Source organism: Cygnus atratus, chromosome 20, assembly GCF_013377495.2.
Source record: "Cygnus atratus isolate AKBS03 ecotype Queensland, Australia chromosome 20, CAtr_DNAZoo_HiC_assembly, whole genome shotgun sequence".
In the NCBI taxonomy this organism is placed as follows: domain Eukaryota; kingdom Metazoa; phylum Chordata; class Aves; order Anseriformes; family Anatidae; genus Cygnus; species Cygnus atratus.
In genome coordinates, this window is record NC_066381.1 from 673,946 (window position 1) to 931,289 (window position 257,344).

At 51.6% G+C, this 257,344-nt stretch overlaps 10 protein-coding genes and 1 long non-coding RNA gene across 15 annotated transcripts; 4 read left to right on the top strand and 7 right to left on the bottom strand.

Annotated features, from left to right (window-relative positions):
- Nucleotides 1-29,472: 29,472 nt before the first annotated feature.
- Nucleotides 29,473-32,304, bottom strand: SUPT4H1 (SPT4 homolog, DSIF elongation factor subunit). The gene is made up of 5 exons (XM_035559209.2): nucleotides 32,166-32,304; nucleotides 31,762-31,868; nucleotides 31,606-31,661; nucleotides 31,354-31,407; nucleotides 29,473-29,879 (listed from the first exon to the last, which is right to left on the bottom strand). Exons 1-5 carry the CDS (start codon nucleotides 32,232-32,234, stop codon nucleotides 29,812-29,814), a joined length of 354 nt encoding a protein of 117 aa, XP_035415102.1. The 5' UTR covers nucleotides 32,235-32,304; the 3' UTR covers nucleotides 29,473-29,811.
- A 3,470-nt stretch (nucleotides 32,305-35,774) lies between these two features.
- RNF43 (ring finger protein 43) lies at nucleotides 35,775-94,198 on the bottom strand. Its single transcript, XM_035559210.1, has 9 exons — nucleotides 93,962-94,198; nucleotides 52,759-52,881; nucleotides 48,346-48,420; nucleotides 46,903-47,034; nucleotides 46,293-46,394; nucleotides 45,537-45,692; nucleotides 44,895-44,997; nucleotides 42,959-44,488; nucleotides 35,775-35,965 (listed from the first exon to the last, which is right to left on the bottom strand). Exons 1-9 carry the CDS (start codon nucleotides 94,196-94,198, stop codon nucleotides 35,922-35,924), a joined length of 2,502 nt encoding a protein of 833 aa, XP_035415103.1. The 3' UTR covers nucleotides 35,775-35,921.
- Nucleotides 94,199-99,034: 4,836 nt separating this feature from the next.
- On the bottom strand, nucleotides 99,035-126,824 carry HSF5 (heat shock transcription factor 5). The gene is made up of 6 exons (XM_035559211.1): nucleotides 126,215-126,824; nucleotides 122,903-123,274; nucleotides 113,500-113,597; nucleotides 108,605-109,142; nucleotides 103,530-103,685; nucleotides 99,035-99,102 (listed from the first exon to the last, which is right to left on the bottom strand). The coding sequence occupies exons 1-6, from the start codon at nucleotides 126,822-126,824 to the stop codon at nucleotides 99,035-99,037; spliced, it is 1,842 nt and encodes a 613-aa protein (XP_035415104.1).
- Nucleotides 126,825-134,083: 7,259 nt separating this feature from the next.
- Nucleotides 134,084-186,219, bottom strand: MTMR4 (myotubularin related protein 4). Of its 3 annotated transcripts, none has more exons than XM_035559039.2 (19): nucleotides 186,109-186,219; nucleotides 169,938-170,011; nucleotides 159,005-159,094; nucleotides 156,372-156,488; nucleotides 155,591-155,673; nucleotides 155,195-155,361; nucleotides 153,689-153,785; nucleotides 147,120-147,233; nucleotides 141,648-141,844; nucleotides 141,269-141,397; nucleotides 140,845-140,956; nucleotides 140,268-140,463; nucleotides 139,601-139,786; nucleotides 138,672-138,842; nucleotides 138,396-138,550; nucleotides 136,802-138,032; nucleotides 136,311-136,421; nucleotides 135,904-135,992; nucleotides 134,084-135,481 (listed from the first exon to the last, which is right to left on the bottom strand). In XM_035559039.2, the coding sequence occupies exons 2-19, from the start codon at nucleotides 169,938-169,940 to the stop codon at nucleotides 135,304-135,306; spliced, it is 3,426 nt and encodes a 1,141-aa protein (XP_035414932.1). In that variant the 5' UTR covers nucleotides 169,941-170,011; nucleotides 186,109-186,219; the 3' UTR covers nucleotides 134,084-135,303. The 3 variants fall into 3 exon arrangements, with proteins under 3 accessions (XP_035414932.1, XP_035414933.1, XP_035414931.1); XM_035559040.2 differs by lacking the exon at nucleotides 186,109-186,219 and adding an exon at nucleotides 170,142-172,806; XM_035559038.2 differs by lacking the exons at nucleotides 169,938-170,011; nucleotides 186,109-186,219 and adding an exon at nucleotides 161,531-161,992.
- Nucleotides 186,220-186,420: 201 nt separating this feature from the next.
- Nucleotides 186,421-190,725, top strand: LOC118254061 (caspase-1-like). Of its 2 annotated transcripts, XM_035559041.2 has the most exons (9): nucleotides 186,421-186,870; nucleotides 187,219-187,491; nucleotides 187,779-187,882; nucleotides 188,114-188,290; nucleotides 188,490-188,724; nucleotides 188,851-189,003; nucleotides 189,405-189,514; nucleotides 189,862-189,968; nucleotides 190,624-190,725. In XM_035559041.2, the coding sequence occupies exons 1-8, from the start codon at nucleotides 186,864-186,866 to the stop codon at nucleotides 189,952-189,954; spliced, it is 1,152 nt and encodes a 383-aa protein (XP_035414934.1). In that variant the 5' UTR covers nucleotides 186,421-186,863; the 3' UTR covers nucleotides 189,955-189,968; nucleotides 190,624-190,725. The 2 variants fall into 2 exon arrangements, with proteins under 2 accessions (XP_035414934.1, XP_035414935.1); XM_035559042.2 differs by lacking the exon at nucleotides 188,851-189,003 and having other exon boundaries at nucleotides 186,442-186,870.
- Nucleotides 190,726-191,502: 777 nt separating this feature from the next.
- Nucleotides 191,503-194,068, bottom strand: ABHD11 (abhydrolase domain containing 11). Its single transcript, XM_035559126.2, has 6 exons — nucleotides 193,952-194,068; nucleotides 193,471-193,606; nucleotides 193,202-193,375; nucleotides 192,747-192,917; nucleotides 192,298-192,479; nucleotides 191,503-192,004 (listed from the first exon to the last, which is right to left on the bottom strand). Exons 1-6 carry the CDS (start codon nucleotides 194,011-194,013, stop codon nucleotides 191,866-191,868), a joined length of 864 nt encoding a protein of 287 aa, XP_035415019.1. The 5' UTR covers nucleotides 194,014-194,068; the 3' UTR covers nucleotides 191,503-191,865.
- Nucleotides 194,069-196,438: 2,370 nt separating this feature from the next.
- On the bottom strand, nucleotides 196,439-197,083 carry CLDN3 (claudin 3). Its single transcript, XM_035559162.1, has one exon. The coding sequence runs from the start codon at nucleotides 197,081-197,083 to the stop codon at nucleotides 196,439-196,441; it is 645 nt and encodes a 214-aa protein (XP_035415055.1).
- Nucleotides 197,084-204,098: 7,015 nt separating this feature from the next.
- LOC118254145 (claudin-4-like) lies at nucleotides 204,099-204,728 on the top strand. Its single transcript, XM_035559163.1, has one exon. The coding sequence runs from the start codon at nucleotides 204,099-204,101 to the stop codon at nucleotides 204,726-204,728; it is 630 nt and encodes a 209-aa protein (XP_035415056.1).
- Nucleotides 204,729-207,648: 2,920 nt separating this feature from the next.
- LOC118254152 (claudin-3-like) lies at nucleotides 207,649-208,293 on the top strand. The gene has a single exon (XM_035559170.1). It carries the CDS (start codon nucleotides 207,649-207,651, stop codon nucleotides 208,291-208,293), a length of 645 nt encoding a protein of 214 aa, XP_035415063.1.
- A 580-nt stretch (nucleotides 208,294-208,873) lies between these two features.
- On the bottom strand, nucleotides 208,874-211,420 carry METTL27 (methyltransferase like 27). 2 transcript variants are annotated; one of them, XM_035559094.1, is made up of 5 exons: nucleotides 211,298-211,420; nucleotides 211,034-211,162; nucleotides 210,815-210,950; nucleotides 210,647-210,739; nucleotides 208,874-210,417 (listed from the first exon to the last, which is right to left on the bottom strand). In XM_035559094.1, exons 1-5 carry the CDS (start codon nucleotides 211,403-211,405, stop codon nucleotides 210,179-210,181), a joined length of 705 nt encoding a protein of 234 aa, XP_035414987.1. In that variant the 5' UTR covers nucleotides 211,406-211,420; the 3' UTR covers nucleotides 208,874-210,178. The 2 variants fall into 2 exon arrangements, with proteins under 2 accessions (XP_035414987.1, XP_035414986.1); XM_035559093.1 differs by having other exon boundaries at nucleotides 208,874-210,739; nucleotides 211,298-211,412.
- Nucleotides 211,421-225,855: 14,435 nt separating this feature from the next.
- LOC118254149 (uncharacterized) lies at nucleotides 225,856-233,691 on the top strand. The gene is made up of 3 exons (XR_004780600.2): nucleotides 225,856-226,294; nucleotides 226,677-226,871; nucleotides 233,423-233,691. It is a non-coding gene; the product is annotated as an uncharacterized LOC118254149 (long non-coding RNA).
- The last annotated feature ends 23,653 nt before the right edge of the window (nucleotides 233,692-257,344 follow it).

Sequence of the window (257,344 nt, forward strand, 5' to 3'; positions counted from 1 at the left end):
TGGATCTGGTGGACGATGGCAGCTCGCCCCAACCAGGGCTCCCTCCCCATGGAGAATCCCACACCCCACATTGTTGGTGTGCCTTGAGCCAACCCAGCGCCTGGCCAGGCTGCATCCTCCGCTCACCAGCAAGCTGTTTTTCCTCCGCGAGACTGGAGTAGCGGTGCCGCAGGTCCTCCAGTGCGCTCAGGAGCTTCGTGTTCTGGCTCACAAGGAAGCTGTAGTCAGCCCCGCTCTGCAAAACAGCATGGGAGAGGCAAGGCAGGGCTTCACCTCCCCTGGACAAGGGGGCCACGGCTGCATGCTCTCCCTGGCCCCAGAGCAAGCCCAGCCCAGCTTCACTGGGAGGCCAGCAGGGTCAGGGTGCAGGCAGTGAAGCAGCAGGCTGAGACTTGGAGGCTGATTTCAGGAGGAAGACAGGGGCTGCATATCCTTTGGGGGTAGCAGGAACAATGGCCATAGCTGGGTGCTCGCAGAGCTGCTTTTCCAGGTTCAAGGAGATGCACGCCCTACTAGCAGCGTGGAAAGTCAGGGAGATTGCTATCAAGGACACACTGAACCCTGGCACCCATCTACAAGTGGTTCCATCACCCAGTGCCTCCCCACGGGCCAGTGGGACTGGTCACCCTGCAGAGGGTCTTGGGCTGCATCAGGGTCTCAACTTGCATCTGGGGAAAAAGCCCAAACCCTGACATTGTCTCCAGCTGCTTGCATTTTGACATCGTACCACCTAAACCAGCTCAGATAAATGCAAGCAGAGCCAGCAAGAGCACATGCCACAACACACCAGACACATGTGCTCCTCCCTACAGCTCAGGGACCAGGCATTGTGTGGTTCTTGGAGGCGAAGAGACCTCCTCACCCCCCTCCCCATGCCAGCCACCCAGTTTGGCCCAGGAGCCTGCCCGGGAGCCAGGCCCTGGCTCTGCCCTCCCTGTGACAGCCTTGGCTCCGGAAGAAGGCAACATGCCGGATTTCTTTGCAAAATGCTACCTTAATTTTGTCACATCAAAAGCAGCAGCAGCTCTGCTGGGAGCTGTATATATAGCTTGTGGTTACTGCTTCCTGCACAGAGCAGCTCGCCGCAGGCTTGCTGCCGAAGCAGGGTCCCAGAAAGTATTTTTATGCGTTAGCAAAGCTCAGAGCCAAGCTATTGCTTCTCATCTGCCGTATGGCAGCAGCAAGCCACGCACCTCGAGAAGACCTAGACAGATGTTCTCCCAGCAGCCAGCCCAGTCTTGCAGGACCCAGGAATTCTTTGCTAGTGCCACTGAATGGCTGCAGCCATCCTCTTGCATTGCTCTGTGTCTGCAAGCCAAGGCTATGAGTGAAATGTCCCTTGGCTAACAATAAACACTTCCCAGGCTTTCCTGGCAGCAAGTCATACAAGCAGCTCACAGCACAAGGACGCTGCTAAGCTCTAGGAAGTCTGAGACTGGGTAAAACTCATCACACTCTTGAACAAGACTATTTTTGGCTTCTTGATCACTTCCATCAGAGAAAAAGCACAGAAGACCAGTGCCACAAAGTCCACTGTGCCAAAACCCCCAGCATAGCTGGGCACAGCAGGCAGCCTCTCCCAACCTCTCACCCCTGTATAGAAATGCATTGGCACATCAGGGAGGAAAAACACGACTGGAAGAGACTGAAAACCAAAAGAAAACCCTCTGAAAATAAACCAGCCCTCTCCTGGCCTCACCCAATGCCCCTAGGTCCCACCAGCCCACTAAGCCCCCAAGAGGGGATATCAGGCGCCTCGAGTTCCCAGGCAGAGCTCTTTGTAGGTGTCCACCCTGCAGAAATCCCTGGGTTCAAGAAAGGTGGAGTGAAATGTCCCACGGGAAGAGATTGTACTGCTTTCCATTTGTGGGAAAGCAAACCTATATTTATTTTCCTCTTTTTTTTTCCACCCCTCTCAGCACAAAGGTGCAGTTGCTGCCTCATCCCCAGGGACATTGCACCATGGCAGCCCCCTGGCATGACAAAGAAGCCCCCAGAGCCAAGTGCCACTCACCCTGCACGGTGCAGTGATCTGGGCCCAGAGACCCAGCACCAAGTCCTGCAGCACCAGTGCCATCCCTGCTGCTTTACAGGGACAGTAATGTGTCCCAGAGAATATTTCCCCCATTGCCAGCTCCAGGAACAGCAGAGCCCTTCCTGGTGCCCATGCAGAGGATGCTGTGAGTGCTGATGGGGGCACAGAGCAGGATGAGGGCATGGGGGGAATCCTGTCAGCATTTTCCAGGCAGGCACAGTGTTGCTGTGGGACGGTTCACTGCTGCTGTCCCCAGAGCCAGGAAGGCAGCTCCTGGGATGAAGTCAGAATGCATTATTTCCATCTCCTTGCCACTGCCAAGAAGAGTAAAGCTTCTTGTCTTTGCTCTCTTCCATGCAGAGAGGCTCAGCCAGTGCCTTCTGCGCCTGGGGCAGGAGCTGGGCGGCCATGGAGGATGCAGGGTGCTGTGGCCTCTCCCCTCTGGCAGCCAGGGCTTCTGGCACATCAGTATTGCGGTTCTGCAGGGGCTGATGGGCCCTTCTAGTGTGGCAGGGGCTCTGCTGGGGACTGACACCCAGATGGGCCCATTTAGGTCTTTGAGGCCTCTTTTCTGTAGCTACAAACCAGCGTCTTCACCAGGCCAGGCTGCAAAGACTCACAGCCACTCTCCTCCTAGCCTGGGCTAGCGGGCTGTCCCCGGTTCAGCTGCGCTCCAGAGCCCACCACACAGCAGAGGCTGAGCCCGCGCTGAGCTCCCCAGGTGCTGCTGGCTCCCCTGGGCCTGCTCCAGGCCGGGCCTGGCCCACAGCCGGGCCGCCCTCCACCTCCTAGGCCCTGCTGCAGCTGCAGCTCCTCATGGCCTCCTTAGGAGAGGGATGAGGGGCATCCACAGCCATGCGGCGTCAGGAGACCCTCGCTGCAGCACCGCCAGGGTGGTGGCTCCAAGCTTTGCCAAACCTCACCCTGGCACAGGGCCGGGGCCGGGCTGGCTGCCTGGGAGGAGCCCTCCTCACAGATCGCGTGGCCAGCACTGACTGACTGTCTAGACGTCATCCCACACTCATTAAACATTCATTTCCTATAATGAAATAGCTTTTCATTTATTAACCGCTCCGCCGTTCCTCATTGCTCCTGTGCTCCGTGATGCAGCCTCACTGCAGGCATGCTTGCAGCCCCCCCACACGTTGCGTTTTGAATGGAGCTGAGGAAATCTTTGCGAGAATAGGCCTGGAGGCCCCCCCAAATGGCTCATCTTCATAAGGACACGTAGAAGTGCCTGCAGAAGCCAGGAGACAAAATCCAAAAGCTTCCCGCAATCAGGGAGGTTTGCAGCAAGCTGAAGCTGGTGGGAGCCAAGGCAGAGCTAAACCACAGAGAGGGCACAGAGAGCCCTCGTGTCCCCAGACCAGGAGATTCCTTGGCCGCTAACATAATTAATCCCAGGGACAACTTCTTTGGCCATAGAGGAAATTTTCCAAAGACAGAGCAAAGTAGGGAAATAGCAGCAGGGAGGCAGGCAGGGGAGCAGAGCACAGCTCCCTAGTGCAGCTGACACATGGCTTTGAAGCCTCTTGGTACAGTGGTAACATGATCATCTGTCACCTCTTCTGGCAGGTAGAGCCAAAAATACAGTTTCCTCATGATACATTGAGAATGAGCAAACACAGGCCTCAGCAGGACACCTACAAGAAAAGCTGCTGCTTTTTCACCTGAAAACTTCAAAAAGCAATCAAGAGCTGCAGCAGCTTTTAGAGAGCAAGGTGCCCAGACAGGCTGCTAAGTGGGTCATACAATCAAAATCCCCCAGGAACACCCAGCATCCAGCACAGTCTTTGAAGTTCTGCAGAAAACTTGCAGGAAGCCATTTGGGGGGCAGTAAATCAAACTGCGGCAGGCTTGGCAGCGCTGCTCCGCAGTGCGGCTCGGGTGGCCAAGCTGTGCTGCTGGTGCCTTGCGGCTCAGCCTGGCATGGACTGGCCCAAGGGCTTCCCCAGTCCCGCTGCCGCAACTGAACCAAAGTCAAAATCCAGCCCTGCTTGAAAATTTCAGTGGAGAAGCAGATGTCGAGGAGGAATTTACCAGGTGGCCCCATGAGCAGGAAGTCTCAGGTGGCTTTTGGCATGCTCGTGACTGTTTTTAAAACATATATAATTTTAAGATGTCCCCATGATGATTTCCCTGTCTGCAGCAGATAGGGCTGCAGTTGCCAGGTTTGCTTCACAACAGCCATCTCTGAAATCTAACCCTCCTACTGCAGATACCACTTCTTAGGTCAAAAACCACCACTACTTTCCTACTACCTTCTATATTAAACCCACTACCTCTCCCTTGTTTGAAACCATTGTCACCTGTCATGCATTAAATTCCAGGCCTCCATCATGTCAAAGCCCTATAGTTGTTTGCTCCAGCTGACTTTGGTAATTAGTCTCCTTAAATTCTCAATCCTTGCCACTTGGAAATAAAACCTGTCACTGCCGATCTGTTTTCTCCTCTTCCATCCAGGTTCAGTGGAATTGGCTTCCTTGTAGAGGGAAGTTATTTTTTGTAGGCTGCTCTTCTGCAGTGCCCTCACTGCATGTCAAAAGCAAGACAAAAATAGCATCACCTCCTGCTCGGTCAGTGAGCAAGAGCAAAACCCATCAGCTGCCACTGCCGGCACAGCGAAGACACCTCGCGCTGGAGTGCACATTATCTGCATGGAGGTAAAAGGGCTATTTTTGTTAAAGGTATGAGAGAAGAGACAGGCCTGGGATGCAGCCATGGTTACTCTGCCACTCCTTTGACAGGCAGCCTGTTTCCCACAGCTTCCTTCATTTTGCACCAGGTTCCTGGTTTCAGACACAAACATCTATGTTCTTTCTTTGACTTCATGACACTTCCCCAGCAGCTCCTCGCCCTGTGCGTTGCCAGCTCCTGTTTCCATGATTCAGCATTTTCTTCTGGTGCCCATCCCTCTTCCAAACACAATCTTATTTATTGTGATTTCCTCATTTATCTGATTTTTATCACCGCACATAAGGAATTCATGGAAGAAAAAATCCATCCGAGGCTATTAATTTCAAATATACTGCCTCCAGCATGGGGAGTGCTGGAGCCACAGGTTGCAAGATATTAGGAGAATATTCAGGGAACATTCACTTTACATTTGTTCTTTCTTACACCTTTTCCCAGGCATCCTATTCTGCACACCCTCTGACCACTGCCAGCTTGTCTTAAGTTCCCCACAATGTATTTAAAATGAGACATACAGCTAAAATTGGAGTCTCACAAGTTCACGTCCTCTCTATCTTTGAAGTTTCTTATGAAAGCATTATCATCAGTCCCAGAAAAACAAAATCAGGTGCTCCAAGAGGAGAAAAATCAGCTTGATAGCCCTGATCACCCTGGCTGGGCTGTCCTTTGACGAGCTCAACTTCTCCAGTCTTCCCAGATGGAGAAAAATTAAAGTCCTTGCAGCACTGAGACTAGGAATGTGAGTGGAAAATAAAATCCTGAGACAGAGGCAGAATCCAAGACTGCAGTCAGGTCCAGCATACAATATGGAGCAATTTCTCACCTTTAACAGCAAATCCAAAATACAAGAAGTTTTGCAAGTAGATGAGAAAATGATACCTTCATACCACAAGGCTGCTGGAAAAGCAGCTCTGAACTATTCTTGGCATACTGTTTATGCATTTCTTCATCTTTCATGATCAGACATAAAACAGATCAGTCAGTTGAGAGAGCCAGAGGATTTGGAGAAGCCCTTTTCTGTCCCCACAAGGCCAGCCTGTCCCTGTGCCACAAAGCCCAGCAGAGACCAGAGCAAGCAGCCCTGTGTGGGATGGACCCAGTGGGAACACTTGAAGTGGAAAGGTCCTGCCAAGGGCGCAGGTGCTCATCTAGCTGCATGACTGCTGGTACCATCTGTACTGGAGTTGCTCCTTGTCCTGCTCTCCAGTGTGGTCCAGAGACCTTTAACCAACACTTCTTTCAGCTGGGAGTTACCTGCCTTACACAGAGGCATGACAGTGTGGGTGGCCCCGTGAAGGATTTCCCAGCTGCAACCCAACCTCTCTCCATGTTAAATGCAAATCTTATTGCAAATCCAGGATATGCATCCAGAAAATGCAGCTGGTGATTGCTGGGATATGATCCAACTTGTTTAGTAGATAACCTACAGTGTAGGGTTATACACGTTATGACAACAACACGACCTTCCTGCCCTTGGGTCACTCTGGGATCCTTGGGCACCCCTAAGTCCCCTGTAGGGGCCTTTTCCATCTACACACCTCATGAGAAAGATGCCCGCATTTCACAGGGGAAGAATCATGTACTAAGCCTCTTCTGCCAACTGCCCAATTAGCACTGAGATACAAGCTTCTCGCTCTTCTCTTAGCAGCTTTCTGAAAGATTTGGTCTAGCCCCACAGCAGTAAAGCAGGATTGTGCTCCATCCCCACCACGGTAAGGGGAGCCTAATAGTCTTTCTGCTTTCATTGCAGAGAGAAACTGAAGAGATTATTTCTCTTCATTGCACAGCTTGAAATATATGAAAGTCAGGGTACATGCTGTAAAACCCAGTTTGTTTGTAAAACTCAGGTGACCAACGGAGCCAAGACAGCCAAGCCTTCTTCTTCCATTGCAGATTTTCTAGGTGTTGCTGAGCAAGTCATTGAATCTGCAGAGAAGCAGGCACAAGTAATGACATTTACACTAGACAAAAGCAATACATAGAAGTGGGAAGTAAATGTGTTAACATCCTCAGTGCAAACACAGAAAGACGGGTGGCTTCACAACCTCTGCTTCTTGCATACTCATCTGCATTGCCCATCCTTTGAGCTAAACATGTGGGTATTGGCTTCCTACAGAAGGTGTTGGAGATTTTTGTTGTTTAGGTCTGAACAAAGGTCAGCCTGCAGCTCCCAGCACTGCAGGCTCCAGCCCAGGCAGCCCCAAGGTCTTCATGGAGCATCTGGACTCTTTAGATGCCACATGTCAGATAATTCTATTTTGTAAGTATGCAAAAAAACCTGGGGAAGAGTGATAAAATTTAGCTCTTTCCAGGTTTGGTATTTTGATGGCTGGAGCAGGGACGATTGTTCTCTGATATCTCATCTTTCTTGTAACAGAAACTCTAATCCAAAGAACCACTCCCTGGAAAGGCATGAGACTTGAGAAGCATAAGAAAGGCACGGTACTGACAAATGCACGTGGGAATGAGGCTCCTGTCTACAGGGAGCAGCCTGGGGCTGTGCCAGGGCTTCACCCCTGGAGGCCATGGAACTGCGGTTCAGTAAATCCCTACCCCAGGAGGAAGTGCCACTGCCCTCTAACAGGATCACAGCTTGAAAAGTTAATACCCGGTCTCCTTCCTACTTCAGAGCCTCAGCAATGGTGTTTGTGGTCTCACAAGTTGCTTTTATTGAGTACAGAGACGTATTACCTAATGCATTCAGCTCTGAAGAGATGGATGCCCTCTTGAACCTTGTAAGACACATCACAGAACTAGAGTGGCAGATTTTGTATGCAGAGCTCAGTTTTTGCCCAGGTATCTGCCCCACAGTTCTCTACCATGTGTGTCTGTTTTCAGAATTACTCACAGTTTCCCAGGGGCCAAGAGCACCTTTTCTGCTTGGGTCATATTTGCTTAAAAAATGTTCTGATTGCCCAGACTCTGGCACATTGGGAACAGCGTTTCTTACATATTGCAGTGAGCAAGAATTCCCTGGCCAAAATGTGATTTTAAGATTTTGTCCTGGACTGACAAGCCCCAAATCTCCAATGTCTTTAACAAGTAGATGGAGGACAAAGAAATCATTTCCTTGCACTGCTCACAAGAGCCAAAGGCACTGTTTGGTGATCAATATGGGAATGTGAATGGCAAGAGCAGTAGAAGACTTACAAACTGATGCCCAAAAGGGTATTTTCCAAGAACTGCTAAACAGATGGCTCAGCTGCAGAAAGCCTGTACTCAAAGCAGGAGGAGGCCAACAAGGCTGCCGGCATTGCATGTGCCATATCTCTTCATGTAGTTCCAGCAGGAAGGGGGACTACAGCCGCAGGACACCCAAAACAAAGAAGCAAAGGCATTGGCAAGTTCCCTTGTGGAAAATGTACAGAGGGTGAAATGAGAAAGATGCTGAGACAAAAGATCGTGGTGCAGTAACAGCCAACTCCCCAAACCAGTTTGTCATCACTGGTCCAGAGGAGCCAAGGACACAGTGAGGAGGCAATGGGCTGGTGTCCCTTGTCCTCCATGTCCCACACAAGTGACGTTTCCAAGCCATTTGGACATGTCTTTGTGCTGACAGTACAGGTGAGTAGAGTCAGCTTTCTCAGAAAGATAAGTAAAATAAAAATCACTTTCCCCTTCCAAACAGTCTTGCTTTGTGCTTTCTTCCATTCATTCCTACAAATAAAATCACACTGGGTGTTCATGGCAGACAGCTATCTGCAGTTGGCCATACGTTCGTAATGCTTGCAGAAAATGGCACTAAGTCATTTGCATGAGGCTGAGTGTTGCCAAGAAAAATTAATTTACTCAGATTTTGAGCAAGATGGAGTACGATCTTTTTCTGATTGGGATTCTCTGAAATGGTGTCCATAACAGCCAGAACTGGCCTCAGTACCCAGGAAGGCCTTCTCACCTTCCTACTGTATTTTATTTTGCTGATCTATCCTTTTAGTCAGGGGTGCAGCTGTACACGTCCTCAGGCATTAAATGAATAGTTTTTCATCTACGGAACGTTCAAAGCTCTTAAAATACCATGAATTCCTGCAAAAGGAACTGAGCTTGTTGTTAAATGCAGCTTGTCCTGAACACTTGGCATGGAGGCTGTTTACCAGCATTTTATAATTCTTACTGTATCTGTGATTTGTGTTAAGTCCCATTGAGAGCAACAGCTTTTTTTCTGTGGACATTTAAATTCCTACTGATCTGGGGGCTCCTTGGATTAAGCATCTTCATTTGGGTTTTACAGAGTAATTGAACACCCTTAGCTCCCTCTGACCTCAGAGAGAAAGCTGCATGCTTGGCTTTTCAGAAATTCAGATCCAAAGTGGCCTCCTGAGATTGAGAAGTAGTCACGTTAGCCAACTCTGAGCATCCTAGCCATGCTCCTTGCTTTTGTGGCTCATGAGATGCCAGAACAGGGATGGTTAAGCTGCTGAGCTTATCCCATCTGTACATGAAGCTGGATAGGCTGGTGGGGGACTAATCCTGGAAACGGAGGGTACAGAGAATATCCAGAAAGTGAACAACCTTGTTCCTTTCCCCTCTATCAATTTAGGGCATCAGGAAAAAGCCTTCAGTTCAGCAACCCACCCCCAAACCATCCCAAATTTCCAGGACCAAAGCAGATCTCAGCAGGGCAGCACCCCACAGCAGATGCAGAAAACTGAGCTCTTCTGGGAAATGCTCTAAAACCGTTCTGACATCATTATGAGAAGTTTCCAGTTTCCAACCAGACTGTATCTGTGACACTTTGACCCCATTCTTCCTACATAGTATTTTACATAGTGTTTTTCTCCCCTGATATTCATTATTCTGATTGGGATCCTAAACCTGCCGTACCTGGAGATTCTCAGCAAGAAAGTCTTTTCTTACCTTCTGTGTCTACACAGAAATTTTGGAAAGCAAGACCAGAGTGATTTCAAAGGCCTTGGAACAAGAATACATTCATGAGATCAAGCCCCCAAATAGCATTAGTCAGTAGTAAGACGGGGGATGCACGTCTCTGCTGTTACTCTGCAGAGGAGCTAGGAAATCCTGCAGTGCATTGCAGGACGCAGAGGAGCACAGCAAATGGAGGGGAAGAAATGGGCACAGGGCAATTCCCACAGGACCTATGAAGAACATTCATCTCAAGGAGTCTACTGTAGCTTTGGGACAGGGTTAGAGAGGTGGAAGGGTCCCAATCTTTGGAGATATTCAACACTTGCCTGGACAGGCCCTAAACAACGTTATCCAGCTCTGGAGCCAACTCTGCTCCAGACAGAGGCTGCATGGGATGCTGCAGGTGTTCCCCTCAGCCCCATCACACTTCTCTATCTCCACAGTTCCCTTGCCAGCTCCCATATGGGAGAAGGGCGGCAGCTCTCCAACCCCTGCACTCCAGAGGGATCTAAGCAAGAAAGCTGAGATTAACTTGACCTACAGAAAGTCTTAACATCTGCCCCTAGACTGGCCCTGAGGAAATGGCACAGCATTAGTGGCAGAGACACATGACAAGACAGTACACACGACAAGAACTTCATCATAAAATCAACCTCTTTAATCAACTCTGTCAGTGATGAGCCCTCAAGAGGCTCTTCCCCACACTAGGAGATTACTCCCTGGAGGCAGCTGCCCTGTTTGCATAATGCAGCACTGACATCCCAAGGACAGAAGTCCTGGACTCCTAAAGGAAACCCAGCTCTGTCTGCAGGGCACATGGCGTTGGTAGCACTTGTCCCAGCCTGGCCAGGAAGAGCCATGCTTCGCAGGGGAGCTCCCTGTTGGATCTGAAACAGAGATCAGTTGCAAGCCTTTCATATCACTTGACTTTAGGAGGAAGTGCTGGATTTCCTTCCAGGAGATGACACGTTAACCTTTCTGGGGATCAACAGCAATGTTAAAGATGTAACATTATCATGAGTACCACCACAGTATCACCAGTACTACCACAGTAATGTCATAGTACTGCCACGGTCCCACTACGGCACTAACACAATACATGACAGTACCACCAGGTGCCACAGTACCATTGCTATGTCAAGTACCATCGTGGTACTGACTCGGTAAACCGGTGCTGTGGTGACACTACCATGGTGCTGCCAAGCCCATGAAGTGGGAAGGGAAATAGTCATCTGCCATGTTGGGACCACCCAGGATCCTAGGGAAAATTCAAAGCAGCCCAAAGACCAAGGGAAACTGGGTGATGGATGCTCAGCAGTCACAGCCATTGAAACCAAGTGGGGTCCTCGCCCCCACCACCGCCACCCACACATGCAGCTGGTGCCTGGGGTACCCACTGCAGGATCAGCCAGAGCTGGGTGCATGGCTCCTACCCCACAGGGTGCTCTTCAACTGCTGGAACACCCGCAAGGACCTGTTTGCGCCATCTCCTGCCCCTTGCCACCCTCCCCGGACAGCGTGAGGCAGTCCTGTGAGGCAGAATAAAGCTGAGCCCCAGAGCGAGGAGCACCAACACCAAGACAGGGTGCTCCCCCCCTCCCTCACCCGCTGGCTCTCCTGAAGCAAGAGAAGATGTTAAGTCTGGCACAATTGGTTTGAGTCTTGGGATGGACAGATAAGGGAGATGGGAGCAGAAATGCTTCCCATTCTGCTGCCCCAATTTTGTCTGGGGTGCTTCTGGAACAACCAAGAGCTGTGACCAGAGGTGGACTACGGACTGCATGGTTAAATGCGGCACTTCCCTAAGCATCACGATAAACAGCCATTCAAAAAAGACCTATAAGAGACTGCTTGAACGAAACAATTTTCTCTCCTGGTGGGTTTCCAGCAGTACCCTTGCTCCTGTGAGCTGGTCCAGCCACCCTCCAGCTGTGCTCAGGAGCACAGCACTGGCATAGCTCAAAAATCTCCTGCTAAACCCCAGCCAGCTCGGCTCACCTCTTCTTCCCCACACTCAGGAAGAACAGGCTGAGAGCTTATTCCTTCCCTATTTTAAAAGCATCACGGAGTCACCTCAGAGCGCCAGGGGATCCCAGAAAGATGAGCGACTTTACCCAAGGAAAGGGAGGGTGAGTTGTCATAAACAGGGCCAGCTAATGAACTTCTGTGGCCTGGATTGAGGGGGCGAGGCTCCTAGGAAGCCTTTTCAGCTGTTTTCAGAGAGATGCTGCGAGGGGCTGGGCATTGCGTTGCCTCGAGGTGCCCTGCTTTGTCTGGAGGGACAAGATCCCCCCGCCCGCCCACCAAGCCCACAACCCCTCCAGACCACCCCGCTGGAAGAGGGCATGCTCCGGACACAGGTGGCACTGAACCGTGTCCCCTTCACCACCCTCAGAGCCACCGATGCTGCTGGGGCGAGGAGATGCCGCAGGGCTGGGGGAGCCCCGGGCTGACAGGTCTGTGCCAGGGGCCAGCTCCGGCACCAGCAGGGCGGCGGCAGCTGGAAATCCCTGCCGAGGGGCAGCGCGGGGAGCGGCTCCTTCCCTCGCCCGCGCTGCGTGGCAGCGGCTCCGGCAGCTCCCGGCCCCGCGGGGTCGGTGCCGTGGGGTGGCTCAGCCGCGGCCCGGCGCAGCCGTCCGGCCCCGCGACGCCTCTCGCCCCGGAACGCGCCTCGCCGGGCAGCCGCCCTACCTGGGCCAGGCCGTCTGTCCGCTCGCGTCCGAGCCCGTCCATGGCTTGCCGAGGCCTAACGAGCTCCGGCGCGGGGCGAACCCGCTGCGGGTCCGCCGGGGGGGCGCGGAGGCTGCTGCGGGAGCCCTCCTGGGGCTGGGCTGCTCCGGCCCCCTCCGGGCCCGGGGACGGCGGGCGGCTCGCCCTGCCGGCGGCTCCCCCCGAGCCCTCATGCGTGGCCGGCGCCGGGGCCACGTCCGGGCGGGCGGAGGCCGCGGGGACGGCGTCGCCCGTCTGCGGCGGGTCCGGCTCCTCCATGGCTCACGCTGCGGCGCGGGGGGCTGCCCGCAGCTGCGGGGACCGGCGCGTGCACCCCGAAGGCATCAGAGCGGCGGCGGCGGCGGGTGCCCGGGCCGCGCTCCCGCCCGGCGGGGACGGAGGCGGCGGCAGCATCCCCGCGCCCGGGGAGGCTCCGTCCCCGCCTGGATCCGCCGGCTCGGCGGGCGGGCGGGCGGCTGCCGGTGCGTGAGCGCGTCCGTGCGCGCGTGTGTGCCCGCGTGTCTGCGCGTGTGCGCGTGTCCCACCCCGCACGCACACGCGCTCCGCTCCCGCACCCTACAAAGGCCGCCCGCTGCCCCCAGCCCCGCAGACCCCCGCGCCGCTCCCGGCCCCCTGCCCGCCGAGGCCCGGGCCGGCCGCCGCGGCGCCGTGACGCCGGTGGGGGGCCGCGGGCGCTGCCCGCCCCTCGCCGCGGCCCGGCGGAGCTCCCCCCCGCCGAGCCTCGCAGCCCCCGGCGGCCGCGCGGCCGAGCCGTGGACGCGGAACCCGGGCCTGGGCACCCCGCCGGGAGGAACGCCGGCCCCGCCGGTTTCCATGGCAATGGTGCGGGAACGGTGCCGGCTGCCTGCCGATGAGGCGGCGGGGGGCTGCGGCGGCGGGCCGGGGGGGCCCCGCCGCCATCCCGCGGCCCCCCGCCTCGCCCGGCCCACGGGGTGCTGGCGGCAGGGTCCCGCCGGGCCCCGCGGCCCCCCCGGGCACGGCTCCCCCCCCCGGCGCAGGGGTTTGGGGGTCCCTCCGTGGGGAGCCCCGCGCGTTTCCCCGTCCCCTCCGGCCCTCGGATCGCCGGGTGTCCCGCTGGTGCTGCCCCGCAGGGCCGAGCACCGTCGCGACCCGCTGCCGCAAACACGAGCTTGGGCCCTGCCAGCCCACGGAGGGGCTGCGGTGGGTGAGGCGCGATGTGGGAAGGGAGGGGGCTGTTGGGGTTGGCGTGGTCCAGGCGCGCGGACAAGAGACGAGAGTTAGCGGCATAGCGCTGCAGCAAAGCTCGCACAGACACAGAGGTGCCTGCTGCCCGTCTCGCTCTCCGTGGATGGAGGCCACCCCACACAGTGGGCCGCACAGCACCAGTGATGCTCGGGGAGAGCCCCCGCCCCGTTCCCCAGGACGCCCACTCGTCCTCGCTCCCCAGCCTAGCTCCTGCCTTGTCCTGCAGCAGAGCACGGTTTGGCCATCCCTCGGCTGCTGCTGCTCAGCTGAGGACAGACCCCGCCTGCTGCGTCGGCATGCGTGGCTGCAGGGTAGACAGTGTTTTGTCACGGTGTTGCTCCGTTTGTGGCCGTGGCTCCAGGTGAGGTACACGCAGTAGGCTCAGGTGGCTGGCATGCACGTTTCAGAGGCTGCTTTGTGAGCACTGTCTGTGCTAGCTCAGCGGGCACACCCAGACGTGCAGGGTGCAGATGTGTCACCTACTGAAACAGATGCCACTAGCTGTGTGTCAGCTCTGCCTGAGCACAGGCACTGCAGACATCACCACCAAGAGCGGTTTTCTCACCGCTGACTGTAAAGTCTGCAGATGACCCACTTAGATGCTGTGGGGAGTTAACACCAGGTCTAACAGTCCCACATCTGGCAGCATCCTCGGAGCCTGCCATCACCCAAATCCAGGATCTCTGAGCTCTTCATTTTAAAGAGTGTTTGTTGTGATCATCGCCAAGCTGGCCACAAGCAGTGAACACGACCAACAGACCAGAGGGAAAATTTCACACAGCAGATCCCACCTACCCGCATCTTCTGATACTTGCATATCTCCAATCACTAGCTCAAGTGACCCCCTCCAGGAGCACTCAGGATGAGTCCCACTGCCTTCCACTGCCAGGAGGAGACCTGGAACCCCCTGGTCCCTGCCCATGACCGTTTTCCTCTCCAGGAGAAGCCAGGCAGGATCTCTGGGTGCTGCACAAGTGCAGAGCAAGGCCCAGGTGCTGCACAGCTTGCTGACAAGACAGAACAAGAAGGTTTAATTAGCAGGACGCGAGAGCCAGCAGTGGGAAGGGAAACGTGCCACTGATAAGATCATGTGGTTGCGAGCAGCACACGGCACACGCTGCTCAAACAGCACAGCCTCCTTGGGAACCCTGCTCCGACACGTCTTGTTTTGCACTTCCACTGCCATGTGCTGCTCACCACAGCAGTATCTGCTTATCCCACCAGGGAACTGCTGCTATCACCAGACCTCCTGGGCAGCTCTAGGCTTCTCCTGCTCACCAGTGCCAGACCCGCGTGGCTCCATGGTGCTCCCAGGACCTGCTGCCCTGGAGGATCAGGGGCCAGGGCCAAGCCAGGCACCCATTTTCTCCTCCCGCAGTCCTACAGAAGACCCCAGTCCTGTGAGATGAAGTCAGGTGAGATGGTGGCACATCAATGGCATCCACACTGAACCCATAGCCTGCTGTCCCTCCCTGAAGAGACTGGATGCATTCTGGCTTCCTGAGCTTGGCAAGCTGGAGGTGCTCTTACTCCTTGGCCAGCCAGCTGGATAAATCAGGGCCATGGACCGTTCTCAGGGAGGAAGGAGAAATCCATCTGGGTTATTAAACAAAGGCACAGTGGCTCGGGAGCTCCCTGAGCTGACTGAGTGAAGTCTTCATGAGAGCTGTGGGGACAAAGTGCTACAGGCACCTCTAGGTACCCCTTGGTCCCCCAAGTCATGCAAGCACCTGCTGTGGGTCTGTGCTCCATGTACATGAGATGGAGCAAAGTGTTTCCTTAGAAAGACACTTGAAGCTCTCCTAAGACAGAGGAAATGACAGGCTTAGGAAAAACAAGCAATGGCATTGAGCAATTAATGAAAACCAGGTGACAGTAGAGAGGCTGAGATCAACAGTTCAAGCCTGGCAAGCTGAAAAAGGACTGCCCCCGAGCAGCACGCACTGCTCTCTGAAGGCCTCCAAGGAGCCAAGGTGCAGATACAGAGTGCACAGACCCCAGGGCCTCCTGCCTTCTTCCACTGTGGAGAAGCAAGAGTGGACGTGCTCCATGGCAGAGAAGAAATAAGGAGCCAAAAGTTGACCCCAGGGCCCTCAAAAACCAGGGAGCCATCCCACAGGTTTTGAGCAGGACACTGATAACAGGGTCCATTGGCAGTCTCCGGACAAGGTGAGATGAACCAGGACCAGTGGCTCCCCATGAGACTGCTCAGGGCAATTAAGACTAATTAGTGTCCTCAGGGTCCTATCGACCTTCTCCTCTGTCTCAGGGGATGGAATTTGATGGGGCCAGGAAGGATTAATGGGAGCTCCTGTAGCTCTCTGTGGTCTCAGCTGGGGAAGGAGGCTGAGGCCGTGCCAGCCCTGGGTGACCTGTGCCCTGCTGCAGGGGTGGTGGCACTGGGGCAGTTGGTGGGCACTGACCTGCTTCCATCCTCCTTTCCCGCAGGCCTCTGAGGACAGCCCCAGTGAGACCAGGACACGTGGTGACACCAATGGGAGCCCACTCTCCCAGCTGAGACCCTCAGCGTCTGCTTCCCACCTCCCTCGACCCATCCCAGGGCCACCAGGGCTGGGGGTTTGCTCCGGCACATCCTGGTGCAGATCTGGGGAGGAGACATGAACATCTGTGATGCCCATGCTTGCAAGGATTTCCTGGGCACTGTTGCATGGGAAATGTGCATTTGTAGGACACAGCATTGTGCTGGGGGTGCATGCGTCCCTGGGCATGCATGAGCACATGGGCTGAGCACAGCGTGGCAGGGGCCACCAGGCGCAGGAACCAGCTAAAAGCAGCCCTGCAGGGAAGGGGATGAGCTCAGCTGGGCGCAGGGCACGGTGCAGCCCCCCCGCAGATGTGGTGGCTCGTGTTCTGCAGTGTGGAAGTCCCACAGCTTGCACCGAGGCTGGTGCATGTGGGACTGGGGCATTTGTGTGGGTCTGAAGACAGTGCGGGGAGCCTTCCACTGCCCTCAAGGCCCCGTTGGGCTGGGGGCTGCACAGCCTCCCCGCGGCCACAGCATTGACCCGGGCGAGGAGAAACGCGCCGAGGTCGTTCTGAGACTGGCAGTTCCACCCAGTAGGGAACGGACACGTTTCCTTGCAGGAACCAGCCCATGCACTCAGTACACAGGGAGGGCACTAAAAAAGGAGCTGTGTTTAAAAGAAAAAAAAAAAAAAAAGTTGCAGTTTCTGTTTTGCTGCTCTCAGCAAGAAATATGTTTCCAATGTCTCTGCAGGCAGTGAATGCTGGGTGGTTATAATATTTGTGACCATAATATTCATCAATCATAAGTATCCAGTATTTACATTGCCTAATACTTACATATTCATTATTAGGAACATGACCTTTCAAAACTTCTGTATATTAAAACTGTAAACTCAAGCTTTGTTTTCCTTTTAGGCACGCAACAAAATGAAAGCTGCTTGGGGCAGGCTGCGCTGCTTCCTTTTTTTTTTTTTAGCTCTTTCTCGTTTCTACTGTTTAAAAACTTGTCTCCTTGTGACCATGACTGCAGTTTTGATTCGATTTTTTTTCCTTCCATATCCCTTTCAAGCACTCATGAAGCCAGAGAACCTGGGAAGCTTGGACAGTGAAGCGAAGGCCAAACCCTTCGCTCCTCTCTGGCCAGCTGTGGGTACTCAAAGTGAAAGGAAAATATCCCATTCTCAACAAAACCACCCGCAAGTGCTCCTAAAACCAGCACAAGAAATTTTACAAAAAGTGGAAGCCTTCCATTAAAATTTGGACAGAAGGAAAGGAAAAAAAATGTGGTTTTACTGTATTTTTCTACTGTTTTTAGGTGCCTTTCCCAAGGCTAGGAGATGGGGAATCAAAGCCAAGCATGGGGATGCCCACAGGTGTTTGGGAACTGACATTTGGGCACTGGGGACCTGGGAAGCCAGAACATGGGGCCAACAGCGTGGATGGGCTGTGTGTGTGGGGACAGTGACCACAGGAGTGTCTCATTCCCTCTCCATGTGAAGGTGGCAGGGCTGCGGCAGGACGTGGCCACTTTGCCATGAGCCTGGACGGACACGGGGTGCAAGTCCCACTGTGTGGTGCTGGTGTCCTTCGTGCAGTTTCTAACACCCCTGAGCCCCCCAGGCCCTGTCCCCATGCAAGCTCACAGTGCCCCCCAGCTGCTGGCCATGGCCTTGGGGCACTGCAGGTGTCTTTTTCCAGTTTTTTGCGTTTCCCAGGAATAGAATAAAACAGACAAAGTCCACAAGTCAAAACTGAAAGAGTTTTATTTAGCAGCATCCTGCCATCGTGCAGCCACGCAAAGCCATTCGCCAGCCCCCCCCCGCCTCTCCCTGCCCGCACATGGCCGCCACCACCCCGCTCCCCACAGGACTTTGCCACACGTGACCTGAAGATGGGGCAGAAAAGCATGAATCGCAGGCTTTGCTACCTACCTGGCCCCTCAGCCCCATGTCCCAGGCGTGCTGGCCCGGTGGCAGCAGGGACGGTGGTGGTGCTGGCGCCAGCCTGTCCTTGGCTCCCCAGCTGTGCGCAGCTGGTGGCCGGCCCGCAGGTGGCCGGCAGTGCTCTCTTCTCCGTAGCCCACAGTACACTCATCCATAAAGTAGGAAACACTACACCCTGCAGTGCTGTTTAGTAGTGCTTTCTACTTTATGGGTGACTGCACTGTCTCTCAGTCGGTGTCGGTGATGCTCTCCTCCGGCGACGTGATCTCCTCCGCCTGCACCCCGCGCGCCTGGCCGTGGGGATGCTTCCGTGTCAGCATGGCCAGGGGGCGCGAATGGCAGGGCTGGCTTTGCCCTGGGGACAGGGAGCCCCTGCTGGCATCACCTCCTGCCCTGGGGAGCCGTGCCAGGCACAAGGGACATCCTCACCTCATCTCCATGGGGGAGATCCTGCCTGGTACCCCTGAAACCCCACCCTGGGCACAAGAGGCAGCCTCGCCTTCCCAGCCACCCTACCTCCTACACCATCATTCCCCCTCAAGCCCTATCCTGGGCACAAGGGACTCTGTCACCTTGTCCCCAAGGGGGGCATCCCACCTCAGACCCCATGCTGCCCACAGAGAACCCCCTCACCTTGTCCCCACTGGAGGGGATCTCACCTCAAACCCCATCATCCCCTCTCAAACCCCATCCTGGGCAAAGATAGCCTCTTTGCCTTACCCTCATAGGGAGACCCTCATCTCATACTCTGTCCTGTTCACAAAGGTCCCCCTTGGACTCTTCCCAAACTGAGGTTGAGCTGCCCCCCTTGAGTTGTCTCCCTTGATGGGAAACATTCCACCTTAAACTCTGTTGTTGGCCTTCAAACCTCATCCCTCGCCTTGATCTTAAATTTGAGATCCCACCATAAAGTCCCTCATTGTCCCTTGAAGCCTATCTGCTTCACAGAGGAACCCTTTGCCTCATCCCCATGGGGGCACCCCACCTAAACGCCACTCGGGTCACAGAGGACTCTTTTTGCTTCAGTCCCATCGTGGCGATCCCACAGCAAAGCCCATCTGGACCAAGGACCCCTTGCCTTGCCTTGTTCCCATGGTGGAGACACCACCTAAATTCCACTGTGGTCACAGAAGACTCCTTTAAGACCTTGGCCTCATGGTGGAGACCCCATCCCCATTACAGGGGCCACCCTTTAAAAGTCCCTCTAGGGTCCCCATCTTATACCCCCTTCCCTGTCACGGAGGTCCCCCTTGCCCTGTCTTATTGTGGGGATCCCACACTCTGTCCCCTCCAGAGAAGTCATCCTCTCCATGAGGCCACGGAAGTGCCATGGACCGGAGGCTTCCCAGGGACCTCCACCTCTCCCCTGCCTGCCACCCCTATAGAGACCCCCTCAATGTCCCCATTGCGCTTCAGGCCACGTGGCAGGGGACACCAGGTAGCCCCTGTGGCCATGCAGAGCCCTGCGCCCCACAGTGACCTCAGCCCTGTGCCCCCCAGCATGTCTCCAGTGCCCCCCAGAATGGCTTCAGTGCCCAGCAGCAGCCTCACCTGCCCCGCCAGCCTCTGCATCCTCTGCCTCCTGTCCCGCTGGCACTGAAATCCCCTCAGTGGCACTTCTGCTTCAGGCTCTTCCCATCTCCTCCCGCCCACCACTGCAGCGCCTCCTCCCTGGGGGGGATCCCTCTTACCCATGGGGCAGCCCCCAACACCCACTGTCCCCCTGGCAGCAGGTGGGGGCCATGGCCCCAGGACCCCTCCATGCCCCCACTGCTCCTCGAGCGCCACGTGGGTGCCGTGCCGCTGGCTGGGTCCCTCCGTACATTACCGGGTTGGGGCTCAGGTGGCCCATGCTGGGTGCCGGTGCTGCGGGTGGGTGCTCTACGGGGTGCTGGTGGCCAGGGAGCAATGGGCCCCTGCAGGGAGCGGGGCTTCTTTTAACCCCATCCTGCCCACGTGGCCCCGACCACAGGAAGAGCCGTAGCTGCTGAGGAGATAACGGTGCGCGGTCCCACCCAGCGCCACCCCGCAGCCCGACCGCAGCCGGCCCAGCCGTGGGGCGAGGGGCGGCCGCTGCTGAGTGCCGGAAGCACCGGGGGCCGTTGCAGAGCAGCCGGTTACGCTCTCCTGGGCTTCGCTGTGCTGAGCAACAAACATGTTTGTGCAAAAAAAAAAAAAAAAAAAAGTCTGTTTGCACGGGATGACAGCAACCATGTCCCCCCCACCCTGGTGCGGAGGCTCGGGACAGCCCCGTGTGGCTCCACTGTGTCCCCTCACCCCATCTTTGCAGCAGGAGCAAGACTTTCCTGAACACAGAGATTATGGAGGGGTTGGTAGCCCTGGACGAGGTTCTGCAGGATTTCGGGTGCTGCAGTCCTCCAGCCCCATGGCAGGAGCGCAGCAGGAGGCGATGTGGGTGCCAGTGGGCTGCAAGCCCCAGTCCTGCTCTTTAGGAAATGTGTTGCCCAAGAAAACTCCCTGAGCTTTTCCCCCATGCAGTGTTCTGCAATACCAGACTTCCTCCGAGCCTGAGGAAGCCATAACGGCCAACAGGAACACGAGGCCCCCAAAAAGAAAATGAAAGCCAGCTTTGCAGGGAGGTCACACGCTTCTTGCAATGCTGGCTTGCAGGCTGGAGCTGTGCAGGGGCAGCTGTCACCGCCTGATGGCACCGGGACAGGAGCGAACTCCGGCAGCAGTTTTCCAGCCAAGGTCCCATATTGCAGAAGCCCATCTCCAAGCCATGTGCAATTTCCTCACCGAGCTCTGCAGCAAAGAGCCGCGTGTCTGGTGCAAGGGTTGTCTCCCAGCCTTGCTCTCCTTCCGCTGCCGCTGAGAAGCACAGAGCAGAGGAAGGGAGCATGGCTGGGAGCAGTCTTTGCACCCACCACAGAGCTGGGGAAAGTCAGCCAGTGCTACATGAAGCTGTCCATTAAAGCAGATTAAAAGGTCTGAGCTAAATCCCCAAAAGTGACTGTAAATGAGAGTGCATTGGTCCATGGGACGGGTTTCATGCAGCTGTGCAAAATGCTCACTTTAGGACATTGCCATTCATTCTCTACATCGATAATCTGGGAGGAAATATAAAAAACATTACTAGCAAGGTTTTCAGAAGGCAGAGAAGGAGGAAAGTCAAAATCAACCGAGCCGCTGTACAGTCAGCAGTGGTTTGACAGTTTTGGCCTGCCTGAACAGTATATGTTTGGATTACAACAGGTAAAGGGGGTTTTGGCAGGCAAGGAATTTGCTGTGAAACTCTTCCCAAAACCGAGGTTGAGCTGCTCCCCGCAGAATTGTCTCTCTTTGTGCACACAGTTCAGCATTTGGTGGCTCAGGGCTGGGACCCCAGCGGCTGGCCTGGCACCAAGTCCCCGGCCCTCACATGCTGCAAGTCACCCTCACGTGCTGCCTGTGGGACTCTCACTGCTGTGGCCAGGCCTGGTGCTGCCCGGGCCCACTGCCCTCTGCTTACACCCCACATGCCTGGGGCAGAGACCCCTGCCCAGGGGTGCCCCCCAGGGATCCCATGTCTCCCCATTGCAACGTCCCTGGGCTGAGGACATCTTGCTCATCAGACCCAAGGGAGAATCTCTGCCTTGCTGAGGCACGTGTCAAGCATCTCCTTGCTGGCAGCAAAAGCAACCACGTGTGTGGCTGTCCCCGTGTTGGGCTGGGCTGGGCTGGCCACCTCCTGAGGTTTTGTCCAGCCTGAATTGCTTCATAACTCCTGGGGACATCTGAAATGCTTGAATAACAATTTGGGTGGGGATGAGGTGTGAGCAGGTCATTCCTGACCCAAAGACTCCCCCCCCCCGCCAAGAGTCAGCACCCCATCCCTGAGGTGACAAGCCAAACTTTCGTGCAAGTGTGCTGTGGGATGGTCCCCAGTGTGGTGGGGTGCTGTCACAGGAGGCAAAGCCATCACTGTGTGGTGAGGGGGGGATGCTGCCAGCTGCCTCTCGGACCCGGCCCGTGCTCTGATACCAAAGTAAAGGAGCGTTTGTCCAAGCCGCTGGAGGCAGCTTTGTCTCCAGGGTGCTGCTGAGGGACTTTCCCCTGCGCTGCAGGGCTGAGGCCACACTTCTTGTGGCATGCTTTGCTCTGATGACAAACCTGCCCCTGCTGAGCGCAGGGGGCTGGGCTGGGTGAAGACAGGCACTGAAGCTCTTGGAGAAGACCTTTTCTTGGAGGAAAGGTCCATTTAACACTAATGGTGTTGCAAGGCAAGAGGGAGTTCATTTCCTGAAGGAGGCAGCTGGGAGAGACCGTGCTTGAGCAAGATGTCAGGGGGAGGGTGAAGCACGTGTCTGGGAGCGGGGATGGTGTTGGGGGATGCTGGGGCCCAGGGACTGCAGCAGGGCAAGGAGCCGAGCCCCCAGAACGGGGCTCCTGGCTGCCTGCCGCCTCCCCCATGTGGATCCGGGTCCCAGGAGCCATTCCCCCACAGGGGGCCCACAGGCGCCTTCCCAACAGGGAAGTGAGGGAGGCGATGCTTCCTCTTTCCCCGCCTGGCGCAGCAGAGTGTGTCTGGGAGAACATCACATTTTGGGTCTCCGAAGCTGGTTTCCTCCTCCAGCAGCAGTCATCTGCTGCCTTCTCTGTTTCTCCAAAAGAAGGAAATCAGCAGATCTGGTTACTTGGGCTGATATGAGGAGGTCTGAAAGTCTCCAGCTGATGATGAACTCACCACATCCCCCGGCCATTGGTTAATTTTACCGACCAGCAAACGAGGCTACGGGAGTTTCTAACCCAGGCCTTGCCCCCCAGTCACTGTTCCCTCTGCACTCCACACGCCCAGCCAAAATAGCTGCCGAAGGGCTGAGATCACAAGAGACTTTCTGGGTTTGGTGTGGGGAGGCAGAAATGGCTGCATTTCCTCCTCATTGGACCTCATGAGAGCACCCAGCCCCCAGCACTTCCAGGTCCTTCTCTGCATCCTTGGGTGGTCAGGGACTCGTGGTGGTCCCCAGGGTGTCAGCTGCTGCAGCCCTCAACCTGTACCAACTCCTGCAGTGGCAGCAGGACCTGGCACCTCTCCCCAGCTGTGCTCTCACCTTGCCTTGTCTCAGGGTGCCCAGACGTGGCTCAGACACCTGCAGCATCCCCCTGCTCCCAGGTGCCACCCACTTTTTGTTCCTTCCTGAGCACTGATGGTACATGGATGCCACCAGCCACCGTCCCTGCTCCTCGCTGCTGTTGCTTTTCCAGTAACTCTCCCAGTATCTGTGAGCACAGGGGAGCGGGCGCCAGGGTTTGGGGGGCAGCAGTGCTGCCGGCTCCGGCCTGCAGGCAGGGGGAAGGGCCCTTGTCAGGCCACGCAGCCAGGGCGCTGCGAAAGCGCTGATATTTCTTATCGCGCCTTGCAGCAACTTCCCCTCCTCGCCTGCGGTTGCAGCGCTCGCTGCACGCAGGGGAAGTGGCGGCCGGGCTGGCTGCCTTCAGCTCTGTGTTATGTTTAAAGGAGCCGTACTGCTTGAGATCTATCTTGGAGGAATAGGAGGAAGAGGAAGGAGTGATCTCAACCAAATCGTCCTTGACCCCCCTTCTAGGTCTTGGGGCCAGAGGGAAAGGGGTCTCCAAGCTGCTGGGTCCACAGCTTCAGTGACTTAGGCAAATGAGAGCATCTCTTGGCCACCATTCAGCAGTGCCTGCTAGACCCCGATGGAACCAAAGTGCCTCCCTCATGTCACTCTGAAGCCTAATGACTACATTCCCTACACAAGCCACCAGCTTCCCTGTCAGAGCATGGAGCAGCAGCGCAGAATGGAGAACAGGGAGCAGCACAAGGAGCAGCCCCCAAAAATCCCTGCTGGGACGGAGGCTCCCATGGCCCCTGACTTGGCAATGCCCCGGGGCCTTGCTGCACCAACAAGTCAAGGGTACCACTGCTAGCTCCTGGGAACTTTTTGCACAGGCAGAGCATTGACTGCCGCCCTCCTGTGGGGCATCCTTTTGTCCAGCATGGCCAGGACTGCTGTACAAGGAAGAGCTGCAGCACCTCCACGCCCACTGGAGAGGGGCTGGGATGGGGTGGGATCCATCCCCAGCTCAGCCCCAAGCCGCCCTACAGCTGCCTGTGCTCTGTCCCTCTGCCTGCGCTCGAGGCAGGGGACAGGACGGAGGAGACAATGAGCCTCCATCCCTGGAGAAACCCGCACCAGCACCAGGGGACACCCCAAGCAACCCAGCTGAGCCCAGAGGTGCTCTGCACCCCCAAACCCACACCCCACCACTGCTGCAGCACCAGGTGCTGGGCAGGATGCTGGCGTGGGCTGCCAGTGGGGACGGGTGCTGCCGGCCTGACCCCATGGCCTGGTGGCGAGCACGGGGCCGGGCTGGGAGCGCAGCCGTTGGGAGTGAGTCAACCAGAAACTGCCGGGTGAAACAGGCCGCGAGCAGGAGGCAAATGAGAGCGTGAAGGGAAACCTCAAAAAGCTGAAGTGACGCGCTGGGGCGGGCGCGGGGGACACGGGGGTGAATGCGGCGCCTCACTTTGCCCATATATAGACAAATTGCAGCTCGTCTGCGCCAATGACGGGCGCGGGACCGTTGCACTGGCGCCAGCAGGGCACAAAGTGCCCCGTCATTTTCCATGTCACCTGCCACAACCGGCCCGCAGGTGGGGGAAGGGGTGGCGGGCCAGGCCCCACTCCCCTGATGGGCCCTGGTGCCGCATGGGCCCCATCCCTGCCGGGCGACACCAGTTCCCCCCTTCTTTGCCTCCGTTCAAGGGTGGTGCAGCCACCCTGGGAGGCCCTGGGTACCTTTGGGTCTCCGTTGTGTCCCCAGGAGCCAGATAGCCCATGTGGGGCTCAGGCACCCAGGACTGTGCAGGCGATGTGGAGACAGTGGTCTCAGAGCCCCTGGCCTGGCTGAGGGGCCGGACCAGGCAAGGGGGATATGGGGTATGGGTGCTGGGGCCTGTCTGGGTGGTAGATGCCATCCAGCGCCATGACCGCATGAAGGTGGTTATAGGCATGTGAAACACCTGAGTCCCTCCGCTTGGAGGACACACGGCTGTGCACCCACCAGATGAGCATCAGGACCGGCTGCAGGACTGGGGTTGCCACCAGGATGCAGCAGGAGGTCCAAGAAAGCAGGGGATGGGATAGACACCGTCAGGCTCCAAAATCCCTCCTGTGACTTCATCTCTGTGGTCCTGCTTGGCCGGTTACCCTAAGGAAACATGCCCTCAGCACCCCCAGCGACCTCCACTGTCGGGGTAAGACCTCTCTCTGCTCCATCAACCCTTGGCATCTCCCTTGCCTGTGACACAGAGCTGCGGAAGCAGAGTGGGGAGGTGGAGGTCTCCTGCCTGTAGAGGTTTGGGACCCTACAGCAGCTTCTCTCATCCCTCTAGCCATGAAAACCCCAACCCTGTTGGCAGACCAATGGATTCAGGTGTCTCCCATTAAGCAGCTGACCACCATGTTGCAGACAGCACCAGGCATGTGAGCAGTGGCAGCCCAGGGGTGGCAACCCCTTCTTCATAAGCCCTTTGCAGGCCTTCTTCAGGAGCTGATGGCCCACCTGCCTGCTTCTTCTCCATGAAGCCTCCTCCTTTCCTCTGCATTTTGTGAGGGGCAAACACCCAGAGGCCCTAATGCAAATCAGAGCCCAACATTTCTGTCTGCCATGGCAGGGAATGCATCCCGGCTCTTTACTTGCTCACCTCCACCACTGGTGTACCAGGAGGCCCTTTGGCTTCAGCACGTGGAGGCTGTGCTTCATTTCTGCCATGCTTCAAACGCTTTCTCATCCGCCCACACCACAGAAACCTGTGCACCCATCCTCTCGTGCCATGGTTACCGTAACACCCCCACACCTCCACCTCCGCAGTCCCTCCAAACTGCTGCTTCCAGCATCCGCAGGTGAGCGTCCTCTGGTCCTCACCACATCAGACATGCTTGGGTGCCTCACTGGCTCCAACCAGCCCGCCCTGGCTGGGGGTGATGGGTGGGACAGGGCTGCACCCCCCGACCTCAGGCCTCCAAGTTAACGGCTCACAGCCTCGGCTTTGCTGCCCTTGCTCCAGCATGCATCCCACAGGGTACCAGCTCAGGCCACCTTCCCCTGCACCGTCATCCGGCTCCCTGCCACTCACCAAGGAAAACAGCTTTGACTTGGGGCTTTCGTATCTGTTTTGGCACCTACAGCCAAGGCTCCCGGCACCCTGTTCGTTAACCTGTATGTGATCAGACTCCCAGCACCCCAGACACACAGGGAAGGTTGAGTTCACGAGCTGGAGGGCACATCCAGCAAGTGACGGTGGGAGGGGGGGTAGTGCAAAGTGTGACTGATCCTGCCAAGCTGCCCCTGTGCAACAACTCTGTCTCCTGGCCTTAACATGAGCACAGAGGTGAGAAACAGAGGCTGCATGGTACATGCAGAGCATCTATAGGAGCAAAGCTGGGGGCAGAGGTGGGAGCTCCCACCCTGCCTTGCCCACAGCCCCTGCAGAGATGTTCAAGTGAACACAGCTGCCTGCAGCTCGTGACTCCTCTCGTCTGCAGTTGCTCGCCTGGGCCCAGCTCACCTACAAGACTCTTGACAAATGCACACTACACTGGTCCCAGGGCTCCCTGTGCCGCGCATGAAGTCCTGTCCCTGTCCCTGCACGTGAAGCGGGGAGAGGGTCCCTCACAGGTGGGAGCAGCGTGGCCGGGCATTTCCCAGCACAGCCGGCAGCTGCCTCGTGTAGAGGCACCGTGTGCTCTGCGGTTTTGGAAAGTCACTTTTTTTGCCCAGAGGGAGAGCCGGGTATCGGTTCTCAAAACCCGCACGAAGAAATCCACTCACTCGTGCTTCCTGCCGGTGTTGCCGGGGCTGTGGGCGGCCCCTGGCCCCCGCTGCCTTCCCCAGCCCCCCGACAGCTCCCAGGAGGTGCCCAAACGCAGGCAGAGCAATGCCAGCCCTGCATCCCGCAGGCCTGGCTGAGATACTTTGGCGTCATTTGCTGCAGGGGGAGGAGCCGTCTTGAATTGACTCAGATCCACAGCTCTTGACGCTTTCTCTCCCGATTACAGCCCAGGCTGCCGCTGCACATTTTTCCTCTGATTTCTTCAATGTGAGAGCTCCATGCCCTACTTTTCTCAGCAAATAAAACTCTGCATCCATTTGCCTTTGCTGCTAGAAAACCCTGGCAGCTCCAAGGCTGGAGTTTAACTGAAATGCTCACTTCAGGCACTTTGCAGAGGTCCAACGCTCAGCTCGAGCAGCCTGGGAACAATGAATCATTTGGGCGGTGTGGGCTGGGAGATGCAGTGTGCGCGTGGGCGAGCGAGCAAGCTAGCAGGGAAGAGGCTTGGCTCACCAAGCCAGCCCAATTACAGGCACCAGGTTCTTGGAAGCACTGCAATGTGCTGCAGGCAGAGGAGGCGCAGCTCCTCTGAAAGACCACCGGCGTCCAGCCAGCTTGCTGTGCTGTTCTGTCTCTATTCCACTTGCACTGCAGCTCCCACCAGACTTCACTCTGTATAATCGAGGGTGGCTGCACTTCCTAGCAAGAGGCGAGGTGCTTGTGTGGTTTACAAGACCCCTCACCTTCCCCGAGAGGCACAGTGACAATGCATGCTGTTCCTTGGGGGTAATTTCCTAAGTGAAGCCTCAGTCCTGGGCGGTGAGTTCCTGCAGCTTCCCATGGAGGGGGACGTGAAGCATGGTGCCCACAGACCCACACCCGGAGCTCAGCTGAACAAAACCCTCGCTGCCTGGGGCCCTGCACAGGAGACGCACTGGCAAATGGGGACGTGTCTCGGGTCTTTCTTGCTCAGGTCCATCTCCAGCAGCTTCACTCCCCACCCGTCACCAGGCTCCCGCCCTGCTCCACAAAGCCGTGCTGCCACCCTGTGGCACTCGAGCTGCGAGGCTTCAAGGGCTGGGTTTGGCCAGGACAGCTGTCCTCTGTTGGCCTCCCAGCCAGATCATGCACAATGTCCTTCCAGGCTGGCTAGAGCAAAAAATCTCACTCCCCAGCTCCACCTGCCTCCAGATGGAGAAAGAACCATCCAACTCATCCTCCCGGACCCATTTTAAGCTGAACCTCGTGAGCTCTCATCAACCTCCTACAGCAGCTGGGATGGCGCTAACTGCAGCTTTCCTGAACCTTTCTTTCTGCATGGGACAAGCGTATCCCAGGGGGATCCCACCGCACCCTATGCCTCTCACTGCAAAGCTGGTCCAAAAACACCCTCCAGGGCCCAAAACCTCCGTCTTGACACCCAGCGAAGTCATGCCCTGAGCCTGACAGGACACTTGTACCTCTCACCCTCAGGCCTGACCTTGGTGTTTCTGAGGTCCATCTCCTGACCAGCCTCCGCAACCACGCAAGCCTGGAGGGCAATTATCAAGTAACTTCAGTGATCTGGACATTCACCAAGGAGGTGTGAAAGCTGGGTTCAAGACTCTCCTCTGCCCCAGGACTTGAACGTGCTGCTCCATCTTTGCACGGTAAGGCTCTGCCCCCAGCCACGGGCATTTCTGCCACAAAGGACTCAGCTCTCCCCACCAAGGTGATCTGCACTAGGAGGTGGGCAAGGGACCTGGGAGCAAGTCAGCAGGCAGCATGTCTGCTCTGAAATCCTGCGGGAAGCTGTGCTTTGACCTGCAGTGTGAGTCTGGGCCAGCTCTACAAACCAGAGCAGGACAAAAAGCACATTGCCTTGGTACTCCTGTTGACACTCCCCAACAGCGATGCACTCCCACTTGCAGCCACTTTCTTCCTAGATCAGTCATCTTTCAGGTTTTATCAGTTTTCCAGTATCTGTTTACAGAACACAAGAACCAGGCTTTTCAGCTACAGGATTATTTCAGAGGGAAAAAAGAAAAAAAAAAAAAAAGCTTATTTCACAGAGGTGCTGATCTAGGACTCTGCTCTTGGACAAACCACCTTTGTGATCAGCAGCTGCTGCTGAACTGGAACAAAAACTAGGCAAGCGCCATCTCTCAGGAACAGAGACTATTCAAGCTGAAAGTCCCGACACACAGTGACATCAAGAACTTCACAAATGCAAGGCTGGATGGGTGTTTCCATGCCTGCTTGTGGAAGCAACAACAACCCCTCCTCCTGTAAGGCCTGGTGCTGCCTCCCAGCCACACTAGCTGGCTCAGCTGGGTTCAGCTGGCTCTGGAGGCCACCAAGAGCAGATTGAAGGTCCTTCAAGTCTGCTTCCACATTCCTTCTACAGGACCCTGCAGGCCCAGGGCACTGTGACCTCCATATAACTACCTCCACATGGAATACTCTACGTCACCCTACCTATTCCATCCAGCCATGAGACATATGGGACAAATTGCGAGTCTGCTCATTCCTAGTGATGGACACCCCGATTCAGCCAGTGCAGGATCCTCCTCTAGAGATGGGAATTTGGTCCATGGTATACAAACAATGGTTGTTGCAGGCTCCGAACTGCACCAGCAGTGTGGCAGGCCCAGCACTGAGTACAAAACCCCTCCTCATACATCTGCACTCAGCGGCGGGTGAAACTAGTGACTGAGTATACAAGATGGACTCAATTCTGACCAGGCACCATGTTTTATTGAAATATTTACAGACGTGTCCCAGCTCTCCTCTTACCCATGCTAACTATAAAATGTTTGTGCATCACCACTGAACACCTCTTTCCCAGTCTCTGTCAAGGATCTAACAGATTTTTATGGTCTTTGTCGTCAGACAGCAGTGTGACTGAGTCCATAGGTACTGAGCGAGAAAAGCTGAGCCAGCAAGCTCCCTCTGAGTCCAGGCTCATTTTCCCACATACTACAACTAAAAGGTTTCAGAACAGCGCCCCACGTGCCAGCCTCCAAACAGCCCAGTGGAGCACCAGGGAATCCTCCACGCAGCACAAGAGCCCCTTAGGTTTTTATAGCTGTGTCTCGGGACTTGTAAGCCACACCACGGCTCTTCAGCTCTCGGACGATCCCTGCAGCAAGGAGACAAACACATTTCAGTATTCTTTAGGAGGAGCCCTAAAAAAATCTGATTGCTCTATCATGTAGCCTTCACTACAGAGATTAAGAACTGAACAATCTTCTTAGTTTCTTCTAACACTTTGTAAACTTCACTGTTAAGAGTGACGTTCCCTCTTCCAATTTAAACGCCTAGACAGAGCTCCCAAACATCAACTCTCATTTTGCCTTGGGAAAGAACTGGGTAGACATTTTGTTTACATTATTTTCTACCTGCAGATGTCTGAATATTATGACCATACTGCATGGGCCAAGCTCATAACGTAATTCTTAAACCTCTCAGTCATTTCTGTGACTTGTCTACACGTTCCACCTTCTCAGTAACCCTGTAAGAAATGACAGCAGAATAGCATCATGTGGTTCAGGACAGCCCTCACCAGCACCACACACCAGGGACAGAAAAATGACCGCCTTCAAGGCCCTTGAGTGCAGTCTGCTGGTGGTTCCTGCACTCCCCAGCTCTCTCTCACCTCTGCCTGTGATGTGAGGATGCCACACACACTAACCAAGACCAAAGAGCATCTCCTACATGTACCCCCTCTTTCTGCTGCTGCCCTGTTCTCCATGTTGTGCTCCGTCTGCAGCTGCATGGAGCACACGCCATCGCTTGCTATGTTCCACTTGTTTCAGATGTGTCCAAAGCTGTGCCAGGAGGCCTCAGACCTCACGATGTTCCAGCTCTCCCAACACAGACAGTGGAGCTCAGGTCAGGGCCTAGGATTCCAGACAAAAGCGTGGGGGATTGCGGTACTCTTGGGAAGGGGCTCAGGTTAGGTGTCTGATCTAGGGCTGTGGACAGGACAAGGCCTCTTGTCCAAACGGAAAATGTAATCTCTGCTTTATGAAGGTAAGGCCAACTCGCTGCATACTCCATTTATAAATGAATGAAACCCATCATAGCTCAACAGTGCAGTATTACAGTGGAAGGGGTATCTGCTCAACCATCCTCCTCAAGATCACTTTTCAAACAGCACCCCTTTCTGCACAACTCATTTTCATGGACAAACCTTTGTGTTCCCCTGTAGCTGAACAGCTTGAAATGTGCCCACTTTCTGTAGTCACCCTTTAATCACAGTTTATCACTCTGATGCTGTCTAGTATCACAGGTTTTATTCAGCAGCATTTTAATACCAACTTCTGGCAGACAGGCTGCTGAATGACTCCAGGTAGAAAACCTGTCTACAGAACACCTGAACCCAGCCTCCCATTTAATGTGTTTTTGCAGTCACCTGGCTAATCCTTTCATCCACACGATGTGTGCTGTGTTTGTAACACACAGTGTTTACTGAATCCCTAAATGCTGATTTTTATCACATACGGCATAATACACTCAAGAGTGTAACTGGCTAATATACCATGCCTAGTATACAGAATAACCCGTTGGCTGCCATCCATGCAGGAGTGCCCTACACAAGCCGGCAGCATTACCTTGGGGCAGGCGGCCAGTCACGGACACTGCATATACACCCGGCTTGAAGTTACCTGGGGGAAAGAAAACACTGAGATGCTCTGCATGGCAGCAAACACCCCCACCGGCCTCAGCCTGCACAGATGCCCCCTCATCGGGAACAGCAGCCAGAAACCCCTGCAGCAGCCCAAAGAAGAGCTCCCGCTGCCCCAGAGAGGGGTCTGCTGCAGAACAGTTTGCCCCTGTCCAAACCAGCAGGGAGAGACACTCACTGATGCGCTGCCACTTGGAGACCCAGCTGTCCTCCGGGCTCATCATCGCAATGATCCTGTGGGAGAGAGGGGAGTGCGGGAATCTCCCAGCCTGGTGCCGCCAAAGTGCCATGGCACCGGGGCCGCCGAGCAGCCCCGGGTCCCGGCCCCACTCACCCGTCGAAGGAGGAGCTGGTGCAGTCGTAGACCATCTCGCGGTTGCCCTTCATCTGCAGGTAGGCATCGCAGTTGTCGCAGCCGTCGTACTCGAACTGGTCGATGGTCTGAGGGGGACCGAAGCGTCAGCGCAGGGCCAGGCCAGGGGCAGGAGGGGCTGGAGCCGGCTAGGGAGGGAGGGGAGAGCCGGGCAGCGCCGGCGGGAGCGAGGGCAGCTACTGCCGGGGCCGGGAGGGAGCCCCGGGCCCGGCGGAGCGCGAAGGAGGCCCGGGCAGGCGGAAGAAGGGCCGAGCGGGCGGTCCCGGCCTGGGCCGGCGGAGAGGGGCCCGGGCCGGGCCGGGGAGGCCCAGGCGGGGCGTGGGGAGGCGCGATCGGCGCCGGGGGGGGGCTCGGGCCGGGCGCACCTTGACGAGGGAGCAGAGCAGGCAGGCCCGGAGGTGCCGCAGGTCCTTGGGAACGGTCTCCAGCGCCATCCCGCCGCCGCCGCCGCCGCCGCGCAAGCGCAGGCCCGGGCCGGGCCGGGGCTGCCCGCAGCGGCTGCGCCCAGCCGCGGCCCCGCAGGAGGGCGGCAGAGCGCCGCGAGGGAGGGCGGCCGGCAGCGGGCAGCGCCGCCCGCCGAGGCCGCAGCCGGGCCGAGGGGAGCGGGGAGGGCGGTGCGGGGGGGGGCCGGGAGCCGCTGAGGGGCCGCGGCCTCGGGCCCGGCGGGAGCCGCCCGCAGCCCAGCGGCGGGGCCGAGCCCTCGGGGACCCGGGGCCGGGCCGGGCTGGAGGTCGCGGGAGCTTCGAGGTGAGGACGGGGCCGGCCGGAGCCGGAGGCCCGCTCCTCCCGCTGCAGCCCCGGGGGACGAGGCCTCCCCGCGTGTCCTGAGCTCGGCGGTGTTTGCAGCTCCCCCCTCTCGCTGGGCAGCGAGGGTTCACCTGGGCGGCTGCGGCGGCAGCCACGGGTCGTCCGAAACAACTTAACTTGTGTGGAGTGGGGAAGAGGCGCTGGTTTACAACACAAGCCCGGCTTTGTACCGAACAAAAACACACGAGCAGACTGGGTACATGGATAAATATATTAGTAAATAAATATATTTCTGAGCACATCAGCATATTCACACATCTTTGTTTCTATCAGACATAAATACACAGTTCTGCATATATATAAAACCTATTCTTCCGTTTTGGGTCATAATTTATTCCCAAGCCCCAAGAGCTAGGACAGACTCAGAAAAACAAAACAAAACTTATATTCACATTTCAAAAGGATCTGAACTTTAGAAAAGGGAGGAACAGAGGCTCTGTGCAGAAATGGAGGAGGTCCAGCCAGCCTAGGCACTCTGCCCACAGCAACCTAACTCGGTGGGGTTGAAGGTCCTGGGAAGAAAGGCGTCCCCGAGGAAGGACTGATGGCTTGGTTGTGGATAGAGTGAGTTCAGGATGCTCTGGCTTCCATCAGTTTTCAGCTGGGTCTTTGGACTCAATGAAGGAAAATGAACTCTGTTTCATTGCAGTGACACTGAAGACATTTAGTGATGGAGCCTAAGGGTACTGACCACTCAAAAGTATCACTTAAGAAGAGATGTGCAGGAACTGAGAGGAACCATTTCCCATTTTCTCAGATGATGCTTCTTCTCTTGTAGGCAGCCTAGGATTGTAGTCCATTTACAGAAGAGGATTCAAAAAACACCTTCCCGTAGAATTCCTCCCTCTCTTCCCACCTGAGAACCCACCTAGACAGACCTGCACACTCTCATTCAGCTCAGGAAGCCCCATGGAGAGGGCCCAGCATCTGAGATGTCTGTTTTTCTGGATGAAAAGTAGCAGCAGCATAAAAATCAGAAAATGAAAACACTTTTAAGTGGGCGTTGCCCTGCACAGCCCAGTAATACTGCAGTAGGGAGTGGAAAGGGTTTGCTAGTACTGACCACTTTCTCCAATAAGCTTGGGACTTGCTGCAGACTCAAGAGTTCTCCTTTTTTAAGGATAAAGAAGGAAAGAGAAGAAGTACATTTAGACTGCCAACTAGACACTCATTCCTTTGAGGCAGTGAAATGCATCCCTGGAGGCTCTCAGCCTTCCTGACTCCTAAAGAAACCAGTGAGAGCACCCCGACTTCAAGACACCCCCCCTCTTTAAAGTCACTTGAGCCCTCTAGGATGGCCAAGGATGTAGGGAGCTGTTTGAGAGGAGCCACGTGCCACATACACAGGAAGTTGAACTGGGAGAATCTAGACCCACTCCTGGCTTTTTTTTTTAATTTTTCCTTCTAGTTTAAGACTGACTTTCCTGCAAGAGAGAAAATAAGAAGAGACCGAAAAGGTTAGAGTATAATTCTGCTGTTTTTTTAATGTGAAAAATTCAGCTTTTCTCTAGACTCCAAGGTCCTGCAGTGGGTCGATCACAGGAGACAAGAAAATGAACACTAGCAAAGGAATAATGTTATGTTTAAAACAGTGTTATTGGTTGACTTTTAATAACATCATGTTAGTGACTGCCAGCTGGGACAAAGATGCCTTTTTCAAAGATTAAGGGCAGCAAGCCCCATAGAAACCTTCATCAGAAATGAAGGAAGGCAGAGGCATGATTAGTCTGAACTGGGACTGCCTAACCATTGCACTCCTGGCCTGGGGAAGAGGCTGCTGCTTCACAGGAAGATACAGAAAACTTATCACAGAGCAGATGGGGGAATGTTTGTCCCTATACCAGGTTTCAAATTGTCAGAAGTTACCTTCAGCTCCCTTGCCAATGTTTCATTAACTCTGAAAACTTGAGATAGTCTTGGTGCCCTACAAATGTGCACTCCACATGGGAATCTGGCTAATTCTTTGGCCTGAATGATCCTTTAAGGCAATGAACTCCACAGTCTCATTCCCTGCTGTATGAAAACTGTTTGGGTTTTATCTTTTGAATTTGCTAGACTTTATTTTACTTGTATGTCTCCAAATTATGAGGCATAGGAAACAAGAATTGGAAATGTTCCAAAACCAAACCACAAATGGGGTAAGAAGTAAGTACAGAGCCTAGAAATTTCTCAGGTTTTCTCCATCATCAAAATGCTAGAAAAGGCAAAAGGGTATTTTGAAAAACTCCTTTGCAAGATCATTTCAAGCATCTCACAGAAATACGAAGATAAGGCTGGGTGATAGGTGGGGCTCTGCTCTGCATTTCTTACAGATGCTTTTGCTGGAAATTTTTGCTCTGTCTTGGGGAAATGAGAGAGGAAGGAGAGAAGCAGGAGTCATGTGAACTCAGGGATTTTCCATGACTCCTGTGAGGGGGGCATCTCAAGTTTGAAATATGCTCAAAAAATGTAAGCTCTTAACAGGGCTGGCTACCACACCTATTTTGAGGATAGATGGCGAAGTTACAGGGTGAGTGAGAGACTTGTTCACATTACCCAATGACAGGGTGGATTCTTTGCAATGGAGAAAATATGACCCAGCTCTTTCTCAGAAATGGCCATTGTCCCTGCGTCTTCATCTCTACCACTGCTGGCAAAATGCAGCAGATGGCTGAGTTGGCTTCAGCTGAGGGACAACAAAGTCATCAAAAGTGGTGAGAGATATTGGTTTCCAATGAAGTCAGAAGAAGCACCTTGCAGGGCAGACCTGAGTGCTGAGATGGAGAATAGCTTGTTGCTGTGTCTGAGATAAAAGTGGAAAAGTTAAATGAAGAAGTCTGGCTTTGACCTAAGAGAGGAAATGAAGTCAGGAGCTAAGGGGCCACAGAAAGTAATTTCTGCAGCTTTTGGTCTTGAAGACTTGTTTATTTTTGAAGTGTTTAGCAAAACCTTCTATGGCATCAACATGCCAAAATAGCAGCTTGCAGTCACTCCACGAGCTCTCCAGCTGGTGACTCCCAGGACCGGTCTCTGAGCAAGCTAGCCCATGCAGACAGATGCTGCTGGATGAAGACAGGCTGCTTGTGCCTTCAAAGGAGAAGAAGACCTGGAGAACACAACTCTGCATTTGTGTGACCATCACAACGTTGAAACATGAGGAGACCGCAAGCATCACATTGCTTATGTGCAGTCTGCATCACAGCGTGGGCCTTGCAGGTCAGGGCTGGTTATTATGCTGCCTGTGCAGAGACCAAGATGTGACCTCCACTACGGCTGGTACGCTGAACCTCTTTGTTCACTTCAGCTCTCCTGTAAGCAAATTAGCCAGTGTCTTATTAAACTGAGTGTTCATGGACATCCTGGACCTCCTCTTCAGATCCTGCATTCAAAAAAAAAAAAAAAAAGAAAGAAAAAAGAAAGTGTAGTTCATGCTCCTCACCAGCTGCCCTCGCCTGGTGAATTACTGACAGGCAAGTGCTGAGTAGATTGCACTGAAACATTCAAGTAAGGGCTGCCTAGAAACTGTGCACCCTCAGTTACTGCTTCAAATAGTCCTTTTCTCCCTAATGTGGCTGGGTGTTGCGCATACACCATGTTCCCTTTCCTAGACGTCTCTCAAGCCTCTCACACAGGGTAAGCATAGCCCAGTAAATGCATACATGCATTATTTTTCACATTTCCCTTTTCCTGAATGTTCCTGAGATCAAAGGGAACCAAATGCCCATATAGCTATTCACAGAGAGCAATTCAAAACAACTTTTCAAAACAGTCACAGCAAAGTCTTGTTCATTACAAATCACAAGCTGTAGGAACAAAACCTCTGCAAATTAAATACATGGGAAGAAAACAACTAAAGGAGATTCTGCTTTGAAAATGTAGCTAATAGATGTGGGAAAATGAATGGACAGACACAGCATTATACATATATATGTGTGCAGGTCATGGCTAAAGTACCAGAAGGCAGAGTTTGAGAGTATCTGGCATTTGTGATTTGTGTAACCAGTATGCTGAATAAGCTGTTGCCAGCTGCTTCTCATGTACACTGGCTTCTGTGCAATACAGAAGAGTCTGTACAGCTTTGATTGCCCTGTGATCATCAGAAGTCCCGAGCCTCAAAGAGGGTTATTAAAGTATTTTCTGAAAACTGTGTGTGCGTGTGAATGTCAATACAAGCCAAAAGAAAAGTTAAAAAAGGTGTTGAATCAGGAGATAGAGAGGTGAGAGGTCCTCAGCTGCTGGGCTGTCTGTGGAGACCCATACAGAGCAATGGCCTGAAGGAGCACACCTTGCTGATACAACAGAAATCTTGTTCTTTGGGTATTAACTTGTAATGGTGGTCTTTCCCTGCCCCCTAATCCCTTTCGCCTTCTCTAGCAAAGATCAAAGACGTGACATGAAAGGGAATAGCTGAGAAGACAAGCAGGAGTTGGGGGAGAGAGGGAGGATGCTGACAGCATGCTGCAGGAGATGAGATTTCCCAGAGAGAGAAAGCAAGAGGTTTCATCCTGCGCAGGGAGTAATCCGGCTGTTCTGGGATGAGATCCTTGCATGCTGGGGTGGTGTAGGAAGCCATCTAGCTGTAATTCATTGCTAGTTGTCTGACTTCTCTTAAAAAGAGCCTTTCAGTGCTGCTTGAGGATTGATTCTTCATTTAAACTAGTCAGAACTGTAAGTCCTTGGCATAGTCTCCCAGGCAAGAGAAGTGTGGACGTATCCTTATGCAAAACCCACCAAGAAAAGCTGCATAAACTCCAGGGTCACGCAAGCATCTTTGGGACCACTGCAGGCACCCTGGTGATGTCTGCAGACAGCATTATTCCCCACGATGCCAGTGCGTGGTACTGCCTGGGAAAGGGGAGTTTCTACAGGGGCTGCGATTCAGCCTTACCAAGCTTCAGCCTCACCTTGCAGCTGGGCAAGGTAAGCACACACCTGGAGGGTGCCACATCCCACAGGAGCACCGTCAGCTTCTGGAAACCCTGGTTTAGGGACTTCCTGAGCCAAAGATTATATTTGCATCTCTGCATTTGATAGCTCTTGATCTAGGCTCTTGAACCCATTTTACTTCTGGCACCCACATCCTCTGGGCGATGAACATCACAGTTTCACTATGCCATGTGTTACTTTACGGGGTGTTTTAAAGCTTCTGTTTCCCATTTGATGCCACAACTTATTTTGTTATAAGAAACAGTGTCTCTTAGCTGTGTTCTCCCCTGCTCTCTCTGATTTTGTATCCTCTGCTTCATATCCTCTGCTAGCCATCATTTTCTCACATGAAAGTCTCTATATTCTGCTTTCTCAAAAAAGCCTCAGCATCGTGACTGTACTCGATATCCTTCTGTACTTCTCCCAGGTCTACTACATCCTTTTTGGAGAAGTGGTGATGAGTGGTGCATTCTAGCTCTGAAAGCACCACAGATTCATGCAGTTGCACGATGGCACTTTCTGCTTGTCCTGTAGTTGTTCCCAGCTAGCTCCTAATAATCATCTGACTTGTTGACCGAACTACTCACAGCAAGTCCAGGATGCAGCTTTTCTGAGTTAGCTGAGAAGGGCCCATCACTGTGCGTACGCATTTAGAAGCAGCTCTGCTTGTGTGTGGCATTTTGTGTTACTTACATGGAATTTCACCTGCCACTTTATTGCCCGATAACTCAGCAACAGGAGATCCTTCTGTAGCACTTTGTAACCAGTTTTAAAGCTGACAATCCTGGAGGATTTTGTCTTCTTAAAACTTTGTTATCTCCTCTCCGTGCCCAGAATATTTATGAGCTTGCTGAAAGGTGCCGACAGCTGGAGAACTCCACTTCCCTCCCTTTCCGAGTAACTTTCCTCCATTAAGACTGATCTGCACTTTGTCTCCTATTTTTTAGCCAGTTATTTACCTATGAAAGCACCTTCCCTTTTATCCTTTGAGAGCTTCATTCCCCTAAAAGATCTGCGAGGCGTTATCTCTCTCTACAAAAGCTGTGTTGCCTCCTCCCCTGGGTTTCACATTTAGCCATGTGTCTACAAGTCAGACCCTGTATTTGAATTTTTAACAATTTGCTTGCCAGGAAAGTCAGGCTCATCGTTCTGTTGCTTCAGCTATTTCAAGCTGACGCTGCCCTCAGCTCTTCCTTCTGGCTCTGGGCATGGGTAACAGATTACAGTCCACATTTTTGGTTTAGCAGTTTTGTATTTGAACCCCTGCACAATGCTCAGCTGAATAATCAATAACCCTGGCGATTTGTTACTGTTCACTTTATTGATGTGTTTCAGAAATGCTCATGCTGATGATTTGATCTGTGTGCGATCCTCTAACCCATGCCCTGAACAGAGACGTGCCAGGGTGAGAACTTCCTCGAGCACTTCCCTGCTGATTACTGATGCAGCAAATTCATTTTGCTCCTCTACTTTGCTGTTACAGCCCTTGAACATCCCTCTTAGACCTGTCTTACTCTCTGGGCCTGCAGAGCCTCTGGCAGGCTTCTTCCTTGTGATGGAGCTGAAAACGCTCACAGTAGTTGTTCTGTTTTTCACAAGTTGTTCACAGAAGTCTTTCCTGGCCTGCCTCACCATGGCTCTGCACTTAGCTTTACATCCAACTCTCTTCTGATTTCTTGTCTGGCCACACCTTCACTTTTGAAGAATGGCTTATTGCTTCTAATTGCCCTCTCTGCTCTGCTGCCCCGCCAAGCCTTTTCTGGGGCCTTTTTGTGGTTGGTGATATGTATGACTCTGGGCTTCTGGTACTGCATCTTTAAATGATCCCTGTGCCCAAAAGCATCTTATTCTTTCGACTGCTTCTTTCACTATTATTTTAAGAAGAGTCTCATGTTTATATAGGCTCCTCTTTTGCAGACTGTGCTAATGCAGTATATTATAACCCCAATTCCATAGTGTTTCTACTTAGGTACAGTTGGGGATTTTGTGCTACTTGTCATTGGACTTTACACTCTCCTTAACACACAGTGTCCCTCCTATGCCCCAGAAAAGGCATACTCTTCTCTATAATTCCACATGGAAATTGCAGGGTGCCACTGTGTTTTTGTTGTTTATGATTTTTTCTGAGAAGTTCATGTCAAAAATTTCATATAAAGCCAGGCTTTCTAATTCATCCACTTACATTTTTAGCCTTGCAACACTTACTTATCTAGAGGCATATATGCATTTCTCCTTGGTCTCCTTGTCTATTTTCTGTGTGTCCCATTTAAACAGGACTGTCTATTGGGATTTTCTTTGCTGTTCTTACCAGTTCTCCACTGCTCTTTGTGCAGTGACTTTGTAAGATGAAGTACTGATGTGATCAGAGCTTTAGAGGTTGTGGCATTACAAGCAACATGTTTTCAGCTTGATGGCTTTTCCATATAACCCCTGCATGAGCTCCTGCTCTCTGAAACTTTTACTAGTTCCTAATAAGGTAAAATCTTTCTATTATTTTATAAATCTTATAAGGAAATTTTGACTCTCTGTGTGGTCCTGAAAGCATCACAGAAGCTACTGCAGTGAAACAGACATAGAGTCACACTGCTTTAAAACACAGCAGTTCTTTGGGCTCCTGGCAAAAAGGAGGTAAGAGGGACCAGAGGCTTGCTGAATGTACATGCTTTGACAGTCACGCTGGTGCTGGCTCTGGGCAAGTGTCAGAGTGCCTTCCTCATTGCACCATCAGGATGGGCACAGATCTGGGCCTCTGGGACAATCCACAAAGCAACAGAGGCACTGCAGCATGTACCTCTGCAATGTCTTGGAGCCCCATGTTAGAACTGTGAAGCCCAAGCAGCAGGTCCCCTGGGCCAGCGAGTGCCCCCGGGGGATCCCTGCTCCCTCCTTCCCTCCAGGCTGGAGGGAGACACCTTCCCTCCTCCATCTCCAGGGTGTCCCCAGCACAGATCCTTCCAGTGTGGGGGTCACAGACAGGGAGGAGCACAGACCAGGGGAGAAAAAACAGAGGCTAAAAAACATCAGAAAATTCAGACAGCTAGAGGGAAGGGAAGGGAAGGGAAGGGAAGGGAAGGGAAGGGAAGGGAAGGGAAGGGAAGGGAAGGGAAGGGAAGGGAAGGGAAGGGAAGGGAAGGGAAGGGAAGGGAAGGGAAGGGAAGGGAAGGGAAGGGAAGGGAAGGGAAGGGAAGGGAAGGGAAGGGAAGGGAAGGGAAGGGAAGGGAAGGGAAGGGAAGGGAAGGGAAGGGAAGGGAAGGGAAGGGAAGGGAAGGGAAGGGAAGGGAAGGGGCACTGCTTAAAACATGAATTTTATCACAAAGAGTACCAAGACCTGGCAGTACATCACACATTTCCTACAAAGGGCACACAGCAGTAGCCACCAAAGCCAGTGCATGGTGTTGCACATGCCTGGCACCTCCATTTCTAAATCTGTCCATTCCTGTGTCTGCTCTTTTGCTCATACACTTCTCTTATAGAGAGAAGTTACGAGCAGGCAAGCCAATATAGGGGTCCTGCCTCTCATGGTACAAAATATGTAAAATAAAGAAATGACAGCTGCACCTATACCCCTGAAACTTCAGGGTGCAGTCACAGGACACAGCACCATGAGGCACGTCCCACCATGTGCTTATGGTGTCAGCCTCCAGGCAACACGGAGATGCGAGGTAGCCACACCACGCCAGGGGACAGTCACCCCCATGGGTGGCAGCTGTGCTCCTCTCTCAGCAGTCTCCTGGGCCACAGCCTGCCAGGGAAGCCCAGACACTGCTGCAGCCCACAGGGAGGGCGGCAGTGAGTGGCAAAGCCCTGCACTGTCACAGCAGCAAGGTGTGACGTGCTTCCTTGCACTGTACTCTTCCACAGCCACACCTGGAAGAAGCACCAGCTGCCCTGAGACCTGGATGAAAAGACAGAGGTATTGGTGTGTCCTGGTGGCAGCCATGTCTCGTGTGTCCAGGCCATGGTGGGCTGGTGGACGAGGCCATTCGCGCTTCACAGGACACTCCCTGTGAGAGGGACCCGGAGCAACCCTGGGAGCTGTTTTGGTCACCCCTTGCTCATGGCTCCTTTGGCCCCAGGTGTGGCACTGCCTCCCCAGATATTGTCCCTTCCCTGCCAGTCACACCGGTCCCTGGGCTTTGTTTTGCAGGGGGAGCTCACACCAGCTCCTGAGCAACCTGCCACTGTGCTGTGGTCCTGGCAGGGCTGTCCCCTGACGATACCGCCACACACCACCTCCAGCTCAGGGCGCATCAGCCCTCAGAGCTACCAGCAAATTGGAGAGACGTCCTTGCGCTGCTGTGTCTGTGTCTCTTGAAGTGGCAGCCTCTCTCCGGGCCCTTTGAACAAACTCCCCCATTACCTGCAGTGCCAGGCACTTCTGCGCCTGGGAAAAAGCTGTTCCTGGGAGCCTGGGAGCCCAGCGTGCCGCAGGCACTGCGCCCATCCGGCCTCTCCCCCTGCCCCGCTGCCTCCTTGCAGGCACGGCACAACCAGGAGCCTGGGCGTGGTGTTGGGCTGGATAGACAAGCACGGGGAGGAAGTTATTATCTCTGCGGTACAATGGGCACGGTGAGTCACGAGTTTAAAGCCGGCATTTTAACAGAAATTAGGCAGCCAGATCTGTATTCGGTACCTAAATCAAAATGATTTGCCCGAGGACCTGCAGTGAGTCAGTGGCAGGGGGAGGAAGGGAGCCAGGTGCTGCTCCGCTGCCAGCACCTGCCCTTGCTGACTTGCAGGCTGCTATTTGCAGAAGAGTCTGAGAGAGCAAGGCTTGCAAGCTAAACCTGGGCAGGCTCTTTCAAACGTTCTGGTCTCAAACGTATTTTCCCTCTCACAGAGAGAGCCAGAACTGACATACAGGCAAAAGGCCAAATCTTAATTACATCTGATTTCCAGAAGACACTAAAAAGTAACTCCCACACATCAGAGGCAGGTGAGACAGGAGGGATGTGCAAATCCATAAACTCATTTAGTCTGTTCCTCTACTACATCCGGCCATGCACACTCATTTCCTTATTGAGTCCAGCAAGCTGGGGTTAACTAAAACAACTAAGCCCACTAAGCCTTAACAATAATGACTTTGCCACTAGGACATCCAGACTGCGGTAAGGGTACTTAGAAATGTGGTTCCACCCTTTCCTTTGGGAGATAATCCAGTGGCTAGAGACCCCTAAATAGCTTCCTTATTTCTCACTTGTATTATTTTAGGACGAGATTGCAGGGTTTGGTGCACTCAGCTGATGCATGAACACGTGCTAATTGTTCAGGCCATCATCTCAGGACAGGTAAGCTCTGAAAAACTTCTGTCACCAGTGGTCCTGTAGGAGAGCCCACCATTAAGGTGCAAATGTCTACCAGCACCCAGAGCAGCCTCGTGTCCAGCCTGCAGCAAACCACCTCCACTCACCTGCCCGCTGAAAGAAGAGGCCAACACCAGACTTACCCTGGCTACACTGCTGCGTTGGGCAGTGCAGGCGAAGACTCAGACTGTGCTTTGCTGTGCCCATCCCTGAGAAACCAGCAGGAACTGTGTGGTTTCCCTCCCGTCCTGACATCCCCTCTTCCTGCTTTTTCAGCTCTGAGCTGGACTGTGGCACTAAACACTTCCAAAGTGGCCGAGAGCCCAAGCTGCAGGGCAAGGGAGCGCTTGGGATCAGGGGCTGGACTTCAGGGGAGCAGCGGTGGCCAGTGGGGTGGCCGTGAGGAATGTGAGTGTCACAGGCTTTGGGCAAGGCTGAGTCCTCAGGCAGGAGAGAGGGGTCGGGCTCCAGGGGACATTTTCTTTTCCTTCTGTGGTGACGACTCTGTAAGCTGTGTCTCTGCGGCAGCAGGACAGGGGATGTGCCAGCTGCTCCTGGTTGTCTGGTGGCATCTACAGTGAAGTTCAACCTGTTTAGAGAAGCAGAGGGGGCATGTGGGGGCTCCCGGCCTTGCTGGGAACAGGCTGTCTGTCCTGCTGGAGGTGCCTCCTGTAACACAGTGCTGCTTTCCACAGGCTGCTGACAGTGATGGCTCTTCTCAGCCCTCTTTTGCATCCGAGCACCGTGGAAGCTAACCTTGGTCCCAGAGTACCGGGACTTGCGCTGCCCAGGCCCCTGGCCGGCCCGCCCAGGCGGGCACTCTGTGTCCCTTCTGTAGTGGTGGTGCTGGTGGTGGTGGTAGTGGACATGGCTGAGCACCTGGGCCTTGGATGGAGCAGCACCCCCAGGCACCACCAGGTCCAAGGACCTGGGCCGCGTCTCCCTTGGCGGCCGCTGCCGCTCCTGCCCATTGTCTGTGGTGGGCCCCTCTGAGCTGCAGTACACGAACGGGTCGTAGTCGCTGCTGAGGGAGCTGCGGAAAGTGGAGCAGCTGCCGTGGATGCCCTGCAGACTGACGTCTGTGCAGTTCAACATGGAGTCGCTGGAGGAACCGTGGCAGGGCCCCGAGCTGGAGTCACTGCCCGGCCCGTCTGCCAGGTACCCACTGTGCTCCGTGAGATAGCTCTCCCCGGAGCCGCTGCTGTTGTGCTGGTGTCCATGGCTGGCCCCTCGGCGCAGGGCAGGTGCCCGGTGCTGCCGCTGTGCCAGGGCTGCCTTGAGTCCCAGGCAGGGGGGCTGGGGCTGCAGGGGGCACGTCCTATGGGGTGTCAGAGGCTGCCCACATGCTGTGGGGCTCGGATGCTGCTGGCCCCGCAAGCCGGGGACCAGGGGGGACGGGTGGCCACAGGTGGGCAGAGAGCTGGCTGTCCTGTAGGGCATGTAGTGGATGGTGCTGAAATCCAGCTGGGAGAGCTCTGGAGAGTGGAAGAAAGGGTTGCCATGGGCTGGCTCTGGGGGGAAGCTCCTGAGGTTTCTCTGAGGGTAGGCATGTGGGAGGTGGTAAAGGGCATGTCCTGGGTGCTGGCGGAAAAGGTGCAGTCTCCGTCCAGGCTCCATGTCCCGAGGGGCCAACCTGGAGCCTGCTACTGGGGCCTGGTCAACTGAGTCTCGGGCTGAGAAGAGAGAAGGTAGTATTCAGCATACATCCTGTGGCCCAGATACAGTGGGCCTGGCACCTGCAAGTCTCTACCGCATACCCACGTCCTGTCTGTGTCCTCATGGCTGCCATCAAACCGTCCTGCACCCTCCTTGGTGACCCAGTCCCCAGCCCTCACCTCCCTTCCCCATAGCTCTTGGGACTGGCTGTGATCTTGCCCCAGCCCAGCACCTCACTGTGCACCACTGGGATGGGGGCTTTTACGCACAGAGATCCCCCACACCTCCATGCACTCACCACCCCATATACTCATATGCACAGAGACACGTTCCCGTGATGCACCCACTGCATCACCCAAGGGTACGTGGCCCTCCTGAACACAACCCCATCCCTCGCCAGAAAATGCCGTGTCTGAGCCCTACCAAGAATATTGAACATGCAAAGTGGACATGTGTGGTGTTGCTGCAGCCAGGGGTCAACACACTCCCGGTGAAACTCATGGGAGCAGGAGATGATCCGCAGTTCCTAAAGAGAAACAGGGAGAGAAGGCTGAATGAGAACCCTGTCCCAGGAGCTGAACATAGGGATGGGGCTCTTGATGCTCCAGAAAATGAGACTTGAAGGATGGAGACATCTAACAGTGAGCCACCTGTAGCCCAGCTTTGCACAGAGGAGGCTGCATGCAGCTCTGGGGATTGGTGCCTGGGATTGGTGCTAGTCCTCAGGAAAAAGGGGTATTATGGGCTGACTGTTTTGGAGAAGCAAACCCCACTTTTGCCCCATCGTTTCAACATGGACACATCATGGGCATTTTAGCCTTCGGTGACAGCTGGAGACCCATCTGTAGGGAACTGGAATCTGCAAGCAGGGCCAGTGCTTTTTGGCCAAGGGGCAGGCAGATATCCATCAGTGCTGGTCCCTTCCCAACTTTCAGGAGCTGCTGAAGGAAAACACCCAAGGTCCTCCAACCTCTGCCAAGCTGCTCAGCTCCTCCTGCAGCTCTGCCTGCCCGCAGCCAAGCAGCTCAGAGCTGATGCTCACTAGTAGCCGTGCCTGCAGCCTACCTGGCCCTCGCTGAACTCCTCCAGGCAAATAGCACAGACTGGGGCTGAGCTGCAGCTGCTGGCGGAGTCCCACCGTGACGCCTGCCGGCACCTGGCCTGGTAGTTGCGTGTGGCCAGCTGCCCGATGGCCTGCATGGTCTGCTGCTGCAAGGAGTCCTGCCAGAAAGAAAGGAGGCTTTCAGGAGAGGGTCAGCCTTGTGTTGTCACGTTCCTTGAGGCTCTTCCACTTTCGAAATGGGATTATCGGGGATTTGAGAACAATACTCATTTCCAGAGGTGACTCTTTGCCTAACCTGGCATAGCCAGAGGGGGCTTTGACAACACGAAACATCTGGCACTGGCCATTCAAAATCACTCAGCAGTGCTGAATTTTTGTCTTTCTATTGGAAAAAAACAGGGTATTTTCAAATCTGGAGGTACATCTAACTCTGTAAAGACTTTTATTTAATCAGTTTCTATTAAAATGCTAAATCTTCTACAGGCAACACTGTTAAAATCAAGAGCTTGCAGGCCAACTTTGCAGCGTTAGGTGCTGAGACAAGCTCTGAAAGGTGCTGGGGAGTGTGGCAGGCTGCTATGCTCATGGGGTGGTGGGAGGAGAGCGAGGCCACTGCACGAGGGATGCTCCACATATCCTTGGCATGCACCTGCCTTGTCTCCAGGTCACAGAGGCACTTTTCTTCCCCCAGACTGGGTTTGTGGCTTCCTTGTTGTGTTTCTGCTTGCTCAGACACATCTGCTCCATGGGATGCCTACCTGAGTCCTGTTCAGCTGGCACTTTGTGCGGACAACAAAGATCAAAATGATGACAACAACAGTGCTGACCACCGTGAGAAGAATCCATACATCGTAGTCTGGCTGTTGGATAAAAGAAAAAAGAGATTACCCTTGTGTGGCAGAGGTGGGAATTAGAGGATAAGCAGGGGAATTCTGATCTCTTCCTGACCATCAGCCTTTGAATACATCAACTCTGATTCCTTGCTCTTTACAGCTGAAAGAAAAAGGGTTCAGACTTTTCTGCACACTTCAGCAGGAATGGATCTTTTGTTTTGCAGCACCTCAGTTCACTATAGGCCGTGGTCTAAGGTAGCACAAGATAAGAAAATCAAGGCTCAGTCTCATATAAAGAGATACGAAATCCTCTCACCTCACTCATGATCTTTAAGCAAAAGGAACTAAATAAGCTGAAAGAGCTTCTGAGCATTTATTTGCAGCAAAGCATCTGAATGATGCAGATAAGCAGAATGGCTCTGCAGAGCTCCTGCAAAGGGCTGTTATCTCTGTCCATGGGGAGGGAAGCTCAGCAGCTTTAGAAAAGTCCTTGGGAGGGAGGATACAGAAGGCAGTGGAATGGTGTGTGTCTCACCCAAGCTGGTGGCTCCTTGACCTCTATCTTCACATGGGCCTCTCTGTTCTTGTTCACGACACCCATGAGCAGCTCAGCATCATGGCCCCTGATCAGAACCACAGGCTGACTCAGCCCTCTGGGCTTTCTCAGCTGTAAAGAAACAAACATGGTGAGAGATGGTCCAGAACAGCCTGAAACAAGGACTACCCCAGCTCTCCAGGCACATCTGGTTCCTCCCAATGCATCTTGAAAACACTTCAGAGACTAAGACTGCTCCCCTAGATTGCACTATCCCTCTGTGATGGAATCAGATGGAATCTTTCACCAACTCTTCAGAACAGCTTTCATCATTTCCTTCAATGGTGTCTCCTCCTCATGCACAACTGGACACTTTGTTCAGTGTTGTTTGTGCTCCTCTTTGAAGCCCCACTGCAAAAGTCCTTGGTCTCTCCTCTCCCATGTGGCAGCTGCCAACACCACCACTGAGTGCTGCCTTTGCTGCAGAAATACTTCACCTACTTTTCCTGTGAGACACATCAGAGTCTCCCCTCTCCTCCCTCTGTGATCTGCAGGACACTGTTTCTGATCATACCTACATTTTTCCACCATAGACATATAATCTAGGCAGCCTCGCACAAGCAGGCTCAGCAAGTCCATGTGTTCTCTCCTCCACGTTGACCTGAACTGGGGTGGCCACCTGACCCACTAACCACTTCCCATATGCATACTGAGCAACCTCAGCATTGCCTCATGAGCCTTCACCTGCTGCCACATTTCTCTGGCATTAGAAATTAAGTGCATGAAAAAACCACAAGGGATGGATCCAGTGACCAGGAATCAAACCAGAGTTTTGCTAATCTCAGGAACCAGCTCTCCTATCTGTCCTCTTATCTAGGGCTGGATGTTTTCCATTATACCTTGGCTATTCCAGCGAGGAACCTAGTCCCCTCCAGAGATGAGCAATGGTGGCGGAAGGTACCTCTGGAGGTCTATAGGCCAGTGCCTAACTTGTAGCAGGAGTATCACAAACAGCATACCAAGGTGGCCAGGACTTTTGCTTGAAAACTTGAGAAATCACCTTTCCTCTAGATAACAACAGGGCTGTCCCTACCAGGTGGGCTCTGTTAATCTGTGACTTCCCACAAGGAAGCATCCAGCTCCTGGCAGAAACATTCAATTGACCAGACGATGTTATTTAAGAGCAGCAAGGTGCTGTTCACAAGCCGCTGCCTTGCTTGTTCTGCCTGCTGATCCAGAGGCTCACCAAGGGATGAGCAAAAGAGAAAAGCACTGTCCATGAGTATGGACAAGCTGTGTAAGAGTTAACACTCAAATCCAACCTGCATTATCTTCTTGGGACCTCCCACTGCATGTTGGTGGCTGGTAGGTCCTGACCTGTGCACATTTAGGGATGCGACAGGGGCACTGCAATTTATTTGGTAATATCAGTGGGGTCTGTACCTGATCAGCAGCGCTTTCATCATCAGTAATGTCAAAAAGGATAGCACGGGCTCCACGTTCCCCTGCCAGCTTTGCCTGTCCAAAAGAACAGAAGCTTGAGTAGACATTTTATATTTTACATCTATATTAACATCTACCATTTGGATATGCATTTGCCTCCCTGGCTCTTCACAGGAGAAAGAAACACCTGCTGCTTAGACTGACAAAATAGCTTACACCCTCATTTCTGTACTTGTGTTGAGCTGCAATGAAACCAGTGTCTGCTCCTGCTACAGCTCTACCGCTCATGGAGGGTTTCTCCACACAGTTTCAGACACAAATTTGTTGGTGTGCTTGCAGTCACAGCAACCCATAAACCTAGACACCAAATCCCCTGCATGTCTGTGCCATGGGCCCCTTTGCTTCAGAGCTGGGTTGCTGGGGAGATCTGCTGCCCCATTAGCACCGCTCACTGCTAGGCAAGCCTCCTGTCCCAGGACAGTGGGGACCGCCACAGGTCCCCAGCTCCCACTGCGGCTGCACCAGCTGGGGGCTGTCTATGGGACCAACTCTCATATACATTGCTCTCTCTGATCCCCAGTCCCCACATTCATCAGGGAGAGGTTCAGGTGATCCCTGGGCTGCAGGTCTAGGATTAGGAGTGGGATCAACCCTGCTGTACTCTTCACAGCCCACCTCATCATTGCAGCGGTCTGATGAGGACAGCTTTGAGGCCCACCCAAGTGAGTGTAAATACCATCCTTGTGAGGTCAAAGCACACCAAAGGACCTCATGGGGTCACCCACGTTCTCCCACCAAGCCCTTCGAGCCCTCGAGGCAAGCAGAGGCAGCCTCTTGTGAAAGGGAGACAGGAACGTGAACAAAGTGCAGGGCTGGGCTGCTGTTACTCATGCGGAGCGCTCTGATTTGTGCGTCCCGAGCGCCTGTGCAAACAGGGATCTGCTGTAGCTGCTGCAGCAGTTTGCCCGCTGCATTGCCAAACTCCAGCTCAGGGGGCAGAGGTCAGTGCTGCAGCTTCCCAGCTGCAATATCAAACGCGGTGCGCTGAGAAGGACAGGGTGAGCAGCAGCCTCCGTGCTCATCAGGGAGGAGCTGGGGGCGAGGGTCAGGTGCTGTTTTGGGGGACAAGGACAGGGACGGTGATGGCAATGGAGGTGCAGGTGGTGGGGAAGACTGGGGAACTCCAGGAGGTAGGGCTGAAGGCTCTGAGTCATTGATGGGATTCGACACTCCTGGGTTTGGCAGAACAGATAGGAAAGATGGAAAAGTGGGATTAGAGGCTCAGGGCAGGGATCAGAGACTGGGGTCCTGCCTGGGATCAAAGGAACCTCAGTGTTTGCCAGCACCAAGGAACAAACAGGACTTTCAAGTAGTAACTTCCACCCATGGGAGCCAGTCAAGCTTTGATCAACAATGAAGAGCTCTACAAAGATTTTATCCTGCCAAAGACACTGATGATGGGAAAATGAACAACTGAGACTGGACAAGCGATTCTTCACAACATCTTACAGACTCCTGTTGCAAAGAACACAACCTGCTATTCACAACCTGCTTGCTGCAAGCATTTTCTGAGTGCTTGCTGTCTCTGTGTCAGATCTCTTCAACCACACGGCACAGCTACCCTTGCTCTCTGAGGACTGAAACACTTTCAGTGCAGATATGCATTTGCACGGTGATTTAGGAGATTTCAGCAGTCTGTCAACCAGACTAGCAATCGATGTTTCAATTGGGAAAAAATATACTGAAGAATTGCAAATGATGCAGCAGAAAGAGAAGTAAATCACTTTGAATTGACTCCAGAGGCGTCCTCCATGGCCACTTCTCCCCAGGCAGACCAGACACATTCCCTACCAATTTTAGCTTTGGGTGCTGAACTAGAACTAGAATCTCAGAGAAGAGAAGCGGAAAGTGCATCAGGCGGCTGCTGGAGTCATTCTTATGCTGGGCTTGAAAGTGCTGTCTGTGCACTGCTTGGCTGGGTGACAGCTGCAGGAGAGGTTATGATAACACTTTGCACATGGCTATTTTTATCACCATTGATATAGCACTGCAATTCAACATGCAGAGTTTGGCCACAGGAAACGTACGCCAAGGAAGCAAGGCTCCTGCCCCAGCATGCAACAGCCACATCCTACAGCTGCCCACCTTCTCTCAAGGAGAAGCATTGTCCAAAGCCTTTAGGACAGAGACCTGTGTGATGCTGGAGGGCAGGAGTTTGGCAGAAACTTCAAGAGGATGGCGAAGCAGCTGGACCCTGATGCAGAAGGACAGCAGTTGCAGGGGGTAGAGGAGCCAGGGTGCAAGGCAAAAGGAGGGCCCAGGGATGTGGCTGTCTGAAGGAGCATCTGTCTGTATTTCATGGCTAAACTAGTCCTACGTGGGGGAGAGAGCTGTGAGCATCCCCAGGTGAGATCTTGCAGCAGGAGTGCCTGCAGGCAGGATGGTGACTGACATCATATTCAGCGGGATCTCAAAACCCAGGTGTGGATTCAGCTCTGGTAATAAAGCAATGATGGCTAAAGGCTATCTATCAAGCTTCTATCAAAGTCACTCTATCAAGCCACATGCATGGCAATGAATTGAGGGTTTTATTTGCCTTGCGGGGTTAGAAGTGCTGGAGAAGGTCAGGGCTAGTGAGGATGCAGCAATGGAGCATATCTTGTCCTCTCTGTGCTGATCTTCCTCAACTGATCCCCAGGCTCAGTAATACACTGGTACTTGCAGTGCTGTGATCAGAGACCGAGGCAGGAGAGGTTAGGGACAAAACTAGAAAAACAGTTTTAAGTCTTCTCCTTTTATGTTCTTATATGAAATATGAATCTTTGAAGTTGCTCTTCCCTTCCTGTTCAATCTCCTCCGCAGTACCTGCACTGGCCAAACCTGGCATCGCTGCCCACAGCGATGCCCACACGAGATGTGGTGGCATGGAACTGTTGTAACACGATGTTCACAGCTGGATGGGCACGGGACAGTTGTAGTACCCCACTGCGCTCCCTAAAGCACTTGCAGAGTCCTTGCTCTCATGTGTATCACAGGCTGCACTGGAAGCCTGTGGGTGTGCTCTTTCTCCTACCTTCCTCATGCATCATTAGCACCTTCAGGTGTGACCAGGCCATTTTCCAGATGCAGGATAACTGACAGTAGGTCAATAACTCCTGCACACAAAGTGCTGGCTTGTGCTAACAGCTGGCATCAGCTCCAGAGCAGCAGCAAATCAAACTCAGGCTTCCATCCAGTCCAGAAAGGGGTGGGCACTGCCGTCTGGCTGCCCATACAGCTGTGAGGAAGCAGTCCTGAGCTGGCAAATCCATCACAGCGGTTGTCACAGCATCACACCTCCTTGCTTTTGTCACCACAGCCTCTGTTAAAAAATCTGCTGTGCAGGAAGGGCTGCTTGGTACTAATTTTAACTGCCCTCTTCAGCCGAGCTGCAGGGAGGACAGGAAAGGACCCTGTTCCCAGCACAATGTCACCACCAGCAGAAAACAGACAACAGAGGCTACATCACCTGAATGCAATCCAGACAAAGTAAAGAAGAGCTAAACAAGACTCTTTGTGTTTGTACAGTGCTTGTGGATAATAATACAACATATTCTACAGAGATAATAAAAGGACATAGACTGAACCACTGAAGAAAAAAGCTAATGTTAGCTTTATCCACTCAACTTTATCAGAGACACAAAGATTTTAAGGCTCAAAATGACCCTCGTTCTCACCTGACTTCCTTATTACCAGAGAATTGTACCAGTGACCTCAACTTCTGACACAGTAACTGCCATTTCACTGAGGCACCTCTCTTGCAGAAGACCTGATCTGAAGACCTCTAGGATCTCCCATCCCTTTATAAGGTGGATGGTGGCCCACACTGTTAAAGAGTCACTTTCTGTTTCTAGTTTGTCTGTTTTGCATTTTTCTGAATTGCTCAGTGTTGATCCTTCATGTGCCTCATCTAGTGAAGTAATGCAATATAACTTTTAAAGACAGAAGACATTTTCTGTGTCCATGGTTCCCACAGCAGAGGACACCAGAAAACATGAATCCCTCCAACAGGCCAGCAAGCAATGGGAGGCTCCATGATGGGGGGCACAGGGCTGCCAGGCAGTAAAGCGTACAGGATGCTGAGGTAAGGTCTGAGTTGTCCCAGAGCAGTCAGGTTAGGGAAAACTTTTAGGGAAAACTGCCTTTTACAAAGCCAGGCAGTACAAAAAGTAAGGAGGAATGGGTATTAGGGAAGGTTGGCACAGCGTCTCTCCCAGAGGATCCTTTCTGCCAAAGTCCCTGTTCTATTCTTGTTCGTTTCTCCACCCTCCAGCAGTTCTTTCCTGCCCTGCTGCCTCCTCCAGCTCTTACTCTGTTGTGCATCACAGGTTTCATCTCCCAGCTTGGTGCCATTCAGGGCTTTTTTGCACATACCTTGTTAGCCAGCGACAGGCACGGGTTGGGATCCCGATCTGGCTGCTCAAGCTTGACAATGGTGATGAATCCCGACTCCGTGTGCTCATCCTCACTGGTGTTGCACAGGGACAGCGGGTGGGACTGCAGGACAAAAGCAAAGGAAACTCAGATCCTGGGGCTCAGCACTGCAATGGGTGGCTTGAGCTCACTGCAAACTCTGTGCCTCAAGGACCTGCCAAGAATGTGTAGGAGACACCTCTGGGACCCCTGCAGTGGGCATTACCCACTGCAACACCCTGTGGCCCTGTCTGAGTGTCAGTGAGGCTTTGAATGCCACAAGAAGCAAACCAAAGTTTTGGTCCACCAGGGAAACATCCCAGAGAGAGGTGGAGTATCTACCACGGGCTGCACACAGGTCTGGCTTTGTCCCAGTGACATAGTCAAAGCCAGAGCAGCCTGTGAGACCACAGCCCTTGGATTCTGGGCTGGGGCATGCGGACAGTGCTGGCCCAGCTGCTGCGGGGCTGCTGGGGCCCCAAGGCGCAGGACCCACTTCCCACAGCCAGCTTGCTCGTAGGCAGCAGCGACACAATGCACAGCTCCCCAGCTTACAAGAAAAGCAAACTCCTGGTGCCCTCAAAGAATCAGCAGTTCTTGTTCCTCTGCCACCAGACTCAACAACTTTATGATGAATTTGTAGAGGGGAAGCCAAAGGAAGGGTTGAAAAACTCAGACGAGGTAGCAGCAGAGAAATACCACGAACGAGAGGGGAGAAGATAAGATCCCAGTAACCACATCCCTGTGAGTCCTGGAAAAGTATTCGCCACCTTGTGCCAAACTGATGGCAGCGGGGAGCAGAGCTCACAGCCACCAGGGGACGTCCGTGTGGGATGGGGTTGGGGCACCATGCCTAGGTGCACACCTCTGCGGAGCATCCTGCAGCAGGGGCCATGGCCTGCCCCAGACTATCACAGGGACATGAGGGCAAGGTGAAGTCCTGCAAGGGGCTGAGCGCCACACCGGTCCCTGCCTGTGAAGTGTGTGATTGCTTCTGATTTTTCAGTCTGGCAGTAGAGGGAAGACAGTCTTGTGCTAAATGACGGGAGGCCGAAGGAAACTGCAATTTGGTTCTTGGCTCCCTCCGGGAAGTCCCGTCATTTTGCATGAACCTTCCCAGCTTTTCCTAGAAAAGCTGGCTGGCATCCTCCTCTGTGACTAAATTATGCTGCATAAAGCACACAGAGGTTACATTACAGAAAAACGTACAACTACTAAGGGTGTCGGGCAGCTTTTATTAATGCATCAGTGTGTGGAAATGCAGGAAATGAGCAAGAAAGCTCAGCATTATAAAACAGCAGGATTAGGGCAGGCATTGTACCTGAGTGTCCATCCAGCAGCATGTCCTACTCTGCAAGTAATTCTGCAGCAACGTTCCCGTGCTGTGCAGAAAGGCTGCTGACTTGACAGGCTTAAAACAGGGGCGGGGGGAAGCCATTTCCTGCTCTCTGACAGTTCCGATTGCAGATCTGGCTGCAGAGAGTGGGAGAACGGGGCTCATTTCCCCTAGCTTCAGACACGCTGATGGTGCCATTTGGCAAACAAGCGGGTCTCCCAGACACCTCATCAGCAGGAACAGGTCCTTCAAGGCAGCGCGACTCAGGAGCTGCGCAGTGCCCATATCTTGCTGCTGACAATAAAGGTGCATAGACAATTAGCCCAGATACAGCCACCTGCATGGGACACATCAAACGCTGGAGGAGACCGGCGGCACCTCCGTTCACTTGGAAATGCAAAATGTGCTCGCTGAGCCTGCAGGGTGTGGGGAGACGGCGCTCTGAGCTGGAGGGCAGGGAACCTGCTGGGATGGTGCGTGGGGCTGGGGCTGGTCTAGCGCGCCGTGCTGTGCCCCGCATCCCCCGGCTCCAGCCAAAGCCCAGCTCCGAGCTGACCCTGCTGGGCCCCGGGGTGCCCCTTGGCACCCGTTGGCACCTGTTGGCACCTGCCTGGCTCTGTCAGGGCTGAGGCTGGAGCTGCTGCCACTGGGTGGGGCCCTCGGCCGGATCCTGCCCCTCACATTGAAGGGGAGCTTCCAGGGGGGACCCGCGGAGATCACCGCAGGGTTGTGTCCCTGAAGAAGAGGGCTTCATCACACAAGCTGGTACCCTGCTGAAAGCGCAGGTGCCCTGACACTCCAAAACCAGGTGCTAAGAAACAAGAATGGGTCTGGTCAAACCATGAAAGCAAGTTAAGATGGTGAGGACTTAAAACAAACAAACAAACAAAAACCCACAAAAACATGGAGTAGGTTTGGAGGCAGGCAGAAAGACAGAAAAACCCAAACCCAGGACTCTCAGCTAACCTTCGGGAGCTCGAACACCCAGGTGTAAGGGATGGCACCATCAGCGTGTGCTGTGACATAACCTGTTACACTTTGAAATCCAGCACAGGATAACACGGCACCTGGTTAACGACCTTGTGCCTATGACGGGCACTCCCTCATTCATCTTTCTCTTGGGGTCTTTCTTTCTAATCCATATATTAGATGAAAAATGTCAGAATGCTATATAATTCAGACTTAAAATCAGCCTTTAAGATGTTCTAGAGAGCATAACTGTGCCAAGCACCACTTACTGCAGAATTCAGAGCGTGGGGTTTCCAGGGAAGCAATGAAATCTGTTATGACTTGGGAGCGCTCAGGAGAGTCTCCCAAATAACCCCGCACTTTGTTCGAGCACTGGCAGGTGTTGCCCACACGCAGACGAACACAGCTTTTAAGTGTTTGCAGTCCCCACTGGCTTTACCAACCAATGTCGTTACCTTTATATTCTGTTTGCTTGACTGGGAGTTCTCTGGCTGTTGGTTAATATATCATTTAATAAGCATGGAAAAACACAAAACAGGAAATGCAAAGAGCGTGTCTTGTAATACTTCTAATAATTCAGAGATAACCCCCCCGATGGCTTTATCAAGCCTTCACCAGGTTGCTCCTGGAGCTCCAAGGAGCCTAAGCTGCTGGAGCGCCCTGAGATACCAGTTCTGCAGTGGCTAGAGGCTTTAGAGGGGCTCATTAGTGGTGGGGTGTGATGCTGGTGAGACTTGTGGGGTAGGTAGGGGTAGAGGATACCTCCAACTGCAGCTGGCTGGTTTGGGAAGAAGTCCCACCTTCCAGAACTGCTTGGAATTGTGTTTGACCCTTGGTGGGAATGGCTTGCTGGGTGCCGTGATGTTCTTGGGGCAGGAATCTCTATGGAGTAAGGGCTATTCCTGTGTGCAGAGCACAGAGCAGTGTCTCTGTGACAAGGATTGCTGGGCCTGATCACAACATTAATGATAAACACTGGGAATAAGTGCAACAAGCGCTCATCCATGTTTCTGCATCCCAAATGATCTTGGGTAGCATATACGAAGTCCTGGAGCCAGGTGGTAAATTGGGGGAAGAGCTGCTGATGAACGCACCAAAACCTTCCGTTTGATTTTCTGTTAAGACTGGCCACTGTGGTGTTTTCCTCTTTCCCTCTGGGACACCTGATCCCTCTTGCCAAGCAAGAGTCCTTTGTTTTGTGCATTCCTGCCAGGGACACAACTGTAACCACATAGGGCACAGTAGGCAGCAGGGGTAAACTGAGATGGCCAGGGGAGCCACAAACATGCAGGGGTCACTGCCCTCCGCCCCATGGAGCTGGGGCAGACTAGTGGCTCCCTCATTATTCTGCAATGAGTCCCTAACCAGGCACCTCTGGAGGCAGAGAGTCTGGGTGCCTTCCTCAGCATTCTGTAAAAGACGAACGGGAGGCAGTCAGGAGGGATTCTTCACATCTCATCCACCCAAGCAACATGCCCCACTCGTCCTCACTCCAGACCACTGCCCCTGACCATTGCATTTGGAGTGAGTGATCATGGCTGCACGTTGCGCTCAGAGGACGAGCACACTCTAAAAATAATCTAAGGATCAAACAGCAAACCAAATATTATGAGATTCCGTGATGCAGACAGGACTCACGCCCCAGCTGCTGGCCCTTGCCACTCACTGGGCTGCAGACAGCATCCCTCATCCCCTCTGATGCAGGCCCATGAATGGGTGGCTGCAGAGGGGCTCACTGACTGCAGGACTGACAGACGGGCTTCTCCAGGCAGGGGTCCCACGTCCTGGGCACTCTCCCAGCCTGGGGATGTCTGTGGCACCCACTGCCACAACCAAGAAGTCATTGTTCCTTACAGAAAGCCTCTCAGACCTAGAGAGGCAGGGCAGAGTCAGGCCTGTCAACCCCCCGGCTCTGTCACTCCATTTCTCCTTGTCACCACATCCCGCTTGCTGCCTGCGCAACAGGATGCGGAGATCCTCCGCATGTGTATGTGCTTGCTGCCACTTTTTTCCCATTTCCTTACCCTATGGCATCTCCTTCTTTCCTATCTTTGCCACCACACCACCGCCCTTTGAATACCGAACTTTTCGTTCTAACTTACCCTCACAGCCTTCCCTGCTCTCTCCCATGACCCGTTACCCGCACACCAGCCCGTCCGTCCCACCACGTCAGCAGCGCTCATATGCTGGGGCTTGGCACTGCTGGTGCGGAGGCTGCTGAGACAGGGCCCTGCCCGTGGAAATGCCCTGCAGAAAGGCAGGCACTGAGGCATGCTAGATGCTCATAGAGGGCTTCATTTATAAAACAGCAGAAAAAAAGACGACCCTCAGAGGTAATCTAGCCCACTTTTCTGCCCTAAGGCAGGATCAGCCAGACCTAAAACATTCCTCAGAGACACTCGCTTAACCTGTTTTCAAGACCTCCAAAAATGGAGACTACTCACCCATCCCAGGCAGTCCCGTCCAGGGCTGCATTCTCCTCTGCACGGTAAAGTATTTTCTAATGCTTTATCTGAATCGTTCCTGCTGCAGTTCAAGATTGTTAATTCACACTGAATCAACTATGCTCATGGAAAAGACATTATTTGCTGTCCTTTTCTGAGAACCATTTAAACACATCTATTCACAGCAGAGAATGTGGGGACGAGGCTGGAGAAGCAGTCCCGAACAGCAAAGCCAGAGGAATTACTTGCCTTGGTTTTCTCTTTAAGGGAATATTTCATATACGATCTTCATAAGGGATAAGTCAAAAGGATTGATTTGATTTGAAGTGTCAGTAAAAATCTTATAACCAACCAATAAGAGGCATGGAAGAGAACAGTATTCATCAAAGGGCTCTAATAAAAACCATGAGCTGAACTGGTGAACTGTTAACAGCAGCACACAACTGATCACTAAATTGATCACAGTACCAGAAAAATGGAAAGCAGCACATACAAAGCTGAACTTGAAGAACTTGAAGGCGATCCAGGGAATAGCAGATCGATAATACTGCCTTCCCCGCCAAACAAACCGGTAGAAAACAGCAGAATGAAGAGAAGGAAAAGAACCAACAGTGCTTTTGGAAAAAGAAAGTCAGGCTCCACAGACCTATGGGGTTCCTTGAAGCAACCACCAAGTAGGAGACGAAAGGTAGTTCAGCTAATATTGTACACTGGTATCTCCTTTTCTTTTCTTTACAAGGACAAAGCTATGAAAGATGCCAGAATATTACACAGTACTAACTAAAACAGAGAAAAGCAGACCATTCTTTACAATGGAGCGAACTTAGCAGTACAGCCCCAGCAGTACACTGTTCGGTCCGAATGTTTTCACAAAGGGTTTGGAAAATGAGAGGAATGGTAAAGTGGCTGAATTTCTCAATAACACATAAATATTAAAGTTGGTAAATATTAAAACTGGCTATAAAGGGATCTCATGATACTGAGTGATGCAATGATAAAATGTTTAATAAACAAATAAATAACCAAACAGCTATTTTATGCAAAGATGAGCTCTAGGTTAGCTTTTAACACACAGAAAGTTCTTAGAGTAATTGTGAGGAGTTTTACAGAAGCAGTTGTTGAATCACTCAAAGCAGTCAAAAGTCAAATAGACTATTAAGCATTACTGTAAAAGACTTAGAAAGAGCACATCTACTAGATAAAGCTGCAGTATGTCAACAACTTCGATATTACAAGAAGTTCTGCTCACTTCATATTAAACAGAAGGGACTATTTGTGTAGAAGAGATTAAACAAACAAGAATTCTTTAGCTTTGTAGAGATGGGATATGTTAGAGCTACATAAAATCATGAAAAATATGGAGAAAGGAAGCTGAGCATGATTATTTACTATTTCTCAAACAAACGAACTAGGGCCATCAAATGAAATTATCAGGTAGGAATTTGCAAACAAACAGAAGTGGAGTTGACTTGCAGTACAGTCAAATGGCAGGACTCATTCTCACAGGATGTTGGGAATGCCAGAAGTATGCGTTAAAAACCAATTAGACAAATCCATGGAACAGGAAGCCACGAAGGGCTGTCTTACGCAAAGAGACAGATGTAAGCCCTGGCTTGGGCCACACTGAGCACAGCCTGCCCAAAGCTGGGGCGATGCAGAGGAGCATCACTCGGTAGATGCCCTTTCCCTCCATGTTTTCCCCACATGTTTGATAGCAACTACCATCAGAAGCAGGACACCGGGCACAGTGAACCTTCAGTGGGACTTGGGTAGGGACTTGTTATACATCATGTTCTCACCCCTCTCTTTTTCAGGCCAGTCTCCCTGAGCTGTTCTTAATTGGTGCTAGGTGTTCAGAAGCGAAGCCTTTGGCCTCAAATCCATCCTTGCAGGCAGGGGCTGCGTACCTTCCCACTACTTTCAGCCCGGCCCCTTGAGCGCCCTCAAAATGTGCCCAGCACCCTCCCACCTTGGCACTGCCCACCACCCTCCTCCCCAGGCAAGAGCCCCCACTTCAGGACAGCGCCGTGGGAGGTGTGGGGGAACCTTTGCCACAGATATTTGGGCTAGAAAGCAAATAATGTATTAAAGGTGAGATTTTTGGCCAGTGCCAGAGAGCTGGGAGCGCTTCCTCCACCCCACGGGTTCCTGCTGAACACTGGCAGTGCCCGCTGCTGCCTCGCCTATGGAAGCAGCTTTGTGATTCCTGGCTTTGACCCAGCACCAGCTCTCTGCCGTTGCTCACACTGTCGGCTTCATCCCTTTTACTCCTGCACACGACGTTGGGGGCATACTCAGGCATGCAAGGCCTGGAGAAGCATGCGCTGACTTTTTCAGGTCGGCAAGCCCTTGCACTGCTGCAGCTCATGCTGAGAGCATTTAGCACGTGCTGCTGGTGCAGCAGGGTACAGCAAATGGAAGTGCTGTGCTGGAAAGGCTCCCTTGCAAGGGAGCTGCACAACAAAACAGAAGGGAGCCTGGCAACAGCAAGGAGATAAGCGAGGAGCCTAAAGCATGGCCAATGGCGGCCTCTTGAGGGTACGCAGCATCTTAGGCACTGTTGTGCCACCTCTGCTTATCATTTGGAGATACCTCCTCCCCAGTGACCTACTTGCTTCACCCAGCTGTTCTGGGTGTCACAGAGCATGAGCTTGTGAGGGCTGAATACAGATGTTTCTGTATTTGTGGATATCAGGGCCTACATTGGTTAGTCCTTATCCATGTCTGTCAGTGAGGTTCTAAGCTAAATAAATGATATTTCTTCAAAGGTTATATTCCTTCATAGGTTTCAAAAGAGCAAGCGGAACTGCTCTACTACCTTCTGTCTTTGCTGCTAGAACTGACCTCCTTGTGAGAATTATTGGGCAAGATCTTTTGCTGAGGTCTACCAGGAGATGGAGACCAGGATCCTGTGATAGCATTGCCACAGGAAGGAGCAAGGGAGATGTACTAGCTCTGGAAGCTAGGTGTGCAACTGCGTGGCACATCTCCAACAAGTGTCAGTGCACAAACACCGTCACAAATGCTGACACCAGGGAAACCTGGGACCTCTGCATGGCAGGAGTGGAACACGGCACATGCACTTCCCTGGTCTTCTCAGTTATATGCTGCGTCACTGAGATACTGAGAGCCCTTAGCAGGCTCAGTCTGCGATGCCTGGCAGTGCTGTGCTCTGGTGGTACTGGGCAAACCCAGCGAATGCTGCTACCAACTACACTGCCCTGCCGGGACAGCCCCAGTCATCAGAGCCTCCTGCCCAGTCTCCTCCAGCGCTCATACTGCACGAACACGTTTGTCCCTGTACAAGAGAGGCTCTTCCCAATTTATCTGAACCCTTCTGCTATATCAGCTCAGCAGAAAGCCCCTCTTACACAAAGATCACTCCAATTTGTAGTTGTCACTCTACTTGCAGGCACAGTCACAGGAAAGAGGGAATGCTACAAAAAGGCTGGTATCAAGGGTGCTTCCAGGAGGCTGGCACACAGCTACAGTGGAGTAGCTGTGAGATGCTGCTGGAAAGATGTACAAAAATGAGAAAGGATGAGGCAGGGAGATGAAGTGAACCTAAGAAAAAGAAAATGGAGATGGCTGGTTTGAAAACGAAGAGCATGGCAGAGTATTTCAAGGGGCCTGAGGAAAAATTGCAGCTTCCATGACTCCTGGGCATGAAGCCTAGCCATCAGGATATGGGGCTTTTTAATTTCCCCGCATAAAGTTTCAAGACCTGTTATAAAAGCAAACACACCTTACCCACATGTGAGTCACAGACAAACACATACACTGATAACAAACACATTATTCTTAGAGAGACTCAGGTCCTACCTCAACATGCGAATAGCTCAGACAAGCATCGTAGTCCCCTGAAGGAGTGGCAAGAGGTGGGAGAGGAGACAAAGGACCTACTTGCTGCCAATGCGATACTCCTGCGTGTTCCCTTACGTGTGCTCATGAGCTTTGGCCTGTATAACGATTCATCAGTGCCCGAAAATTTGGTACCATAAATCAGCCCCTAATCAATGACTGCATCTCCTTCCCCTTCTCATTACAAAGCTGGTGAGCAACAAAGAGAAGTGCTGAACCCCAACAGGGACATTTATTTGACTATCCCATACTCACGATTAGATGTTTTAGGTGAGTCACAAAGCCTGGATCTTTTCCGTTTAATTGCACAAGCACGGCCATGATATTGGAGAAAACTCTCACTACACACCTCACTGTCCTGCTGCCAGCTCTGCTGGAGTTTGCTCTCCTACAGAGAGGTCTGACATAGGGGAAGCAAGTGTCGCTTGCTCTAGCGTGGCCACCACGATGATAATATGAGCCAGCAGGGGAATTTTTGGAAAAGTTTCATCATGTCATGTTTCAAGATGTCTGGTTAAACTCCCTCTCTCTCTGCTCCACACATCCCCTTTGGAATATCAAAGGTAAAGGGAGGTTCTCTGGTCAGCCCTGACTCACGCCGCTAAATGAAAGTAAAGGCAAGCTGGCCCACGTCACGGGAGAACAGCTCATGCTCCTGCTGCCTCCAAGCACGCAGCAGACAGCCTGAGAGTCAAGACCAAGTGAACTGCACCCAACCCATGCTTACCTGCCTGCCCCATATACCTTAGAGGGCTCAGCTTGTTCTCCATTCTGGGGGAAAATGCCACCAGCAATCTCCATACTCCAAGGCCCTCTTACACAATGGTCTTCTGCACTGTGCTGACCCCTTTCAGAGCCTGGAGGATAAAGCTGTTCTACAATACTTGCCCCTGAGCAAGAAATCTTGCCCTCATCAACAGGCAAGACCTCAACTGTGCGGACAGCACTGGCATCCTTCCTGCCACTCCGAGTGCAAATCTGTGCTGTCACAGCACAAAGCTGTCTGGTCCCTCAGGTCCAGCTTAGGGGTGGCAGAGATCCAGGAAGTCTTCCACAGTGGATATATCAAGCACCTTTACAGAAGAGAGCTCTGATCCCCAAAACAACTCTGCAGTAATGGGCCAGATGCAAACACTCACCCAAACCCAGATCTCTTTACCACCCAGATCGGAATCACAGAATCACAGAATGTTAGGGATTCGAAGGGACCTGGAAAGATCACCTAGTCCAATCCCCCTGCAGAAGCAGGAACACCTAAATCATGTCACACAGGAACGCGTCCAGGCGGGTTTTGAATATCTCCAGAGAAGGAGACTCCACAACCCCCCTGGGCAGCCTGTTCTTGTCACCCTCACTGTGAAAATATTGCTTCCTCACCAGCAAGTTCCTAAAGTGGGTTTCAAAGTTAAAGCCTTGAAAGTGGATGCCAGAAAGAGCATTCTTGCTCTTCTAGAAAGGAGATAACAGATCTAGAAGAGCAAAAACTGACACGGAAATTCTCCTTGGGGCAGATTATGCCATAATTTCTTCTGAAGCATCGCACATCTCCAGGAGGGCCAAACAACTCTTGGAAGGAGACCATGGGGTTCTCCCTAGGCTGACGTGGACTGGGGAATCCTACAGTGCTCTTCTGCAGATGGCGCTCAGCAGCAGTGTGGCCTCGACTGTTGCTCAGGGAAGGCAGGGCCCTGATGTGGGCCTGAACCACCAGCGTGGCCACTTCCGGAGAAACCAGCAAACGTGCAGGGAAGCCTTACTGGGCCACTACCGAAAGACGAGCCTTTGTCACCAGCCTGCGCTCACCAGGGAAGAGCCGCAGGGATGTGGTGGGCAGGGGGGCAGGAGACACCCCTGCTGAGGCTTCCTGAGCTGTGCACCAGAAGGGGAAGGCGGGAACGTAGTCTGATTCCCGAATCCCATCCCCTCCCCCTGGAATATCCCTGGGCTCCACGGCCTCAGCCAGGTGCAGAACAAAAGGAAACTAATGATTTAGTTATTGCTCCAGCGCCGAAGGTTTGAAGGTCAGCCATTCAGCGCGGAGCTCATTGTATGACCAAGCACTGCCTGCCCTGCCTACAGACCTGCAGCTACAGTCAGCGCAGCAGGGGCCGGCACTGTACGGCTGGCTTCTGAGCGGGGAGATGAAAGGCTTCTTCTAATGTAATAACTGACGGCCTCTTCAGTGCCGTTTGAACTGTTTACAGACTGAGTTAACGATTACAGGCAATGTGTATCTTGGCCGCTGCCCAAAATTCTTACCCGCCCGTCAGATATTATCAAAGAGCCCTTCACTGCTCGCCTGGAGTCCTTCCAAAGCTCAGCGCTGAAATGCCGGCAGAGAGGAGGGGCCTTCAGCACTCGCTCCTGAAGCCCAGGCTAGCAAGTCACAGGGCTGCTCTGGCAAGGTGTCCTGGGGAGTCCTGCAGGGACACAGCAGCACTGGCTGGTCCCTAACAGCCCTGGCGCACTGCTTGTTGTGCAGGGCAGGCTCTGCCCTGCAGGACACCACCTAGGGCTTTGCCTGTATTGGTTTGGTCTTCCAGGCTTCACTTAGAGGACACCACAGGGCCGGTGAGCCCTGGCTGCCCGGGTTTCCCCGTGCCCTGCCTGCACGAGGCCACTGTTGTCCGCACCTTGCTCTTTACACTCCATCTGTGTAGCCTGGGTGGTTGTGTTAATGCCGGCAGTTACACAGCTTAAAGCTACTCCTGCCAAAAGTGTTTTCAACACCCTCGTGCCTAAGAGTGTGGACAAGAACAAACCAGGTGGTGGGAGATTAGATAAAATCACTTCCATTGTTATTTGTCGTTAGAAAAATGCAGGTGTAGGTATAAGGTCTGGTTAAATTTGGTTTAGAAAACAAGTCCCAGCTCTCTGGGGCAAACTGCACAAAGTCTGGAAATACAGTTGAAATGAAGGGATGAAATCAAGAATTGGCAAGCAGCTCTAATTACAGCCAAGTAACACAGAGCCACATTCAAGTAAAACTGAGGCTACACAGCAAACTGCTTCCGAGGCAGGAAATGCCACAGCTCCAGATGACTGCTCCATCCTACTGCCAGTCCTGCACCCACTGAAACCCAGAGGAGGCTCGACACTGCCTCCAGTGAAAGCAGAAACTAATGTGGGTCATGCGTTGCTCTTGGAAGGTCCTGTCATAGACAAATTCCTAAATAAACTAGGAAAAAAATATCCCATTTTTAGATAGAAACATCCTCATGGACTATCAGTTCCCCTTACCAACAAATTTTATGCTGGAAAATGCTATTAAATACAATTCAGTAGATAATTTGCACACTGAGCTACCATGGCTTCAAGGTATCACCAGTGATCCACAGACCATTATTTAAAAACCTCTGCTTCATTCCAGCCTGGCAAGCTACACCAGGAGCATCAACTGATATATGGCATGTCTACCAGGAGGCTGCAGCAGTGCTGGTATGCCATCAACTAAAAGCTCTTGGTAGAAAAGGTCAGGGAAAAAAAGGACGAAAATTTGCTACTATGTCCCTGAAATGAGGCATGTTTGTCCCACAAAAAAATGCAAAAGGGTCTCCCCTGAAGGCTGACAGGGTCCTGTCCATGACACAAAAGCTGGAGTTTCCAAGGGATGCCTTCCTGGAAGGGCTGATGCCTTCCTTCCCATAGTGCCAACTGTGTGCTTGAAATACGCTGTGTTTCAGCGGGTTCCAGGCATAATGACGAAGACTGTAGAACAGCTAAAGGAATATACGCCTTGATTTTAATCGTACCTCATACTGACTTCGCATTGTTTTATTGCTCAGATGCAGTTGTTTTATTTTAGCAGGAATGAAAGTGGCTGGTGAAGGAGAGGAGTAAATCTCCTGTTGGATGTTGTAGCATTGCCAGGAGACAGAAATGGAGATTCAAATACATTTGCTGTGATTTGATTCAATAAAACTTGCTAGTACAGTACAGTACTCTACAAAAATTGGTTCCTCCTACGCTTACTTGCTAAGACATGAGTTCAAGCCCTCTGGGATCCGCATTTCCCTGGCTGCTATCGATGACATCACTGACATCTAAGGAGCTACAGGAATGCAGAGAATGCAGCTCCGGGCTCCTGGGGATGCTGAGCTCATCGGCTGCTACAGGAGGCAAGAAAGATGGGGTATCTGGGTCCCAGTCCTGGCTCATTTGCAGCCTTTCACTTCCAACATACATGCACATGCTATTTTTAAGTCCACACAACACATAGCAGCACGAGGTTGCACCAGTTTAAACATAAAAGTTTGAATTGTTTTAAAATTGATTCTATTGGTGTCTTCAGATTTTGAGTAGAAATGAGAATTTCAGCACAGGCATACAGGTCAGTACCCCAGTCAAGATAGCCCAACAACCTGTCTCTCACCAGCCAATAGATACCACTCAGAGAGTGATCTTCCACTTCTTGTATCTTTCCATCATTCAATGGTTGGAAGCTTGGGGAATTACTGTTCGGAGGGATTTATGCAGAGCATGGTGCAGCTTGATGGATTTCACAAAAATGTCTAATTTCCTTTTTATCCATTTGTATTTTCTTGCACAACATCCTCTGCAAATGAACCCCACAATGGATTTCAGCTAAGTCAACAGCTTTTTTTCATCGAGGATATCCTCACAAGAGACTCATAAGAGCAATCTCTGTTAGCTCCGAGACATACCTTTGACTACTCTATTACCAGCCTCTCTGTGTGTAGCCAAGCCTGCATCCTGGGGAGTCCAGCAACTGAAGATTTCACAGGCATTCAAAGAGCTTGGCTGACATGCTCAAAGGAGCTTGAAGTAGGTAAGCATAATTCTTCCCCTTAGTTTCAGCCTGCTGGGAGCCTCTGAAGACTCCAGCATTCATCACCAAAGGGCATGTCTCCACACAGAGGTTCTTAGGGACAAGGATGACACAGCTCTTGGCCCAGTACTCAAGAAGCTGAGGCCAAAGAGGTGAAGAAATTTCCATTTTCAGCCACATCTGCTGCAGTGTTCAGAGTAGCATGGAGACGTAAATACATAGCATCAAGGACAACTGGGGCAGAAAGTGAAATAAATAACTTCCCTGCTTAACATAATGTGATCCAATAGAAGATTACCTACCTGCTGTCTTTACTGGAGGCCACACAATAATTTGACCAAATGTTAGTTAGAAATGGTACAGACTGACTGAGCTCTAAAAGCCTTTTTTTGGTCTGCAAAATGGGAATGGAGCCATCCACAGATCATTTGTTTTAGGGAGTGAAAGTAGGCTAGTTGCAACATCACCTCAACTGGAGAATCCAACTCTCACCAACCCACATCTCCTATAGAGGTAAGGAAGAGGGAAAAGATCTGAAAGCAGGCTGAGTGTCGGGACAATGAGGATGTCCAGAGTCATAATAGTTAGGACTGAAAAAAGTTTTGAAAGGAAAAAAGCCCTCCTGCTTGCAGGAGGGAAGGCTCTCTCATCTCTGATTACTGTGGATTAGAAGACCTAATGGAAGGAACTGTCAGCCTGGCACTGGCCAGTTCTTTGTTTTCTGATGTTTTGTAACAAGAAAAGGTTCTCTGGTTCCTGCCAAAGAAAGACCACTGGAAAAGAGGATCTAGCACACTCTAGAGTTTCTGATATGGCTTCTTGGTGAAAAAAAAATGCACTCCATTGTGTACAATCAGACATCTACACCTTGAATTGACGCATGCAAACTCCAGTTCCTAGGCTTGCTTGCCTTTCTTCCTGGCTTTGAAGAGTGGAGGTGGAATGGAGGTGGTTGTTGCAATCACAGATTCTGTCTCTGTACGTATCTGCTGCTTTTCATCTTGTTTTGTTCTCCCTCACCAAGGCAGGATGTTTGATTAAGGGTTTATTAGACAGCCATGCTGGAAGCACAGAGAACATTGTTTTTTTTTTCTGTTGTTGCTGTTTTTTTAAAGTTGTATCTCATCCTTCCATGCCATAAGACTCCATACTTCTGCCCTGTGATGGGTGCCCATCTCCCCGGGAAGGACACGGCTTGCTCTCATAGCTCTACTACCAGCGCCACACCCAGCACACATAATGTGAATCCGCAGCTCTTTTTTGCAGAAAGCAAACTCTTCAAACATCTGAGCCTCACTGGCATTGATGTTACCATGTGGGAACTGCTGATGTGTCTGTTCACTACTGTGCAATGTCTGGAAGGGACAATTCTTCATTACAATTCAGCTGATTTCTCCAGCAGCACAATTCAGTTGATTTTCCCACCAAACCTCCCTATGTTACATTGAATAATGTGCATTTGCACTGCCTAGTACCCCAAGTTCTTGGTTTCCTCACGCAATCTGCGTTACTGTCATTCTGTAAGGACAAAAAGCCATTGTAGCCTAAACCTTTAAGCCTGCAGAGCACTGCTTCGATGGTTTCTATTATATTAGGCATCAGTGCAGCACTTGAGAACACAGGGATAAATCATTAACAAGTCATTATTGTTCACAGGTATTTTTGGCAGGAAACCACTGAGGTCAACTTGGACAAACTGCTGTGGGGTAGTGGGGGTGGCACTTTTCCTGGAGGAGCACTCAAATCCTTGTCTAATGCCATAAAAATAGTCTGGAAGTGACCTTCATTACTGAATCTCATATACATGAAGAGTGTCAAAGCCCCTCCTTCCCACTCTTCTGGCCTGTGCTTTCTTCCCAAGTCCGTGATCAAGTCCTTATGTCTGTAAAGTGCCTGCCATTCTTCTGGCACATACGAAGTGACAACACTGTTAATCATGAGCACCCCTCACAGCGTGGGCAGGCTGACAGTCCAGACAATATTTTTCATTTACCAATCCTATAATCTCACAGGTCACATCAATCACTTATGTTACCAGGGCTGGGGATTTCCCAAATACTGCTTCTCCTAGAGATTTGTCCAAGTATGGCTGTTTCTCATTCTTTGGAAACCTGCAGAGGCGCCAATTCTGTACAACTGTATCAATCATCCCTCCAATCCCCAACAAAAATCATCATCTGCACATGCAATACAATGCTCCTTTTCCTGCAGGGTACATGCATGTGTGCGTGGAGGGGGTATGAATTCATAAACTGTTTGCTCCTGTTGCCACCCCTGCTGACACACAGCTGAGCAACCATCTGAGAACCCTTTCTATAGTTAATATTCTGGACGCTGATCTGTCCTCCCAGCTTCTAGCACTGTCAGACACTCCAGCTCCATGAAACACTATTTATTCTCGTTGTCATTCAGTTTCCTGCTTTGGTGGCCAGCTGGCCACTGACCCCCTTGTTATTTAGCTGTTGTAAATCAAGTGCCAAAGGACACTTTCAGAGCATCATGATGTGGCAATCCCTCCGACTATGTGGATGTGGTCCTTTTAAAATTAAGTAAGCAAACAATTCTGACACAAACAGCTCAAAGGCTGCTCAGTGCATGCTCCTGGCTGGGAGATACAACCTCAAGATGGGTCTGCCTTTAAAGTCCTAAAAATCTCCTACAAAATGCCATGGAGTCAGCCCAGCTGCTCAGATGGTTGCCTGCCCAGCCAGTTCTGAACAGCTTGGTGGTGATTTTTTGCTAAGGAAAAGTACTTTCAACTTTGAAATTTGAAAACTGCCTTTCATAAGCACAAAAAAATTCCTTTCCAAACACTCCAGCTTCTGGACACATTTGTGGAAGCCAAGAAAACTCCTCAGGTAACCGAGACCACACTTCCATCCTTCTCTAAAAAATATTGACTCCACCATCATAAACCCAGGTAGGGACATCTGTATTGCAAAGTGAAGCAACAGCTGCTTTACAAAAGCCTGAAGCATGTTTAGGTAACTCAAAACAGTTTTTCTGCCCAGCCTGAGGTTGCCAGCCCCCCGGAGGGGGCTTGGCATATCACTTGGCATATCCCTAGAGTGGAGGCTGTGCCTCCAGCTGGGGGTCCTTTGTTTAGTGGGTGACATTGGTAGTAGGGCGATGGTTGGACCAGATGATCTTGAAGGTCTTTTCCAACCTTAATAGTTCTATGACGTTCTTCAGCCACCTTCCTACTGCCCTGCCCATCTTCATCCTGAAGCAACAGTTGGGCTGTTTGAGCCTGTTTTCTGCAGAATTTTTTGTTTTAAGAGGCTGAAAACATACATGTAATCACAGCCTGACAGGACAATGAAATGAAGAGCAGCTGTCTGCTTCACAGTAGGACTATGAGACCTGGGCTACAAGCAAGGCCATAATATGCACAGAAATTGTGGAAACAGTACTTAGAAGCAGTTAACATTTCAGTCACTGAAGATGACACTACAGGACATCTCTCTGCTATAAAAATAGCAAGTTCTCTGTCTCCTAGTACAAACCATTTGTAACAGTGATGGCAGACGGCTATCTCCTTCAGGAGATACTGGTGGCAGCCATGTTTCAGAGTGTGCAGAGCCCGCATGCCAACCACCCATGTTTCACACTCCTAAGGACAGGATGGCTTCTGTTCTTTCCAGCTGCAAGGCCAGGAGAGGAGCCCTCAGGAACAGCCGTGGGCCATGAGCACTCTCCAGGAACTCCACTTGCAGAGACAAATTAAATTTGTTGGTCACCCATGTCTTTAAAAATGTGGGTGAAAATCAAGCCCTGCGAAACCCACGGTATACTTCTTTCTTCTTTTCCTAGTTTTCACACAGTTCTCAGATTTGGTGTTGATGAGACCTCCCCAGGCTCTCACAACACTGTCTTTCTGCATGTCTGCACAGAAGAGATTTGGGATGGGGCTGCTATCAAAGAGGCTTTGACTAGACAGGCCTTCCCTGGAGCAATGACTGATAGCATTCAAATAAAATCCTTCTGAGTCCGATACCGTCCTATTGACTCTGAAACTATCAGGGATCTTCACATGATGGTGCATCCAATGGAGACACTCAAGCACAGCCACTGAAACTAAAGGAAGCAGTCTTCTTGGTCGCCAAGAGCACCTATCAGAGATCCTTCCTTTCTTTCTAGGGGCTGTCTGGCATTTTGTTTGATTACTATGACTTCTGGAGCAGAGCCCAGGAGCTTTATGAGCTTCAGAGTACCCCCACATTCATCTGCTCCATCCCAGCACGGCCATGCCACTGCCGCCATCCCCTGCTTTCACCCCCAGGCTTCATTCCGGGCCCTCACAGATTTCCCTGGTCCTTCAAAACCCCCTTCATATCCAGGGACCAGGACTGAACACCGGTTGATTATAAAACAATTTCTTTTGTTGATAGAAAATTCTTTGCAGGGCGTGAACAGCAGGAGAAAGAAAGGGTTCCTCTGAACTGCGCGCTCGCTGGAAACCCCCGAGGGCGAGAATCCGATCCCTGTCTTTGAGGCGAGAAGGCCTGTCTGTACAGGCCGCAGGAGCCCAGGAGAGCTTTGTGCGCACACGGCCGACACCAACACCCGCCAGCCTCCTCCTCGCCGGCACGGGGCCCCTGCAGCGCGCCAGGTCCGTTTGCAGCGTGCTGTTTCTACGCCCAGCATGCAAAATGGCTTCATTTCTCCTATCTGTGCAACCCTACGGACGTAGCCCTCACGCTGAGTGTGCCGGTGTCCGCCCCCCACCAACCTCCTCCCCACGGCCTCCCAAGCCACAGGCCTCATGCAGCCTTGCTGCCTCCCTCCCCACCCCCGCTCGCCCTGCGCCAGCTGGCTCAGCCACCCAAAAAGAAATCCCTCTCTCTGCAGAGCCACTGCTGTTCAGAATCTACCTGTGCATCCTCCGGAGCGGCTCGGGAGGACAAAGTTCTCTGCTGACCACAAAGCATGGCCAGTGACACCCGCCCCTCTTTCATAGACCAAGAAGCAACGGAACCCCACCAAATCAAATGTGCGTGGCCACCACAAGCACTGGGTGTCATGATTCAGCAGATGCCACTGGATAATCTGCTGTTAAAATCAACGCTTCTGAAGGGAAATCCCGAGGATCAGAAAATGCCGCCATTTTGCAAACCAGGCAGAATAAAACATTCCACATGAGCAAGCATTTTGTTAAAGCAACTGGTGCTGAGCTCAGGAACCAGATTTCACAAGTTTCGCAGTTGCCAGCCTTACGAAGAAGAGGCCAAAGGAAGGGAAATCTTTCATGCATTTCTCAGAAGTCTGCTGCCATGGTGGCTTGAACTACAAGCCCTGCTCCAAGTCACAGCCCTGTCTCCTTTCCATCAGAAGAAGCAATACCTAACTTACACACCTCTCTTACACAGCCATGCAGCCCTGAGCATCCACACCAGGGTCACACACCCCTTCCAGCATCACCTGTGTCCCCGGTCCAGGAAAACCCATGGGCTCCTGATTGCCCCTAAATGTGTTTTCTATCCTCCCCTCCTCTGACCCCACCACACAGCTTCACTATGGGGTCTCTCAGTCTCTCATGCAGCACTACTACACACACAGTGTTTAGTACTGACTTCAGAGCGAGGAGAAAGGAAAGCCAACGGACATAGGGTGATAGGAAGGAGCTAAAACTCCCTGTTTCTGGACCCCAGAGCTGCAGCTGAATCTGCTATGCATCTGAGCTGCAGTCCAGGTTTTCACTCACCTTCACCCCCTTTTACTATGTGCATTTCAGGTGGTAATATGGTCCTCAGCACATCTGGGGAGGTGTTACAACAGCCAGACCCTGATTATTTCTGGTGATGGCCCCACGCACTGGGGATCCACTCATCCCAGTATATCCAGCCCACCTTGGCCCTGCAGACAGCTGCTGTGTGGGATTTCTCCCACTTCCCTGCCACAGCCCCCGTAGGACTTTGGCAAAGGGTGCATCACAAAGGAGTGCAGCTACAAGCCACCCTATGTCCTGCCAGAAAGACATGGTGAAGAAGGGATGGCAATAGCTGCTGCCCCTTCCCTTCTCTTTTTGCACATCCCCATTGTGCTGCAGATGAGGAAACTCCTGCTTGCTCCTCACCCTCCTGGCGTTACTACAAACCATCTGGTACAGCCGTGCCCTCATCATTGCACAACACCAGCCTGAATGTGTCGGCTGGTCCGAGCAGCCGGTCCATGTCAGCTGGGCTGGCAGGACTTGGAGGAGCCGGGCAGGAAAGGACGGGGAGTAAGGGAAGGTCTGCTCAAGGAGGCTCAGTAAAAGTCTGATTAGGAATGTGACAGGAGCTGAGAAGAAAGCACAGGGTGTGGAAAAATAGGGAGGAGAAAGATTGTTTTGGAGGAGAATAGGTCCAGAGCTCTGGGCAGTTTCATTAGAGGAATATTAAGTAAATGAGTCAGAGCTTGCGGTGCCTGAGGCTCGGGAAAGCTGCTGCTGGTGTGAAGGGATGGCAAGGGAAAATGAGGTTTGTGGCATGCTGTCTGCATATGAAATTCAACCATAACAAAACAAGAGGAAACATGTTGCCTGCTTAATACTTTTATTAACATTTGCAGAGATTAAGTACTGCAGACATTCAATCGGTGCCTTCGTCTGTACCTGATTCAAGCTCTGCCTCTGTGCTTAGCTCTGGGCTAGTAACTTAAATGAACGTTTTCCAATTCATTACATTTTCAAAAGGCAATGCAGAGCAGCACTCTGTGCTCCCCTTCTCAGGCAGCACCTAAAAACCCACACCCCTCTTCCAGATTTTCTGTATGTCAGGCTTTATGCATTCATAGCTGGAATCTGGATATAAACTTGGTGTCTTAATTCCTGCACCTAAAAATGGGATATTATACCGATATCTGTCCTGCAAGAATGAGATGTGCATCAGTAAATGTGTGTCTTTTACTGTATATATACAGGTGTGTGTCTGTACATATATATCTTGTATCTATATCTGTATCTACATATACCTATCTTACAAAAACAAAATCCGAGGTTGAAAGTCAAGATGTGTAAAACAAATTGCCTACTTTAAAATTAGAATATTACTTTCACAAACATCTGGGAAACCTAAAGAAAAGCAGTCTGCATGAAAGGGTTCAATAATTAAAGCAAAAATAATAATAAAATATTTGTAGGTTGAAATTCTATGCCTGTACAAAAAAAAAACAGAAGTATTAAAACTACCAATCACCTTTCTGTGGTAGTGACAGCGACCTGGAGAGGCTAAGGGAAGTAAGAAAGGTAACAAAATTGGAGAAACACAGTATTAATAGGTGACTTCAACCATCACTATATAAGCAGGCAGAGCAAATGTATTGAGGTCTGATCAAAACACAGCTTTAGATATCTTCATCAACTTCTTTGTGGAGCACTTCAGGGAAACCTTCAAAGTAGACACTATCCTACGTAGTACACAGGGGTCTGGTTTAAGACAGAAATATCGAACATAAGTTCTGCAATGTATATATTTATGTATTAAAATTCTCCTCCTCATAGGAGAGAGAAAAAAAAAACAACACAACAAATCAAGCCATTAAAATTCTAAGAATAAGGAGAGTAGTTAGATGTTTCAGAAAGCAAATGAAAAGGTAAAATATTTCCAATGATTCTAGGTGATACAGAAATTATTTAGAGATCTATTACAGGCTTGGAGTAAATGTACACCATTGTGCAAAAGGTCCCTATATGGAACCCAAAAGTCCAACAGTGAACAATAAAGGAAAAGAGAATACCAGGAGGAAAAGGCAACCTTTGAGAAGTGGAACTTGCATCCAAATGCTAAAAACATAAATGACTATAATCCTGGCAAGTTAAGTACGCTGGTCAAAAGGGAACAACACGCTAGGGGCCTGCATACAAACGATAAAGCCTTTTTCAACACATCAGAAGAAGGAAGCCTATTAGTGAGTTTCTGTGGCTAACAAACAACATAGGGAATGAAAGATGCACTCAAAAAATATTTGCAAAAAAGCTAAATGAATTGTTTGCATCATGGTTCACTACACAGGAAGTCAGGAAGTTCCCATGCAGAGCATTTCAGCATATTCATAAATTACTTGGGAAACGGTAAATTAATGAGGTGACAAAATTTGCAGATGAAACAGTATTTTTTTGAACTATCCAATCTAAAGCTGATTGTGAGACTTGCATGAAGGATCTCAGGCTACTTGGTGTATGCTTTAATGAGCAAGAGCGTGCCAATGACTCCCCCCTCCTATGCCCACCTCCACCCTTGTTCCTGACCACATCCCCTGCTGTTTACCCTGTTTGAGCTTTGTTTAACTTACGAAAACCTCAGAAAAAGACCTAGCAAAAAATGTCTGTTTTCTGCAGTTTTAATGATTTGGACTGGTTTGGGAAAGGGTCTAATGAACACTGGAGACAGAACAAGAAAGTGAACAGTTACCACATGGAGAGTGGGCATGAGGGAAAGAAGCAGCTGGGGAAGAAACAGGGAAGAGCAAGTTTTCTTCCTTTCAGTAGCAAGGAGCTATCAGTTAGGATCAGCTCTACACAGAACTGCTGGTTGGATGGCCATGTGATAAAATGACAGGTGAAGTTCAGTATCAGTGCAAAGTGATGTGCCTGGGAAACAATCATGCCAATTTTAAGGACAAAATTGTAAGGTTTAAAATAGCTAATTAAACTCAGAAAAGTTCCTGGGATTATTCTGGAACATTTTCTGAAAACATCAGACACTACCCAAAAAAGCAAGTAGAGACTTACAGAAAAAGAGGACCAGGAAATATTGTCTGTGGTAAACTTACGGCTGAATGGTGTATTCGCTAATGGCCATCCTATCTCAAACCGGAAAAATATAACAGGAAAATGTACACAAGTGACAACAAGGTGTGGAATGGCTTTTGTGTAAGAGCCTAGAACGTTCCATCCAAACGAGGAATTTTATAAATTTTTTAATTTTGCAAAAAATAGAAACATAGAATAATTATTCATCATTCTTCATAATGCAAGGACAAAAGCAGGCATCCAAACCACAGCCAAGTCAAAGGTCAGAAGTAAACAAAAAGAAGACTTTGCACAGGCCTATATTCCCTGATCCTTCCCTGATGAAAGATGATGTGGAGGTGTAAAAGACCCAGCAAGCCATGTAGGTAAGATCCACCTGGGCTAACAACCCAGGTGGCCTGCATGTAATTTCCACCTCTGGTACTCCCAGAGCCATTTCCTGCTGGGATTTGGGAGGATACACCAACATTGATCTTTTTCTCCTACTGGGCACAGAGAAAAAAGAAGATGGTCTTGCCTGAAGATGATCTCAGAAAGCTGCAGCAAAACTACTCTGCCTATCCAGAGGTCATTTCAACTAAGAATCATTTCAGCTAATTTAAGCAGCTACCACATGTACCTATGTATGTAGCTCATGTACTGCTGAGCTAGCTGCCTCACCTTCCTTTAAAGACAATAGAAAAAGAAGTCATGTGAACTGTGAATGCACAGTTCACTTGCCCTGTAATAGCCGCCTATGTTGTATTAGATCAGTTGGCCCCAAGAAGTCCCTGTTCTCTGCAGTGACATTCCACAAAATGGATAAAACTCATCTGCATACAAGACAACATTCTGGAGCACATCTGTCTCGCAACATGGACTGGATTCACAGACCTCTCATTTTTCACTTCTGGGTAAAGACACCTTTGGTTTTATGTTCTCCAACAAATGTAAAAAAACTGTTCTTTTAAAACCAACAAAGCAGGTCACTTTCTACACAAAATTCTGACCCTAAGGAGATGATGACAAAATAATCAGTATATGAATGTAGGTATCCACGCTTCTCAGTGTGCTGATGGAAGAGGTTTAATATATCTAGTATGATAACAAACAACATAGAAGAACCTACAAGGAACGAAACTCTTGACTCAGGCTTTCATACTTCCTTTAAATCAGGCTGCAGGCTTTGATGTCAAATAATTAAACCAATCATGCAGTTTAGCAAGGCTGTGGTAATCACTCATATCTCTGTGGCAGGCCCTAAAAGCGGTGCAGCACGGTCATTCTGTCATCTGCCGTATGGTTTAGCTCATTCTCGTTAACCTCCCTTTTCAGCATGCTTGCACGGACGCTGCACACCTTGGAAGAATGAAGGTACAACACCATAAGCCGAACCTGGTTGGCTCCGGAGAATATATAAACGTTGACTGAACACTGTCCAAGTTAAGACTGAAATGGTATTACCAGGCAATAGGAAGAAAGAGAAGAGGCATTATCAACTTGACTTTTGCTCAATTATCCAAATTTACAACCTTGGTTTCTCATTTAATCCTGAACTTCCAGTCAATAATGGGTAAAAGTACATTTCATTCTTATTTTACTACACGGTAGCCATCTCCTCACTTCTTGATGAGATTGCATTACAGTTATCTAGGTATTTTGTTATCAGACAAGATCACTACAGAGAGCTCTGAGGATACAGAATGTAACTGAATACTTGATAAGCACATTTTAAGAAAGCATAGTAAATCTGGCTGCAAGAGACAAAATTGTTTCCTAGTTTGTTTAATATGGAGATCCAATTATTGTGCTTTAGTCATAAATTCCTTTATGGTTTGAATCACTTATAATCAAACCTATTTCTTTTTCTGTGTTGTTCTGCAGCAAGACAGAACAGTGGCAAAGATTGAGCTTTTAATATCTGGACTGAAGTTTTGAGAGGCTAAATGTTTTCAGCAAAAGAACTTTGAAAACCTAAAACAACCTCATTTCGCACCTCATTGTCTAATGATGTCAAATTTCCAGGTATCTTGTAAGCATGTCTGTTTACACAGGCTCCGTCTTTGGGCAGTGAGTTCAAAGGATCTAGTACTTTTTTCCATTTGATGATCTGAGGAGCTTTGAATGAATTGTCCGAGTTGACATAATGGTTAATCTGGGGCTCTATACGCTTGTGTATGTGGGCTGTACACCTAGATCTTAAATGAACAGAAGAGCGGAGGAAATAGGTCACTAGAGAAGACAATTACTAAAATGAAGGGGAAATGCACTGAGAGATGCTTATCTTCTTAAAACATGGTGGAAAACAAAGAAAAAAAATAAACACTGAAACTAGAGAAACCAAAGGATCAGCTTACATGTGAAATGACAGATATATTTTCCCTGTAAATATATTTGGAAGACAGTTGAGTTCCTGAAGTTATTGTGGAAGGCAAAACAGAACTGAATATCAGAGGTTGGACTCGGTGATCTTGGAGGTCTCTTCTAACCTAGATGATTCTGTGATTCTGTGATCAAAATTTAAAGATGAAAGCAATTGCTTTGAATCTCAGAACTCTCCCTCTCCACCACCGCTCACAAATGTCTTCTGTAAAGAGGTCAACACTAGACTCGACCAATTCAAACAAGCTATTTTCTCCTAGTAGATGGCATTTTTGTTTTAAAAACTGTATGATTTCTACATTGTAAGCTTTCATCACTGTGTCAGTTACAGATAAAATGACAGAAATTTCTTCAAAAGCTAGCTGAACACATCACTCAGATGGGCTTTGTATCAGCTGATCATAACAAGAAGAGTAACCTACAAAAAATGTCACAAACATTATATTTCAGTTAGTTTTTCACAATGTTTTTTTTTCATTTCCCAACTGAAGAGATAAAAGGAAATTTGGCAGAACAGCAAAGATGCACTTTCTTAATGAACTATTCACACAGGCATATCAGCCAGCCTTCAAACATTTATAGAGATGAACCTCTACACACTTAGGCATCTACAGATGAAGCAAGCATAAGGTGAAGAATAAACCAGAAGGGCACTGAATAGGCACATACATCATTCTGGTTTGTTCACCTTGTTTGAATCACTTCAGTGGAGTTCAGTTATTTAAATGGAACTGAAACAATATATATTAAGATCTACCTATTTAACTGGAAAAGTCAATCAAATGGAGAAACTCAGATTACTCCTGCAATTCTTCCACAAATATATAAAATAATCCTCAAAAAAATTAGTAACATTCCTTTTATTAGTTCTGAGCTTCACTTAGTTCTATTAATTTCAAAGAAAACAACTTCTTTCTGGCAATCTTGCTCTAGATAACACAAGGTCCTGTACTATCAAAAATAATGTCAAAAATAAGACCTGACACTAGCTCTGATGTCTTGGGCACACTGGAAATTATAGCATGACCAGATATAACGTCAGAGACACCAATATGAATCAAAAATGAAGAGCTCAGAAAATACTCAAAGGACTTGTTCCCTTGAAAGCACCGACTCTGAAAGGAACCAAAGGTGGATGAAAGGACAGCATCATGCCAAATGAACAAATGAACGTACACTGCCAGTGTGATATCATGGTCAGAAGGTCAACTGTAACCCTCTATAACAAGTTAGACAGGTGAGATTTAAGATCACAGGAGTGGCCGTACTGGCTCAAATGAAAGTTCCACCTCCCTTTGCCAAGGGCTGATACTAGATGCCTAGAGAAAAGGACACGTAATGGGCACACACAAATAGCGACGTTACTGTGAAAACTCTTCCCCATCTGGAGACTCATGGCTCAGACACATGATATTTAATCACTTCAGACAGATTTTTCTTTGAGACATACTGCTTCTAAACAGCACTGATGTGATTATTACTGGTATTAAATGCCTAATTTTGCCATCCCACTTACAAAGAAGAAACTGGAAGGGAAAAAAAGACTGAGGACTAGAATTTTCTAAATGCAGACCTGCAGTATCAAAATGATCGTATTACTTGAGAACTGAAACTCCCCCAAATGAACCTCCCACAATTGTAAACTTCTGAGATACCTTGAAAATGAAACATGATTGCTTCTTAAGAAGACCTCTGCAATACATGCTTAACATATTCCAAAGCCACCGACTGGTTTGTATGGCCAAGGGATGAGAAGACTGTTGCTACCTTCTGCAGACAAACAATGTGATCTTTCCACCAGGACACAGACAACATAAAAATCTTCCTGACTTCCCTTCAGATCTGTGCTAACATAAAAATGACAAAAACACCATCCCACATGGTCAAAAGTATCACTTAGCAGCTTTCACTTAGGTTCTTCAGGACTCTTTAAGTTCTACATAAACTTCAGAGAAGCATAGGAATATTCTCGCATCATTCACACAACATCTACAGTTATTCAGCCCACCTACCTAGATCCATGCTCACAAAAATGCTTAACTTGAGTTTATATGCTATTAAAAATCTCTCAAAGTTCTTAACATAGTCAACACAATTAAATAAACATAAGAAAGTTTGCCTTCGTGGAAACACCAGACTTCTCAATACCAGCATTCATCTTGTTTACTCAAATCAGTATGAACATCCACAACTACTGCTGATTTCATTCCACTTTTTTTCCCTCACGTCATAGATCATGGCAGAAGGGCCAGATTACTGGTGTGGGAAAAAAAAATAAAAAAAAGTTTACCATCATTAAGTAGTCTTCTTTGAGATCACATCATCAATATGCATATATTCAGTACAGTAAGCTTGGATATACAGTTCAGTGTGGGCCTGCAACTTGTCCCAACCACAAGATCTCAGTGGAAATGGAGAAAGCAATCAGTGTGGATTTGCAATACACATCTCAAAACAGCCCAATTACTATCAAGTTATCTTCTTTTCTTCTTCAAATGACAGTCCACATACATATTCAAAAGGTGAGTAACTCCAAACAATAATTCCCCATCTGTCTCTCCCCACAGGTAAGTGGGGAGGGGCATCTCAAGCATTTTAGAGTAGTCTGCAAACCACAAGCTGCCTAATTTGGCATAATTCCTAGAAGCATCTGCAATGGTATAGAGATTAATTGAACGCCACATGACAGTTCTGCAGATGTCAAGAATGGAGATATCCTCTAGAGAAGCTACTGTACAACTTGACCTTTGATGGAACTTACTGATGGCCAGAGGCACAAACACTTAGGCAGTATCGTAACATCTCCTGATACAATATGTTATGCAATTACCAGTATCACTGTACCTCTTTATCTCCCAGTTCATGACACAACTGAATAGAGGCCACCTGACAGGTTTAGCTCTCTGTAGACAGAAAAGTGATGGTCTGTTTGACATCAGATGTCCGAAGAGACATGCCACTGTCCCTGCTGGTCCGGGGTTCACTGGCAGGAAAAGAAGAGTTATTTTCTGGCTCCAGTGAAACTTCTATATGACCTCAGGAAAGTATATGAGAAACCTTATCTTGGGAGAGGGAAAAAAGACACTCGATGTTAGACATTTAGCATGTGGGTCTTTCTTGCCCTCTGGCAGAACCTCTTGCTACCAGAAAAGTTACATTTAAGAACACTATTAGAGTAATGAGCAAGCTGCCACAGGTTCACGTTATTGCCCCGTCTGGATTGTGAGACCCTGCATAAGATTCCATGCTAGAATAGAGGCTAACACTTTTTTAGCAAAGCTCCATACATAATTTGAGGACCCAAGGGCCAAAGAAAACTGAAAATCCCTCAGATGGACAGAAATGATTGCTCAGGTATCTGCACTGATATAATTAATAAATTACTGCTCATTAGTCAGAGAAATTTGCAAGTGAAAAAAATGGAAAATCAACTCAGTACCTCTGGAATGATAAATTCAGCCTTCTTTAGAAGACTGTACAGATTTGAAGACTGTAAGAATAATTCCTTTTCCCACTCGTCATGTGTGTGTCCTTTTCAGACAGAACTCATGAAATCAGATCTGTCAGAAGAGGCTTATTGTGGCTGCAACTGGATGCTTATCATCCCCTGTCCTAGAGCAGCAATACCTTGGAAAAACTATACACACATCTGTACTGTCACAGCAATAATGCAGCCCATGCCATTGTTTTTCTTAAGCACTTCTGATTTGCTTATTGCTGTACTATAAAGTAGTAAGAATGGTCATAGTAGGTATGACCAAAAGCCCACTGAGCCCAGTACTCTGCAGTCAGCAATATTAGTAATTGGTGCCTAAAGGAAAAGATGAGAGTAGGGAAGGTTTAGAATAACTTTCCTCCCTTTGTGTTCAGACTTTTTCAACTTTACGGCCTTTTCAACAGTACAGGAAAAAAGAAGGTGTGGGGAGCTGGGGGTCGGCTTTTTCTCACAGGTAACTAGTGATAGGACTAGAGGGAATGGCCTCAAGTTGCACCTGGGGAGGTTTAGGTTGGAAATGAGGAGACATTTCTTCTCAGAAAGAGCAGTCAGGCATTGGAATGGGTTGCCCAGGGAGGTGGTGGAGTCACCGTCCCTGGGGGTGTTCAAGGAAAGGTTGGACATGGTGCTTAGGGACATGGTTTACTGGGTGACATTGGTGGTAGGGGGACAGTTGGACCAGATGATCTTGGAGGGCTTTTCCAACCCTAATGATTCTATGATCACACCGATAACTCTGGCTTTAGCATTTCCTCAGCCCATGCCAGTCAGCCTGAAGTGTGCAGGATGACCACTAAAGCATGTTGCCTTGTCTTGCAGTAGGTTTTCAGGGGAAGAAGGATTAGACAAAAATCAACTATTACTTCAGATCACAAAACCAAGAATTCAAGAAACACGATGGCCTGTAGACAATAGAGCCAGAACTTCATCCAATGAAAAGGAATCAATCTTGCAAAACCCTAGCTTCTGCAAGCTGTCCCTTCAGACGTTATTCCACATTTTTCACTTCTAGTCTGTTGGCTAAAGTGACTTTCTAACATTGACATATTCAGCATCCATGATAGCTGAGTTACCACCAGACACACTGGATTCCCTAGCTCCATGGCTTCCAACAGAAAGGATGGGAGCTCAGAATACCTTGATTACTTGAACATGAAGACCTTAACATAAAAGTGGTACAGCTGGCAAGCGTTTGAAACTATTTTTGACTTCAACACAGTGACTGGTCTTTGTGGTGACCAAATACCTGATGTTCTTGGATTACTGTGATTCACTCCCTAGGCAAGGAGAGAAGTATTTACAACAGCCCCGTAAAAAAACAAAAACAAAAACAAAAAAAACCCTTTCCTCTAAAATGTAGAGAGGCTCTTATTTCAGCCACAGGAATATCTGACTGTTATTGAGATATGGTTATTATAAAGGGAACCCCACAAGAGCATGTACACTACCCGAACACTCTGGTAGGTATTGAAGATGCAGGCTCTGTTGTCTACAATATACACGAAACACTGAGAACTTGAGGAGGGATGAACACATGCAGTGCTGCCTACAGAGCTAGCTAGCGAGCAGTCTCCTGCTACAACAATATCTTGTGACAGAGGTCCTTGAAAAGGGCAGGAAGCTGCAAAATTAAACAGTGTACATCTGCTTCTTGCTCCCTAGCACTGGCTGGGCTGATCATCTCTGCTCCAAAGCAGGGTAAGAAGGCTGATATCAATGGGAGAAACAGAAGGATGAAGTAAGCCTTCCTGATGGTATCCTGATATATGCCCAGGATGATAGGAAGGCCAAAGTGCCAAGGGCATCAAATGAAGCTTAAAAGCACCAGTTGAAAGCCATGTGTTGAGGCCATTTGCAACAATGGTTCCCAAGGAACTATACGGTGCTTTTTGCAATTTTTGATAGCTGATCCTTGTCTTCATTACTTCAATCTACTGAATGTATTAGAAAGCTCTAAAATATTACCAAGCACTCAGCTCCCGTGTGCTTTATAAATGTATAGGATGGCATGGCTACCATCACTTATGCCTGCAGAACAATATTCATCAGCTTCTTCCACTGTGAAAATGTGCCAGGTATTCTTACCATCTGCTTCCTATCTTCTAATAATTATTTAGTCAGTATTCTCCTTTCAACCCTTAATTTCCTTAAAAGCCTTTAATGGGGGCATTTTGGAATTTCACCTGAACCTATCAAACTGTCCGCTTACTTATTATACTCTACATTATAGTTACTGACAACTTACTCCATGTGGATTTTACAGTACTGGGCTTTTCCAGATGACTTGGGGCCAGTAGAAAAACTGGTATCGCATCAGCTGCCTTCCAGTTATTTTAAATATGAGTTTGTTAACATAGTTAATAGTTCAACTATTTCATCCTCCACAACTGTTGGGTCAATACCACCTGATCCTGGTGACTGATAATGCTAATTTTGTCTATCTACATCATTATCTTATCTACAGACACTTCAGCCTGAGACAGATGAAAGAACAAAAAATATTGTATTCATTTTTCTGATATCAATTTGGCTGCCCTGAGTGCATCTTTTATACTTCAATTTTGTATAGTTCCTACAGATTGTCTGGCAAGCTTTCTGCTTCTGATGTGACTAAAGAGAATCTATTATTAATTATTCTATCCTTTGCGGAGTTTCTGTTCTCCTAATTCTTTTCATTATGTTTTAAACATATTTTAGCTTGTTAGTATGTATGATCCCTCCTCTTTTTCTCATTTTACCACGATCTTTGCTTTTTCAGGATGCTTTCATGTACTTTCTTTTACCCTTATGCTTAGGTATGTAGGTCTCATTTTATCTTTTTTTGTTAAGTATTTCTTCAGAAGTACATTTGATCTTAATTCCTTCCTACTGTAGTGTCCTTATGTATCTTCAAATCAGCTGTGAGGATATAACTCTAAGTTGCCTTCTTACATTCTCTTTTAATAAGCTTACTCAGTTTTATGTAGCCCCTCTTTCTGAATTAAAAAAGTTAAAACTGTGGAAGACTTTTTGGCTTCTCTCTCCTACTCCTTGCAGGTACAAAATACATTACCATCACCATCACAGAGCACCTTTCAAAAGATGATTTTTGAATGAGGTCCTGGAAAAGGCCATGGCAAGCATGCTCCTCTCCTTGGTTCCCTGGCTAGCAGCTCCCTGAATGACAATGGCTGTAATTGAAGCTTCCCCTTACTGCTGCATTTCCTGCTCTTTGATCTTCCTCAGCCTACCGAAGTCAGTGCCATAGGTTGGCTGACTGCTGTACAGTGTCATGTGGATGCAAGATGGTCCATCTGGGTGTCTTCAGCAAAAGGAAGCTATGACTGGTTTTCTTAGGGAAGACTCAGCAGGAACCTTCCCCATGGGCATTCCCTAGTGTTTGGTTTATGGGAAAAGCAACCACAAAACAGGCAGTCAGAGGGGAGCATGAAAGCATGGGCTAGCACCAACTCAAGCCATTACTAGGTGCAACCATCAGAAATGGCATATGGTGGTTCCTCAAGCAAGAACCCACAGAAATAATTTTGATAATCTTTTCTAACACAGGGCTTACAGGAGCTGCATGTTTCCCAGGGAAGGGGTGGCATCACCGTCCCTTGAGATGTTTAAGGAAAGGTTGGACCTGGTGCTTAAGGACATGGTTTAGTGGGTGACATTGGTGGTAGGGTGATGGTTGGACCAGATGAACTTGAAGATCTTTTCCAACCTTAATGATTCTATGATTCATCCATCACCCAAACAAATCAGACTACAACTACCTGCATCTCTCATGAAGGTGTACTTTGTACAAAGTTTACAAATAACAGCTTTTGGTGCAGCAATCTTCCTCATCAGAGACAAAACAGATGTCAAAAGTACTCTGGAGGAGACAGCAGAAAAAAAAATAACAACTGCAAAAGAACAGATGATCACAGAGAAGAAATGAAGAAAGCAAACTGTCCCAGGCAAATGACGCCAGGCAACAGCAATTTTATGTACTGGTGGTGATCATGGAGAACACATACAGAAAAATAACAAAAAACATTGTTCTGTCCAGAAAGTAGGATGAAAATGTAAGGGGCAAAGATAAAAGAAAATACTCCAGAAAGCAGATGAGTAGGGAGAAAAAAAAAAAAAAAAAAAAAAAAAAACTTCTGAAACTATATGACCTGAGGTGGTTTTAAGCTAACTTGCTAAGCAGTAACTTCTGATACAAATTGTGATCCAGGAAGTTACAGAAATTGCCACGGTGCACACTTTGTTATTTGACTTTCATATCCTTAAAGATTTTTGCTATATTTAAACATTCAGGAAACAATATTAACATTTTACCTATGATCCTGAACAAAAACAAACCAATGAAAGAATCAATGTTCTTCATTCACTCGCTAGAATATCCTTCTCAAGTTCTCTCTTCTGTTCTACCATGTGGCAATCTCCCCAAATCCTTTTTTAGCCTGTGTCTTCACTGAAGCTGCTCTGCTCTACTATTGAACTTCAAGGCATTTGGAAGGAAAATGGCTTCACGTCTGCAAAAGCACTAGAATGCTATTCATTTTGCATATCTGAATGCAATCTTTCTCTGCTAGTTCCTGCAGTGATGCAGAAGTATCCCTTCTGCAGGGATCCACAGGCCAACCAAAGCAAAGCTACCTAGATGAACAAAGGTTCCATGGAACAACAGTTGCTGAAGTGCTTTTGAAGCAGATAGCTTAAATTCTATTTTTTCATGTAATCCTGAGCTAGAATTCACATACCCTTTGGCAAAACCATAGTAAATTCAATCCCTAAACTGCTTTATTTGCATTCTAAATTAACAGAGATCATAACTGAGCTTTGTATAAAAACTTTAAATTTGTTTCACAGAGTTTATGGCCAAAGAAAATAATTCAACTACGTAGTCAGAACTATCTGTATATGACAATCCATTACATTTATGCAACTGCCCTGACAGTGAGCAGAGTAATGCACCTTAGATTAACCAAGATGATCAGCGGAGACCAAATGACTGAACAAAAGAGAAATCAAAGGGCCACTAATGCCCTTAACTAGCCCCTTTAGGGCTAGGGAAGCGACAAGGTGAGAACACATCCGATGTTCTATGAGGATTATTCATGTCTCAAAATGCAAGAGAAGATGGTACACACCCAAAGTTTCTGATAATTTGAATGGGGTGGTGGTGGAAGAAAGTGTCTTCCACTTCAAATCTGGCAATCTTTTCTTTCTTGCGCATGGGAGTAACGCATACAGCCTACACATTTGTGAAACTATATTCTCTCTACTACCTACACTGGCCATATGTTTTAGTGTTTTGTTTTAAGGCAAGGCCAATCCCTGATGCTCCCCCAAAAAGGTGAAAAGGTCCCAAGTCTACTCTTGGCCAACTCTGCATGGGGGGAGCGAGAAAAGTTCCCTCCTGAGCCATGCAGGCATCAAGCCAGAAGCTCGGAAGCATGAGATTACAATTCCTTAGAATCACAGAATCATTAAGGTTGGAAAAGACCTTCAAGATCATCTGGTCCAACCATCATCCTACTACCAATGTCACCCACCAAACCGCTGTCCCTAAGCGCCAGGTCCAAATGCAGGCTGAAAGTGTTACAGGGAAATGAAAGGCAGTACAACACTTTATTTCTCTGATGACAGTGAAATACTGGAAAAACAGAGATATTTTTTAAAAAAATCACAGAACTCCAAGACAAGAGACCACCATGACCATCCAGGCCACTTATGCCTACTTCATACCCTTTCTTGCTGTCTGTATCTAATGTAATTTTAAAGACCTAGAATGGAAGGATAACCAAAATTTTGCCTGATAACTTGTTGTAACATTTAATTTTACTCACAGTGAAGAACATATCTGTTTTATCTAAAAAAATTGAGGTAATCAATTGTGTAACACTGGTTATTTAACTTTAGTTTTCAGCTACTAGATCAGGCTATGTCTTTGCTAAGCTGCTCTCACCCTCTCCTTGTAGGCAATCCTTTGTATAAATGGATACATATATACTGCAGTTTTCATTTTGCACTTTGAAAAAGCTGAAAATAGTTGAGTTCCTTAAGCATTACGTTTTGTAGGTGGGATCGTTTCTGTAGCTCTCCCTACAGTTTCTTTCAATACTTCCATATCCTTCTTAACACTTGGGTACCAGAAATAGGTAAAGCTCTCCAGAGAGACATTACTAACACTGAGTATAAAAGGAGAATAACTTTCATTATTTTCTTAGTATTTGCTTTTTGATGCACCCAAAGATAGCATTAAAACAGAAATGACAGCATAGGATTCATCTCTTTTCATCACTTACAGGCACAGCTATTTTGAAAGTTGATTATTTAGGTGAAAAGATTGCACTGATATTATGTCTTGGAAAAAAAAAAAAACAACAACAACTTAAATAAATCCTGTACTGAGATGGACTTCAATTCATCTGCAGGGTTGCTTAATTTGACAAGAAGATGACCAATGAAGTATGTGACACCAAGAAGGATGCAAAGTAACAAAACCCAGGCTTTGTAGTTGCTTTTTGTGAGATGACAAGAGAAAACACCCCAAATCTGAAAATGGAGCAACAACTTAAAAATACATATCTAAAACAACATATGCAACTAATACATTAATACTTCAAGTCTAAAGGGACTGGATGCAACTACTGAACATAGAGCAGCTTGCACCCTACAGGAAAAAACAAAACAAACAAACAAAACAACAAAACAACAAAAACATATAGCAGAAAAGCAAAAGTGATAAATACACACGTGGTTCAATATTTTACTGACATATGTACTTGTCTTTAGACATTTCACATCTACCTGTTTTAGAAATAAATTCCTAAACACGCCAAGAGGTTATGACTTGTCTAAGAAAGAACCAGTGGTAAAATCTGAATGTTGACTGCTTGAGTGCGCTCTACAACCCCATACTCTGAGTTTCAGCTTACAACTCAGCTTTGTTTATAAACCAAAATGTCATGTATTTGATTCTTGGCAACCCCTGCTACACAGATTTTATGATACTGAAGACAGTTGGACCTGAAGATCAAAGTTTTCCATTGTATTCATTTATTACTTTCTTCCTTTTAGGTTAAAACTTTCTTGTTTTCAGTTGGAATAAGACTTCGGGGGAAAGTCCACAGAAAGCTTTAATGCACCCTTGAGAGCTCTAAGCATAGAATAACACAGAGATACAATTGTAGTATATTGTGTTATATATAAAAATATGTAACACAATTTTTGTTTAAAATAAATTCTAATAAAACAGACCTCTCTTTGATCATGCAAAGCTTGCAAAGTTTGTATTACTTGGATAATTCTGAAAGCTTCCATTTAAAAAAATCATGAATTCACATGCAATTCAGTCTAGACTTTCATAATCTGCATGAAATGCCTACCAAACATTTAGCTTTATGGAGGCACAGGAAAAAAAAGAAATTTTCCCTTTTAACCTCACCCCTCCTGCCAGCTTATCTTTGGGAAATGTCCACTTGCTCCTTGGAGCTATTCCAGGAAGGGCGTGCATGGCCAGGAGTCCTGTGCTGACTGTCACTCAGCCCTGTTGACACAGCCTTCTGACCATGCAGCATTGCTCTGCTGCTCTTGGTTTTATTTCTGCTCCTTATGCCTGCTCCATGTAAATACCTGGGCCTCCAGATCCATGCCCTCTTTAGTACTGAAAATCTTCAGCTCAGGATGGGTCTTTGCCTCCATGGGTCCCCTACGGGGACAGGGGCCAGCAACAGACGGTACACCAGGGAGTATTTGAGAAACATTCTTGGTGGCAGAAGATTTCAGTTTTAAGCCCTTCAAACTCTTTCTTAAATGGAGAATAGCTTTTCATCAAGCATTTTCTGGATCAGGAAAGGGGAAAACACAAAATGCAAAGCTCTAACTCAGCCTCTGTGTATGCTCAAGAAAGGGATGGAAGCTCCTCTAGGAGCTTCCCAAGTGATGCCTCTAAGCTCAAATTTTTCTGGAGCTGATTCTAGCCGAGACTACCTACTCTGCATACGGATTTTAATGGCTCACCTTTCAAATAAACACCAATCCTATACTAATTCTAATTACTTATACTACACTAATCTATAGTGTATATTCGACTGTATGCTACCTTAATACTATATACCCAAATCTTACAAGGTCTGTTTGGCCCAAATAGTTTCTTGACCACTATCAACGTACTTTTGTTGGAGTACAATTGCCTTTTTAATTCCTTTTGACATTTCCTAAGACTATTTTTACTTTCTTGAGTAGTATTTATGCCACCTTGAAAGATACTTTTTTAAACTATAAGAGCCATTTGTTGCACTGTTTCACTTTACTGCAATTCCCAGTTCTAAAGGTTGCTGTCAGAGTTCTACTTTCTGGTACTCAGACAATGAATTTTATTATACTGCAGTCAGTATAAGTGGCTCAATTATTGCTAGCTTTTGAGTTAGTTCTTGCACATTATTCAACACTAAGTCAAGAATATCCTTCTGTGTACTCTAGTACTGGCTGTTCCAAGAGGCAGAAATTGCTTCTTTGAACTTACTCTTATTGTGCTATCTGACCAGTTTATTCACAGGTAATTTAAGTCCCCATTATCATTTGGTTAGACTTTCCCACTTCTTTGATCTCTGTCAACATTATGCACTCAACATCCTTTTGTTGATCCAGGAGCTGGTAGTATATAAGACTACTAATATATTTACTTTCTTATGGGTTGGGAGTGTAACCTTCTACGAGCAGTTAAGTAGGTGATTATAATTCCCCAGCAGCACTATGCATTGCAACACTGGAAACACTCCATTTCTGGGATGATCATGTTGAATTCACCATGCCAGTATGTAACTTCAAGGTAACTTCAATGGTTAATGGTCATTGCTGTTCAAAATGCACCGTGCTTCTTTTCTGACTTCATCTATAAATGATAATCAGCTTTTCGATTGTGTACAACACCTAAAAAAGCTTATGATTTAAGATCTAATTCTCACTTGTTCCACCCTAACTAGAAGGCTGACTTTAAAAACATTGTTTTTTAATAATTTATTTCTTTGGAGGGAGAGGAAAAGAGGATAATCCTTGCTCTGAGCACTTAGGGAGTTTGTTCTGTGCTGTCAAGATTTTTTCTGCAGTCATAAGCTAAAACAATGTGCTCAGTGGGTAAATGAAAGTTGACTTTCTCATGCAATCACCTAATTATGTAACTGCTAAGAGTATACGGAAATGAAACAAAGTATTGTGAGACTTGTGATAAAGTAAGACTTCTACTACCTCATTTTTTTTCCTGCATGTAGGCATGTAAAGTGATTGACCATCGGTTTGCCTTCTCTGTACTAAAGAGAGTAGTTAGAGTTTAGATATCTCTTTTCAAATATTGTTGTTTGGGACTTTTTCAAACTTTTAATATTATTTCCAAAAATACTAGCACCAGAACTAAAGAGAAAACTTCATTAATGATCCCAGCCACACCATACCTACTAGCAGTACCATCCTTTCCCTTGTATACAAGACTGAGGTTATATATACTCAAATAAAATAAATAAATAAATAAATAAATAAATGCTAGTGCTGTTTTATTTATGTATGCTTGTATATCCACTTTTCTAGAAAGCCTTTAATTAAGCGATGTGCTATTTCTCAAATAAAGTTTTTTTCTTCCACAATATTAAATTTGCATGTGAACTCTGTTGTGACTCGAATTGGACTGCAAATCTTGTATCTCCTTTTGTCAAGTCTCTAAATGTCTCTCTCCTTTTCTTTCCATGCATTTCCTTATTTTCCTATGTATCTTCAAAATAACATTGTGAACTCTCTCCAGTATCAAATGGAAACTGAGGCATTGGGTAAGAAGGAAAACAAGATTTACTCATCAAAAGTAAGCTAACAGAACAGCAAAATATCAAAAGCAGAGGTTGTAGAAATTGCATTAGCAATCATATTGAAGTGAGCTGATCTGGCACACAGCTACAGGAGTTGTGATTTGGAGGGCATGCTGAATCGTTAGCTGCTGCTGGATTTCCATCTAGCAGTAAGATCCAAATACATTCTTTACAGCCTACTTGTCTGAAAGGCTTGGTTCTTCCATTTTTAATACAGGGACTTTTTCTGGCTTCCCCGGGACTTTTTTTCAGAAGAAGTGCAGACTATTGCATGCAGTGAGCTCAACAGAGATCTAAACCTCCAGCCATCTGGAAACTGCCAGCTAGTACATATGCTACTTCTCGCTTGTTAAGCAATAGTTAATGCTTAGAGCATGTAATATCTGAGCAAGCTTGTGCTCTGAACAGGCTTGAAGACGATTCTGTAAGAAGTCTAAGGTGTTGGTTTTTGACCTATAAAGTCTGAAGTGGCACTGCCTACTTGAGAAATTCCTCTCCCTTTGCATCATCCGGCAGCAGCCCTGAGCCTCTGCAGCGCCAGAGGCAGAGCTGCTGGGCCCCAGCGGTGTCCCGATGGGCAAAAAGCAGAAAGGAAAACCCAGACATTTCCCAGAGAACTGGTGATGAGGCAAAGGGGGGGCGAGTGGGAATTTGGCATTTGGGTTATTTGGGAGGTAAGAAAGATAGTTTTAAAGTCACTAAAGAATGCGGCACTATGGTCAAAGTTAGTTTCTGTGGATGATCCTGGAGAACAAGTCAGGAAGAAGAGAGAAAAAGAAAATATTATGGTAGAAGTATGGTTGGTGAGACTCAATCACGGATATGCTGGATTTTCTATATAATTAGGAATGTATTTCTGAAAGTATATTTACCAAAACAACAGAAGAAACCTACAAGCTAAATAGAACTTTACTTGAATATAGGCCTAATCCTGTAGCACTTACCCTTAAGCAACCTCATTATCCTGCTGACCTAAGAGAACATTATCTTGAAAGCAGGACTGGACTACGCATTCACCTTTCCCAAGCTAAACTCTGCAGTTTGTGTTCTCATGTGATGCGTATGAGGACTGGCTGCATCTTACTGACTCCGACACAGCCAAGAAGGCCAATCCAAAACCAACGTAAAACTAGACTTCTTAGTTCATTAATTGTAAAGATGCCTAAATTACATATAAAGAAGCAATTATGAAGGTATGTGTGAACAGGCTGAAGTTTATTTACCTAAGAGTTCCAATGACATCAAAGTCAAGCACGTGGCCTGTAACGTTTTTGCAAGACTGGGATGTTGGCAACCACATGTAAAATGAAATTTTCCAATAGAGCATAATTCAGGTGTATTTAATACCGACTGTTTAAATGCATACTAAAAATAGTTCTTCCTACTAATTTCTTACTCATATTCTACCTTAGCAGTTATGGCTTCATTTCCCATTTGGTCTCAAGTTTTGACTTTCCAAAGGCAAGAACCCACTGAAGGCTCAGGACCCAAATATTGACATGACATTTAATATCACAAGTTTCATTATACAGTGGCATAATTAGAAACTACGCTGTAAGATACACAGGGTACTGGATGAGGTGGACTCGAGCCTTCCCAGAGCCCTGTGCCCAGCACCATGCAAACATCCTGCTGCAGCAGGCAGTTTGACCCCCCAGTCCCAACATCATGCGCTAATCCTGAAACCAGATCCAGATGTGCAAACCCTTCAAAACTGCACCCGAATTCAGCGGGATACAGAATAGGAACGATCACCTGTGCAAATCTAGCTGCAGGACCAGGGCCTAAAATCATATACAATGCAGGTCCGTGTCTGTTTACACAAACCGAGCAGATTAGGTTAGTGTTTCTGTAACCCTCTCCATTTTGAGGATGATTTTTAAAGAATGAAGTTCTGTAAACCCTACACTATTCATGGCTTAGTATTCAAAATGCCTCATTTGTTTGCACTGCAGGGTGGGCTTCAATGGCTGCACGTGACACAAAAATCACAGTTTGAATCACTGCATTTGGTTAGAAACATTCAAACATCATACAGAAGAGGTTATCACCTTTTCATTTCAAAAAGATCCATACTCTATACTTTGTGCTCAGTTGCAACACCACTGTAGTTTTTGTAAGGAATAAATATTGACTTTCCTGGACATTGCCTCACGACAGAACAGGACCTTGAGTACATTTGACTAAGATATTTTTTACCCTGGTAATATAACTTTATAACATAGCTTTCATTCCAGTTATCCGATTAGTTCAAAAGGCTTTGCAAACAGGATCTATAAACATCACAAATTATCTATTTTAATTTTCAGCCATGTGACTCTGTTTTAAAGCTGGCTCAATTGCATTTCTTTTCTTTTAAGACTATAAAAAACTTCTGATTTTAACTTAAATTTACAGGTTACAGCCTTAATTAAGATTCAGATTGCAACATACCACATTTGCAAAGTCAAGCCTGAAAAAAGCCATGCAAAAATTAGGGTTCAATATTAACATGGGTGATTTTGTCATTCTTGGTTTTCAAGAATAAAGCACATGATGAGCAAATTACCAACAGAAAAGAGAGAGTACACAAAGTCTCAGAAACTGATCTCAAAGCATATTGTAAACAGGAGATCAGCCTGTTCACTGAACAGCACAACTCTCAGTAGCATCTGTGTCTCACAGTGAGATGTTCGGATGCTCTCCCTTCTTAGAAAAGGTCAGAAACCAGCATGAATTTTGCTTACAAACATACATGGTGGTGGCACCGTACAGGAACCACTGGATGGGTAAAATGCAGCTTCCAGGTACAGGTGGTACTACAGGCAAGACTACAGCTAGAATGGTCAGTAATTCTGGGGGGCAACACCTGGACGTGTATTTTAGCTGTAACAGAACCCTAGCTTTTAGCAGAAGCGTGCACAGATTTCAGAAAGAAAAATAATCATGTTTTCTGTTAGATGTTTAGTGTCCCAACATGTGACTCAACACAGTCAGCTTTACACCATCAATTAAGATATGCAATAATCTTCCTGGGATCGATTGACCATATCCAAAATTAACATTAATACTAGCATGACTACATATGGTAGCAGAATGAAGAGGCAACCACTTACATAAGCACTTCTGCCTCAAAACACAGTGCAGGGTTGAAGAGCAGCAGCACAAAGAAACAAAACAAACAGGTGGACAGCTCACATGAAAAATACCTTGTTGCTCAGGTTATAAATGTGTAGTCAGGAAATCAAGCCAAATGCTTCAAGCTGGAAGCTGGTGCAGCAAGGAGAAAAAAGGGGGCAAGTATAGAAAGAGTGGGATCGTGAGATGGGCAGGGCTGGATAAAACAGAGCTGCTCTTACCTGAAGCAGTTTTCCTTCGGCTGGAGTAACCTCAGCGACATTTGCGAACTCTCCCTCCAGGATGATCGGCTCCACTTTCAGGGGGATCACCCTAATGATCGCCTTCTGTGCTGCCGACCTCTCAGACTCGACTGCCGCTGCCAGTGCCAGCCCTGTATGGCCAAGTCCTACCTGCAGGGTAGCCATGAGCAGCCAAGGCCAGAGGACAGCCAGCTGCAGCTGGGGGCCACCACTCATGCTACCAGCTGCAGCAGCGCGCTCCGGCCACACATACCGCTCCGAACGCGTCCTTGCCCTGCCAGCAGCTTCCAACAGCGGGTGCAGGGCGTGCAGCGCTGGCTCCTGGGGCGCGAGAAAATGGGGAGAGAGGGGCTCGGGCACCGGCCACTGCCAGCGCTGCTCACTGCGCAGCCCTCCTGCTTCTCGCCATCATCGTTTCTCTTCCTTGGTGCCACGTGCTCAAAGGCCGCTTGGAGCTGAAAAGCATACTTTAAACCAGAAAAAAAAAAAACACAAACAAAAACCCAACCACTGAAGTTATGAGTCCCTCCTCTAGAAGATGGATCCAGAAAGATCAGTAAAAGAGAATGAGCATGTCGCAAGCACGGGTTCAGTTCAGACACACAGGAATCTCCCGCAGCATTAAGAACTCGTCAGGTCCGCAGAGAGGAGGCACAGGGAGGTTCCTCCATGGACGCAACGTCCTGGTGTCTCCTTCCCAAGAGTTAGGAAGATCGTCAGGTTCAAAACATCCATCTCACATATGCTTGAGAGACACATCTTCTTGCCAGCAAGGCATCTCTTCCACAATATATGCTCATGCTCTTAAAGTTGAATGTTGTCTACAGTTACTAGTATCCTTCTTAAAAATTATGCAGGAGGTATTTCTTGCATTTGTGGTAAAAACAAAAGTTTGCTACTGTATTGTTCCCTTCCAAAGCGAATCAATCCCTTCCATCCTTCCTGTGCCAGAAATGCTTCATTCAGGCTTAGAGATCAGTTCTCGTTTTCGCCTAACAATCCAGGCTTGGTCTGACTTTGGGTGCAATTCCCAAGGATAACTATTGAAGTACGAAGCTTCTCTTCATAGTTTCAAGTTCCCAGGAGATTTTAAGAAGGCCCCAAAACATGCTAAAAGCTTAGACACCAAGCAAAGCAGGTATCAAGCAAAAAGTTACCGCATATCTTGTTTCCTTCACGCTACGAGTTCCGGTATGACCACTTCCAAGAAGATCCCAACTAAAGGCCCCACAAAATGAAAAAAAACATAAAGTTCCACGGTCTTCCCCAAAGTCACATGAAACGTATCGAGGAGTCTTCATAACTGGGAGACTTTACACAGGGGGTATGTGCAACCAAAAATTTAGAGCGATCACTCTGCTGTGAAGAGAAGAAGTGATTAAAAAAAAAATATCTGCAAACCTGTTAGGCAGCACGCCTGCTGCAACCCGCAGGGGCTGGGACAGATGGAAAGGCTTCTACAAATCCCAGAAAAAGTTACTTCCAGTAGCTTAAGGAAACCACGCGCGTCTGACGATGTTTGGTTCGGGTCTTCTTGCTCCTTTTTAGAAACGCAATCTGTTCTTAAAAATAAGGAACCCTTGAAAAAGAAGTCACGGAAGACAAGCCGCCTCACGCACATGCAGCAGGCAGGTAGGTGCGAGTGGCGCTCCGCAGCCCGACGGAGAATCCAGCGAGATCAAAGGGAGAAAATTACCGCAGACAGAAAGCTCCCGGGGCAGGCATGGCTGCAAGTGAAGCGTCCGCATGCAACCCACAGCCTCGGGAAAGAACCCGGCCCCCTGTCGGGAGAACTCCGGCGGACTACCCGGGGCTCCCTCCCCGCGCAGCCCGTGCGGGCACCGGCTCTAGGCGCGGCGCGGGGCGGCAGCCGAGGCACGGGCGGCGCGGCCGCGGCGAGCCCCGCGGGGCTGCTCGACCATGGCCGGGGGCGGCCGGATCCCGCGGCGGGCGCGGAGCCGCCTTCCTGCCGCAGCAGCGCCCGTGGGCGAGCGCCGGGCGCGGGAGGGCTGCGAGGCGGCCGCGGCTCCCGGCTCGCGGCTCCTACCTGCTGGCACAAAGTGAGGGTGGAGCAGCGCCGAGCGCCCGCCCCGGCCCCGGCCCCGCTCCCGGGCGCCCCCTCCCGCCCCGCCGGCCCGGCCCCGCCGGGCTCCCCGCGTTTCCCCCGGCCTTCCCCCCGCTGCCGCCCATCGAGAGGCAGCGGTAGCCCTTTTCTGGCCGCTGCTTGCTGCGAGGCTTCAGGTCAGGCTGATGTCAGAGGTCTGGAATTCAACTGTTATTCTCCTCTGACATCACCGAGAGGTGAATAATGCTGCAGGTCAGACCTATAACCTCGAAGTAAGGTTGCAACTGGAAATTTGTGAACGGGCGCGCGGTGGAGTGGTGCTCGAGGAGGGCACTCGGACACGAACGTGAAAACAATGCCCGGCCTGCAGAAGGCGTATGATCCGGGCAGGAGTTGCCAGGATTCGCCGTTGTTCCTGGTGCTCACGAAAAAGCACCTTCAAGAAAGCGGAGATTAATGAACTTTTTTTTTGGGTGGTGTTGTTACGCGTACAGCTAAACTAATCCCTGGAGTAACTCCTTGAAAGTAGAAGGTTACACAAAGAAGAATTGCTCCGCTTTTAAAAACAAGAACGTGGTTGCGGGGGTAATGGGTATATGCCGATAAAAGTGGCAGGAGGAACTGCTGAAACACAAAGGACTTTTTCCAACTATGATAATACATCATTTGTAAATCAAAAGAAAGAAAATATAGGTGCAACATCTATATTTCAGTTTGAAAGTTTAATTTATTGCAGATTGGTGCAACCATGCTGTCTGAGCAGGACGATAAAAGAACGTCCGCGAGGTAAACAAAATCGCACTGTGTTCCCATTAACAAGAATATAGTTAAAAACAAGGTCTTGCTACAGAAGTTACTTTTTATTATTTACTGACTGAACTAGATCCACGTTAAGGTGCTGAAGCGCTAGACCTTCAATCTAGAGGGCCACCTGAGACTTGTGAGGCCTTGTGCAGCAATATACTAATTTCCTAAGCTAGTGAGTGCTCTTTCCCCTGTGCTCTCTCCCTACGTCAGGGTGAGCTGATTAAGAATGAAGGGAGCTTACATCCATGTGTGTTCTGAAAGTGATGTACATCAGGAGAGCCAGCTCCATAGCCTTTCTAAATCAGCATATTAAAAAATTCTAATATGAAAGATTTCGTAATTCGCCTTTAGAACAACAGAGCATTATCTAAGACCCTGAGATTCCCCTATCTTGAATCTCCAAAAGTGTCAAATCTTTCGGTGGCAAGCAGGAATAAGAAAGGTAAGCTAAGAAGTTCCCTTTGTAGTGTATGTGAATTAAAGAGGTAGCAGCTCCAGTTTGATAAGGCTGAAATCCTTTTAAGTCCATCTCCTTACACCTTGGTCTGTGAGGGCTAGTCTGCTGCTGTCAAACCCCGTTACTATTGATGGCACCAACTCCTACAGGACACAGATCATCCACAATTTCCACAGCGTATTATGCAACAGTCTCAAGCCATGTCAGCTGTAGGGCACGAAACCAAACTTAGGTGACGAGCTGCAGCAATATTATTGAAAAACTTTTCCTTTTAACTACCCAGATACTCTCATTCATGTACAAATGGTTTCCATATACTTTCATTTAAGAAGTAGGACTTGAACATAACCACCTAACCCTTCACTATTCATGTCAACTGAAATTGTACTGCACATATATCCTGTAATATACGATACAGGATAACAAAACTGAGGACAACCAGTATGGTAACACTCCCACTAGCCTTGACCTAAAAGCATCCTCAGATTGCATTTGTCTAGTTTGAACTGCTGGTGAATAATCAAAGGCTTTGCCCCGGTTCGTTCTACCACTCAACATTCACTTAGGACACCCTGACCACAGCTAAAAGCTACATAAAGTGCTGGAGGGTATAGCTGAGGCGGTCCTGATAAATTCTTTTTCTTTCTTGTGTGAAAGGACTGGCTCTAATTAATTTTAAAAGAAGCATGAACACAGATGACACAATTAAATCTATGTTTTTGGTGCTCTTTCACATGTATTTCCCTAACATAAATATAGACTGTGCCCACTTTATCCTTTAAACAGTATATTAACATAAATACAAATGCATAGCTATTAAAAACTTTAAATATACTATCAATATAAATACAATCAGATTTAATATGTTAGAATGTATGTAAGACCTACTTAAAATAAAGTACTAAAACAACAGATAACTTACCATTACATATATTATTAGAATCAAAAAGAAATTATTAAAACAGGACAATTCTCCGTAAATGTAAAAGATCAGCAGCTGTCATGTGTAACGGATACCCACCAGAAGGGACACACTTGTTGCTGAAACAGAGCATTGGTTTAGGAAAGAAGAGCATTTCCTGGTTAATCACTCAGAAAATTAGCTCATCTTTCCCATAGCTGCTCTCCTGAAATCCCTGACCCATTCAGACCTAGAATCTTGTGACTTTCCTGCGCTTTTGTTTCATACACAATTCCCATTAAAGAGCCACAGTATGACTTCAAGCAAAGACGGTGAGAGCACCAAACAGCATCTGTGCTGAGTACACTGTAGCTTCCAACAATGTTATATAAAAAGATTCCAAATACAGCAATAAAACCAACTTGCTTCCCAGTAAGAAAGTTTTGGAAAAAGTTTTTAAAGCTGTTCCTGTTTACAGGAAGTCCAGATTTTCCATATCTAAAAAAATGAGCAGCTAAGTATTTACTTCATATTAAATATTCTGACCACTAGGCGCTTTATAACTTGTCGGGTAGAAAATGTAATGGAAGAGGTGTAAAAAAGCATGGAGTGACTAACACCTCACAAAGTTAGAATGAAATTAAAAAAAATACTGGTGTTTTGCGTTCTGTTTTTTTTGTTTGTTTGTTTGTTTGTTTTGTTTTTTATAAACAGTTGAAATGATCCAAAGTGCCTGTTCTGTGCAAGACACTGCCTCTGGAGTCTGACAAGAGAACCCAGCTGGCAGCTGCTGCACATTTTCACATACTTGTCACCCACTTCTCACTCTCTTATTTCTTCCTTTGGAAAGTGCCCCTGCTTGCAAGCTACATCTACCAGCAGATGGAGATCTAGGAAGAAAAGGGAATACTGAGTAAATATCAGTCCTTGTATATGTCACTAAACAGCATACATAGCAATTGTAATTCTATCAGGTAATACAGAAAATGGCCTGAAAGGCAGATTATAACTTCAGAATTTGAAGTCTACTGTTCAAGAATAGGAATTATTCAAATTTTGCAAAATTTTAAATGAAAGACCAAAAAAAAAAAGTGACTTGTGCTTCTATTCTTCAGGGTATATTTCTATATGCATTCACTGCCATGGGTACCAACTGCCAAAAGCTAATTACTGTAAAACCTCAGCCGTGTCTACAGAAATGGCCATTCAGCTTATGATACATACCTTCATTTATGCAAAAAGGCACAATGTCCTCAAAGTATACCATAGCCGGTGCCAATACGCAAGAGAAAACGCACTGTGTCATAAACAGGACAGACAGACTTTTTTAAAAAAATACCTTGATCCAGAGCAAAATGGAGATAGTTGTAATGTATAACCAGACCAAAAAGGTAAAATGTAGCATCTTGCAGGTCAAGGAAGTGAACAAGTACCCTGATAGAGTCACAACAGTACTACCACTGCAAATATCACCCCTGTAAACTACAAGCCCTTAAAAGAAACATTCACATCTTAGAACAAGGACTGGAGTCCTTTTCCTTTCTCCATACTGCAGAATAACTGCTGAAAAGACAGCAGTTCTGCACTTTCTGACATCCATCTCCTGCCAAAGGAGACTCTGTTGGGAATGAATCTCGAAAAGGCATTGCCATGGAGAAATGAGGGGGCTAGTAACAATGCAACTCTCAATTGTGTAAATATGGGAGATAGCATCTAACATCCACTCATACAAACAGCAGACTGCCAGGACACCTGAGAGTCCTTCACTGAATGGATAATGAAATAAAGGTAATAGCAACTGAGCTAGAGAAAGAACCTGCAGCTCAAACTTTTGAGAGCAATTTCACTTTGGGCTTCCAATACAGGACATGTTGAGAGTCCTGGGCCAGGCCTGTCTCTGCACTAACCCTTAACACTTTCGTAGAGGATTTCACCATGTCCTACTAGGAATGTTATCTGAACAGTAAAGTGTTTTTTGTCTGGAAGGTGCAAGAAATAATTCAAATGAACATTCGCATATACAACAGCATGGGAAACCTTGCCTGAATGAAGATCTGACCTTAGCAATTGCACCTATAAATCTAAATAACCTTGCGGTGAATGAGAAGGAATGCATAATGACACAACTATAGTGGCAAGGGAGTGGGTGGTAAATGTCTAGGGCACCTTGAAGCATAACAACAGATTCATCTGAGCCAGTGGCATCTCAGTATTATGTCTGTATTCTTGTTGCAAAAAAAAAAAAATTAAAGGAAGTTGCCAGATTATTTGAAGAAAAGGATCAGATGACTCACCAAAAAAAAAAAAATAAATAAAGACAGCCATTGAGGAAGAAAGCTTTTCCTTAATGTATCAGAATGCTTAAATCCAGAAGGATCAAATTCTACCTGCGCCATTCTGAGATCTCTCCTTTCAGAATCTGGTCCTTCTTATGTACTCTCTTAGAAGAGAAAACACAAAACACAGATACTAGCTCCAGTATAGCTATATTCACTAGATGAGCATACCAGTGGAATACAATGCACAGGAGATGGGGGAGGACACAAGAAGAATTTACAGAGTTCCTAGCCATCATTCATGAAGTCCGAAAGGACACCTGTTGCAGGTATGGATGCTGCTGACAAATTTATTCTGAAAAAAAAACAAAAAAAAACAAAAAACACAACAATTTTATAGATCAGCTGAACTAGAAAGTAGTTGATAAAAAGATTAATCATCAGCACCTTCAAAACTGCATCCTAAGAAAGAGCCTGGGGCTGAAAACAGCAGTCTCTCAAAGGTATGAGCTATCCCTCAGCTCAACGTGATAAACAAACATGCCAGGAACTAGACAGCCATACCCACCATCTCTCAAAAAAATGAGTAGGAAGGGAACAGGTGAAACAGCCCATTCAGACTCTTTCAGAAGGATGTTCTGTTGCAGCTTCTGATTCTCTGAGCGAGGACTCACAAGCAGCTCTCCTGCTGTTAACAAAGGAGATGGGGTCCCTCTGTCAGACTGTGAGGTGCAATTAGCACTTGAGGAGTAAGGATATGACGAAAGCAAACACTGAAAACAAAAGTTTTCAAACAAAAGAAGAAGAGGGTTCTTCACCCACTGTGTAATTAACCTGTATTAACTATATTAATTTGCACAGAACAGTAGAAGTTTGCAAGACTTCAAAAAGTGACTAGAAAATTTGATGGAAGAAAAGTTCACTGTGGCTTGTACTTAATAGTACCAGAATGCCTTTTTTTTTTTTTTTTTTTTTTTTTTTTTGAGACAGGACACTGGACTAGGGAGACCTTTCATCTTGACCCTGCTTGACAGGATGGTTTTAAAACTGGTAAATTCTCAAATGAGAAAGCTGGTTAAGTACACTAGAAAGCAGATACCTATTTCATTTATCTATGGTGATGCAAAGATGAGCTGGCATCTAAGGAAGGAAATTCTGAGAATTGTGTTTTAGTGAGACAACAACTGTCTCTCTTGCTCAGGATGGCTGCAAAAGGCAAAGAAACCTGGTCCAATTCTTCAAAGGAAAGCAATGACTTCTTCAGAAGGGACAGTTTGATTTGTGACCTTGGTTTTGGCCCAGAGTTGCTCCCAGTCACAGGAGTGACTCTTCCTTCCATCTTCATTGCAGTGGCATTTTGTACTCCATTATGTGGGCTCTCACTGTGTGATATCTCGAACTTGGTGTCACCAACAAAGACACCGCACAACAAAGACAAGTGAATCATGTCCTAAGCCTAATGAAATAGATGGAACAAAAGTCTTTTCTATACCAGGATATACATCAAAGTGTAGGCTCAGGAAACACATAAATGGGTGCCCGAAGGAAAAGAGGAAAAAGGACAGGACTCAATCGCACTCAGACAATACATTGTGAAGAAATATCTAGAATTTGTCGTCATGTACCTTTCTAGATCAGAAAGGTTGGGGAAGAAGTTGTGTCCAGTGACACATAGACGAAAGGAGGTATTGACAGACAAACATGTAGTCAGAGCAACAGAAGTCAGCTTAAAATTAAATGTATATTCTCCAGCCTTACATTTAAAAAGTAGGAAGTGGACTATGCAGCTTCAAGGCTTGTATCGTGCCAAATTTATTTTGGGCCAACTTGACCCTGATTGTATTTGGTTCAGGTGTTCTCTCTCTATCCTTTACATGTATGTCAACTCTAAACAGTACAGCAGTGAAAATGAAGACCTAGATGACTATCATGTTTCCCAAAGAATAACTATGCTAATTATTGCTAATTAGCAAAGCAGTGTTTCATTTCTGTATAACAGAAATGCTTTCCAAAACATTCCTGTAACTTCACAACTGTTAAGTAAATTTGTTACTGTTGAGTAAAATTTACTTACTAACAAAAATTAAGTAAAGGTACAAAAAACTGTAGATACAAAAACTGAGAAGTGTACTAATTGTCTATGGAATCAGGAAGTAACTGAATGAGAACTTTCAATTCTGCGTTTTTAAACAAAAGCCTGTATTCTTTCAAGATGACTTTAAAAAAAAAGCTTTCTGATAGAAAGACTTTATTCCTCACTTAAACATTTGAAACTGATGGGCATATGAGCTGAATTATTAACTAGCTTCATTAAGTGGTACCTAGAAACTACCCTTTGAAGTGAGCAACAGCTCTTCAAACTATACAATCAGTTCTTCGACGATCAGCTGTGAGGGAAATAACTTCTTACAAGATTTGCAGGCCACACCAAATTTTCCTCTAGAATGGATCTAAAGTACTCTTATGTCCTCAGACACATTTAGGTTTTCCTTTAGTTAGTAGATTTTGTGAACTGTTTGGCCTCAGATGGTGTACTACTTGTTTTTCTCATGTATTTCAGCATACACATCAGCAGTCTGGTACAAAATTTTTAGTGATCTGGGACAAAAAGTTTGGATTTCTACACTTACTTCATAAGTTTGGTGGTTTTTTGTTTGTTTTTCCTGCTACTCCAATAGTCACCTTATTACTTAATCCTTCTTTCATGGCACTGTTACCCTCTAGCACATCTATGGACTTCATCTCAATATTGCAACATCCAGGTTTCTTACACAACCCCCAGAACATCAGATTTTATTTACTCATATAATTTATACCCATTTCCACATATGAGTAGTTAATGCAAGCATATCTCAAGAACCGTATCAGCAAGTACACTAAGAGGTTGTACAAGTGTAGTATTTTGACTGAAGGTACAATGAAATACTTACACTGCAGACAAGAACTAACCTGTTCTGATTTCCCCTTTCTGCAATGGTTAGTTTTAGAGCAGCTGCTTTTGTAATCTCTAAAAAAAAATATAAATTAGGGTCTCTTCTTACCAGGGGACTTGCTGTTCTGTGTACTGTTTCTTCTCTCTCTGCTTCTAGGTTGTACAGATGAAACTGCAGACTTGTTCACAGGCCCAGTTCCTGAAGTGAGGAATTCTATCTCTTCTGAAGACACCACTGTCCCTGATGTATTGGATTGACATTTAGCTTTTGTTTTGCTTTCAGGTGAATACTAAACAACAAAAAAAAAAGACCACTCAATATTTTCTTGTAATCACTGCAAGGAACAAAATAAGTATTTTTCTCCACTCCAAAAGGACACCTAACAATTGTTGAACAGTGTCTATATGGATTGTATAACTGTCAGTTAAAAACACTTGTTAAGGTTGCCAAGTTGAAACTCAAGCTCTTACAAAATGTAATATTAAGCAAAACATGAAATCAGAAAACCAGAATATACAGAGTAAGAGTACATGTACTCATGGTCTCAACTTTGCCCTCAGTCATCATACTAGTTATGAGAAGTAAAGCAGAAGAAATCCAGGTACACTCATTGTTTCTGACACCTGTATGACAGATGTACTTCGGACAACTTGACAGAGATGGGTAATGCAAAACTACACATGCAAGCAGCGCATTTCTGGTTGGAAACCTCACCCCACCCCATCAAATTGTTAAGACATTACGGTATAATGTTGTTGCTTGCTTTTTGGAGCCCTCTGCTGCTGCTCCACGTGTATTTTGCAAGCAACCATTCACTGAACTTGAATATTTCTCTAATGATATGGCAAAATCTGTAGGTTAAAAAGGGAAACAAACAAACAAACAAGTTATGTTTCTGTCCCAGTAAGGAAGTAAAAGCCCAAAATTAAGCACGTGGACTTTACCTTTAGACAGAAATATGTTCTCGCTGTCACCTGCTCTAGAGTATTAATCTCTTCTGCAAATATCCTATCAACCAACATCTTAAAGATGAATGATTGTTCAGAGTCTGCAATGTTTCCTTCCATGAAGGAAAAGAAAGCTTTTGGAAACTGGTATGTGTGAGTTTGTAGAGGGCAAAATGTCGTTCGATTTGGTAATAAGGTATTAATAATTCCAAAAATCTCTCTCTCTCCCTTGAGTCTGTATTGCTCAGCATTAAATATATAAAAGGCAGTGTGTATGCATATTAATAGAAATACATATACATTCTATGTCAAAGCTTTGTTATAATTTTCAAACAGGCCTGTGCAACTACAGAAGCTGAAAACTAGTGGGAGAGAGAGTTGCTCCCAGCAAGCCTCCTGGACTTGCTAGTCACTCAGTCACTTTACCGAAACATTTGTTCTTTAAAATGTGTTGTCTATATGCATTACATTAGTAGTATTAATTAGCTAATATGAAAACCATTTGGATAGATATGCCTTTTTGTCCAACATCAGAACCGCGACTCCTTCCCAAGTGTAAAAGCAAAGAAAGGAAGGAGGTCTGTAGTTCATTACCTTCACTAGCTAGAATCCAGATTTCTCAAGACTAACTCTTATGGATGGGGAAAGAGAGCAGGTCAGAGTAGATACAGGTTGCACATTTTGGAACATCAGCAATGGTGTGATAAGACTTTTCTTCACATGATGATTTAAACCTTTCCATTCCTGGTGACTTTTACATAATTAACTTAATTCTAGAAAAATGAGTATGCAGCCTTAACCTAGTGAGAGAAGGTCATCCTTCTTAAGCAAGCATCCTAATTTGCATGCTCCCTAGAAACAATTCTACAAATTTATTATTAAAAAGAAAAAAAAAGGAAATCAATGGATACAGTACAATCTGAAAAGCAAGCTCTTATCAGAGGATTTAGAAATCAAACTACATTAATAAGAAAAAAAAAGCATACTAAGATTTATTGAGATAACCATTATCAAGAAATTATTACTACTTGCTAAAAGAAGTCCAGAAACTCTGACTGAATAATGCAGTTTTGCTGCAAAGGACCTGGGGATGCTGTAGTACCCAGTAAGGCTAACGGCACCTTGGCCTGCATGGGGACAAACGTGACCAGTAAATTGGGAATTTAATTTCCCTGACTGGTAAATCTCTACTTGCAATGCTGTGTCCACTATCAGCCTTACTGTTTTATGTGTGGAACTGAAGAGCAGGGAGGGATACTGTGCACCGTTCTTTCTAGATTCCTTTTTACTACTGTGCTTATAGGATCCTACCCACCAACTCTTTTAGTAATCTTATATAAAATAGGTAATAATAAGATTTTAATTCTAATAGCATCAACCTAACACACACAAATCTGGTTCCAAAGCTCTATTTATTTATTTATTTAAGTGAACATGCTTCTGATTATGGATTTACCACATCTGTGGAAAGACTCTTCACTCAAGCCTAGTACTGCTGCAGCTTTGTCCTGAATGCTGTTTGGCAGAGAATCAAACAAACTACCAAAGCTGACAGATGTGAAAGTTTTGCCTTTTCATTTTATTGAAAAAATGCCAAACCGTTCTCAAAAAACCTGCTATGTCTCACTGGTTACATGACTCCTGTACCCAGCTGGAATCACGATGAGAAGCTAAATTGCTAAAATTAGCAACTCAATCTCACATGGATGGGGTTTGCTGCATTAACCAACAAAGTAAGCAAGAGCTTCAACCTTCAGACAGGTTTACTGCTAAGGAGAGTGAACAAAATGGAAGGAAAATTCCCCTTGAACTGGTATTACAGAAACGTTGTATTTCCACTTTAAGAAGAAAATAATAATAATAAGTATATATATATATTTATTATGAGTAAGAGTGGATTAAAATATGCCTATTTATGGCCAAAATCAAAACAAGGACAGGAATTCACTGAGGCTAAGATGACAATGCTGAACCTGAACTGTGAACATACTAAGACTTCTTCATGCAAAGAACTGCTCTTTAATTTATCTTTTAAGCTGGGAAGCAGAATAAAGCAGGTTTCTACCAAACTGTTAGTTCTGTGAAGAGGACCATTTGAGGCTCGATAGCTGTCACAAAACCAATGAAGTGATAAGAAATATCGTGAAAGAAATAGAGAACAAAATAGCGAATGCCCTCGTGTCACTGTAGAAGTCCATAGTTTTCCTAGGAAGCACCACATGAAGCTTGTAACAGCTAAGCTCAAAACAAACAGAAGGAAGCTTTTTGTGCAATAGACTGCGAGCAAAGAATCTCTTTGGTCAAAGGATACCACATGCTACAGTTTACATGGTTTCAAGGGCTGACTTCAGTCAATGGAAGAGAAATCTAAGATTTAGTATGCTGTATCAACCCTAATCCTTGAGTTGAAAATATTTGGAAAGTATAAGGAGGAATGCCCCGTTCTATTTGCATGCCTTGTTCTTGCTCTTCCCTAAGCATCAGATTACAGCTATTGCCTTGAGACTTGACACTGTGCAAGTCGGACCTTTGATCTGACCCAGCAGAGCTGTTTTGATGTTCTTATATTAACACTGGAGGAATTTGTTCCTCCTCCGCTGCTACACAGAGGAATAAAACCGTCTTCTCTACATGGACAGTGTTTTACCATAAGCTTGCCTTGAATTACATGGCACTGAGCTACTGAAAGCCTTGGAAGGCTTCCAGGTTCAGGGATAAAGACGACAACAAATTATGTAGGAGCCTGATGGAAGTACAGGCATAGAAACCTTCCCTGGAGACTTCTGCACCTGCCGTGATCCCAGGCCCTGGAATACCGCTAGACAAGAGGCAACCTTGCCCCTTTTGAGGATGCGGAGGACTAGTAAGAGAAAGAATACTTCTAACAAAAGGAGGGAATCTGTCAAACCAAAGGCCTAATAGTCCCCAAATTCCTCTTCAACACAAAATAACCCCAAGTTATTTAACCAGTTAAATTCCAGAGAACTGGACCAGGACCAGCATCGTGATTCTCAACCATTACACACATAAGGGGGCCTCAAAACCAAAGCACCTTCCCCCCTCCATACAACTCTGTGGCTCTCACAACTAATTCCTCTGTTCTAAACAAGAAAGTCTGGATCACAAATTTCCAAGGTCTTCAACAAAGGAAAAATATACTTCTAAAAATGCAGTTCCAAAGTTTCTGAAACTGAAAACATTTAACCTGTGGTCAGCAGTTAAGATAATGAGTGGACACTCACTAAGGAGCATGGCCAACTCCGTGTACACCAGCACAAGGAAGGGCTCTTCTCTGTGCAGGGCTGAGTAGAACAGCCTCGTAACTGGCTCAGTCTCTGCAGAAACCTGATCAAAACATACACTTCTTTCTCTAAATATATACCCAAGAGGAAGATGACTAATCTTTATAACATTGAGAACAATAATGGCAAGTTTCTACCAGCTGAGGATTTCAGAGAGAGAAACTTAGGGGAAGGCATCAAAATGCTGATAACACAACAGTACAGTAGTCTTGTCATGTACACAAAATGAAATACCGAGTGCCTACATGTAAGCTAGGTCTCATGCCACAGAAACAGTAAATTTCTTGCTTTTAGTTTGTTTTCAAAACAACAATGACAAAAAGGGCATGTATTTGCTGCCTTAACACAGTAAACATCTAGAATGCCTGTCAGTGATTATCTTACAATTTTGTGCACAGGGAGGACTGGGGTGCAGGTGAACCACAGTACAATTACAACCTAAATGCTAAATACCATTCACATGCAAATAAATTATGCTTTCCACAGAAAACAAATTTAGTAATTGTTTATTGGAAACAACCCAACCATTTATCTAAATTTTAAACAAAAATCTTTGCTTTCCGTGGCAATTTTCAAAATACTCTTATTTAAAGAGTAAAGAAAGTATGTTATAACCTAAAAAAACTTCCACTTCATCACCGTGTATACTTCTGCTCTATGTATTTTTCCCATGCAAATGAGCAGCCTAACTTGCCCATCACAGACTAACATGCTCATTAACAAGGGGTACTTTTTCATTACCGTTTTAGAAACAACAAAAAACAACAACAAAAAACCACAATGTTGCTTTATCAAACAAATTCTTTGTTGTCCATTAAAATCCTAATTAAAGAACTCTTTAGTTCTAAGAGTGCAAGAATACTAAAAAGTTACCAGACCAGCATTAATATTGAATATAATTATCTCAAAAATATGCTGCTTTATCTCTCTTTACCCCTTACCTTCTGTGGACTGAACCGCTGTCCTTCCTGAACAAACATTACTGAGGATGGAGTTGGGAAGTGATCTTGTTGTTCTCTCAGTTTTGCATGTGCTTCCTGCATGGTCACAGGTTCTTGCAGAATTTGAGCTGTACCACTTTCTACTGATGCAGAGGTACGGAGAGCGTAAAGAAATTCAGAAGGTTGTGACAGAGGACAAGTCATTTCTTGATCTGCTCCCATCACAAATGATGTAATGTCTGAAGCTACAGGAGTAAGAGGTTCCAGTTGGCTCTCCTCGATTGAAGAAGGTGGATCACTGTTCTCAGTATCAACTAGCAGTGGTTGGCTTCTGTTGGACCGAGGGCTTGAACACTGGTTCTCCACAGGTTCCACTTTCACCATTTCAGCTTTAGGTGTTGAATGCATTTCATCAACAATCTGAAACACGGCTTCAAGATTTACTTCTGTCTTCTTGTTTTCATCAGATGTATTACATGGCCAGTTAGAGGGTAGAAATTCAACTGCATAAGGCGACTGCATTGGAGGACTCTGGGAGAAACAAAATAGAGTGAACTTCTATATTAAAAAAAGGTACAATAAGAAGATGCGCATTGGTTCTGTAAGGTCCTGTAAATGAATCTGAGCAATCAACATAGTGTTCATACAGACAAGCTTTCAAGTTTTTGAATGTTATTTTCAGTTAAATCAGGAGGTTTAATTACAAAAGGCTATCACTTTGTTGTATTTTTCATTAACCACCTTACCCGTAGCAAGCTTACTTTCTTCTGTTCACTGTCTGTCCTGGAAAGAAAGGAAGGTTACCTAACAGTAGCTGGGTACTCTTTCAGATGCACTGTCTGCATACCCTTTTCATTGCAAATAAACAACATACACCCAAGTATTCAAACCAGAGACTTCTACTCTGAGTAGATCTGTTAGGTTACATTAGAACCATCCCCTTCACACATGACATATGTGATAGAAAGGACAAGAGCACATGTATCCGCCTTCAGTTCTTCTAAAACTCAAGCATTGCTGTTATGTATAAAAAACAATGTAAACCACATTTTTAGGAAAAAGGTACGCATGCTGTAAACGTGCATATGGACAACACAAATTGAGGAACTCACAGTTACTTACCAATAACATCTTTTTCCTCTTCTAGTGATTGTCCATATACACATTCACACAGTGAATGATTTCCAAGGATGCTCCAGTCCCAAATGAAAGGGAGTTCAGATACCTATGAAAACAAATACCATAGAATCGCCCTGTCACAGCCTCCAATCCGGACACTCACATCATAACAGAGAGTCCCACAAATATATGACTTGAAGTCTACGTAAATCTGTACAGAAGCCCTATGGATCTTCAGTTCAGAAACAACAATCCATTTTTTTTGGTAGAATTCATCAAAGAACCTTCAAAGCATAAAGAAGGCAATGAAGAGTCTTCCAAAAGCAGCAGGTCCTACTCAAAAGAAATGATAAACCACATTTTAACAGCCAATACCTGTACTGCTATTTCTTCTGGAGATCATTCAGATTTAAAGGACATTAGTAAGGTAATTTCTTCTGACAAAAAGTAATATAATGATACTGAACAGAAACTCGGGTATATTTAAAATACAGTCTTACTCTGGAAGAGATCTGGTAGGAAGGTTAGACCTCAGTGTCGATTTTCCTCAGACCTTCTAGCTGAGGTAATGGCTATTAAAAAAGCTATTTCAATAGATTAATATAGAGAATAGGAAGCCACAGGACCAGGAAAGCCATATCAGATCAAATGCCATTGAAGCATCTGGTTTCTCAGCAGCATGAACACCAGAAGTCCCTGAAGGAAGTACCACAAAGAGATGAGACAATATCTTGATCCCTGCTTCTGGGTATATGAAGACAAGCCCTTTAGTGGACTCACAGAAGTGCTGGTCTGCAAACAACCATACCCTTTTAGGGAGAAAAAGAAAAAAAGATAAAGCCTTAAATTTGAGATATTTAGGCTACGAAAAATCTTCTCATTAAAGGCAAGTCACCTTAATACTTTTAAGAGATGGGTTTGAATTTAGTTACTTCTGTTTTATTTTTTCCAGTTGCACTTTTAAAAAATATTAACACAAGGTGTTTCTCTTTTGTTGCACGGTTTATTCATTGTCTTAAGTAGCCAGGATTTTAAGAAAGATCTGTGTTAAAAAATCAACTGCTTAGGGATGAGACCATCTAAAAACACATACCATCTTTTTGGGTGCACTGTGGGATCTAGTATACAATTCCAATAGAAGAAAATGCCCACACACTAAGACAGCGCAAATCCTTCTAGTTTACCTAAACATGTTATGACAGACAAGACTGAGAGGGAGGCAGCAATGAAACAGAGCAAAGTGACAAAGATTGGGAAGCCAGCACTCAAAAGACTAAAAGGTTGCTGGCCATTTCAGCTCAAGAAGAAAAATGGGCTGATTCAGCAAGAGGGGTGAAAGGGAAGATAGGTATTTCACTTATTATAAGATTAATATAGCGTACAGAGAGAGTAAAATGCAACCGCACCTCCTCAGTGACTGGCTTGAGTCCTTGGGCAATCACTCAGGAGGAGTTGGGATTCAATTTCCTTTCAAAATAACATGGTTGGTTAACATTCTTGTTACAAATAAAAGTGGAAGTTTCTTTTCTTCTTTGTTCTCCCCTATTTATTGCTTCAGTTGTAGAACAATATTTATTGCAAGTGTAGAACTTGCTTCTGTTTTACAGGAAAATACCGACAGCTTAATAAAAATGTTAATAACAACAATCAAATATTAGGGATGCTAGTTTAAAATAAGTGTGTGTATTTACGCACATATATACAGAACACTAAAAACCAATATGTAGCCTCAGTTCACAGCCATGATAAAATAGCAGGGAAGTACTGCACTATTAGTTGTGAACTGTCAGAACAACTGTTGCAGGAGATAGCTGGAGTTTCCTCTCACAAGACTCTCACTCCCGTCCAAGCAATGGGATTCATTACATTGATCCACACCCTACTCCTACAGAGAAACCAAATGAAAAAATACAAAGCTGTACATGATTCCCAGTTTTGTTAGCAGGAGTGTACAGAGTATAACACAAATCCCTGAAGCTGTTGATTTCAGAAACTTGACGAGATGCATACCCTAAGCAGCCATATAGCCACATACAACCCCTCACCTCTTCATGTGCTGACTCTCTGGAGCTTCTTCTGGAGTGCGAGCTGTAGGCAGACAGGCATTTACCTACTGGCCTTGTCTGCCCACGTTCCAGTCAGGTCACCTAGCTCAGATGCGTACTCTACAGCCCAGCTTATAGTACCAGTGAACCGAACCTGTCTTAATGTCTCCTGAACGTAAAGTGATGCTCTTTGAAAGACTCAGTAAGGACTAGCACGAGGCTTAGGCTTTCTTGGTCAACAATTCCCATTTTTCCATCTGGACAACAAAGCACTGTCTTGATCCAAAGGAAACAAGACTGATAATCAACTTGCTGACTGCCAGTGTGCTCACTGTCTCCTGGACTGGTCCAATCATTTCTTGGCTAACTTCAGCAGTTTGGTATAGACTTTGCCAGCGGTAATAGGCCACAACATGATCAAACAGCCTAAAATGCTCTGCAAACCATCCTTCAGCAGCATTGCACTGAATTCCTGCAACTGGTGGAAGACACTACTAAGTGGCCTAAACCTCTTTTGACTCCACACACTGTCTTTGGACTTTCTCCCTTAAAACAACTAATTTTCACTGCACCCTTTGGACAGTGTATTTTGCATCATCTTTCAATCTAGCCCTAATAACAGCCATGATGTCTCTCTTGAAATGATCTGCTATCCCAAACACTGATATCAGCCTTCTGAGATGAGAATTTGTTTTATTTGATCACTCAGACTTATTCTCCGGTCCTGTCTGGGAGGAAAAAAAAAAAAAGAAAAAAGAAAAGCTTCCACAACTCTCATAATGAAAGTGAGAGGACAAAGATACACTGTGTGCAAAATAAATACAAGAGTACCAATGTCATGATTGGTTATTTATATGCTTACAACAACACATTATTCTGGCTGTAACCTGGCCATCCTGGATAAGCCTATATTAAAAGAAATCATGAATAAAAGACAAAGGTTGATATTTGCAAGACAGGAAACTGGATAATCAAGCTTGGGTAGGTCAACCTATTTTCAACACACACAAGCATAACTTGCTTTGCTTGTCCTCTGTGAGGAAAAAAAAAGCACATGTATTATGCTGTAACACAAAAGGAAGCCCTTGCATTTTTACTTCAAGCCTTTTGATATTTGATAAGCCAAGCCCTCCAAAAGAGGTGTGTTTTCACCAGAGTTATATAAAGCATTTACAGTAGTTATTTTTAATAGGATACCTCTGTGGTGGGGTGGATTCCAAAAGACATCTTAGCTTTTCCTCATTCATCAAATGAGCCTAAGGACTGCAGAAAGTTTGGATGACAGAAAATAAAAAATAAAAATAAAAAAAATAAATAATTTTTTAAAAAATGGGGTTGTTTCCCAGTGTTACTGTAGTATATTAAGAATTGCATTTTGTCCAGGCAAGGATATTCTTAAATATATATATATATATACACACACACACACACTTGTTAACTAAAACAAATTCTGGTGAAGCTGAGCACACATCTCATACAGAAAAAAACACTCCACTGATCAGGACATCCACATCCACTATGCTGCTACCCTGAAACCTATCTAGAATTACAAAACTACCCTTTTAGATATGCAGTGGTTCTTCGAAATAGCAAACTAAAATTTTACTTTTACTTTCTCAAGTAGATAAGTTTTCAAATTTATGTCCTTTGCTCCAGAATCCATAAACCTACAGTCCATCCATACAGTTTCCAGCTTTCACCTGATTTCAGTATGCTGCACTCACCTGGAAAAAGCTGCAGTGGGCGTACGTCGAAGCTGTAGGACTAGCATAGCCAGTCAGAGGATCTATGTGGGTAGTTGGTGAGCAACACTGCAGTGCAGCTACAAGAAATCAAACACAGTTATCAGACTTCCAGAATTTGTGTTTGGCAGGCAGGGTTCTATTGCTTACTTTGGTTAAACATTTCAATAGTCACATAGCAAACTAACTAAATTCCAGAAATGTATTATTAACTCCTGAACAACTTTAAGACTGATTTATTCATATGAAGATATATTTGTTGTAATATATTATAACATGTACAAATATTATAACATTTTATAAATATATGTGTATATGAATATATATTAAAATATATGAATATGTATGTCACAAACTTTTGCATATCAATATCACCTCTTTCATTTAGCTGCTTGTCTTTTTCCATCACAGTATAACATAGATAGGGGATTCACACAAGAAAACCCTAGATATTCACATATACACATTGACATTAAAGAGCAATTTTATTCTAAAAAGCAACTTTGTATATGAGGCAACGTTCTGCAGGTATAATTCTTGGTGACATGCAGAGATACTTAATTTTAAAGTAAAGGCATCATTTGCATCATGGATAATCTCTAAGATTTCCCATCATCCTGAGAAAAATAAGTGCTTGATGGTATCATGTTTAGTCCAATGATCATAACAGGGACTAATAAGTATAACTTGAGGTGGCAAACAGATCAAGTTTATTTGCAACATTTGACATTTACATGGGATTTCACATAAGATAGTTGCTACAATAACCAAATGCGATTTTTTTTAATCTATTCTTATTGCCCTTTTTAATATGATATTGCAGGTTTTTCTATGATTCAAAGAAACAAACATGGGAGCTAAACAACAAAGAAAGAGCTAGTGGACATCCTTCTAAGCAAGCATGAGATCTGGGTCTGATTTGTAATTTCAGAAGCGAATTCTGAGCAACTTTATGATGAAATCTGGACCTCTTTCAGGAGAATATTTTAGGAACCATGCATATATCCATATATTCCATTTAGGAACCATGAATATATCACAGATCTGGATACTGCTAAAAACCTAAATGATACCTTGGTTTGGTAATATTTCACTCACTGAAAAGTCCAAAGAATGTTTACAAACCCAAGAAAAACACCAAAAAAGCTTTTAAAAGACTATTGTAAAGGCGAGGCAAGAGAGCAATGACAAACGAGGTTTCTTGTAGCCCGTTAAAGTGACCCTAAGGAAAAGCAAACACGTATTATAAAAACATTATTTTCTAATGAAAGAAAAGGACGGATGTGAAGTGCAGAAGTGCTTGTGAAGTACTAGGTAAGTGTAAATTATTAATTGCAGATTATTTCCTACAATATGCTACAAGATAAATGACAATATTTTTTTCACAGCCAGTATAACTTAGGGCAAAAGAAACTCATTAATCAAGCACATTTTTGTTTGTAAATCAAAGTGAGGAGAGCAAAAATAACTGTCTAGAGGACAAGAGACTGATGACATTCTGAATGCTTCTGAACTAGAGGAAACGATATAAACTCAATGGTTTGCACTGACGATTTTTTTTTTTTTGGTGGCTCACAGGCTACAACAGTGGCTTGATCTAACAACAAGAACAATGGCATTTGTGCAGTATCATGGGAGATAAACAACGAGTCAATTCAGAAGCAAGTCTACCATAAGATAGAGGTCAATTTTAGATAAGCAACATCATCACCCGTGGTCAAAAAGGGAGATCCACCATTTATCCAAATAACTTAAAAAACATTCAATAAAGCATTTACTGACAGGCAGCATTATCAAAGGTAAAAATGTTGATTCATTTACAGTACTTCATGTCTTCAATTTGAGTTAATTCATTCGACAAATGTATCTGCTTCACTCACATGCTTTTGTCCTACATTAAAAGTAGTAGGAAACTGGAGTGAATACATTTCCAAACTCTGTTGTCTAAGACATAGTTAATCCAACCATACCGAGAAGAAATTATCAGCTAAAGCACATTTTGTTACTGGCTGCTATGAAATAGTTGACAGTGAGCACGTCTCTCATTCAAATACTAAGGAGACAGGCACAAACAGTATCTTAGGGAATAAAGGAATAATTACTGAATAAATTAAGAAAGAGATATAGTCCTTTTCAGCAAACAAGATGGATCAGCCTCAGAATAGATTTAGTTTCTGTCAAATAAGAGACATAATTCTGCCCATACAGGCTCTGGATGGAAAATGAAAATTTCTCACAGTCTAGAGTACACAGTATGTAGAATATGAGCGCCAATGTACAAGAATGGAATTGCTGTCAGTGGGACAGCAACAAAACACTGAGAACAAGCAGAGACCAATTAACAGCACAGCTCACAGAACAAGGAAAAGACCAAACACTCTGCATGATGAATGTTCCAGCACAGAAGTCAAATGATCGCATTTCAAACATACTGAAAATATATCTGGATATCCAGACGGGTTGCAAAGAACTCAAGCAAAGGAATCAATGCTTAAAGAAAATTATTTAGAAACATATTAATGAAAACATTACAAGGAAATACAAGTAATAAATCCTGACAGTTGAACAAGAAAAAATAAAGAAATATAATGGAGGATTAGTTGACATTGGATAATATATTATGGAGGCTGAGTCAACAAGAATGCTTTTCATTTATTTAAAAGGAAGTCACCCTTCACTGCCCCCTTGAAAGACCTGCAGTAGGTAAATGAACATGGGTAATGGTGATCTTCTTGATATGATACTTAGATTTCCAGAAAGCTTTTAACAAACTCATCATCAAAAACTCTTACAAAACTGAAGCAACAACAGCGTGAGGGGGAAGGCTGTACATTTAAAAAATCAGTCTGTTTTAAAGACAGGACGCAGAATATAGGAATAAGCAGTCACTTTTCACAGGCGAAGGAAGTGAGCAGGGGAGGACCTGCACTAGAACTCATGCAGTTCATCATTTCAATAAACTACTTTAAAAATAGGGTGAGGCAGTAGCGAGGTGATGCTTGCTAATTGCACCAGGCTTTTCATGGCAGAAACAAGCAGCCAGCTATGGAGGCATACGAAAAACCCTATGAATCTCCCAAAGCTACCACCCAGCAGATAAAGCTCTGTACTTTGGTAAAATAAAAATTAACATCAGCTTGACACTCAGGAGCTGTCAAAAATCAAGTCAAAAATTTTGCCCCCAAAATCAAAAACAGCAGGTTGTTAAAAACTACTATAAAAGGGAATGGAGAAAGAAATAGGAACATTATTATTCCGCTGCATAAACCCATGATTCACCCACACTTTGACCACTGTGTATAATTTTTGATTTTACCACTCTATAAGAAAATAACAGAACTGGAAAAAGTTACAGGGAAGGCAACGTGGGTGATGCACAGAGCACTCCTGAACAGCCAAGCCAGGTAGAGAAATCCAGAAAATTCTAGAGAAGTTTCCAATCTAGAGAAAATGCAACCAAGGGAAATCACTAAAAGCATTTAGAATCACAAACGGTGCAGTGAAGGGGATGTCCAGAGAGACACATTTACACAAGTACGCACAAAGAAAACAAACTAACAGAGATTCAATTAATATTTAATTGGGTTAAAAGAGACAAGAAAAGGTGTCTTGCACAAAATGCAATTAAGCTATGGACTGAACTCCTTGTCACAGATCCCATATATGCAACACGTCTACATTGGTTGGGAAAAAAAGACAAGTTCATGGAAGTGAAATCCACCGAGGGCTATTAAATTTGACAACTCATGTTATAGTTGATTAATACCTAGGGAAGAGTAAAAGAGTAGAGCAAACATGGACTGACGCTTTTCCAAAATGCTCCAACACTGCAGCCTCAGGGAATTACTGTCAAAGGAAATGATGAGCTGTATGGTCATTTGATCTGATTGAGGCTAACATTCTCATCTCCAAAGCAGAGATCTATATTCTCTGCTCCAAAGCAGAGAGCTATTGAGGCATTCGCTAAATCCTGTTTTCTCAACATTGGCAAAATTAAATGAATTATATAAAAATAAGTAAGTGAAGTGTAGCTGGAGGGATGACAACATTAATCTCACTAAAATCATTCTGAAGTCAACTATCAGTAATACTAATGGAATTGAGTCCAGGAATTTATGATACAACCATGATATTAGCAAAACTTATAGAATCAACCTAGTTGTTAGCAGTGTGGAAAAACAAGGAATGATCTAACATCCAGCTGTTGGAAAATAAAAAACAAAAGCTTCTAAGATTGATAGAATCATAAGGGTTGGAAAAGACCTCCAAGATCATCTGGTCCAACCATCACCCTACTGCCAATGTCACCCACTAAACAATGTCCCTAGGCACTGCGTCCAACCTTTTCTTGAACACCCCCAGGGACGGTGACTCCACCACCTCCCTGGGCAACCCATTCCAATGCCTGACTGCTCTTTCTGAGAAGAAATGTCTCCTCATTTCCAACATGAACCTCCCCTGGCACAACTTGAGGCCATTCCCTCTAGTCCTATCACTAGCTACCTGTGAGAAGAGGCCGATCCCCAGCTCCCCACACCTTGCTTTCAGGTAGTTGTAGAGAGCAATAAGGCCCACCCCGAGCCTCCTCCTCTCCAGACTAAACAACCCCAGTTCCCTCAGCCGCTCCTCACAGGACTTGTGTTCCAGGCCCTTCACCAGCTTCGTAGCCCTTCTCTGGACATGCTCCAGGGCCTCGATGTCCTTCTTGTAGTGAGGGGCCCAAAACTGAACACAGTACCAACAGTGAAAATTTGGCCTACACTTTGTACATCAGCGGACTTCCGAGGCCTGAAATCAACCACTCCACAACACCACCTCCTCCATAACAACACTCCGTAACAACAACTCCCATGAGGAGAGGCTGAGGACACCTGGCCTGTCCAGCTTGGAGGAAAGAAGGCCAAGAGGTGACCTCACCGCTCTCCACAGCTTCCTAAGGAGGGGAAGTGGAGAAGGAGGCACCAGTCTCTTCTCCCTGCTCACCAATGACAGGATGAGCAGGAACAGCATAAAGCTGTACCAGTGGAGGGTCTGACTGGACATGAAGAAAAATTTCTTTACTGTGAGGGTGGTCAAACACTGGAACAGGCTTCCTAGCGATGTTACAAAGGATCCAATACAAGCATTTATCTGAAGTCTTTCAATCACAGGTCATACACACACACACACACAAATGATTACATAATCTCCTCAACAGATCAAGTTCCAATTTTTTGTCCAAGAATAGAAAAACAGTTCACAGACAAATAATACAAGTGAAGAAATTACAAAAATGTCCTATGGAAATCATGAGTCACTCCATTAAGCAAACTAGAAACCTTTGTGATAAAATGGAAATTCTTATATACATCTCCCTCCTCTCGAGACAATATTATTTTAAGTGCTTACAATGTTTCAGTAGAGAAGTACAAATCAGTCATAATCTTTGCTGAAGACATGAAGGCTGCAGATATACCAGTAAATTAAATGCATCCAGATCTGTTCTCTGGCACAGACTCTGTTAATACCATTAAAATTTCTTACTCTTCCAAGTCAAAACAGCCACATCCAAACTGCCTGTTGGGAATGGTCCCACGCCAACTGCAAAACTTAGCCCAGTACTTTCCAGGCAGAGTGCTAACTAGGCTAGCAGTCTAATTCTAGAGTGGATCAAGACACCCAGGCTCTTTACCTGCGAAGTTCAATACACTAGCATAGGCACAGACAGATATGCCTAAGTTCAGCCATGGTTTTCAACAGAGGCATACCTTGCCAAATGCATCTGGGAGTTAGAACCTAAATGTAAACAAAATCTGAGAACATGAAAATAGCTCCATGCTTATAGCTTGATGTATACCCATTTGCCCTGCATGATTTCAAATGTTCTAACTGGCACATGCCAGCTCGGGAAAGTCCCCAAACAAATACAAATACAGTATGATCAGCAGCAGATCTTTTCCACGCTTGAACAACCGTAGAAATTTCTCCAAAGATCTGTTGGAAATTGAAGGAAAACATATATCTCTCCATGTACTCAAGATAGCAACAGACATTGATAAACAGTGTTAGCAACTCAGCTGTGCCATAGGGGATGAGACTGACGCTCCAGCTTCTTCCATTCTTGTCAAGCACAGGCTACATGCAAAATACCAGGGAAGAACCCTGAAGACCACCTTTTCAGTGTGACCTTATCATGTCAGTTCACCAAGTTATGCCTAAAGGAAGTGAGATGACTCGGTTTTATGATGAGTACCAGTACCAAAGCTGTGCAGGAAATTATGGAAAGCAGCTGTGCCTGTTCTTGTCAGATCAATGAACATGTCATGATGGACCTGAATGCAACAGCTGTGCAAGCTCTGATCCTTTACCAACCAAAAGACCGATGAGAATGAGGATGACATCCAAGGTCTCTTCCATAAAGGAAAATGGGAAATGTCTTAGACATTTAGGTGGGATTAACTGCATTACCGCTACACAGTCTACCAGTTTTCAAAACTAGGCATCTGTGCTCTCTACACCATTGATGAAGAAATAGGCTCATCAGAAAGATAAGAGTTGTCTTCCAAAGGTATATATCTAAGAAAGTTGGAATGACTCAACATCTGGGAGGTGCCTGTTTCTCTCTACTGACTATATATGTAATCTGACAAGCCCAGGCATATACAATTCAATATTATACATTCAGATGAATCTTAGGCAAGATGAATCCTACTACTAGTTTTACAAGTGCATTACTAATGCATCCAGTCTGCTTTTCTCAAGGGAAAATATGGTGCTATTTATGCTGTGTTAAAACACAGATGCTGTATTTTTAGCTGCTTATTTAAGATACCCCATGTGACTAACACATACGTGAATTTTAAGCTTTACATATGAGAAAAGATAAATACATATTTATCTTAACAGAAAATGTACCATTCAGAATAATGTGACTACTCCTAAGCTCTCACTCACCAGAAGGGTTATCAGATGTAAATGAACTCTACAGCCACAGATGTATTCAAAAGACATGACTGGACCTGCAGTATCAGGTGGCACCAATAAGTAATGTTTCTCACATAGTCTCATTGACTTATTTTTCATTATTAGAATACTCAATCAAGCTTCACTACATTTCTTTTATGCAATCCTACTACTATCAAAGGTTTTGCAGTTAGCTGAAGTTGCAGAACTAAATTCTTAAAGCAACTCTTCTCTAATACTAGAGAAAAAAATCCAGATGAGCATCTGATTTTATTGCCTTTCCAATAAGAATCATAATGAAAAAACTAGGAAATCTTTTGGTTTCTTAAGTTAACAAAGAAATTTGAATATACATAGTGACAAACCTTTCGACAAAGTCCTACTTTGATTTAATGGCACTACAAAAACATTATGTTCATTATAAGTGAAATGAAGAGAGTCAACTACAAGATATTTCTATCAACATAGATTCTTTAGTCCTGTCACTTATGAAATACGTACTTTAAGATTAACTGTCACTTTTCAAATAAGCTAACCTTGGTTCTGTGCTCTCAAGATTAGGGAAAGTAGACTTTTTCATGTGGACATATGAAAAAATAAGCTTTCAGCATTCTGTAAGGTATAGTATACAACAAAAAGGATAGCAGAGAGATGAAGAGATACACAGGAAGAGAAGTAAAAACAGCGTCCAAAGTGGCAGTGAACATGAAGTGGTTTATAAAACAGCCAAATGAAATTACAAACCTTTCTTCTCAGAAGTACTAATGAACTCATTGGAGTTTTCAAAAGTCTCAGACTCCATACCTTTCTCTATTTTTGTTTGAATTACACCTTAATTTTCATACCTTGCAAAATTTGGTATGCTTTTATCATGCTTTCCCCTTGCTAATGATTCTGTCTGTACTTTTCCCATGCTATTGCAAAGGAGAGAAAAGATTTTTGAGCACCATAACTGATTTCTTCTTCAAACGTTTATAACTACAGTGAGACAGATCAGCGTCATCCAGTTCCAGAGATCTACGTATTCATGTCTAAATCTAACCTAGTCACACGCAACTCCTCTACAGTCAATACTGCAAAATAGGGTGGGATCACTCCTGTCCTGGTAGTGCCTAAGACAAAGTCTAACACAAGCTATGTGAATCAAACCCTAGAGATGTCCATTTCCTTTGTTTGACTATAGATGAGGTTTGGGGGACAAGCTGATATATAGGCATCTAAAATTCAAGAAGATGAATCTCAGCCTATGCTCTGTGTCCAGACAGAAGCAAAGTAGGGACCGTTTCCCACCTTAAGCTCACATTCTCATGTCACCCTGCTCCTTGGAGGAGGCTTAATAACTTGCAGCTTGTGATGCAGGCAGTAGTCACAAGTAATCTTTATAAGCAGCACAGGGCAAGGAACATATGACAAAAGTTCCCTGTCTCTTAAACCTTTACAAGCGTACACAGGATTTGCATAACTCCTCAGAATCCTTCCTTGACAAGAAGTATGTAACGGAAAGTAGTGATTATTGTTTGAAACATGAGCTAATATTCTCTGCAGAGGTCTCAGAAGACACACACAAAAGATGTGAAGATTTCATTGTGTACTTGTTGGAGAAAGACAGCAGCCACCACATGCCGGATTTCTAAACAGGGATATCTGACTCAGTGAAGGTGCAGCTGCCAAGGGAGGAACAGGCAGAAAGTGAGAGTAATAACTGAGTTTTAATTTGTTCAAGGAAAGAGTCACTATGTTCTGAAGTTCTAGGGAAAGAAAAAACTAACAAACAGAAGCCCCCCAAACTACTGCATGTTTTATTCCAGTTCAAAGCAAGGGCAGAAGAATAATTTGCTTCAACTACCTTCTAGGAAAAAAAAAACAACACTTGTCTGTAGGAAGACTGAAAAGTTTAGCAGAAATGTTTTAGACAAAAGAAGGTAGTCAAGACTTTTGTAACTCTTCAGTCTTAAGTGCATAAAAATAAAACATGGAAGAAGCTAATAAGAAAAAAAAAAAAGAAAATAATAACATCGATTATGGACCAGAATTAAATTTTCTGCAGAAGACTTTTGACTGACCTCCAACTTAAAAAAGTTACTTGGGAAAACGTAGGACTGAGGAGTAGTATATTACTTTTCAACAAGTTATCAGTGGTTTAGTATCATCCCCCCAGTTTTCCTTTATTTAAAAATAAATAAATAAATAAATAAATAAGAAGTTAGGCTAACACTGACTAGTTGTGGACAAATACTTTTCTCCTCACCGTCAACAGGGAGGCTACATGGAAAATCACCAGGGGACACTCCAAATCTAGAGGAAGGACAGGAACATCAAACAGGGAACCTTTTTGCTTTAAAAGGTCTCTCATCCTCTTAGACTTTAAAATTTCTAATTCTCACTTGAAATACACATGACACAGCGTTATAGAAAAGTTATAACTTTCAGAATTTTTTCTCACCTGTTGGGTAATAGGTTTGTGAGAACTGCATTGAAGATGTGTAGCTGCTGTATTTTGGAGGGGAAGTGGCAATGGCTTGAGACCGTTGCTGAAGCGGCACAGGAGAGGTGTTGGGCTGTAGTGTGTACGTGACCTCTGTCGGAAACCTCTGGAGTACTGGAAAGGCAACCCCTTTATCTGAAAAGGCTGGGGAAGCCTCGTGTCCTGGAACAAACCCAAGAGAATTCTGCCATGTTCTGGAAGGGACTGGAGTCCGATCTAAACTTTTTGATGGTAACGTGCTGTGGTTGTGGGATGAGGCCGATATGTAGGAGTAAGGAAATAAACTGTCTTGATGATAAGGTCCATGAAACTGTCCTACAGTCAGCAGTCCTGCATTGGGTACAAAATAAAGTAAAACAAGTGTGAATGAAAGGAGTTTTCACAGGTAATGAAAGGTAATATGGGGAGCCAAGGCTCTAAAACATTATTTGGGAAGACAACACTTCTTTCAATATACTTAATCCAGAAACAGACTGTATTCTTCCACCTGAACGTACAGTAACAGCTGCAGTGGCACATGGGTGCAGTGTCAGTACACAGTTGTCTCTGTAGCATTTCTCCATGAGCCTGCAGTAACCAGTTATCTGTATTTATATATGTAGTATAATGAACATATAATGCATAGTAAATTAGTAAACCACACTAAACCAATTTTAAAAGTACTGTGTGTTAAATCAGACAGTATATTAAAAATAAAAAATGAAAAACAAATCATAAAGCAGGAATATATGAAACTCCAATGCTGAAAGCTCAAAGACAGCCAAAGAAAGGCAATGTCAAAATCCTCCAAGTGGTTTTGAAATCCAAGCTCAGATGTTTCAGGACAAATCGTTTAATTTGTCAAGAAAAAAATAATGATAGAAGCATTTATTGTTGAATCTGAAGAAAGAGCAGCAGACAAGGATATAAAAGCAACTGTTTCCTCCCAAGTGTCATTCATCGTACTAGCCTCTTGTTCTCTAGTATGAAAAACTAGAACTGCAAATTAGCACCGGAGGAAGCCAGAGCTACATATCACTTGGCTTCTGTGTAAGTTACAGGACATCAGTGATAATGAAAAAGGGAAGAAGTATTAGAAGTAACCTGTAAAAGAAAAGAATAATGAATTTGTAATCAAGATCTTGCATCAATGCTTACAGATAAGGTATTTTCACTTAGACCCTGTGGTTTTGTTTGTTGTTGTTTTATAACTTTTTGAAATGTTAAAATTTTAAAACAGCTATTTTCCTTTGCCAGGTTATGCCCCAATTTCATTTGGATTTTAATATTTCTGCATGAACAAGCAAGTCTTTTGCAAGAAGGGGAACGAGAAAGAAGGCTACAAGCTTTGTAATTCATTGTTGTGTATGTTTAAAGAATATCCTCTCTTATATACACAGCCTTGCTTTGATTAACATCAAAGATCACTTGTCATTTTTAAGTCAACTTTTTTCCAGTCAGCATAACTAGTTCAGTTTAGATACCATGTCTTATGCCATGATGACATAGTTTCTATTAGAGTTTTTGCTGACATTCTCAGAACACTGACTATAAAACTCAGAATGCCTTTATGCTCATTGAATTCCTAAAAGAACTACCGTATTTATGACTTTTCCACAGTACTGTATACAGCTATAATGCTAATTATAAGCTTAAGAATGGTTTGCATCAAACTAGACTTTTTAAAAAACAGCCTCACGTTTACCTCTTTCACTCTTCTGATAGGAACTAATTCAAGAAATGGGTAACATACAGTCATTATTCCACAAGTTCATATTAAACCATTAGGAATCACTAAATAAATACCACCTACCCCCTAAACTTTAGTAAGAGTTTATGTATAGGACTGTTTATTTCCTGTTCAGTATTTTCACCATATAAAAACAGAGAATGAAGAGAGTATGAGGATTCCTTCCTTCCTATTTTACCTTTGGATAGGGAAATTAAGATTATCTAGTTTCAGGTTACAATTATCAGGTTACAATGTACCAGTGCTTTAACAGGAATTGTTCCTGGACATTTAACACAGAGCTACATGTTGCAAGACATTTGGAACAGACTGACACTTTGCAAACAAAAATATCTTCCACCTATCAAATTACCTCATATTTAAAGCAAAGTAAGACATGCCCCTAAATAGTTAGTACAGAACAGACTGCACAGTAAATTGTCAGCCTGTCAGAACTCGACGGCTATAAAAACTGATGTTCTCTTTTTCTTTCTAGAAACTCAGACTCCTAGAGCAAAAGCTCTCTAAAAACTGGGACAAAAATGCACCCATAAAAACAGACGGGGGAAAAAAAGGCTGTGTTTTCCTTAGGATTTACTCTATCAATGGCCTGTAGTACACCAGTTCAGACCTGATTTTATTGAAGACATCCTTAATTACTCATCTTAGCCTTAAAAATGTTGAAACAAAATCTTTAAATGCTTCCTAGCCTCAGTATTGAAGCAAGCTTCTTCCCTTCCTAGAGGTTTCTTTTTGTTTTCTTGCTATTACGGGTGCAGTTCCACTCACATTACAGAAAACACCACACGAATTAGATTACAGTTATTACTTGGAAACAACAACCAGGAATAAATACCAGGCTACCCTGATCTGCCCTCAGCGAGGGCTGGTACTGCAGGAAGCAGTACCACCATCTGCTTTTTCCTTTCCCTCAGCGAGGGCTGGTACTGCAGGAAGCAGTACCACCATCTGCTTTTTCCTTTCTGGTTGCAGAGTCCTGCCACTTCTCCCACCCCAAGCCTCACAGTTCTGCACCCAGGTCAGCCCTACAGGGGCAGCCTGCTCTTCCCTTCAGGGCACGGTGCACAGCCAACGACTGCAAGGAAGGTGATGGCAACGTGTGGCCACGGGAGCTGGGAGCAGGACTGCTCTTTTGGTAGCAGCCCACGCTTGGGCCAGGCTGAGAGCACAGCAAACGAAGACACCCGCACCTTCCTTGCGCAGCACCAACTATAATTCTCCCGTTCTTATCTGGAATTTGTGGAATGATCCTCCAAGAGCTCAGGCTTGCCTTGGAAAACGCGAACCCTCTCAAGGAGGGTTAGGAAAATGATAAAACATATTCTGAGGCCTTCTGACAATCTTACGTCCAGTTCAGCTTTCACCCTGTCATTTGATCCTCTTTACAAACTCTTCTCTCTGGGGAGAGGCCTGTCAGAAATCTTACAACCAGGCCTTTTCTCCTCTACGAGGGCTCGCTGAGCATCCCCGCTGATGGGCCGGGAGCCGTGCCCAGCGCCCCGCGCCCCGCCCGGCCTCCCGCAGGCCCCGCCGCGCCTCACCGGGCCGGTCGGCCTTGCCGGGCGTCGAGGGCGGCAGCAGCAGGTCCCCGTGCAGCGAGGTGCCGAGCAGGCGCTGGAAGCGGTTGGGCGGGCGGCTCGTCACCTCCAGCCCGGCCGCCAGCTTCGCCTTGTTGGCGCTCGTCAGGCGCTTGAGGTGGACGAGGAGGTCGGGGCGGTCGCGGCGGAAGTGGGGGCTGTGGAAGTGGTGCAGGGGGCCCCCGGAGCCGCCGCCGTCGCCCCCTGGGCCCGGCCCGGGTCCGGGTCCGGGTCCGGTCCCGGTCCCCGCCACTCCGCCCGCCGGCCCCATCACCACCTTGCGGAAGCCGTAGAGGTTGAGCTGCCGGATGAAGCTGGTGAAGTTGGTGGTCTTGAAGAGGTCGCCGGCCCCCACCGCCCCGTCGCCGCCCGGCCCCGCGGCGCGGCCCGGCCCCGCGGCGCGGCCCGGCCCCGCGCCCAGCAGCTCGGACTCGAAGAGCGGCTGGTCGATGAGCAGCCCCTCGCCACTGGCGTCCCAGCGGATGGAGCGGAACAGCGGGCTGTTCACCAGCCGCCACAGCTTGGCCGGGAAGTTGTTGGGGTTGATGGGGGCGGGCAGCAGCGGCTCCTCCATGGCGACGGGACGGGACGGGACGGGACGGGACGGGACGGGGCGGCCGCTCACGCCCCAACGGCCGCCTCGCGAGGGCCGCCGCCACCGGGCAGCACCGGAGCCGGCCCGCGCCGCCCGGCACGTGCCTCCCGCCCACGACGCGCCGCTTCCCCCGCTCCCCTGGGCCCCGGCGCCCCTCCCGCCCCCCCGGGTTCCCCGGCACCTCCGTCCCCTCAGCGCCCCCGGTGTCCCTCAAGCCCCGCTGGTTGCCCTCAGGCTCCCCCCGCATAGTCCCGCCGTCCCCCCTCAGCCTGGCCGCTGGTCCCTTGTCCCCATCGTCCCCTCAGCCCCACTGGTTCCCCTCAGCCCCTCTCAGTCCCCCCACAGTCCCAGCGTCCTCCCAGTGCCCCCAGTCTCCCTCAGCCCCAGTGGTTCACCAGTCCCCCTCAGTTCATCTCAGCCCCTCTCAGTCCCCTGTAGTCCCTCAGTGCCCCCGGTCTCCTTCAGCCCCTCTCAGTCTCCCCATAGTTCCGCCATCCCCTCAGACCCACTGGTTTACCGGTTCTCCTCAGCCCTCTCAATCCCCCTCAGCCCCCTGTCAGTCCCCCTCAGTGCTGCCTAGCCCCACTGATGGTCCCTCAGTCCTGATGTCCCCTCAGCCCCAGTGCTATCAGGGGCTCCCTGTGGGTCCCAGGAGGAGAGAGACCGAACCCCAGGGGTTGGAGCTGCTGCTGCTGGAACTGCCCGTCTGTGTCCCCAGGCAGTCCTGGGGGCATCATCCAAAGGGTGGGTAAGTGTGCTACTATCAGCCTGGATGCGTGGGAACAGGTTAAAAACGCCAGGTGCTGAGGGAAACTATGGCCTGAAGGGGAAGTCCAGCCTCATAAATGGCTTTAGCGAAGGATCACTCCTTTGGAGGAGTCTCAGAGGCTAAGGGAGGCTACCCGCTTCTCCTCAGAGCAGCTTGCTCAGGAAAGTGAGTCAGCTTCCACAGAAAGTGATTAAATCCCGTGGGGACAGAGGGCCTGCGCCCAGCCTGTGCAGGAGTGCACCCAAAAAGAGGTTGGTGAGCCAGATGATGGCTTGTGCTCCTCACCTTAGCTTCTCCGGAGCTGCTGTGAGGGACTGCAGGACTATGCATCTGCTGGTGTGGGCAATACTCAGGGGGAATTTGGTGCTGATAGAAGCTTAACCTTATGTACCCAGTGATGGTCACTGAAACAATGCTGCTTGTGAAAGAAATCATGATGTTATACTAGATCTATGGAAGTGTCAGCTCACAGCTGTGTCAGTGCCCAAAAAGGAAAAGAAAGTGAGTTTAGATGGGATTGGAAAAGGAACAGAGATGAAAACACAAATTTTCACTTTTGCCCTAAAAGTGAACATGTGCAGCTCTCATCTCTCCCACTCCAGAACTGTTTTAGTAGAGTTAGAATGGAATAGAGAAAATCAGCATCGAGGATATGGATTAACTTCAACAGACGGAAATACTGAAGAAGAAATTTTCAGAGTGGGTTTGACTATGTGAAGGTGGGTAGTAAAATTATAAGTAGTGTAAAGAAAGTGAACATGACTAGTAGAAGAACTGGGAGGATGTCAAAAGAAATCAAGTTGGGTGGTTACAGGGAAACTGGGTAACTAATTGCTACAGGATGTTTTGGATACCAAAATATTACTTGGCTGAAAAAAAAAATAAAAAGACCAGATATATTCACAAAGAGAAGTACATCCAGGGCTCTTAAAGATGGCACTTGTCACTGGTAGTCCCTGAGTCCTAGATTGGTGGATGATCAGCATTCGTACCAGAGATGTATTAGCACATGTATATCCCCTTAGGCTCTTCTCAGAGCTTCGGCTGCTACCTGTGGTTGGAGACAGGCTACAGGGACTTTTTTCCAGCCTAGTACAGCCATTCTTAGAATTTTAGAGCAAGAATCTCTGCTATGAACCAAAAAGGGAGGAGAAAAAAGGAGCTGGGAAAGGAAGAGAATGATAATCTCTCTGTCTGCATCCCATCTATGGGTCATCAGCAGTGAAAAAGATATTCCTCTATCTTTGGCTGCCCTCAGAGCAAGAAAGTAGTGAGAAGATAAAACAGCTGCACATCTTGTGGCCTTAAATACATTATTTGATACTTGTCATAAGATTTCTTTAACTGAAATAATTTTTAATGCTTTGGTTTACAGTACAGCCCCAAACCACCACGGCAAGTAAAAGTGCAGTAAATTATAGAAAGGAGACAAGGTTGAATAAACTGTGATGGGAAACTGTTCTTATTTGTAAACTGAAAGCAAAATCATTCTGCTCTTCTGCATAACTGAAGTAAGGAAAAAGATGTTAAAACTGTGCTTAGCTTAAATATTTTGGGATGTGGTCACTTCAAATTAAAGCAGACAGGTAAAATAAGAAATGGGTCAACAGAAAGCGATCGTAAGGAGGGATTAAGAGATATGATTTTTGCCTCTTTTCTAGCAGACTGATTACTACTCTGTCCTGTGCCTATCTTTGGCAGATTTAGCACTTTTGTCATTATTCTGAGTCAGTAGCAACAGCAGGAAAGAACAGAAATTTTGCCAGCATTGTTGTCGAAGCTAAAATCCTGGACCATGGAAGAAGTTGCTTTACCCGAGGAATTAATGGCCTACAGTTCTAGTTGAACTCATTAAACCCATGTGAAGATGAAGCCATCTTCCCAAGGGGCTTTGCATTTTTATTTCCTCAGTAATAATTTATAATTTATCCTCTTAAGAATTATGTAATGGTTGCTCAGTGTCAACAGCTATAACTTTGAAGTGAAGCATACTGAATGCAAACTTGAAAATCAAGAAAAAGTCCACTTCACAAAATATTTCCTCAGCATTCCTGAGTCTGTCTCTTGTACTATGTCAAAGAAATTATTTAAGGCTTCTCTTCTTTCCCTGTGCAGGAGTGCAAGAAGACTATGACTGCCTGAAGCTGAGATAGGTGAGTTTTTTTATGTCAACCATAACTCTTGTCATACTCAACAATATGTAGTCCATAACTAAAATGCAGAGAATAAGTCTCTAAAACTAAGAAGTTCCTCTAAAGTATTTCCTTTGGTACTTTGTAGCTGAGCCCATAGCTGCAAACCAGATGACTTTTTAAAAATGGAATGTTTTTTCATCAGCTTCCAGAGCGCTGCCTGCTCCCAGCAAAGCCGTGTCTTGCACCTTTCAGTGCCTCACTACTCATGCCAGGTCACACGAGACAATCTTACAGCAGATGTGGCAGGAGGTAAGCTGAAGGAAACAGCTTCATAGCTCTCTTATAGCTGTGTCACACAGATGGGAGTGTGCTTGACTCGCCCAGCAAGCCTGACAATGAGAAGGTAATGATCCCTTTAGCTGTCTTGGTAGGTCAACCTCTGAACTGCCCATGTTTTAGACAATGTAGGTGCCCCTCAGAATGTTTTTGGGGAACACTGAAAGTTTCCTCTTACTTGAAACAGATCAATAATAATGAAGTGCTTTTCAGCAGGAAACATAGCTCAGTCAAAAGCTGTTGGACAGTGCAGGATCTAGAGGTAGCATTGTCAGCTGACAACAGTGCCTAGCATTTTCAGCCAGCCTTACTGCTGCTGCTTCTCTACATCCATCTCTCCCTGCACTCTTTCATCGCCCCTCCAGACTTCACTCAACACCCACCTTGACACCATTCCAGCCCCACGCTGACTTACAGCATTCTGTCTTCCCCAAACTAGCAATGCTCTGGGTCTGAAAAGACGGGCAAAGAGTACAATCCACCTGGCAGCACAGGTTCTCCCCTCATGGTGGTCCTAGTTTCCCTTACTCGCAGCTTCAAGTCTGGTAGCACCACTGCTGCCTCCACAATTCAATCACCAACTGAGAACTGCAGTTCTATGCACGAATTCATTGCAGAGATTCTTATCCCTTTTGGATTTACCGACTATTGAATTTGTTCCTCTTTAGTCGCTCACCTGTTACAAGTCTTTGATGTTGCATGCCTCCCTTCTTTCAGTAGCACTGACTTTTAGCAGATAGTTGACTTACCCTTACCATTCATTCAAAAGGAAGATGCTCTGCACAGTGTATATACTGAAACTGTTAAGCCAGGCCTGTCAGTCTTTATTTCTGATACAGTTCTGCCAAATGCTTTCCTTTTGGCAAGTGCCTTTGCAGCCATTTAAAAAAAAAAAAAGTTATGCAAGTCTAAAATAAATTTGCATTTTTTTTAAGACCATGAATGAAAATGAAAATGCATTGTTCTTATATTTTCTTGATGTATGTTCTTGGTATACAAGTATATCCATTTTTGTACAACATGACTACTTTGTTAGAAGGTGACAGTGAGCAATTTATTGTCTAACTGTGAAATAAGGCTACAGTCACAAAAGGGAAGCGGCAGTTGTAACGCTGAATATTTTGTCCCAGGTCATATAAAGCACCTAAGTACCCCCATAATGAAGGCTTACCCTTATGCTGCTGTCTTCTCTCATGAACACGCCACTTAATAGGCCAGTCCAGCAGGTTCGCACAGCAACTGGCTTTTCAAATGCAGAGGTTGACACAGGTTCAGAACTGGCTTTGTTTTCAGTAAGAAAGAATAGGATACAGACATGTCAGTAAAATATATGGTTGCATGGGAGACTAAAGCTGCATGACTAACCTAAACTTCGTGAGACTGAAGATGCGTGTGCTGCTTTCAGTAACTCTTTTGAAACATACTGGAGACTGCATACAGCATCTTTCATCTAAGGACAGTTTGACATATACATTAGTATGTACTTAAGAGATACAGGGATACCCAAGGTACTGTAAATAAATGGCAGTGGCCAAAGTTCACTTTTACAGAAGCATAACATTTTGGGAGAGCATTGTACTGCTATTTAACTGTTGAAAATGGAATGACCAGAAGCACATCAAACACACCTCAGAAAGCCTGCATCCGTCTTGTCTGTCTCTCACTTTAAACTTGTTTCCTGTTCAGTACTTGCAGGGTTCACAAGAAGGCCATATATCACATTCCTCTTTTTTTCCCTCTTTCATAACCAAGGCTTAACATGTCTCTTCACATCTGCTGCAGTTTTAGCATTATCTACTAATGGCTTAGCAGATGAATAATATCCAACAATCACAAGCTTGACCTGACTTCTCACTACACCTAAATCTATGTTTATTTTGTTCAGTGGCTGGTATTATAGTACATCATAAGCAGTTCCGGTTGTTAATTTGCTAAGAATTCATGGCAGTTACTGCACTGATAGGGGAAAGCTTTGATCTCCCTGTTTGTGCTAGGTTTAGACACATTTCAATGTGCACAGATAGATTACCTCAGGCTGAACGTGTTGGCAAATTATGGCTTTATATTCTTTAAGTGATAATCCTTTGTTCTGTGCTCAATACTCATGAACATTAAGTGCCCTTGCTGGCATTGCCAGCCTGACACTATAACAGTTGTAAGTGTCTCAGGCAAAATGCCTATATTCAGCTTTGAAGGCACAGGGGGAAATTCTGCTGAAGTACCGTTCCTTCTGGTGAAGGAATGCCAAAAGGGTCATACAACAGTCCTAGCAGCCAGACTTCTGCTGCATAGTAAGATGACATCAGAACTGTTAAGACCATAGCCTGAAAGTTAATCTGTCCTTTCCTGTAGAAACATCATTCACGGTTAACATTCAGAAGCATTGCCTTCAAAGATGACCTTCCTTTGTATGACTGTTTCAAGAGCAAAGGTTAATTTTCAACTGTGACAAGCTATCTTGCTGCTGTTTTCTACTACAACAAAGTGTTTAGGTACCTGCCTGACCTGAACTATTGGAGTAGTTTTATGAGAGGCCTATTCAATTTTAAGATCCCTGGATGCTTTCTAAAAGTTTCACTCCAGTTTCACTACAAACTGTTACTTACCTGCATCACCCTTGGCAGATCAGGCTGACTAAACAAAACAGTCCCCAGCTGCCATTCTGCATAGAGGAATGCAACCAACTGCCAGATGCAGAAGTGAAACTGGCAGGAAAAAACTCACCAAGTTACAAGGAAAGAAAGTGGACCATTGCTTCTCCCACAGACTGGACGTTGGGGACTAATCCAACTATGCAGAAGCCTGTGAAACCATCCCATCCTTAAGGATGTTCAAATCTAACATAACTTACCAGGTAAATGTGGTACAAACATGTCGAAAAGCTACAGAATCCTCCCTAGCAGCTCTTGTTTAGAAGAGAAAAATTCCTTACCCAGTCATTAAAGGAGAGGCTGGAGGAAGTTGGCATCTTGGGTAGCAGCAGGTTTGTTTGGTAAAGAGCACAGAGCCTCAAAGTAGAAGACTATGACACAGCATGCTTTGCATCCTACTCTTGATTACTATTTGTGAGAAGGGATACTAAATTCCTAACATACCTTAATAAAGGGAAAGGGTAGCAAGTTACAGCCAGGGAAACGATGAGTAAGATTACACCACAAACTAAAGAATGGGTCCAAACACAGCAGCACTAATATAGAGATTTTATTTCAACTGTATTGAGTTGTACAGCACATTTTGTTTGTCACAATGCTATCAAACTGATTTTAGAGTTTTTGGCCAGCACATTGTGACACTGAAACTCACAAGAGCTAAAAGCAGTTTGGACTAATGGCCTGAACGGAAGAGCCAGGAGTACCTAGTTTCTGGCTTCCTTATTGCTTGCAGTCATTCCAACATGTGCAAAACAGGAACAAATCCAAATTCTTCTGCCAGCCCAATGGTCACTCTTCCATGTCTAGCAATGACTGCAAGGTACAAGGCAAGGGAGAATCTGAAGCAAGGTGCCTTCTCTTCCCAAAGCCATATTGGTTGTTCCCAGTATGGAAAAGAAGCAGAGTCCAAGTAAGTACAGGGTCTTCAGATGATGCTAGCTTTACTTGCACTATTGGGACTTACAAAACCAGAGGCTGACATATCAAAGTACAGGAGAGGGTCATTATTGCATTCCCTCTGATAGAGATGACAAACCATTAGCAAAAAATCTGGGAGATCACAACAGCATAAAGCACTTTGCCTTGTTAGACCAAATGCCCTCACAGGTACTCCCTTCCCAACATATAAAATCTCAGCTCATGACATACAGAATACATAGTACATTTTCATATGGTTGGAAAGAAAACTTGCATTTCTATAAAGAAATGCCCCACGGTCAAACTCTTCTTCCTCATTAATATCTGCAGAAAGCTCACCCGAAGCCCACTTTCTTCCTAATCCCAGTTCAGTTGTTAATTTTTTTTTATTTTTTATTTTTGGAATGAGTTGGGATTCCCATTCTCTAGTTTAATGAACAAGTAGAGAGGCAATTACAAGTTGGCAACTCTGAACTTTGACCACTGTACAGGCGACAAAAAAAGATGTCAAATTCAAGAGGCATTTTAGGTAGCATTGGGGCAAAACAGAGATATTGTTTCCACCACTGAACAGATGCCACATGTCATGTTTATCACTGTAGCTTGGTTGTACATCCTAAAGTGAAAAGCACAGACTGTAGTGTCTATGTCAGCCAGTGTCTTTCCCCACCCCCATTTTGGTATCAATGCTTCATTCTCCCTTCTTCGGGTTACATTAAGTGCACAGAAATATATAGCAGCATTTGGACTGAAACCCTCACATACACCAGACAGCACATTCCAGGAGGTAAAACAACACATTATGGCCTATACCCTCAAGGTATCAAGTTTTCAGGATAAAGAGCAGTAGGAAGTGGAGAGCTGAGGGCAGAAAAGGGGAGGAGGAGCAACACAGGAACACAAGTTCTGTTTCCATGCCAGGAGAGGATCAGGGTGCCATTCCTGCACCAGGCTGTGACACTACTGCAGACAAAGCAGACGGGCAGAGCAGGAAGTGAAAAAGCCAATCTCCCATCTCCCCACATTGCTGGGGGGCAGGGACAAAGTCAAGTGCATTCACCAATCCTAGCGGAGCATGAAAACGGGTGAAATCTGCTCAGCCCGTTTTCAGCCAGAATGAATTTCTCTTCAATGCTCAAGAGAAAATCAATTAGTGATGGCTAATGAGTCTTGTTCACCAAGCTGATCACAAATCACACTCATGGAAAGAGAATCTACAGACCTGCTCCAGGCTGAGGCCCTTTCAAAGCACATGGTACCACCTAGAGTCTGCCCTCTTCCTTGTACAGCAGCTTGCTTTTGTTGGGGGAATTGGTTCTAAACATGCCTTTCTATTGCTTTGGGGGTACTTTGCACAGGCAATATCTGTGAAAACATTGCTTTCCAGCCCACAGAAGAAAGAGGTTGCAATCCCCTCTTTAGCCCTAGGTCATCAGACTACAATGTACGGGCCCACCGGTACCAGAGTGGGGACACACACCGTACTCCAATCTGAGCTCCTCTGCTCCAGACTGATAGTAAGACTGTTGAAGACAGTGCATTCAAGCTTGGTGTTGCACCAAAGGCCTTCACAATTACAGTGGAGGCAGAGTCACCCTTCAAACCCATGAGAGAAAAGGCTGGGCTTAGACAGGTCCCTTGTCTGGCATTCAGCTGGAAGCTGTGGCAATGGGCTTCTTCAGATGTTGGCTCATGAGCTCCCTGGCACGAGACACTTGGATGTGGTCATAACAGGAGTTACAAACGAGGACAGGGTCATACAACTGCTGATCAGGGATGGGCAACTTCAGATGGCAGCAACCGGCACAAAACACGTTCCCACAGTTCCTGTGAAGGAGCAAGAAAAGCAGTGAGATGAGAGCTGGGAATGCCACAGCAAATTTCAGCAAGCGCAAAAGACCAAGTTCAGGAGTGAAGTCTCAGCCTTACTTACGACTAGTCAGCATGTTTCTTAAAAAATAATGTGGTTCCCAGCACAATCTGGCTGGCTAGCACTAGAAAGGGACTAGTAGGCATTACTACCCAGAAAAAAGATCAAAGACCAAAAGGATCAAAAAAGGAAATGGAAACAAGGACAACATAGCAGACTGGAAACCTGCAGGGAATTTATGAGACCTGGTGAATAAAGGACAGACTTAACACTTTCTCCTCGGAGGTGGAGGGGACAAAGATTGCACTCAAGCATTTTGTGAGGTTTGACAGACAAAAGCAGAGAAGAAGAGTGGAACTGCAGCAAAAATATTGTTTACCTGCAGTGATGCCTCCGTTTGGCCAGCCAGAATTCACAATCGCAGTTAAAACAATGCGAGGCCATGTGGTCTGGAACCCACCGCGTAACCTAGGGCAAACACCAGTCCTCATCAGCTTTAAATCTGTAACACCACACCAACCAGGTCTCAGGACCCAAGATGCAGGCTGAGATGTTGCTTTAGACCAGAACAGGCTAGTCCTGAGAGAGCCGATCCCACAGGTCCTCTTCTATTGGACACAGCAGCAGCAGCAGAGGATGCAGAGCCTCTTGCACCTTGTCTTAAAGGACAAGGGTTGCTGCTCTCGACCTTTCTTCCAGCCCACTCTCTGCTGCCATAACCAGTGAAGTTAGCTGCTAGGAAGAAACATCCTAGTACCTTTAAAGCTGCCGTAACAGCACACGTACCTCTGTCTCCTTCTTATCAACAGGCTCCCAGCTCGCTTCTGACAAACAGTCTTCACTATGATCAGAACAGAAGTCCTCAGTATCACTGCCATCTGATTCCTTCAGACATGTCTGTAAAAAGAGAACAAGTCACAAATCCCCTCAGCTGCCTCAATCCCAGAGCCAAGGGCATTCCCTCTCCCGCCACACAGTGCTTATGAGGGGCACGTGGCTAGCTCTGCAGTTCTCCACACAAGGAGCAAAGGGCTGAAGCATTCACAACCGTATAGGAGCCACTGCCTGGCCCCCAGGAAGCAGAGGTACTTCTGGGTGGCATGAGGACATGGCACGGGGAAAAGAGGGGAAAGGGGCTGAAGAAACACAGCAGCAGTATTAACCATCCACTCTAAAGGTGAATGTGGGTTGGAAAGGGTAGTGTGAGGGGTGTGCAGGGACCACTGCTGGCCAGGAGATGCATGGCTGGACTTGGGGTGTTAGAGGCAGTTACTTACAAAGTCATCCTCGTAGTCCATGGGTGGCTCGGCCGGTGGGGCACAGAAGTGGCGGATGTCCAGCCGCAGCTGCAGCTCTCGCACCTGCCTGCGTAGCTGCTCCACCTCCTGCTTGTAGCTGGCCTCGATCTGCCGCAGCCTGTGCTGAATCACATCTGTGGGGAAGGGCAGCCCGTCATCGTCCAGGTAGAGAGGAGGCACAGGAGAAGGACATTTTGGCGGCACGTGCTTGGGACCAGATGCTTGTTTCAGGTGGCAGGGTAGCCATGAACGGCTGGGCTTCACTGCAGAGCCTGCAAAATGCGTGCCGACATGGCCAGAGCAGACTGAGGCTTTTGCACCTTCTCTGGCAGACCACTGGCCACTGAGGCACAGGCCAGGCACCCGTAGCTGTTTGCTGCTCAACCTCTTGCTACAACAGCCATAGGAGAGGAGGTGTCTGGGTGCAGGCTCCCCACTGGGGAGCGATGTCACCATTCCTTGAAAACTGTCCCAGTTGGACCCCAGGAAGGAGAACTCGCTGCTTTGGCTCTGGGAGATAGGTTTGCGCCATTGCTCTAGCGGGACTCTCCCCAGCCGGCAGGGCTCCTCACAGGGTCCATTCCTTCTAGCATCGCTTTTGCCCTTATCTTCATCCGGGCAGGGGATGCCCAGCTCCTGACAAGGAGCACTTGGTGCCAGGGACTCCTGGCTGGGAATGGCTTGGCAGGTGGTGTTTTTCTTGGGGCAACCTCCTCCACTGGATGCCAAGCCAGCAGCCTTCAAGGGTTCCTGGGAACAGGTTTCTAATTGCTTTTCAGAACTGGTAGGAACCCTGTCAACATTTTCCTGCTTGGAAGGATTTGGAGCTGGACATGCGCCATCCAGTTCCTCCATGTATGTTACATTTCCCTTTTCCATCTGCAGAGACACACTGCTTGCTGGCACAGATGCCCAGCTGCTCTGTTGCTTGCTATGCACTTCATGCTCAGCACAGCCGCTAAAAACACTGCTGGCTTGCAGGGGAGCATTTTCCTGATGCTCTTCCACCTCCTGTGCCTCGCCTGCAGCCACCATGCTGCCTTCTCCCACGTGCAGCTCAGCTCCCTCAGCAGTGGCATGCCTGGCTTCCAGGCCCACCCGGACTTCCTGACAGTGGTTATTCAGGTTCGGATCGCTAGATGTGCGGGTCAGAGGGCTGCTGGAGTCGCAGGCTGAAAGCAGGTCATCCATAGATCTTGTCTTTGGTAATCTGGAACCCAGAAGCAAAGCAAATCTCAGAACAAAACTCTTGAAACTTCCCTCATTTCAGCTGAAACTGAGATAAGAGAAACGTTCCTAACTAGAGATCACGGGGTGGGTGAGGTAGAGGGGCGCAGCAGCATGAACTGAAAGGCACAAAACTACATCACAGCCTCCACAATCTGCCTTTTTAGGAGCAGCGGGGAATTATACATGTTCTTCTCTAAGTGGCTGGGACAATGCTACTGAGCTCTTGCTCCCCACAGCAAAGATAATAAGCACAACAGGTAAGACAGAGAAACTATAATGAGCAAGAAGGGAAAAGATGACTGTGGGTAGGAGGCAACCTGGGACTGGAGCTCCAGGCTCTTACCTGTCCAAACATCTGCCACTGAACTCCTGGCTCTGAGATCCAGGGGGCAGGTAAATGTCCATATCATCCTGTCCCAGAGGATGTGGGGAGGAAGCTGGGAGATAGACTGCTGTCCAGACGTGCAGTGCTCGGACATGGCACACTGGATGCAGCACCTGCAACAATCGCTATGTTTAGAGATGAACACAGAAGGAAACCTCTCCAGTCTCTCTTTATACAGTCCCCAGTGCCCGGCAGGCACAGAGCCCAGAAGACTAGACCAGGAGCTCTACTCACCTGCTCAGACCCTGGCATATAGAGAAGATTGTGGAAGTTCTTATTGCCAGCCCGCAGGAGGGACCACACGGAGCAGGTACGCTTGTAGATGTTGTGCATCTCTCGCTCGCATGGGCTGTTCCCAAGGAAGGTCCCATAGAGGCAGGAATATGTGTGCTGCACCAGCTTCACCTGCAGCATCAAAAGGAGAACAATTGTCATGGCCACTGGTAGGCAGTGTCTTCTGTCCCCAAGGGCAGTGTCTTCTACCTGTCTAGGATGGTCCATGCACTTCCTATCTAGCTGGTGACCTTACTGTGGTCCTCTGTCACACAGGGCAGGACAAAGAGGGGATAACAGGAACCACTTAGCTTAAAGCGAAAGCAACGGTCAACCAATACCATATCCATCCTTCTATGACCCTAAACTATTATTTGGTAAGTCAGCAATTAATAGCTATTGCTTGCCCTTCACCCCCCCTTTTTTTTTTTTTAGTATGTCTGAGAGATGCAAATCAAGCTTTTGATCAGAACAATGCTCCTGAATTCTGAATTCAGAAAATCTGAATTCACTGGGCTAGAAAGGGACACGGAGAAGAAGTGATTCAAAGAAATTAGACAATATAAAACCTTAATCACTGCCCAGTTTGCTAGGTACTCCAAGCCTGCGATCCCTACTGGGAGAAAGAAGTAATTGCAAGAAGCCATCAGGAGCATTACACATACAGAACCAGGTCAAAATACCACAACCAAAGTGCAGGGTTGAACCCGTACAGTGTAGGTATGTCAGGAACGCCAGCAGAAACCTAGGCAGTACTCAGACACTTCCCCATTTTTAAAGAATTCAATTTTTGTTTTTCAACTATAATGCTGTAAAATATTATGGCCTTCTCTCTGCCTCTGCTCACGTCTCGCAAGGAATAAAGAAATATTTGCATGCATATTTCTTACCAAAAAAGCTTCATTAAATTCAAAGAGGCAAGGAAATTGCTTCAGAAGCTGATGAACAGCATCCAGCCATTGGAGGAAAACTGGGCATTGCTCATTCTGATCTTCCACCTTCTCCTGGTGACCACAGCGATCACCAAACTTGTGACCAAAATCCAGCCAATCTGATTCAACAAGCACCTGGAAACCCTGTGAACACAAGAGAAAACTAACTGCAGGCAACTTTGCTGTAGGCACCTAGCAAGACAAGGCAAGCTCTGTCTGCTAGCAGCGCCAGGAAATCTCAGGACTTCTGAAGGTCTGCAAAGAATGTTGTATCTGTGCTTGGTTTGGGAGCAAAGCTACATGAACGTCAGAGGTTTCCAAAAACAAAGTGACAACTGTTATTTCTATACGACAAACATCCTCGAGAATAAACAGAAGGAAGTACAGGGAAGCAGCTGCACCTTGAGCACAACAGGTTGTTTTCCAAAGTGCCTTACGACACTGGGAATGAGGTATATAGTTTACTGAAAACACGCAGGAAGACCATATAGAAAAACTCAATACCTGTAAGAGCAGCTCTGAAATGCCACTAAGCTAATTGCCAAATACAGCTCTGTTCCTTTCTGACGACACTCAAAGACTGTCATTTAGCAGACATGAAACAGCAGAATAGCACAATGTGTACCTCCATGGTCCTGTAGTAAGGGTCCAGAAGAATCTTTGCCAGTGCTACAATCTGTGGAGTTCTGTCCCAGCCGTCTGAGCAATGAACCAGCACTGGACGCCCTTCTCTGTCAACTGCACTGGAGACCAGCACCGCTGCCTTCAGCATGACAGAAAGGTGCTGCAGCCACTTGGTACTCTCCAGGGCAGAAAGCCAGCTAGAAGGTGTGCAAAAAGCAAGGAGATGGTTCCTTAGCAGTGAAAAAACAGTGTCCTTTTAAAAACATGTCCAAAAGAGGAGTCAGACAGTTTGTGAATAACTACAAAGTATCCATCACCTAATCTCAGTTTTTCCCCAAAACAACTATGTTTTTGAAACGCTCAGAGGATACAAATAGGTAAGTGATACTGAGTCAGTGATACAATCTATTCTGGATTACTGGGGATCAAACCGGGCACCACCATTTAAGCACTGTGAGCACTTTACCTCCATTTTGTGAGGTAGAAATCTGGAGTGGAGAAAAAGAAAAAGGAAGAAAAAAAGCCTGCAGGACATTAACAGATACGGCATCAAACTCAGCTAGAATAAGGTCACTTACTTGCTAGGGTCTGGCACCTGGCTGCAGACAGCACGCAGATACTGGAAACTGTTGCGGATGGAGTGGATGTTGGCCATGCCCATGAACACCACTTCACAGTTTGGGTAATACTCTGAACACAACAGAGACAGAAACATTCAGAAAGTGCTGCTGCCACTGCAGCAAGTGCCTCTATGCACATAGTTTGGTTGTACCCTGCAGCACTGCTTCTAGTCTCCAGCAGAAGGTAGGCAGTGTTTCTAGAAAAGCCTTGTGGGCCAGCAGCAATATGTCTGGAATAACTGACTGCATGAGTGAGAAGGGGAACATGCTCCCAGAGAGTGAGCACCAAAATGTCAGCCTGACCCAAACTGTGCTCCAGGGCCCAACTAAACACAGCAGGTTCAAGAGGAACACACTGTGGGATTTGCTTAGCTCTGTGTACCTTCACATTCGCAGCCTCCTCCCTTTGCTCTGTTGGCCACAGCTGCGGTGTAGGATCTGGCATCAAGAATCAGCAGCTTCTGAGGAGTTCCCGCATTCTCCACGCCTGAACACGCGGTCAGGGACGAGTCTGCAGAGACAGCACAGACTGAGTTCCTGGCACCTCCCTCCCTCTTACAACAGGCCTCCAGCACAACCCAACACTGGCTGTGTACAAGCCCAGAGACATGTCCCACATGCAGGGCCCAGATTATTAACCTGGATGTCTGGTTTAAATCTTTCACTGTAACAGCCCTGTTAGTGGCAACAACATTTAGACGTAGGAACCACACCATAATTCACACATTCAAGAGACAGCAGAACAGAGCACATTGCCTCACCAAAGTCAGCCTCGCAGGCCTCGCTGCCATCGCTGCTTCCATTGTGTGGCATGCCACCAGGTACCTTTATTCCAGGGTTCAAGGCACAGGCTTTGGCAATAGATGTCACAAGATACTCATCGTCAGCATTTCGCCAGCCCCACCAGCTGATTTCAGGCTGGCTGCAGCGTGCAATCACTGCCCCGTTGCGAACATGTCTGCAAAACAAGCAAGAGCCGGATGAATCCCCCCGGAGAGGTGAGGAATGAGTCCAGCAAACTTCCCCACACATCTACAAACAGCCAGTGCTTGTGCAACCCTCCGCACTGCTTCATCTGCTGCATTTACCCTCGTAGTCAAGCAGTGAAACAGGGCAGGGCATTTCAAATAACCATTATTCATAACGACAGCAGTGACACAGAGGCTGTCACTCAAATCTCAGCGCTGAGGAACAGAAGATGGCTGTGAGTAGCGCAGGAGCGGCTAATGGAGCTGGAACAGCTGGCAAAACGAGATTGCAGAGGAGCAGGTTGCTGCAGTGTTTGCAGGAGTGGCTGTCAGGAACACGCAGTGCCAGCGGATGGTGGCAGCTCCAGGGTCAGCTGCACCCATGGGACTGGTGGCTGTGCTGGGATCTTGACCACCACTAAAATGATCCAGAGTTTCTGTAGCAAGGGGGAAGCTGCCAGTTGTTCTTGTCATTACTCCCCTAAGAAACTAAAGAGAACTTCAAATAAATATGGCTGTACTTTGGGAAAGTCATAGTTATTTCTTGTACTACTGTTCTGTTCTTCTATTTTCACTTTTTTTCCTCCCTTACATTATGTACTGGTTGTTAAACCATTTCATTTAGTGCTTGTAAATTAGAAAGATTAACTCACTCAGCATCGGACTAGTTAGTTTCTGGGTGGAGGCCTCAGCTGGTGTTTACTAATAACCCCTACAATGTGAACCTTACCCTGGCTGCTGCTAATCAAGGCCTGACAGAAGGTCTGAAATAGAAAGAAGTACTCATTTTTCACATGAACATACTTGTCAAGTCAGTCACAAGTGGCCTGAAAAGGGAGTGGATGATTATGTGACAAATTTTGCTGGTGCTACAGAATTATCCAAGAGAGTCATAGCTGACTGGAAAAAATGCAGAGGATCTCATGATACTGAGCGATAAAAATGTAACAATAATAACTGAAAAGTATTTAAAGATGATCAATAAGTATCCCAGTTATGACATGAAACAGTTATGCACAATAAGCTGCCAAATCTCAAAGACTTTGAAGCCACTGCAGGTCTGAAAGAGCCTCAGCTCAGTGCTCAAAGGAAGCAGAAAGGTTAAGAATGTGCAAGGAATTATTAAGAAAAGAATAAAACAGAAAATATTATGACACCACATCACACACCTGCATCTTCACAATCACACAAGCTTCCTTCTCTAATCCATCCACAACCGTAACAGAGAGTGGACTCACTGCCCCAGTGATACGGAATTACAAATACATTAATTCATGGTGGGTAGGTCCACCAAGTGACCACGAAACACAACCATACATTCTCCTGAATATATATGCCGCAGGAAGTCTAAGACACTTTGGCTGCTCCAAAGACACAGCAGGGCAGAATACCTGCATCCCTGTCCTGTCTGTTATACTTCCTTGAGACGCTGCTCGTGGTGCCTGGCCCTTCTCAGGCAGGGGACAAGAACCTGGACAGCTCTGTGCACTCACCCCTCCCTGTCCCACTGCCCCACATGTGACACCTCTCTGAAGACGAGCTAGAGTAAGAACAAAGACAGAGATAAAACAGCTGACAACATCCAAATATTTTCTTTGAAGGTTGACACCTCTGAAAAACCTGCATTGGTGGCCAAGCAGAATACATAACAGCCTAGATCCTAAAACACGCTAGCACAAGCCTCATCCCATCACTCAAAGGCTGTTCAGTTGCTGGTGGGGGCTAGTGGTAGAAGCACTCTTGAAGGTGTCTCTTTTTCCTCATGCTGTCATCCCCATGTTATGGGCTCTGCTGTTCCACAGTGGATGACAATGCTTGTTCACATTATTTGCTATAATACAGTACATCCAGAAAATACACTGAAACTTTGAATTTCTTTCAACAGTGGTGTCATCTCACCAGGAGCTACTGCAGTTTGTAGAAATGGTTTTGCTCCTCAGAGACAAGATTCTCCTGAAGCAACTTACCAGTAAACACTGAAAAAGTTTTTATTGCTAATGACATCCCATAATTAATACTGATGAAGATTCTGAACTGAAGACTTCCAAAAAATAATATTCATACGCAGCTAACTCAAAATACTTTGGAGTCCTTTCTCATTTGGTGCCATCCTCTGCTGCCGTTTTGTTTTGCAAGATGAGTTACACTCCCAGGAGGTCTATTTCTGGCATTGGGATCACTGAAGGATGGTTAATACAGACAGCAGCAAAGGCTTTGTTTATACTAGTAAATGAAACAGAGCCAAGGTGTGGACTTAAGCACCGGCCTGTGATCATCCAAGCCTGTTTGTTAGCACACCCACAATTTTCGGCCTGTGCCAACTAGCACTTTCCCAGACAGCGCCTGAGCACGTTTCTGGGACACGCAGGTGCTGTGCCAGGGACTGTTCCCAGCAGCCTGTTTGGATGTGACAGCACTGTTTTGGGGTGCAGAGGGTAGGAAAAGACTTTAGCTGTGTAGATGTGAGTTGTATGAGGCCACGTGCAGTCAGTGATGGCCTGTCCAATGCAGTACTAGAAGCGTGGCCAAAGTGTCATACTACATTTAGAGAATTTCTTGGTACCACAGGCTTCTGAGCAGCGCAACAAATACTGGGCAGGGCATGGTCTTGAGGTAACCAGTTTCAAGAGATGTAATGATGTGCTAATAAACACGAGGAAATATGGCCAACATTGATGAGCATGAAGTCATCAGTAAGCAGAAAGTGTAGCAGGTGCCAGTATAAGAACCAAAACCAAAACCATGCCTGCAGTGAGCTTCCTAGATCAGGGGAGCACCCATAGCTAGCTTGACTCTGTGGTCTCCTGCAGATCTCCACAACATGAGTGTATGAAGTTTTGGTTCTTTTCTTAATGGAAGTTTTCCCCAAGGAAAAATGATCCTTTCTTGAAACTGGAATGGTAGAAAGTGCCATAGCATGTTAACTTATGTGGACATAAGTATTCCCCAGGGATCCTCAGTTTAGTCTAGATGACTCAAGACCCTTTTAGAATCCAAAGCTGGAGTATGACATGCCTTGTATTTTATCAGTTGATCTTTTACTCCCAGATTCACTCAGAACACAAGGCTAGAGCAGATGTGATGTTCTTAGCACATGCCATCTTGATTTTCCTGACTGTTATTCTGGCCATAGGAGCTCTCACCCACAACACAAAGTCAAGCAGCTCAGCTTAAAACATGAGAAACTGCCGAGAGGGTTTACAGAGTTGCTGCTTCTCAGCATCACCTAAAGATTCCCACCTGAGATGCGTTCATGCGAGTGCTTTCAGTTTCCAGGCCTGCAGATGAAAGCCCTGGCCCACTCCACCTTGACCAGAAGGCTAGAGACTTCTGGAGCTAGAGGCTCAGCATGGGGCTGCAGCAACGTCCACCATCTGCCCACTGCTTCCCTGACACTCACTGCAGCATGAACACAGTCAAAAGCGACTGCTGAGCATCTGTGAGAAGCTCTCCTGCTAACGTAGTCCCAAGGTCTTCTGAAGGTGGCTGTGCAGACAGAGTAATAACGAGGAGCGGCTGGCATACAATGCCCGTCTGCCTCTGTAGTCAACTAAATAATTGATTGCATCCTCTGTGTTGCTTTAAAAGTGAGTTGTGCCTGGAGGGTCCTGAATCTCCACTGTGCGTGTCCTCCACTGAGGACTCGGAGATGGAGATCCATATTTCTGCTTTGCTTACCAGCTAAACTATACTTTTTGTAAGGAAACTGATAATGTGATACCTTTGGTGTCATGCTTTACAGATCCGAATGTCAGCCATTGAATTCAGCCTTGCTCTCCAAAATCTCTGAACTCTAGCAAACAGTCCTGTGGTGACTAAGTCCCTGGGATGAATGCATCCAAGGCCACTTGTCCTCTCTCCTGAGCTGTAGGTGATGAAGAGCTGAGTGTGAGGCTCTGCATTTTGTCCCTTCCCCTTGGCACAGCACAAGGTACTCCAGAAGCAGCCATGGCCCTCATAGACCCTCTTGGCCAAATGCTTCAAGTTCAAGGGCAAAGGCTAAAGAGCACGTAAAAATGACAGAGAAATGGGGAAGGCCTGGACCCATCTTATAACATCACTTGTCAGCATCTTGTAATCTGATACCAGGCTGCAAAAGGTTGCAGCTCAACCTGTAAATTACTGGGTACCTTTATAGTGATATTATAAAGCACTGAACAAAATAACTTTAAGAGGGTAGAAAAAGACATGGCTTTGCCCTCAGGTGGAGAAGCACACAGGGACAGTCTCCAGTGCCAGCCCATTTTTAGCAGAAATAATCACAAATACAATTAACTTCTTAGCTGACTTGTCTGCAAAGAGGGGAAGGCTCCATGCGATAACCAGTGCTCATTATTACTTCATTGTAGAATTTAGTTCTTGTAGAAACAGCACGCTGTTTTGCCAGCATGTAACACAAACCATGTAAAACAAAGACGTAGAGTTAAGGTATGTGTAAATTTGCTGGTTTTGTTTCCTGGCTTTCTTGCTTCCCAGGGCTTTCCTTTGTAATGCAGCTCTGACATTTTCAAAGTTTTTTATATTTGGATTTAATAATTGCTAACACCGAGTCTGATGCTAGAAACCACAACATACATTACAACATACACCAACTAGGTGAGGTATCTTCCTGCACACCTATGCAACCAACTTCCCATTTTGTTCAAACATGTCAGCCTCCTAGAAGACATGTTTAATGAGAAATCAACCCCCTGCCCTGAAAAGTCCTGCTTTATTTGCTGCCTAACCTCATGCATCCTCACATATAGGTAATTTTTGGAAGGCTGCTCTGATGGGGAAGAGGTACTCTCCATATTTACCAGTTATTGAATCAGTGATGTTCAGCCACAGGCAAATATTTCATCCTACCCGTTACTTACATGTTTTCAAACTCTCACAACTCAGTCAAAACAGGAATGACTTGCATGTGGGTACTAAAATGTATATCGAGGCCATGATAAGTTGTTGATCGAAGGGCCATGCAGCAGGCTCATTTTGGCCAAGACTTCTTTTCAAAGTAACAGCTAGGCACACCTCAATTCGTGACCATGTTTTGAAACTCAAAGAGAACCTGAATTTGACATGGGATTCTTGCTGCATCTCGCACAGAAGGAAAGTCACCCCTGTCCTCAGATCTAACTGCAAGCAGTAAAGAAGCAGCAGTTACCAAAGATTTTTCTCTCTGGGAGAACATCCTGCTTTACCATCACAGACCAAGTTCCTAGGCCTGTCTAAAGGGCAACTACTGGGGACTTGGGGAGCGTGCTGGTTTGCTTTTTTGTTTACCTGTACACAACCACAGGGATCCTCTTCCACGACCTAAACGAAGCCACATTCTCTAGCTCCTTATCCGTGATCCAGACAGGCACCAGCAGCTTCTGGGGATAACTGGAACAAAGCCTGGAAAAAAGATAGCAGCAAGGCAAGATGAGAACTCAGTGACCAAAATATGTACTAGACAAGTTGTACAGAGACAGAGTGCAGGAGCAGTTCACATTTTCCCAAACTCTGCATGGCTCTTCCTCTTCATATCTATCTCAGTACAGTTCCAACACAGGAAAAGTAACCCCAAAAAATGCTGTCAGGAATGAGCTAGGAGATGACAGCCTCCCTTAACATCAGGCCTCACCTCTGGGCCCATGCCAAGTATCCCAGCACTTCCCAAGGATGCCTTTAGAACATGCTCTGGATTTAAATGTGCACGAGGGTTTAGGGAAACAGTCATTGTGTGTGGGGAGGTTGGTTTTCTTGCAGTACTTACAAACCCAGAAACGCACACTATGTTTAGTGAATAATTATCTGGCACTTGCAGGAAACAGGTCACCACTGACAAGCTTTACACACCTCTATGACAAAGATGTAGATCTCTGCCTAGAAAGATGGCAATGATGGTTTGGTCTGTGCTACAATAAAATGATACAAGGGAGATCTGAAATAGTATCTTATTTAGTGAGGTTATTATCTGAACATGTGCCAGCAGTGACATAAATGTGATGGGCAAGTCCCTACCAATCTGGTCACCTGGATAAACTCCAAGCATGTACAGCTATAGCAGAGGGGACAAAACTCTTTAAGAAACAGAGCTGCAGTAACAAAGTGCCACATCTAAATGCACAGAAGTTCAAAGCAGTCTGGCTGAAACAGAAGTTGGGGGAGGGGGGACTGGGGAACAGGCAATAGGATTACAAATGCTTAACTCCCCAAACGTTAAAAAAACAATTGTAGTGTATGTTAACAGTAGGACAAGACAGGAGCCAAGGGAAAGATGCGGAAAGTCAAATAGCATGCTGGGGAAAGGGGCTAAGAGCAACGCAAACAAAATGAAGCACAGGTGAAAATTCAGGAGTGCAGGGGCTTCCTGGTTACTGCAGCAACTGGTCTGCCCCTGGGCTCCCAGCATGTGGCTGCATGCGGGCAGGCAGGTTGCAGGCTTCAGAGAGGAAGCACCGCCTGGATGCCGGACCAGCCGAGCCCCAGCAGCTCAGGCAGACAAAGCCCTGACAAGAAACATCAAAGAGCAGTCTCAGCTCCAGGCTATAACCCACATCGTTTGGAAGGAATGTTTCAGGGCAGACAGGAAGCAAATTGAGGAGGGTGAAACTATCCAGCAGGTAAGCTCCAGAGGGTGGCCTGGTGCTCCCCTCAATCCAGGCTATCCTAGCTGATGTTACCTGGTTTGTGATGGTAGCAAGGACCTGCCTGACCTGTTAAAAATGTCACTTCACACTGTGTCTAGACAGCTTCTCAGAAAGCCTTGGACAGAAAGCAAGGTTGGTCTATGGGATAATAACGATAGGGCATGGAAAGAGAATCCAGTAAGGAAAATTTAAGCTGTTGGGTAAGAAGCTGAGGACAGAACATCTGTGTGTGGTAGCACTCTCTGGAGTGCTTCATGTTCCACTTGTAAAATTGCTCAGGAAATCAGAAAAGCACTGAAGTGTGATCAAGAACAATGGAATGTTAAATATGATTAGTACCTATTAGGATCTGGGGGGATTTTTTGAATAGCCATGGTCTGTAAAAGAATGGTCTTCATCTAAATCAAAACAGAACCTGTTTTTCCTGGCACTTCAGGTGAAATGTTACGGGAGATGTCTCAAAAACTGGGGAGAATAAATACAAGAATGTTTCAGTACAGGAGCATATCACAGAATCACAGAATCATCTAGGCTGGAAGAGACCTCCAAGATCACCGAGTCCAACCTCTGACCTAACACTAACAAGTTATCCACTAAACCATATCACTAAGCTCTACATATCTTCTAAGAGTTAAGCCACAAACTCTGTAATCTTACAAAAACAATAAGGATCAAGTCAATAAAATTCAGGTTAGGACACAGGACAGCCTCAAGAAGTTAAGCCAAATTTAAGGAGGGTGCACAAAAATTGGCACTGAGATGAAGATAAACAGACCTGTGCTCCTAAGGCTAGAGGACATGAAGAGCCAGGACAAAGGAGTATGTTGGCTTACCAGCACCTTATACACTTGGCACAAGGGAGATTATCAGTGGTACCCTAGGTTTCGGAGTAGAAGCTTTGTAGGAAGACCAGAATAGATTGATCTAACAAAGTCCTGTCTGTTCCAAGAAAAAATGAAGGTGAAATCATGAGGCCAAGACTTGCCAGCATCAACACACATTGCAAGAAGTGCACGGACTGAAATCCCAAGCCTAAAGAGAAACTGGATAGTACTAGGGATACACTACAACCACAGGAGCATGGCAGCAGCAACATCCATGACAGGCTGAAAGAGATTCAGAGAGGCTGCAAAGGCAGAAATTGCAATGGGAGACCTGCATTGCTTCCACATAAAATACATAAGCATCATGATAACACATTAGACAAAGGCTACGTTTTTAGAAATGATCAGCTGCTTCTTGGTGGTACCAGCCAAATAATACAAAAGACATATAACTCTTCCTTTGGTCCTAAGCATGCACAAAGCTGCTCCAAAACAGAGTAACTGAAAAATCGCTTTGTTGCAGCGATCATTGCACAGTAGAAGTCAAAAATATATTTAAAGGTGAAAAGTTTCCCACTGCAGTGGAAGTCTGTTTCAGAAAGGGGAAAAGATTCATTGTTATACACTTCAAGAGAAAGTGAAAGGAAGTGAAGTGAAAAAAAAGCTTGCAGTTGATGCGATGCTTAATTAAATATGCTATTCAATGTAATATAAAACACATCAAAAAGGATCAGAAAGAGCTGGCAGAGTTGGTGAATGAAAGTAGGATTTTAGAAATACAATGACATCCTTCAAATAGGGGAAATGTTTCCAAAGGACACAAACCTGAGAGGAGCCAAATGTGAATCTCAATTAAAAAACAGTAAAAACAAAGCAATCATGCAGTTTTCAAGAAATGCCCTATTAAGAGATTAAAACTACGAAGACTTTTTTCAAACACCTCGGAGGTCTGATAGATAAGCAAGATCACAGCAGAAAGTCAAAACTATCTACACACTGGTGATCATTGGAGGAGCACACAGAGAAAAAGAAGTTGCGAGACCTACCCCTGTTTTACAAGGGACAAGGCACAAGAAGAGATTAATGTGAAAACTTCAGCAGGGGAAGCTGTAGAACTATCTGCTAGGAATGAAGAGCAACTAATCAGCAGGACCAGATAATACCCAACATTGCTACAGCAACCCAAATGCACACCAGGTGAATGATTAACTGAGATGCGTAATCTATTGCTTACATTGGCTTGGGTGCCAGAGGAATGAAAGGTGGCAAACTCGGTATCAATTTTGTAAAAAGCTCTCTGGGGCGAATGTGGGAAACCTCTCAAGTCTGACTTCTGTACAAAGCCACTGACTGCACAGTTGGTGCAAGGGTAAATACAGTGCACTTGGGAAGAGTCAACATGGCTTTTGTGGAGGGAGGTCGCATATCGCGTATCTAGAGCTTGCTGGAGGCACCACTGAACAAGTAGATACAGCTCACAAAGCTGACAGTGGATTTGGATTTTCATAGCATTTTTTTTTTTTTACAGGTTGCTCACCAAAGACTTGAAAGAAGCTCCTCGTGAGAAACAGCAACTCTTGAAAAGCAAGAAACAGTAACAGAACGTAACCAGTTATTTTTTGTGAGAAACAGAGTCCCAAAGGGACCCATGTTTGACCCTGTGCTGTGTAATGTGCTCACACAGCACATAGAAAGAAATGAAGAGTAAAGCAATGTGACTCATGGAGGGGTGGCCTGTAACACCCCTAGGACCATGCCGACCCAAACCAAGAAATGGAATGTTTTTGAAACTGTGAAGTTAGATCCCAGAAAAAGGCATTAACAACACCAATGCATAAATCAGCACTAGCCACACCTACAGACAAGGACAGATGAAGCATCTTCTTGCCACAAAGGCAACAACCACCCCAGTGAGAGATCCTCCTTCACAGAATGCAAGAACATGAAGCATCACCTTTCCCATGAAAGTGGAGGAAAATATTAAGATTTGTAGAGAAGTCTAACAAAATAAGACAAACTATGAACTAAGAGCAGTCACAGAAATGAGTAGGAAACATCAGATATCTTCAACAATACCACAGCACTGCAGGCAGCTTTTTCTCATAAAATCAAACATAAATAAAACCGTGACTGTAAAAAGATCAAAGCTGAAAACAAGCATCAACAGCATAAGAAAGGTGAATTTCTTTGATTTTTTTGTTTGTTTGTTTTTGAAGGAACTATGTGTGCATCAACCCTCCTAGCATCATGGGCAACATGAAAAGAACTTCTAGCTCAGACAGCATGGGTGCATTAGCTGGCGTATGTCAGAGCATGCACAGTTCTCTGGGTGTACAGATCACTGAGGATGTAAAAGCCATGGAGATATTATGTAATATTTTTATTATTATTGTATGCTGAAAGAGTATAACTTTTATCATGACTGAGGAGTGGTTATTATATGCTTGTATAGCTCTACTTTTATGATGGCTGTCGCCAGGAAGAAGATAATAGTTACCAGATAAGAACATCTCGGAACAGACTTGAAAGACAATGAACAAAGTCATTACCTTGGAGTATCCTGTCTCTAACAACATTGTTTTGTCAATGCTGGGAAATAAAAGATAAAAAGGACTATAAACAGTTAAAAAGTAACCTGATTCCTGTGAATAGAGGCAGGTGTTAATGATCAAAAGCCAAGGCAGGATTTAAAGACACACTCCCTGGAGCAGCAAGAGAGAACTGGTTTCTGAGTTGCACAAGCAAATTACAACACCTTTAAGATCTTGGGATGTCTGCTGAGAAAGGAAGCTGAGACCTGCCAGGATCCCCAAGGAGGAACTCAGCAGACCCAAGGAAAGCACAACCAGGCCTGCATCCAGCTTGCTAAGGTTTGTTTCAAGTTCTTTCTTCCCTGGTTTGGTTGAAAACCAAACATCTGTCTTCAGAGAAGTTGGCTAATAGCTGTGCATTGCTGGTCATAACTCCCAGGAAGCAAACCACAGGTGGTTAATCTAAGCTGGACTTTCTGAAGCAGTCAGAGGGAACCGCATCCCAAAGTCTAGCAGTGAGGGAAAGCCTGGCTGCTTTCAAAGACACACAGAGACTGTACCTGCGGCACGGACCTACCTGTTGTGCATTCTGAAACTGAGTTTCAGTTCAGGAAAACGATTTTTATTTGAAATTCCTGGAAAAACTGTGTAAATGCTGTCAACAAAGTCACGTAACAGTCCAAAAGCAATAATGTGGTATGGATAAGAAGAAAATAAATCACAGCCCAAATAGATTGTTTGATGCCTGGATTCCTGAGGAAGCACATGAGAGAAGGTAGCAGGCAGCAAACTGCAAAAACTCCACAGGGATTTCCCCAGGTCAGCATACCTGAGGCTTCTCACGGTCTCCACAAGAAACTGGAAATATAAAGGTGATTGGGGATGTTTTTACTGTCTGAGAAATACAGAAAAGACTGAGGGATACCAGTCATTTCAAGCAAAGGATTAAAGGGAATGCAGAAATGAACATGTCAGTCAAAGCTTAATAAAAACCTGTTGGCTTAATGCCACCTGCCGCAAAGAATGCGGAAGCGCTTCTCCAAGAGCTCTTCTCCAGGAGCAGAAGACAGGCGAGAATCACTGACGTGCCGGGTGAAGGACCTTCCAGAGATCTCCACTCCAACCTCCTGTCCACAGTGGAACCACATCCAACACCAGATCAGCTGAGACCTGAAATGCTCCAAGGATGGAGACCTCCCGCCTCCCTGGGGGACTTGTCCCAGCAAAGCACCACCCTTCTGGACACTTCCCCCATGCCCAATCTGAGCCTCCCAAGCTGCAACTTGAGGCCAGCGTCCCTTGTTCTATCACCTGTCAGTGTCAGAAGAGTCTCACTCCATCACCTTTGTAACTGCCCTGCAGGCTGTAAGCAGATCACCCTTCAGCCTCTCCTTCACCAGACTGAACCAACCCAGCTCTTCCTCCAGACTTCTCAGTACCTTGAGAGCCCTCCACTGACTTGTCCCCAGTTTCCTGACACAGGTGAATAGCTGCCTGACTTTATGCAAACTTTTAATTTTCAATGTGAGCATTTTAGAAAGACTGACCAGAAAGGCAACCCTACGATGGATGATTTCTCCAAGACCCTAGATTGTCTTCAAGGATAAATTATGGCCACCACATTATAAACTACCTGAGTCAGCATTTAGAATTGCTGCTAGCTCTGATGTTTGGAGTGTACTCCTTCTTCAAGGAGGAAAGAAAGGGGATCTGGCTCATACGCTGATCTGCCTGAGGGTTATCAAGACCTGAAAGGAGGATTAGCTGGAGCCTGACTCATCCACTGCTCTGCATGGGGATTGCGAAGGGAAGAAGGAAAGGAAAAGAGGAGAGCGGGGAGAGCCTAGTGGCGAAACACTCACTTGTAATTGTTGTTGATGTCAGAGACTCGCCAGACATTCTGCAAGTCAAAGCCCATCCTCACCAGCTCCATCTCGAATCGGTATCTTACGTGGTCTCCTGGAATGGTAGAGCACAGGGTATTTACGGACAGCTAAGCAGAACTGATAAAATTTAAACATCAGTGGCAGCTCCACAGCAACTATCACAGGCTGGAGAGAAACCACAGGACAGCTGGGACAGCAGGGTTCTTGATTCAGAAGCCAAAAAGACTTGACAAAAAAAGCAGAGGAACCCGTGCAAGGGACAAGTCAGATCACCTCCCAGTCTCAGCAGCAGAGAAATAGCCTTCCCCTTTCAGTGCGTGTTTTGGGGGCGGTGGTTAATTTCATCTGCATTTCCCTTCTGATGGAGATGGCTTCCAAAGCGGATGTTGGGAAGCCAATGGCAGAGTATTACGCAGCCCACCCCAGAGGCAGTTTTTTCAGACTGCTCTCTCAGAGGGTGACTCAGTTTCCTCTTATGTTTTAGCCTCACCTTACAAATACTGGATGTCTTTGGTGCTCAAGTGTCAAATCTTGTTAATAAATAAATACTGAAATGTTCTTTGCCTCATTCATATCCTGCAGCAACAATTTTTGCAGGTAAATGTATTTATATTAGAGAATAATATTTTCTGTATGGGAAAGACATCAAATATCTCCTAATTGCTGGTGTTTGGGGCAGAGCAGGAACACCTTTTACCTTTTTCTCTACTAACTTCTTTTTGGTACCTCTTTCAGATATACTATTCATCCCCCATCCCTCCATCCAAACCTGCATCATTCTGGCTACTGCTTCTCTCTTAGTAAAAACACTTTTCTAAGTCTAAAGCTGGGCTTATCACTCATTTTAATTTCCCTTTATTCATGTTGGAGCTTCTCAAACAGAAAGCAACTACAAGTGAACTTTGTGTTCCAGGAGAGGGCAAACTTCCAATCCACACGAGGGCACTATCACAACTCTGTTTTCCTCTTTATGGATTCGAAACATTTCATTTGTGCCTGAGTGAAAACGAGCCAGACATCTCTGCAGATTTGATCACAGGAATGTCATGACATTTCTAAGCACTGGAGAAGAGATGCAGATGGACTGATATTAATGATGCTGCCTCAATGCTGATGACATTTACTGTCAAAGGACAAGACTGCTTGAGCTGTCTCATTATCATGATGAAAGTACTAAAGGATGGGATGTTTTCTTCATTCACAAGGAGAAAGGGAGAAGGGGATTTAAGTGCTGCTGGCTCAGAATGCTCCTTAGCGTGCTTATTATTTATTGTTCCTTTTACTGTCCGTGTTATCCAGCTGCATCCGGACATCAGCTGGATGTCTAGGCTAGGTACGGAACGGCCCTTAGCAAGATTAACTTGGGCTGTGGCCACAGCAGAACGTAAGACACAGCAAGGCATCAGTTTATGAACAGTAGTTCATGTTGCATTGCTGTGCTTCTGGACAAAAAAACAGGAAGCAGATGGGCCAGGAGCTTACCTGGACGGCAGAGATGGGCATGTTGATCCTCCTCATCAACACAAACTCCTAAGCACCACGCATGGTAGGCAAATGCAAAAAGGTCCTCAGGCTTCGCAGGGCGGGCAATGGCTCGATTTAGCCTCTTCAGCCACTCCTGGCACTGCTTAAAGGTGGAAAAATGGCACCTGCAAACCCAAATGCAAATCATACTCAGTGGGTACATATATCCAGCTGAGACAAAGACAGGGAGCTCTGCTCTGCTTAACCAGAAAAAGGAATAAAGCACCAAGTCCTAGAAAAAAACAGAGCAACCTTGACCATAAAGAGCTTCATTCCAATGACAGAACAAAGAGAGATAGATGCCAGAGCTGATCACGGCAACTGCAGTGGCATCTTTAAGATAGCAACGGCTACCTGATCACTTTGGAGTCCTTGCAGACAATGTGAAGCTGGAACATATCCCGACACTCCACGCTCTCCATCATCCTCAAAGGCACCTGCAAGGGACAGAAGCAGTGCATGACAAGACATCATACTAGCAGAAACAGCAGCCCAGCCCATAGGCCCATCGCTCCCAGCCATGGCTCTGTCAACAAACATGAGCTCCTAGCCCAAACTACAAACCCACTTGGAGGCTTAGGAATCTTCACAATCCAGCATAGAGTCTCCTTCAAGGATTACTATTCTGATTTCTGTTCTGTCCTTGGCTAGTCTCCCACCATCGGCCGGTTACTGACTAAATCACAACTAGATAAACACAGGCAACTGAGCCAAACTAAGGCTACAATAAAAGATGGCACGCCAATACAATGAGAGAAAGCCTCAGGCTCCCACTGGCTGACTCTAGGATGCTGATGTCCAAATAAGAGAAGTGCCAGGTAGACTGGCCTCTGGCCTACAAGAGACCTTAACAAGTCTTAAAACCCCTGAGCTTAATGCTGGACTTCAAAATGAAGAGCAAGGGAAAGACCTAGTTATCATCTATAGAAGAACCCCATCTGCCCTCCAAAATGCAGCAGCAGGACAGCAACTGCGTGACCAGCAGTAATAAGAGATGTCAGGCTTGGCATCTTTGAAGAGGCACAGTTCCCAGGCTGCAAACCATACAAATGGCTTATGCCTCCCCCACCCCCCATCCCAAAATACTGCACGAGATTACGGTTCAGGAAGCAGGAACAGGCAGATCCAGACTTACATTGATCACAGAATCCTTAAATTTGATATGAAGCCGGTAGTTGGAGATGGCGATCACAGCATCGTTTGCGTGGCCAAGATACTCTACCCCCTCACCCTGCAACACAGTGAACGGGACCTGGAAAGGAGACACCACTAGTTAGGACACATGCTGAGCACTTTGCACACCATTAATGCCAAGAGCCGCTCCTCCTACTGCATCCACAATGCATCTCCTGTGGAAAATCACATCGATGTGCTTTTTGTGCGCTGCTGAGAGCAGGTACAGCACAAAACAGGGCTGGTACCCACTGCCCAGCCCCGCCGGATGGCTCTTCTGCCAAGGATGCCTCGGGAAGCGGTGAGCAGCTGCAGGCAGGCAATTACTTGCAGAAGAGAGGTGTGCACCACAAATGCTATGCGTACCGACCGTGGCCACCCGGCTGTGATGGTGCTGCATGCAAGGTGGGGGCTTTATGGTCCCACTTCTTACAGAAGGTCAACATAGCGCTGATGCAGGCAGCGTGATGAAGGGAGCCACCTCAGACACAGCCTGGGCTGAGGAGGAGCCTCAGGGAGGCTCTGCACAGTGCCAGATGCAGCCCGACGCTGCCCGAGTCCTCTGCCCAAGGTGCAGTCACGTGCGTGATGCTGCTGCGCCACAGGAGCAAAAAGGGGGCTCTCGGCAGCCCTACAGAACCCCTGGGTACTAATCCAGGTAAATAAATGAAACAAAGGTTGGCACACTTTCTGCTAACAAGGCTGTGAAGGAATCTCTGTGTATAGTGCTTTGTAAGACTGAGGAAACCGTGATGAAGCTACCTGTATTATTATTTTATTTCTTTTAATCTAGGTAGCAGATAAATCAAATGTCTGTCTGTTTTTCCCTATCAGTCCAGACATGCTGTAGCTATTTTTAAAACAGGGGATCCTGGCAGATGGCCAAGACTACTGTGTGGTGGTTTTTTTTCCTTCTTGTTAAAAAAAAAAAAAAAAAAAAAAAGGTGGAGCAGCCTGGAATTCATCAGGCCTCTTTGCCCTAGCTAAGCAGACTCCTTTTTGTTCCCTGAATGCCACCTACACCAGGTGATTTTGGTAACCAGTTATGCAAAAATATCATAACTATTTCAGCCAAAGCCCTTCACTTGCCAGCCAGGGGATCCTATGAAACAATTCATTTTACTGTAATTAATACAAGTCAGGCCACGTTGTCTTTATTTCTAAGCTGTATCTATGGCTTGGATACATGATGCCTAAAAAGTGAATTTCCTGGATTTCAGATGTGATGTGTTGTGCAAGCGACAAGTGTCCTAAAGAATTTTCCCTTAAGTTACTTGAACAAAAATAACAACCTTAGGCTGGCACCTGTCTGAAAACCCTTTAAAATATTAATTATTTGACATTAAGAAAATATTCTCTCTTTATTTCTGCAGTCTATTATGCATACTTGCCAATGCTGTTTTTAGTTGGCATGTATTTTGTCTGCTTACGTGGCTCTTTCACACAGCAACAGAAGGGAGAGAGATTAGAGACGGGATGGTAAAGCTCCAAGAACTGACAGGGGAATCCTGGAATAAACTGTCGGTGCCTGAATGCAGCTTGTTATCAAGTCGATGGCTCCCTTTCAGACTTCATTTTATATTAAGAGAATAAAAATCACTATTCTCTTTACTGAATGCGAATTATCCTTTGGGAGGGGCGAACGTTATGGTCCTCCATGAAGACTACTCAAGCAGGCTGTGCTCTTCTCCAGGTGCTCTCCGTTCAGAGCCACCTCAGAAGCTCCACCTTCGGGACACGGACCCGCAGCCTCTGCACGCCTCCCAGCCCATGTTTGCTCTTTCCCAGTCAGCCTTCCAGCTGTCACATTTCAGTCCTTGCTTTTACCAGCATTGTTTACTGAAACAATGCCAATCTCTGAGCATCCTCGACTATTGCAGCAGCAGTAAGAACATACACTGTGTGCCTGGCTCTGGCCATAGGAGCAGGATGACAAGCACTGGGACAAGGTGGCAGGGGACTGTGCTAAAGAAGCCAGAAACACTGGGAGATTCGGCTCCCACTGCCCTTGCTGCACAGCAGCAGTGGCACCTGGGTCTCTTTCAAGGGTCTCTTGCAGCATGAGGTTGGCACCACCCGGGTTTCTCTTTCCATATGGTGGTTTCTCTTTCTAACAGCTCTGCAGCAGAAAAACTCCGGGAGCAATGTACATGAGAGTCAGATCAGCTGTTGCAATACGGCATGCTATTGCCATCCAGAGCACAGCCTAGCTCCGGTACGCTACCTGTCCCACAGAGGGCCTGCCTGCTGCGGCGTGATACAGCAGCACGGGTCCTCACTGCCAGCACAGGTGGAGGGCAGGGAACACCCAGAACAGCGGTGTTGCATCATGCTTCAGCTGTATCTGAGCAGCAGATGTGACGCCACGTGAACTGCAGCATCCTGGGAGGGCTGGAAAGGAGGGGGAGGAGGCACCAAGCAGCTGCCCACAGCCTCCATGCACGTGAAGGGCTCACCGGTGCGAGCGTGACCTACACTGCTGGCCAACCTGTGGCCTCTGGAGCGCATCCTGGGCTGGAGAAGCGCTCTCCGATTTCACGCTACAGAGCCTGCCACATCCTGAAGCCGATGGTTTCTGTTTTCTTACTTCCTTACCTGCAATGACTCTTCCTCCTTTACAAGCTCTTTTGGGGGGAACAAGTCCTTGGCCTGGATGTACTCCAAACTGGGAGGGCCTTCCTCACCCTGCATTACAAACAAAACACACATTAAGAGACAGACCCCAGCCAGTGCATGTTATGAAAAGGCAAAATCAAGAGTTCTGGATACTCTTGGCACCCCAGTACGTTGGGGATCCCCTGAACCTGTGGATGGAAATGCCTGTTCTGCCTCCAGACCAAACCTCTCCGATGCTGCAGGACCTCAGCAGTTTTTCCTGCTATTGCAGAACACCACAGCACAGCAGAAAGCTGACACAGGTCACCAGATCTGTCTCTTCTAGCCATGTGCCGTTTGGAAAGCTGAGCAGATACACCTCGATGATGCACAGCATCTTGGAGTGATGTGACAGTAACCGTGATTTGTCACATCAAATGTGACCCCATGAACTTTGTCATGGAACCACAGCAGAATGGAACCCAGAGGGTTCCACCTACAGTCCAGCTTCAACCTACTCTCATTGCTACAAAAGACTCTTTTCTTTGGGGAGCTTTTCTCACTCTTGGCCCAAAGAAACCTAGGAAGAGCCTGAAATTTTATTTGAGGAGAATATGAAAGTGTGAAATGCAAACCTACAACAATTGCCTCGAAGTACGCCCAATTCACAGCAAGCCTTACAGACGGGTGACAGCACCGAAGCAGGGCATTTTCCCTCAGGGCACCTGAAACCGTCAACCCTGCCCAGATGGAAACTCTGGGAAGCCCGCCAAGGTCTCAGAGAGGTGGTCTGAGAGGACACATGGAGCCTTGACACACCACCCTTGGAGAGGTGAAGAGTGTCTCAGTTTGGGACTAGCGAACCTTCAGTCGCTCATGAAATCCTGGTCCTAATTTTCAGCAACCCTCACCCCACGTTCTGCCAAACCACCAACACGTTGCATGAACGAGCGGCATCCAGACACTCAGCAGAAGACACTCGCTGCTGAGAGCTGAGGGTGGCGTTAATTCCAAGTGCTGAAGTACTTTGTTGTAGGAATGTTTCTTCAGAGTGCCTCTTGCTCTCTCAGTAGTGCTCCTCTACAAGCTCCAGCAGTTATTAGGAAATACTCTGCTAAGCATTCAGTAACAAGAAGAATTTTAAATGAAATACTTTTCCGGTTAAGTTCCCTGAGCTAGAACCCCAAATTTCAATCTGAGGAAATAAGAACCCTGCTCAGCCATATTTAAAATGATGCCAAATCCCCTTATGTTTTCATCAGAGATTAAACCGAAAGTGATTCATGTATGCCCTGAGGGCCACGTCCGGCGCTGAACACGACTCAGAACCCCACTCCTCCTCCGAAGGCTCAGCCTGCGGCCCCAAGCACCCCAAAAGCAGGGCCCTTCCAGCAGGCACGCAGCAGTGGGACGGCGAGTGGCCCGTACATGCGGAGGAGGCCTGGATGGGTCGAGGCCGGCTGCCCACAGCACGCACCACACTCGGTGTTGACCCCAGCCGGAGGCAGAGGCACTGCACCTCCTCACCGGGTCCCTGCGCATTGCTGCGAGGGGCGCAGGAGGCTGTGGGGGCTCGGGGCCTCTCCCACCACCAGCCCCTGCTTGGCTGTCGAGGTGCTGGCCTGGGAGCGGAGACCCTCGTCTCCTGCCACACAAAGAAATCCCGGTGAGCAGCAGGAGCTAGAGCAGAGCAGCCTGAGATCTCCACCAGCCTGGGTGTCCTTGAGTCCCTCCCCGCCCGCAGCACGGGTTGGGCAGGAGGCTGAGCATCTCTGCACCTCCTGCCCAGCCCCTTCCTGGGGTGCAGCAGCAGCTCAGGACCCCTCACTCGTCACAAGCCAGTGATTCCCTGAAGCCATTTGGCCATGAATCATATTTTTTTTTTTTGGGGGGGGGGGGGGGGGGGGGACGACACACACAACAGGGGGATGGGGGACAATGACTTCCTGCAGGATGGGGCATCAGATCTCCTCTGAGCAAAACTGCTTTCACAGAAGGTAAAAAAGAGAGAGCTCGGGATCCCCTCCATCAGCATGGCCTGCAGGGAGGGGTCAGCACGGGAAGGGGGCTCATGCACCCCAGCCTCGCACTGTGCCCCTGGGGTCTGCTGCTCCTGCGGGGTCATTTTCCATCCCCAAGCAAGGACCCACCGGGGCCTTTGGCTGACTCAACCCGCTGGACTGGCGGCTGCTGTGTCCTTGGGCTGGGGCAGGAGAGCGCAACAGCCACGGCAGGGACCACAGCGTCTCGCAGGGCACGTGGAAGGGAGGAGAAGGGCTTCCCCCTTCGCAAGGGAGAGGCCAGCGGGATGCAGCAGCGCGCCGAGCCAGGAAGATGCGAGGCAGGAGGACCTGCAGGCAGCCTGGCCTCAAGGACAGGCCTGATCTGGGGCGGGCGGCTCAGCACGGGGGCTGGAGAGGTGAGCTGGCTTACCGCCCTGCTTGCAGACATGGAGCAGACGGGGAGGGGAGGAGCGGGGGGAGGAAAGGGAAAAAAAAAAAAAAAAAAAAAAAGAAAAGCACTTACAAAGCAGTTGAGCATAGAGCAGGAGACGCGGCCTGGCAGACTCATGTTCATTTCCAGAGGCGGCAGCTGGGCTGGGCGCACGCAAGCAGCATCTCCTTCCTCGGGCCTTTTGCTGCGGCCGGCAGCGGCTTCCGAGCCCCGGCGCAGGGATTTCCGCAGCCTCCCCGTGCCTCGGCGAAGGGCAGGAGCATCCCTGCAGCGGGCGGCCGGAGCAGGTGCCGCGCTCGGCTGCGCTGACAATGGAGGGAGGGAGGGCGGAGGACGGGCAGACTCCACCTACCTCCGAGGGAAGCGGAGCAGGGCTCTGCCATCCAAGCGTCTCCCTGACAGGCGAGCCAGAAAATGGAGAGGCCGACGGGGATCACCCCTGCTCTCCCCGTCCCCCGTCCCCATGCGCACAGCCGGCACCCGGCCGGCGAGGACGCGCAGATAGCGGCCACGCGGCCCGCTCCTCGCCGGGCTGCCGGGAGATGCAGTCCGGGCCTGGCGCTCCTCCCCGGCGGCACCTGGGCTCCTGCCGCACTGATGGCGCGGGTGGGAATGCCGGGAACAATAGCGGCGAGGAGGCTTTGTGCTGCGGCCCCGCTGCTGCAAACCTTCGCTTCGGCCTCCAGCAGCCTGGCGGCTCCCTGCCAGGCCTGGGAGGGGGAGGACAAAGGGGCTGCCCCGCTGCTCCACGGGGGTTTGGTTCCCCAGCCTTTACATCCGCGCTGCCTGGCGGCTGCCAGGCGCAGGGATTTGCGGGATGTCTGGCTCCTACCGGCTCTCCTGGTGCTCGTGCCGTGGCGCAGGCAGCAGCACGGGGCCACCGGGTCCCCTCGTTGATGGCCTGGGCAGTGGCTCCGTCGGGGAGCTTCCCCACGGCCAGTTTCGCAATGGTTGCAGACACCGAGCGAATGCCTCCAGTGCAGGAGGCGCCGTGGGGCTGAACACCCAGCCCATTCCCCTGCATCCCCAGGGATGAGCTGCCTCTCCCTGCCTGCCACTCCTCATGTCCCCGAGCAGACCACGGGCTCACCGGGTCCCAGCCCAGAAGCCACAGGACAGCAGCCTCTGGGGAAACGCCAGCTCCATTCCCATCACCAGCCCTCCGCCTCCTGCCACCGAGGAGGCGGCTGGGATTATCTGCTCTCCCCTGCCCTGCTTGGCACGGGCAGCAGCAGCACTGAGCCTGGACAGCATCCCTTCTCAAAACTACTTTCCTAGCTGCTGCTTTTGAAGCCAAAGGGTAAGAATGGCACCCTACAGAGCCACCGCATCTTGGTGGCAGAGATCAGCATGCCGGAAATAAAGAGCAAAAGTGAGGATCTTTTGCTTGAAACACAAAAGGAACATCCAGCCCTTCATCAGTCCTCCAAGGCCCCAGGCCCAGGTCTTCTGCTCAGACCAGCTTGTTTCCTCCTGGAGCATTGGACCAGAACACAGCTTTGGGCTCCCCAAGGACCCGCTTGCCCCACAGTCACCACAAGACAGCTCTAACTGCCACCACCAACACGACAGCGTCTCGAAAGGTTCTCTCAAGTCACATAAAAAGACGTGGGCATTTCTCCACAAAAATTGTTAAGGGTTAGATTGTTTTGAGCTGCCTTGCTAAAGGGACAGCTTTGCAACACCCAGATGTGCTGTCCTGTGTCACTGCAGGGCAGCAGGGCCCAGGCAATGAACTCCCTCGCTGGGAAACCAAGTGAACCAACTACCCCAAAGGCCACACAGGCTACACTATTTGGATGCTGGACAAAAGCATAGAGGAAGAATAAGCCACAAAATCCCATTCACCATTACCATTGGTTCTGTCCCAGTCCAGCATTTACTTGGTACCTGGTGGGTGCCCCAGGAGACATTGCCTGGGCTCAGAGGCCCTTGCCTCCACCGGGCACCCTGGGCTCTCCTCTAATGGGGCTGCCTGGCAGGACATGGAGAAAGCACAGCCCCGAAGGCATCTGTGCTACAATACGAGGTCAACACATAAGGAGAACAGAGGTTTATGCACAAGGTTAAGGATTTGCGTTGGCCAAATCTGAGTGGTTCCCCTGGGGTACTCCTCTTGGGTGAGTGCCAGAGGTCTGCTGAAAAAACAGAGCAGCAAAAGGTGGCAGAAACCTTTTATTCTGGAAAGAAAGTATAGCTATAAAAGACATAAAACAGATTTTTCTTTTTTCTTTTTTTTCTGATGCGCATCGGGGAAAAGCAACAAAATACATCTGTCAATAGGTGAAGCACGGAAGTCTCTTTGGTAGAGTCAACGCACACATTGCTCTTTAACACACTGAGTGCATAAAATGTATGACTCGTGTTTACAACATACAAAATTGTGGACAAGGCAGGTAAGCAAGCTGCTCTGAGCCTTTCCGGACCAGCTGGTCAGGACACAGAGCTCAGCTCAGGGCCCAGCACAGGGGCTGCTTCCAGCTCAGGTTGCAGAGGGACCTTTACAGACCTAAGCTGCAGCTGCGCAGAGTTAAGAGGTCGCTTGTCAGATCATTACTTTGAATTTCCAACCTAAGCTGACCTGAACATCCACAAATAGATTTTCCCCTGCTTCAACTGAAATATTTTTGCATTTGCAGCATTAGAAGAGGACTCACACACAGCTCAGACTTGTGCCCGAGAGCCAAGCCTGGGGCTGAGCAGACCCAGCCCCACGCCTTAGCAGCATGTCAAAGGCCTGCAGAGTTTCAAACTCCACCACTTTCACCCCTTCCTACTGCAAATGTAGCCTCCTGAGTCATCCCAGTTCACAAAATATCTGTTCTCACGTCCATGCAATCAAGCAGCTGCAGCACCGAGCAGGCTCAGGGAGCGCAGGGCGCCGGCAGCCTCCTTTTAGCTGGCTTAACTCAAGGGATTTCCTAAATGCCAAGTCAGATGTCTCCCCAGCCAAGCAGCTGGTGTTCCCTCCATTATCACTAACAACCGTATGACTGAACTGGGAAGACAAGGTTGTTTTCACGTAACTGGGCTCCTCCGAGTGTCGTGCACATGTACATTTATGCTGGGGCAGAGAGAAACCTCCCGCATTTCTCCCAGCCACAACAATCCTAAAGGCTTTGTGTACTTCGAGGAAGAGAGGAGCTGAATATAACACAGTCAACACGTTCATAAGGCTGATCAGTAGTAATTAACCCTGTTTTCTCCCACTAGCAATGCCCATCGTTCATGTTGTGCTGCTCCTCCCTCCCCTCCGTGCAGCTCCACTCACACACCGCAGGTAGCGGTCCCAGAAGGGATTTGGAGGCTGCATTTGGATCTGTGCTGGCAGCACAGGACTGCTGCCGAGGCGCTGAAATCCCATGGCCTGGAGCTGGTCAGCGCCCTGAATTACATCCCGGTGTCAAAAGCTGGCCCAGCTCTCTACAGGGCAGGGAGAGCGCAGTGCAGCGAGCAGCAAGCACCCGCCCGCTGAGCCACCTCGCAGCTTCCCTCCTGCTCCATGGGTCTACAGCCCAACGCCCCCTCCCAGAACAAGAGGCCACCCGAGCAAAGTCTGCAGTGCCTCACAGAGTGCAAATGAAACACTGCAGGGCTGGTAACCCCTCGCCAAGTAAAACGTGACCGTTGCAGAAAGGTGGAAGCAAGCAGCTGAAGGGCAGGAGGAGGAGAAGTGCTCCCATCCCCTGCAGGATGCCACCACCATCACCCTGGACAGACTTCTGAGAACGGGTCCGTCTGTCCCAATCCTAACAGACTCCTGTCCTCCATTTCACAAAACGGCAGTAAATACCCTCGCATCAGGCAGAGGGCACCACTTCTATCACTTCTAATGATTAAGGGTGGGCTTTTTGTCACTGCAGTGTTATGCGAGGAGAGACCCCCTGCGGACGGAGCGCCAGGGCTGCTGCACAGGATGGCAGAACTGAACCCACAGCCCCGTCCCTAGGGCTGCCCCAGCCTGCCTCCAGCTGGAGAAAAACAACAGGGGAAAAAAACACGGCAGGGGGAAGTAACTGTCTTGGGCAGATAGTCCCATGTCCTAAAAGTCAAAATTTATCCTCCTGCTTAGCACAGATACCTACACCAGGGCGAGATAAATTGCTGTACCGGGGATCTACATGAGCTGATGCAGACAGCTGATGAGCTGTGGCCAATGGAACTTCTTGTTCTGCCTCCTCTGCTTCTTTATATGAAGGGCATCTTTGTTTCGGGTCTCTCTACAAAAATAGTTTATTTCCTCAAAGCCTAAAGAGGTCCTTGGTGAACCAAAAGGCTGCTGAGCCATTGAGATGGCCTTCCAGAAATAAAACCTAAACTTGTGTGAAGAGGAGAGGTTACTGCTTTATACCCCATAAACCAGGAGTGGGGTGGTGAATGTCATCTTTTGATCTTTACAAGATGACAGTAGAGGTTGTAGATCTGATATACCATACATTTAGTATTTGTTCAGAAAGCTGCCCAGAGGTGAGCACGTAACACAAGCATGACACAGAAAGCCTTTGAGAAGAGGGATGAAAGGACACAGCTCCATATGCCACAGAGATGGGACAGGGGACGGCTAAACTGCAAAGCCTCACCCCAACTAACAGCCAGCAGCCTCCAAAGGGAACAAGTCGAGGTGGAAATCTCGACAGCCCCACTACCCACAGCAGCTGGGAACAGGGAATGCTGCAGCACGAGTTGTACGGCACGCGGTTAGAGCTGTGCCCGCACCGACTTACCCGCCGGGTTAGTTCAAGTAACGTATTAAGGTGCTGGTTGCCCTTTAGGACTTCCATTAGCCGGAGTTAAGGATTAAACCACCGCTAGTGCTGTCTTTAAGGTTATTTTCATCAGCAGCTAATATGTGGGGGAGAAATAAAGAGATTCTTCCAATCAAAGCAGTCAAAGCTCTTAAGCGATGACCACGCATCTGTAGCAGCGCGGTGCTGCTGAGTAAGGTACCAGCTTTGGGGCTTGCCCTTGCTAACCAGAGGGCATCGGTGCTTTGCCCTCTGACTGCAGTGATCACAGCTCGTTAACTCCAGCTCAGGTGGCCCGCAGGGAACCAGGTCTCCAAGCAGCCCTCCCTGCAAGGGGCCGAAGCCGCCTGCCCACGAATCAGCAGCCAGCCTCCAGCACCTGATGCAGGCCTGCTCTGAGCTCAGGGGGCACAGGCTGCAGAAGAGCTCACAGAAGGACTCAGCGGGGGTAAGGGTTTGCATCAGGCAGCTACCTTCAATTGCTGGAAGCAGCTCAGATAAGCAGGAGGGGATAAACGCTTGTCTCTACAGCTGCTCGCAGTAAGTTGCTTTCTCCCCCTTGTCCCAGGAGGCAGAAAGCCTATACCCTCTTCCTAAAACAGTGGGTGAGGGGGTGTGGTTGTTTTCTTGTGAAAGAAAAAATAAAAACAAAACAAAGACCAGAATGGAACATTTGAGTATAATATGAAAAACGCATAAACCCTTTTCAAAAGGTCCTTTGAAAATGTAAAGATATCTTCAGGTATTCGTAAGGAGACCCTCTTGCCTAGAAGAAGCCAAAGTATTAAGGGTTAAAACTAAGTAAGGGCCAGCTCAGGACATGCATCTGCCAAGGCACGTGAAAGGAGCCCAGTGAAAAGTAAAGGCTTCCAACTTTTTAGTAAGTCTAAAGCTCCAGCCCATGCACCCCATAAAGGATATAGGATTCGGGAGTGTAGACAAGGATTAAAGGCAAGAGCCACCTTCTGGACAGAGCACAGTGCAAACAACAGAGCTCTTCAGCTGTCTGAGGGGAACGTGACAGACCTACAGGAAGGGCACGGAGCAGCTCACAGGCAACCCCACTGTTCGGAGTGACTCCCAGTACAAGAGCTGCGGACAGTCAGCTGAAACGATACGGAGCAGGGGCAGAAGGGGCTGCTGCCCACAGCTTGGGAGCGCAGCTCTTTGCACAGCGTGTCACAGCTGTAGGTAAGGTGGAAAAGGCCAGGGTCTGCACAGCTGCAGGTCTTTACTTGGTTTTGAAAAGCAGATAGATTAATTAATGGGGAAAAAAAAATCTACCAAGGGCTAATAAAACATCAGGAAATTGTTTCACGGTTACAAAGTTGAGCTGCACATCCTGACGTGAGGGAGTACAGCAGAGAGATGCTCCCCCAGGCTCTCTCTGCAGCATTCTCCAGTAGACCCTGGCCTTTTCCACCATACCTGGAGGGATTTTTGATGCATTTTCCACACATATATTCACTTCTCCTCTCTGTCCTCTCCTTCGGAGATTCTCAGACTACAGGATTTGGAATAGCCACGAACCAGCCTTGCTGGGGTCTACTCAGCCTCTCCACATGCTGTGTGGTACCCTGAACGCCGGTTCCCTGGGACACAGAGAGCAAAGCAAGTTCTCCCAGCCTCAGTCACCGTGAAACACAAGGGGTTCTAGCTGGGAGGAAGCAGCACGACCCTTCCAGTTTCACGAGGGAAGTTCAGGGAACCAGAATCAGACACAGACATGTGGCCTCCAGCCTGGAGACAGCCCTGTCTCAACAAAGGGAAACCTGAGTAGGTTTCCTGACTTCCCACACTCTCACTAACCTGGGCATGAAAAGGTATGGGCAAAAGCAGCAAGCCCCAGGACAGAGTTGCTGACCTAAGTCAGTTCTCGACAGCCACAAACATGCACACAACAAGGAATTTTGAAAGAGCTGGTTGTTTTTCAGTGATTCAGCATGACACAAAGTACGATCCAGACATTTCCAAGATTTGACAGTGAGATGCTCTGCTACAGATGCAAAAGAAAGGGAACAGGATTATCCAGATGTTGGTTAGCTTTACCAGTGCCACTGCAACATTTGAGTGTTCGTGACACGTTACTGCAGGAAAGGTTGCATAGGATCAGGTCCTTTTAAGAAAAGAAAAAGGTTCAATTTTTCATTAACGTTTGGATGCATCTGCATCAATCTCACCTCCATCTCATATAGAGAAGCTGTTGGGTCTTTTTCAATCTGAAACCAGAATAATTCCAACTCAGAGTATAAGATGCTTTATCAGGTTACAACAAAGGTATACTTTCATCTCTCCACCCCAAAGCAAGCTAGTTGATCTGAAACATGGCCAAGAAGCTCTTCCAACAGAGAGGAAAGGAGATCTTAAGCCGAGTAAGGGAGCACGAGGATAGGGGCTACACCACAAATGCTGCATGAATAACTATACACCTTCATGCCGTTCCCTCAGGTCCTATCTCTGGTGCCCATTGAGACGACCCAAGGGAACAACAGGAAGCTGTTCTCAGACAGGAGCTGTCAGGAAAAGGTTCTTCACCAGGAGCCTTGTCAGGCACTGGAGCAGGCTCCAGGGAAGTGGTCACAGCACCAAAGCTGCCAGAGGTCCAGAAGTGCTTGCACAAGGCTTTGACGTATGGTCTGATTTTTTGGGTGGTCCTGGGTAGAGCCAGGAGCTGGACTTGATGATTGTAGTGAGTCCCTTCCAACTCGGTATATTCTGTGATTCTATACTACTAGAGCTGACAGTTCAGTTAATGCAGACAGCAAATTTCCTTTTCTATTGCAGTTGTTAATTGATCACGTGGGGGACAATCCCACTGAAAATATCACCGTTTCCTTCAGCAGCCTGCCAGGTTTTTTTTTTTGACATGTTTAACCTAAATTTTCAAGTCCTCAGTTTGAATTTCCAGCCCTTTGACTGCTTCTGCTGTTCTTCTCTGCTCTCCTTCCAACATAATGATGTGCTTCTGACAGCAGTGAGTACAAAGTTGATCACGATACTGCTACTGCAGCAATGCACAGACTTGCTGCCCACCCACTGCAAACACGTGTATTACCACGTCACGTTCAAATTCCTGTTCAAAGCACGGCCCTAGAGACACTTTCACCCTATCTTTCAACATTCCTGATCTCAAGACTTCTCATCAGATGGCGCTTATTTTGGATAATTTCTTGCTGGAGGCATTACAGTCACCTTATTCAAGTTTATCAGCAATCTGGCTATTTTGGCTGTGTTTCAGTCCCTCCAGATTCTATTAAACCACATTTTTTTCTGACAAATTATCGTGAAATCTCTGCTACTTTGGTGCCACCAAAACACATTGTTAACATGGTGTTAACTCTTCATTAAGAGCTGATAGTGGAACAGAAGGAGAAATCCCAACTTTACGTTTAAAGTAAAAATAAATCGGTAAGCCACAAAAAAAGTATCGTTGACTATGTCACTAGTCCAAGGAGGCAGAAGAGGATTCCAGTCTTACTTGCTTTGCTTGCCAGTATATTTCAATAACAAGTTTAGCGGTAAATTTTTCGTGCCAACAGCATCCTGACTGCAGACATACTACAGAGCTCTCTGTATTATATTATTATATATAATACGCAATACTTTAGCATTTTTCTTTCTAATTCTTGTATTTTCTCTCACATTTATGAGCAGCACAATATTTGGACACACACACACCCACACAAAAAGAACAAAAAACCACAGGACAGAGGAGGACTAGAATATATACTCACCATCCTCAGCCACTGTCCAGGACCTCCTGGGTCAATCACAGCTCAGTCTCCTCTTCTTGTTCCACGAAACACACCTGCAGCAAACAAAAGATAACCCAGAGCAGAAATTCAGATCAACAGCAATGATACCTCAGTATGAACAGAGACAAAAAATAATAATAAAATAGCGCAATAGGCCAGCGCTCTGTACCTATCGCTGCTAACCTCTGTTTTGTGCCCTTTCCAGGAGATGCTGGGTATCAGAATGGTTATCACAGGGGAGATGCCACGTCCCAAGGGTCAGCCACTACACGCAGGACCTGCTCCCCACCAGCACGTGGTGGTCAGGGCTCCAGAGGTGCGAAAAACACCTTGGGGACGGCACAGGAGCTCTGGCAGAGAAACTGAACTGTGTCTGTGGGCGACATGGGTGTAAGACTGAAGCAGATACAGCCTCCTCACCAAATTCCACCTTATTTTACTTCCATGCCCACTTAAGAAATCAAGCGGTACAAGCCTCTAGCTCTGGCAAAGGGCAAACCTCAAAATTAACAGTTGGAAAGCTCATTAATGGGGGAGAAGTACTTCTTTCAGTCTGTACGTTACCCAAGGGCAGGAGAAAAGGAGCTGGGGAGAAACATTCTCCTGTCAGACAATGAAGCACACGCTGAACTACTGCCCTGAATGGCGGCGGCTCAGTGAGACAGAAAAACCCATGGCATTCTACAGAGGAACAAGCGCTGAGGGAGCCGAGGGAAGAAAGACCTGGTCGTTACGGTTCAAGGACCTGGGGAGGAGCCTTTGTGAGACATTTGAGATCTCGGATCACCACGATTGCTGTGCACTGTGTGCCCATGCCCCTGGTGCCACTCACGTGTCTGTGCAGCACCCTCAGTATGTACAAGCAGAGCACACGTGTGTGTCGCTTGCACTCCCCCCCAATTTTTAAATATTACTGGCTTTTTTTTTTTCTGGAAATATTCAGTTTTAAGTGTAGCCTGAAGGTGGCTTCGAGCTCACCAACCAAACCCAGCCTCTGGCAGTGAGCAGCCATCTGTACTGTGCCAAAGCTCCAGGGATGCTCGATGCCTTGGGTAAGTTTTGCCACCATTTGATATGAAGATTTTTTTCCCTCCTCAGACAAAATGCAAATGTCAACGAATGTGGAACTGGAGAGGGTCTAAATTTCTCTTTGATGAGATTTACTCCTCCTTTCACCATCAAGGCTTTGCATTGGATACAGCAGAGTTTCTGCACATCTACTGAGCACTTTCCCTCCGCTCTGGGATTTCTTTCCCAGCACAGAATTACGTGAGGTTTCACACCTACACGTCAGAAGGCCAAGCCAAATGCCAGCAGTGAGAAATCATTTCTGAAACGTAATCTTCCCCGTGAACAAGAAGCATGCAAGTCATCCAGGAACAAGGCCGTGCTGGAGGGAGCTCTTGCCCTGCCAGGGCTCACAGCCCGCAGCAGCGCCATCCGGAAGGAGTAACTGCCCTCGTGCTTCAGCTAATTTCTGCTAATTTCTCATGTCTTGCCACGCACATGATGAGAAAGGAAGGGAACCTCAGAAAGGATTCAAAACATATCCGCTATATTCCCTTACATCTAAAAGCAGGTTAACAAGTTTCAGGAAAGCATGAAAAACCACGATGGGAATGAGTGTGTTGTCCTAGGAAAATGGAAAAGCCAAATACTGTGATATCAAACTCTGATCCAATTTCTCTCTTTCTAACTATAAAAGGATTTTCCCACTATTTAGCAAAAGAGCCACTTACACCAGACTTCATATAGAGAAAAAACAACTGGTGGTAGCTTACAATGCCACCAGGAGGAGTCGCTGCCAGGCAGGGACTTACAAATTAGGTGAACAGCACAATTAGCCAGGGAAGTAAAACGTTAATACGCTTTGTTCACTAATCTGAAGCTATCTGAATTATTGATAACGCTGAATGACACACGAGTACTTTTCCCGCTGTACGCTTTGTACTGATGTATTAAATCGTTGCTAATGGCTGTTTCAGCTCCTCGCTTCCTCCCTCATAGGAGAAGTTGGTGTAACTGCTACAAACTGCAGCTCTCCTTGGCTACGGCCCGCGCCAGGCCGTTCCTCCAAGCTGCCACCCCCAGGCTGCGGCGAAGGGAGGCCGAGAGGAGGCCGCTCGGTGTGAGCTCAGCGCGCAGGAACGTGGCTGCCTCCTCCTGCGGCCCGGGCAGGCCGGGGCAGCACCAGGCAAGGCCTTCCTGAGGACCTGTGGAAGCCGGGAGCCACAGCAGGCACCAGGAGGCACCGGGCCTCCAGCTGTCCTCCTCAGCCCGGGGCCTGCAGACAGCTTCACTCGCGCGGCCTCCCATGCTCCTCCACCAGCATCTCAAAGCTGTCCTCGCTGATGTTGTCTGCTGCCTCAGGACTTGGCATGGTCCTACTCTGCCTCCTCCTCCTCCTCGCAGAGGCTGCCCACCTCTGTCCCACCGCCCCACTCTCCCCAGAGGTCACACACTCAGCGTGCCATGCAGGCCGGGTTCCCCTAAAATCCTGCTTAAGCCCACCAGGTCGGAAGCTGCCCTAAAATCTCAGCTGTGGGGGATGCCCCGGGCCTGGCCGCAGGCGATGCCCAAGCCAAGGTGGCCAAATTAAACAACGAGGGGAGCAGAGGCAAGGGATGAAGCTGGGGAAGAGGTAAGAGAGCACGGTGCCCGCTGCTCTCCCCAGCACTCACGCAATGCTGCCCAACGGACCTGGGTTGGGTGAAGCAGGAAAACAATTCACGTTGTTCTCATGTTTTTATAGCCTGTATCCTACTCCGGGATTATTAATCTCGGAGCCAAGCCCTCAGATAACAAGGAAGTGTCAGAGTCGAGAGCTCTCATAAAACCTTAATTTGCTCTCCCCACAGCCCTCCTGCGCACGTGATTCAGGCGGGTTATTGCACACCGCGTTACACAAGGGTGTTATTTCCTCAAGGGACCTTTGCCTCTGTTAGTGCAAAACAGAGAGGCAGAGACCGAAGCAGCACTGGACAGGGACAGGAATTAATCTCGAAACCTCTGCCCTCACCTGCTGCAGGTGCTGGGAGCAATTCTGGGGCTGCAGAAGAGCCTGGTCCCATTCTCCTCGGAGGAAAAATTCCCCTGGAATTTTCTTAATTCCAGCTCCAGGCTCAAACACCTGAATTGCCCCCTTTTGCAAGTCAACGTCCACATGCATCAAGCGTGTGTGCTCTGAAAAACCTGACTCCATGAGCAAACAGGCTGTCAACGATGGGAAGAAACACTCGCTCTCTGCATCTGCCTGCCTCACACGGGACTGTGAAAACAAACAGCCAGCACCTATTTATGGCAGCCGCGTGGAAAAGCTCAGGAAAACCTTAACAGCCCTGTCTTCGGTGCAGTTTGATTCACCACAGCGATGTAGGCTTAGGGAACGGGGAATAAATAATAAATAATAACAAAGCACCACAGAGCAGCTCCCCGCGAGCACCTGCCGCTGGCACGTTACGGGGAGTGAAGTCCTTTGGGAGGGAGGAGCGCGACGGTTTAGGAGCTGCGCCTGTCCACACGCACGCGGGGAGGTTTCCCATGCTGATGGAGCTCAGGGAGGTGGGAAGGGCAGCAGACGACGGGCACAGCTCCGGGGCAGATTTTGGCACGCACCCCAGGCAAGGTGGGAGCTTGCCCTTCCTGCGGCTCCTTCTGCACTGCGTAGGAAATGCTGGCGGTTGTTTGCAGCTGGAGCGAGGCTCTCCACGCTCAGCGCCTGCCCCAGGCTGAGGTTTTGGTTTCATTTCAGTGAAAACAGTGCAGTTAGTCCTAATGTACTTAATGGGGGAAAACGGTCCCGTTATTAAACAGGGGATGTTAGAAGAAACAACCAGGAGTCCAATTAGCCTTATTTTGATCCCAAATGAAATAAACCAGCCATCTCAGGCCTCTCAACTAATTAGAGGCTAAAAATACAATTGTCAGACCGCCCGGTTACATGCAAAGCAAATTGTATGGGATAGTCTTTGTTATTTTGAGCAAAACTGCAGGTCCCAGGGTTGCTGCCACTAACAGCTGGTCTTCAACAACAAGAATTTTTTTTTTTTTTAAACTTTTACTGATCAATAAATATTCAAAAGAAAAGCCTGGGCTACCAGGGTTCAAAACCATCACTGCAATACCTAATTATGATGGCAAGCGGGCCAAAGCACTCAGCTCACCCTGCAGTGAGAAGTACCCCAATTTACCTGTGTGTGGGCATAACCAGGGCTGGGTACGAATGCAGCAAAGCAAGAATACCCAGCAGGTGAAGGAGGGCAGCAGGAACAAGGAGCGGGCAGGCAGCCTGCCGCAGCGATACCTAATGGGGCACTGGGTGGAGGCGGTGACCCGAGGGCAGTTCTGTACCCAGCATTGTGCTCCTGTCCCCAGCATCACCGGGCCCGGACTGGGGCTGCCTCCAGGTGGCCAAAGCACAGACAGCAAGCACACAGCAGAGGGACCAAAGTAATCCGGAGCAAAACAAGCTCGTGTACGCAGCTTAAAAAACCATCGAGACAACTTGCTCAATATGTTTAAGTATTTATGCAAAGTATGCTCAGCTCTGGGCAGCTCTGCTGACAAGGGTACAACTCAATCCAATTACTGATAGATGAAGTTTCAGAATCGGATAAATTCCATCAAGCTTATGACAAAGCCAGCCTTTTTACAGCTTACAGGATTTAAAATGGATCAGATACCTTTTCTTCCAGGTTTGACTAAGCGAATCCCCACAGGTCTCTGGGTAAGCAGCGCTGCCCGGGGTGCGCTCAGCACCCTGCAGCTCTGGCTGCTGGCACCTGGAGAACAGAGGCTTGGGATCACAGAGCAAATTGCACATTCAAAGTCAGCGTTCCTGCAGGATTTGGGAGGCAGGAAACGTTCTCCTGTGGAGGAGGGTGCTGTCCCTGGCCCTGCAGCGCTGCGCAAGCATCACCCACCCCGAGGACGGGATGAGATGGTCTCACCCCCTCAGTTCCAGGCAAACGAGGAGCAGGACACGGACCCGCGGGCACTGCCCCGGAGCTGAACTGCCCCAGCTCCACCAGCGCCATGACAGCAGCTGGTAGCAAGTAACAGCTCGCAAAGCTCCTGCCCTCCCTGATCGGAGGGTTGGCTCGTGATTAAAACGCCCTGAGACTGTTAGGCTTCATGTTAACGGAGAACCATCAGAAGACGTCTCTGAAAACTGGTTTAGCTCCTCCTGCGTTCGGAGCAGGAGCACCCGGGCTTCCATCATGGGGATTGCACCCAAAGGCCAGAACGGGACATGCAGGATCATGGAGAGACAGGGGAAAGCTGCCGAAGCTGTAAGTACTTCTGGCTGCACAGCACCCTCCTAAGGAGAACTTCACCTTTTGGCCCTCAAAACCGTACCTGGATTAGGCTAACCGTTTCCAAGCCTCGTTCTCTCAGCCCAGGTGAAGCTGTGCAGTGAGGATGTCTGAAGTCCATCCTGCTCCAAGCCACCCCACGGCACTGCCAGCTCGCCCACCTGCGGTGGCCAGACCCCGCCTGTACCCCCTGTGCTGGAGCAGGTGAATCCCAGCAGAGATGCTGGAGGAGCAGCAGAGAGGGTGGGAAGGGGCAGAGCGAGGTCAGGGAAGGGATTTCAGGAGCCAGGGAGCCGAACCCTCTTGAGTGGTGAAGAGGTGAGAATAAATCGGAGAGCCTGCCAAGTTCAAGGTTTTTGCATCAGCAGATCTGGTGCAGGGGGAAGGATGGGTTGGAGAGGTACGGGATGTCAGCCCGAGCTGGCTGTGCAGGGGCGGGGTGTAATGAAGGAGGGAAAAAGTCAGTCATGGGAGGTGAAGAGGAGCAGAGGTGGCTTTGCTTTAAGCAAGAGACCACACAGTTTACTGCATAGGGCAAGGATTCAAAGGCAGATGAAAGAGGAGACAGGAAGGGGGCAGAGGTGCGAAGAGGCGCTGTGCCTGCTGCAGGGAGAGGAGCAGAGTGCTGCGGGGAGGCACGAAGGGACGCTGGCACCGCATTTCATATTCTTGTCTTGGAAGAAACAAGATCCTCTGCAGAAAAAGAGAAGGGGGGAAGAAGATGGGAGCTTTGGAGATCCCGGAGGTGTGCGCAGAGCAGCCAAGTGCGCTGAGAGGGGGTGGCCTGAGCTGAGCCGGCCACCCTGGGGCACCGCAGTTTCGAGGCAGAAGCAAGAAGGGCCGAGGGGGAAAGAAGGGAGCAGAACGGAGGGAAGGATGCTGGGGCAGAGAACGGGGCGTGGAGAGAGCTGGAGGGTGAAAATGAGCAGATGTGATTAGAGCCTGGGGGAGGAACACACCACCAGAATTTGAAAAATGCCTCTGGGGGAAGAGGCCAGCCAGGTGTGACCCAAGAGTGCAGGATGACAAGGGACAAGGACAGAGCCCCGTGTCCTGCCAGACCCCTGAAGAGCACTGCCATCCATCCGCCACTGCAAGGAGTTTACACGTAATTAATTTCAGCAGCACGCCTGCCTGCCAATCAGCTCCACTGTTGACATTAATGACAGCAAAATCACCGTTTCAAGGGGAAATTGGTGACCGCTGACAAAGCCGCAGGCACCCCAGAGCACCTCCTTTCTCTCGCCGAGGCGGCGCCACGAAATACCTCACTCTGCAGGTGAAGCTGCCAAGGGGCCGGGGGCTGCCGGTGGCACCAGGTGGCAGCAGCACGCTGGGGATGCTCCCCTGCCAGGTCTGCCTCTGCCACCTCCTTCATCTTCCTGAGGAACTGGCAGAGAACAGGGACTGGCACCGGCCCCGCGCGCTGTTACCGCCGCATCGATCCGTCTCCGGTGACAGCCGGGGAAAAGCTGAGAGCAGCAGAGGGCAAGGCAGGCCCCTCATTCACTTCAGTGGCCTTCGGAGAAACCCCAAACCATGGCCCCAAAGGGCCCCCACCTCCCCTGTGCCGTCCCCACCCTCCTGACCTTTTCCGGACCCTCCTGACCAGGCACAGAAGGGGCTCGAGGCTGAGGCTCCGCGCTGGACTTCACAGCCCCGGGGTGAAGGGAGATGGGAAGCACAGCGTGACTTCGGTGAGCATTTCCAACGCCCCCTCTAACTCCAGCCCATTGTTCTCCAATTCTGTTTGCTTTTCTTTAAAAAAAGCAGTTGGGACGTTTCAAGTCACAATCGGGCCTTTATTCAAGTACAAACAATTGCCTGGTCCCTACCCAAAGCAGTGCAGATGGACCGGCCCCAGCTGCACTCCAGGCGCCCGCCTCTCCCCATCCTCTGCCTGCGGCTCCGCAGCCGGGCCTGAGCCGGGGAGGAACGCAGAGCCCTGGCCACCCACCAGAGCACGGGCGCTGCCTGGGGCTGCAGAGGACCCCGTGAGGGTTTCTCAGGGGCTGGGCTGCCCTGGAGAACACGCGCTGCTCCCTAAGTGCCTCGGGGAGCGGAGGAGGCGGCGGAGCTCCCCCAGCCTCCGGCAGCCCCGTTACCTTCCCCGTGCTGCTCGGCTCTCAGATTTAACTCAATCTCAGGAAGGAAGCAGCAACAGCTTCAAGGAAACAGTGACTGTGCTACTGAGGTCACATCCCAAGTCCCCAGGCTGGAGAAGCACTTTTCAACCTGGGTTCCCTGCAAACATTCATTTCTCCTTACTCATCGGAAGCGTATGCGTTTTAATTCCCATTAACTTGTAACGTCCTTGACAGCTGGCGTTTTCTTTGAAAGACGGTCTTTGTGAGTGCAAGTCAAAAAAAAAAAAAAGCCTGAAATATGTGACCCAAATGCACCAGAAGGCTCGGAAAGCAAAAGAGAAGGCCTGAAATGTGCCAATCCCACCTCTCCCTGCTCCCCAGCTTCCTCAAGCTCACAGCTCTCTGGGGTACCTGGGCTGCAACACGCTCCTACCAACAACCTGGGTATTTTAAAATAACGTTGACTAAACAGCAGCAGCACAAACTCAGCCCAGATTCTGCTGGTGTTAGGGGTACAACTCCTATTACTTTCACACAGGTACATAAACATACCCATCCGGTGCTATTTTACAAGTCTTAGGGTGTCAAAGGCATCTGCCTGCCGCGAGCAGGAGGAGGGCAGGACTGACGGGAGAACCATACCCCCCGGTAAGAGCCGGAGGCCAGGCAGGGCACCTTTGGCATCTAAGCTGGCACCCACCTGCCGGCACCCGAAGCCCAGCTGTGACAGTCAGTGGAAAGTGTCTGAAAGAAAACCAGTACTGCTGTTAGTCCCGGTGACCAGACACCCTGTAACGTCACCCGTCCCGCGACACCGCGGGGTTCGGTGGCTCAGCTGCCTACGGGCGCTTGGTTAAACTACAGCAGCCTCCACCTCCCCTTTCCCAGTCCCCAGCCAGGCGCACGCGGCACGGGGCTCTGCACCCTGCCTCTTGAGAGGCTCGCGCCAGGCTGGGTCTCTCATCGCGCCCTCCCAATCCCAAGCAACACCCACCTCGGCCTTTAAGGATTCCCCCTTCCCACCCCCAGTCCCGAGAAGTCTCTGGTTTAAGAAGATCAGACTGGAGTCCCCGGTCTAACTTCACGTCCAGGTATCTGGAGCCTTCAGAACAGTTCTGTGCTTTAGCAGTGAAAATCACGTCAAGGGACTGTGCTGCACACGCTCGCCTGCTTTCATGAACCGACTCAGCTCGAACCATGGGGCAGGACAGCAAATTCAGGTGAGCTTAATTGCTATGGTCCCTGCCCTCTAAGACCATGAGCTTAACTGCTTCTAAAAACAGTACCGCCCATGACGTCCTCTCAACAGACACGCTTAGAAAGGGAAATCCCCAGCCAATCAATAAAAGGAAAGAGAAGGCAATTCGATATATATAGCAAGTCCCCTGCTTATCTGACAGTATGAGCTGCACAAATTCACACCCAGAGCCCCTTCCCCGCTGCCCAGGACAGGGCACGGGGATGGTCAGACGACAAGCTCAATGCTAAAAGGAGCCAAAGGATTTACACTCATCTGGTGCAATCCGCACAAACTTCTTTTTACGCTAGGAGCAGTGACTGCGATCACTTACCTTAAGTAACTGACTGCACTAAAACTCACCAGCACTGAATTCCTGCCTCTAAGAGATCTAGGCCAAAAATGAAATACATCAGGCTCGCTGTATCTGAATGCAAAAAAAAACAAACTCAGAAGGCAATGGGATTTTTTTCTTTTTCCCTTAAATTCGAGACAGCCACCTTTTGCACGCCAGCGCCTCACTGACACGAGCAGTTGACATCCCAGGCCTGCTGAAAGCAGCGGCAGACCCAGCAGCAGTTTCAGCTGAAGCCAGATTTTCCCCAGCACCACTTATTCACTTCAACACGCGCACTGCGACACAAGCTAGCACCCAGGGCTGCAACACAATAGCTCTGGATACCAGCAGTAATGAAAAACAGGCAGAGCGGAAAGCTGGGGCTTTGAGAGGAGTCAGAGGCACGGTGCTGGAAGAGGCATCCTGCTTCCCAGTCCTCGCTCCAGTAACTCCGGAGCTCTGTGACTTTTCGGGGCACTGAGAGGAAGCCGGAGCAGCAGCACGGCCACCTGCAGCATAAGCACACCGGGATCCTGCCGCTGGGTGCCCTGCGCTCCAGGGAACTCTGCCATGCCAATCGGGTGCTCCTTCGGGCTTTGGTTTTGGCTGCTTCGTCATTAGTAAAATATGCCGAAAATGTGACTTCCTCCTGCTAGAGGAGCAGACCTATTGAACCTTTCCCGAAAAGTCCAAGTAACTTCCTCTTGTATTGCAAAAAAGAGAAGACAAGCCCACAGGTCGCACCGTTTGTCACACTGCTGGAAATTCCTCTAGCAGAAAGAGCTATTGATGCAGCAGAGAGAGGGAGGGGGAGAGAGAAGGGGAGAGGGAGGGAGGGGGGGGGTTACTTTTCATTAAGTGTGCGCTTTATCAAACAAAACTGTTAGTTCGCTTTACAGGACTGAAACTCTTTTGCTTCCTCTTTCGTCTCATTTAGCAACTGCAGTGAAAGCTCTGCACCCTGCTTTCTAATGAGGCAGTCGGATTATCTGCACAGAACCTCTGCATTGAACGGTTTTATCACATGAAAACAATCTCCATTTACTCTCCTTGCTGAGCAAAGCCAGCTCTGTCTAGGATTCTCTTACCCAGCATCCGGGGGCACCTGGCCACCCCCTTTTGATGGGAACGGGAGGCAGAGGCAGCAGGGGAATCGGTCTGCCCGCTGGCATGCCAGGGGTGACGCTCCCTGGGAGAGGGACAACAGGGAGCAGAGCCAGCAGGCAGCATGCATTAACTTTTAAAATAAGAGAGGGGAAAGAGCAAAGAACAGAGCAGGTAAGAAATTATCTCGCGTCAGTCCAAGAAGGTGCAAAGGACGGGAGGGAGCGGTGCGAGTCGCCTGCCCGCTGGCACAACCAGCCCTGCACCCACTGCCCAGGTCCCTGCGCCCAGCCCGTGCTGCCTGCAGCATGCCTCTGAGGCACCCCAAACTGAGCACCACGACACCTTGCCTGCTGTCCCGAGTGAGCTGCAGGCATGCTAAAGGGCACGGCCGATTCCTCATCCAGAAGCGCTGCCCGTTCAGCTCCTCCTCTGATCGTGTACTCGCCTCCGGGCACTGCAGGGGCTTCCCCGCGGGCTGGCAGCCCGATGCTCAGGGGGCCACCGCGTTATGCAGGCACTCAGAGATGAGAAAAGGAACAATTTAGCCCGGGACAAACCTCCAAAAGACGCTGCCTCCCCCAGGCCCCCGCACCATGGCTGGCACCGCAGACGCCCACCTGCAGGACCGAAGCGGTCACAACCGCCGGGCCGACACCAGCAGAAGGGTCGGAGCAAAGCAGCTGCAGCAACACCTTTCTTCAAGGCACCACCGCTGAGGATAGTGCCTGTAAGGCTTCCTGAACCGAGCAGCATTTGACACCGCCGTGCTGCGACCTGGTAAAGCTAGAGGGAAAGTTTGGGACTCGCTTGGGGATTTCTGGACGTACCTGCAGCCCCTGGAGTGTCCCGCCGCGGCCCTTCCCTTACCTCGGGCCCTCCAACCAGGGCGCGTGTTCCTGCTCAACGCCCCGCGCGTGCCTTTGGTGACAGCGGCCACTGCGGTGACGTCTTACAGGTTCAAAACCCCCCAGAAAATAGGGACTTCACAGCTTAGACGAGCACTTCTCCTTTGAAATCAAGGGACTTCCTCTTCCCATAGGCAGCTGGTCGCAGACATCAAAGCCCAGCACACATCAGTAACGCATTCAGAGCCCGAGACATTTTTCACCTTCTGAGTTAGAAGCAACAGGGCCCTTAGAAAGGGCAGCAGCCAGGAGCTGGGGTAGGGAAGGATACACAGGGACCTCAGCATTGGGCCGTCCCGGGGATGATAAAACTCCCTGAGATCTGGTAATAAGTCGTTGTACGGGGGCACCGCACCGCGTAGCTCCAGCACCCACCTGAGCCCAGCGGTGCCGAGGTGTCTCCTCATCCTGGGTACCCTCACCGGGCTCGCACACATTCGTGGCCAAGCTCCCAGCCCCCAGCGAAGGCATGCAGGGCACGGGGAGCTCCCCTTTCCCCGGGTGGCTGCCCCTGTCAGCTGCTTGTGAAGGGTGTGGAAAGGAAAAACGCAGGCTAGCAGCTCCCCTGACAAGAGACATTAGGTGCTGGCACCTTCCAGAAGCGGGAGCTCTCCCCTGCACACCAGGCAGGTGATGAACAGCCTCGCGCAGGTGAGAGAGATGTTTGCAGAGCAGAATGAGGCACGCTGTCTGCAAGCACAAAAGATTCAAGTCCTCAGAAAGCAAAGCTGATACCCCCGACCCAGGAGAGGCAGTTAATCCCCCTGCGGGGTCCTAACCCAGTGGGACCGCAGGGGAAGGGCTGCCCGGGAGCTGGCACAGACCACACGCTCTTCGGTGGTTCCCCACGTCACTGGGACCCCAGCTTTAAGCAAACGTGAGCTGTAACATCCGAGGGAGCAATTCCCGCAGCCAGAGGCATCAGGCTCTGACAAACCCTGGCGTCCATCACTGTGCACGGAAGGAGCCCTGCGGAAGGACCAGGGGCTGCCAAAGCCCCGGACCTACCCGAGGGCACAGAAAGGTTGACAACAGCGCTCCAAAAGCTTCAACAACCGCACTCAAGTGCGGGCTGCTGGGGAGGTAAAGTTGGCACAGCCTCAGCAGAAAGCTTCTTAAGAAATCTCTGATACTTCCAGAGGAGCTCACCAAAGGAAGCTCACCAGAAGAACGTTACTGCTGTCCTCCCCACATCCAAACACAGCCATCCCACCCTTAACGCTCGGGCTGCTCCATTTAGGGAACAGAAACACGCCCGAGCACAGCCTCTCTGCCTCAAAAGGCTGATTTCCACCTACCCAAGTCTGACCGTCGGGGCAGCGCAGGCACCCGGACAGCCTGCACCCAGACACACCGGGCTTGCTCCGAAGTTTTCACTAAGGTTGGAGCGTTTTGTTGTGGCAGCCTGGATTTCCCACGGGCTAAGAGATGTGCCCAAAGGCACTGGGGCAGCTGCAGCTGGTGGGAGGTAGGAGTGGGGCATGCCGTCAGGTCAGAAAGCAGAAGCAAGCACAAGCTGAGACGATGCTGACTGGGGTGAGAACCAACAACTGCAGGGCTCCAGACATCCTCCGGCCCCTACACCCGAGCATCCCGGGCCGCACGAAGCCCACCGGGTGCCGGTGCTGCCAGGCGAGCTGTGCCGCAGCAGGCGCCTGCCTGTGCCGGGGCCGGCTGCGCTCTCGCCGAGCGCCCTCGGTGAGGTGGCCTCAAACCCGGGTGTAATGCCTCGTAAACGAGACGCTCAGCGAGGCAGCAGCTTCTCTCTTCCACATGAAAATAGCTACACGGACTCCTGCCCGGCTGCGTCACGCTGCGCGCACGGTGCTGGGTGCTGCATGCCAGTCATGCACCAGCAACAAAGTGTGCTTCCACGGATTACTTTGAAAGACTTAAAAAAAAAAAATAATAACAGTAATATTGGGAAGGCAGGCAGTACAGTTGAAATAACAGAGGCAACTGAATAGACTGATGCTGGGTTGCCACGAGAAAATCAACCACTAGGAGAAAGCTGGCTACTTTAACGAGTTCCTAGGCTGAAACACAAAAAAGCCTCTGAAGCTTCCAGAAGAAAGAACGCAAACTGCACCCTTTGCTCCGAGCAGTTCTCAGTTTCAACAGAGAACATCAGAGAAAGACTGGCAAAGAGCAAGCAATTGAATTGGCTCTGGAGGGTCCTTACCATAAAGCTGTCGCTCGCAAGCAGTGCCGTGTCCCTGCACACTCTGCTGGAGCGAGCAATGCCAAAACCTCATTTTGCAATGAAGAACTGGCCGGGCTGGAAAAGGAACAACTCTGCTCCCCAGTCAGCGCTGCTCGAGCCATGGGATGGAAGAAAGCTCTAGAGGATATACTGCCATGAATGTGGGCTTAAGTTCAGCTACAAGACTTTGCCCCCCAAGCAGATAAGTCGCGAGCACTTTCCACCCATGTTTCTGCTGCCAGGACGGAATCCTCCAGAGAGGGGTGGAGCTGCCTGCGGTCAGCAGTCGCCTGCCTCAGCAAACGCCACCGGACTCGGCTTCTTGCGAAGCCTCAGGCAGAGGTGAACAGCACGGGGCCGCTATCGGAACAGTCCCATCCGCCCCATTCCTGGCCAGCCCATTTCCGAGGCTGAGCTCGCTCTCAGTCCTCGTCACCAGCCCTCCCAAGGACGCCGTGCCAGTCCTCCGGCCCGACCGACTCTGCACCCTTGCAAGAGAGAGTGCCACAATTTTTTTTTCCCCAGGAAAACAAGTGCTGGCAAACGCAAAACTCATTGTGCACGTCCAGCAGAGTTGACCTTCACGGGGTTTCCAGTGCATGAGATCAGCTGTATCAAGCGTGCTGCTGAGCAAGTGCTCCACCTAGAAGATAAGGGATACAATCCACAAGGGAAGGAAGACTGGCATTGCTCTAAACCAAAGGCTAAAAGGAATAAGGTGCCTGCAGATAAACACAACAGCAAAGGAAGCTTCCGAGGCTGGTAACTTAATGTGAGTTAGATCAGAATATACCAACGTGTAACTCTCCTCTCTAGGGATGTGTTGTGGGCAGGCTTCTCCCTCTTGAAGAAGGAATTTGAGGTAATCTCTCAACCAAGAAAGAGCAACCAAGACAAAACAAAAAGCAACAACAAAGTCATTGCCACTGCAAAGAGCAGGAGCCACCTGCTCAGCTTTGGTTCTGCCACGTCCCATCGTCGCGTCCCCTATGAAGGGCACGGCGCTGCTTTCAGACCTACCCCACACAGAGCAATCCGGCCTGCAGAGGGATGCTGCAAAGCACACCCCACGCGAAGCCGTTCCCGGTCCCCAGCACAGCGCAGCTCCCTGCAGAAGGGGAAGGGGCTCCCCCAGCTCAGGGGCAAAGCCGGGTACGGCTCCACGACAAAACCTCAGCTCGAGGAAGGTCGGGCAGAAGAGGGCTCCCCCACATGAGCAAACACTCTCCTGCAGGAAAATGGGCTCGTATCACGTGGAATTCAACCACTAAATGTGTTCCAGTTTCATTTCAACTCGGGCTCCCAGTTAAATGCACCAGCAAGTAACCGGAGACCACCTCAGCGTGTAACAGCGGCGCAGGACATCACCACGGCCGCAGCCTCTCCAACCGGCTGCAAAGCTCTGGCTGCAGAGCCGAAGCGTCTCGCACCGGGGCAGCTTCCTTCCTCAAAGGCCGACGCTGGCAGAAGTTCACCACCTCGGACGGAACGTCCCCCTTACTGCCTCGGAGGTGGCTCGCACCCCGAGGCGCGGCTGAGGCTGCGCTCCGCGGGCAGGCAGAGCAGCAGTGCGGGGAGCGAGGCCGCGGCCCAACCACGCCACTCGAAGTAGGCCCGAACGGGCATTTACTATTTATAAGCTAATCATCTGACCCCTCCGCAGGGAAATCCTATCCTCTCGGGCCGCCGGGAGAGCAGCCGCCTCCGCGGGACGGCCGGGAGGGGCAGCAGGACGCGACGGCATCGGAGCGGGGCGCGCGGATCAATTCCTCCTGGCTCAGGAGCGGTGCGGATGTCCTGGGGGGTGAGCCAGGACTGCCAGCAGCAGGAACTAATCTGTTACCTAATTTGCTAGGAGCAAGGTAATTTTTTAAATCGGCTCTCTCCTCTGTTCAGCGCTGTCCAAAGGCCCAGATGCTGACATTTCCCTGCGCACCGCGACAGACGGCAGTGCCATGGTGAGGCCACATCCAAATCCCGAAACCCTCCAACAGACAGAGAACCGCGGCTGAATGAAGCCGCACTGGAGGCTGGGCCAGCAAGGACGGAAGAAAAAGGTACAAACTTTTGTTTGTAGTCGCTTGCTAGTTATGAATTCCTTGCGACGTATTCGCCCTGGGAGCATGTGCAAGCATACAGCATGGAGGTGTTTTCCTGCTCGCCTTCCTCCCGTGTAAAAATACTCCGGGTTAGTTTATGCTGCTGGATTTCCTTGCGAGACAGCACTCAGGGACTTCCACCACAACCGCACGCACTCTTCCCATTCAACCCCACGCGTGCCCAGGGAACTACCTCGTTTCATCCCTGGCCTCCTTTCTTTACCGACCAGCCGGTTCCCGGCACCGACTCCCCCTCTCGGGACAAGCTGCGGACACGGACGGGAAGCGGGAGCAGCCCTGCCCTGCGCACGGCAGCACCTCCGGGAGCCTCGCGGCAGGGTCCCCGGCAGCCAGAGGGCCGGAACCCGGTGCCGAGGGGAGCTCGGCGAGACGCAGCCGCCGGCAGGGGAACCCCTGCGGGCATCGCCCCCGCCGCCTGCACCACCGCTGGGACGGGGGCGGCTTTGAGCCGCGCACAGAACCGAACGCAGGGCAGCGGCTGCCGGGGCCGGCCCAGCGGCGCTCCGCGGCCCCCGCAGCCCGGCAGGGCCCGGCCCTGGCACTCCCCGGCGGCGCGGGGCTGTTCCCCCGGCTCTCGGCACGCAAACGCCGCGGCTGGCGGAGCCCTCCCGGGGGGACAGCGGCGCTGGGGGGGGGCGGGGGGGCGCCGCGAGGAGGGCAGGGCCCGGAGCCTCCCGGGCCTGGGGCTGCGGCTCGGCGGGGCCGGCACCAGGCGGCCTGCCCCGGGAGGGAGGGAGGGAGAGGGGCCGGCCCCGGCCCCGGCCCCGGCCCCGGCCCGCGCCGCGCCGCGCCGCCCCGCCCCGCCCGCCCCGGTCCCCCGGAGCCCCCCGGGGCCTCACCTGGGTCGGCGCGCGCCGCTCCCGCCCGTGCCGCGTGCAGCTCCCCGCCCTGCCCCCACCGCCCCGCCCGGCGCCGCCAATCGGCGCCCGGCGCCGCCGGCACTGCCGGCCAATGAGCGAGCGGAACGCGTCCCCGCCCAGCGCCGAGCCGGCCGCCGGCAGCCGCCCTTCTGCTCGCCCGCAAGCCTATCCCGTGACGGGGCGCGGCGCGCGGAGAGGGGCGGGGCGCGGCGCGCGGCGCCCAATGAGAAATCACAGCGCGTCTCGCCGCGGCCAATCAGCGCGCGGCCCTTCACCATCACCTCGGGGCGGGCCGCGCCCGGCCCCTGAGGGCCGCGGGCCCCGTGAGGAGCGCCGAGGGGGCGCTGCGAGTCCCGTCCCGTCCCGTCCCGTCCCGTCCCGTCCCGTCCCGTCCCGTCCCGTCCCGTCCCGTCCCGTCCCGTCCCGTCCCGTCCCGTCCCGTCCCGTCCCGTCCCGTCCCGTCCCGTCCCGTCCCGTCCCGTCCCGTCCCGTCCCGTCCCGTCCCGTCCCGTCCCGTCCCGTCCCTGGGGTGCCCCGGAGGGAAGCCATGGGGCGGGGGGGCCCCGGCGCCGTGCTCAGCGGGCCCGCAGGTGTGCTGGTGCCGCGCGGCGGGGACCAGCAGGGCTCGGGCGGGCCGTGGCAGCGGTCCAAGCAGGAAGTCCGGCGGTTTGTGTTTGCTTTCGGTTATATCAGCCTAAACGGCTGCTGGCGCCCCGTCAGCAGGCTGGAGGGTGATGGCGGGTGAGTACAGCCTGCGGGGCTGGGGCTCGGGGGGACGGGGCCCTGCCGGGGTCCTGCCCGCCCTGCTGAGCCCCTGGTGTGCGGGCTGGGGACCAGGGCACAGCCCCGTGTCAGGGATGTGTCCCCTGGGGTGCTTTCCATGGCCGTGCGGTAACAGGGAGAGGTGGGTGGTGGTACGGGAAGCGCCCGGGGTAGGGGAAGCAGCTGGGGGAGTGGTAGGGACACCCTGGGGTGGGTGAGGGGGGAGCGCTGAGGGAAGTGAGGGGGAAGAGGGGACGCCTGGGGCGGGCGGTGGGGCGGCAGAGCTGTGGCCCGTGGGCTCTGGGTGCTGACAGGGCCACCCCGCAGACCAGGAGCTGCTGAAGGTGCGGGCGGACTTCGTGGATCGTGTGAGGAAGCCGGTGATCTCCAAGCTTCTGGATGACCTCCTGGCCCACAAGGTGCTGAGCCAGGTGGAAGTGGATGAGGTACAGGAAGGCAACGCAGTGACAAGCGACAAGGCCCGTTGCCTCGTAGACACTGTGCGCCTGAAGGGCTCGAAGGCCAGCAAGATCTTCATCGACAGCCTCAGCAAGCATGATCACACCCTGGTGGAGCAGCTGGGTCTGGCCACTGGCTCTGGTGAGAGATGCGGGGCTGTGGCCTGCCCCAGCCACGCTGAGGTGCTGGGCGCCTCCTGCAGGGTGCTGGAGGGAGACGTGGGAGCAGCTGGGAGTTCGTAGCGTCACCGCACTGTGGCAGCGGGTCCCTGTTGCCACGCAGCGATGACAAGGCTCTTGGGTGGCTGTCCCCCGTGGGACTGAACAGGGACAACCGTGTGGCAGAGTCTGGCTCTGCTTGCCCACCCATGCCCTGTGACAGTCCCCGCTTGTCCTTCCCCGTGTAACCGCAGGAGTTTGTGTTTACAGGGTCCCCTGGTGTGCAGCCCCCCGTTAGCATCCAGGGCCAGCAGTGGATCCGGCAGTGCTCTTTAAGCGAGTACCAGCGCATCCAGGAGGCGGAGGGAAATCAGGTGCTGTGGGTGGAGGAGATGAGAGGAGGGCTGGAGCACGGACCAGCCGTTCCACCAGAGTGGGCGAGGGCTACCAAGGGTCCTCCCTGGCCCAGGAGCAGGAGCTCTGGGGAGATGCCCCAAGGAAAGGGAGGTGTGGGTGCTGTGTCTGTGGGCCTTCTCTGCTCTTTTCCCAAGAAAATTCTGCTGCAACCACCCAAAGCTGAGCACCACCTCCCTCCCTCCTCACAGATCTATCCCATCCACTTGCCACGGGAGACACGAACCCGTAGGGCCCTGCTCATCTGCAACACAGAGTTTGAGCACCTCAGCCAGCGGAAGGGGGCTGAAGTGGATGTGAAGGAGATGACGAAGCTGCTGGAGGGGCTGGGCTACAGGGTGGACTTCCATGAAAACTTAACTTCCCAGGTAAGGGACTGTACAAAGCAGCTGGCACCGGCCCCACAAACAGCGCAGAGACCCTTGTGTGCAACGGTCACGGGGCGGGGGGTCAGGCACCATGAGGACAATTCTGTCCCCAGTGGCAGCGGCTCCTGCTCACAGCTGGTGGCTGGATCTCCACGCAGCTGATCACAGGTGGCTGATGCTCCTTCCTTGTGGCTTGCAGGAGATGGCCATGGTCATGAAGGATTTTGCAGGTCAAAAAGATCATTTGACCTCCGACAGCACCTTCCTGGTGTTCATGTCCCACGGACGTAGGACTGGGCTCTGCGGGACCAAGAGCACAGATGAGACCACAGACATCCTTTCCCTCGACACCATCTATGAGAACTTCAACAACAAGCACTGCGAGGCGCTGATTGGCAAACCCAAGGTGGTGGTTATCCAGTCCTGCCGCGGAGGTGAGTTCCCACTACGGGGTGCCTGTCAGGTGAGCAAGCCAGACAGGCTCTCCCAGGGCAAGTCTGCCCCAAGCACGGGGTGAGGTTGGGGCACCCCACTACTGATGGCTGGCCCTGCCTTCCTAGACAACGTAGGGTTGGTGCTGGTGTCCGACTCAACCATCCCTGAGGTGCCTGCTCTCAGCTCAGACAGCATGAACACTGCAATGCTGCAAGGCAGAAAAGTCAGAATAACTCACCTGGAGAGTGATTTTGCCACTTTATATTCCTCCACACCTGGTAAGCAATTCCTGGGAGATAGCTCTCCTGTCTGAGGGGAGGCGAGGGGAACAGGGTTGCCATTTCCTATGCCATGGGTCCCAGGGAGCGACTGGCTGGGGACAGCTGTCTTCTCCTGCATGGAGTCTGGCTCGGTCAGATGGCTCCGTGCCATGCCAGTCGGCACACATCAGGAGTGTGGCTGGCAGCAGGAAGGGCAGAGAGGCTTGAAGAAGATATATCACAGCCAGCCTCCCTGGGATGCTCTGTCCTTTTCCTATTCTCTATCGTACAGGTCAGATAGGCCAAATACAAATATCCCAGAGAAGGTGACCCTGTTTCCTGCTGTAGCACCTGGTGTTAATCACTGTGGCAGTGGAGAACACCAGAGAAATGACACTTGGCATCTTTTGTCTCCCCAGATACTGTCTCCTGGAGAAGCCCAGTAACAGGCTCCCTTTTTATCCAGAAACTGGTAGAGCAGTTTCGAAACCATGCCTTTAACAGTGACTTGCAGGAGTTGTTCCGAAAGGTGAGGCTCTGCAGTCAAATGCAGATGCAGCTGTGCAGTGGTTAGAGATACTGCTCTGGGAGCAGGGCCCAGCTCAAAGCAGAGCTCTGGCCAGGGCAGGCCGTTCCTCTGCAGGCCTCAGGAGCAAGCTCCTGAGGAAAGGGGGTCCAGGCGCTCTGGTTTGGCCTGGAAAATCAGCTGGATCTCCAGGGGTATCAGCATCATGCTGCGTGGTGGATGTGTGGGAGCCTGGAGTGGTGGTGCAGCCCACGGCACCAGACACCTTCCTGGGAATGCCTCCTGATTGTCTGCACTGTTCCCATGCTGGGAAGGGAGTGTCCTCATTTCTCCCCACTCTCTCACCCCAGGTCCAATGTTCCTTTGAAAACTTCCCTCAGCAGTTGCCAACACAAGAAAGGACTACGATGCTCAGAAAGTTCTACCTCTTCCCAGGCCACTGATCTGCCTGCCTGCCGTGAGTATCGTCACCTCACGCCTCTACAGCAGCCTTTTCTCTGTGCCCCAAACCTGGTGATCTTGTCAGAGGGCAGGAGCAGGGAGAAATTCCCCATCTCTCCTGGCTCCAGACCACACGGCTTAGGCTGTATGCCCAAAGGACCCGGGTGCTGGTAGTAGGTGCCAGGCACTGGCCTGACTTGCTCCCCATCTCCCAGCTGGCTACAGGAGATAGGTGCTCAAGGAAGTTGTTTTGGTAGCCCATGTTTCAGGGGCTTCTTGGTCTAATGTTCTCCAATGGGCTTAAAAAAAAAAAAAGGCACGGACAGAGAAAGTGTTTGACTTTGGGAGTGACACAGCAGAAGGCTCAAACTCAAGGGGAATTCAGCTCTGCTTCAGAGAGGTGCACTTAAGGAAAATTTCCTTTTCTGTCCTTGGAGTAAAGGCCAAAAACTGTGTTCTCTGTAGAAAAACAATCTCTGAACCAGTTCCTTTTGCCCCCTCTGCTAGGCAACCTCAGCCCTGGAATAAAATAGTCCATGGTCTCCTCTCCTCCTTTCCTTTTATGGCTTGCAACCTCTCCCTGAGCAAACTCTTGCCAGGGAGCAGCAGATACCTGGCAGTAGAGCACTAAATGCAAACCTGCTTAACATCTCTTTACTGTTGCCAAACAGAGTCTGTGAAGCAAGCGTCTCCCCAGCCATGACAGATCCCTGAGAGCCACTTCCACCCCGTCTCTGACTCCCCTGTCATCTAATAAAGGGTTTTTAACATCAGACAGCACCTCTTCTTTGCTCTAGCCCGTGGTGGGTGGATAGTCACTACGGCCAGCAGGAACGCAACACAACAGCAGCTACTGGGGCCACTGGGAGCAAGGTGGGAGAGCAGAACTCAGAGGGGGTGCCCATCCTGGGGGTGGCTGGGCACGTGCTGCCTGGGGCTGCGCTCCTGGAGGCCCGCAACTGCTCAGTGTATCTGCTCGCTGCACCGCTGGGACACCAGGACCCAGGAGATGGACTTGATGATCCTTGCGGGTCCCTTCCAATGTGGATATTCTGTGCCAGTGTCTCCTCTAGCCCTTACCAGAGTTGTGCGAGAGCTGGGATTTGTCCTTTCTGGCACGAGGGGGACACAACAGCAGAGCTGCTTCCTGCCCTGCTGTCCCTTGGCATCTCGAGTTTCTGCCCCGAGTCTGCGTGCTCCCCAGGTTTCTGTCTTCTTAGGCTGAGTCCCTCGGGAAAGAAAGCGAACGCAAAGCCTTTCCTTACCCAGGCCACCAAGCCCAAAGCAGGGTGGGTGTCCATGCTCCCACTGCTCCTTCCTTGCAGCTCCCCCTCGCAGGCCCACAGCGTTGCCTTGCTCAGGAGGCAGCTCCCTCCATGTCCTCACGCCGCCTGGAGGCGGAGGAAGGACGTGATTCCCTCTGGGAGCCATGAGGGTTCCTTAAACCCATGTCTAACACCCCAGTCCCACCAGCATCCCCTCAGGTAAGCCCGAGCCCATTCCTGTGCCCACCACTGCTCCCCTTCTCCTCCACAGCCACATCCAAACCATTCTCAGCCTTGGCATGGAGTCAGGTTTATTGCAAGTTCTGCGGCTCCACTACCAGGTGGTCTGGCGGTAGGGAAGGAGAGGACTCTCCTGCCCCCTCCTAGTGTCTGAAACACTGCAGTGCAGGCAGGCTGTGGCCTGGGCCAGCGCTGCGGGTGTCCCAGTGAGCATGCAGGACAGCTCAGAGGGATGGGCATGGAAGCGTGTCTCAGCTCCGGCTCCATGTGTGCGGGAATGGGAGAAGTCCTAGGACTGCAAAGGGGGCAGCTGGTCCGGGCTGAGCCTCTCTTCCCGGAGCATCCTGCGCCACTGCCCAGGGCTCCTCGGGTCTCACACGACGCTTGCAGAAACCCTGGTCCCCAGGGCTATGGTGGTGGCAGGAAATTGAGGACAGCGGTGATGAATTCTTCAAATTTATCTTGATGGACTATGTGACCTGCACCTTCGATGAACTGGATATCTGCCTTGGGAAAGAGGCGGTGGATCTCTGGATAGTCTTTGGAACTGCAAGACGAGTGAACACAAGATGGGAGGTGTGGTCAGAGGTCTGTCCAAATGCCTGCCCTCACACTCCCCAAGCCGAGGGCTATGCCAGGTCTGACCACATCTCCCTTCGCTGCTGGGAAGGCCTGGGGCTGCCCCCAGGTTCCTCCTCGCTCTCCAGCATGTTGGTGTCACCGGCTGCTGGAGGCACCCGGGCTCCCTCCAGGACCTCCCCCCTCCTGGGACTTCCTCGCACTCTCAGCAGCTGCAGAGGATCACGAGGGGTCAAGCCATGGACATCTTTCCGGTCCCACCTGATATAGGGTGAGTTGGATCCTCCCAAAAAGAGTGTGGGGCCAGGGTACGGCTTGTGGAAGACAGGAAAGCTCATGATATCTTCCAAGTGGTGGGAGATAGCCTCCAGGTTCACACGCCAGACGTAGCGGCCCTCCACCTCCACCAGGTTGGTGAGAAGGAACTGCCTCAGTTGAGGGTGCTGCCAAAGGGGAACGTGCCGGTGCATAACACGCTCATCAGTGAGAGCACCGCGCCCTCAGGATGTACTGGTGCCCTTTGTCGTCCCCTCCAGCCCACCCCGCCTGCCTCACAGGCACGTCCCCCAGTGCCCCGGCGACCCAGCTGCCCAGGCCAGCACCAAGCTAGCGGGAGCGGGAAGAGCCCGGCAGGGCCTGCGGTCCTAAAGCCCTGTGTCCCGGGGACAGGCCGGGAGCAGAAGCCCCGTTCCAGGAGAAGGATTTCCCACCTGGACCACTGGACTCAGCTGGCTGTCAGCCAGCTGGCGGGCTGCAGAGCGGGACAGGCCAGCCGGGATGCTCACTGACTTCATGGCAGAGATGTAGGCGGAGAACTCGGAGACGAGCGTGGTTGAGACAGGGCTGATGTCTACGGAGATAAGGCGCTCCACCAGGTCTGGCTGGGGACACAAGCGGGGCACATGGGACGTGAGCCGAGACCTCCCAGCCCCGCCCTGCGCAGCGGGGCCAGGCGCAGGGCTCCCGGCAAGGCTCCCCAAAGGCTTTCAGCCTCCTCCTGCCCCAGCGCAGGGCTCCGCGTGCCCGTCCCCGAGTTCCTCCTTCCCCGCGCCCCAGACCTCCGAGCTCCCTCGGGTGCCACCCCCCACCTCGCGGGTGCCACCCCCTTCCCGCAGCGTCCCCCCACCCGTCCCCCTCCCGCCACCGGCCCCGGGCGCCCGCCGACCCGCCGCAAGGCCAGCGCCATGGCCGTCTTGCCGCCCATGCTGTGTCCCAGCACGATGCACTTGGGGATGCGCAGGCGGGCCAGGAGCTGCTGCACGTCCAGGCTCATCGCCTCGTAGGTCATCACCGGGCTGTGGGGGCTGCCGCCGTGGTTGCGGGCGTCCAGCGTCAGCACCTGCCGGGGGGAGCACCCCCCGTCACGGCGGGCGGCCCGCAGCCCCCACGCCCCGGGGCGTGGCCCGGGCGGGACCGGCGCTGTCCCGGCCTCACCTGGCCGCCGCTGCGTCGCGCCAGCACGTTGGCCGCCGTCTGGAGGTTGCCGCGGCTGCCGAACAGCCCGTGGAGCAGCACCAGGGGCGGCCGCGCCCCGGTGGGACCCAGCAACGCGTGGGACAGGGGCACGGCCCTGCGGGGCGGCAGGTGGGGCGGGGCCTGGGGGCGGGGCCTACGGGGGTGGGGCCCGACGGGGGCGGGGCATGGAGAGGGCGGGGCCCCGGGAAAGGGGGGCGGGGCCCGGGAAAGGGGGGCGGGGCCCGGGAAAGGGGGGCGGGGCCCGGGAAAGGGGGACGGGGCCCGGGGGTGCCCTGCCCGCGAGGGGAGAGCTGTGGCCCGGGGGGCGGGGCCACACGGCAGGGGGCGGGGTTATAAGGCGAGGGGGCGGGGCAAAGCGGCGCGCGAAGCCCCGCCCCTCCTCGCGGGGCCCTGCACTCCCTCCCTCCCTCCCTCGCCCCGCGCGCGGGCGGGCCCTTACGTCACGGCGGAGCGGGCGGCGGGCGGCGGCGGGCGGGGGCGGCGGCGCAGGCGGCGGAGCATGGCGGCGGCGGGCGGCGGGCGGTGCGCGGGACGGGACGCGACGGCCCCGCCCCCGCCGCTGTCCGCGGGCGCCCTCTGGCGGGCGGAGGGGGCGGCGGCGCCGTGACTCAGCGCCGGGAGCGGGCCTCGGGGAACGGGGCCTCGCCGCGCCCCGTGTGTCACCGTGTGTGCGTGTCACCGTGTGTCACCGTGCACCATGGTGTGCCACCGTGTCCCCCCGTGTCACCACGTCACACCGTGTGTCACCGTACACTGCCCGTCCGACGCCCGGCCCCATGCAGGCAGCTGTCCCCGTCCCTGTCCCCGTCCCCGTCCCTGTCCCCGTCCCCGTGGGGCTCCGACCCTGTCCGGGAGCTGCGGCCCCATGGCGGTGACACCGCCCGGCTCGGGGGCACGGCGACCGCAGGGGCACCCGCACCCCGCACGCCGTGCAGCGCCCCGGGACAGCCCCCACCGCCCCGGGGCCGGCTCAGGCCAGCGCTGCCAGAGGGGGACCGGGCACCGAGGGGGACCGTGGTTGTGCCGTGCTGCCCCCGGACCTCCGCCGTCCCGGGAACTCCCCCCGGGCCTGCCGGGTGCTGCCCGCGCTTTGCTCCCCGTCATGCCCCGAGGGGACGCGTGCTGCGGCGGGACGGAGCCGCCGGCTGCGGGCGGCACGTGGGTGCGTGTCGGTGCTCCGCAGCCACGCTCGGATGAACAGCAGGCAGCGCCTTGCCGCACCGGCGACGCCAGCCATCCCGGCCCCGCGGCGCTGCCTTTGTCGCGGAGCCAGCAAGGGGAGAGCTGACACCGGGGGTGGAACTGGGGGGGGGGGGGGCGCGCCCCTCAAAGGCCTCCTTGTGCTCGCTGCAGGCAGCAAGGTCACCGCCCGCCCGCAGGCCCCGCGTGCCAGCGCCTCGCTGTCCCCGGGAGCCCCAGGCCGGCCCCAGCCGGGCTGCTCCGCTCCGCGGCGTGGCCGATCCTTATCAGGGCCCAGGTGGGGCCGGGGAACCGGAGCGGTGCAGATCGCCGCAGGCTCGGCCGCACCAACCACCCCATGCCCCGCCGGGGCTCGGCCTGCCCGCGGGGGTGTCGAACCGGGAGCGGCGAAACCGCCTGCTCTGCCCTGCCTCTGGGCAGCGCTTTTCCAAGCGGCGGCGGCGGGACATCCCCAGTGGGCCGGGGAAGGGGCGAGAGGAGCCGCCAGCCGGCGGCCCCACGCGGGACGGGGCGATGCACCTGCGGCTTTGTCCCTGCTCGCCGGAGCGTGGCGGGAAGGCGGGGGCTCTGCAGTGCCGAGCTGAGCCGAGCCGAGCTGTGCCGCCGGCTGGGAACAGGCGGTACGGTCGGTTGTGCAATGCGGCCTCGCCCCAGCCTTTGCTGGGGGGGAAAGAGCCTGTCTTCCCCTCCGGAGAGCCAGACTTTGTACTGAGCGGGCAGGGAGTGTCAGCAGCAGGATGTGAACAGCTGCTTGGGTGTCTGCGGACCCACCCGCTGCCAGCAGTACCCCCAACAGTGTGTGGGGGGCAGAGCAGCCCTCCCCGGGACCACCAGACCCCAGAAGGGCAGACCCATGGGTTGGGAGGGAGCCGGAGGGGGAGAGAAAGCAAAGAGGGGCTTGGGCACAGGATGGGAGTTGGGAGATGCACGTCCCCAAATCTGGTGCCGTGGGGACACTGCTGCTCCTGCGGGGCTGGGGGGGTGTCCCCAGTGCCCCTGGTGGGCTCCATTCCCGGTGGGGTGGCTCCTGGCGTGGGGGCAGCTCTGTGCTCACGCCCCTGTTCGAGGGGACAAAGAGATGGTCCTGGCTGCGGTGGGTTCCTATCCATCCAGGCTCCGGGGCTGGCATTTTCTTTGCTAATTGTGCTAATTAGCTCCACACTTTCAGGCCGCGGGGCTGAAGCTGTTGTCCCGCGGGTGGCTCCCACCCCACACGTCCCCCCCCACATCCCACCAAGGAGAGCAGGCGCTGCCGCCCCAAGGACACGCGGCTACCAAAACAGGACACGTTTATTGACAAATGTAACTCGTACAGACCACGCGTAACAGGGAGAGAAGGTGCCTGGCCGGCGGGGGGGCCGGGGGGCTGGGGGCTGGCGGGGCAGGGCACGGGGGCACCGCCGCTTCCGCCTGGCGCTCATGCGAAGAGCTCTCCTGGCAACCCGAAACTGGCTCTGTTTACACGAAACCGTCTGTATTTACACAGCCGCCCGCCCGGCTCCCGCTCCCGCGGCCCAGCCCTGACCCCAGGACCTCTCCCATCACCCCCCCGATCGCCCCCCCCCTCTGCCCGCTCCTGCTGGGGTCGGGGCGCCGTCGGGGACGGGGTCTCTCCCCGGCCTGCGGGGCGGAGGGTCCCCGGCGGCGCCGGTCCCGCCGGATGGGGCTGGAGGTGGGGGTGCGGGTGGCCGAGCCCCTCGGGGGGCCGGGGCAGGGGCGCGGGGGCTCACACATAGTTCCTCTTGTCGTAGCTGGTGACGGCGGAGCGTGGGGCGGAGTAGGCCACCTTGCTGGGCGCGTACCTCTCATCTTTGGGGGGGCAGGAGCAGCAGAGCAGGGATCCCCCGAAGAGCAGCAGCGCGGCGGCTGCCCAACCCACGTAGAGGGACGTGCCCAGCTCCCTCTTCTGCGCTTCGAGCACCAGCGGGTTGTAGAAATCCCGGATGATGGTGTTGGCCGACCAGGAGACGGGGATGAGGGTCATGATGCCGGAGAGCAGGAAGATGACGCCGGAGACGATGGTGATCTTGGCCTTCGTGGTCTCGTCCTCCACGCAGCGGGTGCACTGGGCGCCCACGATGGCCACCATCAGGCCCAGCACGGCCAGCACGATGGCCACCACCAGGAGGGCGCGGGCGGCCTGCAGGTCCTGCGGCAGCGCCAGCATGGAGTCGTACACCTTGCACTGCATCTGGCCCGTGCTCTGCACCACGCAGTTCATCCACAGCCCTTCCCAGATGATCTGCGCCGTCACGATGTTGTTGCCGATGAAGGCCGACACCCGCCACATGGGCAGCGCGCAGCAGATGATGCTGCACAGCCAGCCCAGCACCGACAGGGCCACCCCACCGATCTCCAGCCCCATAGACATGGTGTCCGGCTCAGCGCGCCCCAGGCAATGGCGGAAAGGAACCCACTGACTGAAACCACCCCGGGCTCCGCTCACCGCTGCAGCCTTGGGGATCAGCTTACACCTGGGTGCACCTGCGCTTATAAGGGCTGGCGGGGCCGGGGCCGGGCTGCGCTCGCTCAGCGCCCGCCCGGGGTGGGGTTTCACCGCCGGACGCTCCTCGCCACTGGCTCGGTCGCAGCGTCCCACACCCTCCCCTTTGTTTGCAGAGATGGCGCTGGCGCAGGGGAGGGAGGGGGAGAAGCCACCTGAGATGGCCACTGCCAGCGGAGGCCTAGTTTCGGGGCGTGGGGCTGGATGGGTGCAATCTGCAGACCCCGGCGTGACACCAGGAAGCCCGGACAAGGAGCTGGATGGGCTGCGGTGCACGTCCACGGGCTCTGTGTGCCAGCCCTGGTGCCCACCCTGCACCACGGTGCCGTTTGGGGAGCCCACGTCCACCACTGCTCCCTCACAACCCTTCCTAAAGGCAGCAGGGCCTGGAAATCCCTCGGCTTTGTGCTTACACGCTGCAGGTGGCCATGGCCAGATCCCGGCCCTGGCCCCTGCACCAGGCAGCATGACATGATACGGCACGGCACGGCACGGGTGGGAGCCGTCACTCCCGCAGCCCAGCCTCTTCAGCAGGGATGCTGTAGGTCACAGTCTGTTGTATTTCTGGAGCACCTTATCAGATCTCACGTTTAACATAGTGTCCGAAAGGAAGGGAGTTTATTTAAGATTACAGCCTTGTTGGGCTTTTTATCCGCTCGCAGATTGCCCCTTATCTCACTGTGGCTCAGCAAGAGCAGGGTGCACTCAGGCACCTTTGCATAACCGTGCAAAGTGCAGCCCCTTTGTCTTGCCACAATACGCCCCGTGTTGGCAGTTCCCATGCAGCCCCGACCCCACACAGCCCCCATCTCCACCTGTCCCCCCGTCCTGAGCCCCCGATCCCCCTTGTGCAACGTGGGACGTGCTGGGCTGGGTGTGCCCATGGGGATCCCTGGCCAGGTGATAAACCTCTTTACTCATCCTGCTCAAATGTTTTGTCCTTGAAGGAAGCAGACAGAGCACGTAACACTCTGGCAGCGTCACCCCATCCACCTGGCAGGCCTGGCTGAGTGGCAGCCGGCAACAGAAAAACAAGGCAGGCACGGGCCGGCTGCCCAGGCGTGGTCGCCCCATGAGCAGTCACATCCCGGGGGCCACTGTCCCCCAAAAGAACCACCCCAAGGCGGTGGGGTGCTGCTGTGCATGCGGCTCCCCCAGCCCTTGCACGGCTGTTTGACCAGAGTGCTACAGGTATTTCCAGCCCCCCACCCCAGGAATGTGCTCGCCCCCGCCTCTGCAGCCGGACGCGCCGAGCGAGTGCCCGCGGGCTTGCTCCAGCCTGTTCCTGGCTGCTGCCGAGGGCTCCCCTACAACTCATTAACTACTCAAGAGCGCGGCGCGCAGCGGGTGCTGGCAGCCTCTGCCGCATCAGAGCCCCCCCTACTCCAGTACCCAGGACCCCAAAGGCAAGGGGCCCTGACCCAGCTGTTTCCCGCAGCACCCCAACACCCCCAGTCTGGCTGGGTCAGCTCCTGCCACCCCAGTGCCCTGTGCCTGGGTGCCTCTGGTACTGTGCTGTGCCGTGGCACCCTGTGCCTGGCCTCCACCACCCCGTGGCACCCTGACACCCCTTATGCAGCAGGGTCAGCCTGCCGCCCCACGGCACCCCATGGCGGGCTGGGGTTGGTGGCCGGGCCGGGTACCCGGGGCACTGGGGGGGTTCTGTGCAAGCAGCACGCAAGGGGGCTTGCACCTGGTGAGGTGCTGCTGGGCTGGGGGGGCCCGGCCCTCGGGGTGACAAAGTACGGCACAGACGGGCATGTCCCCGGGCAGGTGGCAGTGGTGACAGGGCTGGGGCACCCCGGGGACACACAGCCGGGTGCTGGCAGTGCAAACCTCTGCTGGCCGTGGCCCCGGCGTGCAGGGGTGCACAGGTGCAGGGTGCACGGGGGACAATGCGCACACACCCAAACACACGCACCCCCTGCTGGCTGGGATGCACAGACACACGGCTGCACAGACAGACGGACACACAGAGGCAGACGGACAGACACAGACAGACAAAGGCACGCACACACACACAGAGGGCCACACAGACAGACGGACAGACTCAGAGGTACACAAGCACACGCGCAGACAGACACGCACAGGTACACACACAGAGAGAGGTGCAGACAGACAGACGCACAGGTACACACACACAGACACATACAGGGACAGAATCACAAACACACCAGCACTCAGATGTGCTCACATGGGTGCTTGCACACCTGTGCACGTGCACAGCTACCCTCACAAGTGCGCACACCCACAGGGGAACGTGCCCTGGCCGCAGCCCTGGGTGCACGTGCCAGGCTGTGCAGGCACAACGGGGAGCAAAAGTACCCACAGACAGGTGCACGCACACACACATGCGCATGCCGGCGGTGTGCGTGCGCAAACAAGCACCCAGCGGTGCACGCAAGGCTGCGCAGGTGCAGGGGAAACACCTAGGTCAGGGCCGTGGGGCAGGGGAATACCCCACGCAGAGCTGTGGGGCAGGGGCCACTGGGTCAGGACCGGGGTGACAGGTCCCCCAGCCCTGCAATCAGCCCCCACGCGCCGCGCTGCCTCCCCACCTCATCATCCCAAATTGCCCAAAGTACAGGCTGCGCTCATGCTGCGCTGCCGGCCTGGGGCAGCGGCGGCTGCCTGACTCACGGCGGAGGAAGGGGCAAATCACCGGGGTTTCGGGGTGCCGGCCGCCACACGCTTTGGGGTGCATTCCTGTGGCGAGGAATTTGGCTTGCTGGTGTTTAACCAAAACAGCCGAGGGGGCTGGCATCCCTGCGGGGTCCCAGATGTGCCTGAAGCCCCTCTTCTCTCCCCTTGCTGCTGGGAAGTGAGGGGGCGCATCACCCGCAGCGGGTCCCTGTGGTGGGAACAAGGGGGGGGAACGCATGGTGACATGGGGACAGAGGTGATCCCGAATGAAGGCCAGACTGAGGGGCGTGAGCATCGCCGTGGTGGTGGCCCTTCTCCACGAGCACCTACGGTGGCAGGGGGACAGCCACCGCAGGTAGCCCAGGGGACCTGTCCCCATTCCTGTCCCCATGTCTATCTCTCACTGGGCAGGAGCTCCGGCTGCCCCAGGGCGGGTGACAGCAGGAGGTGACAGCAGAAACTGCCCCGGGCACTGCGGGGCCGCATCTCGCTCACGTGCGCGGTGCGGCCAGCGCGGGGCTTGGGGTGTTCCCCCTGGTTGTGGTCACGGCGGGGCCGGCGCCTTCCCCCCCGGGGCAGCGGGGAGGGGGCGGTGAGCGCTGCCTCGCCCGCTTATATTTCAGGCGCGGGGCTGCAGGATCTGCCCCGGCCAGGGCACACAGGCGTCCCATTGTTGAAGCCCCTTCGGCGGCGGCGGGGAGCAGGTAAGGCGGCTCCAGCATCAATGGCAGCTCTGTCTGGTGGCGGGGCGGGGACGGGGCTGCCGGCAGCGCGGCACACAGGGTGCCGGGGCTGCAGGGCACTGGCCGGCGGGGCCTGGCAGGGGGCTGGCGGCGCGCCCCAGCCACCCTAAATCTCAGCACACCTGGGACACCCCCAGCCCTATGGGCTCTGAGTGGTTCTTTGTCTTGCCCAGGCTTTGCTGAGGGCACGACCCCCCCCCGAGCATCACCCGTGTGCAGACCCCCCCCTTACACCTGCCGTGCTGCATCAGAGGTGTGCCCTTCCCAGGATGTGGCCGTCAGCTCACACGTCCCTTCGACTCACCAGTGCTTTTGCCCATTTTTGGCTGCTTTTTTTGCTCAGTGAACGGATAGGGATTTTATTTTCTTGGTGACTAGGGACTGAAGGTCCTGTTTCTGGCAGCAGCTCCCTTGCACGGTGCTTTCCATGAGTGTCTGGGCTGTGCTGAGTTAATAAACCTTTGCTTTCAGGTAGGGCAAAACAACCTTAGTGTGCACATTTCAGTTGGTCAGGGGGTTTATGTCAGGCAAGAACTTTTTGGGAACATTGAGTCTCCAATGAGCGAGGCGGCGTGTGGGTAACTAATCCCTCGCCGCCCAGTGTGCGCCCGGGGGAGAGGCTGCTCAGCTCTGCGCCAGCTCCGCTGCAGCTCCCGGCCCTGCCCGGCTCCCCTCTGCCCGTCTTTTTGGGACCTCGAGGTATTCGTGGCGCTGGCGCGGTGAGGTCTTGCACTGGGAACAAATGCAGGGGCAAGGGAGAGGGGGAATTGCCACCCGTGACCCACACAGGGACATCTGCCAGCTCTGTCCCTGCAGGGGTGTCCTCTGCCCGGCACAAGGTCAGGGACTGCGCCAGTCCCTCCGTGCCACCAGCACTGAGCATTGCGGCGACTGCAGGTTTAATGCCTGGTCCCCTGTCCCTGCCCCAGGGTGGCCTCACGGGGATGTAGCACGTCTCTGTCCTGCTGCAGCAAGGGGGATCCATGGGGAGCGTTTTATGAGCCGCAATGGGAGGTGAGCTCTGCCCTCTCCAAGCCCTTTGGGGTGCACTGGAGCGAGGACAGCAGCTCAGTCCCCCCTGACCAGCGAATCCCATGGGATTCGGGGCAAGGCAACCACACTCAGCTGTTGCCAGGTGAAAGCCCAGGACGGACTGAGCACACCATTTTGGTGTGGAGGAGTTCCCTGAAGTCCAGCTAGGCTGTGTCCCCAGTGGGGTGGCATCCTCTGGCGCAGTGTGAGGTGGGACGCTGCTGCAGGGGTCCGCTCCGCTGCTCCCTGCTGAGCCCTGTGTCCGTGTGTCCTGCTGGCCTCCGCAGCAGTGCTGGGGACACGGCGCCGGCTGTGTTGGCTGGGGGACATGGGGGAGGGCACGAGGGCTGTTTCTTGGTGACAGACACCATTTTGAGGACACGTCGCATTCTGGCTTTAATTACAGTAATCAGCTGTCAAATGGGCACACTGGCGCCTGCTTTGGCTCCGAGGGTGAGGGCGAGCTGCCCCGTGCCTGTCTCAGCGCAGGCGCTGGATGCGCTGCACGTGGCAATGTCCCGCTCCCCACCTTGCCATTTGTCCCCAGCCCGGAGGCACCTGTGGGACACAGCCCACACGGGCCGAGGTTGTGCTATGGAGGTGTGTGCACGCATGTGTGCGCGCTTGCCTCCAACCCCAAATGATGGTGTGGTTAGAGCAGCCGGCTGGGCAGCGAAGCCACATCCAGCCTGGGGCAGGATTCGGCCCTGGTGCTGCATCCCTGGAAGGGTGCCCCGGCCGGGGGATGCTCTGGTCCCTGCCGCCGCCCCGCTGATTAAAGGGAGCCCTGACCGCAGCGCTCGGCCCTTTGGCTCGAGGGTGGGCGCGCTGGTATGCCAGCAATGTGGGTGCTCCAGATGGACAGACGGACACGGGAGCACCCCGGCATCTGGGTGGCTCCCCTGAAACAGCACAGGGATCGGACAGGGGGCTCTGCAGCGAGACCCAGGTGTCCCTGAGTGCCTGAGCTCTGCCCTGCCTGCATGGACACCTGTGTCCCCAGCCACAGTGCTGGTGGCATCCTCGTGGCACCACCCTGCATGGATCACCAGGCTGCTGTCACCTCCCTGCCACAGCCACAGCTTGTCCCATCGTGAGTTGGGCTGTGCGTTAGAGCAGGAGCCTTCTCTGTACAAATGCCCGGAGATGTCCCAGCATGATCAGACGTGGCTCAAGAACCCGTCATGCCGAACAATTAGCACAAACAATTATATCATATCAGCAAGCCACCATCCCACTTCTTGGCAGGTTGGAGGATGCAGCACCTGGTGGGGGCTGGCTCTTCCCCCCCCCCCCCCCCCCCCGCAGCCCCACGGGGCTTTCCTGATACCTTATCCACGCAGTGCCTGCGTGCTTGGAAAAACAAAGATAGTCTCAGGCCCTGTTATCTCTCCCAGAGATTAAGCTGGAGAGGGAACAGTGCACTGCCTGTCTGTCTGTCCTTGCGGGCTGTCTGGCTTCAGGCTGTGCCTCTGCACAAGATGGGGGGGCTTTGGAGGGGGCAGGCAGGAGACGTGCACAGGGGCTGGGGGATTAAAAGGGGAGAGGTCGGGCAGAGCTCAAAGTATTGGTGTCTGCCGGTGGAAATGCCCCCAGCACCATGTGGCCTGCTGTGCTCAGCACCCCGGTCCCCACTCGGTGCCACCGTGGCACCGGGGCACTTTGAGGTGGTTGCAGAATGATGCTGGCCTCTTGGTACCGTGTGCCTGGTCCAGCTAAGCCCAGGCTGGGGCTGGGGGCTGCCATGTGAATGCTGGCTGCGGGGACGGTGATCAGGGCTTTGGGGCCTGTCCCTTGCCTCGCCCCAGGCAGCGCCATCTCTGCTCCGTGGCAAGCCGGCAGCAGCTCCGACCGGTTTGTGGGTCTTGGCGGCGGGCGGCGGCACCTCCTGCCTGAGGCCAAATGGAGGGATGGGAAGCGCTCGTCAGACGCCAAGGAACAAACAAGAGCCGCTTGTGCCCTGCCCGGCGCGGAGCGCAGCAGCAGGGCTGGCACAGCTGCTGCTCCCTGGCATGGGGCCTATGGCAGACGGGGCAGGAGCAGCCACTGGGGGGAAACCGGGGCACAGAAGCGTGGAGGCATCCATCCAGGTCATGGAGAAGAAGGGTCTGGGAGTGACGGCAGAGAAATCCCCATCCCGGATGCTGCCTATTCCCCTACAGCACCCCAGGCTGAGCTGCAGGGCCTGCCCTGGCCCTACCTGGGCATCTCCCTGTCTGCCCACGGGCAACATGTGGCCGCAATCCTGCACCTGGGTGGCCTCATCCTGGCCACCGTGGGAGCAGCAGGGATATTAGGTGTCATGGCTGTGGGGAGAAATGCGAGCAGAGGAATCCCGGGAAACTGGTTTTACCCCTTCGTCCGGTGCCGGCGGGATGGCTCCTCCCTCAGCGAGGGCATATAACGCCCGCCATGGTCCCGGCGGGCGGCACTGCGTGGCGGCTGCAGGCACACGGCGGCGAGCGATGGCCTCAATGGGGCTGCAGGTGCTGGGCATCGCCCTCTCCGTCATCGGCTGGCTGGCCTCCATCCTCTGCTGTGCGCTGCCCATGTGGCGGGAGACGGCCTTTGTGGGCAACAACATCGTGGTGGCGCAGATCATCTGGGAAGGGCTGTGGATGAACTGCGTGGTGCAGAGCACGGGCCAGATGCAGTGCCGGGTGTACGACTCCCTGCTGGCGCTGCCGCAGGACCTGCAGGCTGCCCGCGCGCTGGTGGTGGTGGCCATCGTGCTGGCTGTGCTGGGCACCCTGCTCGCCGTCGCCGGCGGCAAGTGCACCAACTGCGTGGAGGACGAGACTGCCAAGGCCAAGGTCATGATCCTCTCCGGTGTCACCTTCATCATCGCCGGCGTGCTGATCCTCATCCCCATCTCCTGGTCGGCCAACTCCATCATCCGGGACTTCTACAACCCTCTTGTCGCCGAGTCCCAGAAGCGGGACCTCGGCTCGTCCCTCTACGTGGGCTGGGCTGCCTCTGCGCTGCTGCTGCTGGGGGGGGGCATCCTGTGCTGCACCTGCCCGCCGCGGGGCGAGAAGCCCTACTCTGCCAAGTACACGGCGTCCCGCTCGCTGCCGGCCAGCAACTACGTCTAGGAGCCGCTCCCCGTGCCCCGCATGCGCCCTGGCGCCTCTCCCACCCGGACCCACCGCCGTCCCGCTGCGCCCACCCAGGCGCCAAGGGTGAATCCTTGGGGGGGATGCCTCCAGGGCATCCCACGGCCCCACGGGGGGGCTGGGTTGGGGCCGGGTGCCGGGGCTGCGCGGAGGGGCCGGTGTGAGGGAGGGCAGACAGAGCCGCCTTTGTTCGCCTGTGGATTGAAGCTGGTTCTTTAATCCCGTCCCGGACGGGGAACAAAACGCTGCTGTCCTGGCTGCCTGCCCCACTCCCCCCCGCGGCTCGGGGGCACCCGCAGCATCTCCTTGGTGAAGGAGCCCCGGCTGCCGGTATCGGGGTGTGCCGCGTCGTGGCACGGCCCTGAGCGCTGTGGGGTGCCCGTCCCGCAGGTGACACACGGCTCCGCGCCCTGCGCGGCTCTGGCCGGGGGACTCGCCCAAACGCCGCTGCGGAGGCTGGGAAAACCCCAGGACGTGTCCTTAGGTCACCACGGGGCAGCGGGGACAACAAACCTGTCCCACGTGGTCAGGGGACGTGGTGGTTCAGCAAACCCCGGCACAGTCTTGAGGGGTGGCTGGGGTGCTCTTACCCCCTGTGCCTTGTAGTTTTACTTTGACCTACTTTTGGCATTTTTGCGTAGCTCTATGCGCGTGGAATTTCTCTCGGCAGCTCCCCGGGGCGCGGGCATCATTATCCTGGGAGTGGGAAGGCAGCGGCCGGGCTGGGAGAACCGGTCGGGGAGGCGGGAGAGGAGCGGGCGGTGCGCGGGGCTCTGCACTGGGCTTCTCACCCCCGCCGCGAGGCAGGAGCCGGGGCGGCCCGGGGGGGCTCACGGTGCCCCCGGCTGTGGCAGCGCCTGTTCCTGTGTCACAGCCATTCCACATTAAACGGCAGCTGCTCGGACCCCGCTGTGCTCCGTTGTCTTTATCCTCTGGCCTCAGTGGCGGGGCAGCCTGCGGGGCCTCTGCTGCGGACCCCACATTTGGAGAACACTAGCCTCAAACACCCCAAAAGCTGCTCTCTGGAGGGCCAGCACCAGCCTTCTGCAGGCTGGGGCCTGGGGCCAGCCTCTCTCTTCGCCCCTGGTCCAGCCTTGGCCTCCCTGCCGCAGCCGTGCTCCCCTCCTGGGCCACCGGGGGACCCCTGGAGGTGACAGCGGGTGCCTCGAAGGTGAGATGCCTTCACGGCGCCAGGCGTGGTGGCGGGGCCGCCCCATGCTATCGCAGGGCCCCAGGCATCGGGACCGGCACCGGGCGCTGCTCCTGCCCGACCGGCCGCGCCGAGCAGGAAAGAGGTGGCAGGCGCCAGCCGGGACGTGGGACGGCGGGAGGGGTGCGCTGGCACTGCCCCGCACCCTGGGGCCAGCGTGGGTGACACCGGGTGTTTTGCCTGTTTGTCTTCCAGCATTGAAACCGTGCCGGTGCATGGCCGGCCTGTGGCCAGCCCTGGGAATGTCCTGTGTGTGCACCCCGGGGTATATGGGGACAACACGTGCTGCCCACCATGGGGACTCCTGAGCTGTGGGGTTCTGAGTGCTCCTTGGGTTTGGAGGCTTTGAGAGCTCCTGGTTCGTGCCCATCCTTTGCTGGGAGGGGGGATGGAAGTGGGGAGCCTGAACGCTCCCACAGAGCTGGGAAAGGCGGTGGATGGGCAGGAATGGGAGCGCGATGGTTGCCGTGAGTCCCTGGTGCAGACATCCACAGTGATGGTGACACTTGCTGGAGCAGCCCCACCAGCCTGGGACCCGCTGGCTGCAGAGGACACCTAGGATGGCTTCCCATCATCCCAACCCCTGGCCTCTTCCATTTTCTGGGAGAAAGGGACTTTATTTTCGGCCCAAAGGGCCTAACGCAGAGCCCCAGCTCGGCCAGGCGCCTGCCACAGCAGGGGTGCCAATGGGTGAGAGGTGCCAGGGAAGGACGGAAGCACAGTTGTGCAGGAGAGGCCGCAGAAACCGAAACCAGGACTGGAGAAACTGCGGTGAAACCTGCAACAGCCTAAGGGTGTGCCAGGCACAGCCGATACCTGCTGCCACGCCGGGACCATAAAAACTCGGCTGCTCCCGGCCGCCAAGCGCGGGTCCCAGCCCCTGGCGGGGAGGTGCAGGCAGCCCGGGGTCTGCTCCGCGTGGGGCCAAGCAGAGATTTGGGATGAGCCCAGGGACCATGGCATGGTGCAGCGGTCGGTGCCCTTGTTGTCCCCCCATCCAGGGAGCAGCACCCCCTGTATCCAGCTGTCCACAGTGCCCCACTCTGTAGTCAGCTGTGAGGGTTTGACCAGCCCCGGTTCATCCCTGGGCTCCCTGTGCTGCTTGTCTGGAGAAAAAGGAGCCGGTATCTCTGAAAGTGCTGAGCCCTGCAGTCGGTATCAGAGGCAGACCTGGGCTCGTGCCCATTCCCAGCGCCCCAGACAGGAAGCCCCAGGTCCAAAGGGGCAGAGTGTGCCGAGGGCAGAGTGAAGCCTGTAGGAGCTGGCAGGGCCGGGAGGCGATGGGGCAGAGCCCGGCGCAGCTGTGGGGTGGAAGCCCTGCCCTGATGGGCACAGCGAGCCCCTGTCCTGCTCCCCAAAAGCCTTCCTCCCCATAACGTGCCCTGCACTGGCATGGTTCAGCTGGGATGGGGCAACCACACACGACTGCCTTGTGCTGTGGGGACATTTTGAGTGAAAACATGACTTGTCTGGGCTCCTGCAGCTCAGTCTCCTCACGGCAGTATGTGCGCCTGTGCTGCTCTGCAGCAATGCTCCATGCAGCACGTGTGTCCCCGTGCTGGCCTGCAGCCGTCCCCATGTGGACGGGAGCAGGATGCACCCAGCCCGAAGGCACCACCCTTTCGAGCGCCAGCCCGGCTCTGGAACCCCGCATGTGATGGCTCTGCCCTGTCCCCGCAGGTGCTGGCGATGGCGACGATGACGATGCAGCTGGGCGGGCTGGTGCTGGCCGTGCTGGGCTGGCTGGGCTCCATCCTCACCTGTGCCCTGCCCATGTGGAAGGTGACGGCCTTCATCGGCTACAACATCGTGGTGGCCCAGGTCTTCTGGGAAGGGCTGTGGATGAACTGCGTGTATGAGAGCACGGGGCAGATGCAGTGCAAGGTCTACGACTCCCTGCTGGACCTCACCTCTGACCTGCAAGCCGCCCGCGCCCTGGTGGTCACCTCCATCATCGTGGCCTTCTTCGCCCTCCTCACCGCCATCTCGGGTGCTGACTGCACCCGCTGTGTGGAGGACAAGAACTCCAAGACGCGCGTCTCCATAGTGGCAGGTGCCATCTTCGTCCTGGCTGGCATTGTGCTGCTCATCCCCGTGTCCTGGTCCGCCAACAGCATCGTCACCAACTTCTACAACCCCATGGTGCCCGAGGCCCTGAAGAGAGAGCTGGGGGCTGCCCTCTACATCGGCTGGGCCTCCAGTGCCCTCCAGCTCTTCGGCGGGGGCATCCTGTGCTGCTCAGGGCCCCCATCCCAGCGGGATCACTACCCCAAGAAGTACCGAGCGGTGAAGAGCTGCAGCCCCATGGGCTACCCCATGAAAGACTATGTGTGAGCTGCCTGCCCCGGGTGCCAGCCCGTGGGGACAGGCCCGCGGTCCCCAGCCTGCCCACATCCAGCACCCCCTGCCCATGTGCCCTGTTCCCACAATGGCTGCCTCCCCATCCTGGCCCCCCTGGCGCTTTGCCCTGCCCGCAGGCTGTGACAACGTGTGGCCCCGTCCCGCTGCCAGCCCTGCTCCCCTCGGGTGAGGGTATGGATCCTGCCCACCGCCCCCAGGACACAGGCAGGGGCTGTGTTCGTGCTGGGTGCTGCCGCCGGCTCCCAGCCCCCATAAAGGTCTCGGTGCCACCGAAGCTGCCTGGGCTCATTTTGAAGCTGCGTTGTGGGGGGACGGTGACAATTTCCATGGCTCTTGCACCCCTGCAGCCAGCTCGGGGAGGGGCTGTCCTGGCACACCCCCACGTCCCCATGAGGATGCAGCAGTTGCCAGCCAGGGTGCTCCCCATGCAGGAGCAGGGAAACTGAGGCAGGAAGAGGGGTGGGCCCAAATCCCCCCCCCCCCAACTCCTGGCCACCCTCCCCACCCCACAGGACGGCCGGTGGCCCTGCGCAAGGGAATAACACGCCCCAAATATGCAGCACAGGCAGGGTTTATTTGACAGCCAAGCATGGGATGGGGGCAGCCACGGCCCCTTCGTCGGGGCAGCACTGGGGACAAAGGGACAGTGCCTGTAACACAGAGGGGAGGTGGGCACCACAACACCAGGACACGGGGGGGCAATGCAGACCAGCCAGGAGGGGTGACAAGTGCCCATTTTTACAGCGGGTATTGCGGTCCTCAAAACACATTCAGTGCACCCAGCCCGGGATGCTCGGCTGTCCCCAAAGCCCTGGGACAGGGGCGAGGGCTCACAGGGCTTAGCCCCCAGTTTGGTTGCACCGGGATGGGCACCGAGCGCTGGATACGACCAGAGCCCAGTGCAGACCGCAGGGCTGCCACCTCCCAAGGGGGCTGAGCTCCAGGGAGGAAGGAGATCACCCGATCCCCACATCCATGGGAATGGGACAAGCAGCAACAGGTCTGGGGAAGGAAGAAAGAAAGATCCCAGCAAGAGATTTGGGTAAAAAAACTTCCCAAGGAAGGACTGGAGGAGGAAGGGGTGGAGGCACCATCACAAGGGGCTTGGGGAACAGGACGGGCAGGAGATGCCAGGGCGGCTCCTGGGTGGGGAGCAGCCACCAACTCCTGAGGTCTCTTCCAGGTTCATTTCCCACCCAGACCATTAACTACAAAGCTGTAGGAAAATGAGAGCTTAAGCAGGGATGAAAGGCTGATGTGGTGCTCGGAAAGCTTCTCCAGCTGGGCGTTGTGCTGGCACAGCTGCTCCGGGTTCAGACGGGGCTCCGGCACCTTGGGGCACACTGGGTTAGCTCCTGGGGGGGGGATGAACAGGGGGACAGCAGGATGTGGTGATGGGGACCCATCAGCAACAGTCCCCAGGCAGAGGCCTGGGGTCTGGAGCAGGGAAGATGAAGAAGGATCCAGATTTTGACCATGGCCACGTGGGAGGCGGGCACGGTGGGGAGGAGACAGCCCAGACAGGAGGTGGCTCTGCCCAGTCAGATGGAGCTGCAAGATGTCACAAAGAGCTGCGAGATGGGACAGCAAGGACAAGGACCAAGGCACCTGAATGTCAGGGCTAACGGGGGTGCCCAGAAGACCCCGATGAAACCTGGAGACCCTCCCCGAGCTGAGGAGCAGGTCCCCAGGGCTCAGACCCGAGGGGAGGAGATGGGGAAGGGAATGGGGAAGTTCAGGCTCTGAAAGTGCTGCTGTGTGGGAAGGGGGTGGCATGGCTGCACGGGGCAGGGGACATGCAGGGTGACATCGTGCAGTGCACCAGGCTCAGCCCCCTTCCCCGGCGCCGTTTCAGCTCTCAGCCCTCCTCGAGAGGCGGGACGGGGCACTTGCGATAGATGTAGACCACGCCGGAGATGTAGCCAGTGCCCTGGACGCTCTCCTCCTCCTCGGTGGCCCTCTCCCAGCGCTCCACCTCCTGGGCCAGGACTTTCTGCCAGGCCCCCTGCTGCTCCAGCCGCTGCAGCGCTGCCTCCAGCTCCGCCTTGTAGCGCAGGTTCGAGAGGTTGCTCCTGGTGGTCAGGCACAGGAAGCCCCCTGCCCGGACAGGGGACGGGGTGACGGGGCCCCCGCTGTGCCGTGTCACCCGAGGGTGGCAGCGGGCCACGAGTGCCACTGCCCCGACCCCTGGCTTGGACCCAGCTGACCGGGCCGCCAGCGTGTGACCCCGTGCCTGTGGGGACAAGGCCACGTCCCGGCCTGCCCATACCCGTACCCAGGCGGGGTACCCGTCCCATGGGGACCACATCCCATGGGGCCACCTCACCTGGCTTGGTGACACGCAGCAGCTCCGGCAGCGCTGAGCACGGCACCTGCCCCTCGCTGAGGGCCCCCACTACCGTCACCGCGTCGTAGTGCTCTGCGGGAGCCCGGTGTCACCGGCCCCGCGGGGACCCACGGCAGCCCCCGCCGCCCCCCCGGTGCCGACCGTTACCTGCGGGCCCGGGCAGCGGCTCCCGGCCCAGCACGCAGCGCTGCAGCTGCCGGTACAGCCCCGTGCCCCGCGCCCGCTCCAGCATCCCCGCGCTGCCGTCCACGCCGTGCAGGCAGCCGAACCCGCGGCGCTGCAGCTGCGGGGACGGACGGGCGGCGCCGTTACCCCGCGGCCTCCGGGCCTTCCGCTCCTCCCGTCCCGTCCCGTCCCGTCCCGTACCTCCCGCGCTACGAGCCCGGTGCCGCAGCCCACGTCCAGCACCCGCGCCCCGGCGGGCGGCGCGGGGAAGGCGAAGGCGAGCGAGGCGGCGGCCAGGTGCGGCGCCCGGTACTCCAGCGCGGCCACATCCTGCGGGACGGGGCGGTCAGCGGGGCGGCCGGCGGGGCGCCGGGGGGAACCGGTCCCGGTGCCGAGGAGGTGCCGGTGCCGGTGCCGGGCTGTTCCCGGTGCCGGGGGGTCCCGGCGGGTCCCGGCGCCCCGCACCTGCTCGTAGCGGCCGGCCCAGCCGTCGTACCGCCGCAGCAGCTCGGGCAGCGCCGCGCCGCCGTGCACCGCCCGGACGCGCTCCCGCACCCCCGCCGGCGGCAGCATCGCCCCGCCCCGCGCCGCGCCGCCCCGCCCCGCGCCGCCATTGGCTCCGCGCCCCGCCCCGGGCACGCCCCCATCCCCCTATTGGTCCCGCGAGCGGCGGAGGACACGCCCCCCCGCGCTCCATTGGCTGCCGCCGCCGCGCCGGTGTTCGGGCGGGAGCCGCGGGGCGGGAGCGAGCGGCACGGGAGGACGCGGAGCGCGCCCGGCGGGGGGCAGCCGGCACCCGGGGGGGCAGCGGGCAGGGGGACACCGAGCCCCAGGGAGGTGACATCGCGTGTCCCGTGGAGGTGACACCCGGCGCCCCATGGGGGTGACACCCAGCACCCCGTGGAGGCGACACCCAGCGCCCCAGGGTCGCCAGGTGCCGATGTCACCGCAGTGCCACCGGGCCTGTCCCAGCCGCCGCTGCAGGTCGGCCGCTCCGCCGTGGCAGCGCCCTGCTGTCCCCGTGCCTCGCTGTGTCCCGGGCATGATGGCCGCTCCCTACACAGGTCACCTCCCGCCCTGCCACTCGTCACCTCCCCACATGTCCCAGTGCTGCGCCGTCACCTCCGCGCCTGCATCTGCATCTTCGGCTCACCTGCAGCGCCGCGTCCGCTGCCACCACCTGCTCCTGTCCTGAGCCACCGCAGGCGCAGGTGACATCCTGGTGCTCAGCAGCCACTGGTGCAGGCCTGACCGCAGATCCCCAGCTGCCCACCCGCTGCCCGGGGTGGCCGTGCCACAGGGTCCGTGTCCCGAGGGCACAGCCGGGGCCGGGGGGGCAAAGACCGGGAGTGCGGCTGCTCGGGGCTGTGAGTGGCGAGGAGCTGCTTGGCTCCAGTGGGGGCCCACGGGGAGCAGGACAAGGATTGGCACGGGGCACCAAAATGGTATGTGGGGCACCGACACGATGCGTGGGGCACCGACATGGTGCATAGGGTGCCAACACGATGCATGGGGGCTGCTGGGACACCCTCCCCCTTGGTGGTGGTGTCGGCAGCATAGCAAGCCCTGCTGGTTAACGAGAGGAGCTCATTAGAAGCGGTCCCACCGGCCGTGCCCACCGCAGACCGCGTGCTCAAGGCAGTGCCTCCCCCTTTGGTGGCCAAAGCGGAGGACACGTCCCCCCCCCGCGGTGTCGCCCGGTGCCCCCGCTGCTGGCCTGCGGCGGGTCCAGCCCCGCCGCTCACTGCCGGCTCCCCCCAGCCCCGGGGGCTCGCTGCCGGTGCTCGTCCCCGGCGCCCCGACGGTGGGGGCCGCGCCCCGGGGCTCGGTGCCGGCCCCGCGGTGGGTGCGGGCAGTGCTGGCCGGGGGCCTCGAGAGGGAGCCCTCCGCCCGCGCTCGGCCCCGCCGCCGGGCACTGCCCCGCCGGCCCCGCCGGGCCCCGCAGCCTCGGCGGCTCTGCCCCGGCCGCCGGGCGCCGTGCTCGGCAGGGCCCCGAGAGCCCCCGGCCCCGCTTCGGTGGCTCCCCGCAAAGGGCGGCGTTTGCCCCCGTGCCCCCCCCTCCCCCCACCCCGTCCGGGGACGCCGCGGGGGAATGCGGGCAGAGGTTGGGCCGGTGGGGCTGTGGGCACGGAGGGCACGGGGCGGGGGCTGCTGCGCCCTTTGTCCCCTCTGCAGCTGCTGGCGCACGTCCCACACCGCCCGCCTGGGCTCTGTGCCCCGGGCAGGTGCCTCTGGTGCTGGAACCACGGGGCAGCCTCGTGGCCAGGCGCTTCGGGCCGCTTTCACACTTTGAACATCATTCCCACCGCTAATTGAAGCCTGACGTCCATTTACAAGGCAAACAAGAGGCGGGGTACGCAGCCAGCATCCTCCCCTCGGCCCCGCATCCCGCTCTGCTGCCAGGCTGCAGCTGGGCCGCGCGTCCCCCAGCCCCGGCTTGCGCAGATCCACTCTCAAATTAGCCGGTGCTTTTCTAAACATCGTGTTCCTGGGGTTGGCTCGCGCTGCCGTGCTGTGCACAGCTGTACAAACAGCTTCTCCTGCGCCCCGCGTCACGGCAGCTTTGGACTGGCCCGGACCCAGCTCCGGCGAGCCAGGGTTTGGACCGGACCCGGTGCCAATGTTGAAAGGCCCAGGGATGTTGTCCCCCGTGGGACGGCGGGGACCCCTGTGAGGGCGGCAGGAGGCTTCAGCCATTGGGAGCTTGCCCGTGGCCGGAGCCGTGCTGAGGTTGCGCTTTGTCCTGGCACGGGGCCCCACGCTCCTGCTGCGTCCAGTCGTGCTCCTGCTGTGCCCGGTGCCATTCCTCGGGTGCTGTCCTTGTGCCCTGCCTGGGGCCAGAGCGTCTCCTGCGACGGTGCTGCTGGCAAGGGCGTGTGGCTGTGCTGTGCAGCAGGCACAGCCAATCCCTCACCTTTAACCTGCCATGGATCTGGGACAGGAGATGGGAAAGAGCGGCTCAGAGCTGGGTTTGAAGGCACTGCAGGAATGGGCGCCTCCAGGCTAGGCTCTGCCAGCTCTGGCAATGTCATCCACCACCTCACCTGCCTGCAGGTCCCCTGCCTGAGCCTGTCCCGGGCTCCAGCGTAAAGTTTACATTTCCCTGCAGGACATCCCTGGCATGGCCTTGGCCCTGAACATGGAAGTAGCCAGGTCCCTAAGCCTCCCCATTGGGGTGGAGCACTGGGATGCCTAGGCAGAAGCAACTCGGACAACCAGGGGTGTGGAAATCACTGCCAAGGACTGGCTCTGGCCACCCTGCTGTGTGCAGCACCCTCAGGGTGTGCCGTGGCCGTGTGTGAGCCTAGCTGGCAGCACTTAGTGATGGACGGCTGGTCCCCAACAAGAGCAGGGAGGGAGATGGGCTCTGGTAGTTTTGTGGGCACCCTGACAGGTCCAGGTGGTTTGAGAGGGTGTCCCTCAGGGCTGTGCTGGTGGGACGAGGGAAGGGACAAGGGGCGGAGGCCGTGGGGCACATCCCAGTTAGCGCATCCCTGTGTTTCCAGCTCCTTCTCTGTACAGCTCCTGCTGGTATCAGCTGCTGGGGTCCCCCAGGAGCTGCAGCTGCACCAGCCTGAGCCCAGCTGACCCCCCGTGGGGGCTGCCTTGGCACCCACATCCCTCTTCTGCCATCATCTCCCTTTCCAGCTGATGGAGCAATCAACTCCCTTCCAGCAGTGCCTCCCCTATGCATGTGGCTTTGCATGTGCTTACCTGGTCCCAAATATCCTGCATAAGGCCCGTGGCCTGGTTGTGCTCCCAGGTGTGCAGAGCCTGGGGCCTGGGTGTATTTCAGCTTTGGGGTACAGCCACAGGACGAAAATGTCCCCTGGGGCTGGGCAGGGGGACAGAGGGCACGGTGCCAGCTGGGGACTTGGTACCCTTGAGCTTTTGCACGTCCGCAGTGACTGGTCACACACCAGGGCTGCCATGGGCTGGGACAGCTCTGTGCCTGCGTGCTTGTACAGTGCAATGTTTTCCTTTCCCAGAGTCCAAACGTGGCCGGAGTCCATCAGCCCCTGGACTGTCCAGTCCCTCCCTAAAGCCCAGCCCAGTGTCCGAGAACAAGTGGATTTTGCCCCCTCACGCACACCACTCAGCACCATGAGCCCCCCAGGAGGGCTGGACCCCTGCCCGACTTCTCAGTTCATAAATCTGAGCACGGCTCTGATTGATCCTGGCCGGGGCTGCTGCTGCTGAACTGTTTGCACCAGCCCCTGATGCCTCTGTGGCTTGTGACCAGGTAGCAAGAAGAGGCTGAGATACAAATCAGCGCAGTACGGCTCGGAGCTGGCCGGAGATCAGACCGGCAGAGCAGGCAGACGGGCTGGGGGGCAGCTGGCAGCTGATTCATGGCTGCTGGCATGGCTGGCAAGGCTTGTCCTCCACCCCCGTGCCACGCTGTCCATGCCACTGCCTCCCCAGGGACCTGCTGCCCCCCGAGCCCTGCCTGCTGCTGCTCCCCAGGGCCGCCGGCAGCAGGAGCTCGGCACCGTGGTGCTCCGGCATCGGCCCCGTTTCGGCACACTGCACTCTGTGCCACCAGCATCCTGCCCTCCTGCACCCCGGAGCAGGGCGCTCCCCCCCCTGCACCCCCACGGCATGGAAATCCCGGGTCAGTGCATCACGGGGCACGGTTGCTCCCATCCTGGTGACGTTCCCATTTCTGACCCCCATCCCACACCCCAGCACCTCTGCTCACCAGCACCCCCTCTGCAGTTCTCGCCTGAGCCCCCACTGCCCAGCTCACCCCCTTCCTCACCCCACACGCCCACCCTACAGGCCTCACTCCCATTCCCTGCCCATGTTTCCACCCACACTTTCTCCCTCCCCCTGTCCCCATTGCCGGCTCTCCTCGTGACCGGGTGCTTCCACTTCCCACGCTGGCCATGTCCCGCACACCCCGCAAGCTGCTCCTTTTCCTGCCAGCTCAGCTCCCTGCCCCATGCCCCCCGGCTGCTCCCACGCCCGCAGGCCGTGCCATCGCATTGCCCAGCACCTGCGCAGCCCTCGGCCCCGTGACTCAGTGCCACCGGCGTGATGGCACCCTCGTGACTTGGCAGCGGTCCCCGGGCACTCCCCAGTGACACCACAGAGCTGACAGTTCCCGCCCCGAGACTGTGACTCGCTGGTGACACCCCTGCCACTAGGTGCAAATCCCTCGGTGTGACCCCGGGCACCACATCCCCACGGCTGCCTGCGGATGCCTGTGTTCAGCCTGAGCCCCGGGGCTGCACCCCCGGGACGCAGCCCAGCCCCTGGCCCTGGCTGTGATCACGCCCCAGGGCGGTCCCCTCTGCTCTGCCCTTGTGCCCCGGGGAAGCACCAGGGATGCAGTGAGATCCAGGGGCAGGATGAGATCCAGGAGCTGGAAGCTGGGTCGGCTCAGCAATGAGGTGCCAGCTTTTGCTGCAGCAAGAATTAATGAGGGGATTAGAGACCGCCAACACGCGGCGCATTTGATGTGGTGTGCGAGGGAAGACGCGGTGCTGCCTGCGAGGTGCGGCGCGGTGCGGCTGGGTGCACCCCAGCAGGCAGGCGGTGGGCCCTGGGCTGTGTGGCAGGCTCTTGTCTGCTGAGGTCCTGGGTGATCCTAAAACATTTCTGGACGTTTGGTGATGCCGAGCTACCTCATCCCTGTCTGGGCCAGGACTGAGGTGGCATTTGGGGGTCTGAATCTCAAAAAAGCAGCTTTTAGCTCCCTCCACCAGCACCTAAGTGTATGGATATTCATTCAGGAGGTAGGATGGGCTGCTTCACCCTGTTCCCCTTGCTCTTTTTATATTTCTTCCTCAGGGCCCTGAATCGGACCCTGGAGCCCAGCCCTTCCTCCTGCAGGGGCAGTGGTGAATCCCAGCTCAGCTGGAGCCCAGCAGCTCCCGTTGGTAGGAGGCCAGGGGAACCCCTTGGTGGCTTCATCCCTGCCCGCTCTGCCCATGAGGGGTCTTCAGGTTTCCCTCGGGGAGTAGAGAAGAATGGAAAATAGCATTTTCCATGGCCAAAGCATGCATTTTGTCTCGGATTAAGCTGGGCTGGATCTGAGCGTTGTCGATTCTGAGTGGAACCACATCCCCAAGCAAGGACCATGTAGTACATGGAGCTACATGGAGCTACAGGGAGAGCACACACTTGGAGGATAAACGTGTGGCTTGGAGCCTTCACTCGGCCAGCTGAGGAATGGGCTGAGGAGGTGACAGCGGTTTGGGTGATGGTGACCATGGACCGAGAGCTCGCCCTCCCCGGAGATCGTGGTGTTCTCCTGTGGTTGAAGCCGTGTCAGCCACGCACGCCTGGCTGTTGATTCTTGCCCTCCCTTAGCCGGAGGATTTCAGCTTAGGAGGATTTTGTCAGAGGATTGCATCTTTGGATTTCCTGGCTTGAGTCGCTTGTCTGAACGCTCTCCAACCCATGTTGATCCAAATGACCTGGTTAGGCAGTTTAGTGGTGGGCTTATCCTAACTCACAGTTGCAGCTGGAAGAGGATGTGCAATTAGTGTCTTGGAAAAGGAAGGAGGAGAGCAGCAAAGCAGACTATGGACTGAGAACTGCTACGTAATAACTCCCGGGAAGCACGTGCAGGGGAGGATACTGCCGGGCAGCTGCCTGGTGCTCACAGAAATGATTTTAAGGGAGTAAGTTCAGAGAGAGGCTAGGAATCTGGCAAAATCCAAATCTCTGCAATTATCTCAAGAACAAGGAGGAGGGGCCCAGACAGCGGAAACAACATTAAATCATTGGAGATGGGGTAACATGAGTGCAGGGACAGACGCAGAGTGACCTACTGGAGATGGCTGGTAGATTTCCAGGGGTCTGCAGCGAAGGTGGAGGTGGTCTCTGGAGGTTGTTGCTCCAATGGAGAGGTGACCACAGCTGGCTCTGGGATGGCTTGGTTTGTTTCTCTCCATTTTTGCTTTGGCATTTGGCTGGGAGCACAGCCGATGCCTCCCTGGGCAGGGCGGCTTGCTCAGCCTCCAGTGGGCTGGAGGTCGGGGAGAGGGGTGCTCGGAGGAACCCCGTGTTCCCAGACGGGCTGAGCCTGATGGGCTTTTGTCTTGTGGCACTTGAACACTGGCTGAAGCAATCTCATTGTGGATTATATCTGAGAACAAGTAAACTCAGAGCTCACGTGGGTTCAAAGGGTGGGTTCAGCTCAAGTTCATGGAAGAAAAATCCACCAGGGATTATCACATAAAAAGGCTCAGCTCTGGCTCAGGAGGTCCATGTACTGCAAACTGCCGTAAGCTGGGAAAATATTTGAGGATGTGTCACCCTGTGTGGGCCCTGATTTTCTGCTGCTTTCCAGGTGGCTGCTGGTGGCGATGTATAGGGACAGACCCCGAGGCACTGCAGGCACCTTGCAGAGCAGAGGGAGGGGAAGGCACTGCCTGCAGCCAGCGGGAAGGTGGGCGAGAAGACCCCTGCCACACCTCTGGCTGCAGGAAGGCTTCTTGTGCTGTTTCACAGTGCTGCTCAGCAGGGAGCATGGAGCACCTGGGGCTTCTACAGCCTGTGTGCAAATGCGGTTCCCAAAGAGCAATCCTCATTGCTTTGTCCTTGAAGGCAGACCATGTTGTTTTCCTCCCCAGACTCCACAGCCCCATGAGAAGCTGCAAACGCCTTGAAGGACTGATGCAGAGCTCAAAATAATCCTGACACATTGAAGAAATTACCTTCTTAGAAAAAAACAAATAAACAAACAAACAAAAAAAACCAGCCTGTGGCTTTGGACCCAGTCTGGGCTGCTGCATTGGAAGAGGGACATGGGTGAAGGGAGAGCGGAGAAACGTGGTGGGGATGAACAGGGTCTGGGGAACAGGACCAGGAGGGACCTGGCCTGTTCGGCCCCAGCAGGGGAAGGACAATTATTCTGCCCTTGGGATTTGGGACTGAGATGGCAACAGTGGGGATACAGCAAAGTAACAGTGCTGGAGGAGAATCCTGTATCCAAAGCCCTAGGAGAGTCTCTCCAGGTTCATCCCATCGTTTTCATCCGCCTTCATCCAGGTTCATCCTGTTGAGGGCTGGTCTCTCCCGGTCCACCTGGCCTCACGTGCTCAGCCAAGCCAGGGACAGCCCCCCTCTACAAGCCAGGCTGGACTCGTGGCTGCTCCCCGCTGGAGCCGGCCTGCCAAGGGGAGCCCCAGTCCCCGTTTTTTGGCACAGCTGGGTCTCCTTCATCAGGTCGAGTCTGGGGGCCATGAGCCTTTGGCTGGCACAGCGGGCTTTGGAGAAGAATGTCTGGGGATCACCGTGGGGTGTCCTGATGGACGGCAGCACTTAATGTGCCTTGGCTCTTGTACAGGGCAGAGCTGACAGCGGCGGTGCGTGGAGGAGACCTGAGGAGGTCCCTGCTCCAGCCTCCTGCCGAGCACGGCTCCTGCCAGCACCAGAGACCAGCCCAGCGCCAGGTCTCCTGCTGGGGCTTGGTGGGCTGTGGGCAGCCCCTCCTCAGTACAGCAGCAGCGAAGGGCTCCATGGTGGTGTCCTTGAGTGTGACGGGGGAGGCACCACAGCTCTGCAGCTCCTGCTTTGGATCTTCCTCCTGTGGTCCCAAGGGCTGCAGAGGAGCCCTGTCCCTAACAGGGCCGTGGGTCTGCAGGCAGACTGGGCGCTGGGGACACAGAGGATGTCCGAACATGGCCCATGGTGGGAAGCTGGCTGGGCTCCGTGTGCTGGCCTTGTGAGCCGTGCTGCTGAGTGCTTTGCTGCCTGGAGCACGGAGCTCACGGCTTCGCCTCTGGCCACCCCTTGCACGCCAGCTGCTGGGCCCCAAAGCGCTGGCCACACTTGGGGTCCTGGCTGTGACCCGCTGCCCTGTCACGCATGCAGCCCCGGATGCTTGCAAGATGTGTGCAGCACAGATGCTCTGGGTGATGCCAGATCTTCTATGTTTCTTGGCCCCCGATTCCTCAGCCATCTCGCCAGGTATGTAACTATCCCAGCTATTTCCTGCTGTACTCCAAAAAAAAAAATAAAAAATACAACCCTTCCCCCATTTGATATAAATACACAGCGCGGCTGCCCAGCCCCCTGGCTGGACAAGCAGCATTGCAGACGGATTGCGTCCTCCGGCAGCACAGCCAGCACCCTGTGCCCTGCTTGTTCCCTTTGGCAAGGGGAGTAGAGGGGTCTGCCACGGCCATGGCCCGGGCCCAGCTCCCATCGCAGCTGCAGTGATTTACGGTCTGCTTCTCTTCTCCTGACGACCACATCCTAGGACTGGGGGCTTCTGCACCGAGCTGGACGGGGAGAGGGGAGCATGCAGTGCTGGAGCTGCCCTGTCCCCATGCAGGGGCTGGGGTCAAGCCCCAGGCTGGGGCAGCCCCTACCAAGCCTGGTGAGTCAGGGTGATGGAAATCCCCTCTCTCTGATGTGTTTTTTCACAGTTTATATTTTCTGTCCTGTTTTGACAGTTCCAGGGATCTGATGCTGTGGTATTTCACCCCTTAATCCCAAACCCTGCTGCCCTGCTCCCAGGCTGGAGCAATGGGCGCTGACAGCCCAGTGCAGGAATCTGGCGGGCAGCTCCGGGGAAGCCCCCCGTGGCCTGGGGGGGTCTGAGGCTGCCAGGACGGGGGGCCGGGCTGTGCAAGGTGCGCTTTGCTCCAGGACCTGCGCTATGTGGGCGCAGGGCTGGTGGGCACGGACACGTAGCCCTGAACCATGCATCCTAAATCTGCTGATGTGCAGCTCAGGGCAATGCACCCCAGCTGATGCTGTGCTGCTCTCGGAGCAGTCAGTGAGCGGATTTGCTGTCCCTGGGCTTATCCCTGATTGCCCTCTGCCAAGTGCCTGCAAGGGCAATGGGTTGGTGGGGTGAGCAGTGGGACATGGCAGTGGTGGGGAGCAGGATCCAGAGCCCTGCTGGCACCTGTCCTGCCAGTGTTTGGGGCTCCTTCCTTCACGAGCCTCCAACTCCTGCCCCTGCTCTGTGCCCAGCTCACCCCTGCCTGGGAAGTCCCTGCTTGACCTCAGCCTCCTGCTTTTAGTTATGGGGTCCAATCCCCTTGGGCCACCCCTCACAGTCAAGCTGCAAAGCACTGGGGACGTGTCCCCAGACCCCATGACTGCAACCAGTTTGGTATAAAACCCCATCCACTAATTAAGCAAATGAGGTTCTGGACACCATGTGCAGCCCTCCCTGAGGCTTCCTTCCCACCTCTGCCCCCTGCCCACCTCTGTGTGCCTGTGGCTCCAGCGGATGCAGGGGCTGGTGCCACAGATCTCTGCACTTGTGGTAGGTCTTTGGTTATTTTGTCTGCTCTTTCCCCAGCTGAGTGCGAGCAAGCCGAATTCCAGTTTCCCTGTAATTGTTCTGTTATCTCCCCGCCGGAGTCTGGTTTCACTCATGCTTTGAGTTGCTGTCTGCAATGAATGGATTTCTCCGTTATTAAGGGCTGTTCCAGAGCCGTTCCTCCTGCTGCTTGTGTCTGACCTTTTCCACTTCCAGCACTGCCATTGCTGCCCTCTGCATTCCCCTTGGCCCCAAGCCCACTCACACCAAGTCCCTGCAGCGTGAGCCCCGAGACACACAGGGCAGAGGCTGATGGCAAGCACCTGACAGCATCCAACAGCACCCAGCAGCACCCAACAGCCCCCGATAGTCCCTGCACGCCTGGCTGACCACCAGCCGGCCTCACAGCAGGGCATGGGGTGGTGCTGGCCCCGGGACTGTCCGGGTGGTGGAGTGGGGCTCTCCAGGAAGACGGAGCACCGCTGCTTGGGGTGATGGAGCACAGCTGTGGAGGTGAGGTGGAGAAGGGGAGCTGACAAAGATGATGGGGACTGGTTGCCACATGGGGACTTGTCATCGGAATTTCTCCTGGTGGTTTTATTTCCCCCACGAGAGTGGCCAAACACTGGAGTAAGGGCCCAGAGAGGCAATGGGATGTCCATCCTTGGAGGCATTCGGGACTGGAGTGGACACAGCCCCAGTCTTACCACGCTGAGCCTGCTCTGCCAGGGCAGCGGGGCTGGACCAGGTGCCTCCATGGGCCCTGCCCAACCTCAGCTGCTGTCACTTGCTGGTGGCACACCCCCGCGAGGTGACAGTGGGGCACGCTGACAGCCATGCCCACGGGGTTGAAGGCGCTGCGAGACGGCGCTGCCGGGGCTGCCGGAGACGGGACAATCCACAACGGAGGTTTGCAGGAACGGGTCTGGCCCTGCCGCCCATCCTGGTACAAACTCATGTTTCCTGAGGTCCTCTCCAACCCTTGGGGCTCTCTCCATAGCATGGCTTCCTGGGCCCTTCAGAGAACTTTCTTCATGGACCAGCCGTGTGCTCCTGGGGTCCAATGGCTTTGCTTAAATGCTCTGTGTGGCAGCAGCACAGCCCCTCTGGACCTCGTGTCCCTGTTCCCCGCCCTGGGGACGCTGCGTAAGCCAGGACACAGCTCTGTGTCCTGCTGCAGGTCCCTGTGCTGCTCCATAGGTTGGGGCAGGGCTGGTGTGACACTGCTCGGGACACTGGGATGCATGTGGGTGCTAATCTTCGGGACCATCAGACCAGGCACTGAACCAAAATCCCACTCTAATTGGCCTCGTCCAGTAATTTTTCCTGACAAAACAATTAAGTTTCTCAGGCAAGAGATGTTCTTTGTGAACAGGCCATGCCAGATGCTTTTGCTTTTTTTATCTGTGGTATTTAAGGATCTTTTCCTAATACTCACTCATTATTTTATGAGGCACAGACCGGTTCTGACTGCCCTTTTGAAGCTGAGTATCATACTCATGCTCATTTGTTGTCTCAGGGCTTCCCTAGCTCTACGCAAAGGCTTATTTTTTTTTCTTTTCTTCCCCAAATTATTTTAAATAAACATTCTTGATTCGTAGAGGGCTGGGCCCTGCGAGACAGGGCAGGGAGCAGGACCAGTTCCAGCCCTCCAGGCTGCCGAGGCTGCGTGGACTGCGGCAGGGCTGAGGTCAAAGCTGGAAAATCTTGCACGAGGGGCCCGGCCAAGAGCCTGGCTCCTCCAGGGGATGCCGCCGCGTGGAAAACGTGGTCTGGGGCAGCCAAAATGTCTGTGCATGGGCTGGCACTGCCCACAGTTCCTGCTTGCTGCTGCTGGTCTCCATACCTGGGAGTTTTACAGCGCTTATCTTCCTGCCACTGACTTTCAGTGGCTTCAGCCACCCTTTGGGGCAGCTTGTCCTTGGCTTTCCCAGCCCTGTGTGCTTGCCTGTCGATGTGCTGGGATTGTGATGAGCTGCCCATCTGAGCACTGCCAATGCCTGCCCTTCCAAGGACCTTTCTTCCACCACTCATCACCAGTGGTGTTTGCCCCCAGTCCCCACGCACGGCCCAGTCACACCAGTCCCAGCACCGCTCTTCCTGATCCCTGGAATGGGGGGACGGGTCTGGGGGGTGCAGCCTCAGGGCAGGCACCTCAGGAAGGGATGCAGAGGCTGGCATCTCTTGGAAACGGCACATTAGTGGAGCAAGACAGAGCATTAGGATGGGATGTGCTGGGTTTTGGGGTGAATCTGTGCTAGTGTGCAGGTCTCAGTGAGGTCTGCAGGGCATCAGGACTGGGTAAGCCCTAGTGTGCCTTGTGACATCTCCGACGTCCTGTTCAGTGGCTCCAGCACTGCCGGCTGCTTGTTGCAGAGGATTTGGGGTGGGGTGGGTGCTGCTGGAGCAGAACAGCTGATGTCCCTGGTGTTACCTCACTCAGGCACTGCGGGAGCCCTGGACTGAGGTGGTGCTGCCCGGTGCTGCGAGGGGCAGATGGCTGGCAGCAGGAGCTGGGGTGGGGATGCACAGGGGTGCGGAGAGGATTCCGAGGGAGGGTGGAGCCAGCATGCGCTGTGTGCCTTTGGTACGAGAATCCTGGCACTGCAGCCCCGCACCAGAGGCCAGATCTTTCATGCCCACCAACACTGGGGCTGGGGGTGATTACATCCCTTGCTAATGCTCTGGGTATCTCTCTCCCTCCTCTCCCCTGGTCCCCCTGCTCCTGCTGCACCTGGGTCTCATGGTTTTTAGGTTGGGAGCAGCTGGTCCCAGTCCCAGGCTCGTGCATGCACGACCAGCAGTGCAGGTGGATGATCCTGCTTTCCATGTGGGGATCCATTCCCAAACCTGCTGGCTCCATCTCCTGGGGCCACGTCCATGGCAGGTGCTCCTGTGGCTCAGGGTGACCCTTCCCATCAGGTTCCAGCTCAGCCACTCCATAAAACTCCCTACCTCCACGGCGCAGACCGCAGGGAGGCAGCCTGGGCTGAGGGCTGGGAACGTCCAGCTGTGGCCGTGATCTCCGCGGAGGAGCCGTGTGTGGGGATGCCAGCATTTCCAAGCACAAGACAATTGTGCTTTATTTCCCCGCTGCATAGGAAAAATAATAAACATTCCTGGGGTTTGTTTTCAGGCTGCTTTGTGGAATAAATCTCAGACTGTTGTTGTCTCCCTGGGCTCTCCGGTCCCACAGAACTGTGTGTTCTCACTCCATGAGTCACTGCTGACAGCGCCTCTGAAACGCGGCGTGATGGCCCCGTGGTGCTCTGGCTGGACGCGCTGCAGACGCTGGAGATGATCTGCTCTGCACCCACAGGGATCAGCGAGCCCCCCCAGACCTCTTCGCCTGCTACCAGAAGCGGCCTGGACAGACTTTGCCACCTGGTCCTCTGCACCTGGGCTCTGCCTTCCAGCCCGGCGATGTCCTGGGCCCAACAGCGCGATGTGCTGCAGAGCTGCGAGGCAAGGGGTCTGCCCTGGGGCCCGGGGTCTGCCCTGGAAGAGGCTGGGGTTGTGTGGGAACCAACAGCATTTCCCATCCCCTTTCCTTGGTGTGAAGGAGGTGCCCCGTGAGTGCCTGAGGGAAGCTATGGCTCTGCCAGTGGCCTGTGGGAACGTCCTTCAGCAGAGTCCATTTCGATGTGGTGGGACCTGGCCCTCTCCTGCGTGGCACAGAGCGCTTGGCCTGGAGTAGGGCCTCATGCTGGAGGGGTTGCTCCGTGGGAGAGGAGGTCACTGTACCCATGCCCTGGTCAGTCCCCACAGAGGCATCTGGATGCCATGGGAGGTGCATTGAGATGGGATGATCCATACAACATGCTGGAGCCAGGTTCACACCACCGCTACTGGAGCAGCTGAATGTGCTATTGGATGACACAGGGGTGGAAAACGTGGGGCAGTACTGGAAGGGCTTTCTGCAGCAGTGGTCCTTGGTGTGACCAACAACAAGCACCACCTGCATCATCTCCAGCACCTAGCAGAGCACCACCAAGGCCCAAGAGCATGTGGAGGCCTCATAAACTTGTCTTCCAAACCCTGCCAGATTTCCTCCTGCAAGTAAGGGGCTTTCCTCCCTCCTACCTGGGAGATAAAGGAGGCCTTGGGAGGTTGGCGTGGACCATACGTGTGAGTGAGGCGAGTCTGGTGGGCACAGCACCCCACGTCGGCTGCTGCTGGATGGTTCCCCTGTGGGTGACTGGCACTGGGGGGACGAGCCCTTTGGCTCAGGGCTGGGAAGGTGGGAGCCAGTGCATGTCCAATAGGATGGGACAGGGTAGGGCAGTCTCCAGGAGGCCGGCGTGTGCATGTGGCTGGAAGGCTGACCTCAGTTGCAGCATAGCTACAAACATGTCCCAAAAATAGCTGGTTTTAGAAACATGAAGTGTCCTTATGCTATTACCCAACCCACAATACAAATATAGTGGCAGCAGTCAGTCTAGCGAAACCATGGCCAGGAACAGTGTGAGTTACGGCAAACAAACTGGCACTGGGGGATGAAAGCAGATGGGAGGGACTCGCTCCCCAGGGCTGCCGATTACATGGCAAAGGACCCATCTGGCTTTGGAGGAATCTGGGGGGTTTACAGAGCAGTCCATGGCAAATAACGGCCAAAAACCAAACAAACACAAAAAACAAAGCTAAAGTATTTTATTGCCTCTTGGAGGGGGGTGGGGGGTGGGAATGGGATGAGCAACAAATGAAAGTGCTATTGCCTGGAGGGCTTGTTCAGGCACTGGAACAGCTGATAAAAATATCCATCAGCACCGTGACCCCAGGCACGGGGCAGCTGCGGGGAGGCACACCGCTCACCGAACGGGGGCCGAGAGGAACAGGCACGACCATGGCCCGACGATGGCTCTGGCACCTGGAGGCAGCAGAGCTGCTTTGTTAGAGGCAGGAGCGTGTGGGAGAAACGCGGTTCCAGCCTGCAGGAAAGGCTCTCGGGGGGAAAGAATTCTTCGCCTGGAGACGCCTGGTAGACACTCGGCGGATATCTTCTGCAGCCAATAATGTGACTTTTTGAGAGTCTCTAAAAACTGCAGATAAGAGCTGGTCATGGCGGAAAGCTCTGGACACTGTCAGGGTGATGAGTGAGCAGACTCTGCTCCGCTAATGACGAGTTAATTGCTGCTCTCAGGCGCGGGGATCTGTAGGCACCGGAGAGCAGCGTGGCTGTGCTCACATTAGACATCAATGAACAACGTGTTTATTTGGACATCTGAAAGGTCAGTTTTCTAAAATGTGAAACAATCGCTGGCATGACTGACTGGGACTGTAAATTTAGAGTGGGAGGCGTTAGCAAAAGCTGGGACTCATTCAAGGACATCCCAGCAATGCCCCAAAGCCATGATTTCATAGACCAAAATAATTCTCCTAGGGAAAAAGCTGTCAGCGGTGGTTTGGATGTGTAACCGGGGTGGCAGTGACCTGGGGGAGGACTCCAGTGCCCTGAGGTGTGCTGCAGGTGGGAACCAGGCGTGAGCCTAGCCAGAGGCTGGCATGGAGGGAAGGCAGCTGAGTAAAGGCCTGTGTCCTTGCCCAGAGAGGGTAACGTGCTTTTTTCTCTTCCTCATCCTCTCTGTTTTGCTTCTACCATGCCTTCTGGAGGGGTGACTCATGCCGAGCAGCCCCAGTCAGCTGGTGGGAGAGCTGGCAGTGTGGAGCAGTGGCCATCAGAGGAGAAAAGAGACCTTGGTGGCATCTCCTGGTCTGTGGGACAATGCCAGCTGGTGAGGACCTCGGAAAGGTGAAGACCTCCAGGCTGGGCTGCTCCATCCTGCTGGGCAGGTGTGATCAGACGAGGTGGGCCATGGCTCGAGCTCTTTCCTGCCTTGGGAAGGGCTCTGGCAGGTTGTGAGCAGACACGGGGGGGTCACTTCCTCCAGCTGTTGCTGAGCACCAAAATTGCACGATTCAGTTTCTCAAGACCCCTAAAAATTGGTCATGGCCCTACTACTGCCCAGGAGTTGTACGAGTGGTGAGGAAATTTCCAGGGTTAGTGCTTCAAGCAGAGCCTGTGGGGTGCTCCCCCCTGTCCTGCCACTGCTCGTGTAGAGCAGGCAGGAGACATCTCCTGCACGGAGCAGGCTTCCTGCTGAGCCGGGCACTGCTGCACTGGACAAATGGAATGTGTCCAAAGCTGGGTCTAGCCCGTGGGATGGAGAAGCTGGCACTGTCCGGAAGGGTGGGGAGAAGGGAAGCCTGCAGTGACCTAAAGAACTGCTGGTTAAACTGTACAGGTAGTAGAGGGGGAAACCAAATAAATCAATGAGCTTTCACTGGCTAATGGCAGTGAGAAGTCTAGAAATGTACATTAAAGATGACCAAACCAAGCCAACCCCCAATCTCAGCCCTGTGCAAAACATATGGAGTCAAACGGTAAGAAGCAAAACCAGAAGAATGCAACAGATGACTCCAGTCTGTGCTTGGGTCGAAGCATAAAGAAGCGTTCACCCCTGTGGGGGCTAAAATATTTACATCTGTGATGGAGAAGGCTGTGCAACTTCAGACCAACAGGCCCGGTTAACTTATACCCTTGAGCCAAGAATGAGCTGCTGGAAGAGTCCCTGAAATGCTGACACTGACATTGAACAAGTCTTGGAAAGACATGACAATATTGAGCCCTTGGAGACCTGCCAGGAGCTGGAGTTTGAAGGCTGAGGAGGGGGGACTGCAACCAGACTTGGTGTCCACTCATTGTGGTCCCCTGGTCCTAGGGGCTGGGAAACGAGCTGCACCAGGCTCAGCTTGTGCCACTCACTAAGAGAAGGCTGGGAGGTGACGTGACCATTTTTATAGGTACTTGAAAATAAAGATGTTTCCTGGTGGGGGAGGCTTTCAGGAGCATTGACAAATGTATGTTACGGTCAACTGGCTGGAAGCCTCATTTAGACAAACTCATCCTTGAAACATGCTGCAGTTTCCCACTCCTCAAGGGCCACTGGACACTGGAGGAGCTTTTTGGATGGGGGGAGGATTTGCTGCTGCCTGGAGCTTTGGCGCAGCAGCACAAAGCCTTCCTGCAGGCCAGGCTTTGGGCCAGCTTGTAGGAGAAATCATGGTGTGCATCCCGTTCCCTCGCAGCCCTTGTGAGGAACCAGCTGGCGTGTTCATGGTGTGCACAGATTCTTGTTGGAAGGGGGTTTCTGATCCACCTCAGGGCTACAGTCTGTGATGTTAGCACCAGGGTGGGAGACATGGAGGCAGTGCTGTGAATGATCTGCAGGACCGGGGACCATGTTGCAGCTCCTGGGGCTGGGAGGACACAAACCCCTGTCTCAGGTCCTTGAGAGGATGGAATACCAGTTGTCACCGCTCTGCTGTTATGGCTTACACGGACGGGGGTGCAGGCACATGAGCGAACGAGTGCCAGCTCTGGTACCTGGGCTGGGGAGCGGGGTGAACACAGGATTGCTTTGGCTGGGTACAAGGCCAGGAGATGCAGAGATGAGGAGGAAGCTCCATTCTCTGAGCAGGGCACGGTGTCTGCTCACAAGCCACAGCTCCATCACATTTCTGAGAGCAGCTCCAGGAGGTCCAGAAGGATCAGCAGCTCCCAGAGCAGGAGCAAGTGCCTGCACGTGTCCCCTTCCTTCCCAGCAGTGATGGGCTGCCGAGAGGGGATAGAGCAGCTTCACTGGGGTAAAGGGCTTTTCCCTGGGGCAGGGGGCATCCAGCCCAGCAGAAGGGCAGAGTGTTCACAAGAGAGAGAGTCCAGGTCCAGCAGCAAAGAGCAGCAGCCACCTGCAGAGCACATCATCTGCAGAGCACTGGAAATGTTACAGGAGATGGACAAGACAGTGAAGAGGAATGGAGGATGCTGTGGGATACAGAGATATGAGCCACCAAACACGATAATGACAAGTGGCAGACCAGGCTGGGGACAGCGTACATGACATTTAGTGTAGCCAAACAGACCCCTCATGCCCTGCCCCATGGCCCTGAGGACAGCCTTTGGTTACCAGTGGGCAGCCACCTGGCTGCGGAAGGGAATGGGCCTCTCCGTCTCTCCTGCCTTCTAGCCCATCTGAGCCCCAATGCCTGTGTCACCAGGAGACTTTTTAGCATGGCAGGAACAGGAGCAGAAGAGATGTGCTTGCAGGATGCTGGGTCTGAGCATTGCCATGACTGGGGCCAGTCTCTGGATGCCCCTTCCTCCAGGAGCTCTGGGGACGGGGAGGGCTCTGGCCAGCCTCTAAAGGGGCTGTTTCAGTGCCAGAATAATACTGGGCATTTTGCCTGGTGCCATTTGCACAGCTCTTGCTTTGGCCAGTGCCCAGAGCTGCCCTGTGCTTTATTTCTTTGGCACAGGTTCAGTGGGAGGTGGGTAGGGGGGAACAAAAATAGATGCTGTGAGAAGAAGCTGAGAAGAAAGCACACCGTGGGCAGGAGGGGATTTGGTCACAACAGTGCACCTGAGCCCTGTAGGGCACTATTATGGGAAGCTCACAGCTTTGGGGAGGGGGCTGTAAGGAGCAGCTCCAGGCTTTGTCCTGAAGGCCAGGAGGTGGCCAGCCTGGCTCCGTGATGCTGTGCACACCTTGCAAGCTGGTGGTGGAGTGGGGCTTGGCAGCTGTGGCTGCAATGGGTGGCCCTGCGGAGGTGCCCCCATCCATGTCATGGAGACGTGTGGGGGAAGATCTCCTTTCACTCAGCATCACCCAGGACTTCTCAGTGGGATCAGGAAAGAGCTCCTGGGATACTGGGGCAGTGGCAGCAACCCTGTTGGCTTACTTTTGGAGACAGAGCCTCCTGCAGTGCCCACATCCTGGGTGCTGCCCTGGGGTGGGATGAGGGGTGATGGGTTGGGAAACACCTCCAGCTCCCTGGGGCTGGGCACCCTGCTCTGAGCCCTGTCCCTGTCCTCCCCAGGGAGCCGGCTCCATCACTCCCACCCAGCCCTGCCAGCCCTGGGAAGAGGTGTCCACTGCCCACTCTATCTCACCGTCTGGGAATGTCTCCTGAGACTTTGCCTGCATTTTGCTGTCCTTATTTGCACCTCTCAAGGCTCATTCATACCCTTGTCTGTTCTCCTTGGTGCCTCTCCTTCCACCTGCCAAGCCTGGACCAACCCTCAAGGTCCCTCCTGCTCCTGGATGCTGTGTGGTGGCTCTAGGGTCAGTGTCTAGCACCAGCAAAAAGGATCACCACTTCTCCCTGATGGCCTCCCCACTCCAGAGCCAGAGTCTGAGCCCATGGAGCTTTGAGAACACACATATCGTCCTCTCCTAGCTTGTTCTTCTCTGCCCAGCTGCAGGCTGGCCCCCCACACTACTAGCTCGTGACTGGCTCGGCTCAGCCTCTGCTTTTGAGGCTGCTTTTTGCATTTGTCTGTTTCTGAGCTAAGGCAGGAGCCAGCTGGGTACCTGCGCTTCCGCGCAGGGTGCAGCCTGCACGTGTTTGCCTGCTCCCCATCCCCGCGCACAGCTCTGGGGGAATGCAGCACATCTGGATCCTCGCGCCCTGCCCCCGGCTGATGTGCCACATCTGGATTCCTTGCATACAAGCCCTGTCTAACAAGCTGTGTCTGGCTTCCCAGCATGTGATTCCTAGATAACAAGTCACTCCTGGATTTCCTACATGTGATTCTTGGATAACATGGCATATCTGGATTCCTTACATTCAATTCCTGGACAATATGGCACATATGCTCTCTGGCTAAGGCTGGAGCTGGAACAGGACTTTCTCTTTACAGTTTAAAGATTTTTTTTTTTTTTTTCTGGAGAAGATGAAGCTTTGACCTGAATTGTTGGCTGCCTCACAAAATCTCCCTTCTACCTCGGCTTTGGCTGCTCTTGGCTGGGAGCCTGGCTTGAAAACAAAGATCCTATCTCCCCCCACCCCGTGGGCTTTGGGATTGCTGGCGGTGGACACGCCGCCCCTCGCCAATCACTGCTTACAATAATATTTTTCTCTAGGATTGAGCTTGGAATAACTTTGTTTTGACATAATCTGAACTAATGTCTCCCCGGCAATGACAGTAAACACTCGACAATAAGTCACAGCACAGCCCTGAAGCTCTGCAGAAGGGGCTCCGGCTTTCGGACTCACAGGAACTGGTACAGGTCACCACTACAGGGATGGTCCTGGTGAGGGCAGGGTGCACCACAGCCTGAGACGCTGGGTTTGAGCCCTTTCCCCTCATTCGCTCCACAAAGGGTGAAGGAGAATGCAGCACGGGGCCATTGCTAATCAGTTCCTCGGGCATGAGGAGTTATTGCGTCTGCAGCAGTGGCAGCTCCAATTTAAACACTGTCACTGCACTATTAATGGTCCTGGCACTCACTGACTCTAGAGCTCGGCCTGGGATCTGGGAGCACTGATGGCTGTGCAGCCCCAGAAGAGCTTCAATCTGCATCTCATGTTGCCCATGCCTGGCTGCCTGTCCCCATAAGCTGCCGTGCTCAGGGCGCCCTGTGCTGGCACTGGCTGATGGCGCCACATCAGGCCACATCTCCTTCCCATCCCACCTTTCCCAGGGATGAGGGTCCTCCGGGAGCCCTGCGGAGAGGCTGTGCTGTGCCCAGGTGGTGTCACCTTCACAGGGACAAGTAGTGCCCACCAAAACAGCTGCAATGAGGCTCAGCTGCCGCGAGGCTTTGGCTGATGTGTTGGGGGATGGCCATGGTGGGAGAAAAGGAGGGGCAGGGATAAGGACAGGGGCACCCAAGGGCCCCTGTGGAGAGGACATGTGGTGGGCACAGGTTCCCTGCCAGGGGTCTCCTCCTTTCTCCCTTGGACAGCCCTTGGGGCCAAGCTCTGCCCTGAGTCCCGATCAGAGTGGGACCTGTTGTCCAGCCGTGCTTCAAGCAGTGGCTGGACCTGGACCTGATTCGTTTTATAAGCCAGCAGAATCTGTCCAAAGGTTAAAGCCACTGAAGGCTCTGCCTTCCTCCCTTCTCTGCAGAGCTCTGCTTCCCATCTGCCTGCACCCCCTTGTCCAGCCGCACACCAAGGCAGCGCAGGGCAAAAGCCGGTGCTGGTGGCAGCCCACTTCCCACTGGCTCAGCTCCCTGCTCAGCCCCGTGCAGCATTAAGACTCTCCTCTGCTTGAGACAGTTCCCAGCACGCTGCCAGTGCTGCACCACCGCATCCTTCATGCAGCAGGGCTCTGTGTACCGCTCGTGAGCCGGCAGTGCCCATCACAGCTTCCCTCCGTGACGGCAGTGCTGGCCATGGCAGCACCGGCACCTTTCTGTGCCTGTGGTCAGTGCCTGGCTGCAGCAATGCTGCTTGGTCCAAGGGTGTAACCCTCTCTCATCCCCCATCTTTTGGTGAGCCAGACGTCTCCTGCCATGAGCCTGACCCTTGCAACAGTGGCCAGCGTCTCTGAGCCCCAAAGCAGGGCCGTAACTTTGCATCCCAGAGCTAAGGCCACCTGGCAGTAGGTGACACCAAGAAGACCCATCCCCACCTGAAGACAGCATCTGGGCTCTGCAAGAGGAGGCAGAGCTGCAGATGTGAGGGCAGGCAGGGCTCCAGGCTGCAGAGGGTGACTTTCCTAGAGATCTGAAGCCCCACCCCTGCTCCTTGTTGGGGGCCACAGGGGGTTGCACAGCACAGGAGCTGGAGGGTCCTCACTGCCTGGAAACTCCGCACTGCAGCATGGGGTTGGTAGACCCGTCCTGAGCACCTAGAGAGGGATGGGAATCGCTGTCACCATCCTCCTCCAATGGCCCCCTTGGGTATAGCTAGAATTGCAGCTCCTCTGGTTATTCTGGAAGACCATGGGCGGCCTTCTTTTATTTATTTATTTTTTTTAATGGATGAAAACATCTGCTTGCTATTGTGACAGGAAAAAGGAGCTGTTGAACAATAGCTAGGGGACTTCTGAATGTCAATGGAGCAAGCTGTGGAAGACTGGAAGATGGATGGATGTCACTGATGGCTGGTGCCACGGACAGTAAGAAAAGTCTGCTGAGGTGCATGTTTCTTACTCCTTGGTAAAGGAGAGAAGAGTTTCTGGGGAGGGTGCAAAAGCAACAGGATGAGATTCGAGGCACATTTCTTAGCTGTAGAGCCATCAACCAACCCGCATGGCCAGGGCAGAGGTCAGGGAGGTAGGGAGCAATGTCCCTGCATTGCAGAAAGGAGCTCCGCGAGGATGGAATCGCACCAATGTCTTGTTGGGATGCGTGCTTCGCAGCAGAGAGGCAGAGGGGACACGCAGGTGGTGACAGTCTCTGGCCATGGTGCAGGTGCTGAGGTAGCCCTCCTCAAGAGGATGGTGGGCTCCCCAAAAGCCCAGGACCTGTCTGGGTGGCCTTATTCATCCCTCTCCTTTTTTTCCCTCTTTGTCATGTCACAGGAATCCTTTCATCCGCATGTTTGTTTTTCTTTTGGTCTCTTTGCAGATGCTCAGTAATTCTTTGAACATATCAGACGGGTTTGTGTATCCCTGCATCCGAGTTGCTCTGTGGATTCTCCCCAGAAGAAAACAGGCACCTCTGGAGCATGTTGCACACTGGCCTGAGGTCACGTCTAAAGGCAGCCTGGCAGATGCGCACTGGAACGCGGCCTCTGAGCAGAGGGCAGGCGGTGAGCTTGAGGGGAGAGTGACGCTGCATCTGGGAGCACTTTTTGAGGTGTGGAGAGATGGAGAGCACTGGTGGGAATAAACATTGTGATGCAGAAGGGATAGGAAGGCTTGTGAGTGTAAGTGCCTGGGGCATGGTGGAACAACAGACAAGTCTGGAAGCTGCTTTGGAAAAGAGAATGTGCAGATGTCCTGTCCCTGAATACTCTGGGAGCTCTGGGTGGCTCTGGGGCATGTTTTCCCTCCAGGGCCGGCCTGGCCCAGGAACATCAAGGCCACCTCAGCCCATGAGTCCTGAGGGCCCCGCTTGGTGTCTTGGCCATGCTGGATGCTGCCCTGCCTGAACGAAGCGGGGCCCAAAGCTAGAGTGTGATCCCTTGGAGAGCCACAGACACATGAGCTCTCCAAACATCCTTCCTGTGCCCCAAACCCAGCCACGCTACGTGGGGCTGGGCCATGCGCTGGGCCCCCCTTCTTCATTCTCTGGGCTCCTCAAGCACCATGGAGGCCACGCGGCACCTGAGCAGCTCAGAGGAGAGCAGCCCAAAGCTGGGGGGCTCAGAACAAGACCCTTGACGTCCAAGACAAGACTTGGAGAGCAATGCTGCTGAAAAAATGCCACGTGATGCAGGCAGAGCTGTGGCCCGCAGGCTCCTGCTGCCCGTGGGTGCGAGGCCAGGGGCAGGGACGTGGGCAGGGCTGGGTGCTGGGCGAGGCAGGCCGCTCGCCTGGGCTCTGGGCAGTGCTGGGGATGGTGCTGTGAACCGTCCGGCCCTGCTCTGGCACCATTCAATCCCGCTCTACCTGAGCCAGCCCCTTGCCACGGCACTGGTTCTGCTTCCAAAATGCTGCTGTTCCCCAGCAAGCTGAAGGCTGTGGATGTTAGATGAGTTTGTAGGTGGGGAAATTGGGAGCAAACTGGACTGGAGATGGCTGCTAAGTCCTCAGGCCCTGCCGGGTTGTGGTAGAAGGGGTGCAGCAGAGATGTGCACAGACATCTTGGGAAAACTCCGGGTCATGAAGCCAAAGCCAGCACCCAGCGCAGTCCCTGTGCTCTGCATCTGTGGGCACTGATGTGTGCGAGGCACTGAGGCCAGGAGAGGGCCCATCACAGCCTCAGCATGGTGTTTACCTCCCTTGGAGCAGCCTTGAGAGCTTTCTTCACAGGCAGGAGCTGACATCTGGAGAGGCAGAGCCGATCCCCATGTTTGTGGTGATGGCACTGTGGGCAGGGGCAGGCAGAACTTTGTCAAGCACTGGGGGCAGAGGGAGCCTTCCCTGGGAGCGTCGGGCAGCCACGCGGTGCTGCGCAGGAGCTCGGTGGAGGATTTGGTGGCCACTATGGAGCACAAAAATGGCTCTTGGTTCCTGCCAGGGGGCCCCAGGAAAGCAGGGAGGGCCCTGGGTGGTGCAGGAGCACGCTGGGGTGGGGAGGGACACCAGTGGCAGGGCAGCATTACAAGTGCCATCAGCTGGGCGGCCAACACGGGGACCTGGAGGGCAGGGGCGGCTGCGATAGCAGGGCAGGAGGCACCCACAGAAGGAGCGGGGAGGGGGGACCCATGGGTAGGCCGTGGAGCACACCGCCAGATGTGGCACCTTGGGATGTGAGAGCTGCAGTGAGGAAGCGAAGGCAGCCTTGGTGCAATCCTTGCAAATGCTGTGGCAAGACGTTTTCAGATATTTACTCTGAATACATCCATTGTAGGGGTCTTCCATGTTCTTGGTGACAACATATAGAAACCCTCCTCCCTGTCATGCTGAGCTGTTGTCATTGCCCTACATGGGTGACCATGAGGAGGATGAGGACAGAGCTACTGGTCCTGTCACTCCCCACCAGTCCCGGGGAGGACGAGCTTGTTGGGGTTGACCAGAGGCAGCCGGGAGCAGCTCTGCAGCCACCCCCTTCACATGACAGCACGGGCAGAACAGAACCCACTGCAGAGACCAGGGTCTCCCCCAGCACCTGAGCAGCTCCTGCAGGTGGTGATTGCTCCCGAAGGGACGGGTGAGCCCAAGTGCAAAGGAGGCCTGAGGACACGGATGGGGAGGGGGAGCAGAGCGAGGCAGCACAGAGGAACAATTGAAAAGAGGAAAGAGGAAATCCTCCTGGAGCTGTGAAAGTGTTTTCCCAGACTGTCTGGCCTGCTACGATGACCTCATTCTCTGAGGTGATGTTAATTGGGCTGAGAGACTGGAGAACAGGCTGTCCAGCCCTGCAAGCACCACTGCTGCCGTCACCTGTGCAGCCCCAGCACAGCACCCGTGCCTCCTGCCCGGCAGCATCCATCAGCTGCCGCTGCCGCAGCCCTCGTTAAACCTGACCCAGGCTGCCCCTGCCGAAACGCAGAGTCCCATGCTTTTGCCAGTGGCTTTAACGAGGGTTAACAAGCCACAGATTTCCATTAGTTCATCTCAGCTGTTTATCCTGGAAAATTCCCTTTGCAAAATCAGTGTGATGCACACAGATCTAGAGGGAGGGGAGGGCATCCGAGTGCTGTGCATGCCAGGTTCAGAGGTCTCTGCTCATCTCCAGGCACTGATATCCTCATGACAGCAAGGTCCAAGAGACCAAGCGCTGGGAAGCATGGTCTTGTGGATGTGAGACCACAGGAGGCTTCGTTACCAGAGATAAGGAGCTCGTGGGGTGGACATCCTGTTCCCTGCATGGGCGCCAAGGGGGTGTCTGCTGGTGGGTCAATATTTTAACTGAGATAATGGAGGTCTGAGTAATGGGTCCCCTCCCAAATCCTCTTTCTCTACAGATGTGTGGGCACCAAGAGAAGTTTTTTCCACATTCTTGCCCAAAGGCATTTTCTGATTTCTTATGCGGAGGGGGGGGACACCGGCAGAGTTTATCTCCTCCCACATGTTTATCTGACTTTTAAACATCCTTAAAACACAGCTCCTAAGGCCACTAGCTGCCTGTCAAATTTGCCTGAATTTGTTCCACTAATTATGAAGGCATGAGGAGCACACACATGTGCATGATTTCAGAAGGCATGCTTCTTTGCAAAAAAAACAAAACAAAAAGTAAGCACTTGGGAGTGCTTTTATGTAGCAGAGAAATTAAAATAGTGAGAATGAAAGGCTGGACATTAAAGCTAGATTTCCTCAAATGTGGACCGGCACATATCTCAACACTGACTGCTGGAACAAATTACAGAGGGCAAAGGTTGAATTCTCCTTGATAGCTTGGCAGGCAGACTGGCTGCCTTTCCGGCAGAAGATCTTAACCCAAAAGATAGTTCCTGGTCATGATGGTAGCAGGGCAATGGTGTCAGGCCTGAAGTTGTTTGAGCTGCATAAAATGAAATCTTATGGCCATAAATTTGGTGCATCCGAAAGACTGTGAGCAAAATAACAGTGCTGTGCCATTGGCTCCTGCTCAACGATGCTCATCAGCAGCCTGGTTGTCTCCAGGCAGTCAAGCAACCACATCAAGTGGCTATTGCACATCTTCTAGTGGTTATTGTGCATCTTCTGTGCTCTCATTGCATCCCCCAGCAAAATGTGGGTGTTTTAAAGGTAGGAAAACGTTGTCATGGAATTTATATTCCTATTAGAGAAGGCAGGATCAGAGCCAGGCCACTGGCACATGGGTTGGAAGTCGGGGAGAGCAGCAAGTCCCTAGACCTAGAGGGCTGAGAGGCTGTGTCCCCAGAAGGAAGAGCTGCTTCCTGATTGCCGAGCTCCAGCACCACAAATGCAGCCACAATATTTGCTAATGCAGTCTTCACCTCCCTGCTCGAGTCACTCAGGCCGGGCCAGCAGGCAAGGACTAAGCTTTGACTGCGATTTCCTCTAAAAATCTGTGGTCACCCCTCTGGGGAGCTGTGGGGAGCAGGCTCTGGGTCATGGTCTCATGTAGGCTGGAGGCTCCTCGATGGGAGAGGAAACCAAACCCACAAAGCAAACTCACAGCTGGGAGTGTGATGCAGCAGAGAAAGGAGCCTGCCCATGGCTTCTACCCCCTGTGCCTTCCCCTGGTCACCCTGAAACGAGGGTGAGCAGCAGTCAGGAGCTCCTCCACGGCTGTGAGCTCCTCCATGTCCTTCAGTTTCCTCCTCTCTCATTTCCCTCCTATCCACTCAGCTGGCACCAGCCTTGTACTTTCTTTGGGATTCCCTGAACATTCCCTAAACACAAAGACTTCAGTGCTGTGCTTTTCTGTCCTTCAGTTCTTGCTGTTTAAGTGCAAATGTGCTGCAACCACCTGCCCTCGGGTCATGATGACATTTCTTGGTCATCCCATCCAACCAACTCAGATATGTTGGCATTCATACTCCCACATCAACAGCATGAGACCACAAGTAGAAACTGTCTGAAGCATTTTTTTTTTCAATTGAGTCTGGCTTTCAAGAGTTAAAGGAGTTTCTTTTTACCATCAGTGTTGCTGATAAGCACACTGAACTGCCAAATGCCATTTATTTGTAGCTTTCTTTAAAGATAAGAGAGGGTTCCCCATGGTATTGGAGGCTCCATTCTGCTCCCACTGTGTCCCTTCCGAATAGCTCCAGTACCATATTTGTCAAGTTTGAACTGCAAAAGGCCGTAATAATCTCCAACGCTGGCATGTTGCTATGAGACCTTAAATACCGGTAATGAGCAGGGACTGTCAGTGGCGTTTTTCATGGTAGAACCTCATCAACTTTTGCTCCAGGACAAATAACAGTAAGCAAAGCCAAGAAGTCCTCTTGGGAGACAGTCTGCCAGACATGAGCCATGTCTAGATTGCGGCTTTGGGTAAGAGACCTGTCTTGCTCGAAGCAACTACAGTACCGCTGACGTGCCTGCAGTGCCTGCCGTGTCTGTAGGAACAGTGCTGGAGGAGACACTCATGCAGCATCCACATGTTGTACTTGTTGGGCGACCAGAAGTCGATCTGTGGATGATGTGTGGGGTGTCTCATTCACTTGTCTCCAGTTTTGCTCCCTGTGAGATATCTGTGCCTGCCTACGTGGTCCTAGCTCCCGTCAGAGCAGTCGTAACCGCTCAGCAGCTGGTGACACCTGGTGAGGCAGACCTTTCCCTGTGCACTTTCGTTCCTCATAGTTAGCTCTCACCTTCTGTGTGCCCCTTGGCAGTTCCCCCTCGTAGGTCTGTTCTTGCCTTTAAAGAAAAGTTTCGCTTGTCTTGGGTGTAACGAAGAGAAGATTTTAAGCCAAACAACAGATGACATCTGGTCCTTGTGCCCCCCAGCACTCATTTTTAATGCAGGATATCTTAACCATTTTTTGTGTCAGTCTTTTTTTTCTTTTTTTTTTTTTTGAATATATTAAGTATTTTTAACGTGGACAACACTGTTGTATCCAAATTATTCTCTGGAATTGGTAGTCCCTTCCAGATTTGGAAAATTTGAATCTGTTCCTGCCTGCTGACTTTCAAGATATCTTTGGTTCGTAGCGAAGTGTTTTGTCCATAGGACTTGATTCTGCTGCAACAGTTTTATTTTTATGACATTAGTCTTAGCTCTGTCATGAACACTTCAACTTGTACGACTTCTACATTGTTCTTTATTTCCTACTAGTTTTGCTGTTATTCCCTTTGGAAATGGCTTCATGTTGAGTCTTCAAACACCTATTTTTTCAGGATAGCACAGATTTTTCTTATGGGATGACTTTATTTGATGAGTTATGACTTTATCTTCATGTTTTAGACTACTTGAGAAGCAGCTGATGTTAATTGTTGAGTCTTAGTGATGTCATGGGATTGCATTTGGAACAGAGCTTTCATTATGCTCTGTCTCAAATTGCAGATTCTAATAGCAAAATTTTGCTGTCTTCTTTGCTGTCCAAATTTATTTGAAACGTCTCTTGCAGTACTGATGAGTCCATCTCTTCCTTAAGGATGTCACTGAAAGCATTGTTATTAGGCAGGAGAGTACTGACCTCTGCATCTGGTTTTATGTTGTTTTGAGACATAACTTGAGATCCAGATTCTTTGCTAATAAAATCATCATCTAAGGCAGAATTTAGAGCTGGCATATTTTGTCCTAGTGCTTATGTTTTAATTTTCTCTATTTCTGAATAAACAAACCAGACCTGAATATGGTATTTCTTCTTCCTTTCTTTCTTTTTTTTTTTTTTCTTTTAATTTATTTTTTTTTTCAATCTGTTTGAGCCAATGACTTTATATGGGTTCAGCCCACGCTGTTGCTCACCTCTCTTGCTTAATCTAGATCTGAATTAATTGAGAACAGCCTTGCTTTTCCTTTATGAGCTACTGATGCCTCATTATTGATGTTTTCTCCTCTGACACTGGGACACCACTCCCTCTCTCCCCTTCACTTGGAGGCTTGTGGGTGGGCAGCTGTGGGTGCTGACCAGCTGGTCCTCAGAGGATGCTCTGGAGGAGGCCCAGCTGCTGTGGCAGGCAGCCCAGGCTCCACCAGTGGAAGTCTACCTGGGATGGTAGGTTGGTAGAAATCAGCCCGACTGGCACGGAGAAACCATGCGGATCAAGCCCCTTTGCTCTGACGAAGACAGGCCAGCTTTGGAGGTGTGTCTGGGTGTCTCTTCTTGGTGCCATTGCTCTGCTCTGCCCTGCCTCATTTCCCACCGTGGTCAGAGCTGAGCACTGGTGGTGGGGAGCAGGATGAGGATGGACTGGGTGGGCGAAGCTGTCCTCCGGGCCAGTGCTTTGGGATGCCTGGTGGGGGGGTGCCTGGTGGGGAAACAAGGGGCTCTTGTCTCTCCTGCTCCAGGGACAGAACAGGCTGGCCTGAGCTTGCTCAGCAGCAAGACGAGGATGGGTTTCACCTCCATGTGAATATAGCCAGTGCTTTTGCAGTGATTTTCATAGCACAGGTACGAACTGCCAGGTAGGGCCAGCCTCCAGCCCCAGGAGGGCACCCAGCTGTTACCTGCTCTGGGGACTGCATCTCCTCCTGCTCTGGGAAAGCCCTGACCCAGGGTTATTGGCCAGGGGGAGAGGCAGGTGGACCTAAGAGGGATGGCGGGCAGTGCTAGGGCTCTCCACTGGTGTGGCAGAGGAGTGGGGACTCATCCTGGAGAGGTGGACAGCAAGGCTTGGCCAAGCTGGAAGGGGTAGGGACCTACTTCTTGTCTTCCTGGCCCTGGGACCTCGTGGCTTGTGGGGACAGGGAGACCTCCAGTGCTGGGCCAGTTGCTGGGGCTGGGGACATGTCTGGGGACAGAGAGGGGCTGGGACATGTGTCTTCCTTTGCTGGTGGCCCAATTCACCTCCTCACAGAGGGGCGGCCATCTGCAGGAGATGCTCCAAAGCCTGCCTGAGATCCTCCTGGCTCCTTGCTTGGGAGCACACAGGAATCCCAGGGAAAGGACAGAGCAGAGGAGGCCCCTCGGGATGTCCAGTGCTAACACCAAGGTCCAGCAAGACAAGGGGAGGTGTGCTGCTCTGTCTGACCCTCCCCAGCCAGCCCCCCAAGCCTCCTCCGTCTGCCGCCAGCTCCTGTCCTCCCGCTCCAGGCAGCTGCTGGGGTCTGCCTGAGTGCCTCCAGATGTGCGGGCGGCCGGTGAGCCAGATGTGCAGCGCCGCTGGGGGCCCCCAGCAGCTGAGGGATGCTGTCAGCACCCCTGCCCTGCGCAGCCCCCCAGGCAGAGGACAGGGTGCCCCTGGGGACCGCCCCAGCCCCGAGTGCTGCCGTCCCCTCTGCGGGGGAATGGGCAGGGCTGCGCCCCCCTCCAGATGTCTGCCTGGCCCCTGACCCCCGTTCCCCCGCAGCAGGGCCTGTCTGGGCCACGCCAGCGGCTGCGCAGGCGCTGGGAGTGCCGCAGGCCTGGGGGGGCGGGGATGAGAGGTGATGCAGCACGGCGGTGGGTTTGTCCAGGCACCTGGGAGCCCAGGGAGGTCCCTAGGGAAATGCAAGGTTCTGGGCTACCGCAGCCAGCACCCCGAGCCCTGCTCTGCTTGGGCCACACAAGCCGTGGTACCCCATCTGCCCACGGGTCATGAACGTGTTGGAAGGTGGGGGAAACTGAGGCAGTGATGCCCCTGTGATGGTGCCAGGCCATCCTCTTGCCTGTGGAGTGAGGGGACAACCCTTGTTCACGGGCAGCATGACACCAGGGTAGAGATGATCTTGAGGGCACATTGAGTGGCAGCCTTGGTGTCTGATGTCCTGGAGAGCCCAGGACCACTGGACTCCAGCCAAAGCCCCTTGCATGTCCAGAAGGCAGGGATTCTGTGAGCAGGGAGGGAGGACAGAGCAAACGTGCAGGCAGTGCCTGGGCAGAACGTGGCTCCTCTGCTCTGGCACCTTCATGGCTCTCGATTGCAGGCTGCTCAGGGGACCTGAGCACTGGTGCTGCCCCAGCTACAGGGACCCCTTCCCTGCCCGGTGAGGAGGCCACAGTCCCTCCCTGATGGTGCCAGGCAGCCCACCCCACCCCCTCCCCATGGTGCTGCGAGCCCCTGGCAGCTTTCTGGTGCCCCTCAGCACCCCATGGTGGCTGTAGATCCTGGGATCCCAGCTGTGAGCTGGGCTCTGCTTGGTCAGAGACAGCCTGGCGTGAGCTATCCCCGGGCCAGGAGAAGCTGCATGGGAGCCTCTCTTCCTTCTTGCCTGTGCCCCGTGGGGAAACGGGGTGATGCATGGCCCCATCGGGGGCCTTCAACCCGTCCTCCTCCTTCCTGAAGCTCTTCTCACCCCAGGAGGCCCTGCAGCCCAAAGCCTCCCTGCCCTGCCCCAGCCCTTCCCCTTGCACTAGGGCTGTTTATTCACCCTGCAGACACACCACAGGCAGAACCATGAGCTTGATTCTCAACAGGCTTTTGGTGGAGCTGATTTTGGGGCAGCAGGTCTGGGCAATGGGATTAGGAGCCATTATCTGTATGAGGGCACCCTGGGGGATTGCAGCCTTGGAGAGACAGCTGCCTGGAAGAGGATGAGATGGGCAGCAGAGCCCATGGAAGGCTGTGCAGGAAGCTCTCCCTGGCCAGGAGTTGCTGTAACTATCAGTTGTTGTTCCTCGATAAGAAGCTCTCCAATGGTGGCTGCCAGGATGGGATGGGAAGGGACGGGAAGATATGGGACGGGACGGGAAGGGACGGGATGGGAAGGGACGGGATGGGAAGATATGGGACGGGATGGGATGGGATGGGATGGGATGAGAAGAGATACAATGCCCAAAGTGTGCCAAGCCCCATGGGGCCATCTCCAGCCCCCTAAGGTGCCCCTGGCAGCAAGCAGAGGTTGGGCTGAGATGAGAGCTGGTGCTAAGGGACACGTTCCTGATACTGAAGAGGGATGTAGGCAATGAGCAGCTGGGAAGCCTGGAAAATACTATATCAAGGCACTGTGGGTTGCTTGCTGCTACAACTACACAACAGCTACACAACATTTGTAGTTGTTACAGCTACACAACATTTGAATCCCTGGCCTCTGCCAAATCAGTGCTGCAAAGCAGTACCAGGAGAGCTGCTGCTGCCCTTTGGACTCTTGGTCACAGTCAAGGAAAATCCCACCAGGAGAACCAGAGAGAAACTTTGCAGTGACATTTAGGATGTTATTTAAAGGAGAGAGTCATGAGTAAGTCTGAAGAACTAGATGCTCATTTATAAAGATAAACACTGCATAGTATTCATTAAAATATTTTTCAATATTTTGCCAGCTGCTGATCAAAAATCAAAGTAGCCTTGAAAAATGTACAAGGCTTGTGAGAAACTGAGCCCGGAGCCCCAGAGGACACGTTTCCATGAGGCGTGCCTCCAAACAGGCACAGTCCTGGGGAAGATGTGGTCTGTGCTGCCTGGGCTCCCTACACCATGCCCTGCCCTGGGTTTTCCACTGCCCTAGAGGCTTGTGCCTGGCAATGTCCTCCTCCCTGGCCAGCCGCTGGGGCAGGGCATGGTGTACAGCCCCCGGGGCCATTCCCCCAGTTCACATCAAGGCAGGACTCAATGCTCTGCCTCAGCACCCAGACGTGCCCCCAGGGGTAGAGCCTGGTGCTCCAGCTCCTTGCTCCCAAAGGGCCATGCCAGTGGGACTGTCTGCCTGTGGGGCTGGCAGTGGGTCCCAACGGGGCCCCAGCATGGCCTCCTGGTCCTCTGTGACCTCATGGATGGAAAGGACTGAGCCCCCTCCATGCTATCTCTGGTGCTGGGTGATGTCCACAGTGTTGCATCTCACTGCTGACCACTAGCCCTGCTTCACAGGCTACAGCACCAGCAGGACAAGGGGTCACCACAACAGGGTGCCCCTGCACCCTGCGACAGCAGCAGGACATGGTGAACCTCACAGGCAGCACCCCTGGCTCTGACCCCCTGTTAGGGACAAGGTGTCCCTCCGGAAGGTGCATGTCCTGAAACCTCCTGTCCTGGTGCCTTGGCGACCTTGGCTCCACTGTTATTTGTGTCTGGGTTCCTTATCTCGATGCCCCACCTAGCACAATGCTGACCATGGTCACCCTGGTGCCAAGGCCATGGGCGAGTCACAGCCCTGTGCCAGCCCAGGCACCGCTGCTCAGGGACAATTGGAGGAAGCCATGTCCCTTGGCAAGCCCTGAGATTTCTTCTGGGAGTGACGTGGCTGGGGCCGTGCTTGTTAACATGGGCATGGGTCACACACACCTCCCAGGGCCACCCAGAGAAGCTTGGACCAAGGGGGCTGTGTCCACGCACACACGTGTGTGCAGAGAAGGAGGCACAGTGATGCGTGCACGCAATCTGCGTGTGCTCACACACTGGCACACGGGTGCCCTCGCACTGTGCAGCCAGGCTGTGTGCTCAGGGGAGGTGCCATGGTGAAGCACCTCAGCATCTTCTGCTGGCACTCAGCTCCTGAGAGCCCTCAAACCTGCCCAGGCTCTTTGCCACCCCCCCACTGCCTCTGAAACCTGGGTGCCACGGGGTCCCTGGGCGCCGCCCTGCCTTGCCCCACCTCTGCTCCCTGCAGGGCTGCCTGCTCGGTGCTGCGTGCCTGCGGGGTGCCTGTGGTGCTTGGAGGAGGCCGGAGCAGTGCAGCCGTGCAGGACAAACTCCTTATAAGGCTGGAGACATGCGGGCGGCCGCCGCTTTCCCAGGCAGCCAGGAGTTCCTAGAAGTTGGCTCCTGGTGCCAGAGAGCAAGTCCTGGAGAGCTGCATGGGCCAGCCTTCCTGGAAGGAGTCGCTGGCCGCGGCAGCGCCCGCCTTGTGCCAGCTCTTGCCCTGCCATGCACTGCCCCGGCGGGGGTGGCTGTGCGCCCTGCGTGTCCCCCTGGGCCACGGCTGCGCTTGTGGAAAGCCCCGGTGTGGCCAAGGCAGGCACCCAGCACTCCATCCCAGCCCTGCCCCTGCAGACCCGTGGCCAAGAGCCATCGCCATCGCCATTGCCATCCCTGTCCCCAGCCCCCACCCTAAGCCACTGCTGGCCCCATTCCCCAGCTAGGAGAACACCCCAGGCTTGAGCCCAAGTTTTGTCCTGTGGCTGCTAACACCCAGAGCTTGTAGCCCTGCAACTCCTGCTTGTGCCTTGCATCCTCCTGTGCTACCAGAAGCACGGTGGGTCCTTCCAGCTTCCTTGAATTGGGTAAAGGTGTCTCCTGCTGCTGGGGTCTCCCCATGACCTGAGAGCAGTCCCACTTACCTTGACTCCACCACGTGCTCAGGACACCCAGTGTACCTCCTCCATGGGTCCAACTTGTGTCCAGTGGCACCTCCAGTCCCACATGGACACCTGAAAGGTGCCTGCTCTCCATCTCGGGCATCCCCGACACTTACAGACAGCTTCCATCCCCTGACACTGCTCAGTTGCTCCGTGCAGACTGTGTCCCCTCCTCCAAGTGTCCAAGATGTCCCCACCGCCAGCATCAGCTCAGCATGTGCCTGGACCGGAGATGGCCATGAGATGATGGGCAGCCTCCAGGTCCTCAGGGAAGTGTGCAGACACCCATGCACAGCTCCACCACTGGTCTGTGCTTCCCGGAAGAGGGCATGTGGTGGACAAACACCAGCACAGAGGTGGCAGGTCCCAACCCCAAGCATCCCAGCTCCTTGATCTGAGGATCTTGACTTCTGTGACCCTGGGATCCTTTTGACCCTTTGATCCTTGTGAACATGGCCACCCATTGTTGCTGGCTTAGGGTGACATCTGCAGAATGCCTTTGTCCTGGGGGCTTCCACCAAAGCCTTATCTTACAATGTGGCCCCCATGATCATCCCTAAGCACAAAACCCACTGCACCTATTTTTCCTTACTCCAGTCCTCAATGCCATTCACCTGCTGCTGTCCCGAGGCCTCCTGACCCTTGTGTCCCTTGCTGTGCCTCTTGTTCCCCAGAGATCCAGATGATCTTGCCCCAAAACCATGCTGTCTGCTAGTTGCCTGGCCTGCTGCTCCAGCACACTCCATTCTCTCCCTTATAGCCCAGTTGATCCCGTGTCACCCGCCTCCTTCTCCAGCCTTCCTAGCAATTACCTTGTCTTTAAAAAAAAAAAAAAAAGAGCTTTGTTGATTTTTTAAAGGTGCCAAGTCAATCTGGTACAGTCTATCCCTGATAAACAGCCCTCCCTCAGGGCCTCTTGGGACCAGAAATAGCACAGCGGCTGGACCCGCTCAGAGCAAACATTCCTCCCCGCACATGCATGTCTGCTTCCCCTGGCTGCCGTCCATATGTCTGTCCATCTGTCCGTCCCCTGGTAGCAGCAGCACCTCGGGGCACCAGTGCCACCATTGCCTCCCGCAGGTCCCAGTGGTGGCAGTGCCCAGGGAGGGACATGAGCTCACCGTTCCTGCAGGGGAAACCCTGTACTAATTAACAAGTGTCACTGAGTCACAGCAATTCCCTGGTGGCAGCCAGCAGTGCCCTGCAGGTCCAGACCGCCCAGCCCGGTGGTGCTGATGTGACCCCTGGCTGTCACAGCATGGCTGGAGCACCTTGGGTTGAGCTGGGTGCTGCGGCCACCTCCTGGGGACACAGCTGCTGCGGGACGGTCCTGCTCCTGCAGTGGGGACCAACTGCTCGCTGCGCCCTGTGTCCCTGTACTTGTGGCTGCCCCAAGCTCTCCTGCCTCCATCCCGCTCATCCCTCAAAGGAGCAGAGACACGGGGCAGGGGCAGTGATTGCTGGGGACAGTGACGTGACCCCTCCAAGTTGGGTGAAGGGAAGCTAAGCACAGTGTGTGGGTGCCGTCAGGCTCACAGAATGCCAGCATGGCTGAGGCTGGCAGGGACCTCTGGGTCCTTCTGGTCCAACCCTGCTCCAGCAGGCCACCCAGAGCAGGGTGCCCAGGACCACCTCCCGGTGGCTTTTGAAGATCCCCAAGGAGGAGACTCCAGCACCTCTCTGGGCAGCCTGTGCCAGTGCTCGGTCACTGCACAGCACACAAGTGCTGCCTGGTGCTCAGAGGGAGGCTCCTGTGCCTCTGTTCGTGCCCACTGCCTCTGGTCCTGGCACTGGGCACCAATGAAAGGAGCCTGGCTCTGTCCTCTTTGCACCTTCCCGTCAGGTATTTATGGACACTGATGAGGTCCCCCTGAGCCTGCTCTTCTCCAGGCTGAGCAGCCCCAGCTCTCTCAGCCTCTCCTCACAGCAGAGGGGCTCCAGGCCCTCCTGCATCTCTGTGGCCCTTTGTTGGACTCCCTCCAGTAGCTCCAGGTCTCTCTCCTACTGGGGAGCCCAGCACTGGACACAGTTCTCCAGGTGTGGCCTCACCAACGCTGAGTGGAGGGGAAGGATCACCTCCCTCCACCTGCTGGCAGCACTTTGGCTAATGCAGCCCAGGACACCACCAGCCTTCTTTGCCCAAGGGCACGCTGCTGGCTCGCAGTCAGCTTGGTGCCCACCAGGAACCCCCAGGCCTTCTCTGCCAGGCTGCTTTCCAGCTGGGTGCCCCAGCCTGTCCTGGGAATTCCCTCGAGCCCAGGAACATCCCTGCCCTCGGAGCAGGGCCATTGCCCTTGCTGGGAGCGATGCCCTGTGCTTTCCTGCGGCTCCCAGCAGGAGAAACCAGTTGCCAACCCTCACAGCTCTGGTGCATGAAGAGCTTTTGCGTTTCACGCAACAAGCAACACTCTCTGAATCTTTGGCCTGCTGTTCCTTTGAAGACACATGTTTTAGAAAGCTGTGCAGAGGAAAAGGATCTGGGGGTGTTGGTCAATGCTCACCTGAACATGAGCAGGCAGTGTGCCCAGGTGGCCAAGAAGGCCAAAGGCACCCTGGCTTGTGTCAGGACTGGTACAGGCAGCAGGACCAGGAAGGTGATTGTCCCCCTGTACTCTGCGCTGGTGAGGCTGCACCTCGAGTGCTGTGTTCAGCGTTGGGCCCCTCACTACAAGGACATCGAGGCCCTGGAGCATGTCCAGAGAAGGGCTGTGAAGCTGGTGAAGGGCCTGGGACACAAGTCCTGTGAGGAGCAGCTGAGGGAACTGGGGTTGTTTAGTCTGGAGAAGAGGAGGCTCAGGGGAGGCCTTATTGCTCTCTGTAACTGCCTGAAAGGAAGGTGTGGGGAGCTGGGGGTCGGCCTCTTCTCACAGGTGACTAGTGATAGACTAGAGGAAATGGCCTCAAGTTGTGCCAGGGGAGGTTCATGTTGGAAATTAGGACACATTTCTTCTCAGAAAGAGCAGTCAGGCATTGAATGGGTTGCCCAGGGAGGTGGTGGAGTCACCGTCCCTGGGGGTGTTTAAGGAAAGGCTGGACGTGGTGCTTAGGGACATGGGTTAGTGGGTGATGGTAGTGGTAGGGGGATGGTTGGACCAGATGATCTTGGAGGTTTTTTCCAACCCTAATGATTCTATTATTCTATGATTTTCCATGGTGTCTGCCCCCTTTGCCCTGTGTTGGGAGAGTGCTGGGAGCCAGCCGAGGGAGGGACGACACCTACTGCCCACCCCAGGACCTTGGCTCCCCAGAGCACATCCCTCTGCTCCCTGGGGACAGTCCTCTTCTTCTGGAGGGGCTCCTGACACAATCAGTGTCCTAAAGCACCACAGATGTGACTGTGAGAATACAGAGATGGAGCACCCAGACCCTGCCCGCCACATCTCTGCACATCGCTGAGCGGGGAGGACTCAGAGGCCAGTGCTCCGTTCCTGCTGGCTCAGCGAGTCCCACTGCTGTGTGATTCCTTCTCCACAGACATCAGCAGTTGGGCTCGATGATCCTTGTGGGTCCCTTCCAACTCGGGATACTGCACGATTCTGTGATTTTTATGACTCTTCTTGGAGCTTTCATCCAGCCAGCCTCCCCTGTGAAGGCCACATGAATAAGTGAGCCCAGCCCCCGGTGGGGTCACACCAAAACACTCAGAGCCTTCCTGCTTCTGCTCCAGCCCCTCTGTGTCACTGCACATTCACAAATTACCTGCCAGGCCCCCAGGCTGCCCCCTGGGATGGAGCCCCCAGCCCTGGGAATGGGCTCAGAGCCCTTGGTCTGTAGATTTGGGACCAGAGCCCCTGGTCCTCGCTCTGCTCCTGCTGGAGCGGCTTCGTGCCGTAGGGCATCGTGGTTGCTCTCTCCCTCTGCAGCCTGTGCCATCTGCAGACAATATTAATTGTGTTTTTCATCCATTAATCACTAATGACATTAATCATGTTGTCTTCATCCACAGCAGTGTTAAATAGCGGAGGACTGCAGGAACTCACTAAAAACAAACCTCATAAGTGATGGGCCTCTTCACAGCCACTTCTGAGAGCTGACAGTCAGCCAGCTTTTGATTGCTTTTCACGTATGCCATGTGGCTTTTATATTGTTTAGTCTCTAATTGAGATCCGGGGCAGTATTGAATTACCTGTCCCGCAGCTGTGCACTGCATCGGCTGGAACCACACCAGCGAGCTGTCATGTTTGCTGGACGCCATCCCCCACGCGTGTACGTGCAGTGGCTGCTGCGCTGTTGGCTGTCCATCAGCATCTCACAAACGTGGTCACTTTGCCCAGCCTGTGGCTGCCTGTGACTGGGATCAGGCTGGCAGGAGTGTGACTGCAGAGAACCAGCAGCGTGAAACATGGTCCTCAGCTGGGATGCCGAGCTCCTGCACCTCCTGGTGGGAGAGGAAGGCATCCTGGCGGGGAGGCTTTCCCTGCCCCCCCCACAGTATGGTGGGATGGGGGCTCTGGAGGCTCTGACTCACAGCAGAACCGTCTCCAGCACTAGGCCGGGGGCTGTGGCTTTGTCCACCTGAGGCTTGGAAGCCTCTGGAGATGGAGATCCCCCCCTCCCAACTCTTTTGCTTGTTCTCACACTGGGATCCTCTCCAAGAGCCAGTATTGCATCTTCAGCACAGGAATGAACATGCCAAGTCTTAGCCAAAAAATGCACAGTCTCAACTTTTCTACCAAGAACAAAGAAATCTTTCTCATGGGCTGCAAAATACTTTCAGTAGGGGATGCACTCCCTGTTTTCCTTGCCACAGTAATGTACAGCTCACATCATCACATCAAGAACATTTATGCGCATAACTGATGCTTAGCACTGTTTTTCCTCCCCGCGGCTGAGGTCTCTGAGCCCACCTGGGATGGAGAGCCAGTCCTTCAGCAGGCAGACATGGCAGGCAGTGCCTCCTGCCAGGTCCCCACACTGCTCCCCAAGGACTCACACCATTGTGCCTGGAGCCCAGTACCAGCACAGTGCTCGCGGTGGGAGCAGAAAGTGTGGTTTCCCAAAAAAACCCTGACATTTCAAGATTTGGTTTTGTTTGGATTCAGAATGAACCCAAAGCACAGAACTTCTCCCGCCGGTGATTTTTTCGGGGATGGGGGGGTTGGATGCAACGCCCAGGCGCAGGGAATTCCTGGGAACGCTGACTTCACGCCACTCCTCTTGCTGCTCTGTCCTCCGGCCAAGGCCCAGGCCAGCCATGGGGGCCGAGGTTCTCATGGAGCGGTGAGCGGAGGCCTGGGGCTTGCAGACTCTCCGGGCTCCTGGGCTGCTGCCCATGCCCCAGGCAGCTGCTCAGGAGCTGGGGGAGGTGGAGGATGGCCAGGCAACAGGTCTGGCAGTTTCTTGGCAGAGTTTGACTACAATCAAACCGTCTCCACAAAACATCGCGATGAGCCAGCACATTCCAATGGGGAAATGTCTTGTCTAAGTGTTTCTGACCAACTCTCGTGCGGCGGCTTTCTCACTTTTCCTCCTGGCTGTGTTTCTGAAGGAAAAAGCTCTTCAAGTACACAGCCCTGGCTGGCGATGCTGCAGGTGGGACTGTGCTGTCTCAGCTACAGAGTCCCACTCCAGGCCCTTCATCTAGGCTCTGACACACCTTGGGAGAACCCCACCAGTGCTGTGCTGGGCTGCCCAAGGAGCCCTAAACAGACACGAGGGGAAGAAGGTGTGGGTGCCTCATGGCTTGAGCAGCCCCACCTTGTAGCTGAGCACTGCAAGGAGCAAACTCTGAGAAGCCAACCACACCAGTCAGCAGGAGACCCCCAGAAGACACCCCGAGACCTTCAGCACTGCCACCATGGGGGAATTGGATGGGATGGGGCCAGGAGGAGGTGATGTCTCTGAGCCAGGGCAGGTCCGCTGGGGCTGGCGGGAGGTGGTGACGTGTGGGGACACGGCATGCACATGTGGGGGGCATCTGTAGTGACGGGAGGGTTTACCCACTGGCCAACCTGCGGGTTTGTGTTTGGGGTGTGTGTCTGGTGGTGCTTTGTAAATGGGGCATGTGGAGTGATGTAAGAGCTGCTCGTGAAACTGGGCCTGTGTTCAGTGGCATGGGGATGCTCGTGTGTGCTGCCGCTGGTGTGCGCACTCACAGGACGGGGCACACCAGCCGTGTGTGCGGGAGCGATGCTGGGCTGGGGAACTACGTTCATGTATCGTTCTCCTTTCAGAGACACTTTTTTGGGCTGAAAGTGGATTTCCCCACACAGCTGCATGGAGGATGCTGTGCCTAGGATGGTGGTCCTGTCTCCTGCCCTTGGCAAACTGACCCTGACTGGGACGTGTGAGGGGGGATGTGGCCCCCCGCAGCCCCCCCGCTGCAGGCAGCTGATGAGGTGTGACATGCTGGGGGCCAGTGGCAGCATGCAGCCTCTCCCTCTGCTGCGCCCTTCCTGCATGTGCGGCCCGAGTGAAAACACCTGGAGCCAATTTCCAGCCCCAGGAAAAAAAAAAAAAGGCGAGGCATTCGAAACCTCACTCGGTAAACAATCACGGTGGTTGGGCTGTTTTCTTTTCCCTGGGAAGGAGGAAAAGGCTGTGCATGGGACAGCCCAGGGACACTTGGAGTGAGATGAAGCGTGCGAGGCTGCGAGCAGGACACCTCCGTGCCTGGCCCGGGCAGGGACGCAGGAGGGTTGGACAGAATCGGTCAGTCTGGGACTGGAGCGGCCGGCTCGCGGCCGGCCTTATAGTGCTTTGGAGAGCAGGAAGCGCTGTCTCCGTGGCAGTGAAGCCTCCTTCCAGCCCTGGCGAAAGTTCAGCATGAGGGCCGTCCCCAGCTCAGCACACAGGGAGGCTGCAGGGAGGCCGGGCAGTGCCGAGGCTTGGGGAGCAGGGGACAGCAGGGGTGGACAGTAGTGCCCGTGCATGGGGATACAGTGGGGGCTCAGGGGGGACAAACAGGGGTGACCCGTGAGCAGGAGCAAACCCTGTATTGGTGGAGCAATCAGGAGAATACCAGTAAGCCCAGGAGAGGGAACGGGAGTATTGCACAATGTGCATCTCCTGCACAAGGTCCAGGTGGCACTGAGCACTGGCTCAGAGGAAGGGTGGAGAGTGAAGTTTGCAGGGGGTGGAAGATTCAGCCAAGTGCAGCCCGGCAAGGCCAGGGGCAGGCATCAGAGGAGCACAGAAATTGCCTCAAGAACTGATCGCTGCACTTGTGTAAAATCATGAGCAATGGTGAAAGCAGCAGAACGTGGGAGGGAGGCTGATGCAGAGCAGCTTCAGGGAAAGCAAAGGATGGAGAGAGAGTCTGGCAGTCTGCATCCCACTTTTATTCCCAGTTAAATAACAGAGCACATCGTACAAGAGAAAGTCATTAAGTGTCAAGCGCCAGATTTCAGCAGAACTCAGTGCCAGGTTCCCCAGCACTCGGCACCACAGCCAGGGCCAGACTTTCCAAAAAGCCAGCCCGTCTTGGAGCTACCGCCAGGGCCAGGCTTGCAAAAGATCTCGGCCGCCCAGGGCTCCAGAGGACTTTTCGGGTCTGGCTCATGGGGACTTGAGCACCCTCCTGGCTCTGCCCTGCTGCAAAACGTGACGGTGGTGTACCCAGGGGATGCGCGGCATGCCCAGTGAGAGGACCCCCCTCCCCTTGGGGGCTGGTGCATACAGCGTGGCTGGTGCCATCTCAGCCCCAGGCCCGGCTGGCTGGGGCTCCTCAAGCAGAAAAGCAACACATCGTGGGTTGTCGGCTTCCTGTGGGAATTTCTAAATGAATAATCACTGCAAACATTGTGAAAAGCATTTTAATAGTCAGAGAATACCATCTGGATGCGCACAAACAAAGGAGGTATAAATCCACCACTGACAGCAAACTGAACTCACTGCTTTTATAAGCAAAAATACTTGCAAATTGTTTCCCAAATTACTTAAGCAAGTCTTTCCTCTAATGAAATTCAGAAAAGATCCTTACCAGAGGCAAACAGCACAATCTGAGCACAACAGAGACATTACACAGAGGGATTAAAACACAGGCAGAATATAATCAAATTACATCCCCTTCATACGAATGCGGCTCCATGTTTAAAGATAAGAGGAATCCCAAACACTTCTGTAATGGAAAGAAAAAATTTAGAGATGATCTTGGAATGAGGGGAGAGAACAGGCAATAACTGCAACCAGTTTCTGGGGGCACGAAGGCCTCGCAGAGCTCGTAGGAGAGTGTCTGGGGGGCTATGCTACGGCTGCCTCTGGGATCCTTGCAGAGGGGCCTCGGGGAGGGGCTGGAGGGGTGGGAGGCTGCAGATAAGAAGGGGAGAAGCTGGCCAAGTGCGAGGCTGTTGTGCAGGGAGGAGAGAGGTGCTAACAGCGCGGCTGGGCGCTGGCTCCAAGGTAGAGCATTGCGTGCGGTGCTGGAGAGGCGAGGATGAGGAGCGCTCTCGGGACGAGCTGGGTTGCCTCCAGCAGAAGGGGTGGTCCTCAGGCTTGGACTGGAGGTGCCTGAGCCAGCAGGAGTTGCCCTGTGGTTGCAGAAGGGGCTGGATGTGGAGGCTGTGGGACCTCCAGCTTGTCCTGGCCGGTGGCATGCACGGGGCTGTTGTTTCCCTGGACAAAGCATCCGAATGCTGGAACAGAGGCAGAAGCACAGACCCTGACCCCAGTGTCCTTGTGTCCTGCAGCTCACCTCTTGACAGCCTGAAGCTGCCACCGAGCCAGCAGCTTTGCTCAAAGCGACCCTCTGCTGAGAGGGAGCTGGAGGTGGAAGCAGCGATCTGGAGCCAGGGGAGGTCACGCCGAGAGCGCAGCGACCTCGGGTGCCTGGGAGGTAGAGACCTGGCAAAGAGTGTGCGGGGACGGTGGCGGGGAGGCCACCCCACAGCAGCACCTGGAGGGACGAATGGTAGCATCCCTTTCCTACTGATGCCAGCCTGAGGGCAACGGTGGCTCTGCCACTCCTGTGGTGATCTCGGAGCTCTGACCAGATTTTAGGATCCTGGCAGATGATGCAGAAACATCTGCTCTTGCTGGCTCTTTCAGATCCATCTCTTGCAGCAATGGGGAGGGTCCTCCAGCGGGGGAAAGCTTTGGGCTGGGGATGAAGGGTCCCACCATATCGTGTTGGCCTGCAAACGTACCCCCGTCTCTCTGCTCACTGTAGAAATTATGCTTCAGTAATGCACCCAACGCCCTGCAGACCAGCACTGCAGAGCAGAGGGCGTGCTGCTGTCCAGGAGGACCACGAGCCCCAGCTCCCCAGTTTCACCTGAATTCACCATGCAGGACAGTTGTCTCAGTGACACAAAGGCATATTTATTTATGGCTCTTTCAGGCCAGGTTTTGAATGGGAATGGGTACAAAGTTTGTTAGCAAAAAGGTTGCCCACAAAAGGAAATAGGAAGTGCAGTCTGGTCTCTGCACCATCATGAGATGCCTGGTGGACAACAGGACACCTCCTGACAGCCAGACACCCCTCCACCAGACAAGGCCCAGGCTCTCTCTGTTCGGATCAGCCTTTTCCTTGCTGCAGACACACTGTACATGTGCAATGCCGGCGCAGCTGCAGCAGCAGGGACACGTGGGTCACAAGCAGGAGGGGTACGTGGCACTCGCTCCCTGACCTCCCCACCTTCATAGCATGTGCCAGGATTTGCTGCCTTCTCCTGAGGCTTGGAGATCTTCACAGGTTTCCCTGTGGTTTGAATTTCTCCTTGGAAATGTCAGCTGTATGTGCCTATTGTTCGTCCTGTGGACTGCAGCGTGGTCTCAGAGTTGGACTGAGACCATCCTCAGTCTCTTTGGACACATCAGAAGGATTCCAGATGCAGGAACGAAGTGTTTGCCCAGACATGCTGTTGAGGGCAGGCTGCCCCACACCAGACCAGCTGCCAGCCTGGGGGTACTGGTGTCCTCAGCTGGCCCCAAGAGCACCATACCCGTAGTCAGTAGCATGACCAACGACCGAACTCCTGCTTGGGTAATGGGACAAGGGGTGTCACCAGCAGAGGGGCATTGGAGGAGCTGCCCGTTCCCTTGCAGCCACTTTGCTAACATGCCCCTAAGCCTCTCCCAGCCAGAAAAAGCATTAGTCACTGTTACAAAGTCAGGATGAGCAGACAGAAATAACACGTGCATTCGTCTAGAGCACATCCATGCCAGGCAAAATATTGTGGCCGGGACTGTGCTGTGCTTGTGCTGGGGAATGGGCAGAGGAGCTGGCCTGTCTGACGTGGGGCAAGGCTTGCAGTGGGTCGTACTGGTGACCAGCAGAGCTGACCTGGGACCTTCACAGGTCTGCAGAGATCAACCTGAAAGGGAGGCTGAAGAAGTGATTTAGCTCCCAGGAACACAATGAGAGGAAGAAAGGTTTGTGGGGGCAGTGCTGTGCCTTCACAGAATGCCAGCATGGCTGAGGCTGGCAGGGACCTCTGGGTCCTTCTGGTCCAACCCTGCTCCAGCAGGCCACCCAGAGCAGGGTGCCCAGGACCACCTCCCGGTGGCTTTTGAAGATCCCCAAGGAGGAGACTCCAGCACCTCTCTGGGCAGCCTGTGCCAGTGCTCGGTCACTGCACAGCACACAAGTGCTGCCTGGTGCTCAGAGGGAGCCTCCTGTGCCTCTGTTCGTGCCCACTGCCTCTGGTCCTGGCACTGGGCACCAATGAAAGGAGCCTGGCTCTGTCCTCTTTGCACCTTCCCGTCAGGTATTTATGGACATTGATGAGGTCCCCCTGAGCCTGCTCTTCTCCAGGCTGAGCAGCCCCAGCTCTCTCAGCCTCTCCTCACAGCAGAGGGCTCCAGGCCAGCCAGCACCTCCATGTCCCTTTGTTGGACTCCCTCCAGTAGCTCCAGGTCTCTCTCCTACTGGGGAGCCCAGCACTGGACACTGCTCACACTTCCCGGCTGTCAGAGGCTATCCAGGCTGGCTGAACATGGCCAACTATTGTGGAGACTATGGAGGGGACTGCAGCTTCAGCCCTCACCCACCCCGCCCCTCATCAGCCCTGTCCGCGATACCAACAGCCACCCCCATAACGATGTTCCAAGGGAGGCTCCTGCCCCCTAACACGGCCCGTCCGCCTGCTTCAGCATCACTGTGGAGCAGCAAGGTCTCTGGGAGCAGGATGAGCCAGGGCCTGGATGCCGGCCGACGAGGGGAGAGGATGAAGGGAGATCTGAAGTTGGCGTGCGAAAAAGGAGAAGGGCGAGGATGCGGCCGGGTGCTGATGACGGGGGTGGCTGCAGACAGCATCGCAGCAACGTGCTGGCATAGACCAAGGGCTAGGCTGAAGTCAAACATAGGGAACATTTCTACCAGACGGGACAATTACACACTGGGGTTGCTTGCCAGTGAGGCCCCATCACGAGTGGAACAGATCCCATAAGATACTTCTAAGTTTAGAGTAAAGGAGCCCTCTCCAATAGCAGAGGATGAGAGACAGAGAGCTAAAGCCCGCATGTCGCCGCCAAACCACACTCCCCGGAGAAACACACACGAACGGCTCTTGCAACACTCGAGTTACGGCTGAGACACACATTCCAGCCGAAACCCCTATTTTCAGTTGTTTATACATCGCTCAGAAAATATCCTTTTGGATTGAATTTGTTCATGCTTGATCTCCGCCCAAAAAACCGAAGAATTATTTGGGGATGGTTTGAACAAAATCCGTTCAGCTGTTTCTGTGTTATGTAAGCATCAGAATAAATATGTTTTCCTTTTTTCAAACATTTTTCTCATCCTTGCTAGCTGTCAGAGAGCTCAAAATCAGCTTCATGATTTGAAAGTGTTGTACTTAGCCCATGCCTGGCTCTCAGTGAGGGACCAGCCCAATCATCAGACAGACGAGACCTCCTTGGGGAGCGAGGGAAGCAGAAGAGACTACACCTCTTACGTGTGCTGCTTGGCATCTTGAAAGGTGAAGTCCTGGGGAAGGGGAGCACAAATCACAGCCAGGCACCTTCTGAGAGTGTTCGTGAGAAGAGGTTGGACAGTGTGAATGGAAGGTTAAATAAAAAGACATTGAACAAGGGTGTGGAAAAGAGCTGTAACCATTCATGCAAGGGAAAGGCAAACACCGGGCTGTAGCACAGACCATACAGTAAAAGGAGGGCTCTTGAGGCAGTGGTCTACCGGGGACTGTGCACATCTCACTGCCATCCTAGCAGCTCCATGAGGTTGCTCTGGAGCCGCTCCCTCCTTTATGGTTCATGACGTGACCAATGATCATTGG

Excerpts from the sequence above, each read along its gene's own strand:
- SUPT4H1 (XM_035559209.2), bottom strand. The coding sequence starts at position 32,234 with ATGGCGCTGGAGACCGTTCCCAAGGACCTGCGGCACCTCCGGGCCTGC. Across the intron at positions 31,662-31,761 it reads ACCAGCTCCTCCTTCGACGG|GATCATTGCGATGATGAGCC; the intron begins GTGAGTGGGGCC and ends TCTCTCCCACAG. Across the intron at positions 29,880-31,353 it reads GACTGGCCGCCTGCCCCAAG|GGATCGTCCGAGAGCTGAAG; the intron begins GTAATGCTGCCG and ends TCCTTGCTGCAG.
- RNF43 (XM_035559210.1), bottom strand. The coding sequence starts at position 94,198 with ATGAGTGGTGGCCCCCAGCTGCAGCTGGCTGTCCTCTGGCCTTGGCTG. Across the intron at positions 45,693-46,292 it reads GCCAGCTGAACAGGACTCAG|GACTCCTTGCAGCAGCAGAC; the intron begins GTAGGCATCCCA and ends TCTTTCTGGCAG. Across the intron at positions 35,966-42,958 it reads AACGCAGCAGTGTAGCCAGG|GATCTGAAGAGGAGGTCCAG; the intron begins GTAAGTCTGGTG and ends TTTTGAATGCAG.
- HSF5 (XM_035559211.1), bottom strand. The coding sequence starts at position 126,824 with ATGGAGGAGCCGCTGCTGCCCGCCCCCATCAACCCCAACAACTTCCCG. Across the intron at positions 103,686-108,604 it reads CAGTCCACAGAAGGTAAGGG|CTAAATGTCAATCCAATACA; the intron begins GTAAAGAGAGAT and ends GCAAAACAAAAG. Across the intron at positions 99,103-103,529 it reads ACAGAACAGCAAGTCCCCTG|ATCTCCATCTGCTGGTAGAT; the intron begins GTAAGAAGAGAC and ends TTTTCTTCCTAG.
- MTMR4 (XM_035559038.2), bottom strand. The coding sequence starts at position 161,581 with ATGAACATGAGTCTGCCAGGCCGCGTCTCCTGCTCTATGCTCAACTGC. Across the intron at positions 138,843-139,600 it reads AATTTAATGAAGCTTTTTTG|GTGAAGCTGGTGCAGCACAC; the intron begins GTAAGAAATATG and ends TTGATGCTGCAG. Across the intron at positions 138,033-138,395 it reads AGTGGCAGATGTTTGGACAG|ATTACCAAAGACAAGATCTA; the intron begins GTAAGAGCCTGG and ends TCTGGGTTCCAG.
- LOC118254061 (XM_035559041.2), top strand. Across the intron at positions 187,492-187,778 it reads GGGTCTGGCCACTGGCTCTG|GGTCCCCTGGTGTGCAGCCC; the intron begins GTGAGAGATGCG and ends TTGTGTTTACAG. Across the intron at positions 187,883-188,113 it reads AGGAGGCGGAGGGAAATCAG|ATCTATCCCATCCACTTGCC; the intron begins GTGCTGTGGGTG and ends CCCTCCTCACAG.
- ABHD11 (XM_035559126.2), bottom strand. The coding sequence starts at position 194,013 with ATGCTCCGCCGCCTGCGCCGCCGCCCCCGCCCGCCGCCGCCCGCCGCC. Across the intron at positions 193,607-193,951 it reads GCCGCCCGCTCCGCCGTGAC|GGCCGTGCCCCTGTCCCACG; the intron begins GTAAGGGCCCGC and ends GCCGCCCCGCAG. Across the intron at positions 193,376-193,470 it reads CGCGACGCAGCGGCGGCCAG|GTGCTGACGCTGGACGCCCG; the intron begins GTGAGGCCGGGA and ends TCCCCCCGGCAG.
- CLDN3 (XM_035559162.1), bottom strand. The coding sequence starts at position 197,083 with ATGTCTATGGGGCTGGAGATCGGTGGGGTGGCCCTGTCGGTGCTGGGC.
- LOC118254145 (XM_035559163.1), top strand. The coding sequence starts at position 204,099 with ATGGCCTCAATGGGGCTGCAGGTGCTGGGCATCGCCCTCTCCGTCATC.
- LOC118254152 (XM_035559170.1), top strand. The coding sequence starts at position 207,649 with ATGGCGACGATGACGATGCAGCTGGGCGGGCTGGTGCTGGCCGTGCTG.
- METTL27 (XM_035559093.1), bottom strand. The coding sequence starts at position 211,405 with ATGCTGCCGCCGGCGGGGGTGCGGGAGCGCGTCCGGGCGGTGCACGGC. Across the intron at positions 211,163-211,297 it reads GGGCCGGCCGCTACGAGCAG|GATGTGGCCGCGCTGGAGTA; the intron begins GTGCGGGGCGCC and ends CCCGTCCCGCAG. Across the intron at positions 210,951-211,033 it reads CCGGGCTCGTAGCGCGGGAG|CTGCAGCGCCGCGGGTTCGG; the intron begins GTACGGGACGGG and ends CCGTCCCCGCAG.